Source organism: Microcaecilia unicolor, chromosome 14 (assembly GCF_901765095.1).
Source record: "Microcaecilia unicolor chromosome 14, aMicUni1.1, whole genome shotgun sequence".
Classification (NCBI taxonomy): domain Eukaryota; kingdom Metazoa; phylum Chordata; class Amphibia; order Gymnophiona; family Siphonopidae; genus Microcaecilia; species Microcaecilia unicolor.
The window spans coordinates 19,402,881-19,612,211 of NC_044044.1; the positions used below are offsets into that span (position 1 = coordinate 19,402,881).

General features: G+C 46.0%; 5 protein-coding genes across 14 annotated transcripts; 4 read left to right on the top strand and 1 right to left on the bottom strand.

Moving 5' to 3' along the window:
- The first annotated feature begins 727 nt into the window (after positions 1-727).
- KDM6B (lysine demethylase 6B) lies at positions 728-152,319 on the top strand. 10 transcript variants are annotated; one of them, XM_030188427.1, is made up of 25 exons: positions 728-990; positions 42,713-42,807; positions 78,414-78,529; positions 109,421-109,504; positions 111,156-111,282; positions 111,390-111,516; positions 113,797-113,895; positions 115,866-116,094; positions 116,280-116,360; positions 118,477-118,644; positions 119,233-119,373; positions 120,509-120,868; positions 122,206-125,465; positions 125,830-125,956; positions 126,480-126,585; positions 127,156-127,361; positions 129,825-129,889; positions 134,915-134,986; positions 135,128-135,276; positions 136,263-136,377; positions 137,384-137,571; positions 146,059-146,200; positions 147,154-147,280; positions 147,876-148,046; positions 151,343-152,319. In XM_030188427.1, exons 6-25 carry the CDS (start codon positions 111,395-111,397, stop codon positions 151,364-151,366), a joined length of 5,952 nt encoding a protein of 1,983 aa, XP_030044287.1. In that variant the 5' UTR covers positions 728-990; positions 42,713-42,807; positions 78,414-78,529; positions 109,421-109,504; positions 111,156-111,282; positions 111,390-111,394; the 3' UTR covers positions 151,367-152,319. The 10 variants fall into 10 exon arrangements, with proteins under 10 accessions (XP_030044287.1, XP_030044290.1, XP_030044286.1 ...); XM_030188430.1 differs by having other exon boundaries at positions 111,159-111,282; XM_030188426.1 differs by having other exon boundaries at positions 109,421-109,500.
- A 16,264-nt stretch (positions 152,320-168,583) lies between these two features.
- TMEM88 (transmembrane protein 88) lies at positions 168,584-176,856 on the top strand. The gene is made up of 2 exons (XM_030187446.1): positions 168,584-168,973; positions 175,007-176,856. Exons 1-2 carry the CDS (start codon positions 168,722-168,724, stop codon positions 175,268-175,270), a joined length of 516 nt encoding a protein of 171 aa, XP_030043306.1. The 5' UTR covers positions 168,584-168,721; the 3' UTR covers positions 175,271-176,856.
- A 12,884-nt stretch (positions 176,857-189,740) lies between these two features.
- Positions 189,741-195,067, top strand: LOC115457845. Its single transcript, XM_030187497.1, has 3 exons — positions 189,741-190,709; positions 193,535-193,740; positions 194,556-195,067. The coding sequence occupies exons 1-3, from the start codon at positions 190,538-190,540 to the stop codon at positions 194,778-194,780; spliced, it is 603 nt and encodes a 200-aa protein (XP_030043357.1). The 5' UTR covers positions 189,741-190,537; the 3' UTR covers positions 194,781-195,067.
- Positions 195,068-195,696: 629 nt separating this feature from the next.
- Positions 195,697-199,164, bottom strand: NAA38 (N(alpha)-acetyltransferase 38, NatC auxiliary subunit). Its single transcript, XM_030187263.1, is given in 4 exon segments — positions 195,697-196,392; positions 196,394-196,440; positions 196,875-197,058; positions 198,982-199,164. Coding segments are annotated over 4 exon segments (354 nt in total). The 5' UTR covers positions 199,039-199,164; the 3' UTR covers positions 195,697-196,326.
- Positions 199,165-199,227: 63 nt separating this feature from the next.
- LOC115457705 (cytochrome b5 domain-containing protein 1) lies at positions 199,228-204,171 on the top strand. Its single transcript, XM_030187262.1, has 4 exons — positions 199,228-199,535; positions 201,038-201,114; positions 203,146-203,364; positions 203,727-204,171. The coding sequence occupies exons 1-4, from the start codon at positions 199,409-199,411 to the stop codon at positions 203,955-203,957; spliced, it is 654 nt and encodes a 217-aa protein (XP_030043122.1). The 5' UTR covers positions 199,228-199,408; the 3' UTR covers positions 203,958-204,171.
- The last annotated feature ends 5,160 nt before the right edge of the window (positions 204,172-209,331 follow it).

Sequence of the window (209,331 nt, forward strand, 5' to 3'; positions counted from 1 at the left end):
GGAAGCGGCAAGGAGGGGAGGCGAGGCAGCACTCAAAATGTGCCCCCAACCTTGGGCTCGGGCCCCCTCCCACCGTGAGGTCTGGCTACGTCCCTAAGTGTGCGCACACGTATGCAAGCAGGGGAATGCTCCTGATGTATGTATACAGTATATATGTGTTGCATGTGTGTGTGCGCGTGAGCGCACAGGAGAGTACGCCTTAACCAGGAGAGTGCATTTATATATATATATAGTGTATGTGTGTAGTGAGTGTGCTTGCTAGGGGGGGGGGAGAGTTTGTTCATCTGTGTGCATGTGTATAGGAGGATGTGGCTGCAGCAGGCAGTTCTGAGTGAGTGTGTGTGTGCAATGAATGTGAGTATTGTGTGTGTGGGGGGGGGGCTGTTTGTATACCGGTGTTCAGTGTGCATGCAGGGGGTGTGTCTGTAGCAGGAGAGGAGGGGCTTTTAGTTTCCTGGTGTGTAGCGTGTGAGGAGGGAGCCTGCTAGTGCTGGGCGTGCATGTGCGCGCCTGCAGAAAGAGCGTGCAGTTAGTGCAAGGGGGGGGGGGGCGGTGTGTAGTGTGGTGGCAGGGGGTGTGCCTGCCTCGGGAGGGGAGGGGCTGTTATTGAACCGAAGCCTGGCTCGCTGGAGCTGTCAGGAGGAGGGTAAGGACCGAGGAGGAGGCGGGGGAAGGAGGGAGAGAGGAGTGTGTTTGTGATGGAAAATCAAACTGCGCAGTTTGAAAAGGAGAGAGAGCCAGAGCGTCCCAGCAGCACCTCCGCCTCAGCCCCAGATGGGGTGCTTTCCCCTGCACCGAGTGGGGGTGGGCTAGGCACTTGGGGTACCGTATGCAGGGATGGAGAGAGCTGACGATGGCCAGGAAATTTCGCTTTTATTTATTGCTCATCTGCAAAAGGACACCACCTTCCAGGTGCAGGAAGCAAGAGGAAACGGAGGGGGAGTCATGGCACCCCCCCTCCCACGCTGGATGAGACACCTCCAGGATGAGGTAAGACAGGAGATTCCCTCCCCCCCTTGCAGCCAAAATAGTGAATAATGTCATAAGTTATTGAAGGGAAGGGGGAAGGGACAGGTGAGGAGGGGGGTTGCATTTATTGCAAGGCTGCTTTGCATCTGCAGTTGAGTTTCTTGCTGGCTGTATCCTCTTTGGGGTCCTGAAGGGAGGGGGCGATGGGCTGCACATAAGGGGTAACGTTGAGGAATGTTGAGGGGGTGTGATAAATTTTGAAACAGATCAGATGCAAAACAAGAAACCCACGCTAGGAGCCCTGGATAGAGATTAATTAGGTGCAATAGCTAGTAAGGACCCTCCCCCACCCCCCGTTCATTTATTTTTCTGGGGTAGGGGAGAGGCCTCTGACATTGCATTAAAATAATTTTCGGAATTTGCATTCTTCTTTCACTCTCTGCAAGTTTGTTGTTTTTGTTTTTCTCTGTCGAACCTGATTGGGCTCCAGTAGCAACCAAAATACTATACTTCTAAGAAAATAAAGTCCGAAATGGGGGATGTTGTGAAGGTTTGCACTTTGTAGGACCCCCCACCCCTACCGTTTCAGCACCCTGGTATATGAGGTTCCAAGTGGTTGCTGCGCTTCCTTTAAAAACAGCAGCACATGGGAGCAGGAACCCAGGGCCCTTCCGTTCCACAAGCTGTGGCGCAATTTTGTAATGTAAAAATGGTCAGGGCACTGCTCTAAATACATGTGACGGGTTTTGCAGTGAGGAAAAAAAGGGAGGGAGGGAGGGAGGGGGGGTTGTGTTCTTTTAAGTCCAGGAAGAGGAGGGTTTGAAATCGAGAGAAAAGTTCTCTCTCTGTGCATCAGGGGAAGAGATGGGCCGGACGGTGGCCAGAGCCAAGACCTGCCCACCTGAGTCACACCTGAGGCCAGGGGGAGATGGATGTACAGAGTCAGATTATTGCAGTAAAACAGTAGATTTTAAAAAGAAACAAGAAATCTGAGATGTGAGTGAATGTCAAGTGAAAAGATGTAGGAGCAACCCCCCACCCACCCACTTTGCAGGAAAGGGCTTTAGGTGTTAGTAGTTGTGACACTGCTTGTCACTAGAGGGAGGAAGGTAGGTTTTAGAATTGAAGGGATTGGGTAGGGGCAATGGGTGTGTTTTGTGCTGCAGGATGTTGGGGGGGGGGGGGGTGAGGGCAGGAGAGGAGCAGAAGGATAATATTTGCTACTTAGTGGAGGGAAGAGGCTAGTTGGAGTACTTTTGAAGTTTTGGGGACTTCAGAGGAGGCTTTTCTCCAGCCCTGTGGTGCTGGGGTTCAGAGGACCTTGCTGCTGGTTCTTTCTGCTGCTGGCAGGGAGAGGTGCCAGAGCTGAGATTCGCGTTCACAGCCCTGGGGCGCTTTCTCCAAGTTCTGGGGATACTTCCAAGGAAAGCTGTAGAAATTTGTGTCACTTTTGTCTGTAGAGCTGAAGTCCCCAAACTGGGGGTCACACAACCCTGGTGGGTACTCCATAGAAGGACATTGTCTTGAATGCTGCTGTAGAGGATTCCTGGCCTGCAGGGTTGCAACGTAAATAGTAAAAACATCTCATTGTGATGTGAGAACTATATTGAAAAGTTTTTTTGATTCTTTTGGTTTCATTTTGGGAGGCTGCGTCAGGACACCAGGGATGCGAGTTTCACAGCCTGGCTCTGCCACTGACCCTTTCTGGTCCGCTTGGACACTTGGCGAAGGCATGGTTTTCCCAGTTGTAATGAATGAAGTCTCGCTCCCCGTTCTCTGAAGCAGCTGGAGCCTGTGTTTCAGAGGTGGCTGTTTCTAGCAGAGATAGTCACTGTCAGTCTGGTTTTCAGGGTATCCTGCTAAATGTGACCATCTCTGGGAAAAAGTTGACTAACCTATCCAAAATGTTCAGAATGGCCCAGTTTTTCATGTCATGGCTCCATAAATAGTCTGCAAAAGTTCCACGTTTGAACTTCTGTAACTTTTTTTTTTACTTTTTCACATAAATGGAGGGGGTTTTATTACAGATTGTTTGCTCTTACAGAATTCATTAAAACCAATTTTTGTTGTTGTTTCTGGAGACTTCAGTAACCTTTTCGCAGAGATGGTCACAAATATGCATGACAGAGATTTGCATGCGATGGAGGTAGTAGGTATGCAAATCGCTCATGCATATTCAGTACTTTTAACCCTTAATCATAGAGTGACAAGCTCTATCCTGTTATACACTATTAAATGAATGAATGAGTGTTTGGATGCATGGAAATTTGGATTTGCTTTGTGAACTGTATTGCATAATTAAGAATAAATTTGTTAAGTAGATTTTTGCAAATTGATGAATAAATCATTGAGCTGTTATTAGGAGGTTGGGATGCATATTCAGTAGGGATATCCTGCAAGCTGGCTATTGAATGAAGACCCAGCCGCTAGAGACTGCTCTAGAGCAGGGAACAGGATCTCAATTTGATGTGGGTCCCCGGCCATGGGCCAGCAGTTCAAAACTCCATCTTTTGTAACATGCTTTTAGAGTCCTGTTGGTGCTTGAGGTTTTGGGTACTACTGGGTCACATGAAACTTCCCCCATCTGAAGGACCGTTGTCTTCTCCCAGGCGTAAATAGAAGCCAGAGACTTAAAATGCTCCCTGGATTCAGCAGAGGGATGCGAGGACGAGATTTGTGAGTTAGGCCTGATCATGCTGGTGCCCTTCACTGAGACCATCCAGAGGTGTCCCCTTTAGAAGATGACAGCCTCTGGGCTGCAGGCCATGCGAGCTGCTTCCTCATAACCCAAAGTGCGTGGCTTCCAAATGAGAGAGATGACGATGTCATTCGAAGCAGGCTTTGCCCAAGGTCACACACCGAGCTAGTGACAGAGCTGGGGATTAAACCGAGGCCTGATGAGAGAGTGACTCATTCGAGGTCAGGCAAAGAATCGGTGACAGAGCTAGGAATGAGTATTTGGGTAAAGTGCGGTCACATCTGCATTCTTCTGCTCACCTCTAGGAATTCCCCTAGCCCTAGTCCATGAACCGTTGATAAAAGATTGGATTGCAAACTTGGAATATGGCAGGTGGTATTTCCCCTCACCCTTCCAGGAAGAAGTGTCACCTTCTGATGACATCAGAGTCCATTTCTCTTTAAGAACCCCCGCTGCATAAAGGGAAGTGATGAGACCACCATGTGTGCTGGTTACCCCTCTTGTGGCAGCTTGGGGTTGGGATGGGGATATACCAGGAATCTTCAATATTCCCAGTTAGCTGTGTGCCTTGAGTGCTGATGAGAACGGCACTGCCTGCCCACCTGACCACTCGCTGCTTTCAAGATTGGCAAAGGCTTGTTGTTGAGATTCCTTTTAATGGGAGACTGGGGGGGGGGGGGGCAGCGGTGCGTCAGGATTCTGAAGCACTAACCCAAACTAGTGTGTGAAAGAACTTCATGCTGCTGCTGCCTGTGTTCTGAGGTGGGGCAGTGTTTTGTGTGTGAAGCTTGCGTTTTTATTCCTGCCTGTGTCGTGTATGTGGTGCTGCCACCATTACCTGTGTTTTGTGTTTGATGCTTGTGCTTCTATTCCTGCCTGTGTTCTGAGGTGGGGCAGTGTTTTGTGCATGGTGCTTGCACTGCTGCTGCCTGTGATCTGTGGTGGAGTAGCGTCTTGTGGGTGACACTTGCGCTGCTGCTTCGTTTTGTTGTAGAACAGTGTCTTGTGTGTGTGAACCTTGTGCTGCTGCTGCCTGTGCTGTTAACTGTTCTGTGGTGGGACAGAGTGCCTGTTTGTTGGGACAGGCCTTTTGTAAAGGTTGGGCAAAAAGAGTGACGGTCCCCACTACTTTGTTGTGGGAAGGGGGTGGGTTTGACTTTAAGTCAGTTTGCTAGTATTTAAGGTGAAATCCCAGCAGCAAGTAATAGTGTGACTCCAAAAGGGAAGGGGGCCAGAAAAGCAGCCCCTGACCTGTTCTGCTGGTGACTGTGCTACCCCTGTTCTTCGCTGGGGAAGGGTGTGTGTGCTGGTGTATTAAGCTTGCATTATTGCTGTTCTGCTGAACTCAGTCAGTATTGACAAGGCCGACTTTTTGTTTGAAAAATGAACCCCCCCTCACATCGGCACTGGAAGTTACAGTTTTCCTTATTCTCACCCTAGTTACAGTTTCTAGCACAGCAGCCCTCTTTCTCCCCTGCTAGCATCCCCCTGACCCTTTCTCTCTTCTGGCCTGCCTGAGGTAGAAAAGTGGGGGGAGAGGGGGGACACTGATGTGGCTGCTTTCCCTCCTGCACTGTACAGAGAGAGACATGCCCCAAACATGAGTTCAAGCACTGAGGCAGCGTGTGTGAGGGAAGCTTGCCCTGCGGCTGCCTGTGCTGTACCTGTTAGGGATGTGTTTTTCTTCAGTTCTCTAAGAGTAAATTAAGGAACAACAAAACTGAAAACAAACATTTGTCCACAGCACACCCTTAGTATTTTGTTTTTTTTTTAGTACCCCGCACTTTTTCCCACTCCGTACTCGTTGTGAGTGTGATGTGACCTGTGTTGTGTTTGCTGTGTGTGTGAGGGAAGCTTGCTTTGTTTCTGCCTCTGCTGCGCTTGCTCTGTGCCTGGGCTGTGTTTAATGATTACATAGGAATCTAGAATATAGTCAGATATGATGAGTGTAAGTTCCCTCTGGTCTCTACACATTAATGTCCTGTTTCAGTATCACAGACCCCATTTCTCCCCATCTCCTTTGCACTTAGAGATCCTCTGGTCCTGTCCCAGGCTTCTCAAAATTCTTTCCGGTCTCCCCTGTCAGGCTGTTTCGTATATCCACCGCCCTTTCCATCTTTGGCTATTTTATGTTTAATAATTTTTTATTGCTGATTCTGCATATAAGACATAACCACAAGATTCCAAATATAACCCTTAAACCTCATAACATGTTTACAACCATACAACTTCCAACTCAGTCATCAAAGAGTTTGTTTTATACTTTTTGCCCACCCCCTCTCCCATGCCTATAGTCTAATCTTATCCCATTTGAACTAATCTGCTATTACCGCATTCCTTTGTCTATTTTAAATACACACACACACACCAATTGGAAAAAAAGGAACTTGCCTGTGTTATCTCTTAACATGAGTTACTCTGCCCATATTAAAGTCAAGTTTTCAGTAAACGTACAGAAATGTATTCAGTAACAATTCACGTTACCACGTGCTGCTGTCACATCCCTTGGAAAATACAGGATCAAAAAATTGGAACAAAGCGTAAGTTTTCCAGTGTAGATTTAGCAAAACCTTATGTGACCTTTTTCGATTAGTAACAATCATGGATCTACTCCTGCAAATTAAATGATAAGGGTTCATTTCAGTCACAGAATTGGTTTGAAATGTTGAACAAGCACAAAGATATCTTATTGTAGTGTAGATAAAGGTTATGAAGGAAGGTTAAAGAGAGCCTGGAAAAGAGATGGCTGAGGGGAGATACGACTGAGGTCTACAAAATCCTGAGTGGTGTAGAACGTGTAAAACTGAAGTACAAAGACTAGGGGACAGTCAGTGAAGTTACATGGAAACACTTTCAAAACAAATAGAAGGAAATATTTTTGTTTTCACTCAACAATCAGTTAAACTCTAGAACTCTTTGCCGGAGGATGTGGTAAGGTTTGGACAAGTTCCTGGAGGAAAAGTCCATAGTCTGCTATTGAGATAGACGTGGGAAAACCACTGTTTACCCTGGGATTGGTAACATGGAATGTCACTACTCTTTGGGGTTCCAGAATGTTGCTGCTGTTTTGGGATTGGTAACATGGAATGTCACTCCTCTTTGGGGTTCTGGAATGTCGCTACTCTGGGGTTCCAGAATGTTGCTGCTGTTTGACATTCTGCATGGAATCTTGCTATTATTATGGAATCTTGTTCCTGTTTGAGGTTCTGGAATCTTGCTACTCTTGAGATCCTGCCAGGTACTTGTGACCTGGATTGACCACTGTGGGAAGCAGGACACAGGGCTGGATGGATCATTGGTCTGATAAAGTTCCAGTCACTACCCTCTGATCCGTTGTACCACTTTCATCATTCTTTTTCAGAAGCTTAAGTCCCTCAGGGGGGAATTCTGGAAATGGCACTCAAAATTCAGCACGGACGCTAAGTGTGATTGGCGTTCCCGCCCTTTTTAGAATAGCTCATAGCGCCAGTTCTCACATCAAACTTTAGGCACTAGACTTACACCTGATGAAACCTGCTGTGAATGCTGGCACACTGACGCTTTATTCTTTAACTACATGCGTGACTTTTTGGAACGCCCCTGACATTCCCCCTTTTGAGTTATGCGCTAGTAGAGTTGGGCGCCCTTCCTTATAGAATAGCGCACATCCAGATGCGCATTCAGATTTTAAGGAGTGCCAGTCAACTTCAGTAGTTGGATGTTAGCGCTCAATTATTGATGCTTAAGGGGCTTGTTAATTAATTTGTGGGCGCCATCTTGGGCTTGGGCACATATTTGGGCATGCAGATCTGTCAGCTTATTTAGAATCCAGGGGCCAATGTTCAGTTCTTCGGTGGAAATTCTGCAGTAAACCCTTTTGCACTGTAAAGTGTGGCTTGACATTGATCACCCAAATTTGCTTAAATTACACTGCTAAACAGCAAAGGTAGATGTCAAAATCTAGGGGATCCTTTTTTTGAGAAGTCAGAACAAACTTTGAGGGGGGGGGGGGTCAATCAGGAGCTCAGCACTTTGAGACCACGGGAAGAGGAGAGATCCACTGAACAAACTGGAGAGAAGGAAATCTTAAGTGTCGGGAGGGTCCACAGGGCTGTTCTTTCAGAACTGATAGTGGGAGGGAGAGATGAGTGCTGGAGCTGCCGAGGGGTCGATTAGTAGGGGAAGGAGAATGACCAGGATTCTCGAGTGAATTTCACAGGGTGATAACTGTTAAAAAAAAAAAAAAAATTATGATCATATTTGCATTTGCAGCTGCCATGCGATATCGCTCCTGTTGGTACGTCACTGTGGTTGTCAGCAGTTTGCACTGCTGCTGCTTGTTCTGTACTGAGCTTTTGTGGGTTACTCAGGGAGGGGGAGGGAGTTTGCGTGGCTGCTGCTTCGAGTACTGGTTCTGTGGTGGGTCAGTGTGTGTTTGTGCATGGCAAAATGCAGTGCTGCTTCTGCTGTACTAGACCTGAGATGTGGGGAGGGGGAGGGTTTGTACGGGTGCCACCGGTGCTGGACCAGTCTTGTGGTGTAGCCGTATTGGTGAGGCGGGCGCTTGCATCGTTGATACCCAGCAGCTGTTCCTGATTGCACTGTTCATGTGTAGAATAAGCTTGGGAGTGAGTGGTTTAATGCAATAGACTGAGAACCCTGGGGAACTGGGTTCAATTCCCACTGCAGCTCCTTGTGACTCTGGACAAGTCATTTAACCCTTCATTGTCCCAGGTACAATACTTAGTGAGCCCACTAGGAACAGAGAAATGACTTACATATAATAATTGTAAACCTCTTTTGATTATACTACAAATGTATTAAATTATGTCCAATACAAAAGGTATCATTTTATTTTATTTTGCATGTTTTATTTTGTTTTATTTCTATTGATTATACCACAGAAAGGCGGTAAATCAAATCCCCTTACCCCCATACCATTTGTAGTAACTGGACATGTTAGTTTCTAGTGTAATACCTCTTTTGTACACTAGGTGGGCAGCTTGCTCCACAGATCATAGAGTCCCTTGTTCGTTGCACATGCGCTCAGTTTATTCTCTGGTTTCCTGTTGGCATGTGGCTGCTGTGAACTGGGAAGGTTCCTGTGAGGGACCTTCTGTGCTTTTTGCTCTGCAGCTCCACAGCCCTGCTAGTGACACAGTGCAGTTAGTAGCTATCAGGGCTCTGAGGTCAGTCCAGCCTTGTAGTTTCCGCTTGCCAGTTTACAGAATGCAGAACTTCATCAACTTGTGTGCAGTGGGATTAAACCAGTACTGGATCAGCATTTTTAGTGACCTGGGTGAGGGGCAGTTTTGTCAGCTGAGAATACATTTATTCAAGAGTGACTTTTGCTTTCACTCATTCCTTTAAAGATAGGGTGGCAGTCCCGGCCCTTTAGGGATTGTCTTGCTAGTAGGATTTCCATGGTGAAGATTCAGGAAAACAGTTTCCATATGGCTGATGCAGGAGCCCAGGATATGCTACGCTTTAAATTCAAACTGAAGTGAAGCAAGGATTGTGTCATATGCCAGCTTTTTGTCAGGACCATACTTGCCCCTGTCAAGGACTGATTACAGTGGGGTCCCCCCCTTAGGGATGTCATTTCCAGAGCTGCCAAAGTATCCAGTTCCAAGAGGGAAATTTAAGGCCAGTACTGGATTTCTGCCAGCCTCATCCTGATGCATTATGGAACCTGCATCACTGATTTCACTGAGTAGAATCAGGGACTACAAATCCCATACTGCTTCGGGATATGTTTAAAACCAGGACTGATCATAAAGGCTCCCTCTTAGAAAGGGGTTACTTGGCGGATCAGGCGTTCTCAGCCCAGGCCTTAGGGCATACCCAGTCAGTTAGGTTTTCAGGATATCCACAGTGAATATGCATGAGAGAAATGTGCATGCATTGCCTTCACTACATGGTAATTATCTCTTATGCATATTCATTGTGGATATCCTGAAAACCTGGCTGGGTGTGTCCTGAGGACTGAGTTGTGAAACATTGCTCCTGATCAACCCTGACAATCCTGATTTTCCCCAGCATGCAGGGAAATGACTTGTTTCATCCAGAAAAAAAAGGACATTTCACTTAAGAGTGTGGCAAATCCAGGTCCAGGGTGAGCTGGAAATCCTGTTCCCTACCGCAGCTCTTCCACTGCATTAATAATTTGTGCGGTTCGTTACCCCGGCAGATTGTACATTGCAGGGAGGATTTTCGGGACACTCTCTTCTGACCTTGGAAAAGGACCACTACTACTACTATTAGCATTTATATAGCGCTACCAGACGCACGCAGTGCTGCACAATTGACATAGAGAGACAGTCCCTGCTCAGAGAGCTTACAGTTTAGGTAAACAGCAGCTGGAAGGTCTAGAAATGGAGATAAGAGGTTTAGTGCTCCTTTAAATCTCTGACTTTATTAAATCTTGATGTATTGTTGATTATGGCAGCTTGACAGTGCTGTTCACTGTGATTCATGTACCACAGTGACCCTGACCCTAAGAGCTGACATCCCAGCAGAGAGTAATAGTGGGGCTCCAGGATGTGAGAGCTGGGTACTACATGTTTTCATTGAAGCTCTCCCGATGACTCTTGAGAGAGAGAGACAGACTAACCCTGCCTGTGCCCATCTGTCACAGACCTTCTAAGGAGAGGAGGGCTGCCTCCCTCTGTTCTATTCTGATTCACCTTGGGCCCACCTGTTCTGCTCCTGGGTGAAGGCTGGGCAGGATGCCATCTGGTGTCTGGTGTTGGAGAAGGGGAAGAGCTCATTTGTCAGGGCAGCTTGTGACAGCTGCTGCAAAGTAACCACAGGTACAGCTTTTCACAGGCTGGGAGGGGGGTTAACCATAGGAAAAACTCAACCGTCCTCTCCTGACCCCCCTCAACGTTTCTGAGATTGATTACCTGTATGTGACCTTGAGCTGAGTACCTGTGTCTCATTTCTAATCTCCCCCCCTCCGTCTGCTGGTGACTCAGTGTGGGGGAGCATCTCTCTCTCTCTCTCTCTCCCCCCCCCCCCTCCTCCTCCTCCTCCGGTACCTGAGCTGCCTCCTGTCTCCTTCCACCTCTCTGTCCTTAATTTCCGAAGTCCTTGGGGACTACAAAAGTTTGGGTTTCCAGGCTATCTTTAATAAATATTCATGGTATAGATTGATACATTGGAGATGGTATGTAGAGAATAACGCAGGGAGGGGGCAGAGACAGACCCCACGGGGATGGGGCGGGGATGGGAACAGAGCCCTGTGAGGATGGGGACAAACTTTGTCTCTGTGTCATTTTCTACTTTGAAGCCTGTTAATGAACTGGACTGTTTATGTTTTATGTTTTTATTGTTGTTTTCGATTTGTGATTTATAAACGGTTGCACAGCATATTCCTTTTTATACTTTAATAAAAAGGTTTAAATATAAAATCATAAGTGTTTGAGGCTTCTGCAGATGAGGACAGAACCTACGGGGCGGGGATAGAGACAGGGCCCATGGGGACGGGACGAGAATGGAGGCAAAACCTGTGAGGACGGAGACAGAACCCACGGGGATGGGACGGGGACAAACTTTGTCCGTGTCATTCTCTAATGGTATGTAGGCAAATCTGCTTCATGCATATTCATTAGGGGACATCCTGAAAATCTAACCTGTTTGCAGCCCATGAAGCCCATCAATAAATCTCATTGCCTTAAGCTTTTCACCCTCCTGTTCTCCTCTCATTCTTAAGGTCTTGACTCTCTGTCCCTTAACTACGTCTGTCATCCTTCCTTCTCTCCTTTCTCCATCCATGATTCCTTAACCTACTTCACCTACGGATCCTTAACCTCTTTAGTCTCTTCCCCTGGTTCTCTTTTTCGCACAGCCCCTCCTCCTGGTCTTCTTTCTCCCCTAGTCCCTCCCCCAGGTCCTCTTTTGCTCCCCCCCAGTCCTCTTTCTTCTTTAACCCCCTCCCTCCAGGCCTCTCTCTCCACCTGCTGCTCCTGAGCTTTCTCTGGGTTCTTCTTCCATCTGCTTTTTATTTATGTCTTCAGTCTCAGGGCTGGACAGTTCTTGATGAGGAATAGGATATACCATAAATTAAACCAAAGGAATGTCGGGAAAACATAAACCCCGCCCCCTGTTCTGGAGCCACAGCAGCATCATAGCGGCACGATTTGTCCCTCGCTCCACTGAGGTCTCAAACCAGGCAGCATGAGATGCGGCGATTTGTGAGAGTCCAGCTTTCTGCCTCCTCCGTGCTGTGGATAGACCTGTTAGTAGCATGTTCTGCTTGTCAAGCAGCTGATTCATCCCTGCACATGTGGCATCACCTCTGCTGTGATGGCAATTCTCTTCCTGGACCTCCTGCTACTGTCCCTGCTCCCAAGAGCTGATGGTCAGTTTGAGACCAGCAGCAGGGCCACCGAGAGACTGAGCCAGGCCCGGGGCAGGGCTACGTCCCCCACCCCACCACGATCGTCGCCGCTGCGGCCCCCCACCACGATCGTCACCACTGCCGCAACTGTAATTACCTTGGCTGGCGTCGAGGCCCTGCCAGCAAAAGATGTGTTTCTCCAGCCTGCCCCTGCGGCTGCTTTTTCTCTCGGCGCATGCTTGGTTTCAAAACCGAGCATGCGCTCGGAGGAAAAGCAGCCGCTTGGCATTGACAAGCAGTGGGCAGCGTGAAGATCAGCGCTGGAGGAACACCTGCATTGTCTGCTGTTCCGGGTCCTACCCAACCTCCAGGGGGGGGGCCCCGGAGCTGGAGTTTTTTTCTCTCCTCCTGTCGGGACGCGATCACCCGGGTCCTGTCATGAGCAGAAGAGAAAGATTCCCCGACGCTGGGCCCCCCTGGAGGCCCTGGTCTGGGGAACTTTGCCCCCCTTTCGCCCCCTCTAGGCAGCCCTGACCAGCAGAGCTTAAATGTTTGAACGTTATTTCATGATGGGCAGATGGGGCCAGAGGATCTCTCTGCCCTTCCTCTCGCCCATCCCCTCCTGTCCTGATGTTATGCCTCACTGTAGTTTTCTGACTGGAGCAATGGTTAGGTTTAGGGGATGAGTTTGGGACGGCAGTGTGTTGCCCCTGCTATGAAGATTTGCTTTCCTCAACTCTTGCATGAAGTTGCATCATTTTGTTGTGAATGGCACCACCTGCTCCCCCTCCCCCCCCCCCCCCCCCCCAAACTCCTTCCTTTTAGGCGCTGGGGCTCCTGCCTTCCTTGACTGTTGTGGCAAGGGGGCAGATGGAAGCCCATAGGGATTTGGGAGGACATCAACTGTAAGGAACTCGGAGAACTCTGCATCTGCCAGCAAAGAGGCGTTAAGGCTTAGAGAGAAGCTGGTGGCTTTTACAGGTCCTGTTTCACCCAAGTCTTTCAGCAGAATCCGCAGCAGCATTAGCCCTCTTAACTGCTCTCACTCTCTCCGTGCCATGTGTCTGCAGAACTGATCATCCTGCTGTCTGTGTGTGCTCAACCATGGCCCCCCCCCCCCCCCACCCCCTTGTATGCTGGAACCTGCACTTTTCAGAAACCTGATCTCTGCACCCAGTTCCCAAGACAGACAGCTTGAGACTCAATGTGAGTGTGAGATGCCAGCAAACAGCATGCTAGGGAATTATGAGGAAAATAATTGAGAATATAACAGAATATTATAATGCCTTTGTATCAGTCCATGGTGTGACTGGGCTTCAGATATTGTGTGCATTTCTGATGCATCTCAAAAAAGGTATAGCGAAATTAGAAAAGGTAAAGATGAGAGCAATGAAAATGATAACCTGGATGGGGATGCCTTCCCTGTGAGGAAAGGCTAAAGCGGCTAGGGCTCCTCAGCTTGGAGAAGAGATGGCTGAGGGGAGATAGGATAGCGGTCTATAAAATACTCAGTGGAGTGGAACAGGTAGACGTGAATCTCTTTTTTACTCTTTCCACAAGTACATGGACAATGGGGCACGCAATGAAGCTACTGAGTAGTACGTTTAAATCAAATTGGAGAAAATATGTCTTCACTCAACGTGCAATTAAACTCAAATTCATTGCCAGAGAATGTGGTAAAAGTGTTTTACCATTCTGGGATCTCGCCAGGTACTTGTGGCCTGGGTTTGCCACTGTTGGAAACAGGATGCTGGGCTTGATGGACCTTTGATCTGTCCCAGAATTTATTTATTAGTATGGCAACACTTATGTAATTGTGCCCTGTATTACTGGAGGAAAAAGGTGTGCGCAAGAGAAAGTTCCTTTACACATCCACACCCAGTTAAACCCACATTATGGAGACATAGTGCCACCGCAGTCCAGGGCCACTTGGCCACTCCTCCACAAGATGCACCAAGTATCCCAAAAAGTGAAATTTGCCACCGCAATGAGCAAGATAAAAAAAAAAACCTCACTGATTGGCTTTTAGTCTCATAGAAAGGGCAGAGGGAATTTGAGGGATAAATGTGGCATAGGAAGGGGCTGCTGGCTACATTTATTGATAAGTAATACCTACATGTTACTCCTGTCATGCCCCATTTATCCCCAGACCCCCAACAGATATAAAACAAGGCAGCAAGAGCGCTATAGATATACGAAAAAGAAATAAAAAAAATGAAAGCCTCGCGTCAGACCCTGCATGCACAGCAATACTGAAATATATCAATAAATTCAGAGTAAAAAAATGTTTTCTGAGCATTTTATTTTTCACATTCACTTTGGTCCCAGGGTCTCTTTTCAACTCATGATCTCTCCCACCATTGCTCTCATGACCCCCCCTCCACCTTTGATCTCTCCCTCCATCTCTCTTGTGACCCCTCCCCCACCCTACACATCCCACATGGTAGTCTCTCATGGTCCCCCAACGTCATGTCCCACCCAGTAGTCTCCCATGATCCACCCCCACCCCCAATCCAGTAGTCTCATATTATCTACCTCCACACAAAACAAGCATGACGCTCTTTGAAAAGTTGCCTGCGTAAGTACATAAGAATAGCCATACTGGGTCAGACCAGTGGCCAATCCAGGTCACAAGTACCTGGCAGAAAACCAAATAGTAGCAACATTCCAGTACTCCAAAGAGTACCAAGATTCCGGAACCCCAAAGAGTAACAAAATTCCGGAATCCCAAAAAGTAGTGGATGCTTGGAATGCCCTCCCGCGGGAGGTGGTGGAAATGAAAACGGTAACGGAATTCAAACATGCGGGGGATAAACATAAAGGAATCCTGTTAAGAAGGAATGGATCCTAAGGAGCTTAGCCGAGATTGGGTGCCAGAGCCGGTGGTGGGAGGCGGGGGATAGTGCTGGGCAGACTTATACGGTCTGTGCCAGAACCGGTGGTGGGAGGCGGGACTGGTGGTTGGGAGGCGGGGATAGTGTTGGGCAGACTTATACGGTCTGTGCCAGAACCGGTGGTGGGAGGCGGGGCTGGTGGTTGGGAGGCGGGGATAGTGTTGGGCAGACTTATACGGTCTGTGCCCTGAAAGGCCAGGTACTAATCAAGGTAGGTATACACAAAAAGTAGTACATATGAGTTTATCTTGTTGGGCAGACTGAATGGACCGTGCAGGTCTTTTTCTGCCGTCATCTACTATGTTACTATGTAAGTAGTGGCTTCCCCATATCTGTCTCAGTAGCAGGTTATGGACTTTTCCTCCAGGAACTTGTCCAAACCTTTTTTTAAACTCAGAAATGCTGACTCCTATTACCACGTCCTGTGGTTCCAGAGCTTGACTATTCGTTGAGTGAAAAAATATTTCCTCCTTTTCGTTTTAAAAGTATTTCCATGTAATTTCATTGAATGTCCCCAAGTCTTTGTACTTTTTGAAAGAGTAAAAAAACCGATTCACTTCTACTCATTCTACACCACTACAGTTAGATATGGGGTGGAGGAGGGATTTTTTTAATACTCTCAAAGAACCCCTAATTAACTGGAAAATAACCACCTGGGGTTAACGTTCAGCTTGCAGCTTGTAAGCCACTCCCAGCCGTGAACTAGTGCCAGATATTCAGGGGGGGGAGGGGGAATGTGCAGTTTGCAGCATTGAATATCCAGGTATGAGCACTGATCCGGAAGGTAACCAGGCACCGGCTGATACTCAGACTGGTGCCCGATTAACACGGTGCATAAAATTAGGACAGAAAAAAAGCCTAGCCTAACGTTGAAGCTTAGCCGATATTGGGGGCAGAGCCGGTGGGAGGGGCGGGGCTGGTGATTGGGAGGGGGGCTAGTGCTGGGCAAGACTTCTATGGTCTGTGCCCTGAAAATGGCAGATACAAATCATGGTCAGGTATACACAAAAAGTAGCACATATGAGTTTATCTTGTTGGGCAGACTGGATGGACTGTGCAGGTCTTTTTCTGCCGTCATCTACTATGTTACGTGCTTCCTTAGCCGGTTAGCGGAATGAATAGCGCCACTAACTCCACCCCTAACCTAGCCAGTTAGGGAACGGCCGGTTAGCGGTGACCCAATTAAGTATTACTGAATATCAGCAGCCGACCATCTCAGTGGGGTTTAACTGGGCAGGAGCCTCTCCTGCCCGGTTCTACCCTTTTCAGCATCACCCCCCCTAGATTTACAAAGAATTGACACCCCAGAGATCGCTGGTGCGCGATAGTGTTTGGAAAATTTCTTATCTTTCTATTAGGTTTTCTTGGTCTCTGTTGGTATTGATGTCAAAGGGGGTTTTTTCCCCCCCTCTCTACACGGGTTCCTTTAGCAAAATACGATTTTCTGCCTTTCTGTCTGGACAAACGAGTAGCAGCCCTAAATTTAGACACATTTTCAGCTGAGCGTAGCTGTCCGCATTTTGATGTTCAGCTTTATTTTTATCTGCTCTTAATCGCTGACTCTTTCACAGGCTCTGAGCCTGTGACCCGGTCTGTGAAAGACAGGAGAAAGAGAAGTTGATATAAGGAGGATAAGGATCGTGGAGGGTTTGTACAAACCTCTGCGTATCATTTCCAAAAAGTGCGCCCAGGGAGTACAGCATGATGAGAGATAGACAGGCAGGAAGGAGAGGATGGCTGTTTGTGAGTTGGAGGCTGGGGGAGTCTTGAATCAGTTTCCTGCCTCTCCCCCCCCCCCCATTACCCTTGGGATTCTCTAATGCAGGGGCTGGATTTTGCTATCATGCAGCCATTAAATATTCAACAGACAGGGCCAGAGCTGCAGCCAGAGGGAAGTGCCTGTAAGAAAGAGAGACAGGGGAGAGAAGCAAAGGGAGATTGTGTGTGTGTGAGAGAGAGGGAGACACAGGAGCCAGGAAAGTGTGTAAAGGGTGGGGGGGGGGGGGGGGGACAGAGAGATAGATGCAAGGGAGCCAGGAGTCTGTGTAAAGATTGGGGGGGGGGGGGGGGGAAGAGACTTGAGTGAAGATAGTATGTGTGTGAAAGGCCCAGGGAGTAATGAGAATACATAGAAATATAACATAGAAAATGATGTCGGATAAAGACCATATGTCCTATTCAGGCTGCCCATCCATACCATCTATTTCCCTTACAGATCCTATATACTTATCCCAAGCTTCCTTGAATTCAGATACTTTGTCTCCACCACACCAACCTGGAGGTCCCCACCCTTTCCGTGAAGGAGTATTTTTTTAGGTTATTCCTAAGTCTGTCCCCTTTCACCTTCATCCTATGCCCCAGAGCTTCCTTAACGGAAAGAAACTTGCCATTTAAATATCTAGAGCAATCCCCCCCCCCTCTCCATTTGAGATCTTTACGTTTCAAGATTATTTCTGACTTGATATAATTCCGCCCATCAGCTATTTATTTATTTAAAAGATTTATAACCCGCATGTTTGAGCAGGGACTGTCTTTCTTCTATGTTTGTGCAGCGCTGCGTATGCCTTGTAGCGCTATAGAAATGCTAAATAGTAGTAGTAGTAATGTCTACAACCCTGAGCGGGGAGCGATTTACATTCATGATAATGCAGTGCCATATGACTCTTTCCCCCATGCGTTTTTTATGACAAAGACCACAAACCATTTTAATAGCCACCTTCTGGACCGTCTCCATCCTGTTTATATCTCTTTGAAGGTGCTGTCTCCAGAATCGTACCCAGCATTTTAAATGGGATCTCGTCCCCTGTGCACATGACCCAAATTGCAAATGGCTTATGGGGGCCACTGTAAGCATGTTGGGTGGAGTGAGGTAGCCAACCATGGTCATCCCAAGGCAGTTGAGCGTTAAGTGGCTTGTCCAAGGCCACAAGGAACCACTCGGGATTTTAACTTGGGGTTCCTAGCCCACCAAGCTAACCATTAGGCTACTCCTTCACCCAAACTGGATCCATCAAGCCCAGCATCCTGTTTACAGTGGCCAGTCCAGGTTACAAATACCCGGCAAGATCCCCAAAAAGTACAAAACATTTTATACTGCTTATCCCAGAAATAGTGGATTTTCCCCAAGTCCATTTAATAATGGTCTATGGATTTTTCCTTTAGGAAGCCGTCCAAACCTTTTTTTAAACACCACTAAGCTAACCTCCTTTATCGCATTCTCTGGCAACGAATTCCAGAGTTTAATTACACGTTGAATGAAGAAAAATTTTCTCCGATTCGTTTTAAATTTACTACATTGTAGCTTCATTGCATGCCCCCTAGTCCTAGTGTTTTTGGAAAGCGTGAACAGACTCACTGCTACCTTTTTTTTTTTTACTGCTGTCCTTTCCTCTCTCTATCCTTCTGGCTTTTGCTGTCACTTTTTCTACTTGTCTGGCCACCTTAAGATCATCAGATACAGTCGCCCCCAAGTCCTTCCCTTTGTGCACAGAAGTACTTCACCCCTGGGGGTTTGCAGCCCAAATTCATGCCTCTGCATTTTTTAGAATTAAATCTTAGCTACCAAGTTCTAACTTCACTAGATCCCTCCTCATTTTATCTACACCATAAAGGGTGTCTGCAGAGCTCTTTTGGGCAGGGACCGTCTTTCTTCATGTTCAATTGTGAAGCGCTGCGTATGACTGGTAGCGCGGTAGAAATGATTTGTATTAGTAGTATCTGCAAAGAGGCAAATCTTACCAGACAGCCCTTCCACAGTTTCGCTTACACAACCGTTAAAAAAGAATGGGACTAAGAACTGATCCTTGTGGCACACCACTGGTAACCTCCCTTTCCTCAGAATGAGCTCCATTTACCACTACCCTCCGTCGCCTTCAACTCAACCAGTTCCTAACCCAGTTAGTCACTTTAGGGACCATACCGAGAGCCAGTGGAGTAGTTACATGGGGCCATGGGGCCCTGCCCCCCCCCCCCTGATTTCTTCTGGGCCCCTGGTTTTGCTGGCGGGGGTCCCCAACCCCCGCCAGCTGAAGCCTTCATCCAGCACCGGTCTTGGTTCCTCCATGTTGCCTGCCCTGCTCGCTCTTCCCCTTACATCCGGCACGCTCCTTTTAGTGAAACTGAGCATATTCAATTAAATTGAGGTGGTGGGGAGCGGCGGCAGGGTGGCAGACCAAAATGTGCCCCCCCCCCACCTCAGGCTCTGGCCCCCTCCCGCCGCGAGGTCTGGCTATGCCCCTGCCAAGGGCATTCAGTTTATTTATTAGTCATCTATGCGGAACTTCGTCAGAGGCTTTGCTAAAATCTAAGTGCGCCACATACTTGTGACCTGAATTGGCCACTGTCGGAAGCAGGATACTGGGCTTGATGGACCGTTGGTCTGCTGTCTGGTCACCCGGTCAAGAGAAATTAATCTGATTCATCTCGCAAGCCCATGCTGCCATTGGGTTCCAGAAATCTCACTATCCTCTGTTTTAGAAGCGTTTCCATTAATCTATTCATCACATGTATGTAAACACGAGTGGGATATTAATGTCTATATGAAAGAAATGGAAGGATGGACAGAGTGAATCTCAAGACTTGTCTGTGTGGTCAGTTAGCTTGGTTATGTGGTGCGAATAACACCAGGGTGCTGGAGTCAAGGTCGATCTCATACAGGCCACTCGTTTTGCATTCCCGTCCACCTCCTCTCCAGAGGTGTAGCTAGGTGGGTCATCAGGGGAGTAGCCCGCTTCCCCAAATGGACTTCCGATAGCGCCTATTTTTCATACGCGCCGTGTGCTCCACCCCCCCCCCCCCCCCCCGTGCCTTCAACCGGGCGACACTTCTGCCCCTCTCCCAGTGCAGATGAAATTTTACCAGGGGAAATGATGTGATTCTTAAGAGGCATAAACTCAGGAATAGCATTAATATTCATAGAGAAAGTGGCAGGTGCATGAAACAATCTCCCAGGGAAAAATAGTGGAAGGAAGCTGTTGGGAAATGCAGATTTTGAGACACTCCAGGCTGCAACAGATCTCCTAACCAGAAATCTACAGAACTACCAGAATCTTCTCCTCAGACACACATGCAACACACAGCCAGACCGTCCCAATACTGAATAAGGAACCACAAAAAGAAGAATACAAAAACTGAACTGGAAACCGCAGGAAGCCTAACCCTGCGTGTAACGTAACACGGAAAAAGAGAAACAGGAACACATGCGTTTCCTCCTGCACTGTGCAACATCGAAAGACACAGAATCCGAAATCTCTCAAAGAGAGAAGGTTCAGCAAAATGAGCAGAAAAATATCTATTCCTGATGGGGAAACAGGAAAATGAGGAGATAGATAAGCAGTATGTATTGTCTCCTATGACCAAACCAGAGATTATCCTGACCAAAGCCAGAAATGATTGTCCTTTTTTTTTCTGCGTAAATTATCATCATTATTGTTTTTATATTTCCATTTTTTTTTTGTTAAAGCACTTCCCAAAAATTCTATAAACGGTGCCTACTGGACATGCAGCTATAGAATAGCGCCAGTTATGCGCATAACGTAATTAACCAGTTGGCACTAAATCGGTGATAAATACCAATAGTTGGCATGAACAAGGACTCATTGGCTCTAATTTTCATTTGTGTGCATAACAGACATGCCCCTGTTCTGTAGCCTGACTTCTCACACGCGCAAATGCAAAGGGGGTGTTAACATGCGAGGGGGATGGGCGTGCCGGAAGTGATCCAGCTATTCTTGCGTACACTTGATAGAACTGTAGCATTTATAGAGGAAATAGAAAAAGTTCAAAGAAGAGCAACCAAAATGCTAAAGGGGATGAAACTCCTCTCGTATGAGAAAAGGCTAAAGAGGTTGGGACTCTTCAGCTTGGATAAAAGATGGCTGAGGGGGGGATATGATTGAGGTCCATAAATCCTGAGTGGAGTAGAACGGGTAAAAGTGAATCGATTTTTCACGCTTTCAAAAAGTACAAAGAATAGGGGACACTCAATGAAGTACTTTTAAAACAAATAGGAGGAAATATTTTTTCACTCACTGAATAGTTAACCTCTGGAGAACTCGTTGCCAGAGGATGTGGTAACAGAGGGTTAGTGTGTCAGGGTTTAAAGAAAGGTCTGGACAAGTTCCTGGAGTAAAAGTCCATAGTCTGCTGTTGAGACAGATGTGGGGAAGCAACTGCTTGTCCCTGGGATTGGTAGCATGGAATGTTGCTATTCTTTGGGATTCCGGAATGTTGCTACTCTTTTGGATTGGTAGTGTGGAATATTACTACTATTTGGGATTCTAGAATCTGGTTACTCTTTTGGATTCCAGAATCTTGCTATTCTTTGGGATTCTGTCAGGTTCTTGTGACCTGAATTGGCCACTGTTGGAAACAGGATACTGGCTAGATGAGCCATTGGTCTGACCCAGTATAGCTATTCTTATGTTCTTAAGAGCCCAACTTCCACATTTAGGTGCCACCATTAACACTAGCCATAGACGTGTAAGTAGTTACGCCTAAAGTTTGGTGCGTAACAGCGGACTTCATATTCTATAACAGATTTGATGTGCAGCTCTGCCATTATAGAATACTACCTTAGCGCCCAGTTTTTCGGCACCAAACTTTTAGCGACCTATATTGAATTTACGTCTTTTTGTATTACTCTGACAAAACATTGTATAAATTGTATCACGGATGATGTCCTGAGTCTGGAAAAAAAAAAAGGGCGGTAATTGAATTTGAGAGAGCCTGGGACAGAATGCACAGGATCCCTTAGGAGGAGCCAGAGATGGATTATAAGGATCTTCTGCGCTTTTCCTTGCTAAAAACATGGCAGATAACGGCAGCTAAAACCCAACCAACTCATCCACTCTTTCCCGGTCACACTGCTGAGGTTAAGCCCCAGCTGCCAGCTATATAGTGCATGACCACTTTTAGGATGGTGCTCCTTCTCGGCAAAGATGTAACATAGTAGATGACGGTAGATAAAAACCTGTACAGTCCATCAAGTCTGCCCAACATGATAAACTCGTAGCATAAAGTATGATGTGATACTACATACGTATACTTGATCTTGGTTTGTCCTGGCCATTTTTAGGGCACAGGCCATAGAAGTCTGCCCGGCACTGGCCTTGTTCTCCAACTACTGAAGTTTTCATCGAAGCCCCACTCCAGCCCATTCAAATCTGTCAAGCCACGATCGGGGCACAGACTACCTGGCACTGGTGTTGCCATCTAATTACTTCTAAGCCTTCTGTATAGGATTCCTTTGTGTTTATCTCACGCATTTTTGAATTTTGTTACCGTTTTCATCTCCACCACCTCCCGTAGGATGACATTCCAGGTATCTACCACCCTCTCCTTGAGGAAGTAAACATATAGTAGATGACGGCAGAAAAAGATCTGCAAGGTCCATCCAGTCTGCCCAACAAGATAAACTCATGTGTGCTACTTTTTGTGTATACCTGACCTTGATTTGTTTCTAAAAACCGAACAGAGAGGGTAAACAGCATAATAGAAAGTGCACAAACAAAAAAAAAAAAGCAACACTGGGCCTTCAAGACTGAGACAACAGGAGTATTTTATTGACAAATGACCCGACACGGGCCGTGTTTCAGCGTTAACGCCTGCCTCAGGGGTCAGGGTCTGGATATATTTGTTTAAAATTATATATGTGTCCAATGTCTCCGAAAGTAAACTGAGAAGATCTTTACAACCAAACTTGCCTGTCAGAATATACAACAGCGATGTAGAGTGAAGAGCTCCTGTATAAGCCTTTTTTTGTTTGTGCACTTTCTATGTATGCTGTTTACCCTCTCTGTTCGGTTTGTACTTCTTGATTTGTTTCTGCCATTTTCATGGCACAGACCATAGAAGTCTGCCCAGCAGTAGACCTGCCTCCCAACCACTAGCCCCGCCTCCCACTACCAGCTCTGCCACCCAATCTCGGCTAAGCTTCTGTCATTATTCCTGGGTCGGCCCCTTCAACCTCAATTCATGTCCTCAAGTTCTACCACCTTCCTGTCTCTCTGGTAAAGGTTTGGTTGTAAATTAATACCTTTCAAATATTTGAATGTCTGTCTCATATCACCCCCGTTTCTCCCTTCCTCCAGGGTATACAGGTTCAGGTCCTCAAGTCTCTCCTCATATATCTTGTGACGCAAACCCCGTAACCATTTTTGCTGCCTTTCGCTGAATTTGCTTCGTCTTTATGTCCTTAGCAAGATACGACCTCCAGAACTGAACACTATACTCCAGGTGGGGTCGGTTTTTGTTTTTGTTTTTCTTCATTGGTTCTCTGCCATTCTGAGTAAATTATTTAGAGATCCCCACTTCACTAGATCTTCCTACTTCACTCCTAGCGTAAACAGTCCCAAAACTAGCAAGGCTGCTACCTGAATACCCAGCCTCCTAGATCCCTGTGGTTCTACCATCCTGCTGACCCTGGTGCAGTTTGTCTGTTGGTCATTGTATCCTTCTAGTACAGGGATGCTCAATTTCGGACCTCGAGGAAGGCAGCCCAGTCGGGTTTTCAGGATTTCCCCAATAAATATGCATTAGATTTATTTGCATTCTCTGCCTCCATTGTATACAAATAGATTTCATGCATATTCTTGGGAGAAATCCTGAAAACATGACTGGGTTGTGGACCTCAAGGACTGACATTGAGCACCCCTGTTTTAGTACCATCCCAGTTACCCCATGGTGAAAGGGGAGGGCCCACACCTTCCACAGAAAAGAAGCAAGCATAAAAGAAAGGGGCATGCGATGAAGCAACAATGTAGTAAATTTAAAACAAATCGGAGAAAAATTTTCTTCATTCAATGTGTAATTAAACTCTGGAATTTGTTGCCAGAGAATGTGGTAAAGGCGGTTAGCTTAGCGGAGTTTTAAAAAGATTTGGACGGCTTCCTAAAGGAAAAGTCCAAAGACCATTATTAAATGGACTTGGGGAAAATCCACTATTTCTGGGATAAGCAGTATAAAATGTTTTGTACTTTTTTGGGATCTTGCCAGGAATTTGTGACCTGGATTGGCCACTGTTGGAAACAGGATGCTGGGCTGGATGGACCTTTGGTCTGTCCCAGTATGGCAATACTTATGTACTTATGTAAAGGGGTGGAAGCAGAACCAAGTCCAAATGACCAGCTCAACCAAAGGGTAAGAGCGTCCAGAAGGTAAGTTTATTAGCAGAAAGGACCCTACACGGGCCGTGTTTCGGCAGCAACCCTACTTCAGGAGACAAACGCTTTTAAAGTAGAGCAGCAACGCAGAGAGCATAAAGCCCATAGAAAAGCACAAATGTAGTGCGCTTTCTCCATAAGAGTGAACTTTATGCTCTCTGTGTTTCTGCTCTACTGTAAAAGCGTTTGACCCCTGGCTTGCTGCCGAAACACGGCCCATGTAGGGTCCTTTTTGCTAATAAACTTACCTTCTGGACGCTTTTACCCTTTGGTTGTGCTGGTCATTTGGACTTGGTTCTGCTTCCACCCCTTTGTTTTGTCCAGTCACACTAGTCACATTTTCACTAATGCCCCCGTCTCTCCTTCTTACAGGCACCACCAACCCTGGTGATTTATTTAGTCCGAGTGTGCCAATGCGGAGACGCCAAGTTACCCTGTACCAGGAGTGAGATGTTGGATGTGGAGGAGTAGCTTAATGGTTAATGCAGCGGGCTTTGATCCTGGTGACCTGGGTTCAATTCCCACTGCAGCTCTCTGTGACCTTGGGCAAGTCACTTAACCCTCCATTGCCCCAGGTACAAAAGTTTAGATTGTGAGACCTCTAGGGACAGAAAAAGTCCCCGCTTCGTATGTCTGGTAGCACTGTAGAAATTATTAGTAGTGGGCCAGTCCTGGGTTTCTGACCATTTATTTTGATGCATTAGGGGACCAGCAGCCCTGATTTTAGTGGGTAGAATCGGGGACTAATATGACCACTCTGTTTTGGGATGTCAGTTCAAAGCCAGGACCAGCGCAAAGAGCCTCCCTCCTGGAACTGAATAACTTGTCAGCTCTGTATATGATTATCTTTGGGTGACTGTGTGCGTGTGTGAGAGAGAGATTGTGCATGTGGTACTCCGTGTGCGACGCACTGTCCTTCCAGTCTCTCCAAGCAGCCCGGGCACTTGTTCCTATTGGCTGTTTCAGTTCTGATATCACCAGCTCCAGCAGAGCTAATAGGAGTGAAAAGAAAACTCCGGACCTGCCCTCCCCAGCACCCACCCTTTTCTGCTCTAGTCTCCGTGGCAACAAGGAATCACAACTAGAATGCAGAGCCTGGCAGAGGACCTGCATGCCCTGCCCCAGTGTGTATAACCCTGTTCCAGTGCATACAGTCTTGCTGTCTCATAGGACTTGCACCTTCTGCCCCTCTGTGTATAACCTTGTTCCTGTGCATACCCTCTTCCCGCCTCATAGGACTTGCACCTTCTGCCCCTCTGTGTATAACCCTGTTCCTGTGCATACACTCTTCCCGTCTCAAAGGACTTCTACTCTCCCCCCGCCCCAGTATGTGTGAGAGCCCTGTCATGCATACGTTCCTATCAGAGGACCAATACCCCCTGACCCAGTGCCATGTAACTGTTACCTTTTGCACACAACTGCCCCATTAATGCCCTCATCTCTCCGAGGCATCCTGGATGGTAGCATGTCTCAGCTCCATGCCACCAAGGGGTAGAAATAGCTCCCAGAGACCTAGGTATGTTTTCCAGTGGTGGAGTGGGGAACATAGAGAATAGCGCCCTCTGCACCTGCAGGGCATAGCTGTCTCCTGCATATGCCAAATAGTGCCAGAGCTGCTTTGTCTCTCTCCCCGACCCCTTCCCCTTTTCACCAAAGGAGTCTTGATAAATGAGCCGGGCCCCTACCTTCTGCTCTCTGCAGATCTGAGGACTTGTATTTTTTTTTATTTATTTAGTTTAAATGAGGTTGTGTTAAACACAGTCAAACAAACTTGCACAACCAAACCATAATAGTATAAGAAAATGCAAAATCAGTAAGAGACTTGCTGAGTATAACAGACCGGACTTATATGTTTTTTTAATTTGTATATTTCCTATGTTGTTGTCTGCTTTACTCTCCTACACTGAAATTGTGGTACTGCATGCATGAGAGAGAGAGACAGACAGAGACACCTACGCAAGAGACGGGATCAACTCTTCCAGTCGCCCACATACAAACTCAAAAGTACAGAAGGGAGCACTGGCAGGGGAGAGCTTGGGCTTAACCTTCCTGGGTGTATTTGTGAATAGTGGGCTAGCGGGAACTGGGTCTGTCTGCCTTTGTAGGTGTAGCCCTTGTGGCTAACAGGCATCCTCTTTTTTTTTTTTTTTTTTTTCCCCCCCGAGGTTTTTTTTTTTTTGGTTTTTGGTTGTTTTTTTTTCAAACATAGTGGCTTGCTTCCTAAAGTTGGCAGTTTCACTCCACATGGCTCATTATTAAATATTCTTTTAACTCCCACGTGCATTCAGTGATTAAGATGCCTTGTGGAGGAATATTTCTTTAGATTGTGCAGGGCTGCGGTGCAGACACCTAGAGGAGGGTGTGTATATATGTGAGGCTACGGGGAAGTGGGTTACAGGGTTATCAAGTTACCCAGGTTCAAAAGGGCGATGTTAGGCCATCCTGATACATTATGGGACCTGCAGCACTGATTTCATTGAGTGGAATCGGGGACTACAAATACCAGGCTGCTTTGGGATACAAGTTTGAAATCAGGACTGGCCAGAAAGTCTCCCTTCTGGAACTGGGTAACTTAGTAGCTCTGGGGTTATAAACGATAAGAAGATGACTTCAGAGCTGGCCCAGTGATTCAGTCACAGTGCTGTCATGCAGAAGAACCTGGGCCAGTTATGATGGGCAGAAATATGGGATGGGGCCTCCTTTGGCTTTGGGTAAGCTTAGAGCTTCTTGTGGCCTGGGGGGACCAGGACAGCTACCCTAGTTGCATCCCGCTAATACCAGCCCAGGTTCAGCCAGGGCTGTTAGCAATAAACCAAACAGGAAGGACTCAGCCTTGCACCTATCCATGAAGGGGCCAGCCTGGCACCTCAGTAGAGGACCTGGATTTGATTCTGTCAAGTCTTCCTTCCCAAGGTCAGTTGGGCCTATGGAAGCAGTGCTCACAGCCTTGTGGGGGCATGGGGGTGGGGGAGCAACTTTGATTTATAAGCTCCCAGTTGAGGTGTTAAAACAGGGTTTCCTTTTCCGCCTGCCAGACCCCAGTCCAGACTATAGGGTTATGCTTCCCAACCAGCAGGTGGAGGCAGAGAACAGTAAACTTGTGTCATCAGGATTGGTGCAGTCCTTTAATACTTCAGTATTCTCTGCCTCCAGCAGGTGGTTGCAGTATGGATTGGTGAAGCAGTTTGGTCTGGTCCTCGGAGGCTTGGATCACAGTCCATGTCCTTGGGAAATCCAGTAAGGTGACAGTAGCTCTCAGGGTTAGTCCACAGATCTTCACTTTATTATTGGGCGAAACACGGCCTGTGTCTGCCTTTTTAATGTTTTATTAATAAATTCATGTTGATTTTCCACTGATCTGCTCTGTTGTTTTCCATCTTGGATCGTCTGCCTTGCTGTTTTCTTGGACCCTCCTCATAATTGGGCCAAGGGCTGCCCTAGATGATGAGGGTGGTCATGCCCTGTGGCTGGCAGCTGGGAGATAACCCTTATTGGTGAAGACAGTATAGCCAGGCAGGCTCCATGGACTGTATGCCGTCTCAGTGGTTCTTAAACCTGTCGTGGGGGACTTCTAGTCAGTCGGGTTTTCAGGATATCCTTAATGAAATGCATAAGAAAGATTTGCTTATAATGGAGGCAGTAAGCATGCAAATCTCCCTCTCTCCTCTTCCTTGGGTTGACGCCGCCGCCAAATGGCGGCGCCCAGCCCCGCCCAGTGCATCCTGGGAAGCGCTGGGTCAACCCAAGGAAGAGGAGGGAGGCAGGCTTTCTCCCTCCTCCAACTAAGGTAGGGGGGCCGGGAGGGGGTTGTCTTTTACGCTGGACCACCAGGGATTGGTCAGACAACGTTGGGGGGAGGGGAATTGGGGTGGGCTGGAGGTCTGCTGGACCTCCAGCCCCCCCCCCCCCGTCGCTCGCTGGGTGGGAGGGGGTTTGGCCGGCGGCCACTAGACCACCAGAGACCATTTTCTGGGGTTTTGGGGGGGGGGGCTGGAGACCCACTGGATCTCCAGCCCTCCCTGAACCTGAGGGGTGGGATTGTCGGGGGGACCGGAGGTCCGCCAGACCTCCAGCCCCCTGTTGGCAGGTTTGCTTTGGGGGAGAACGGGGGCCTGCCAGCATGCAACTGCATGCTGGACAGGGCTCACCATTCCTCCCCAATGATCTGCCAACCCTAACACCAGCTTGGAGCTGGCGTAGGGTTTGCCGCGGCCAGCGACCCAAATTTTGGTGTGCTGGCCGCTGATCATTGGCGATGAATGCGCTGAGCCCTGTTTAGCATGCATTAGCATGCTACTTGCGCAAAGAGCCCTCGAGCGCAAACACCGGTGCTAGTATGGCGCTAACAGCCTCTAGCGCCGGCATTTGCTTTTGATCATGAGGGTATAAGTTTGTACCTGAGGCAATGTAGGGTTGAGTGACTTGCTCAAGATCACAAGGAGTAATAGAAAGACAGAACACCTGCAGGGGGTGGGGGCCGAGCCAAATTAGTTCCCCAGGCTTGCTCTTTTACCTAATCCAGAGCAGCAGGTGGTCAACCCCCCCCCCCCCCCCCAACACACACCCCATACCACAGAGATTTTCTGCATCTTAGGGTCTTTGGTCTAACGGCAGTGCTGTGGCTTTACTTCCTGTGAGATGAATTTGGAGAGTTCAGCTAAGATACTGTCCTAAGCCCCCATTACTAGAATAACAGAGGGTGTTATGAGGCAGGAATGAGGTGTTTGGCAGTGAAGGTTTGAGTACTAAGGAAAGGAAAGGGGATGAGATTTTGATATACTGCTTTTCTGTGGTTACAATCAAAGCCGTTTACACGTTATATACAGGTACTTATTTTTGTACCTGGGGCAATGGAAGGTAGAAGAGTGCAGCCTGAAAATTTTTGTTTGTATGATTTTTTTTTGTGTGTGTGTGTGTGTGTTTATGGGAATTTTTATTTTGTTCAGGGGAGATTTCTATGTGTTTGATAGCATTAGCGTTAAGAGTGGCAGTGTGCACTGTTTGCCAGTAGTGCTCACACGTGCAAACTTTTCACACAAGGGCAATGGTTTGTACCTGGACACTCTACTGGGCAATTCCACTATATCAAAAAAGATATAGTGGAATTAGAAAAGGTGCAGAGAAGGGCGACGAAAATGATAAAGGAGATGGGACAACTTCCCTATGAGGAAAGGCTAAAGCGGCTAGGGCTCTTCAGCTTGGAGAAAAAGCGGCTGAGGAGAGATATGATAGAGGTCTATAAAATAATGAGTGGAGTTGAATGGGTAGATGTGAAGTGTCTGTTCACGCTTTCCAAAAATACTAGAACTAGGGGGCATGCGATGAAGCTACAATGTAGTAAATTTAAAATGAATCAGAGAAAGTTTTTTCTTCACTCAACGTGTTATTAAACTCTGGAATTTGTTGCCAGAGAATGTGGTAAAGGCGGTTAGCTTAGCAGAGTTTAAAAAAGGTTTGGACGGCTTCCTAAAGGAAAAGTCCATAGACCGTTATTAAATGGACTTGGGGAAAATCCACTATTTCTGGGATAAGCAGTATCTATTTTTTTGGGATCTTGCCAGATATTTGTGATCTGGATTGGCCACTGTTGGAAACAGGATGCTGGGCTATGCTGGGCTCGATGGACCGTTGGTCTTTCCCAGTATGGCAATACTTACGTACTTATGTAGTGTGCATTGTTTTGGAATGGTATGCACTATTACTAATATGGGGGAGGGGGGAAGCAACATTTTGTTTTTGTTTTTTTGTCCATGTCGTTTCAAGAAAAAAACCCCAAATGGCATGTAGGAACAAGGGGATTTGACATACCTCCTTTCTGTGGTGCAGTCAAAGTGGTCTACAGTTATTATATGCAGGGGCGAAGGCAGACCTGCCATTTTGGGTGGGCCCAGAGTTAACCTGGGTGGGCCCTTCCCACCCCCACCCTACCCCGTACATACATTCAATATACTGTTTTTTTTTTAAATGACCCGACGTCTGCCCATTTCTATCTGAAACCCCTCCCCCAGTCCTACCTCAGAGAGCCAATGCCTGTCGCAATTCCTATAGGCAATCTACGCCGGCCCTGCAGGCTTCTCTACCACATTCCCGCCAAAGAAACAAGAAGTGACATCATTGAGGGCAGGACATGCTGACTGGGTGGGCCTGTGCCCACCCTTAGCTACACCACTGATTATATGTGTATCCTTATTGAGTGCTGGACTATTAGGCAGGGCTCTGGCAAGGAATGAGCCAGAGCAACTGCCTGGGGCATGGAGACATAGAGAGGCGTTGGAGGGAGGCCACATTACCCTTTTTGTAAACAGTAGATTTCAAAAGAGAAGGAGAGGGAATGCTGAAAGCAGTCCTTGCCCAGGGCTCCGTTTTGTTCAGCCGTTCCCCTGCCGCAGGGGCATGGTTGAGGTGTGTACAGTGATTTAAAATCGGCTCTGTTTAACCTGCCTCGTAATGAAGTTCAATTCTGAGTCTGAAGTTCTGTCTCAAGGTTCATACAACAAAGTTTCAAAACTGGCCAACCTTTTTTCTGAAGAAATGAGAAAGAAATGTATAATAGCAACATAGAAATTGTCTAGGCAAATCCTCAAGGTCGTCATTGCTCATGAGCCCAGTTTCCTTTACTGGTGCAATGATAACAGAGCCTGTTGGATCCGACTTCCCCTCCCACCCTCCTATTTGAGAATCTTCAGAATTTATCCCAGGTTTTCTTAAATCCTTTACTGTTTTGCCTCCACCACCCCCTCCGTGAAGAAGTATTTCCTCCTATCTCTTGCAGAGCTTCCAAGGTAACCAATCCAGGAGGGAGATTTTAAGCCAGACTTGGTTTTCTGGCAATCCCGTCCTGGTGTATTATGGGAGCAGCAGCACTGATTTCGATTGGTAGAATTAGGGAGTTGAAAATACCACATTGCTTTAGGATGCAAGTTTGAAACCAAGACTGGCCATAAAATCTCCCTCCTTGGAACTGGGTAACTTGGCAGCTCTGTTCCCAAGTCTGCCCTTTCCAGTTCTTGTGCTAGAACTTTCTCACCACTGAAAGGGGTTGCTTCTTGTAATTCATCACTTCTGTATTCACAAGACCTATAAAGTATTACAGAAAATGTTTTATTTGTAAAAGTGGTAACTCTAAAAAGGATAAGTGTAGTTCTTTCCAAAATCTTTGTATGTCTATGACCTGGAGGGGAGAGGGGTTGGGACGGTTTAAATGGAGCGGTAACCAAACATTTTATTGGCTTGAAAAGAACAGATATATGACCCGCTGAGCGAAAAGGTACCAAAAGTGGGGTATGTGACATAGCACAAATTAGAGGGATATCAACTTGCATAATCATGCAAAATTTCAGCCTCAGGTATGGGCTACTTATGTCTTTAAAAAATGAGCAACATAGGTACGTAAGTGTTGCCATACTGGGACAGACCGAAGGTCCATCAAGCCCAGTATCCTGTTTCCAACAGTGGCCAATCCAGGTCACAAGTACCTGGCAAGATCCCAAAACAGTACAGTACATTTTATGCTGCTTATCCTAGAAACAAGCAGTGGATTTTCCCCAAGTCCATCTTAGTAATGGCTTATGGACTTTTCTTTTAGGAAGTTATCCAAGCCTTTTTAAAATCCTGCTAAGCTAACTGCTTTTATCACATTCTCTGGCAACAAATTCCAAAGTTTAATTACAGGTTGAGTGAAGAAATATTTTCTCCAATTTGTTTTAAATTTACTACTTTGTAGCTTCATTGTGTGCCAGAAATGCTGGTATTTTTGGAAAGAGTAAACAAGCGATTCACGTCTACCCAATCCACTCCACTCATTATTTTATATACCTCTATCATATCTCCCCTCAGCTGTCTTTTCTTCAAGTTGAAGAGCCCTAGCCGTTTCAGCCTCATAGGGAAAGTCGTTCCATCCCCTTTATCATTTTCGTCACCCTTCTCTGTACCTTTTCAAATTCCACTATATCTTTTTTGAGATGCAGTGACCAGAATTACACACAGTATGGAGGAAGGTGTGGTTGCACCATGGAGCAATACAAAGGCATTATAACATCCTCATTTTTGTTTTCCATTCCTTTCCTAATAATGTGTAACATTCTATTTGCTTTCTTCGCCGCTGCTGCACATTGAGCCTTTTCCTGGTTGGTGACTCCTAACGCAGAACCTTGCATCACGTAGCTGTAGTTCAGGTTCCTCTTTCCCCCATGCATCACTTTTTTGCACTTGGTCACTTTAAATGTCATCTGCCATTTGGATGCCCAGTCTCCCCGTCTCGTAAGGTTCTCTTGCAATTTAACAACTTAGAATAACTTTGAGTCGTCATCAGATTTAATTACCTCACTAGTTATTCCCATATCTAGATCATTTATAAATATGTGAGAAAGCAGCAGTCCCAGCACAGACCCTTGGGGAACCCCACTATATACCCTTCTTCACTGAGAATACTGAACATTTAACCCTACTCTCTGTTTTCTATCTTTTAACCAGTTTTTAATCCACATTAAAATGCTACCTCCTATTCCATGACTTTCCAATTTCCTCTGGAGTTTTTCATTATTTGTTACATTTGTATCCCACATTTTCCCACCTTTTGCAGGCTCAGTGTGGCTTACATATAACCGTTAACGGTGTTAGCCGATTACGGTCTGAACAAATACATGGTATGAATGAATACAAAGTGATATTGTGGTAGAATGAGGTACAAGTAAGGTAGGTATAGTTGGGGGAAGAAGACTCAGGTAATGTTGGTTATGGTCTTCGGTTGCATTGTGTCGCAAGTGAACAGTCATTTTTATGTTGGGTCAGTTTGGTAGGTTCTTCTGAACAGGTCTGTCTTTAGTGCTTTCCGAAAATTTAGGTGGTCGAGCGTAGTTTTTACTGCTTTTGGCAGTGCGTTCCATAGTTGTGCGCTTAGGTAGGAAAAGCTGGTTGCATAGGTGGATTTGTATTTGAGTCCTTTGCTGCTTGGGTAGTGGAGGTTTAGGTATGATCGTGCAGATTTTGTAGTGTTCCTGGTTGGCAGGTCGATGAGGTCTGTCATGTGTCCTGGTGCCTCGCCGTAAATAATTTTATGAACAGTCGTGCAGATTTTGAAAGTGATACACTTTGTCAAATGTCTTTTGAAAATCCAGGTACACATTATGGACTGACTCACCTTTATCCGTATGTTTGTTCACCCCCTTCAAAGAAATGTAGTAGATTGATGAGGCAAGATTTCCCTTCTCAAAATCCAGAGGGGAGTGGGAGGAGGCCAGGTTACTCTTTTTGTAAACAGTAGATTTCAAAAGAGAAGGGGAGGGAATGTGGAAAGCATGCTTATGTATATGCTCTGTAATTTTGTTCTTTATAATAGTCTCTACCATTTTGCTCGGCACCAACGTCAAGCTCACAGGTCTGTAATTTCCCAGATCACCTCTGGAACCCTTTTTAAAAAATCGGCGTTACGTTGGCCACCCTCCAGTCTTCCAGTACCATGCTTGATTTTAAAGATAAATTTAGTTCATCAAGTTCATTTTTCAATTCTGTCAGTACTCAGGGATGTAAACGTTTATTAATAAAAAAAAGTAAGCTTGTCTCTTCAACCAGGTCTTTAATGGAAGAAGTAACAAACTTCTTAGACAGACAGACAGACAGACACACCTCTCTCTCTGACCTCATGTGCAGCTTTTTAAAAATTATACCCTACGCTGTCTATTACAGTGTTCTATTACGTATTGTGTTGACATTGTAAATAGTATATTATGCCATAGTTTGTGTTGTTGAGTATTTTTACTGCTTTAATTGTCTATTGCTTATGTTTGATTTATTTTTACTGCACACCGCCTTGACTGAATAGTTTAAAAAAAAGCAGTAAATAAATCCTAATAAATAAATTAACCCCAGAAATCACATACTCCACTTCAGGTAGCTGCAGTTTTTAGGCTTTGGAAAATGGAAAAACATTAAAGTTGTGGTAAAAATTGCATAGTCCCATTTTACTGACCCTATAATACAAAACTTTAAAAAAAATTAACTTTGCCCCTCCAAACTTGTATAACCTCTATCTGTTATTTGTAACCCAACTTTTGGTACCTTTTCACTCAGCGGGTCACAAATGAAACCAAATATGATAAGCAGCAAAGGACTCGAATACAAATCCACTTATGCATCCAGCTTTTCCTACTTAAGCGCACGACTATGGAACGCACTACCAAAAATAGTAAAAACTACAGTCAACCACCTAAACTTTCCTGAAAGCACTAAAAACAGACCTGTTCAGAAAAGCAAATCCCACCGACTCAACATAAAAAACCTGGATACCTGCGACATAACGAAACCAAAGACCATAATGGACACATCCTAACTCTTCCTCACCCTCTCTAATGTTCCCCCAATTGTATTTATTGATTTATTTATTGCATTTGTATCCCACATTTTCCCACCTCTTTCTACCACAATATCACCTTGTCATTGTTCATACTTGTATTAGTTCAGAATGGAATCGGCTAACGCCCTTTACGGTACTATGTAAGCCACATTGGGCCTGCAAATAGGTGGGAAAATGTGGGATACAAATATACCAAATAAATAAATATATCTAACCATTAGATGCCACTGCCAACGATTTTCAAAGAAGGGATTTTACGGTGTTAGCGTGGGTTGCTACTGTGCCAAGGCAAAAGGTATTACTATGCTTCTCCACTAGGAGGTCGTACACATAGTACCCACCAGTTCAATTCAATTCAGATCAATTCTTGTATACCGCTAATATCCCCTTTCCAGGGTTCAGTGCAGTTTACATTCTAGGAGAGATAAAAGCAGATAGTGTTAGTGTGAGGTTTGAAAAACATTAGCGACAATTGGATTAATGCAGTAGCGTAGCCACAGGTGGGCCAGGGCCCACCCACCCAACAGTAGCATATGTTTAGTGGTAGCTGGTGGAGATCCCAAGCTCTATCAGCTGAAGACTTCCCTTTAATGGTAAGCCAAGGTGAAAAGAAGCGTTTTCTTGCCAGCTGAGATTTTTTTTGGTGGTGGTGGTGGTGAAGAACACTTGGTGCCCACCCACTTCTTGCCTAGGCCCACCCAGAATCTGTTGTCTGGCTATGCCCCTGGATTAATCCACGAGTCTAAAAACATTAAGGAAAGGATAATGGATGATACTAGGAATTAAAAGTCATGATGGATATTATGAAGCAGTCTTTGGGAAGAGAGAGGTTTTTAGCCTCTTCTTGAAGTTGAGGTAGCTGTTTTGTGTTCTGATGGGAATAGGTAGAGAGTTCCATATTTTGATTCCAAGTACGGGGAATAAAGAGCTGAAAATCTTCTGATTTAGAATTGTCTTTTGGAATGGTGATGCTAGCATTAGTTGTTGTTTCAGTCTGTTAGACTGGACCAAATGTAGCGAACTGGTCTTAGTCAGCAGTTCAGAGGTGAAGCCCTGTAGGATTTGAAAATAAACTAAACAAGCAGCTTTCAACCTGCGTCTTTCTGCTACGGGAAGCCAGTGCAGTTTGTTTAGATGAGTTGAAACACTAGTATATCTATTCAAACTGTATATTAGTCTTGCAGCTGTGTTCTGTACGATTTGCATTTTTTTTTTCTGATATTGACACTTAATATTAAGAAATAGAAGGTTACAGTAATCCAAGTGAGGTAGGGACTAACATTTGGACAAGTAGTGCGAAGGATTTTTTGGTCGAAGAATGATTGACTAGACGTAGCTGTCTCATTTTGAATAGTGTTTTCTTCCATAGCTGGTTAATATAGGAAGCGAAGGTGAGTGAAGAGTCGAGCAAGACCCCAAGTACTATGGTTCCAGATTTGATTGTAAAGATTTGACCATTGGTCAAGGATATTGATGATGGGACCTCAGCTCCCTGATTTCAGAACCACAGGACCTTGGTTTTCTGCGCATTCCGTTTCAGTTTATTGGTTAGAGCCCAGGTGCTAACAGCAGTCATGCCATTCGCTACAGACTGAGTTGCATCTTTGTTTGAAGCTTTCACTGGTAAGAGAATAGTAAACTAGAACCAAGACTAATTGCTGGTACGTAAGCATGGCTAACAGCAATACAGACCGTAATGTTACTGTTTTATGCATAAAAATGATACTTGACGCTTTGTACTAATTACTTTTTTTGTTAAAGAGTGCCCTCAGCAAAAACCACTTACTTTAGGCAATACATTTCTTTGCCAAGTGGTATAGCACTTCTTTCATCGGGCTTCTCTTAATTTTCTGTATGTGCTATTGCCTATCTCAATAGCGCTCCTATTCCAAATAAATAAATCGAAACGTGAACTTATCTCTGAAATGTTTATTACGCCATGTCGCTTGTTATATTCGACTGATTGACTGGCTTCCCCTAGAAACGCCCGACACCGCGGGTTTCAAAAGTTCTTTCTTCAGGGACTTGGGTTAAAGCCGTCCAAAAACTTGGTGTGAACCCATCATCTTCTCTCGGCAAACAAGTGGTAACAGAAGCAGGATGTCATCCGCGTAGGATAATAGTAGTTCATTAGGACCTAGGTGTTTTGAGGCAAGGGATGACATAAAGAGATTGAACAGGATAGGTGAGAGGGGAGATCCCTGTGGGACCCCACAGGAGACCAGAAGTTGGAAAGTTGGTTGTTTTGCTTGACAATAACTTTGATTTGAAAGGAATTCGCTGAACCATTTGAGCACTGTTCCTATTATTTCTATCTGATCCAGGCGTTCGAGTAGCAATGTGTGGTCAACCGCATCGAATGCCACTGATATACTCTTCCGGAAATCACTAAAAACCCATCTGTTCAAGCAAGCCTACCCAAATGACCCAAACTAATCCTATGAACCCATCTACGCATCACGTATCCAGGAGACAAGGACAATGACCTAGATTACATCTCCCACCAAATTTCCCATGCTTATCCCATGTCCCACCTCCTTCCGCCTCATCTACCCCTCCTCCGATGCTCACCTACCCTTGCTCATACCTCTCCTACTCCCTTCACTCATGCCCATCTCTACCGACTTATTTCTTTTATTATTCTGATAATGCTTAACATATTTTTCTTCTTCAATACTCTGTAATCCTTGTTACTAAATAAGCCGCATTGAACCTGCTTTGAGTGGGAAAGTGCGGGGTACAAATGTAATAATAAATAAATATATCGAATTGGAGAAGAATTACTTGGTCGCCTTTGCATAGGTGTTGTTTGACATATGTAGTTCAGTCACTAAGTGTCACTGTACATATTAACTATTGAGAAAGCTATCCAGTTCCGTCACTAGGTTTCACAATGAAATTTACAATAAAGAAAAGTAAATACACATCTAAATTACTAAGCCAGCAGGGTAGGGTGTGACCGTGGGGGAGGGGTGATGAAGGGCTCACTGAAGAAAACATGTAAACTGTCTCTCCTACAATTTCTTAACCAGTGTGTTTTGGTATCTGTGGGTGTATCTTGTAAAGGGTGTGTGACTGAAAGAGTAGACAAGAGGCAGTTTGAAAGGAACTCTAACTTTTGTTTCACTGTAATATGAGTTTTTATGCTGCTGAAGTCGGAACTGCTTCTCTCATAGAAATGCATGGGCCGTTTTTGAGTCGGGGAGGTCTCTGAAACCCTGGTTTGATCAGGCCCTTTTTCAAAATGCATCTCCCCCCCCCCCCCCCCCCCCCGTCTTTTCCCCAGTGCCAAATTTGGTCCTGTTTTACGTTTTGGAGAGGTATTTTGGCCCTAGACAGACAGATAACATGAACATTCAACCCTTCATGATAGTCCAGCATTCACTCGGTTGGAAAGCATAAAAGTACTACTACTACTTATCATTTCTAAAACGCTACTAGACGTACGCAGCGCTGTACACTTGAACATGAAGAGACAGTCCCTGCTCGACAGAGCTTACAATCTAATTAGGACAGACAAACAGGACAAGTAAGGGATAAGGACAAAGAGTAGCAAGATTCCAGAATCCCACAGTAGCAAGATTCTGTGCGGAATCCCAAAGAGTAGCAAGATTCCAGAATCCCAAAGACTATTACTACTTATCATTTCTATAGCGTTACTACCTGTACGCAGCGCTGTACTCCTGAACATGAAGAGACAGTCCCTGCTCAACAGAGCTTACAATCTAATTAGGACAAACAGGACAAGTAAGGGATAAGGACAAAGAGTAGCAAGATTCCAGAATCCCACAGTAGCAAGATTCTGTGCGGAATCCCAAAGAGTAGCAAGATTCCAGAATCCCAAAGACTATTACTACTTATCATTTCTATAGCGTTACTACCTGTACGCAGCGCTGTACTCCTGAACATGAAGAGACAGTCCCTGCTCAACAGAGCTTACAATCTAATTAGGACAAACAGGACAAGTAAGGGATAAGGACAAAGAGTAGCAAGATTCCAGAATCCCACAGTAGCAAGATTCTGTGCGGAATCCCAAAGAGTAGCAAGATTCCAGAATCCCAAAGACTATTACTACTTATCATTTCTATAGCGTTACTACCTGTACGCAGCGCTGTACTCCTGAACATGAAGAGACAGTCCCTGCTCAACAGAGCTTACAATCTAATTAGGACAAACAGGACAAGTAAGGGATAAGGACAAAGAGTAGCAAGACTCCATGCAGAATCCCAAAGAGTAGCAAGATTCCAGAATCCCACAGTAGCAAGATTCTGTGCGGAATCCCAAAGAGTAGCAAGATTCCAGAATCCCAAAGACTATTACTACTTATCATTTCTATAGCGTTACTACCTGTACGCAGCGCTGTACTCCTGAACATGAAGAGACAGTCCCTGCTCAACAGAGCTTACAATCTAATTAGGACAAACAGGACAAGTAAGGGATAAGGACAAAGAGTAGCAAGACTCCATGCAGAATCCCAAAGAGTAGCAAGATTCCAGAATCCCACAGTAGCAAGATTCTGTGCGGAATCCCAAAGAGTAGCAAGATTCCAGAATCCCAAAGACTATTACTACTTATCATTTCTATAGCGTTACTACCTGTACGCAGCGCTGTACTCCTGAACATGAAGAGACAGTCCCTGCTCAACAGAGCTTACAATCTAATTAGGACAGACAAACAGGACAAGTAAGGGATAAGGACAAAGAGTAGCAAGATTCTGTGCAGAATCCCAAAGAGAAGCAAGATTCCAGAATCCCACAGTAGCAAGATTCTGTGCGGAATCCCAAAGAGTAGCAAGATTCCAGAATCCCAAAGACTATTACTACTTATCATTTCTATAGCGTTACTACCTGTACGCAGCGCTGTACTCCTGAACATGAAGAGACAGTCCCTGCTCAACAGAGCTTACAATCTAATTAGGACAGACAAACAGGACAAACAAGAGATAAGGGAATATTAAAGTAAGGATGATAAAATAAGGGTTCTGAACAAGTGAATAAGGGTTAGGAGTTAAAAGCAGCATCAAAAAGGTGGGCTTTTAGCTTAGATTTATAGGTTAAGATTGGAGGGGACTGGGGAGGAGGGTGTTTAAGTGTGAAAGTTATCAGATGATGGTCAGAGAGGGGAAGAGCTGAGGCACAGAAACTGGAGAGTGAGCAGTTTGAGGAGAAGATAAGATCAAGACAGTGGCCATTCTGGTGAATGAGGGAAGGAGATGAAGGAAAGCCAAGCATCAAAGTCAGTGAGAAAGGAAGAAAGGGACTTATCAGGGGGTCGATAAATGACTGATACTCAGAGAGGCAGAGGAGCAAATAGATGGATAGAGTGGACTTCGAAGGAAGAAAAGCAGTGAGACTGAGGTAGAAGAAGAGGTTGAAATCTACAAGAGGGTGAAAGTAGTAGCTTGACACCACCTCCGGGGCCAACCGGGCGAGAAGTATGGGAGAAAAGATAATCTCCATGGCATAGGGCCGCGACTGAAGCCAAACAAAACATAAATAAGAAATAAAACTGTGTCAGTATGCAGAAAGTCTTAGGTCTTGAAAATCTTTTCAGTGTAAACAATTTGTGATTTGTATATTTTGTGCAGCTCTTAAAGTTTTGTTTTATTAGAGTGCAAAATTGTGTTATGCAATCTGCCTTGATCTAAAATAAAACCAGTAGATTAGGACTGAGAGGTGCACTGGCATAGCGGGGGGGGGGGGGGGGGGGGAAATGTCTTGAAATAGCAGGGATGAGGTGCGTTGGCAAAGCTGCTTGTGTGAGGGTCTTGGTACTGGAATAACAGTGGGTCCTGCAGGGCAGAGCTGTGTGTGTTGAGGGAGGGGGGATTCAGTGCTGGAATAATAAGACATAGTGCAGGGCAAGACTCAGGTGCATCAGCAGAGTTGTGTGGGGAGGTCAGTACTTGAATAGCAGGGGGTGCTGCAGGGCAGGAATGAGGTGAATTTGCAGAGCTATTTTTGTAGGTTTCAGTATTGAAGAAGTAGGAGATGGTTCTAGGTTGAGTTGCATTGTCTGAGCTATTTGTACAGGAGTTTTAGTACTGGACTAGCACGAGGTTTTGCGCTGCAGGAGTGAACGGCAGAGTTGTTTGCATGTGGGTCTTAGTACTGGAATAGCAGAGCAGGAGTGAGGTGGATCGGCAGAGCCCTTTGTGTGCTGAAAACATCCTTTCTGGCTGGATACGGGAGCCTGGTTTCCTCTTCTCTTCCCCCCCCCCCTTTTTTTAACTTGCTCCCGCCCCTTTGGTGTTAAGTAGTGACTCACCCTGCTCCGGTCCCTGACGTCTTGGGGTGAAGTGAGGCCAAGGCCTCGTACTGAGGAATTTATTCTTTATGTGTTTTTATCAAATCATTTCACAGCCCGGGACCTCCACGGTCAGCAGCAAAGGATATTTCAGTGTAATTCATGCCGTAACTGGCCATTTGGTTTCATACCTCTTTCTTTCCACCCCAGCGACCCTCAGAATTGCCACAGCAGTGTCCTCCCTGTCTCAAAATCACCACCGCCGCTCTTCTCTGTGTGTGGAACAACCTTTGGGTAAAAAAGGAGGAAAAAAAACTCAGTATCAAGAGTGGTCTGTAGCGCTGAATGTGTGGCATAATTAGATTGTAAGCTCTGTCGAGCAGGGACTGTCTCTTCATGTTCAAGTGTACAGCGCTGCGTATGTCTAGTAGCGCGTTAGGAATGATAAGTAGTAGTAGTAATAAGGGGAACAGGACTCTATTTCAGCATGTGAGGGAGGTACATGTATTTATATTGAGCTCACACTTTACATTAGCAGCTGAAAGTGAGTAACCACACACTGCTGATCGTTTTCTTGACCTGAATGTGTTAACCTGTGGATGTTGTGTTTCAAGTGTAAAAGTGGCAAATGGTGCTGTTTGGACCGAGATGGTACTGGCCCGTCCCACAGCAAGGTTGTGAGGCACGGTGACAGATCTGCTACACACAGACTCCTGAGGCAGGGCGGTTTGATGCCGAAACACAGCAGCTGTGTCGAGTCGTTTGGCATTTTTCAATAAAGATCTGGAATTGTACGTCTTCCCTCGTTGTTTGGAAAGAGCCAGCTTGCCCTACTCCTTTTTCTTACACTGTGCATTTCCCCATCCCCAGAAAGATTACAATCTAAGGGGTCGATAGTTTGAAGTGATTTAATGGGCCAGAAATGACTCCTAGCTGGTTAAATCACTTTAACTGGTTATTGTCTCTGTATATCACCACAGGCCACTAAACTCAAAGCCGCTGTTTTGTGGGCGGTCCAGGGGCAGATTCAGCACTTAATGCTGTTAAGTACCAGTAGTCAGCACTTCCCTGCTTATTAAGCAGCCTCATTGAACTGTTTAAAGGTCATTGGTAACTTTATTTGGCTTGGCTTATGTGGTTAAGTGTTGAATATTGCACTTAACTGCATAAAAGAGAGCCCCATCACTCTAACCACTAGGCTACTTTCCTTCTGTGTTGCTGAGTGTCTGGTATGGGGCAGGGGTCTTTACAGGGTTAGTGCTACCCATCTACGAACTAGGGAGTCACCGTGGGTGCCAGAATTCAGGGAGGGAGTGGAGGAGGCAAAACAGCAAGTAGAACCAGCCAGATGGGGCAGTACGATTGGTAGGAACCTCGCACTTTTCAACTGTATTTGTGAATGATGTATTCCTGAGTTATAAATATAATGGGGGGGGGGGCTATATTCCTAACATCAGACAGAGGGGGCTGTGTTGAGCATTTGGTGAAAGGGAGGAATAGTTATCTGTCAGTTCATCCTGGCAAAGAACACATGCTGTGCATTGTTTGCTATTTTCCCAGTGCAGTAATGACATGAAGTACAGTTACAAGTTCACTTATAGCCTGCCATTTCTCAAATATAGTTTGCAGCGGATTACAACAAGATTCTAGAACACAATAGTCTAGGAAGTTACATAATATAGTATAAAATAACACTTAAACCTTGAAGCAGTATCACAAAACAGTAATAATGATAAAACATAAAAGTGACTATAATCAGATTAGTTTTTTGTTACATGAATCTGAAACAATAGTGTCTTCAGACCTTTCTTAAACCTGCCATAGTTGGCAATATTTCTAAGGCTATCTGGTAAGAGTTTCCAAAACGTCGCAGCTTGAAAAGCAAACAAGCAATTAAAAAGTTTCTTTGAAGTCATACCTTTAGGACTCGGGAGATCAAATAATGCCAATTTCCAGAAGTTATATAAATAACTCACCAATGTAAAGTGTACAAGAGTGATCGTGTATTACGGAACCTACGCTTCTTACGTATCTTTTGTATGCAAATATGATCGCTCTATTTATTCTCCACAGATGGTGAGGTCCAGATGAAGAGCTTTTCCCAATGGGTTCTTGTTCAGATTTGTCCAGCAAGGATGAGGAGAGCCGGCACCAACGACCAATGTCAGGTGAGTGGGTCATGGGGATCTCTCGCCATATCCTTTCTGTCAGCAGTAACCCATGTTGGGGATTGTGTATGACCTTGTGCAAATCACTTTATCTCCTCCAGTTCTAATCCCCGGTTCTGCCCTTGACTCTGTATATGGCTTCCATAGGAGCTCCTTGTCTCCCTACACCTCAGTTTTTTTTTTTGTTGGGGGGGGGGGGCTGCTTTATCTACTGGGTGCCTGAGGTTTCATTCTGTCAGAGGGTTATGGTGTGAGGTAAAGCTCATATTGTATGTGTCAGATGCTGTACAAAATATATTTTACTACTGTAATGGGACAGGACAGGACACATTCATGCCCAAAAGCAAAACACAGAAACTATGAATACTTCTCACCCCTTTGCACAAATGAAAGCAAACTAAAAGCAGAAAAGGAGATCTGCTTTTCTGATTTATTCAGTTCACCATTTTGGATATTACTCTGGCAAAAGGAGACATTAACAGGGCAGGGAGTTTGCAGAATGTGAAGGAAATGCCTCAGCAGGGCAGCAGCCAGCACCCTGGGTCTTTGCAAAGCCTGTGTCTGAGATCTGGGCATGTATACTGGAGGCCACTAGCCATGGGACCAGCCCCCTCGGACTGAGCATGGCTGGCTGTGGAAGGCAGAGGGTTAAAGGGGCCTGGGGGTTTGCTGCAGCTGAGCCTGTACAGCAGGGAGAGGAAGGGGCCAGCACCCCCAGCCCCCCCCCCCTTCCCGTTCCGCCTTCCCATTGGCTGCCCTCGGCTGCCTTGGCTTGGATTGGCTGTGCAGCAAAAGCCATTGTGGACGTGCTGAATGTGAGGGGCTTCTCTGGAGGAAGGAGCGCAGCCACGCATGTGCTTGTGTGTGTGTTAAAGGAGACCTGTCCTTTCCTTAGGCTAGAATCAGTGGGCGTGGCATGCGTATTCAAGGAGAGCCCTTTCCTGGAGCTGCAGTCTGTATATGTAGGGTTACCATATGGCTCCAGAGAAAAGAAGACACATTGATCCAGTCCGGGTTTTGCTTCCACTGAAAGCGATGGAAGTAAAACCCAGACTGGCTCAATCTGTCCTGTGAAGGTTAAAGGAGAACTGCCCTGTCCCCTCTGGGTGCTGTGGTTTCACTGTGGGGCAGGGCGATGCTTTTGTCTCCTGGCTTGTGATTGGTCCTGGTGCTGCTGTTGCAACTGCCTCCTTCCCGGCCCAGGCCCGGTCCATGTTCTGGGATGTTGGATTGAGGCATGGGGGGAGGGGAGGGGGAGAGAGAGAGGGGTTGCACTGGCCCAGTTCCCATCCATCTTTACGCTTCCCTTGCTTCCTTCCCCATCCTTTTTGGTTTTGCGGTGCATGGTAAGAACCGGTTGCCGTGGTGACCCAACTGGGCAACCGTTTCCAAGGCTTCTAGGAGCCCGGTTGCTAAGACGATGCTTCTTCTCGAGGAAACCTAGAAGGGGAAGGGAGGGATGAGGTGAAATTGCATGAAAAATTATTTTAAAAACTCCGTATCTATTATATTTATGAGAGATGAAGGGAGAGGGGTGGCAGAGGGGCTGCAGGATGGATAGGAAGAGGAGTAGGGGGGAAAAGTGGTAACGGAAAATGAACGGGGTAGAAAGAGGAAGGGAGTGTGGTATGGGGTAGGCACAGGGAAGAAGTGAGGTGGAAGATGAGAATTTGGGTGGGGGGGCTTGGAATCAGAAAGTTGAGAAGGGGGAGTGGGAGTCTCAGGGTCTGAAATCTGAACACATGAGCAGTGGCTGGGTATCTTTGACACATTTTAAAGGTTCGCCCTTCCTTCTGCCCCTTGGTTCTCTGTCTTCTGTTCCTCTTTCTTATCTCTCTTTTCTGTCTCTTTGCTTCCTTCTCCTCAAACTTTTGCCTTTCCTCTCCCTTCCTCCATTAAATTCAAGAAACTTTATTGACATATGGCAATTTGTTCTTGCCTGTCCCCTCTGCAGATGGAGGAGGTGGTGGTGGGCGGGTTCATTTCCCTTAGAATAAATGAGATGCAGAGCTGTGTCTCAGTCCTGCTCCTAATTTGGAGTTATATAATGTCTGCCAGGCTTGTCCTTGTTTCAACTCCAGGAAAGCGAAGGGAGGGGTTTGAAGGAGAAAGCAAAGGGGGCAGAGGGAGGCTGACAGGCGGAAAGTGGGTGGAGGAAGGAGGCAAACTTCTGCTTTTGCAGAAGGAGGAGGGGTTTTCAGGGTGGAGATGAGACTTGGTCTGTACTAAAAGTCCTTTGGCTAGTCCAGGCCAGATCTCGTCCTCTGTTGAGGGTTTCTGGGCTAATCAGGGGCTCAGGCTGTGGCTTGAGCTAAGTCTCCTCACAGTTTTCAATCATCTGGGAACTAGGGACAGGGTGGGGCGTTGCTGCAAAAAGTTATTACCCCTGTGCTTCAGGGTGTCTGAATGTTGTTTGCATCTAGGCTGCTGTTTGCATGTTTTTGTGGGCGACTGGGGGGGGGGGGGGGGGCACGTGTGCCTGGTTCAGTGTGTGTGCCACAGGCTGTATTCCTGTATCACCCAGTCTGTGTAGCACCGCTGTATCTAGCACAGAGGGACTCTCCCTTTGGAGCTGGTTCAGGTCACTCGCTGATGTAATTATTTTGTTTGAGAAGAGTTAGAGGAGACTAAGTGGATTTAACTTTTATCTCTAGAGCTTTCAGTGATAAAACCCTTACAGCCAGAGAAAGAGAGGCATACACCGGTGTATCCACCTGAGAGCACATGCACTGCATGAAGGAAGAGAGACGCACACTTCCAGACAGCCAGAGAATGAATCATTTACACCCGAGACAGCCAAGATAGGAGACAAACTGACAAGAGAGAAAGATGCACACCTCCAGATACCCAGACAGGGAAACAGACACATGCCTTACTTGTTTGTTTATGTATTCTTCCTTTCTTATAGCCCACATTATCCAAAAAGCAAATTTCAGTTCAATGTGGCTTACAAATAAATACGAGTAACAGTATACATATAATTGGAATGAGGTTTATACATGAATGATTACATAGAGAAAGATTTTTTAAAACGGGTAGTTTTTAAAGCTTTTCAGAACAGAATGTAGGAGCTTATGGTTCTGATTTCTTTTGGAATGAGATTTCTACCATTTGGATCCTAGATAACAAATCCAGCTGTATAAATGGATTTGTATGTTACATTTTTTACAACTAGGTAAGATGTAATAGCAAATGTTCTCTTGATGTTGGCTTTGCATTTCTAGCTGACAGGATAATTAGGCTTCTCATACAGTCAGGTGCCTTAACCATACTTTCTTTCGCAAAAAGTGTAAATCGTAATACATGGCCATTATCTTTTATTCTATTTGTAAAACACTTAAGTCCCCTTTTATTAAAGCTGCGTAGGTACATACGTGCGTCAAATTGGAGTTACCACCCGGTTACCGCATGGCTTTTGCGGTAATTTCAATTTTGGTGCGCGGCCACAAAATATTTATTTTCTGGCGTGTGTAGCGGACATGCGCCAAGTGGCATCTGACGTGCATAGGTTATTACCGCTCAAAATTCTTTACCGCTAGGTCAACGGCTGGCGGTAAGGTCTCAGACCCAAAATGGATGCGCCACGCATTTTCATTTTGCCGCATGTCCATTTTCGGAAAAAAAAACCCCAGAGAGGCTTTTTTTTTTGTAGGAGCGCTGAAAAAAATAATTCTGAGCGCACCCAAATCACGCGTCTACAGTACCGCAGGCCATTTTTCAGCGTACCTTAGTAAAAGGACCCCATTGATTTTTAACTACAGTGATACCTCGGTTTTCGTTGGTAATCCGTCCGAAAACAATCAATGAAAACCGAAACAGACGAAAACCGAGGCAATTATTTCCATATGAATCAATGTAAATCCAATGAGCAGGAGAACGCGTGGGTCGCCCTTTGTTTTCGCAAAATTAGCAGCGAAAACCGAGGCAACCAACAAAATCCGAGACAAATTTTTCACTGAAAAAAATCAACGAAAACCGAAACAGACGATAACCGAAGTCAACAAAAACCGAGGTTTCACTGTATATAGGTGGTATGTCAAATAAAACTGGACCTGAACTCATCCTTTTACACTTCCTGTACTTATCTGTATTGCAATTTCCTTTTCTGTCCTGTCCTATGTGACTTTTATGAGACAGTCTGCCCCTGGGTGCAAATTGGAACCTACCTCCTGCCAGACACCAGACATGCTGGCAAAATCCCTCCCCTTGGAGCATAGACAGGACCCACCCAGCATATACAGACTAAAGGGACCTGAACTAGAAAGGTGAATTAGCCAGACTCTGCCTGCAGTGCAGGATGGGAGAAACAGAAACAAAAATGCATTTCCTCTTGTACTTTGGGAACTCCAAAAAGTTTAAAAAAAAAAAAAAAAAGGCACATTTCCCAAAGAGAGAGAAAATCAGACTTCCCACAAAACAAGGAGCAGAAAGGCAGGCTGGGAAAACAGGAACTCCAGCGGTAGAACGTCTTGGCCCGAATAGCACCGTAAAATACCGTCGGAGCGGTGCAGAAGAACGATGCCCTAATGCTCAACGCCAATGAGGTGCAAATATAGGTGCGCTCAACAACGTTCGGCGGGAGGATAATGTTCGGCGCATGTGCAGAAGAGTTTTGCGGTAAGCTTCAGCGCCTGGTTAAGCCCGAATGTGAAGTACACGTTGGGGTCTTTTTTTCTGCTGCCTAAATATAATCTTTTTTTTTTTTTTTTTAACTGGTTTTAGCTCGGATGCTTATATTTAGACACAGGAAACAGATTCCAGTGTGTGTTTTTGCTTGGGTCGGCTGTTTCTCATAACCAGCGCTTAACGGGCTTCCTTCTGCTTCCAAAAGCAATCGAAACCAGCAGATTTTGCAGAAAGAATCGTGAGAAATCCTCTTTTCCAACACCCTGACGGCTGCTCTGACAAGGTGCTATTTTTTGCAACGGTAAGGTAGTTTTGTTTCAGACGCTCTTTTCTGAGCATTGGGGAGGAATAAAAAATGACCTCATTAATGTGAGCTTGACTACATAAGTACATAAGTATTGCCATACTGGGAAAGACCAAAGATCTATCAAGCCCAGCATCCTGTTTCCAACAGTGGCCAATCCAGGTCACAAATACCTGGCAAGATCCCAAAAAAGTACAAAACATTTTATACTGCTTATCCCAGAAATAGTGGATTTTCCCCAAGTCCATTTAATAATGGTCTTTGGACTTTTCCTTTAGGAAGCCGGCCAAACCTTTTTTTTAAAACTCTGCTAAGCTAACCGCCTTTACCACATTCTCTGGCAACGAATTCCAGAGTTGAATGAAGAAAAATTTTCTCCGATACCTCCATCATATCTCCCCTCAGCCGCCTTTTCTCCAAGCTGAAGAGCCCTAGCCGCTTTAGCCTTTCCTCATAGGGAAGTCGTCCCATCCCCTTTATCATTTTCATCGCCCTTCTCTGTACCTTTTCTAATTCCATAATGCTACTTGCGCTGTTCTTCTGTGCTCCGGGCCTCTGAACATTCTGCGCAGGTAAATGCGAGCTCTAGTACAACACTAATGGCGTCTAGCGCGTGAGTTTACTTTTGAGCATCGAGGCCCTGGTGTCTGAGCAGAAGGTAACAACCAGATCCAGTCTGAATCAGAGAGGGTTTTTATTTTGGATTTAGCTCTCTCCTTTTTCAGTAGTAGGTCAAAGCACGTTACAATCAGTTACAGTAGGTATTTTTCTGACTCTAGAGTCTCACAAACCACAGGCCCAATAGTCAGAGGGTTTATGCTCCAAATTTTGAGTTCTGTTCCTAAATTGGCCTCTTTGAATATTTACTACAGCTGAGTGCCTTTTTTTTTTTTCTTTCAACAATTTTTATTGAATGCGATACAGATAACATGGAAGCAAACAGAAGCGGATCAATCAAAGTATAGTGTACAACTTTATTCTTAAAAAAAACGCCCGACACAGACTGTGTTTCGCCCACTAGGGCTGCGTCAGGGGCTTGAAAACGAAAGCAGGTTCACAACGGAGCAAACAAAAAATAAACCAGCATAATGCGTTCCTCCAAAACTAGCTCAATCTATGATTGATCCGCTTCTGTTTGCTTCCACGTTGGATTTTGCTGATCATCTGCCTTCTTGTTTTCTTGGACCATACAGATAAACATGTTACATGTATCTTAAACATTTTACAAATTGAGGCCCCCTTTTACTAAGGCGCGCTCACGTATTTAGCGTGTGCTTAAATTGTGGACGCGCTAAATGTTAGGTACGCCAACGCATTCCTATGGACGTCTCTAACATTTAGCGCGCACTAAAAACATGCACGAGCCTTGGTAAAAGGGGGCCTGAATAAACCGAAAAAGCCCCATCCCTTTTCCAGCCAACTCTCTCTAACCAAAATCCCCCTCCCCAACCCCACCACAAATTCAAACTAAAGTAACATAAACCCCATAAACTTTCTTAATAGAAAGGGTAGTGTATTACACCAAGACACAACCAACAAGTCAACAAAATAATAGATATTGCAATAAATTATCCGTAGTCCCAGTAATCCCACTCCCCCCCTCCCCCCACCCATTTCTCTCGGATCCTTCCTGTTACTACATTGAAAAATCCCAGCAGATGCAGGAGGTTTGCGGGTGGGCTGCAGCTCAGGCCTACTTCAGAAATGACAATACCAAATTCATGGCTGCCGGGGATGCCCCGCCAGCCAAAGAAGATTCACGGCCCGAGCCCCTGCCCATGCTGCCTGTGCGGCAGGATGCTGGCAGGATGCTCCAGACCAGAGTCCGGCCACTGATGTTGACACTTTCATGGATTTGAATCGACCATGTGCGGAATCCCCAAGACCAGCAAAATTCCGTGTAGAACCCCAAAGAGTAGCAACATTCCATGCTACAAATCCCAGGGCAAGCAGTTGCTTCCCATGTCTGTCTCAATAGCAGACTATGGACTTTTCCTCCAGGAATTTGTCCAACCTTTTTTTTAAACCCAGATACGCTAACCGCTGTTACCACATCCTCCGGCAAAGAGTTCCACAGCTTAACTATTCGTTGAGTGAAAAAATATTTCCTCCTGTTTTGTTTTAAAAGTATTTCCATGTAGCTTCCTCAAGTGTCCCCTAGTCTTGGTACTTTTGGAAGGAATAAAAAATCGATTTACTTCTACTCATTCTACGCCACTCAGGATTTTGTAGACTCAATCATATCTCCCAGTTTACTTGCCGCTTAAAGTTGAGAGGAGTTTTATTGCTGTAATTTTATGCACTTAGCTAGTTAGTGGACTGAATATCGCCGCTCCGCCCCTGGCCTGCCCCTAACCGGAGGGCTGGTTAGCAGACACATTCAGTGGCAGCTAGTACAGCATGGTTTTACCGGGCAGGAGCCTCTCTGGTCCAGTTCAACCCTTTTCAATAGCGACCCCTTTATTTTTAATGATTTTAGGCATTACTTTGGCAACAGGTAAATAAAGATTGAGACACATGAGTACAGACCTCAAGATGGCCAGAAATGGGAGGTGAGACAGTGTAAAGAACAGACGGGTGCACGTGTGGCAGAGAAAGAGAGACGCACATGTATACTGGCAAATTATAATCCACAAGCCCTCCGTCCAGAAACTTAACACGCATATAACACCCTACTTGGAAATTCAAACATCCGGAGCTTCTGCGGATGAGGTTCAGAGGTGAGGGTGAGAGGGCAGCTGGCAGAGTGAGGGATGTGCAGGTGGCTGAGGTGATGAAGGGTAGTTTGAGATTGTTCTGTTGGGGGGGGGGGGGGGTGATGGTAAGGGTTGTTACCTATTTCAGTTTCTGATAGTTGTACATACTTGCCTGTAGTATTTTTTTGGAACGCGTTTCTGCGCCAAAATTTAAGCTCAGAATTAACACCTAACTGTAGACACTGTTTATAGAATTCCCTCTTTTTTTAGGTGGGTTTAGCCGAAGAGGTCGCACAAAAGGCTCCAGGAGAGGATTTCTGGATGGTGGTGCTAAGAATAATCCCAGAGTATTTATTTGCTTTCGGAAACAGATCCTCTTCCCCCTTCTGTGCATCACTTCAACTCTGCCTCTCCGGTGGGTCTGGAAGACTCGCTCATTCTTCCGTTTAATGGCGAGGGAGCAGACTTTTGATGTGTTGAGTCGAGGGTGTCGCTGTGCCGACAGTCACCAGAGCATCATGTAGGCCTTACACTGATACTGTAATGAACTGCATTTCATAGGTGTTCCAAAATTTACATGCGTAGTTATAGATTATGGCCCAGTGCGCGTAAATCTACGCACAGGTATTTACGCCATGTTTTCGTTGATGTAAATGGAAGCATATAGTTTTAGGCTCTGGTCTGTCAATTAAGTGTATTCTATATACTGCGTCTAAATCTAGGTGCCGCTTACAGAATACACTTGGCCAGAAATATTTATCGTGCCAATTTTGTTGGCGCCTTATAAGAATCTGGCCCAAAGGGGTCAATTCAAGAAAGGTCGCCTTAAATTAGGTACCTAAATTTCATGCACTTATCCCTGGATTCTATAAAGGTCGTCCAAAATTGAGTGTGGATCCAAGAACAGCACCCAACATAATTAGTTAATAGGCTCCAATGATTTAATTATTGTTCAGAAGGAAAGGATCCTCAGGAGCTTAACCGAGATTGGATAGCAGAGCCGGTAGTGGGAGGCGGGGCTGGAGGTTGGGAGGCGGGGATAGTGCGGGGCAGACTTATACGGTCTGTGCCAGAGCCAGTGGTGGGAGGCGGGACTGGAGGTTGGGAGGCAGGGATAGCGCTGGGCAGACTTATACGGTCTGTGCCAGAGCCGGTGGTGGGAGGCGGGGATAGTGCTGGGCAGACTTATACGGTTTATGCCAGAGCCGGTGGTTGGGAGGCGGGGCTAGTGCTGGGCAGACTTATACGGTCTGTGCCCTGAAGAGCATAGGTACAAATCAAAGTAGGGTATACACAAAAGTAGCACACATGAGTTGTCTTGTTGGGCAGACTGGATGGACCGTGCAGGTCTTTTTCTGCCGTCATCTACTATGTTACTGTGTATAACAAGCACTTGGCACTAATTACAATTTGGGTGCCGGTCTGGCTAGTGCTGTTCTGTAACAATGAGCACCTAAATTGGATCGCGTGCGACTCAAAACTCATGGGAGGGGCATGGATGGGTCAGGGGGTGCACAGTGTTACAGAATAGCGGGAATCACACCCAATTTGCGTGCCAGGATTTACACCAGGTTTCAGCTGGCGCAAGCAGGGCAGTGGAGTCAGTCAGAAGCAATTTTGGGTGGAGTCAGTGTCGTTAAAAATGTACTGACTCTGACTCCAGCTTCAAAATAAAAACTTACATTGTAACTATGCATCCAGCTTTTCCTACATAAGCACACAACTATGGAACGCTTTACCGAAAGCCGTGAAAACAACATATGACCACCTAAACTTTCGGAAATCACTAAAAAGTAACCTGTTCAAAAAGGCATACCCTTCCGACCCAACTTAAATGCCTGTACACTGCAACACAACGAAACCAAAGCTCGTAATGGACATATAATAACCCTTCCTCTCTACGATTCCCTAGTGTGTCTTTACACACGGACCTTATTCTACCACAGCATTACTGAATTTGTTCATACCGGAATTGGCGAACGCCTTTACGGTACTATGTAAGCCACATTGAGCCTGTAAATAGGTGGGAAAATGTGGGATACAAATCTAACAAATAAATATGTTGTAAATTTATCATTTTATTCTTAGATTTATATTTATTTGTCCTGCGAGTGGAGGAGCGGCCTAGCGGTTAGAGCACCGGTCTTCACTTCCAGAGGTGCCCGGTTCAAATCTCACCGTTCCTTCTTGTGATTCTTGGGCAAGTCACTTAATCCACCATGATTGTGAGCCTCCAGGGCAGTGGCGTAGCCACAGGTGGGCCTGGATGGGCCAGGGCCCACCCAGTTAGGGCTCAGGCCCATCCAACGGTAGCACATGGTAATGAAAATGCTGCTCTCCACAAAACTGCGCAGTTTTCAGTGCATGCCTTCTGCAGACTACCAAGATGGAGCCTGGAGAGAAGCATTTTCCCACCAGCTGAGATATTTTTTTGATGTGGGGGTGGGGGAGAGAACATTTGGTGCCCACCCACTTCTTGCCTAGGCCCACCCAAAATCTGCTGTCTGGCTACGCCCCTGCTCCAGGGACAGGGAAATACCCAGTGTACCTGAATGTAACTCACCTTGAGCTACTACTGAAAAGGTGTGAGCAAAATGCAAATAAATCTACTTTAGATCAGTACAAAAAATTTAAAGCTTAAAATCAGTAGGAGTCAGACAGTATAAAAATAGAGGAGTTGAAGGTTTGGTGGTACCCCCTGGGCATAAGTCTTCGCTCCCAAAGTTGAGTGCCGAATTGGGTGCTGCTCAGTGCTCTTCTATAAAGACTGCTCACCCTTAATCACCCTTTATAGAATTGTTTTGAGTGCTGTATTTTATTGGTGCTATTTATAGAATCTGGCCCCTAAGCGAGAATTCTATAAATAATGGTATTTATGCTGCAACGTTTAGGTGCGACCACTTATGCCATGTCCCTGACATGTGTAAATTCAGCACCTTGTGGGCGTAACTGATAATCTCCAAAGGGAATGCTAGAATAATTGGAACACCCCGTCTCCCGTGGGAACGCCCCCTGTGCAGTTACGTACAAGGGGTTAGATTCTCTATTTGGTGCCTAGAGTCTAGGCGTATCAGATAAAGACTCCCTAGGCGTATTCTTTTAGGCGTGCTTTGGGCCGCGCCTACCTTTAGGGGTGTCCATTTACACCAGTGGAAAGCTGAAGTAAATGCATGCGCCAACATCTTAAGGGTGCTGGTGCAAATTCGAAACCCCACATTCCTCCCGTCACCGTTCCTCCTTTTTGTCTGAGCGTGAGGATTTACGCACACGGTTCTTTATAGAATACACCTATCAAAAGCGTGCGTGTAAATTCCACTTAAATCCAGTTACTGATAATTGACCGTTATTGGCCACTTACCATGACTAAGTGGCTCGTTAAACAGGGCGTGTGCATAGATTAAGCACATGCACAAATATACACACACACCTCAACACGTCATATATAGAATCCAGCAGTAGATAATTTACGCATGTGCTTTTATAGAATAGGGCAAAACTCTCTCGTAACTGCAAATTAGAGCTAAGTACGTTGCTCGGTACTATTCTGTAACTCCATGCGCATTATGCATGTCCTGTGTGCGCCATTCTTGGAATTGGAGGGATGAAGCGCAAACGTTGTGCAGACTGTTGAGAAGGCATCTTCGTCCAAGCTCCGTTTGGGTGTCACAGAGGTACTTGTAAAGCATGAATCTAACAGGAACAGCTGAAGAGAGAATTCTGTGCCTTCTTACATGTTGCCCTTGAGCTTGGTGTGTATGATAGCTATAAATAAAATATAGCCCATTAAATTCACTTCCTCCTGCCATGCAGCCCCTTTGAAGCTGTGTCTCTCTTCCCCCCCCCCACCCATATCTCTGCTCAGAGCTCCCTGCATGGGGGGAGGTGGTAGGGTACCTTTGCTGTATCAGCAGCCTAGCCAAGTTCCGGAATGTGCTCTGAGGCTGCTAATTAACAGTTAAGTGTCCACAGCTGTGCTTAATTAGAGGCAAGGGAAGCTGGGGTATTCAGAAAGCCATGGGAAAGGGGGCTGGTGGGCCTCAGATTGTGCTCAGAGGCCACGCTCTTGTTTTACTAGAAAAAATAAGTTCCATCTCCTCTGGTGTCCAGGTTTTATGTGGAAGACTTTAAGCCACCCCCAAAGCATTCTGAGGTGTGTCGTGCCAGCTTCGAACTGAAGCAACTACAAATCCCATGATGCACCTGGGGACCGAAAGGTCACTGGGCAATGCTGTCCTATCCCATCTCATTCCACTTCTGTGAGCACCTTCAGTTTTCCTCTCTGTTTTGGGGGATATGTAGCTTGAAAATGTTTTGCGTCGGGTCATTTACAGGAATGTTCGTTTTTGTTTGGGCTTTTTTTGTTATTTTTTGATGGAAGGAATGTCGTTAAGAGTTTGCGCTCAGGGGTCCTGAGGTTTTCTCTGGTGTGGCTTCTTTTTGAAATAGATCTCATAGTTGTTCCTGAACTTTGGACGGATGCTAGTTTGTAATTTTGAAATTGCATAAATAAAAGATTTTTTAAAAAGTGTGTTGCTCTTCCAGAAAGAGTTGGTACCCTTGCATCCTCTTTGCAACCCATGTGACGTCTTTGTGAGTACTGTGCATTCTTTGCAAAACGTGTGCAGTCTTTCAGAGAAGTGTGTACAGTTAACGACACGCGATCAAACATAAAATTTTGTGGGTTTTCCTGTCATTTTCATTTGAATGTTATTTTGAATGAATGCTCATCCCTGTCTGTCTTGGGTTTTTCTGCCTCAGAGTCCTTGGAGGAAAGGGTGTGCCTATAGGTGATTTTAATATGCCAGATGTTGATTGGGCTATCCCTTTTGCAGGGTCTTTTAGAAGCAGGGAGATCCCGGATTCTCTGCAGGGGGAACTATTCCAGCAGTTGGTAATGGAACCCACGTGGGATGGGGCCATACTGGACTTAGTGCTTACTAATGGGGAGAGTGTTTCTGATGTTATAGTAGGTGATCATCTGGCAACCAGTGATCGCCACATGGTGTGGTTTAAATATTAAGATAGGTTTGGAGAGGGTTCATTCAAAAGTGAAGGTTCTAGATTTCAAAAAAACTAACTTTGTTCAGATGGAGGATTACTTCAAGAAATTGCTGTCTGGATGGAAGCATCTGGAAAAGCAGTGGGCAAAACTGAAAGGAGCTATGGTAAGGCAACAAACCTTTTTGTAAGGAAAGTAAATAAGAGGGAAAGGAGGCCATTTTGTTTTTCAAAAGTAGTAGCTGAAAAGGTTGTGAAAAAGAGGTTAGCCTTTATAAGCTATAAGAGATCGCAGAAAGAGGAAGGCAGGCGACAATATCTGGAAAAGCTAAGAGAAGCTGGTAGAGTAGTCAGGAAAACAAAGATGCAAATGGAAGGAAAAATAGCCAGTATGTTAATGATAGGAGGAAGTGCAAAAGTGGGGTTGTGAGACTCAAAGGCGAAGGGGAGGAATATGTAGAAGCTGATAAAGATAAGGGGGAATTGCTTGACAAATATTTCTGTTCTCTGTTCACAGCTGAAGGGGCCGGAAGCAGGACCGCCGAGGACAAACACAAATAGGAATGGAGGGGTGGTAGTCCCTGAACGATTTTCAGAGGACTGTGTTCATGAGGAGCTGGCTAAACTAAAGGTGGACAGAGCGATGGTGCCAGATGGCATACATCTGAGGATACCGGACAGAACTTAGGGAAGTTCTAGTGGCTCCCATTGCAGACCTTTTCAGTGCTTCTCTAGAGTCTGGAGTGGTCCCCGAGCACTGGAGTGGTCCCTGTCCACAAAAGCAGAAGTAAGGAAGAGGTTGGGAACTACAGAATAGTAAAGAGTAGTAAAGTTTTTGGAATCCAGTATCAATTTATTGTTTGTATACCACTGTATTCCCTAACAAGGGTTTCACTATGGTTTACAACAAGACAAAAAATACATCATAAAACATACAAGCTTAACGATTACAACAATGGTATCAATCATCAAATAAAAGTTAAGTTTCTTCCTAAATGCAATATAAGAAGATTTGAGACGTACTATAGCAGGTAAAGTATTTCAGAAAGGAATAATGAATTAAAATATTTTTAAAAATCAGACACTTTTTTTGCAGTGGATTATAGGACCTGAGCCAACATGGTTTCACTAGAAGCCGGTCTTGTTCAACCAATCTGATTGATTTCTTTGACTTGGTGACCAGAGAGTTGGATCGAAGGAGAGCCCTAGATGTGGTGTATTTAGATTTTAGCAAAGCCGTTGACACGGTTCTGCATAGACAACTAATAAATAAACTTGAGTGCCCTCGGTATGGGCCCTCAAATGACAGACTGGGTTAGGAACTGGTTGAGTGGAAGATGACAGAGGGTAGTGATAGATGAAGCTCAATCTGAGGAGCAGGATGTTACCAGTGGTGTGCCGCAAGGTTCGGTTCTTGGGCCAGTTCGTTTTAATATTTTTGTAAGTGATGCCGAAGGGCTGTCTGGTAAGGTTTGCCTCTTTGCAGATGATACCAACTGAACTGTAATAGGGTAGACATCCCTGATGGTGTGGGTAACATGAGGAAGGACTTAGCGAAGCTAGAGGAATGGTCTGGAATTTGGCGGCTTAGATTTAGTGCTAAAAAATGCAGGACTGTGCATATGGGCTGCAAAAACCGAGGGAACGGTACAGTTTAGAGGGTGAAGAACTTTTGATCAAGAAAGAGGAGCAGGACTTGGTATGATTGTATGTGATGATGTTAAGGTGGCCAACCAGGTAGAAAAGGCAATGAAAGCCAGAAGGATGCTTGTGTACATAGGAAGAGGAATGGCCAGTAGGAAAAAGGAGGTGATGATGCCCCTGTGTAAGACTCTGGTGAGACCTCATTTAGATATAAACAGGATGGAGTCGGTCCAGAGGGCAGCTACTAAAATGGTCAGTGGTCTTTGTCATAAAGCGTATGGAGACAGGCTTAAAGATCTCAATTTGTATACTTTGGAAGAAAGACAGGAAAGGGGAGATATGATAGAGACATTTGAATACCTACACGGCATAAATGCACAGGAGGCGAGTCTCATTCATTTGAAAGGAAGCTCTGGAACGAGGGGGCATAGGATGAAGGTGAAAGAGGATAAACTCAGAAGTATTATTATTAACATTTGTATAGCGCTTCCAGACGCACGCAGCGCTGAACACCTGACACAGAGAGACAGTCCCTGCTCGATAGAGCTTACAATCTAAAAATACAGACAGACAAGACAATTAAGGGCAAGGAAAGTACTGGGTGAGAAGGAACAAGGATAGGGGAATTGAGTAGTGGTTAGGAGCCAAAAGCAGTGGTGAAAAGGTGGGTTTTCAGCATAGATTTGAAAACAGGTAGAGATGGAGCTAGGCGTACAGGCTCAGGAAGTCCATTCCAGGCATAAGGTGACCTGAGGAAATACTTCTTCATGGAAAGGGTGGCGAATTCATGGAATGACCTCCTGGTGGACATGGTGGAGATGAAAACAGTATCTGAATTTAAAGGACAAGTACATAGGATCTCTAAGGGAGTGATAGGGAGAATAGATGGCATGGATGGGCAGATGGGATATCTGTGTAGTCTTTATCTGCCTACATTTTTTTTTAATGTTTCCATGTTTTTACCACTATAAGGGGCCTTGGGCAAAATATTCTGGATGGGAAACCTTTTTCACCCTGACCCCTTCTCTCTCCCATCTCCCTGACCCCAGGCTCTGCTCAGCAGTCCATCACCCCCTTTATCCAGCCAAGCATTTCCTTCACAGACTTCATCAGATTGACAGTGACATTATGGCAGGAGAAAAGGGAGGGGTGGGGGGGGGGGGAGAGAGAAGGCAAATTTGGATGTAGCTCACATCTGTTCCAGTAGTAGCTCCAGTTAATGAGGTGACTTTGCCAGAGATCACAAGGAGCGGCAGTGGGATTTGAACCCTGGCTTCCCTGGTTCTTAGCTTACAGTTCTGACAATGGTGGTGGATGCCGCTGCTGCCTTAGCCCGCAGTAGGGCTTCTTGGGAGGCAGCAGTTCACCACCTGCACAGATCTCTCTCTTGTCTTGTGGTGCTCTTGTACCAGAAACGAAGCAGGTGCATGACTTTAAGAACCACACAGGCTCCCATTGGTTGAACGTCTGTCGTCTCCGTCCGGCCTGTGTGGGCCGATGCCAGCACAGCATCCTTCTCCTGGCACAGTATGAGCACGATGCTTAGGGCCCCCTGTAGAAATAGCCATGTGCATGAAATTGAGAGCTCCATATCCCAGAAAGCAGTGCTAAAAAGACCACAAGTTCCGCTCTTCCTCTAGCGATGCCCTGGGCTTACAGAGGCTTGCTGTAGTCTCTCACTTTTGTATTTCTGGCATTTTACAGCCCTTTTACTCTCCCCGTTTTGCCTGCTTCCCTTTCAGCTACAACTGACTCTGTATAGCCTGACAGGGTTGGCCCAGTCCCGACTGTATGTCCTTGCATGAAGAGACGTCTTGTTTTGTTTTCCTTAGGGAATGCAATAGGGGAATCAGCACTACAAGTCCCTTCATGCACTGGGGTAAACCCAGGACTGCATCAGTCTTGTCAGACAAGTAGTTCCTGACGGCCGGGCTGCCTACCTGGCATTTTGGTTGGTATGTTCACCCCCACCCCCTGTAGAAGGCAGATTAGAGGGGTCAAGAGGCTTCAAACTTTGCCAACACCTTGGGAGAAAGAAGGTCGGGTGGCAGGTAGGACCCAGGGAGGATGTAGGAAGGAGGGGTGTGAGCAGTAGGGCTGGCACACAGAACCGAGGCTGAGAGAAGAGGAGGAGGAGGAGGAGGGTGCGGGGTGGCTGGGGGGGGGGAATGTCTGTGCTGAGGGGGAGGGGCTCCAGCAACCCTTTCTTTGTTTAACTAGAGAGAGAGAGAGAGAGGGAGAGAGAGAGAGAATGTGTGTTTGTGTATGTGTGTGTGTGAGTGTGAGTGAGTGAGAGACACAGAAAGGGCTCATAGCAGCAGCCACGAAACAAAGCTGCAGCCTGTTCTCTAGACATTTTATATTTTTCTTAAGGGGGGAGGTGGAGGAGGACGGAATAATAAAATCAAAGATCCATTTTTTTTATTTTATTTTTTTGGACACATAAACCATGGGGACTTATACTGAAATCAAAACAGGAAAACATTTAAAATAAAAGCACCAAAATCCCATCCTAGGATTATCCGCTTGCATTTCCCCGGCATGCAGGTAAAAGTCTCTCTTATTTTGTAATGACTGTCGCCTGGTGGAGGGGGCTGGGGGTGGTCTCTCTCTCTCTCTCTCTCTCCCTCTGTGTCCTTAAACAGGAATGAGGATTTAATTTTCTGCACACCTTTTCATTTCCCTCTGGTGTTTTGTCTGATTTTAGGGGGGTATTTTTCTTTTACTATTCATTTTATATCCTTAAATATTTATTCTTTATTTTGTGCTTGATTCAGGTAGCTCTTTAATGTTAGTATTGGTAGTGGGGGTGTCAACCATCACCAGAGATTTTCCTATCCCTTTTTTTTTTTTTTTAAAGATCCTTTTTCTCTCTGGGAGTCTTGCTGAAGCTGGGATATTTTGATGTGTTTGGGGGGGGGGGGGGGTATTTTGGATTCTTGTTTGTGTCTTGAAAATTTTAAAGTAGCTGGCTAGTCCTCGGAGCCTGACTGGGGAGGGAATGGGGTCACTCGCCAGCTGAGCTCTCCTCTTTGGGAGCTGGAGAGTTTAAAGGGCTGTTTAAAAGGCATTGACATGGGATGGTCTTGTATATGGAAGAGGGAGGGGGTAAAATGCTGGTGGTGGAAGGGAATATATTTGGGAGGTCTTTCATGTTCTAATAATCTGGCATTCGAGGGTTAGAGGAAAGTTGTTGTTTTTTTAATTCTTCAAGGGGGAGAAGTATAGTGAGTTGGAGAGATCCAGTTGTGGAGCATGACAAAATGGGTTTGGGGGGGCTTTAGAACCATAATTATGGAGTGGCTGTTGGGGGATACAAGGAGAAAGCATTTAAAAGTTAGGAAACTGACTCCGTCCTGAGTTGCCCCAAAGTTTCTCCCCTCCTTCTAGTCATCGACTCTCATCCACTGCAGCTTTGTATTGGGTTCAGAAGGGTTCTGCCACTGAGGCCTGGCCATGCTGAAGGAGTTGGGTGAGGGGGGGGGGGCCTTCGATTTTCCTGAGCTCCATTCTTATGTAGGGACAGGGGTTGAATATCCTTGCCTTTCGCTGTTGGGGAGCTTGGGAAGGGAGAATCCTATGCCCCCCACCATGCATTGCCTTGGTAGGTGAACCAGTGTGGAGATTAAAGGAGTAGATTCTGTAATGCTGGAATGTTTGATTTGCTTTATATTTTGCTGTTGTTTATACGTCTCGAACCTGAGCACAGTTCAAAGAGTCCCTTCCCCAAAGAGATTATAGTCTGCAGGTCCCTGAGATCAGAAGGTTGTATAAGTAGGATTTAAGTCCCTGGTCTCTTGGGTGCCAGCCAATTACCCTAGATTCTGGGTTACTATGGGTGGGGGATATGAGTACCCATACAGGTGTTGTCTAGCTGCACTGGGAGAGTGAGGGCCTTGTTTATCCTTGGCCCTCTCCCACTCACAAGTCACTGGACGTGCAGGAGGGAAAGGGCAAGCAGAGGAAGCCAGGGGTACGATGGTTATCTGTTGGGGTGCAGGGACAAGGGGGAGGGTTCTTTTACGTTTTGGATGATGTTATAAATTGAGCCTCTCGAGGAACTGGGGTGATGGCCCAGTGCAGTTACGGGGGGGGGGGGGGGGGGGGGGGGGGGGGGGGGAGTTGGTGTCATGAGGAATATGGCAGACTGGTGCCAGCCAGGGTGAAAATGGGTGACCTTGGGTTGAATCTTTTTATCTCCAATTCCGTGTGTGTGATGGGGGCAGGTACAAATTGCCTTGCCCTCCTTGTGTCTTAGTTAGGGCTCAGGCCCTAACTCTTGAGCACGTGACATTTTGGTGATGTCCTGGTGCCTTAGTTCCCTGGACTGTTACTGGGCAGAGCTGCTGAAAGCAGAGCAAGGATTAGGTTTCAGGTGGAGGAGGTCTTATCTGGCCTGCCACTGGTGCTCTCTGTACGCTTGGCAGCAACTGGTGGAAGAATTCTGGGAAGCTTTTGACTTCCAGCAGCAAGAGAGGGGGGGGGGAGGGGATGAGCCGGGATGACCCCAGGGAGCGAGTGCCTGATTCCGGAGGCTTCCGGCATGTAAAGGAAACCATAAACAAAGCCGCCATTACAGTGTGTGAGCACACCACTGTGACACTAATCCTGCTGGACAGGGAAGCCAGGCCACTTCTTAGTTTCAAAGCATAAACTTTGTTGGCGTCCTGACCTGCGGTTTCCAGGTTCTAGCTTGTGTCTGCTGGTTGTTTTTGGCTTATTACTTCTAACTTAGCAACCCCTCACCCCTGTCCTTGCACCGGTGGCTGTTCAAGTACTGACCCCACCGAGACCACTACCACTGTACCCCATCCAGTCCTGCCCGCTGCGATGTAATAATTCCACCATTACACCCCCCCCCCCCCCCGGCATGCAGGAACAAGAGCAGTGCAAGCTCTCCCCCCGCCCTCAACAACAACCCCACAGCAGATTTAGCAAGAGCACAAGCTTCCAGCACACACACTGCTCCACCACAGGACAGGTCAAACAGGTTAAGCAGCAGGGCAAACTTACCTAGTAACACAGTACATGACGGCAGATAAAAGAGTAAAACGGCAGATAAAAGAGTAAAACGGACCATCCAGTCTGCCCAGTAAGGTAATTAGAGTTGTAACTGCCACAGTGTGCAGGTCTCAGGGGAGGGGGGCCATTTCCCTCCTCCCTTTCTGTTTAGGATTGTAACTGCTACTCGCTGGAAGTTACTATCGGTCATTCCGTTCTGTTGTAACTGTAACTCCGATACTGTACAGGTTGCCTCCCTGCCTGTTTTTTTGGAAGCTGCCCCACCACTGAACTGGTGCAGTGATGCAAACTTTGTGCGCACACAGACTAGATGCAGGCATGTGTAGCAGGAGTTCAAGCCACACATAACACAACCCCCAAACATTGTTACATTACAAACAAGCTTCATACAGCATGTGCTACAGCAGTGCAAGATATATATACACACACCTACACACACACACTTGCTCGCATGCTACACACAGATATCATCTTACCACACAAAAGGTATAGCAGGACAGCATGTGCCAACAACAATGTCACACACACACACACACACACACCCCTCTTACAACACATAAGGTACAGTATGACAGCGTATACAATAGCAGTGCATGCCACACACCCCCTCCTACTACATGACAGCACATGCAACAGCAATGTATGCTGCACACACACACACGCCAACTGCAGTGCTTACTACACACACGCACATACACATATCCTCTTACTGTACACCAGGTACAGCATGACATCAGTGCAAGCATATACATACATGCATGTGGTACAGCAGGACAGCATGTCCAACAGCAGTGCAAGCACCTACTCATCCACACATACACAAACACACACATCCTCTTAGCACACACAAGGTACAGCATGACAGCACATGCAACAGCGGTGCATAACACACACACACAATGTACAACACAACAGCGGTGCTTACCACACACGCACACCCGCTTACCACACACAATGTACAACACAACAGCGGTGCTTACCACACACGCACACCCGCTTACCACACACAATATACAACACAACAGCGGTGCTTACCATACACGCACACCTGCTTACCACACACAATGTACAACACAGCAGTGGTGCTTACCACACACCCGCTTACCACACACAATGTACAACACAACAGCTGTTCTGTCCACACACACAGTGTACAACACAGCAGCGGTGCTTACCACGCACACACACACATCTGTCCCCCTGTCCAAGAAGAAGCACAGCAGTGGTGGACATACACTCCTGTATAGGTCGCCCAAAGTTAGGTGTTCAAATTTGGGCTCCTATCGGTGTCAACAGTCAATTGATGTTAATTGGCAACAATTTGGAGTTAAGCATGCATCTGCCCTGGGCGCTATTCTATAAAATCTGCGCTTGAATATCATAGCGCACAACTCCAAAGGGGCGTTGTCATGGAAGGGGCATGGGCAGATAAGGGGGGGGGGGGGACATTCCTAGAAGTTAGGCGTGATGTTCTACAATACTGTCAATTGTGCATCCAACTGCCATAAATTGGACGTCAGCATTTACACCAAAGTTTGGCAGGTGTAGATGCTGACGCCCGAAGTTAAGCGCAAAATCCGCGCTAAACTATTATTCTATAATGGGTGTGCTATATGCAGCAGTCTTTATAGAATATTAACTTGGTCTGGATTATTGCAGTTGCCTGATCTCTGCCTTTCTGTCCTTTTATATAGGATGGTGGTGGTTGGCTGGTTTTCCTTCTCTTATTGTTACTCAATGTTTGATTCCTGAGCCGTGTTTAGGTGAGGTGACCCAAGGGAGAGGATGAGGTGGGCGAGTAGTTGGATTTGTATCCGCTGTACCTGTTGCTCCATATTCCTGTCGTGGGTTTCACTGGCACGCTGCTGGAATGGAGTTCCAGAACTGGGTTCTGCACTGTGTAAGCATGGGCACTGCTGTGCCTGGTGGCTTAGCTATAGGGGGCCCACAAGAGCCTGGGCCCCCCAAAAAAATGGATCCAGGGCCCCTGGTTTGGCTGGCGGGGGTCCCCAGCTCCCGCCACCTGAAGCGTTTTTCAGCGCTGCTCCCCTGGTACAAATAAGTAACTGAATATACTATGTAAACCGCTTTGAATGTAGTTGCAAAAACCTCAGAAAGGCGGTATATCAAGTCCCATTAACAAGATTCCAGGCACAATCTCAAAGAGTAGCAACATTCCATGTAGAACCCCAAAGAATAGCAAGATTCCAGAATCCTGAGGAGTAGCCTAGTGGTTAGTGCAGCGGACTTTGATGCTGGGGAACTGGGTTCTAATTCCCACTGCAGCTCCTTGTGACTCTGGACAAGTCACTTAACCCTCCACTGCCCCTTGTACAAAATAAGTACCTGAATATATGTAAACCGCTTTGAATGAAAGGCGGTATATCAAGTCCTATTTCCCTTATATTGCCTGCCCTGTTTCCCTCTCGTCGTGTGCGTATTCAGTTTCATTAAAATTGAGCATGCGCAACGTGAGGGGAAGCAAGGCAGGCAATGTAAGGAGAGCGTCACTGGAGAAACGCTTCAACTGGCGGGGTGGGGAAGTGGGCCAAAATGTGCCCCCCCCCCCCTCCACCACCACTTCGAGGTCTTGCTGTGCTCCTGGCTTTGTCTGTACTTTGTGTTGTGGAGGTGTTGTCTATCCTTGGCTCCTGTTGTCATACCATGAGTTTCTGGCACAGAAGAGCCAGTACTTGCATTTGTGCCCCCACCCCCACCCCGTCATTCTCAACAATATTTAGTCATAGAAAGTAACAGTTGTACAAAAGAGAGTGTGTGATCCATTATTTTCTTGTTTCCTTTTACATTTCTCATGTCTGATCCTCCTCTTGGGTTGCTGATGCCACCTCTGAAATATTTAAATGACACGTTCACATACATTCATTCGCACAGCATGGCCCTCTTTTTCACCATTGCCCTGTGTGTCCTCGAACTCAAAACAGGAACAACCCTATCTAAAAAAAAAAAAAAAAAGAGGCAGTTCCAAAATTTCATTGGATCCTAGAATGCCAATGCACCTCCTAATGGGAGATATAACAAACCGGACAGATACAGATGTTGACATAGAAGTTACATGCTAACTGTAGAAATCCTCACTCCCATCATGTGACACACACAAAACACAGACCAGAGGCATAGCCAGACATCAAATTTTGGATGGGCTACCGGGCAAAGTTGGTGGGCACTTGTAGTCTCTATACCGCCCCCCCCCCCCCCCCCCCTGTTGGTGCCAACAAAAAAACTTGAGATACCTGAGCTGGTGGGGATCCCCAAGCCCCACCAGCTGCAGAGGTCCTCCAGAGGCAAGAACACCTCCCTCTCCTACTTGCTCCAGCTGGCAGCACTGTGCATGCACTGCCGTTGCTCTGCCCCCTCTCGCATACTTGGTTTTTGCGCATGTGGCAGGGGGAGGCCATCGCGACATCATCGCTTGCACAGTGCCGCTGGGGAGCTGTTCTTGCCACGAGAGGACCTTTGCTGCAGGTGGGGCTTGAGGATCCCCATCCAGCCGTAACAAGGGTGCTAGAATTTTGGGTAGGCCCGAGTCCAAAGTGGGTGGGCCTAGGCCCATCCGTGACTACGCCACTGAGTCAGACCCTCGCCAAATAGTCAGTGACCAAAAATTAAAAATGTGCAGACAAAAATTGAACTCAAAACCCCCAAGAAACTGCCCCTATATGCGACTCTTGGCTTCTGGCTTCGGTGATACAGCTGGAAGGAGCAGAAATGAGAAAGAGAGAAGGTATATCGGGGGAAACTGTCTATAAATGGGGTGCAAAGTTAGGGGCTGGGAAGTTCTCCGCTAAACTGGTATTTTGCAAAAGGCGCTCTGCGTGGAGCGTCTTTTATAGAAATACTAGCTTAGCGCAGACCCGGGCGCCTGTTGAAACCCGGTGGCAGTTAATGGCAGTTGGGTGTGTAAATGACCCTTTTGTACAACACTGCGCCTCAATTTTGGGAACGCCCCTGCCACGCCAATAGCCACGCGTACTATATAATTTAAGTGCACATTTTATAGACTAGGGCGCAGGGCAGATCTATAAGTAAACTCAAATGAGTGTCAATTAATACCAGTTCGTTGATTTTTTAATGGCTGATTAGTTTATGCGTGGTTTTGGGTGCCCAAATTTGGGTGACCTATATATGAATCTGGGGTATAGTGTACTTACCGTCTCAGTCCCTGAAGCCAACAGTAGCATTTTCTAAATAGTGAAACAGAGTGAAGAATCAGCAACACCTTGGTATTTTTAAAAAGTTGTTCAAAATAAATAAATAAATAAAAACCCACTAAAATCCAAAAAAAAAATAAACAAAACCCACTAACATCCAACATTCAGTCATTATCTATCTCAATGAAGACAGCAATCACACTCCATCTGTGTGTGTTTTTTTAATCTAGCATTTTCAGTCTTTTCTCCATTTTCACCTTGTTAATCTTTTCAGATTCATTTTCCTGTTATCCTTTCCTGCCTCGTGTTTTCCTCCTTTCTTTTTTCTCCTCTTCACCTGTAGTGTTTCCTTGGTTTCATGTTGTATTCCTTTTTTTCTTCTCTGCTGCTTTCTTTCTCTTCCCTTCATCGCCAGCTCTTCACTTTTCGCCTTCCCTTGCATTCAGGGCTGGTGTTTGGAGGGGCAGAGGTAGGACCAGAGCAATTGTTCTAGGCTACAGAATTACATGGGGGGGGGGGGGGGGCAGGGATAGACCCCCATGTATCCTGAGATTGTTGATGACTTATTCATCCACAGATTCCAAAATCATAACAGTGCTTCGTCAGGCATATTTCTTCCCCTCTAAGGCATTCAGAACAGGTTGTATTTTGTAACCCTGGACATTATAACAGGGTGGATTAGGTTCCTTGGGGTAGTAGAAATCAGTTGTTAGGGTTAGAAGGGCAGAGGATGGTGGGGTGGGGAGGTTATTATAGTTCTTTGTTGTTGTTGTTGTTTTTATTTGCAATTTATAAACAGTTGCACAGAATATTGTTCCTTTTTATACTTTAAAAGATTAAAGGGGAAGAAATATGGCTCACAAAGCACTGTTATGATTTTGGAATCTGTGGATGACTAAATCATAAGTGTTGGAGGCTTCTGCAGATAGGGACAGATCCTGTGGGGATGGCGACAGGGACAAACTTTGTCCCCGTGTCTTTCTCTACTGTAGGCCTCCATATCACAGGGGTCTCCAGACCTGCCTGAAGCTGAAGGGGAGCATCCTGTAGCTTTCAGTTGGGCATCGCCAATTTCTGCCCTGGGCCCAGCATGTCTAACTCCAGCTTTGCCTACGTCCTTCACTGGGTCTTTTCTCCTCTTCTGCTCTTTCTCCCTTTTCTTTTCAGTGAACCCATCACCCTAACTCATCTTTTCGCTCCCTTTCCTAACATCCCCTCTTTCCTCTCTTCCTGGTGATCTCATCTTTAAATGTACTCTTCCAGCACCCTGTCCCCCAAATTACCAGCTTCCCAGTGTGCCATCTCCCCTCTCACCCCTCAATTTCTCCTATCCTTACTCTGCCTTCTGGGGCTCCATTTCTCCCATCCACCATTCATTCACCCCCTCTCTCCCATTTGAAGTCACCCCCCTCAGCCAGTCCCCTACACCTTTCTCCCCTTCCTTAGTCAGCCTGTTCCCTCCCCCCCACTTCATCACGCCTGTCATCATCTCTCTCACCCCCATCAACCCATGTGGTTGCTGCTGGGCCTCACCATCACAGATGTGCTTCTTCTTCAGTGCCTTCTCCGCTGAACTCAAAGCTGGTTAATGTTCCCCCTCTCCAGGCCGGCATTAGGACCATGACCCCACTTCTTTATCTCTCCCCCCCCCCCCCCCCCCCCCACCAAGGTATGCCACCTCCCAGGTCTTCCCCTGGTGTGTGTGTGTGCATTTCTCTTTTTTTTTTGTCTGCTCCTCCACCTTTTTGTCTGTTACAGGCCTTGTATCTTCTGTCTTAGTGAGACAGGTTTAACCAGTTGTATGTGGTTATTGTGTTAAATGCATGGGGGAGGGGGAGATACTTGTTCACCTTTCATTGGTTCCGTTTTAACTGCTGGTAAAGTTATATTGACAGTTCCTTCCTGCAGAGACAGAAGGCAAGGGACCATTTGAACCCTCAAGGCAAGCCAAGGCTCCTTTTAGTCTGAGTGGTATGTGATGCCTGAAAATCACGGCCATGATCCTAGGAGGTAATCCTAGCACTCTGCTGTGTGAAGGTTTCATCTAGAAAACACCATTGGGGAGGATGGTAGTCCAGTCAGAACCCAGGATGCAGAAAGAGCCGTTCATTCAAACAGACTTCCAGAATGTTTAAAGCAGGGGAGTAGCTACGTGGGGCCACAGGGGCATGGGCCCCTGTAGATTTGGCCCTGCCCCTCCCCCCCCCCCCCCGCCACCAATCCCTTCAACTTCCCCCTCCCGCCGTTAACCCTCCCCCACTATCTGGTACCTTTGCTGGCAGGGGTCCCCAAACCCCGCCAGCCGAAGTCCTCTTCGGCGCGGCTGCATTGCTGATCTGCAAGGGCAGGCTTCTGTTTGTGTGAGTCTGACATCAGACTCACAAACAGAAGCCTGCCCTTGCAGATCAGCAACGCAGCTGCGCCGGAGAAGAGGACTTCGGCTGGCAGGGGTTGGGGACCCCCGCTAGCAAAGGTACCCGACAGCGGGGGAGGGTTGGCGGCGGGGGGAAGAATGGGTCGAAAGGGTTGGTGCCCGGGAGTGGGGGGGTGTCAAAGGTAGTGGTGGTGGGGTTAAAATGACGGGGGGGGGGGGGGTCAGCGGCGCCGGGGGGGCTAAAATGTACCCCCTCACCTCGGGCTCTGGACCCCCTCCCACCGGTCTGGCTACGCCCCTGGTTTAAAGACGATAGCTGTTGAGTATGAAGTTATAGGCCTCAGTCACACCTCAGGGCAACAGTTCCAAGATGGAGTCACACGTCCCAACCTTGTAAGGACAAAAGATCCTTATTTGGGTTCCGATGATTAGTTTCCCTCCACTGTTCAGAACAGCGCTGTAAAATTAGCACCGGAAAAGTGTGGGGAAACAACACCCTGATGATCAAAACTAATAGCATTCAAATTTATGTGCACTATTGAGTTTTGATCTTCGGGCTACTTCTGCAGGAGGATTGTGCCTGAGCATGCACCCAAGGCACAGGCCTCCTGCAGAAGTTATTTGACAGGTCTGGGCTGTCAAAAAAATAAAAAAGCCCTGACCTGTCAAACATAGAGATGTACATAAGTACATAAGTAGTGCCATACTGGGAAAGACCAAAGGTCCATCTAGCCCAGCATCCTGTCACCGACAGTGGCCAATCCAGGTCAAGGGCACCTGGCACGCTCCCCAAACGTAAAAACATTCCAGACAAGTTATACCTAAAAATGCGGAATTTTTCCAAGTCCATTTAATAGCGGTCTATGGACTTGTCCTTTAGGAATCTATCTAACCCCTTTTTAAACTCCGTCAAGCTAACCGCCCGTACCACGTTCTCCGGCAACGAATTCCAGAGTCTAATTACACGTTGGGTGAAGAAAAATTTTCTCCGACTTGTTTTAAATTTACCACACTGTAGCTTCAACTCATGCCCTCTAGTCCTAGTATTTTTTGATAGCGTGAACAGTCTCTTCACATCCACCCGATCCATTCCACTCATTATTTTATACACTTCTATCATATCTCCCCTCAGCCGTCTCTTCTCCAAGCTGAAAAGCCCTAGCCTTCTCAGCCTCTCTTCATAGGAAAGTCGTCCCATCCCCACTATCATTTTCGTCACCCTTCGCTGTACCTTTTCCAATTCTACTATATCTTTTTTGAGATACGGAGACCAGTACTGAACACAATACTCCAGGTGCGGTCGCACCATGGAGCGATACAACGGCATTATAACATCCGCACACCTGGACTCCATACCCTTCCTAATAACACCCAACATTCTATTCGCTTTCCTAGCCGCAGCAGCACACTGAGCAGAAGGTTTCAGCGTATCATCGACGACGACACCCAGATCCCTTTCTTGATCCGTAACTCCTAACGCGGAACCTTGCAAGACGTAGCTATAATTCGGGTTCCTCTTACCCACATGCATCACTTTGCACTTGTCAACATTGAACTTCATCTGCCACTTGCACGCCCATTCTCCCAGTCTCGCAAGGTCCTCCTGTAATCGTTCACATTCCTCCTGCGACTTGACGACCCTGAATAATTTTGTGTCATCGGCGAATTTAATTACCTCACTAGTTATTCCCATCTCTAGGTCATTTATAAATAGGCTGGAGGTCCAGTGGACCTCCAGAACCCCCAACCTCCTCTCTTAGACAGAGGCCCTGATGGTCTAGTGCCCCCTACCTGACACACCCACTCCCCTCCCCATCTCCCTGACAGAAGACCCCAATAGAAGAGAGGGCTTGATATCTGGTGGACCTCCAGCCCCTACCTGGTGTGGTCTAGCATTCCTGAACTCCCCTCCCCCCATAGTACTCTCCTCCTCCTTCCAGTGACGCCTCCAAAATGGGTGTGGCTTCCCTACCATATAAGGGAGAGGAGGGAGTGCTAATCCCTCCTCCCATCATCTCAGGGTGCTAAGGGGGAGGGTTTGTGGCTGCTAGACCACTTGGGGGGGGGGGCTCTTGACCACCGCTTGCACCCCCCACCCACACACCTGGGCCGCTGCCCCTGCACCTTTCTCATGAGCTGCTCCTATACGTGATGGAAGTCGGGGCCTGGGTGATTGCATTAACGGCATTAACGCAATATCCTGTTAATGCAATCATTTCGGGTCCTGGGCGGCATGCAGGAGAGGATAGACTTGGAAACAGGCAGGAAGAAACTTGCCGGCGTTATGGCAGGTCCTGGGCCGAGCCCAGGGAATTTCCCTCCCCTCAGCCCTGCATCAGGGGTGCACTAGACCTCCAGCCCTCTCTTCTGGTTGGGGGGGGGGGGGGGTTGGGTTTGGGGGCACTAGACCATAAGGGCCTCTGTCCGGAGGAGAGGGGTTTGGGGGCACTGGGCCACCAGGGCAAGCCTTAGACATTGTAGGGTGGGGGGTCCGGGGCTCCACTGGACCCCCAGGACTGATGGTGGCAGCCTGGGTTGCCTGGCGTGGATGGGGGGGGGGGTGTGTGAGGAAGAGAGCTTTAACCCTAATTCCAGCTCCGAGCTGCCATAGGGTTAAGACGCTATTCCACCCGCACGATCTGAGCGCGATGCTCTGATCATATGGGTGAAATACCGCAGAGCTCATTTAAATATAATTTATAATTTAAATGAGCTCTGAGGTATTCCCACTCCTCTGATCATACCGAGCTGATAAGTGCTGGCGCTAGTCCAGCGCTAGCGGCCTCTAAGCGCCCGCATTTACCTTTGATCATCGGAACCTTGGAGAGGTTCTGCATTCCTTCCTCACTAAAGGGATGGAAAGACGTGGGACTGGTGTTTATTCCTTGCACCATGTGATATATTGAGACATAAGGAAGAGGAATCCCCGGAAAAGGTCCTCAGGCCTTGCACCCTGAGATGCAGTGAAACAGACAATCCCCAGATATACCTATCCCTTCTACCTCACTGTATCTACTGTATCACATGGTGCATGGAGCACAGACTATTCCCGGGCATTCGGGTGTCTTCTGTGTTCCTCTGCCATGTGAGAATTTATTTATTTGTTACATTTGTATCCCACATTTTCCCACCTATTTGTAGGCTCAATGTGGCTTTCATAGTACCTGAGAGGCCTTTGCAGGCTCCGGTGTGAACAAATACAGGGTGGTGATGTGGTAAGATCAAGAGTTGTGTTATGTCCATTACGTTCTTTAGTTTTGTTGTGTCGCAAAGATCAGGCATTTATGTCGGATCGGTAGGGTATGCCTTTTTAAACAAGTTAGTTTTTAGTGTTTTCCGGAAGTTTAGGTGGTCGTTCATAGTTTTAAAGGCTTTTGGTAATGCGTTCCACAGTTGTGTGCTTATGTAGGAAAAACTGGATGCGTAAGTTGATTTGTATTTGAGTCCTTTGCAGCTTGGGTAGTGCAGATTTAGGTACGTTCGTGTTGATTCGGATGTGTTTCTGGTTGGTAGGTCGATCAAGTCTGTCATGTATCCCGGAGCTTCACCGTAGATAATTTTGTGAACCACAGTGCAGAGTTTGAAAGCAATACCGTGCTTTGATTGGGAGCCAGTGTAGTTTTTCGCGAAGGGGTTTTGCACTTTCAAATCACGTTTTTCCGAAGATAAGCCTAGCTGCCATGTTTTGAACGGTCTGAAGTTTCTTTAAGGTTTGTTCTTTGCGTCCCACATAAATCCCATTGCAGTAGTCTACATGGCTTAGTACCATTGATTGTATCAGGTTGCGAAATGGTAAAGCAGAAGGGATAGGAATATTGGGGGGGGGGGGGGGTGCTCTGTGTTTCCTTCAGTGAAGACAGGGGTAGAAACACCTAGAGCAAGTTGGTTCTCTGCACCATGTGATAAAATAAGAAGGGGTAGGAACACCTTGAAATGGTCTGTGTTCTCTGCATCATGTGATTCAGTAAGACTGAGGGGACTGGAGCTTTAGGAGTGTTCTGTGTTCTCTACACCATGTGAAACAGTGAGACAGAAGGGATAGGAACATAGAGTGAGTCTGTACTCTGCACCTTGTGATACAGTAAGGCAGAAGGGATAGGAATGCTTAGAAGTGGTCTGCATTCTCTGCACCGTGTGATGGAGGTTTTATAGCTGCGAGAGTTGCTTGCAGGGGCTGGGGCCCTGCGCCTTCCTGCTTTACCCTGTGTAACCCCTTCCAGGGGCGGGGCGCCTGCCTGTTTGTTCTAGGGGCAGGGAGGAGGAGGAGGAGGAGTCCTGGGGCCTTTGAAAGCTGAGAGCAAAGTACAGCTGTTCCTAGGGAGCCTGGAGAAAGTGCTGAGGCAGGGCCAGCGCAAGGACCAGAGTGAAATTATCTGGCCCCACCAGCTGCTTTTCTGAAAGAACCTTTCCTGTCTCTGGATCTTCAGCTGATTGTATTGGGTAGCGCAGGCTTCTATTTTTGAAAAAAGAGGAAAATCAAATGCGTATAAGTTGGATTTGCTGCCCAATTACCAGCTCCCTGTGTGACCTTGAGCCTCTCCTGTGACACCCACCTGGATTGAAGCTCTTAACTGTCAGCTCACTGGGGAGGGAACCCTCCCTCTCCCTACCCACACAACTATCTAACATGGTGCAAATAAATGCAAATCCTTGGCAATGGGATAGTGCTTTTGTAAACTCGCAGATCTCCAGCAGTCCTGCTGACTGATCTCTCAGAGTGGCTTCCCTTCCTCCTCCTCCTCACCGCTCCAAAACGACCTTTGATCAGACTGGTAAACAGCAGCTCTTAATGCTTGTGGCACAGAGAGGCAGAGGACAAATCATGACCCTCATACTTGTGTGTTTCGAGGCGGGGCGGCTTCCAGAACAGTGACCGAATTGTGTGTAATGACTGTGGGTGTTTATGATAAATATGAAGTTGTAGGCCGGAGTTTTATCTTTCAAATCTTTGCTCTCCCATAACACGAGATCGGTTATGTAAAACTTTTTATACGTTGAGCAGACTTCTGTCTGCCTCGTGTTTTGTGTTATTCATTTCTAAGTACCAGTTTTCTGCTTGAGTGCCTTCAGTTCCCGAAACATGTGCATTCACTACGAAAAGGGGTTGGCTATGACTCATTTACGTAGAAGTGGGACAGACACTAGGTTTTCACTTTGTCAACAGGCTCTGCACCCCTGGTTTCCTTGCAGGAATTCCTGGTTCACCCTGGCTGGGACTCCCCTCTTTTTTTTTTGGGGGGGGGGGGGAACATGGGTTTTCCTGTCACACTTCCTGGTCCCTCCCTACCCCTATCAGTGGGAGCCAGGGCCACGGGACTTCAGAACTTCCAAGTTACCCATTCCAGGAGGGAGACTTTTTGGCCGTTCCTGGTTTTCAACTTACATCCCAAAGCAGTGTAGTATTTGTAGTCCCTGATTCTATCCATTGAACTCAGTGCTTCAGGTCCCATAATGCACCAGGATGAGGTTGGCAGAAATCCAAGACCGGCCAAAAGATCTCCCTCCTGGAATGCGTAACTTGGCAACCTCTGGGTCTTGGTTTTGAATGTGCTTACATGCATTTGCTCACCTATACCCACAGATGCGTTGACTATGCTAAACTAGTAAACATCTATTTTGTTATTTAAACATTTAGCTTATGCCATTTTTCTAAGGCACGTTATATTCACGTACAGTAGGTAATCTAAGTTTGCACCTGAGACAGTAGAAAGGTGACAAGGAGCCACAGTGGGATTTGAACTGGCCTCCCCTGGTCCTCAGCCCATCGCTCTAGGCCACTCCTCATTCTACATGGAGAGACAGGCCTCCTCCTACCTGCCCTGGAGTTTAAACACAATAGACCCACTTCCTTCTCTTTCAGCTGTTACTGGGGTCTTTTTCTGCAGAAGCTCTCCAGCCCCAAGCTGGGTCTTGGCTGTGGATTCAAGAGGCTGCTGCTTCTCATTTTGTACCTTTCCTTGTGCAGCGGTGGAGATGGGGTTGGTTGCTTTTGAAGTCCAGAGAAGTGTCCAGGAATGCAGAGAGCTTCTGAATACTCTGACCCTTGAGGAGAGGGAGGTAGTGTTGAGCGCCAACTTACCATAGGCCCCCCCAAACAGCCTGATTTAGTCCCATTGCAAGTGGAAAGTTGTAATTCCATTGATCTCCTGTAGATAAATCACAACAATGATTCCAACCCCCCCCCCCCCCCCCCATTCTTACACTGGGATAAAATATCAGAACTAGATCAGCCTGAGGGGAGTGGGTAACCCAGTATGTAGCCTGGAGAGGACAGAGGATAATCAAATTTGGTGGTGATGGTGGGGGGTTACATCAGGATTCTTCTTCTCCCCCCCCCCCCCTCCAGCCTACTCTCACAGCCTGTCTTTCTCCCAGGTCTGTAGCAATCTAAGTTCTATTTTCCTGTTCCAGACCTCCCCCCCCCCCCCCATACCAACGCCTCCACCACACAGGGGAGAAAACTGAGCAGCAGGCAAACAGAGATCAGACATAGCACTCTCTAGGGGTCACTCCTGCTAAGCCGCAGCCCCTCTGGGGCCCTGTTACATCACCAGGGCAGGAAGGTTACACATCCTTGCATCACTGCTGAGAGCGCGTAGCATCTTGTCACAGCTGCCGGCTTCAGAGTACACAGAAGCCCAGAAAGTTTACAGACCTGGAGATACAACCGGAACAGGGCAAGATTAAGGCATGGGCCAACTAGGCAGTGCCTAGGGCCCACATGTTCAGGAGAGGCCCTCTCCGATGCTAATTCAGTGGTTCTCAGATTTTTGCTCTGGTAAGTTAGCCACTGGTAGAAAAAAAGATTGGGCAGCAGGGGTGAACCAGGACAGCCACTGTCCTCGCCATCTGTGCATGGGCCAACTAGGCAGTGCCTAGGGCCCACATGGTCAGGAGAGGCCCTCTCCGATGCTAATTCAGTGGTTCTCAGATTTTTGCTCTGGTAAGTTAGCCACTGGCAGAAAAAAGATTGGGCAGCAGGGGTGAACCAGGACAGCCACTGTCCTCATCATCTGTGCATGGGCCAACTAGGCGGTGCCTAGGGCCACATGTTCAGGAGAGGCCCTCTCCGATGCTAATTCAGTGGTTCTCAGATTTTTGCTCTGGTAAGTTAGCCACTGGTAGAAAAAAAGATTGGGCAGCAGGGGTGAACCAGGGCAGCCACTGTCCTCGCCATCTGTGCATGGGCCAACTAGGCAGTGCCTAGGGCCCACATGGTCAGGAGAGGCCCTCTCCGATGCTAATTCAGTGGTTCTCAGATTTTTGCTCTGGTAAGTTAGCCACTGGCAGAAAAAAGATTGGGCAGTAGGGGTGAACCAGGACAGACAGCCACTGCATGGACCTCCACTTTTCCTTTGCAGTCGGAACCATGGAAGGTCCCATTTCTTGGAGTTTTAAATGTATTTATATTATGAAGGGAGCCCAAAGCACAGGTGTGCCTAGGATCTGCTAAAGGGTTAATCTTGTCCGGGACAGCAACCCTATTAGAAAGATATGGGGAGGGGGGAGGAAGAGGGCTCTTTTTCTGATATATTCATTTAATGCAGAAGATATACACTGAGGATGGTGCTTACAAGTGGCACAGAGAGCCATACAGGAGACTGGATCCCTGATGAGAGCCAGATGGGAAGGGGCCTGGACAGTGGGCAGTTTCCTGAGAAGAGCCAGGTGGGAGGGTGAGAGGAAGGAAAAGATCCCTGAAGAGTGCCAGATGTAAAGTTGAGGGACCTCGCAGGGCTTGGACCCTTGATGAGGACCAGATAAAAATGCTGTTTAGAATGTAAGCCATTCAGGGACAGGGAAGTACCCAATGTATATGAACTATAGAATGGCACGGGGATGGGGACCTGCTGTAACCGCGGGGAGGGGGACAGAAGGGCAGGGATGGGGACAGAGCCCGTGAGGATAGGGACAAGCTTTGTCCCCATGTCATTTTCTACTTTGAAGCCTGTTAATCAACTGGACTGTTATTTATGTTTGATGCAGACAACAATATTTTTTCAATTTGTAAGTGGAGGAGTGGCCTGGTGGTTAGGGTGGTGGACTTTGGTCCTGAGTTCAATTCCCACTTCAGGCACAGGCAGCTCCTTGTGACTCTGGGCAAGTCACTTAACCCTCCATTGCCCCATGTAAGCCACGTCGAGCCTGCCATGAGTGGGAAAGCGCGGGGTACAAATGTAACAAAACAAAAAAAAAAACCCACAACAGTTACACAGCATACTGTTCCTTTTTATACTTTAATAAAAAGATTTAAATATAAAATCACAAGTGTTCGAGGCTTCTGCAGATGAGAACAGAGCCCACAGGGATGGGGCTGGAGATGGGGCCTGAGGGGACGGAGACAGAACCGGCGGGGTCAGGGACAAATTTTATCCCCCTGTCATTCTCTAATGTGAACGTAGTTCGCCCTTGTACTGTGTGTAGTTCTGGTTGCCTTATCCATCCCTTCCTTAGATCTGGAGAGGAAGGTCTAGTAGATGGTATGAAAGGGCAGACTGGCTAGGCCACATGGTCTTTATCCACCTTCAGTTTCTCTGTGGAACAACTACTAAAAAGGCAAGCGCAAGCAAAATCCAAATAAATACACAAAGGAGGGCAGCTCAGGGCCTGGTTTCTTTTCTTGGATGAAGGAAGAGTTTGTGCTGCCTACCTCTTCCTTCCTGAGTTACGTAGTGTAGGGGGGAGGGGGGAGAGGGAGCTTGAGGCTCAGAAGTTCCTTTTGTCACTATCAGCTCTTCCTTCCCCCTTCCTCCCACTCATCTGGTTTTGTGGGGGTGGACCCTGTGGGTGTGGGGGATGGGGGCTCTGCTTCCTCTTCCTCATAAGGCTGGGATTTAAACGGGAAGCAGCATGGAGGAATACCAAAAATCCCCTCCCCCACCCGTCATCCATCACAAGACATAGCCCTTCCCCTTTTAATATGACTTCTCCCCCCCCCCCCCCCCCCACCAAGCAAACCCAGATGGAGAAGGTGTGAGAGAGGAATTAGCTTAAGGGAGTGGAAGAGTAGGCTAATGGTTAGTGCAGTGGGCTGAGAACCTGGGGAACTGGATTCAGTCCCCACTTCAGCCCCTTGTGACTCTGGGCAAGTCACTTAACCCTCCTTGGTTACAAAAAACTTAGATTGTGAGTCCTCTAGGGACAGAGAAAAGTACCTGTATATATAATATATGTACACTGCTTTGGTTGTAACACAGAAAGGCAGTATATGAAATCCATGACCCATTGAATTAACAGGGGCTCAATAACAGAAAGTGTGCTGAGGTGGGAAGGAGGGGAGAGAGCAAGTATGGGAAAGGGGGAAGAGATGAGCACTGGTGGTTGGGAGGCGGGGCTAGTACTGGGCAGACTTCTACGGTCTGTGCCCTGAAAATGGTAGATACAAATCAAGGTCAGGTATACATATGAAGTAGCGCATATGAGTTATCTTGTTGGGCAGACTGGATGAAACCGTACAGGTCTTTTTCTGCCGTCACCTACTAAGTTACTATGTAAGTGTGGGAGGAAGGGAGTGTAGGAGTAATCGAGAGGGATGATCAGAAGGAAGAGGGTGAGGGACCATTTCTCTTTCTATGTGCTTGCATTCCTTCTTGGCAGTGGTGGCAGAGCGGAGATTATAACCCTTTGCTTGTTCCTGGTAGGGAAGAGGCATAGTTGGGGTAAGATGAGCCCTCGCAACTCCCACCACCCTGGCCTCCTTTATATTTAAGGGCACAGCAGCAGGTTCAGAGGACAGCCATAACCCCTCACCAGTTCTGGTTTTGCCTCCGCAGGTTTTAGACCTCATCCATGGCTCCGATGTGACCACGCCAACTCTACCTCCTCTTGCTTCCTGCAGCTAGGAGCCCGACCCCAGCACCAGGTTGCCCATGAGAGGGGAACAACTCAGGTAAGACATGGTTCTGTTTCTAGAGAAAAGAGTGATGCAATTGAGGCAAGCGCCGAGGTGCAAAATCAGCACTTGGCCATTCTCATGATGGTAACACAATATTAGAAAGTGCTCCAGCATTCTGTAGAACCGTTCCGTTTTCACCAGTATAACTGTTGTCAACAGCACTTTTCTTTAATGGTTTGGCCTTAGGCTGCCTTGTTACCTGAAGGTCTTTGAAGGATGTGAAACTTCAAGCCAAATGCAGAAGCCAAAATTAAAATTTTCACATGCCAGATTTGTTGAACCTGAGATCAAGTTTGTAAAAAGGGTGGGGTGGGGCAGACCAGGAACTTGGTCTGCGTTTCATGATATGCGACAGAAATCGTAGCGTAGGGGCCAAGATGCCTTGCCTTACAGGTTGGTGTCATCACATCCACTTTCCTTTTGATTATGTTGTTGATGGCATCTTCCTGTTGGAAAGATACATCAGACGAACAAACAAACCCTCGCACACAGCAAAAGACCCCGTAGAAACACGGCGAAGGTGACAAAAGTGCACTCGGCAGCACAATAAGTTTTTAATATATACAAGACTCGACACGGGCTGTGTTTTCGACCACAAGGCTTGCATCAGGAGTCTTGTCTCGAAGAATGTGAATTAAATAGTAATGTAATGTCGCCGGCAAAGATGAATGCACACCAAAACTGTGTTTCTTCGGAAAGATACATCAACTATGAAGGATCCAAAATGTTGGATGAATTTTCTACTTCCAACCCTAATCTCAGGATCAGTATGCCCAGTCCCCCCTCCCCCCAATCCCCAGTTATTCCCAGAATCTTTCTCTCCCCACCTTTCCTTTTTCCTTTCACTCCTCTGTGCCATCTACCTCCTTGCATAAAATGTGCTTTCTCTCATTCTGTTCCCTTGCATAAATATGCTTGCCGTCTCCCTCCTTGTGTGAGCATAGTCAGATGTCCTGTTCCCCTCGATCATTCGTGCTCTCACATCACTCGAATTCTGATCGTTCGTGCTCTCACCATCACACAAATTCCGTGTGCACGTGCTGTCTTGTTTCCTTTGCGCATGTGTACGTGCTCTTGCCAGTTCATCCAGCTTTTTTGTGTGCTCTCGCCTCCCTTGCATGTGCATACTCTTTCACCCTCCTCGCTCGCTCGCTCCCCTCGCACTTTTCTGCACTAACACTCTCTCGTGCCCTCACTCCCTTGAATGGGCATGTGCAGCCTCTTACTCCTTCCCCGCCAGCCCACACCAGCGTGCCCACTTTTTCACTCTTGGGCGCTCTCCCCATTCCTTCTTGCATGCGCGCTCTTGCCCTCGTGTGTTCCCTGTCTTGTCCAGGCTCACCCACTTCTCACTCGGGGGCTGATTCTCAAAACCAACCGCCGGTCTTAAGGCCTGTCGGTGCCGGAATAGCGCACATGTTTCCTGCATTAAGGCTCTCTGAGCATTCTGCGCAGATTAATAACGTACATGCTGGAGATGGCCGCAAATTGTATTTGAATGTAGTCAAACGAATGTTAATGAGGTCATTTTTTATGCCCTCCCAGTTCTCTGAGAACAGCACACAACCAAATCCTGCTCTTACCACTTGGAGCTGGCTTTGGTGAGTTTGAAGAGAGGAGTTCTTTTTATTTTCAGTTTAAAATCTGCTGGGTTTGATTTCTTTTGGAAACAGAAGAAAGCCCATGCGAGGCTCTTAAGTGCTGGTACTGAGAAAGAAATGTGCGCGAGTCTGAGCAAACACAAAGGTGAAAACACACATTGGCATCTGTTTTCTTTGTTTAAAAATAAGCCTTCCAAGTATAAAAAAAAAAAAAAGCAAACCAAATTGAAGCTTATATTTAAAGCGCGGAAGAGTGGCGCTGCTGTGTGCTTCATTTTTGGGTTTGCCTGTCGCATAAGCTCACAAGAGCTACGCTTACTACCAAGCTCTTCGGTGCATGTGTCAAGCACATTCCCCCTCTTGCGTTCGCTTTTACAGCACACATATAATTTGAACATCACTTCCTTTGAGCATTGGCAAGCTAGTTTTCGGTGCTGTTCTGACCGTACGGGGTATGCGCTGTTGGCTTTAGCACGGGTTACTGATCATCGGCCCCTCGGACATGGCACTGCTAAGCAGGGCCACAAGAGTGAAAAAATCTCTCCCACGTTCTGCTTTTTTCGCTTTCCCGCTAATGACCAGTGGATCCTGAGAGGAGGTAGGAATGGCAGCACTGACAAGATATACCTTCCACTGAACATTGGTATGGAATGTAAGGTTGTTATTGGTGGGGACCTGGTCTTGGTTTAGCTAGTGGTGATCAGTGGGTTTTTTAAACACTTACCGTCGCTGGCTGAATTAGCCCCCAGTTTTTAGTGCTGGGAGATTATACGAACCCAGCCGATATTCAGCTGGGCCTGCATAAAAGAGTTTCATACGGGCCCCAGCTGAATATTGGCTGGGACCTGCTTAACTATTTTTTTTTTTTTTTTAAATAAAAGCTCCCAATCCCCCTCCCGGCCTCCCTCCTACCCCCTCCCTTCTGCCACCATGTTCCTAAGTTCCTCCCCTTCCCTCGTCCCCATCCCCACCCCTCCTGATGTCTAGGTGGGTACCCTTGGGCCTACCTTTCTCCATGGTGGTCCAGCGAGGACCTTTGGGGTCAGAAGCACAACTCCCTCGCCTTTGCCTTTCAAAATGGCTGCCATGACCTCTCACGAAAGGTTACAGCAGACGTTTTGAAAGGCAGCTGTGATGGGGCCACGCCCTTGCCCCCAGAAACCCTTGCAGGACCATCATTGAGACAGGTAGGGGTTGGGGAGCGTACCTAGAGATCAGGAGGGGGTGGGTGCGGGAGCGGTTTGTTCTGCGGGAAGGGGAATATTGCCAGCACCTGCATAACCCCAGGCTCCTCTCCAGTCTGCCCCTGACCTGCCCATCTTTTTGGTTGGGCGGTTAGTATGGGTATTCAGCAGGAAGCGATTTAAGCAGGCAGGAGAAGCTTTGAATATCTGCCCCATTGTGTTTATTCTGGCGGAATGGCGTTCTTTTGTATATTTCCTTGTTACCCATAACATCACTGAGTCCTGTTATTGTGATGTTCTGTTACCATCAGTCTAACATCAAATTGTCCAGTCAATGATAGTTCATGGAGTATTTGACCCTGTGTCCTGAATCTTTATTGTTTTATTACCATGGCATTAACTCTGCGGGTTAATGGAATAGACCATTAGCGTTGCTGCAGAATTTGCAACACCCGCAGTATATTTTGGTCTGTCTGTGCTAGATTTGTATTATGTTTGGAAAAAGTAATATTAAATAGTGTTAATATGTTAAAAAGTGGTATAGAAGTTACAGTGTATAAGAATGTTGCAATATGTTGGGTATGTTACATTGTTACATTGATGTACTGATGTGGGTTGAGCCTTGCCAGCTTGGGCTTTTGATAGTTTTTAGGGAGTTGGTTGGGTTTGTGAGTAGCAGGAAATTATGGATTTCCTCTCTCATTACCTCTCGCCTTGACTACTGCAACCTACTTCTCACCGGCCTCCCACTTAGCCATCTTTCCCCCCTTCAGTCTGTTCAGAATTCTGCTGCACGTCTTATCTTCTGTCTGGACCGATATGCTCATATCACCCCTCTCCTCAAGTCACTTCACTGGCTTCCGATCAGGTACCGCATACAGTTCAAGCTTCTCCGACAGTTGGTCGCTCTTCTACAAATGCACTCAATCTGCAGCCCCTCGTTACCTCTCTACCCTCATCTCCCCTTACGATCCCACCCGAAACCTCCACTCACAGGACAAATCCCTCCTCTCAGTACCCTTCTCCTCCACCGCCAACTCCAGGCTCCGCCCTTTCTGCCTCGCCTCACCCTACGCTTGGAATAAACTCCCCAAGTCCATACGTCAAGCTCCCTCCTTGCCCATCTTCAAATCCTTGCTCAAAGCGCACCTCTTCAATGTCGCATTTGGCACCTAACCATTATACCTCTATGCAGGAAATCTAGACTGCCCCAACCTGACATTTCGTCCTTTAGATTGTAAGCTCCTTTGAGCAGGAACTGTCCTTCTTCGTTAAACTGTACAGCGCTGCGTAACCCTAGTAGCGCTTTAGAAATATTAAGTAGTAGTAGTACTTTTTATATGTTTTACCTTCCCCCCATTCCGCCTCCAAAGAGGGTCCAATGCAGAAACCTAGTGTTAGAGCTCTGCACTAGTGCTTCGTGCATGACCTCCTAATGCGAGTTAATGCCAAAGTTTCGCTCCCCAATGCAGTAACCAAATGTGCAAATCGGTCCTGTGCAAAAAGTGTGCTAACAGGGGAGAGTGTACTGGGCACATGTGCACACAGGTCCGTGCTAGGAACATCTATGTCTTGTGTACAGATTGGCTGTGGAGTTGCATGTGCAACTAGGACGCCGATAGCACCTAAGAATAGCCATACTGAGACTGACTAATAGTCTGTCTAGCCCAGTATCCCATTTCCAACAGTGGCCAATCCAGGTCACAAGTACCTGACAGAATCCCTAAGAGTGAAGATTCCGGAACCCCACAGAGTAGCAACATTCCAGAATCTCAAAGAGTAACAAGATTCCGGAACCCCAAAGTACCAAGATTCCGTGCTACTAATCCAGGGGCAAGCAGTGGCTTCCCCATATCTACCTCAATAGCAGACTATAGACGTTTCCTCCAGGAACTTGTCCAAACCTTTTTTTTAAACCCAGATATGCTAACCGCTGTTACTACATCCTCCGGCAAAGAGTTCCAGAGCTTAGCTGTTCATTGAGTGAAAAAATATTTCTTCCAATTTGTTTTTAAATTATTTCCATGTAACTTCATTGACTTTGTACTTTTTGAAAGAGTACAAAAATCGATTCACTTCTACCCATTCTACACCACTCAGGACTTTACAGACCTCAATCATATCTCCCCTCGGCCATCTCTTTTCCAAGCTGAAGAGCCCTAACCTCTTTAGCCTTTCCTGATATGAGAGAAGTTCCATCCCCTTTATCATTTTGGTCGCTCTTCTTTGAACCTTTTCTAATTCCGCTATATCTTTTTTGCGATAAGGCGACCAGTACTGAACGCAGTACTCAAGGTGAGATCGCACCATGGAGCGATGATTCTCAGTCTCATTTACCACCCTGTCTGTTTTTTTTTTTTTTGCCTCCGCCACACACTGGACAACTTAACGCATTTTGTACCAGCACACCTCCCACATGCTGAGGTTCCTTATGCTCACAGTGAAGGGAAATCACAAAATCCTCCCTAACGCTACTGCAGAAGTTCAAGCTAATTTTTTACACCACCTCAGACTTGGCGTTAAAGCCCCAGCGTTGTTTTCAGCCTTTTGGTAGTCATAAGTACATAACTATTGCCATACTGGGAAAGACTACTACTACTACTTAGCATTTCTATAGCGCTACTAGGGTTACGCAGCGCTGTACAAGTTTAAACATGGGGAAGGACAGTCCCTGCTCAAGAGAGCTTACAATCTAAAGGTAACAAACTATGTAGTAAGTGTAAGTATCATGAATGGAGAAGGTGGTTAGGCGCCAAAAGCAAGGGAGAAGAGATGGGTTTTGAGTAAGGACTTGAAGATGGGCAGGGAGGGCGCATGGCGTATGGGCTCGGGGAGTCTGTTCCAGGCATAAGGTGATGCGAGGCAGAAGGGACGGAGTCTGGAGTTAGCGGTGGTGGAGAAGGGTACAGATAGGAGTGATTTGTCCTGAGAGCGGAGGTTACGGGTGGGGACATAGGGGGAGAGGAGGGTAGAGAGGTAATGGGGGGCTGCAGATTGAGTGCATTTGAAGGTCATTAGGAGAAGCTTGAACTGAATACGGTAGCGAATCGGGAGCCAGTGAAGTGACTTGAGGAGAGGGGTGATATGAGAGTATCGGTTCACGCGGTAGATAAGACGTGCAGCAGAATTTTGGACAGATTGAAGGGGGGATAGGTGGCTAAGCGGGAGACCAGCAAGGAGAAGGTTGCAATAGTCAAGACGAGAGGTAACGAGTGAGTGCACGAGGGTTCGGGTGGTCTGTTCAGAGAGGAATGGGCGGATTTTGCTAATATTATAGAGGAAGAAGCGACAGGTCTTAGCTGTCTGCTGGATATGGGCAGAGAAGGAGAGGGAGGAGTCGAAAATGACTCCGAGATTGCGGGCTGACGAGACGGGGAGGATGAGGGCGTTGTCAACAGAGACAGAGAGTGGGGGAAGAGGAGAGGAGGGTTTGGGTGGGAAGACAAGGAGCTCAGTCTTTGCCATGTTCAGTTTCAGATGACGGTTGGACATCCAGGCGGCGATATCTGAGAGGCAGGCCGAGACTTTGGCCTGGGTTTCGACTGTGATGTCGGGAGTGGAGAGGTAGAGCTGGGTGTCATCGGCATACAGATGGTACTGGAAACCATGTGATGAGATCAGTGAGCCCAGGGAAGAGGTGTATATCGAGAAAAGAAGCGGTCCAAGGACAGATCCTTGAGGAACCCCAACAGAGAGCGGGATGGGGGTGGAAGAAGAGCCATTAGAAAATACTCTGAAGGTGCGTTGGGAAAGATACGAGGAGAACCAGGAGAGGACGGGGCCCTGGAACCCAAATGAGGACAGTGTGTCAAGAAGTAAATTATGATTGACGGTGTCAAAGGTCCATCAAGCCGAGCATCCTGTTTCCAACAGAGGCCAATCCAGATCACAAATATCTGGCAAGATCCCAAAAAAGTACAAAACATTTTATACTGCTTATCCCAGAAATAGTGGATTTTCCCCGTCCATTTAATAATGGTCTATGGACTTTTCCTTTAGGAAGCCGTCCAAACCTTTTTTAAACTCTGCTAAGCTAACCGCCTTTACCACATTCTCTGGCAACGAATTCAAAGTTTAATTACACATTGAGTGAAGAAAAATTTTCTCCGATTCGTTTTAAATTTACTACATTGTAGCTTCGTCGCATGCCCCCTAGTCCTAGTATTTTTGGAAAGCGTGAACAGACGCTTCACATCTACCCATTCAACTCCACTCATTAGTCTGCTCTTCTCTGCCTGTGTGCTAAGTAGCCAATAGCATCATTATTATGGATGTGCTCTGCGCACGTGCCAGGCTTAGTAGCCAATAGCATCATTATTATGGATGTGCTCTGCGCATGCGCCAGGCTTTGACTCATTTGCAAGACCCAGTTTTTGCATAGGGCACCCGCAAAAGCATTAGTTATACTGGGTTTCAAAGACTGATTCCACAAAACAAGAGCCAGGCCATTTCATCTGGGAAATTATGAAAAAGTTATAAACATTTGTAAAATTAAACAAATTACTTTAATTATTTAGTTAGACCAAATTTGCAAAAAAGAGAGGTTTTCAAATTCCTTCTAATTAAAAGATAAAGACCACAACATCTTAAAGCAAAAGGGAAGCTGGTTCCACGTCTCAGCCATCTGATAGTAAATAGAACAGGAAAGTTTTCTGATCGATTTTTTAAATTGCTTAAATTTTAACAAAAAGCGGGCGCTAAAACCGAGTTAACCAGCTAGTGGCGTTTCACTGCAATAGCTCCTGAGAGCGAGCGGGGGTAGGTTTGTTAAGCCTTTTAAAAGAATGATGCGCTTTCCTATTTTATTGATGTTTTTTTTTTTTAATGATTTGTTTGTTTATTGTTTCTGTTGCAAACTGCTTTGAGTTGAACTTTGTTCAGGGAAGGCTGTGTATATAAATACAGTGTAACACTTTGCTGTGTATACTGCAGTCTTACAGTGATGGTTTTATCAGGGCTGAGTAAATGGTGCAGTCCAGAAATACATGCTGCCATCAACCATGATGGGCAGACGCTGGGGTGACATTAGACCCAAGCTGAGGTGGGGAAGGAGGAGACAGGTGAATGACAATTCTACTTTATAACCAGGTGCCTCTTTGCTCAAGACAAGTAGCACTTACATGCGTTAGCACCCTCACAGGCAGATGATCAAAAGCCCTGCGCCGTTCCAAACAGCGCGGGGCGCTATTAGACCTATGATCAGAGATAATGCATGCAAATTTAAGCAGCGCAATTATCTCTGATCATGGGGTAGAAGTGCGGGAGAATTGTGCCTGAGCATGCGCTCGGCACAATCCTCCCGCACTTGTTTGACAGATCTGGGCTGGAGACCAATGAAAAGAGAAGGACGCCCATCTTTAAATCGGAAGCTGATTGTCCTCAACTGCCCTGTTGCAGAGACGGCCAAATTTCAAGGGGGTGTCGGAGGTATAGCGACGGGGCAGTTGAGGACATCCAAAATTTGGACGTTTCTGCAATGGGCAGTTAAGGACGTCCAAAATTGGATGTTTCTATGAGAAAGACGTCTTTCTCGTAGAAGCATCCAATTTTGGACGTCCTTAACTGCCCATTGCAGAAACGTCCAAAATTTGGACGTCCTCAACTGCCTCGTCACAGAAAAGTCCAAATTTTGGAAGTCCTCAACTGCCGTCGCTGGCAGGTTTTGCTGTAGGAGGGAATGCATGCTGGACAGGGCTCACAATTGTTCCCCAATGATCTGCAAACCCTAACGCCAGCTCGGAGCTGACGTAGGGTTTGTCGCGGCCAGTGACCCAGTCTTTGGCGCGCGGGACGCTGATCATTGGGGATGAATGCGTTAAGCGCTGATTAGCATGCAATTTCATGCTACTTGTGCTAAGAGCCCTCGAGTGCGTTGTTTCACACGCTCGAGGGCTCTGATCATGGGGCGGTAGTAAATGTCGGCGCTAGTATGGCGCTAACAGCCTCTAGTGCCGGCGTTTGCTTTTGATCATCTGCCTGTAAGTGCTGTTTTGAAAGGATGCTTGAGCAGCTCTAGGTTAACATGTGGATGAAGCATGGGAGTTACGTGCATCTTTGCTGCATTAGGACGTCTGCTCTTACACCAGCTCTGTGGAACCCCCAGATGGCATTTTGGAATAGGAAGGTCACCGTTCGACAACAGGGTTCCACCATAATGTGTTGCTTGAGGTTACTCAAGGCTGGCTTAACCTTTACAGGTCAGGCTCTGGCCCAGGGCGCCAGCAATTAAAAGGGCACCAAAGCCCGAGCCTGTGACCTCACTGGCCCTATAGATTGAGGGGAAAAAGAAGAGCCAGTAAACCCCCTCCTCTCTCTCTTTCTCTCAGACCACCTTTAAAGGTAGTTTTCCCCTCGTGAGCACTGGCAGCATTTCACTTAACACTGCCCGCATCAGCCCCCCCGGCATCTTGCATCTTCCATCTGCAGCGCTCCGCCCCCTTTTGACATCACTTCTGCAGGGGGCGTGGCAAAGGGAAGAGATTGAGGCTGATGCAGATAGCGTTAGGTGAACTGTTGCCTTGGGAGAGGAAAACTGCATTTAAAGGTAGGCTGGGGGAGGGGGAGGATGCGCCATAGGAGGGGGCGCCAATCCGAAAGTTGGCTCAGGGCACAGTCACTTAGCTAGCCCTGAGGCTACTGCCTTCCACTGGACCATGTAGACCTTTGGTCTTCACCTGTGAGCTAGGTTTTTAGGGTATTCCTGATGAATGTGCATGCCCTTCTAGCCCCATTGTAATCATCTCTTTCTCATGCATATTCATTAGTGATACCCTGAAAATCTGACCCTCCAGGACTGGGATGGAATACCACTGATACAAAAGGAGGCAGGCCGGAGGAAGGGGAAAATGGGGTGGGGGGGGGGGGAGGAGGAAGAAGAGGGCCTGCAGGGAGAGAGAAGGGGGGAGGGGAAAAGTAAATAGTTAATAACTAAAGAGAAAAACAATTTCCATGATTTCATAAGTAGATAGGTATTTCCATACCGGGAAAGACCAAAGGTCCATCAAACCCAGCATCCTGTTTCCAACAGTGGCCGATCCAGGTCACAAATACCTGGCAAGATCCCAAAGAGTAGCAACATTCCATGTAGAACTGCAAACAATAGCAAGATTCTGGAATCCTAAAGAGTAACAAGATTCCATGTAGAACTCCAAAGAGTAGTAACATTCCATTCAGAATCCCAAGTACAAAAGTATTGCCATACTGGGACAGACCAAAGCTCCATCAAGCCCAGCATCCTGTTTCCAACAGTAGCCAATCCAGGACACAAATACCCGGCAAGATCCCCAAAATGTACAAAACATTTTATACTGCTTATCCCAGAAATAGTGGATTTTCCCCAAGTCCATTTAATAACGGTCTATGGCCTTTTCCTTTAGGAAGCCATCCAAACCTTTCTTCATAGGAGCAGCTGTGGTATCCACTAGCAAGTCTTTGAGGGCCATGTTTTGGGGTATCCCTTAGATAAATTAGCATGCATACTATCTCCAGGACCTGCTTCACAGACACTGTTAGAGATATGAACCTTCAAAGACGAGAGTCCACTTTGCAGATGGTTGTACAGTACAGCTTTCCTGGGGGTCATTATTTATTATTTTTATTATTTATATTTTGCTTGCACCTTTTTCAGTAGTAGCTCAAGGTGAGTTACATTCAGGTACTCTGGATATTTCTCTGTCGCAGGAGGGTTCGTAATCTAAGTTTGTACCTGAGGCAGTGGAGGGTTAAGTGACTTGCCCAAGATCACAAGGAGCAGCAGTGGGATTTGAACCGGCCACCTCTGGATTGCAAGACCGGTGCTATAACCACTAGGCCACTCCTCCACTCAGGAATCTTGCTATTCTTTGGGGTTCTACATGGAATGTCGCTACTCTTTGAGATTCTGCTTGGAATCTTGTCACTCTTTAAGATTCCAGAATCTTTATTTATTTATTTAGATTTTGCTCACACCTTTTTCAGTAGTAGCTCAAGGTGAGTTACATTCAGGGACTCTGGATATGTCTCTGTCCCAGGAGGGCTCACAATCTAAGTTTGTACCTGAGGCAACGGAGGCCCAAGATCACAAGGAGCAGCAGCGGGATTTCAACCGGCCACCTCTGGATTGCAAGACCGGTGTTCTAACCACTAGGCCACTCCTCCACTCCATTACGGTGTGGCATAAAGTCTTGCCCTTCTGTGTCATTGCTGTGGTATTAGAATGCTTTGGTAACATTTCGGCAATGTTGCAGTACTATCGTGGTTTCTGAAGTGGCGGCTTTACCATTTTAGAATTATGTATTTCTTTGGCTTATTGAAACTATACGTCTTCCCCATTGTTTGTTAAGAGCCTATCTTCCCCACCCCCCTCTGTTCCCTTTTAATTGTTTCGTGGGGATTAAGTGCACCTCCACACTTTGTATGGTACCCCCATACCTAGAGCAGTATCTTTTTGATTTGGCTTATTGCCAGCATTATAACCTTTTGTTGTACTGTGGTGGTGGTTACCACAGCCAGTGTTCTATAGTAATACTTAAGTAACAGCCTTGGTGGTATGTTTTGGTACTGGTATGTGGTGATGTTGCTGTGATACTGTACTTTGTTAATCTGCATAATTTATTTGTCAAAATAAGAAACTCTTAATGCAGCGCAGGAAAAAGCTGTTAATCAGACACAGAATTTGATATTTTTTTCTGTGAAACTCCCCCCTCCCCCAAAAGAAGGCCAAGATACTCTCCTCCCTCCCCCAGCCACTCTCCATATCCCCTAATGCTCTTGCCACAAACCATGCTAGACTACACCCCCCCCCCCCCCCGATCTCTTTCTCTTCCCCTTCATTCTAAACTCCCTCCATCCAGGCTCAAGCCCATCCTCCAGAATGGGGACATATGTCCAGTTGCCCCTTTCTGTGGTGGACCCTCCACCTCATTCTCTTTCAGCCTTTTTCCAAAGTTGTTGGGTGGGTGTCCTTAATTTGAACGTGCCGGTGCCCCCAACTCAATCCCCATCCCTTCCAAATTCACTTTTACTTCCCCTCTCTCCCAGAGGCTCAGTTCCCTAACTCTCTTCCTACCCCTCACCCACCGACCCCCAGCTCAGCTGTACCTTCCTCAAGCCCATTGCCCTCTCCTCTTTGGTATGAGCCAGTCCATTTTGTACTGCTTTCTGAGGGGAGATATGATAGAGGTCTATAAAATAATGAGGAGTGGAACGGGTAGATGTGAAGCGTCTGTTTACGCTTTCCAAAAATATTAGGACTAGGGGGCATGCGATGAAGCTACAATGTAGTAAATTTAAAACGAAGTGGAGAAAAGTTTTCTTCACTCAACTTGTATTTAAACTCTGGAATTTGTTGCCAGAGAATGTGGTAAAAGCGGTTAGCTTAGCGGAGTTTTAAAAAGGTTTGGACGGTTTCCTAAAGGAAAAGTCCATAGACTGTTATTAAATGGACTTGGGGAAAATTCACTATTTCTGGGATAAGCAGTATAAAATGTTTTGTACTTTTTTGTGATCTTGCCAGGTATTTGTGACCTGGATTGGCCAGTGTTGGAAACAGGATGCTGGGCTTGATGGACCTTTGGTCTTTCCTAGTATGGCAATACTTATGTACTTTTGTCCCCTACCAAGTCTACCTGTGTGGCACTGCCTTGGTATTCAGCCTGGGTCTGCCATGGCAACGTTGCCATGGAATTCTGCCTGGGTCCACTGTGGTGGCATTGCTGTGGTATTAAGCTTTGATACGCTTTGCATGATGGTGATGTGGGGCTTGGTTGGATTCTGCAATGCTCTTGCATTACGATACCATCAGTCTGTCTTTGATCTCTGGCGTAATGAGCGAATTTGTTGGGGAGGAGGAATGCTGGCACGCATACTAGGTTTAGGTATTTGGGATGTTGGGAGAGGGAGAAGAGGGCTGGCGCTAGAGATGGGGGGAGGGCTGTCTTAGGGCAGCTCAGGTATGTGCCTAGTCTGTGTATATTATATAAAGGTCTCCTCTGCCTTGGGAAGGTGTTTGGTTCCCATAGTGATAGACAAAGCACCACAGGTGAGACAGAGTAAATCCAGGGTGAGTCTCTGCCTCTCTTGGTTGAGGGGTGGGTATCTCCTTCCCTTCCTCTCTCGTACACCGGCTGTCTTTCCCTCTTCTCTTTTTACCATGCTTTCTTGTGCTAAGCACTAAGCAGCTGTTGGTACAGACTCTCTTTCATTCCTCCCCTTCCTGCATCCCACTAAACCTGCGTCACAGCACCAAGTGGGCACTGAACACAAAGAACGACCCCCCCACTCACACACACACACTTATCTTGCACAAAAACAAAACAAAACCGAGATTTCTGCGAGATCGTGTGAGAATGAGTCAAGGTCTTGCTGTGCCCTTCCACATAAGCACATCTGCAGGAACTCACTCACCCCTCACCCTCCCCACCACCACCACAAGCGCTGCCCTGGCACTCTGACCAGCTCAGTGCCCCCCCTCCGTCCCTTTTCCTCACAAGGATGCTGAGTAAGAGGCAGAAGAAGTGACTCAACATACTGCAACCTACCCCCCCTTGCCCAAGTTCCTCTTTTCTCCTATATAGCTGAGAAAAGCCTGCCCCCCCCACACTGTACCCCTCACTCTGACTCCTATCCCCAACCCCTCCCATCCCATGCTCTCCATCTCCTATGTGCTCAGCCCAGTTCCAGGAACATAATCGGAATAACAGGTTATTCCAGCGCTGCAGGTAATTATTACCTGTGTGTCTCTTGCCTCTGTCTTTCTTCCCATCTCTTCCAGGCTCCTTCTGATCTCTTATTCCCCTTCACCAGTGAGACACATCAGCTGAACACCATCCTCCGCCCGCCCCACCCCTTGCTCCTCCATAACTATAATTACACCCTGCTGGGAAGGTTGATAGTTTTACCCAGACTTCACACGCCCCTGATAAGGAACTGGTGGAGGAGGGGAGGGGGGAAGGTGGTTGTGACACTAATTCTACCTGATACATGGTTCACACATGTTTGTTCCCCCCCTCAGGTTTGATATTTAGTGGAAATGGGTTAGATTTTGTTTATAGCATGCCAGAGGACTTGCACTTCAGTGGTTTGCTGTTAATATAGTCGGGGCAAGGGGATAAAGGGAAGAGGCACATTCAGTTCAGCCCTCTGTCCCGTTATAGCTCAGAGAGCTTTCGCTGATGAATGCCTTCCTGCCAGGGTTACCCACACAGGAGTAGGAATTGAGGCACAAGGCAAATATGGTACTCATCCCGAGGTCATGGTATTGCACAGGCAGTGGCAGAGCTGGGGATTAGAACTGAAGCTCACGGGGAGAAAGCAATTGACCTCTTCATGTCTGATTAGACCTCTTCTTCTTAAACTTGCTGGCTGTGTCCTGGCACCTTCCTGCCTCCCTGTGAGTCTCCAGCTGTAAGTAATAAAGGACAGTGAGTCTGCTGTGAATTGTCTCAGCCAGACTTCAGCCCAGGGGACTTCCTGTGCTGCTGTGAAGACACCAGTGTGTTACAGTCTGTGAGCTGTGGGCTAGGCTGGATGTCCAGAAAGCTTGTGCTGCTGCTGCTTGTCCTTTATTCGTTGTATGCTGGGCTAGTGTTTTTGAGAGAGAGAGAGAGAGAGAGAGAGTGTGTGTGTGTGTGTGTACACATCTTGCTGCTGGCTGTGATGTGTGTTCTGTGGTAGGTCAGTGTGTGTGTTTGAGTGTGCGCTGCTGCAGTCTGTGTTGTGTGTGTTTCTGTCCTGGGGCAGAAGGTGTGTGTGAGGGATTTGTTCTGTGTGTGTTTGTGTGCTGAAGCAGAAGGTGTGTGTGTGTGAGGGAATTGTGCTGAAGCAGAAGGTGTGTGTGTGAGGGAATTGTGCTGGAGCAGAAGGTGTGTGTGTGAGGGAATTGTGCTGTATGTGTTTGTGTGCTGGAGCAGAAGGTGTGTGTGTGAGGGAATTGTGCTGTGTGTGTTTGTGTGCTGGAGCAGAAGGTGTGTGTGTGAGGGAATTGTGCTGGAGCAGAAGGTGTGTGTGTGAGGGAATTGTGCTGTGTTTGTATGCTGGAGCAGAAGGTGTGTGTGTGTGTGAGGGAATTGTGCTGTGCTGTGTTTGTATGCTGGAGCAGAAGGTGTGTGTGTGTGTGAGGGAATTGTGCTGTGCTGTGTTTGTATGCTGGAGCAGAAGGTGTGTGTGTGTGTGAGGGAATTGTGCTGTGCGTGTTTGTGTGCTGGAGCAGAAGGTGCGTGTGTGAGGGATTTGTGCTATGCGTGTTTGTGTGCTGGAGCAGAAGGTGCGTGTGTGAGGGATTTGTGCTATGCGTGTTTGTGTGCTGGAGCAGAAGGTGTGTGTGTGAGGGATTTGTGCTATGCGTGTTTGTGTGCTGGAGCAGAAGGTGTGTGTGTGAGGGATTTGTGCTATGCGTGTTTGTGTGCTGGTATAGAAGGTGTGTGTGTGAGGGATTTGTGCTGTGTGTGTTTGTGTGCTGGAGCAGAAGGTGTGTGTGAGAGGGAATTGTGCTGTGTTTGTGTGCTGGGGCAGAAGGTGTGTGTGAAGGAATTGTGTCCTTCTGCAGTGTGTGCTGTATGTGTTCTGTCACTACTGAGGCACAGTGTGTGTATATGTGAGTGTGAGGGAAGTGTGTACCCTGCTGCAGTCTATAGTGCATGCGTTGTGTTCTGGGGGAGAGAGAGAGGGAAATGTGCTTTGTCTGTTAAATTCTATGGGGGATGTTAATGATTTCTTTAGTGACATTAAGCTAAGGGGGAAGCAGTGGGTGTGAAGTTTGGCCCTGATGTGCTGGTGTGTGGGTCTTGCTGTACTTGAGGGCTGTGACACAATACTTTTTCTTTCTTTTGATGTCTCTTAGTGGGCACATGGTAGGAGGGGCAGTCTTCATCCGGCCCTGAATCAGCCTCAGCTCTCTGATGCATCTTCTCAGGCCCCCTTCCTCACCCCCCTACTGAGCCACACTACTTAACCCCCTCTCATGTTTTCCTGGCTGTGCCTGAGTCTGTCTCACCTTTTTTGTTTTTGCACTGTGCCACCTACCTACGTTCCGGGAACAGTCTCTGCCTAGTCTGTGGGGAAGGAAGGGCACCCCCTGAATTCGGTGAGAAAGGGAGGGATCTCTGAGGCCTTTTTTTTTGTTTTTTATTTATTTTGCTCTCTCCTCTGTTTGCTCACTGGTCTCTGTGTGTTATGTGCAGATCACCCTCTTTGCAAAATGGTGCCTGGGCAAAGGTTGCTTTGAGCAACACCCCCTGTACACACACGCACACACACGCACGCACACACACACACACACACACGTATGGTGCTGCCCCCCACCCCCACCCAATGAGTAGCTTCGATTGTAATTTTGGCAGTCTCGTCAGCTCAATTAATCAGGATTTTGCAGTAGGTTTATTGAGACCATTAGAAAAATATTAACTTGATCTGGGAAGGGGGAGGGGCACGTGAGTACCCCAAAAAAAAACTCTGCGTCGCGGCACCCACGACGATTGTGCAAGGCTGAGATTGGGCGGGTCCTGCGTGATTTACGAAACTTGTTCAAATGCAGCTAATGGTGATCCTTGGACCAGTTTTCAACTTGGCCTGCATTTATCGGCTCTCTGAAAACAACTAGAACGGTGGTGGGCAAGCAGGGGTCCTCAAAGGCCACAACCCATTTGGGATTTTCAAGATTTCCACAATGAATATGCAATGATATTGATTTGCATGTATTCCATCCACTGTACTCAGTCTCATCCTGTGTACATTGTGGACATCTGAAATCCTAACTGGATTTTGTGGCCCTCAAGAACCGTGGTTGCCCACCCTCGAGCTAGAAGTTGAGTTTTTTCACGCTGAGAGGAGGTGTCCCCAGGGATTAGGTTGGGCAGGTCATAGCTGGCAGTTTAAAAACCTTGGCCCACATTTTTTATGGAAAGAACAGGTACCGGTAATTGGCCTCCTTAAAGATCAATCCTCCTGGCTTTCCCCAGGGTGGTGGCTTCATGGGCTTAGCGAGAAAGAAGGTTATAAAATATTAAACCATTAAATGGTAAGTAAAGTCTTGTCATTTAGTCATTAAGTAGTCTGCTTGTGCTGCGCCTTTGCCCACACCAGGGAGGGCTGAGCAGTGGGTGAGCATATTGGGAATTGAGGGGGAAGGAATGGGGAAGCGCTAGGCCATGTTTTTGAGGGACGAGTTTGTGAAAAGCATGTGCAAAGGAGTACTGCTATTTAAACTTTAGTTATTTATTTATATTTTGCTTGCACCTTTTTCAGTAGTAGCTCAAGGTGAGTTACATTCAGGTACTCTGGATATTTCTCTGTCCCAGGAGGGCTCACAATCTAAGTTTGTACCTGAGGCAATGGAGGGTTAAGTGACTCGCCCAAGATCACAAGGAGCAGCAGCGGGATTTGAACCGGCCACCTCTGGATTGCAAGACTGGTGCTCTAACCACTAGGCCACTCCTCCACTAGCAACATTCCGTGTAGAATCACCAATAATAGCAACATTCCATGTTCCACTGCACTAACCACTAGGCTACTCCTCCATTAGCAACGTTCCATGTAGAAGCCTGCCCTTGCAGATCAGCAATGCGACCGCGCAGGCTTCTGCTTCTGTGAGTCTGACGTCCTGCACGTACGTGCAGGACGTCAGACTCACAGAAACAGAAGCCTGCGCGGCCGCACTGTTGATCTGCAAGGGCAGGCTTCTGTTTCTCTGTCCCAGGAGGGCTCACAATGTAAGTTTGTACCTGAGGCAACTGAGGGTTAAGTGACTTGCCCAAGATCACAAGGAGCAGCAGTGGGATTTGAACTGACCAGTGCTCTAACCACTAGGCCACTCCTCCACTCCAGAATCTTGCTATTCTTTGGGGTTCTACATGGAATGTCGCTAGTCTTTGAGATTCTGCATGGAATCTTGTCACTCATTAAGATTCCAGAATCTTATTTATTTAGATTTTGCTCACACTTTTTCAGTAGTAGTTCAAGGTGAGTTACATTTAGGTGCTCTGGATATTTCTCTGTCCCAGGAGGGCTCACAATCTAAGTTTGTACCTGAGGCAATGGAGGGTTAAGTGACTCGCCCAAGATCACAAGGAGCAGCAGCGGGATTTGAACCGGCCACCTCTGGATTGCAAGACTGGTGCTCTAACCACTAGGCCACTCCTCCACTAGCAACATTCCGTGTAGAATCACCAATAATAGCAACATTCCATGTTCCACTGCACTAACCACTAGGCTACTCCTCCATTAGCAACGTTCCATGTAGAAGCCTGCCCTTGCAGATCAGCAATGCGACCGCGCAGGCTTCTGCTTCTGTGAGTCTGACGTCCTGCACGTACGTGCAGGACGTCAGACTCACAGAAACAGAAGCCTGCGCGGCCGCACTGTTGATCTGCAAGGGCAGGCTTCTGTTTCTCTGTCCCAGGAGGGCTCACAATGTAAGTTTGTACCTGAGGCAACTGAGGGTTAAGTGACTTGCCCAAGATCACAAGGAGCAGCAGTGGGATTTGAACTGACCAGTGCTCTAACCACTAGGCCACTCCTCCACTCCAGAATCTTGCTATTCTTTGGGGTTCTACATGGAATGTCGCTACTCTTTGATATTCTGCATGGAATCTTGTCACTCTTTAAGATTCCAGAATCTTATTTATTTAGATTTTGCTCACACCTTTTTCAGTAGTAGCTCAAGGTGAGTTACATTCAGGTACTCTGGATATTTCTCTGTCCCAGGAGGGCTCACAATCTAAGTTTGTACCTGAGGCAATGGAGGGTTAAGTGACTTGCCCAAGATCACAAGGAGCAGCAGTGAGATTTGAACCGGCCACCTCTGGATTACAAGACCGGTGCTCTAACCACTAGGCCACTCCTCCACTTGTTAACTGTTTACATTTCAATAGTTTAAATGGTTAACTTTTAAATAATGTGTTCATTGTTAAAGGCAACCTATCAGCTTGCAGAGCCAGGTGTTAAAGCTGGGATTTGAACCTGGGCATCTGTTTTTGGAACCAGGGCTATTCTATTTTATACCCCCCCCCCCCCCCCCAGCTTTCAGATTCGGATAACTTTATTGGCATGACAGTTTTACATGTGTCGCCAGAATAATGCATTTACTAGTAGAGCAAAAGAAAACAAAGACAGCAGGGCAGAACTTTGCCCCATGTAAGCCGCATTGAGCCTGCCATGAGTGGGAAAGCGCGGGGTACAAATGTAACAAAAAAATAAAACTTTATTTTACTATTGCCGTACAGACAAGTCAATATAACAAGAACAGTTCCCAGGTCTTTGTCCTGGTCTGCGTTGTGCCTGATCTGGTCACATTTCTTGTCTGGTGGCAGAATACAACATATTTTGCTCCTGTAGCTGATGGTTTCTTCCCTTTCTGTCAGGGTTAAACAGATATTTTTCCTGCTCTTTCTTTTCTGGGAAGTCTTTGATTTTCGCTGCTAGTTTTGCGAAATGTGTGTTTCTGATATCTTTGTATTTTGCACAGTGCAATAGGAAATTCATTTCTGTGTCTTTCTCCAGTACTGCATTGCATGCAGAATCTGGCAGTTTGGGGATTCCAGTTCAGTTTGGGTCTGCCTCTTTCTATTTCTAGTCTGTGGTCAGGTATTCTGAATTTACTGGGGATCTGTGTGTGTTTTGTATCGGATATTCTGCTGGTGTCTAGTATCTGTGCAGATCTGTTTCAGTCCAGCCTGTGTGTTTAAATCTGCCTCCCAAAAGGAGGTGTATTGATGCTCTAGAGCAGGTGATTCTGAAACCTGTCCTGGGGTGAATCACCAGATAGTCAGGTTTTTAGGATATCCCTAATGCATAAAGCATGAGAGAGATTTGCATATAATGGAGGTGACAGGCATGCAAATCTGTCTTATGCATATTCATTAGGGATATCCTGAAAATACAAGTAGCTGGTGGTCCCCCCCCCCCCCCCCCCAGAACAGAATTTTGAGAACCATCGCTGTAGGGCACATTGTAGCAATTTGGACTGCCTGTTTTTTTACAGACAGGGTATTTCAGCAGGTGCTCCTTCAAGGAATCCTGCAGTCATGGGCTTAAGTCTGGCCACTAATAACTGGGACTCCTTCCTAGCAGCATCTTGAGCCTCTGCTGACCTGGGGAGCTATGCCTGCTGCTTGATCCCAGATCCTGGGCTACCCCATTATTTACTAGGATTTATTTATCACCTTTTTGAAAGAATTCACTCAAGGTGGTGTGTTAAACAAAAATGAGGATGTTATAATGCCTTTGTATCGCACCGTTGTGCGACCGCACCTCAAATATTGTGTTAAATTCTGGTCAAAAAAGATATAGTGGAATTAGAAAAGGTACAGCGAAGGGCGACGAAAATGATAAAGGGGATGGGACGACTTCCCTATGAGGAAAGGCTAAAGCGGCTAGGGCACTTCAGCTTGGAGAAAAGGCGGCTGAGAGGAGTTATGATAGAGGTCTATAAAATAATGACTGGCGTGGAAAGGGTAGACGTGAATCGTTTGTTTATTCTTTCCAAAAATACTAGGACTAGGGGGCATGCGATGAAGCTACAATGTAGTAAATTTAAAACAAATCAGAGAAAATATTTCTTCACTCAACGTGTAATTAAACTCTGGAATTCGTTGCCAGAGAATGTGGTAAAGGCGGTTAGCTTAGCGGAGTTTAAAAAAGGTTTGGACGACTTCCTAAAGAAAAAGTCCATAGACCATTATTAAATGGGCTTGGGGAGAATCCACTATTTCTGGGATTAGTATAGAATGTTTTGTACTTTTTTGGGATCTTGCCAGGTATTTGTGACCTGGATTGGCCACTGTTGGAAACAGGATGCTGGGCTTGATGGACCTTTGGTCTTTCCCGGTAAGGCAATACTTGTGTACTAACTCTCAGAGCTTAGAGGAGACCCTGAATCTGAGCTCTTCAGGGATGGGGTGGCAGGAGGAGGGTTGTCTTCTGATACCTTTTGATGACTGACAGAGGATGTTAAGAAGGGATTGAGAGTGCAGGAAAACACTGGAAACAGCCTCCTTGGCAAAGCTAGAGCCAGGGCCCAGGTCTGAAAAGCACAGCCTGTGTATTTGATCTTGGTTTTACTGGTCCTCCTGTCTGAGCAGTGAGCAGTTCTGGAGAGAATGAAAGGGAAGGAGAGACAGTTGGCGGGGGAGGTTGAAAGACTGCCAGAAAGGGGGGAAGAGGCGGAGAATATATTAAAAAAAAAAGGCCGGGGGCGGGGAGTAGAGACAGCCTGGGACTAAGCAAGAGAGAGAACAGGGAGGGAGGAGAGAGATGGTTAAGTCGTGTAGTCATTCTCTTTGTATGTGGGTGATGTCAGAAGTCCCTCTCCTGGCCTATTTACACACTGCTGTGTGTGTCTTGCTGCCTTTGCAGTGAAAAAAAAAAAAAAACCAAGGGGTGGGGAGAGCAAAAGACAGTGAAGGAGCAAGACAGAAGCAGGCAGGGACAAGGGGGGAGGTGGAGCGACAGCTGGGGAAATAGAGAGTGAGCCAGAAGGGAAGAGATCAGAAACATTTGTAAAAAAATGTTGACAAAAGCACCTTAAATGCATTCCAGGCACACACATCTTTCTCTGTCTGCCTTGTCTTTGATTTGCAGGACTAGGTTGTTTTGTTTTTAAGCATAGTCTTGAATTGCGGCCAAAGTTCTCTTTGTGAAATCCACCTTAAATGCAAAATAAAATATTAAAGGCGAAGTGTGAGTGTGTGTGTGTGTGTAGGGCGGGGTGTGAGTGATGGAGAAGGCGTGTTTCTGAGTCAGGGAATCCCAGGTCGCCATGGAGGAGGGAGGGCCCGCGTGGCGCTGTGACCTCACCAGCCCTTTAAACCGGTGAGAACGGCGCGTCCCTTGCCGGGGCGGGGATGTGTGTGTGTGTGTGTGTACGGAGGGAGGGAAGCAAGATTGAGTCATGAGGAGGAACAAGGCAACTTGATAAAGGGGAGTACGAGAAGAGCTTCCCTGGGACAGGGAGACTTTAGACACATATACACAGATACGTACACGCGTGTGGAGAGAAAGAGATTGGCCGACATGTTAACAGCCAGCTGGGCTTAAGTGGCCTGGAGAGAGAGGGAGGAGACCAGATCTGGAGCACAGCAGTGAGGAAGCCAGCACAGTGACTTTCTGGGAAGGAAGGGGAAGTCCCCTCTGCGCCCCTTCGCTCGGTCTCTTGGCGGATCTGGAGCATACTTGCTTCGGATTCCTTGTGGTACAGATTGCTTATTTTTTTTAGTTTTTGAGGACTGGTCTTGGACTGGTGAGGTGTGGAGGACTGGCCAACTGCAGTGCTGACACCAGCAGCCCCGAGCTGGGGGAGTGTTCTCAACTGAGGTGAAGAGTGGGGGGAGGGACTTCAACCCTCCCCCCACAACCTTTCTCTGCATCTTCCTCTTCTGAACTGGACCAAGAGGTAAGAAACTGCCTGAACTCCAGAGGCAGTTAAGGATTAACTCCAAGTTGCCTTCTGAGCAGACAACAGATTGATGGATTGAGGGTAGGGGTGGGGGTGGCCGGCAGCATAAGCACTCTGGGTACTAATGAAATAGAGGGGGGGCGGCGGTCTTTTAGTCCTAATCCCCGGCTCTGCCACTGTGTGTGACCTTGGGCCCAAGTCACTTTTCCTGCACCTTGGGTCTAGTTACTGGCTCTGTCACTGACCCTCTTTTGTGACCTTGTGGGGAGGACTCACTTTAGCTCCTCATGCTTCAGTTCTAATCCCCGGCTCTTCCACCAGATGGCAAGCAAGCACTGTGAGGCCCATCTAGTCTGGGGGGGGGGGGGGGGTTTGGTGCAGGCTAGGGATTCCAGCTGATCTGTGGCTGCTCCTTTTGTAAGTCAAAGGATATCCTATGCCCATTCCAGGCTTTCTTGAATTCCGTTACTGTTTTTGTTTCCAGCACCTCCTTGGGAGGCTATATTCCATACATCCACCACCCTTAGTATGAAGAAATAGTTTCTAATGTTCCTCCCAAGAGGGAGCTGTGTATATGTGTGACGGGGAATGAAAACTTGTTTTGAGAGCCTTACACGTGGCCCAGTCTGTTGTGAGATGTGACGTAAAGTCCATGGGAGGAGAACCCCATGTGGTCAGTTTTTCTTAGGCACCCACCCACCCTTGATCTTGCTATCTTTGATGGAGGGGTAGCTTGGAAGCAGTTCAAGGTATACACTAACACCCCCACCCTGTTATGCGAGCATGGGCTTGCAAGAGCAAGATGTAGTGCTCTGTTCCTCCAGGGTTAGCAGCTACCCTGGGAACAAAGAAAGGTCACAGGCTTTTAGGTATCTGCTTACAGGTACAGGAGGGCCATCTTTCCCTCACCCATATTCCCGTTTTGCAACAGAGTTTGAAGGATCGGTGTCATTCTGTGCCCTTCTTGGGCCAGGGAACATGTTTACCTCTGTCCTCTACTTCCTCCGGTTTCTGGTTCCAGCTCGCCCACCCCCTCCCCTCATCCAGTCACTATTTATCTCTCCTTGCAGACTCCTGAAGCAGTAATTGCATGTCCCAGGCAGCAGCAGTGGTTAGGCAAAAGGCCCTTTGAGATGAAAGGGCACCCCCTGACCTGTTCAAGATAACAAAACTGCTGATAGTGCAAAAAGTGACAGAGTACAAACTATCCAGTGATATAAAAGGGCTAGAAGCCACCTGGGGATGTTCTTTATTCCCTGCGCTGTGTGATGTAAGGGATAGAAAAGCCTTGGGGAGGGTCTTGCTTGCATGCATCCTGTGATACTGTGAGAAAAAGGCCTGGTCAAATCTGGTTTACATCTAGCAGCCACCTCCAAAATTCAGATGGCCAGATGAATAACAATATCCTCCCAGTCCTGCTGCATTTTCCACCCCAACACATATGCACCCCCAGCAAGCCAGAAGAGAGTGGAAGAACATACCTCTCTCCTGCAAGCCCCCCTCTGCCATTCACTTCTGCTGTTTAAAGCTTGCCTGTGGATTGGCACCCTTTGATTTACAGCCAGATTCACTAACTGAACGGAAAGAGCCCTTCCCTTACCGACCCCTTAGCCAATCGGTAAAAAACGGGCATGCATGAAGGAAATCACATGCAAATGAGCTGCTCGCTGTTAGCTCATTTGCACGCGACTTCTTTCCTAAGGAGGGGAAGCCAGTCGGCCAGCTGAGCATGCGCAGAGCAGCCAGTCGTTATGCTGGCTGCTCTGCGCATGCCAAAGACGGCTTCATACACGTCACTCTCAAAAAAAAAAAAAAAAAAAAGGACATCCCTGACGAGCACTTGGACGTTTTTTTCTTAAGATTTTGTGATGGGCGTCCTTTTTGGATGTGTTTTTCTTGCGTGCCGAAATGACCACTGCCGGAGGGGATCGGGACATGCGATTTGGACGTCCCTTTCGATTATGCCCCTCCAGGTCTCTCTCAGCCAAGCTGACACCAGTGACAGCTAAACAAGCTGTGATTGGCTGAGAGAGACCTGGAGGGGCATAATCGAAAGGGACGTCCAAATAGTTTTGATTTGGACGTCCTCGCACGTCCCGATCCACGATTCTCTCTGGCGGTGGTCATTTCGGGCACCTAAGAAAAACACGTTCAAAAAGGACGCCCATCACAAAATCTGAAGAAAAAAAAGTCCCGAATGTTCGTCAGGGGCGTCCTTTTTTTTTTTTTTTGAGTGAAGGACGTCCAAGTTTTAGCACTTGAAAGGACGTCCCTGACGAGCACTTGGACGTTTTTTTTTTCTTTCGATTTTTGCTATGGGCATCCTCCTCTGCATGGGTCCCGCTCACAGCAGCCCCAACGAGAGGTGCAGACCTCCTGTTAGATTTTCCACGGTGCATGGGGTCCGAAACGATAGTGCATCGCATTGACATTATAATAGTAATGAGCTCATTTGCATTCCATTTTCGTTAGCTGCTACCGTGACAGGAAAATGGCTCGGAGAACCCTTTTGTGCATGTCCCGGTTTACTACTTGCGTGCTAAGCTGGCTAGAACCAGTTTAAAAACCACGTTGCTGGCTCCTTAAGTTTAGTGCATCTGGCCCTCAGTTGGCTAGAAGGGATAGAAACCCCAGGTGCTGGTCTTTATTCCCTGCACTGTGTGATACAGTGAGATGGAAAGGTTGGAAATGCCCAGGGATGGTTTTTATTCCCTGCAGGGCATGATACAGTCAGCTAGAAGAGACAGAAATGCCAGCAGATGGTCTTTATTGCCTGCAGGATGTGCTACAGTGAGATATAAGGGATAGAAATGCCTAGGGATGGTCTTTAATCCCTGTTACCATGTGATACAGAGAAACAGAGGGGATGGAAGAGCCAGGGATGGTCTTTATTTCCTGTGGTGCTTGGTCTGCTCTGACTTAGCTGGGTCTGGAATGCCGGAGGGGGGGGGGGATGAGGGACGTTGGGCAGGGAATGGGATTGACTCACGGTTGCTTGACCACAGGATAAGGGCTTTAGACACCAGTTTTGTACCGTTGTAGACGAGATGCAGCTGTTGTCATGGAGACCAGACAGTGAGTGGCGGGTGCCTGCGCTTTTGGGAATGTGCCATGAGCCCCTCCTCCCCTCCTCGATCTCCTCCTTGTCCCCCCCCCCCCCCCCCCCAGTTTACACCGACACACTTCCCACTTCTTTCCCCCCACCTGGCTGTCTCATTTCTTGGTTTCCTTTCTGCCTCTCACGGTCTGTCATCTTTTGCTTTCCCTGCGCCTCAGCTGTCTGGCATCCTCGGTCTCCTTTTCTGCCTCTCTTTTGCTGGTTATTCTGGATTATGTCTTTCACTGTAGCCTGCCTTTATGCTGACTCATCTCTCTCTCTGGTATGTCTCTGTCTCGTTTGTCTGTTCAACATGTCTCATCTGTTGCTTTTCCACTTCTGTCTGTGTCTTGTTTAAATCTGTTATCTGTCTTTTCCTGTTTGTCTTCTGCTTCCCTCCCCCACCCCACCCCCCCATCTTTTTCAGGTCACTGCTTGTATCTCTCTCATCTGTTTCTTTGCAGCTTCTGCAAAGTTTCTGTCCTGTTCACCTGTCCTTGTGGTGGATGAGGTGTAGCAAAGGTGATATTGGAACTCTGCTCTCTAGATGTTGAAAGCTTCTGCCCTTTTTAACTCTCCTTGGTTTTTAATGAAAGGCAGAAGAACCTGTAGCTAGCAAATTGTCTTCATTTAGGTTCTGAGAAGTGACTGTTTTGGGACTTGGGCAGAGGTGGGGGCTGCCGAAACCACCAAATCATCATGCCTAGGGTTGTAAAACCCAGTGCTTTCATAGAAGCCACGAGGAACCACGATGGTGTTTACAAGAAATACCTTTTGATGCCCTCAAAAAAACAGCTCCACTCCCCTCCTCTTTTATTTCCAGGAACCTTCTGCTGCCCCATCTTCTCAAGAACTTGGAGGTGGTTCTGAGTAGTAGTTCCTGCAACTTGCCAGGCCGACGCACTAGAGAAACCTTCCCAGGGCCATGACGCTATATGAAGTCCCTTTCCTGCTGGCTGGGAGCACGTGCAAATGGAAGAAACGTGTAGCCCAGTGACCAGAAATACTAGACTCGTCCTCCTCACTGGTTAACTGAAAGATTTTTACCAGGAGTCTAGGGGGGGGGGGTGTTACTGAGACTGTGGTGTTGATGCAGGATGGCGCTGCATACGGGGAGATTGGGTTCGCAGAAGGCAGGGGCCCCCCCGTGTTGTGCCTTTGTGGTAGGAGGGGCCAAAGAAAACAATTTCTGGCCCTGCCCCCATGTTTTCTAGCTGCTTGATGCTGTGTTGGGCAAAATATTGGTTGGGTCTTCCACACCATTTCACTGCCTGTGATGACAAAGCAGGAACTAAGAATGCCCCAGGGAACCTGGGAGGACCAATTTTCCAAGATTCTCACCTGTTAGCTTTAGCTTAATTAGATGTTCTGACCTCCATGGGTATTTGACTAGGGGGTTCCTTACCTAGGCAGGTGAGGGGGGAGGGGTAGGGTACAGCTTGGGCTGGGGTGAAGCCTCCTGTGTACACCTGCTAGTCACCATGAAATAAATTTGTGGATTTATAGAGTTTATTCGAGTTAATAAATCTGTGCCCCACTTCTAAATGTTCCTTCCCCTTGAACTAGGCCTGGCTTCGGTAATTTGGAGTTTCCATATGTGAGGCCTAGTACAGGAAAGGTATGTGGGGTGGAGGTAAATGGCAGGGGAATTTGTCTGAAGTTTTGAGGAAGGAAGGAGGAGGAGGGGGGGAAAGAAAGTAGAACAGTTCTACTGAAAAACTGTCACCACAGAATTTCCCTGCCTCTATATGTCAAGACGTTTTGGGGTGGGAGGGGTTGTGGGGTGGGGGGGATATGTCTGAGTTTTGAATCCAGATTTGCTTCTCCTCTTGGCTGCCGTAAACAGAGAGTAGAAACCAAGCTTCCCTGTTAGTCTTGTGCTCTTTTCTCCCTTTCACTTGTGCTTCCTATCCCCACATTTTCACACGTGTTGTCTTCTCACTACAACCTTTTCACTTTTTCTTGTATGTGCTTTTACTCCCTTTCTCTTTTCTTCTCACATTATCCCACATTCATTCTCGTCCTCCTTTTGTTCTTGTTTTTATTTTCTTCTCTCTCTCTCTGTCTTTTTGTTTTCTCTCCTTGTGTGTTTTTTTTTTTTATTATTACACAGGAAGCTGCCTGCTGGCCTGGGGGAAGGAAGCAGCGCCTGCTTGCACAGGATCCTGCTTCCTGCTAGGCCTAACTTTCACTTCCTCTCTCCATGGCTCCTCTCAGACTGCAGATTAACTAATCCAGGGTCTGGCTGAGAGAGGGATACACTGAATGGTGGTGGTGGGGCTTCGTCACTCTTCTTTCCATGGTACAAAAATACAGAGAGTGGAGGGATAAAGTGGCAATTGAGTGGAGGAGTGGCCTAGTGGTTAGGGTGGTGGACTTTGGTCCTGAGGAACTGAGTTTGATTCCCACTTCAGGCACAGGCAGCTCCTTGTGACTCTGGGCAAGTCACTTAACCCTCCATTGCCCCATGGAAGCCGCATTGAGCCTACCATGAGTGGGAAAGCGCAGGGTACAAATGTAACAAAAAAATAAAATAAATTCGGTTTTTTGTCTGGGGTTGTTGCTGAGGGAGTGTGGCTTGCAGGAGCCACTGGCCTTTCAAGCAGTCACCTGTAGGCTTCATGTTTTTCTTGGTTTTTACAAAAGGGAATGAAAGAGATTCTTAACGATTATGATTAGTAGAAATCAGGAAAGCCACGCACACAGCTAGACTAGATAAAATGTAACAAGTTGGGTAATATGGCTGAAAGTGTCGCTTTGTACTGGTGGTGTATTCTGGCTGTCTACCTGTATAAAATATATGTGAACCGCTTTGATTTGTATATCAAACCCATGACCCTTTACCCCTTACCTTTTACTTCATTGATAGCATTTTAAGACAACCAAAATTGTTTTTAAATTCAATTTTTCTTTTTTTGTGGGGTTGAAGGGGTTAGTTTTGTTTAGAGTTAATACTCACGTTTTCTAAATTCAGACAGAAATGATTGACCTTCCCAATGGGGCTTGTGATCTGAGTTCTTCTTGAGGCCCAAGATCCATGGGAGAAAAGGATTTGAACCCTGCCTTGCCTGTTTCATAGTCAGTTGCTCCAACCGCTAGGCTTCTCTTCCACTCTGCCACATAGTATTAGGGTATGGTTAGCTTTAGTGTCCTTTCATCATACTTTTTACCGTTCTATGCCTGCTTGAATTACAATAGTGCCCCTAATATTAAACAGATCCCCCTCCAAATATTCAACTGCAGTGTTGTATGTGGCTGAGCCTCCCACGATTCCAGCAGCACAGGTATTAAGTGGACCTTTAGACTGGAACACTTTTCCTCTACCTTTTGGGCTGTGGTGCTCCAGCAACCTTTTAAAGTTTGATGGGGTGGTGCAGCAAGGGAATCATAGAACAAAGTTGGCTTTTGCCCATGTGATGCGATATGTGTGTACAGGAGGAAGGGGATTCACCAGAGCACCATATTGGCACCATCTACCCTACAGTGGTGATGGATAAGACTGGTCTTATGGATCCAAAGCCACCCCTGTGATGAAGGATGATTGAGAGCTGTGGCCATGAAGGGGATTTCCCCAGGAACCGTGCTTACTAATGAAGTGAAAGTGTCAGTGGGTGTAGAAACTTATGCAGATTGGTTTTTACATAATAGGGTGACGAGAACACAGTGAGAGCGATAGCATGCAGTGGAATGGCTTCTTTGGGCCCAAGTGGTTCCGTGGGTACTGCTTGGAGAACTGGCGTTACTGGGAGCGAGGCAGAGACCAAGAAATCTCTAGAGAGCTTAAAAAAAAACAAACAGATCAGCTGACAAAATGAAACGTCTGTAGTTTATAAAACAGCATTGCAGAAAAGGATGGACAAGTCATTAACCAATCGGATTGTAAAGTCTCAGCTGGTGGGGGCAGCCGTGGGAGTTTTGGGAATGATGACACAGGGTGATGTCACCGGTGCTGGGTGCATCTCCTCCGCCCTCATCTTGTTGACACGTCAGTGGGGTCCCCCCATCTTCACTTCCTGTCTAGGGTGCTGACTCTGCCTTTACTCATGCCTGTGTGTGTCTCTCTCCATACTGAGGACGTGGGAGATTTATTAGCGTCACGGGCAACCCCCGAAACTCCCGCACAGCGTCCAGTGGTGCGTATGTGCTGGGAAGCGTAGGAGGGGCTTTTTAGAGTACTCCACTAGCATGCATGATAAAGCAGTGTCAAATGTGTGTGTGCATCACCTATATATAGATAGATATACACACATTTAGTGCACGCATTCTTTGTATGTTGGTGACAGTTTACATGGTTCAGCTAACTAAAAAGAAAGAGGTTATGGCTTGGCTCTCTGTGGGCTTGTGTAAAAATAGGCTGTTTTCTCCAAGTCTGTTTTGATTTTGGTTACATTTTTTGCACAAACTTGTGCCGTTAGGGTTCTGAGTAAAACTTTCTCCCTCCCCCACACTCTGTTGCCCGTCTCCCTTTCTGTTTGTCTTTCTCCTCTTTACCTTTATCTGCCTTTTACCTCCTGCAACCCCGCCATCCTGTTTATGCCTGTTTTGGGGCCAACGTATTGAAGGATGTTCTCCTATTTTTGCATCTCTGGGAAAATTCTTCATACATAGAGAACCTAATTCTCTCAGTGGAAAGGTAGTACTTTGATCTTTCTTCCCTGAAGACTGGGGCATTATGAAGTGGTTGATTTTTGTCAGCGCCTTTCCTCCTTCCTCCTCTTCCCCCTTTCTTCTGCCTGCATCCATTTTGAGTTCTCTCCATCTCTTACACCTGTATCTTTCCATTCTTTCTATGCCATACTCACCCCCCCCCCCCCTCACTCCCATCCCCTACTTGGACACCCTCTACATTGTCGTTGGCACCATAGGCCCCCATGGATTTGTGGCTGTAGGAATTTTCAAAGATAGTCACCAGAGTAAGGAGAAGGCTCTGGGGCTTTGTTTTCTGCATGTTTGAACATCCACCTCACCAGGCCTGGCCTCTCAAACCAGGGAGGAAAAGTTATTCTTAGCTGTGACTCTCCACTGCATGTCACAAGATCTTTAAGTGATCCCATATACTCTGCTCTGGTGCCTTATGAAGACAGGGAGGTCTTGCTTGGTTGTAGGGTGGGGAGAGAGGAAAAAGAATAATTTTTGTATTAAAGTTACTTAACCCTCCATTGACTCAGGTACAGACTTAGACTGTAAGCCCTCTGGGGACCGGAAAATTCCAACTGTACCTGAAAGTAACTCGCCTTGATCTACATTTGAAAAAGGAGTGAGTTAATCTGAAATCCCTTCTCCTTTCCATCCTTTCTGAGCTCGGTTTTTAACTTCTGACCACACCCCCCCCCCCCCCCCCCCCCCCCCCCCGTGGGTTCATGCCACAGAATAGTCATGCACTAAACCTGTTGTTAAGGAAAACAAAATGTCTGTATAGTACCTTTTTTTTTTAAGGAGCAGGAGGGGGGTTGTGGTTACTGGGGGAGGGGGTAATAAGTGTGGCATAGTAGGGGGTGCTGCAGGGCAGGAATGAGGTGCATTCACACAACTGTGTTGACATTTATTGATCAATTGTGGTAAGGAGTGAAGATCCCAAGATGGCCGCCATAACCCCTCCCTTCCCCTAATGTTTCCTCTCCTTGTGTTCTCTCTCAGGTTGTCTTGAAGATAGTGATGACTGGCTGGCAGGCCCAGGACAGCAGTTTGTGACTAACCAAGTCCTTGGTGAAGACAAGGTTGGTGAGGAGCCTAGTATGTTCTTGGGAAGGAGTTGGTGGAGAGGTGTATGCTGTCTCTTGGGAAAGAAGGCCGCATTTGGGGCTAGATTGACCCATAGGATGGGGGAAACAGCTTTCATGTTGGAGAGGATGAATCAATAACCAAAAAGGTTAAGCTCTGACAGGCCTTGGGTAAAAATTAGCTATTGAAGGGTGCGTGTGTGTATGTGTGGGGAGGGGGCAGGGATTGTTGGTTTGTGCTTTGTAAATAGGGACCCGCTGAATATTTTTAGTAAGCTTGAGGCTTAAGCAGCTTTTTTCCCCCCCTCTCATTCATGGTTGTTTTAGCTTTTTATAAATCTTTGGTAAACAGGCAAGGACTAAAAATATCACAGGGTGATGCAGCATTGGCATCATTACAGACGGCCCTTCTGACTGTCTCACTACATTCCCTAGTGCTTCCTTTATCTGTTCCCCAGTACCCTTTACACCTTTTACTTCCTACCAGTACGCCCCTCCCCACAAGACTGTCACTCCTTCTAGCCCCCTTACTTTCACTCTGTGTGTATCTCTCTCCTTCCCTGTCCCCCTTCCTCCTTTCCATTGCCTGTATCACCCCCATCCCCAATTCGGAGATTAAAGAGGGCAGCACAGAGGTGCTGCTAGTACTGCTCCCTCCTCACTCAGAACAGGTTGGTGGGGATAAGGGAGAGGGGTTTTACTGGAGAGACAAGGTTTGCATGGCAGGGGCGTAGCCAGACTTCAGCGGGAGGGGGGTCCAGAGCCCGAGGTGAGGGGGCATATATTAGCCCCTCCCCCCCGCTGCCACCACCACCTTGACCCCCCCCATGTCAACGACCCTCTCGACCCTCCCCTGCCGTCGCCTACCTTTGCTGGCGGGGGACCCCAACCCCCGCCAGCCGAGATCCTCTTCTACGTGCAGGACGTCAGACTCAGAAACAGAACGAAGAAGCGGACCTCGGCTGGCGGGGGTTGGGGTCCCCTTCCAGCAAAGGTAGCAGACGGCGACGGCGGGTTGGCGGCAGCAGGGGGGGTCGAGAGGGTCATCGGCAGGGGTGTCCAGGGCCAAATCTATGGGGGCCCAGGCCCCTGTGGCCCCACGTAGCTACACCCCTGTTGCATGGTTCCTTTTATTTGCAAGCCTTGTGGCAAGATGGGGAGCCCTGTGGCACCACTTGTTCCAGGGGCATGGGATCGGAGAGGGACTCTTGTCTCCTCTTTCTGTTGTTTTCCTTTATCCCATGTTGGACTTTTTGGTGGGAGAGTTTAAAAATTCATTATTTATACTCTGTCACAGAGAGAGCTGAGGACACTACAGCTACACACACAGTCTGCTCCCATCTCTTTCCATTTCCTCACTTCTTTTTTTTTTTCTCGTTTCCTGGGTTTTGACTCAGCTCATCCCCATGGGGTTTTGCTTCCGTGAAGAGTTGGCAGTGTGGTGGGGGGGGGGGGGGGGGGGGGGGGCTGCTTAGATCACTTGAGTGTGAGTTCCATAGCTCAGGCCAGTAAATCAACTTTGTTTTGGACTGGAGTTCCTGCAGCCTCCAGTTTGTGGTTTAGGGATCAGAACCACTCTGTTGCAATGTGGCCCTCGTGTGCCGGGGCCTGGGGGAGAGGATAGTGTTCTCATCTCTCTCCTTCTATCTCAGCAGCTGTGAAGGACCTTGAACACGGGAAGTGAAGCGCCCATCTCAGTGTTTGGGTTGTAGTAGGCTCAGGAACGGCAGACGTGACCTCACCTTGAGGGAGAGGACGGTGTTACCTCGGGCTGCAGAGGTGAGAAAGTGAGAGAGAAGCACAGATTTGGGGGATTGTGAGGGAATTAGCTAATTTTTTGTTGTTTTGTTACTTCTTACTTTTTTGTTGTTATTTCTTCCTCTTAGATTGGATGCATCGCACGGTGGATCAGCTCGGGGCCCGCAGTTCGCGGGATCCCTTTCCCCTTGGTGGCATTGGCTGTGGCGGAACCTGGAGCTCCTCCCATTCTCGCCCATGGCAACCCCCCAGCAGGTACGTGAGCAAGGGAAAAGACATCCACACCTTCAGTGATGCCCTTGCTGTACTGCCTAACAAACTGTGAATGTGGGGCGAAAGTTAAACCAGGAGCTGGTCCAATGACATCCCATCACAGGACCTGATGCCCTCTCAGAACTGATGTATTACACCTTCATGCCTTCCCCCCCACCCAACATCCACAGGACATATTGAATCCCCACCCCTTATTGAGGGAGGGGTGATCCTATGCCAGGGAAACACACGTCGCACCCTCCCCTCTGCTTCCCCATCAACTTTCCCTTGCTGTGTTGCAAGGAGCAGTTCCCTTATGTCTTTCTCTACCCCCTTTCTTCATATTTCCTGCTTTGCTTCTCCTTTCTCTTTCTCTTAATTCAATTCACTGAAAGAATGTTATCTTTTTTTTTTTTTTTTTGTAATTTTTAATATTTTTATTGGTTATCAATAGAAATCAAACAAAATAAAACATGGAAAAGAAAATAAGATGATACCTTTTTTATTGGACATAACTTAATACATTTCTTGATTAGCTTTCGAAGGTTGCCCTTCTTCCTCAGATCGGAAATAAGCAAATGTGGTAGCTGATAGTATATATATAAGTGAAAACATTCAAGCATTACTATGACAGTAAAATAGATACCATTGGAGATTCTACACGGAATGTTGCTACTATTGGAGATTCTACATGGAATGTTGCTACTATTGGAGATTCTACATGGAATGTTGCTATTCCACTAGCAACATTCCATGTAGAAGTCTGCGCAGGCTTCTGTTTCTGTGAGTCTGACGTCCTGCACGTACGTGCAGGACGTCAGACTCACAGAAGCAGAAGCCTGCGCGGCCACATTGGTGATCCGCAAGGGCCGACTTCTACATGGAATGTTGCTAGTGGAATAGCAACATTCCATGTAGAATCAATAGAAATCAAACAAAATAAAACATGGAAAAGAAAATAAGATGATACCTTTTTTATTGGACATAACTTAATACATTTCTTGATTAGCTTTCGAAGGTTGCCCTTCTTCCTCAGATCGGAAATAAGCAAATGTGGTAGCTGATAGTATATATATAAGTGAAAACATTCAAGCATTACTATGACAGTAAAATAGATACCATTGGAGATTCTACACGGAATGTTGCTACTATTGGAGATTCTACATGGAATGTTGCTACTATTGGAGATTCTACATGGAATGTTGCTATTCCACTAGCAACATTCCATGTAGAAGGCTGCGCAGGCTTCTGTTTCTGTGAGTCTGACGTCCTGCACGTACGTGCAGGACGTCAGACTCACAGAAGCAGAAGCCTGCGCGGCCACATTGGTGATCCGCAAGGGCCGACTTCTACATGGAATGTTGCTAGTGGAATAGCAACATTCCATGTAGAATCAATAGAAATCAAACAAAATAAAACATGGAAAAGAAAATAAGATGATACCTTTTTTATTGGACATAACTTAATACATTTCTTGATTAGCTTTCGAAGGTTGCCCTTCTTCGTCAGATCGGAAATAAGCAAATGTGTTAGCAGATAGTATATATAAGAGAAACATCAAAGCATTACTTTGACAGTCTGACAGAGTGGGAGGGTGGGGGTATGCATGGGGACATCAAAGCATTTCATTGATATTCTAACAGAATGGGTGTTGGTAGGTGACAAGAGGGTAATAAACAGAGAAATAGAGAAATACAGCTTCATGGTTTATGAGTTAGAAAACCCAGATCCTTATTAAGTCCTGTTTGTTGGGTGTCCGATCTGAGGAAGAAGGGCAATCTTCGAAAGCTAATCAAGAAATGTATTAAGTTATGTAAAAAAGGTATCATCATATTTTATTTTCCATGTTTTATTTTGTTTGATTTCTATTGATAACCTTTAAGAGTGGACTAAAACGGCTACCACACCTCTCCACTTAATATTTTTATTGAATTTTCCCAATACACATAAACAACAGTTGTGAATAACATTTCCTTCAAACAACTCAGAGAGCCTGTTAAACAGATATAACTTGGTCCCTGCTACATTTACATCCCCCCTCACCCCCCCCCCCCCAGCATCTCCGCCCTACTGGACGTGTAACAATGTGACAGTTATTTGACAAGGTGCGCACTGTGGCTCTTTTAGTGGATTTCCACTTAGTATACTGAAAACCATCTGCATAACATTTGTAATGAACCTCAGTCATTTATTAGCAAAGCCCCATGCTGTAGTCCCTACCTCCTGCCCCCCCTATCCCCCCCAGTTCTCTTAATGTTCCTTTTTTTTTACTTTCCCTTTTAGGTGCTCTCCTGTTATAGGACAGTCTCAACTTTCCTGCCACCTGCTCCCTACACATGGAAGTAACATGGGGCACCCCAACAAGCCGTACCACCCTGCAGGGTAAGGGGCTGCTTTAGGGGATTAGAGGAAGGAGGATGTGCAGGGGAGAAACCGTACTCGGTGATAGAATGAGGTATTAGAACTCAAATCCCAAGGGGATTAGAACCACGAGCGTAGTTTGCCAATGGTGAATGGGTTCCCTCCCTCCCACTACCAATAGGACTGTGGAAATCAAGAGAGAACACATGATTTGCTGAAGTCACGCAGGAAATAAAGAAGAGCAGGTACCAGTTCCAACAATTAAAATGGTTTATTTCCAACGAGGAAAGGCCTCACATAAAAATGCCCGATGTTGCTGCGTTTGGCCCACCACTGGACTGCATCAGGGGATACAATGGAGATGAAATAAACTTATGAAAAGGTCTTTTAAAGAAGAAGGGGCTGCAGTGAAGGAAGCTGGAGTAAGGCCTGAAGCCCTGCAGCACCAACAACTTGAACCTTCTTTTAACATAGAGTAACATAGTACGGTCCATCCAGTCTACCTGAGAAGATAAACTCATTACATAAGGTATGAGGTGATAGATGTATATCTGATCTCGATTTGTCCATGCCATTTTCAGGGCATAGACCGTAGAAGTCTGTCCAGCACCGTCCTTGTTCTGAAGTTGTCATCAAAGCCCCTGAAAAGCTCCATTCCAGTCCATCCAAATCTATCCAGCCACAATCGGGGCACAGACCGTAGAAGTATGCCCCATACTGGCTTTGCTTCCCAATTACCAGTGTTGCCACCTGGTCTCCACTAAGCTTCTTCGGATCGATTCCTTCTAAACAGGATTCCTGTGTGTTTATCCCATGCATTTTTGAATTCCATTACATGGTTTTCATCACCACCTGCCGCGGGAGGGCATTGCAATTTCCAACATCCTCTCTGTGAAAAAATACTTCCTGACATTATTCCTGAGTTGGCCCCCCCTTCAACCTAAATTCAGGTCCTTGTTCTACCACCGTCTCATTTCTGGAAAAGGTTTGTTTGTGGATTAGTACCTTTCAAATAGTTGAACGTCTATCATATCATCCCTGGTTTTCCTTTCCTCCAGGTTCAGTTCATCAAGTCTCTCCTCGTATGTCTTGCTGTGCACACCACAAACTATTTCCGTTGCTTTTCTTTGAACCGCTTCCAGTCTTTTTACATATTTAGCAAGATATGGCTTCCAAACCTGAACACAATACTCCCAAGTGGGGCCTCACCAACAACTTGTACAGAGGCGTCAACACCTCCTTTCTTCTGCTGGTTATACCCATCTCTGTGCAGCCTAGCATCCTTCTAGCCACAGCCTCTGCCTTGTCGCATTGTTTTGTTACCTTGAGATCCTCGGACACCATCATCCCTAATATCTCCCTTCCTATCTGGTACATCTCTCTTGGATTTTTGCTCCCCAAGTGCATCACTCTGCACTTCTTTGCATTAAATTTTAACCGCCAAGCCCTTGACCATTCTTCTAGGATTTGGAGATCCCTTCTCATGGTTTCTACACCCTCCAGGGTATCCACTCTATTGGCTATCTTCGTGGCATCCGCAAAAAGGCAAACTTTTTCTTCTAACTTTCCAACATTGTGTCTCGCAAATATATTAAACAGAATCGGCCCCAGCACTGAACCCTGAGGCACTCCACTACTCACCTTCCTCTCCTCCGAGCAGATTCCATTTACCACCAACAACTGTTGCCTGATGTGGATTTAAAGACCTTTTTATATGTTTGAGCTTCATTGTGTCCCATTGGTGGGCGAAACATGGCCACAGGGGCGTTTTTGTGTGAGATCTTTGCTTGTTGGAAATAAAACCATTTTAACTTTTTGAACTGGGATCTGCTCTTTGCTATTTCCTGCCAACATGACTTACTTGACTTTCCTCTTCTCCCCTTCTTCCAAAGTAAGTAGGCAAGACTAAACTGATAATTAGAACTGAGGTGCAGGGAGCCTGGTAATTGTGGATCTGATCCTTCCACCTCCACCCCTTCTCTGTATTTCAGGAACGCAGGCTCCCGGCCCCTGCATGTGAAGCAGGAAGCTATCCACAACTGCGTGCAGGCCCTACTCCGGGATCCACAGCAACCTCAACTGTGGGAGGAATTAGGGCAAATCTACGAATCGGAGCACGACACAGAGGAGGCATTGCGCTGTTACCAGAACGCCATCCGCTACCAGCAAGACTATGTCAGTTACGGGGAGCTCAGCGCTCGCATTGGCCGCCTGCAGCAGGTAAGCCACGCCTTGTCTCTGGAAGAGCAACAAACAAGACAATTGGGAAGAGACCGCAGGTGGGTGGGGTTCTGAAAACAGGAGTAGCATGAATGTGTGTATTCCATTGCTTGTTTGTACATGCATGTAATTTGTATATTTCTACATTGGTCATGAAATCTCTTTCCCTTCCCTCTGATTGTCAGGCTCCGCTCTGGAACCCACCCTACAGGTCTAAAGGCACCCTGCCCCCGCTCCAGCAAGTGTGGAACCTCATGCAACAAGAGGTGAGTGACCAAGGTGTCACCGGGGGGGGAGGGGGGGGAGAATTACAGGAAGGGGATGGAAGAAAAAATATATTTAAAAAAATGTTTGTTTATCCAAATAATTATCATAACATCCAGGGGGGCCATGTAAATATATACCGCTTTTCTGAGGTACAACCAAAACAGCCTACGTACAACTTAAGTAAACTAAAGTAAAAAGGGAGAGGCAGGTGCTATGCAGAGTCCAAGATGAAAAGTAACGGAAGCAGATAAGAACGTATTGGTAGAAGAATGTGAATGGAATTTTTAATTTTTTTTTTAATTTTTTGTTACATTTGTACCCCACGCTTTCCCACTCATGGCAGGCTCAATGCGGCTTACATGGGGCAATGGAGGGTTAAGTGACTTGCCCAGAGTCACAAGGAGCTGCCTGTGCCTGAAGTGGGAATCGAACTCAGTTCCTCAGTTCCCCAGGACCAAAGTCCACCACCCTAACCACTAGGCCACTTCTCCACTGTTGCTACTATTTGAGGTTCTACATGGAATGTTGCTATTCCACTAGCGACATTCCATGTAGAAGTTGGCCCTTGCAGATCACCAATGTGGCCGCACAGGCTTCTGCTTCTGTGAGTCTGACGTCCTGCGTGCAGGACGTCAGACTCACAGAGAAACAGAAGCCTGCGCAGCCTTCTACGTGGAATGTTGCTAGTGGAATAGCAACATTCCATGTAGAATCTCCAACAGTAGCAACATTCCATGTAGAATCTCCAATAGTATCTATTTTATGTTTGTTACATTTGTACCCCGCGCTTTCCCACTCATGGCAGGCTCAATGCGGCTTACATGGGGCAATGGAGGGTTAAGTGACTTGCCCAGAGTCACAAGGAGCTGCCTGTGCCTGAAGTGGGAATCAAACTCAGTTCCTCAGTTCCCAAGGACCAAAGTCCATCACCCTAACTACTAGGCCACTCCTCCACTGTTGCTACGATTTGAGATTCTACATGGAATGTTGCTATTCCACTAGCAACATTCCATGTAGAAGTCGGCCCTTGCAGATCACCAATGTGGCCGCGCAGGCTTCTGCTTCTGTGAGTCTGACGTCCTGCACGTCAGACTCACAGAAACAGAAGCCTGCGCAGCCTTCTACATGGAATGTTGCTAGTGGAATAGCAACATTCCATGTAGAATCTCCAACAGTAGCAACATTCCATGTAGAATCTCCAATAGTATCTATTTTATGTTTGTTACATTTGTACCCCGCGCTTTCCCACTCATGGCAGGCTCAATGCGGCTTACATGGGGCAATGGAGGGTTAAGTGATTTGCCCAGAGTCACAAGGAGCTGCCTGTGCCTGAAGTGGGAATCAAACTCAGTTCCTCAGTTCCCAAGGACCAAAGTCCATCACCCTAACTACTAGGCCACTCCTCCACTGTTGCTACGATTTGAGATTCTACATGGAATGTTGCTATTCCACTAGCAACATTCCATGTAGAAGTCGGCCCTTGCAGATCACCAATGTGGCCGCGCAGGCTTCTGCTTCTGTGAGTCTGACGTCCTGCACGTACTTGCAGGACGTCAGACTCACAGAAACAGAAGCCTGCGCAGCCTTCTACATGGAATGTTGCTAGTGGAATAGCAACATTCCATGTAGAATCTCCAACAGTAGCAACATTCCATGTAGAATCTCCAGTAGTATCTATTTTATTTTGGTTACTTTTGTACCCCGCGCTTTCCCACTCATGGCAGGCTCAATGTGGCTTACATGGGGCAATGGAGGGTTAAGTGATTTGCCCAGAGTCACAAGGAGCTGCCTGTGCCTGAAGTGGGAATCAAACTCAGTTCCTCAGTTCCCAAGGACCAAAGTCCACCACCCTAACCACTAGGCCACTCCTCCACAACAGTTGTGAAATAAAAGAGAAATGGTTGAGGGGGGGGGGGGGCTTGAACAGCTGTAAAGGTGAACTGTAAAGTTGCTCTTGATTGAAAACTAAATAAAAGTTTAAATGGTGTGGGGAGAGGAGGAATAAATTGGGGATCACAGAGTTCAGCATGGAGACAGCACCTGCATCTTTTCCGCACACAGCTCATCGTCTTCTTTTTCTTTTTTTTTCCTTCTTATTTGCTTCGACTTGAGCAGAAAAGAAACTTTGCTGGGAAACGGGGTTCCCAGCTGAAGAGGTCAGGTCCCCCCCTGGAAGCGCCAGTGTCTCAGCCCGGGCCCCTGTTGCAACACATGGTACATCCTGGACATATGGAGGGCAATCCAAATCCCAGCAAACGCAGACGGAGTGCCAGCCCCGAGCAGGTATGTGTGGGGAGGGAAAACTATCACAGCATGCATGAGAAGTGTCATTGTGTGGGGGGTGGGGGGGGGGGGGAGGGAGGCAAGGAGGAAGTAGGGTCCCTGATTGTGTCTGTCATAGGGTGTGTGTGTGAGGCCGTGGGGAGAGAGGTGGGGGGGTAAAGCATGGCCCTGGATGTATCTGGTTTCATAGGATGTGTTAGGAGCAGTATGGGGAAGGAGATGAAGCAGGGGCTGTGGATGTATTTGATGTCACAGGATGTGTGAGAAGTAGTATGGTAGCATTGTTTGAGGGGGGGGAGGGTTAAAGCAGAGTCCCTGAACACATTTGGTGTCACAGGATGTGCGAGGAGGCCTTGGAAGGGGATCAGGGACCTTGAATACATATATTCTCCCAAAGAGTGTGAGAAGGGGAATGGAGGAGGGGTCAGGTGTAAGCAGAGACCCTTGGCACTTATCTGCTGTTACAGGACATGTGTGAGAGAGGCCCATGAGTTCAGAGCTCAGGATTACATGGTAAAGATGCAAGTTTGTGTCTTAAGTGGCCTTCTGTTAAGTGTTGAACCTTACCTCCACCCCATCTCTTTCCAGAGAGGAAGTAATGTGTTAATCCAGGCCCCTGCCAGCGGATCCATGAATTCTCCTTATCACCTTCCCAAGCCAGGCTTGTGGAACCCCTTACATGGAGACTCCTGGGCCGCCGACAGGAAGGCTGCTGCCCCCGAGTGGCAGGTAACCCACCACTTGGCTCTGCTTGCAATGCACATAACTGACACATTTGCCAAAGAGCTGAAAGTGCATGAAAGGAATTGGGGGGTGGGGGGGGGATAGGGAGAATAAACATTTTAATAGGGGATGGGATTTGATATATTGTGGTTACAATCAAAGCAGTTTCCATAATATGCCCATGTCCCTCCCCTCCTCATCCTCCAGCACCCTTTAATATCTACTGTAGGCTAATCTAGTATTTGCAAACTTTTGGCTAATTTCGTTTTGCTCTTCCTAACTGTTGTGCATGTTCTTTTTCTACTGTAGTAGTAGTAGCAGTAAAGGTGTGATGATATTGTAATTGAATGAAGTGCCCCTATAAAAACAGAAGTTTAAAATAGAATTAAGGGAATGTTTTCTCCAAGCATTAATAAGGAGCTGCTGAACACGGTGTGTTGGCACAGCCTTGTGGCCACACTGTAGATTGCAGGCCCCTGTTTCTTAATTAATTAAATTAATTAAAGGGCTCATAGCCCACACATCTACAATCCTGCGCGGGGAACACTACACACTCACAGTATTAAAGACATACAACATAGTCAACTAAAAACAGTTCTGAAGACAGCGTTCCACCAGCGGACCCCAAATGCTTGCTGAAAGAGAGCGGTTTTTTAGTGCCTTTTTAAATTCGCCTAAATTGCGTAGGACTCGTAGCTGGTGAGGCATTGAGTTCCATGATCTGGGACTAACAATATAGAAAACTGAATTCCTGTATTTGTCTAGAAAGATGGTTTTAAAGGAGGGAATGTCAAGCAGGGAACGCTTTTTTAAAGAGTTAATATTTTTTTAAACTTGCGTTTTAATTGAATTTTTAACAATGATAATATTTCAAGGTCTATGTTACAAGAGTCAATAATTCACAGTCCGTTGCTCATTGTGGCAAGATTTCCTTTCCATTTGCCTCTATTCCACTTTCTCCACCTGGGCAGCATTTAGTATCATTTTCAAAGCATTCACAACAAAAAGCAATCCATCTCCATAAGGCAATTCATTTTTTCATTCTTGTAGGTATTTTGTTTTTTCTTTACCCTGTGCAAGTGTAATATAGATTGAACATGAAATAACATTTTTATTATATTGTTCTTGTTTTTAAATGCAGGAACAAAGAAGCTCAGCCCCTAATTCCTATCCTTACCCTGTGACCTCCTCTCTGCCTCCCTCTTACGCGCCTAGTCGTCACGCTCACCATGCGCCCCCTCCCCCCATCCCATCAGTCCATCACCAGCAGCAGCAGCATCACAACAACCCAGGAGAGAGCCATGGCTGCTCGAGTCGCCCAGGAAGTGACCTTAGGGAGAGCAGAGTCCAGCGTTTGCAGACAGAACCAGATGCATCACTAGCAAACCTCGGCCCCCGCGTGCCTTACCCCCCGCGGCCCCTCCTTGGGGCCTCCCGGGGCCCACCCATCACCATCAAGAGCACGAGGGACGAGCGGAGCAGCGGCAGCACCAGCAGCACGGTAAATAAAAAAAAGCAGGTTTAGGGTTTTTTTTTTTTTGGTAGATAAGGTTCCCCTCGCAGCTCAGAATCAGGTCGTCTTCCTCCCACCCTTTTACCCTCTTCTCTATATCTGTCCCAATCAGATTTGAACATTGTTGCCCTCGCTAATATATCGTCCAGTGCTTATTCTCGTAAAGAAGTATTTTTTAATACGTCCTCCCAAGTCTCCTTCCCTCCAACTTTATGTCACGATACCTTAGTCCTGAATTTTTTTATTTTTAATAATTATTTTTATGTGAAAATACCTTCCAGTCACACTAAGAGAACATTAACATAATCCTTGGATCAGCTGTTAAACATATTTCTGCTCAACATAGCAGTAAAAGTGACATTTTATTTGTCTCCCCCCCCCAGCCCTTCCCACCAACAAAGCCCACCCTCTCCTTCACCTGCTCAACTTTAGATCACTAAATTATTTAGCAAAGCAGATCAGACTCGCATTCATTCTTTAAAAAGCACTTAAAAAATTAACTGAAAAACTGTAGCTTGTGGGTACAGTATGAGAGTCTGCTAGGTATGTCACGGTTTCTGTAATACTAGCCGTTGAGCCCGTAAAAACGGGCTAGTAAAGGAAGGTGGGGGTTTGAAAGGCCCCCCCCCCCCCGGATAGATCGCCGCCGCCCCCCCAGAGTCCCCTCCACCACTCCTCCACCCGGGCCATGTACCTGGCTTCACTATTCAAACCGCCAGAACGCAGCACACAGCCCATCTGAGCTGCCGTCGGCCTTCCTTCTTCTCTGCGTGTGTTCCGCCCTCGTGTGACGTAACGTCGGCGAGGGCGGGACACAGGCAGGTAAGGAAGGCCAACGGCAGCTCAGATGAGCTGTGTGCTGCATTCCGGCGGTTTGAATAGTGAAGCCAGGTACCCGGGCCGGGTGGAGGGTGGGTGGCGGCGGCGACTCCGGGTGGGTGCGGGGAGCGGTAGCGGCAACCCTGGGGGGGGGAGCGGTGGCGACGGCGGTTCCCTCGCAGGTGCGCAGGTTCCCTCTCTGTCACACTCCCGTCATCACGTATTGACGCGGGGGCGGGACAGAGAGGGTCTCTACTGCGCATTTGCAAGCGAGTACGCCTCTTGCCATTTATATGTTTGATTGTCCCTTTCCTTTTCTTCCTTGGAGCAAATACAGTTCTGTTTGTGTTGATTATTTAAAACTTTGTTATATGTTCAGGCTGCAAAGTGATTGTCTCATATTAATCTATAACTTTGGCTGTGTCTTGTAGCCTTTTTATCCCCTTGATCTGTTTGGTTAACGATTTTTTTTCCCCCTCCTGCTCTCTTCCTCTAATGTTCAACAGGGTTCAGACCGGCACCAGAACCTGAGCCTTGAAACCCCCAGCCAGAGACAGGATGGGTTGAAGGGGGTGAAGCAGAGCCATACACAGCCACACCGTCCACAGAGTGCCCTGCGTCCGGGAAACCCAGCCGCTGCCAGCACCCCAGAATCTTCAGGAGCGACCCATCCTGTATTGCTGCCTAGCACCAGGCCCTCGAAAACCCTGCCAGAGTTGAGCTCCCCGCGCCATGGTTGGCTGTCTCCCATGCACAGTTCTGCATTTTCTTGCAGCAGCAGCAACAGAGAGACCACAGAGAAAGCACAGGACCCTCTTGAAGAGATTCTGTATGGAGAGGAGGGAGGATCCCCAGTCCGACGCAAAGGCTTTTACAGACACTGTGATAGGGGGGTGGTGGTGATGCCATCATCTGATGTCCTTCCCAGTGGGCACCCAAGTTCTCAGGATCTGAAAAGTGGCAGTACCAGCAGGACAGCTCCAGGACCCGAGGCATATCGCTGCAGCGTCCAGCAAGTCTTGCACAACCTGGAGCGGCCAGGCACTTTTCTTCAGTGTGCAGACCCCAGCACAGGGGTTACAGAGGTTCCTTGCTCCCAGACAGAGGAACGGGAATCCTCCAGCCCCCAGCCCAGATCTCCTTCCGCATTCCACTGCAAGTACGCAGCTGGCATCAAGGAGGAGAGGGTGGAGTTTTGGCCAAAACCTTGTCCGTTTGCTGGAGAAGTCACTAAGAGGTCACCGAGTCATGATGCTAAGCCACCTGCCACAGGCTGTGTGCCAAAGCCAGTGGCCCCACTGGGTGACCCCTCAGACTTCCCTAGCCAGGAACAGAAAGATGGGATAATGTCAGCTGCAAAACGAGATCCCAGCCCTGTGCAGCCCCCAGCCCCCTACCAGAATACCTCAGGAAGCTTCAGACACCTGGAAGGGGGTATCTGTGCTGCAAGGACACCTCCCCATCCAAAGACCTTAGCACCAGAGATTGGTTGTACGCCGATGATCATGGAGGTGCCCAAGCCATCCTTCACAGAGGAGCCCAGCAAGGGCCAGAAGTCTCCTGCCCTTAGGAAATTGTTTGAGTTCCCTACTGGGCAGCTGGAGGACCAGTTTGAAGAGGCAACAGAATTCTCCAAAATTCTGCCTGATGGGTTAGCTAACATTATGAAGATGCTGGATGAGTCAATCCAGCAAGAGGAAGAGATGGCTCAAGGAGTTTCTAATAATATGAATCTTCACACGCTTCCTCCTCCTCCAAGTGGATTGCCGACCTCTGCCCTGCCTAGTAGGCAAGATAATGCTGGCTTAAATGACCCCTTGGAAAGGTCAAACTTGATTATGCAGTCGAGAGCCAATAGCAGTGAACATGTTAGAAAGACAGATCCAGTCTTCAACCTGAGTCTCTTCCAGGAGAAAGAGATGCTTCAACCCAAGATTGAGGGAAAGACTGTCACTATCACTAAGCAGCCAGAGAAAATGGAGTTCACTGCAGGGCCCCAGAGGCGTCTTGAGCCAGCCAAGCTCTATTCATTTTTTGGCAAGCAGAGGAATGGTGGTGATGAGCCAACAGTGAAGAGTGAGGCATCATTGGAGGAATCCCTTCCCAAGCATGGCCATCACCATCATGCTGGTGGTGTGCTGAAGTCACTGGCCAATGTGCTGGAGGGACAGAAGTACCTGTATTGTGGGACTCAACGTTCCAAGCCAGCTGGCGCTCCTTCCTCACAGTATTCATTAGGTGCTGCTTTTGCTAAGAAGAATCCAACCAGTGCCATCCAATATTTATCATCAACACAAGAATCTACCTCAAGTGAGGCCTGGCTCAGGACCTCCAAGATGGACCAGGAGAAGACCAGTGAAGTCAAAGGAACTTCTGAAGTAAGCAAGACTGAAAACCAGAAGCTGGGATTGAATTTTGCCCTTACCCATCAAGACTCAGAGGTCACAGTGAAGCTAGAGCGCCCATGGAGTGCCAGGTCAGAGACTGACATTTTGGAGGAGATCAGTCGGGCCTGTGAAACTCTGGCTGAGGGCAGGATGAAAGAGGAAATAAAAAGTGAAAATGAAGAGGAAGACAATGGGTACATGCCAGAGGGAACTCTGGTAGAAAAAGGCTTGCCAGAAGGGAGTTTGACAGATGAGAAACAGGTGGAGAAGAGCCAGGTAGACAGGAACTTGGCAGAAAAGAGCTTGCTAGGGAGGAAACGGGTGGACAAGAGCTTGCCGGAGAGAAGCCTGCTAGAGAAGAGCTTGCCAGAGAGAAGCCTGACAGAGAAGAGCTTGCCAGAGAGGAGCCTGACGGAGAAGAGCTTGCCGGAGAGGAGCCTGACAGAGAAGAGCTTGCCGGAGAGAAGCCTGACAGAGAAGAGCTTGCCGGAGAGGAGCCTGACAGAGAAGAGCTTGCCGGAGAGAAGCCTGACAGAGAAGAGCTTGCCGGAGAGGAGCCTGACGGAGAAGAGCTTGCTGGAGAGGAGCCTGACGGAGAAGAGCTTGCCGGAGAGGAGCCTGACGGAGAAGAGCTTGCCGGAGAGGAGCCTGCCGGACAGGAGCCTGACGGAGAAGAGCCTACCAGCAGAGAAGAACTTGCCGGAGAGGAGCCTGGCAGACAGAAACTTGGTAGAGAAGAGCCTACCAGACAGAAGTCTGGCAGAAAAGAGCTTACCAGAAAGGAGCCTGCCAGATAGAAACCTAGTAGAGAAGAGCCTGCCAGACAGGAGCCTGGCAGAGAAATTGCATGACCAGCAACAGCTATCAGCATCGCTCCTCCCACCACCCCCGCCCACATCCCGCCCAAAAGAGGAGGGTAGAAAGCGAGAACGGGACAAGCTCCGCAGCAAGCACAAGAAATCCAGTAAAGATGGTAGTAGCCGGCGGCACAAAGCGAGCAAGAGTCACAAGGAAAAGAACCGCCAGGTCCTTGGCAACTTGGACCTGCAGAGCAAAGAGATTCAGTCACGGGAGAATTCTAAAGCTGATAGTGGAAAAACCACTAGTGAAAGGAGAAAGACTGAGCCAATGAAACGAGAGGAGCCTTCATCTGGCCCAGCTAAAGAGTCACACACTAGTAATACCACAGTAGCATGTTCAGACTTGCTGAAGCTGAGGTCCTTGACAGATGGCCCACCCAAGGAGTTGAAAATTCGCTTGATCAAAGTGGAGAGTGGAGACAGGGAGACCTTCATTGCCTCAGAGGTGGAAGAGAAGAGGATCCCCCTGGCAGACCTCACCATCAACAACTCAGCGGCTGAGATCGTGCGTGCCAGCAAGTGAGTTGGGATGGTGGGGGGTTGTTTTTCAGTGTTATGTGATTTGTGGCAAATTTACAGACACAGTCAAGTGATACGATTAGAATTTTAAACAGATGACATTCTGAGGATTCAGATTGGTTGGGTCATTTGTTTCACCAACTCTTTTGTGTTCCTGAACACAATACTGTGTGGGAAGAAAACTCCCCTAGCAAACGATAGCCACAATATTAACTAGGGTTGGGGCATTTCAATGCATTGAATGCCAGCAGGCTGAAATGGTTAATGCTGTGTGTGACGGCCCTCAGTTCTACCTCTAGGTATCAGTTCATCCCCTGCTTGTTCTTCAATATGTATTCATTAACATTTTTCATGCTCGTTTCAGAAATGCAAACGTGAAAGGAAAGTTTAACGAATCATACCTACTGCCTTCCATGTCTGTCAAGCCTCAGATCAGATCAGAAGATCTCCTGCCCAGGGAGAAATTGAACCCTCCTACCCCCAGCATCTATGTAAGTCGATCATTAGCTTGACGTTCTCTCCTCAAACTAAGCCAGGGGTTCTTAACTTAGTCCAGAGCTTTGCACGCAATAGAAGTATTGCATGCAAATTAATCTTACGTATTATTCATTGTGAATATCTTGAAAACCAGATTGGCTTTTGGTGTGTCCCGAGAACTGGGTTTAAGAATCCCTGGACTAAGCTAATGGGTGTTAGCTTCCATTTGTTCCAGATGGCACTACAGCAACTTTTCAGCCTTTAAGTATGTGACTGTACGGCATGACGTATAATAAAAGCCAGAAAAGTGAAAGAGTAGCCAATTGTAGCAAGCCGAGAAGTAGGGAAGCCAGAATTCAAATCCTGCTTCTCTCTCTGATTCTCCTTGTGACCTTAGATAGGCCCTACTGACTGCAGCTGAATATGTAACTTGCCTCAAGCTTTAATTTGGAAAGTCGAGTAATAAAATCCAGGGGCAGATTACCTCTTCACACCAAATAATTCACTAAGGTTTCTTTGATCTTTATGTTTTCATAGTTGGAAAGTAAACGAGATGCTTTCTCTCCGGTGCTGCTCCAGTTCTGCACAGACCCTAAGAACCCCATCACTGTGATAAGAGGATTAGCTGGCTCCCTGCGACTTAGTAAGTGTTTAAAAAGAACACATGGATGACTTTTTTTTCAGTGTTCCACAGAATAGGTATAGCATGGGCACATAAGAGTAGCCATATACTGGGTTAGACCAGTGGTCCATCTAGTCCACTACCCTGTTTTCCAAACAGTGGCCAAGCCAGGTCACAAGTACCTGGCAGAAACCCAAATCGTGGCAACACTCCATACTACAAATCCCAGGGCAAGCAGTTGCTTCCCATGTCTGTCTCAATAGCAGACTATGGACTTTTCCTCCAGGAATTTGTCCAAACCTTTTTTAAACCCAGGTACGCTAACCCCTGTTACCACATCCTCCGGCAAAGAGTTCCAGAGCTTAACTATTTGTTGAGTGAAAAAATATTTCCTCCTATTTGTTTTTAAAGTATTTCCATGTAACTTCCTTGAGTGTCCCCTAGTCTTTGTACTTTTGAAAGGAATAAAAAATCGATTCACTTCTACTCGTTCTACACCACTCAGGATTTTGTAGACTTCAGTCATTATCTCCTCTCACCCGTCTCGTTTCCAAGCTTCTGTGTTCATGGGTGTCTCCCTGTCTTCCACAGACCTGGGTCTTTTCTCCACAAAGACACTGGTGGAGGCGAATGGAGATCACTGTGTGGAGGTGCGGACACAGGTACAGCAGCCCTCGGATGAGAACTGGGACATCTCGGGCAGCAAACAAGTGTGGCCCTGTGAGAGCAGCCGCTCCCATACTACCATTTCTAAGTATGCACAATACCAGGCCTCCTCTTTCCAAGAGTCGCTGCAGGTGAGGGGCTTCCTCCACATTGCTGGATGACAACGGCACCTTCCCCTGCACTAGGTTGCTCAGTGTTGGTAACGTGCTGTAGTTCCTGCTGTGTTGTTTGCATTTGGGTTTTTTTTCATTGAATTTACGATTGTTCGCCTTGGACATTAATTAGAGGACCGATGTTAAGGCCACGGCAATTGTTATTTTAATTTTTTAAACACTGGCTGCTGCAGGTTAAAAAAAACACACACACACAGGAGGAGGAGTGGCCTAGTGGTTAGGGTGGCGGACTTTGGTCCTGGGGAACTAAGGAACTGAGTTCGATTCCCACCTCAGGCACAGGCAGCTCCTTGTGACTCTGGGCAAGTCACTTAACCCTCCATTGCCCCATGTAAGCCGCATTGAGCCTGCCATGAGTGGGAAAGTGCGGGGTACAAATGTAACAAAAATAAAATAGATACTATTGGAGATTCGACATGGAATGTTGCTATTCCACTAGCAACATTCCATGTAGAAGAAGGCTGCGCAGGCTTCTGTTTCTGTGAGTCTGACGTCCTGCACGTGCAGGACGTCAGACTCGCAGAAGCCTGCGCGGCCACATTGGTGATCTGCAAGGGCCGACTTCTACATGGAATGTTGCTAGTGGAATAGCAACATTCCATGTAGAATCTCAAATAGTAGCAACAGTGGAGGAGTGGCCTAGTGGTTAGGGTGGTGGACTCTGGTCCTGAGGAACTGAGTTCGACTCCCACTTCAGGCACAGGCAGCTCCTTGTGACTCTGGGCAAGTCACTTAACCCTCCATTGCCCCATGTAAGCCGCATTGAGCCTGCCATGAGTGGGAAAGCGCGGGGTACAAATGTAACAAAAATAAAACAAAACACTGGATATTCAGTTCCGGTATCTGGATACCCTCCAGTGCTGAATATACAAGAATTGGCGCCGACTGGCCGCGATATTTGTTTAGTGGTGAAATTCAGAGCGCTAGCTAATTGGATAAAGTTTAGATAGCCTTTTTGTTGTGCTAACTTTATCAGATGAGCGGTCTGAATATAGGTGCTAACCGAACCTGCCTACAGGTCACTCCCCCGGCACTGACCAGATATTGCCCAGGTGGTCAGAAGGAATATTCAGTGGCATTTTCCAGTTAATAGGAAACAACACAGAGTGGAGAAAAAAAAACATATCCAAGTGACCAGCAAAACACAACGGTGAGAGCTCCAAACAAAGTTTATTGGGACCCAACATGGTCCGTTGTTTCAGCAAAAAGCCTTCCTCAAGGGTCAACAGATCCTCTGCAGAACGTATAATTGCATATGCGTGCTAGGAAAGCAGAAATATGTTTCAACCATTTTTATTAGTGATCCAACATGTTAAACATTGCCAACAAATTCCATATTACTTCATGTAAATATCAGCACATGCTTCAGAATAACATAAATGGAAAAACTTTGGTGATGGATGTTATCATTTTCTCCCCTCTCCAGCTTTGCACTAACTTTTAAGATTTAACAATTTTATTGACTTTCAAAGAACCATTACACCTTCCTCTTCAACTGACGTCAGTTCAGGTAATATACATCGAATTATTTTCTATAAAAAAGAGGTATCCAACAGTCCTCCCAAATACAGCCATACCCCCCCCCCCCCAAACCCCTTGTCCTCTTCCATACCTATCCCCTTACCCTCCTGTTAGCTTCTATACACCCCACCTCTACCTCCCCCTATTAAATCTCTAGGAAAGCACAAATGTAATGCCACTGAAGTCCGTGGAAACGGCACTGGCAGCGTCCATTTCCACGGACTTCAGTGGCATTATATTTCTGCTTTCCTAGCACGCACATGCGATTATACGTTCTGCAGAGGATCTGTTGACCCCTGAGGAAGGCTTTTTGCCGAAACACCGACCGTGTTGGGTCCCAATAAACTTTGTTTGGCGCTCTCACCGTTGTGTTTTGCTGGTCACTTGGATTTGGTTTTTCCTGCACGCTGTGTTGTTTTCTGCTTGCGTGATTGTGGAAGGAGTAGAGACCCCCTTTTCTTGTACTTCCCATTGTCCAGCTAGTGCCACTGAATATTGCAGTGGCCGGCACTTACCCGGTTAGCAACACCTGTTAACCAGATAAGTGCCTTTTGAATATCAGCCAGTAAATTAATTAATAAATGCCTCCACTGCACAATTGTATGGGATCACAGTACAGGGTCTGGGGGCACCATGAGAAACAGCCTAATCCCTAAGAAAAGGGTGCTACGCATTTTTGTATGGAATTAAATAAGTTCCTTAGTTGTGAAACAGAGCGTGGTGTAGCACAATTGCTTTTTTAAACAAATTTGTTACAACTCAAAAATATGTACATCAGTGGTACTGCTGTCCCATGAATCAGAGGGTGCTGAAGGGAGGCGATAGTGGGATAGGGAATTGCGGGGAGGAGGAAGGGGTCTTTGCGCTCTGTGAGTTCATGTCTTTCACTGGTCTTTGCAGGAGGAGAAGGACAGCGAGGATGAAGAGATAAATGAAACAGGAAGCAAAACTGAAACACATTCCAGGTAACAGGACAGTGAGAGGGGAGACAAAGTCTGGGGGAGAAGGGGAAGAGAAGATCTGACTCTTGGGCAAAGGAGAATGGAGGATAAGACGGGTTTCTGGTAGAGGAGAGGTCCAACCAAGTCCCTCAGGCGACCAGCCTCTAGGGGAGGGGGAAGGGGAGACCTAAGTTTTGGGGGAAAAAGAGGGGGAAGGAGGCAGAAAACAAAGTTGTATCTTGAAATGGTAGCTCCCCATGGACAGCAGGATCATGCAGACACAGAAGTAATGATGCCATTTAGATACAGAGCCCTAGATGGATGCAAAGACCAGAAAAACCTAGAAGTCTTTTTTTTTTTTTTTTTTTTTCTTGGGTTTTTGTCATTAGGTTTGCCCCTCATTCATTTATATAGTGGTACAGGCTTAATCGCTAGAGGGAATGGCAGACAGGATTTTATGTCTGCATGATCCTCTTCTCTACAGAGAACCCATGGTACAGTCAATCAGCTTTTGCTTTCTCTTCAGACAAGCAGCTTGCTTGCTGCCCACATGAATGATGACTCCACAGCTGAGAGCTGCCTTTATTTTTTTGTTGGTGTTTTTGCCAAGTCTTGATCATGGGCGGATGGCTAAAGTTGAAGCATGCTAAGCAAAACAGATTTTGCAGAACAGTCAGTCTGAAGGCACCATCCTCGTTCTGATGATTGGTTGATACAGCAGTGTTTTAAGGTGTGTGCCATTGGCAAGGTTACTATCTTGTACACCTTGGCAAGAGATGAGGATCTTATATTGGCAATGGATATTGAGGTTGCACAAATTTGGTGTGCCCCGGGGTTGCTTGGGGATGATAACAGAATGTGATGCAAGCCAATATCCAGTTTGGGATAGGTTTGATTTCAAAGTTAAGAAAGAAAACTAGTTTCACCGAATGAGACGTAGAGCTGGAAGTACTTCCTGATGTCCATTGGTCAGCGTAGGTTATGTAGCAAAGCACATGGAGTCCAATATGTAACAGTGCTTCAGCACCAGAAGTGTGAGGCTTTGGGTATAAGACTGGTAGATGAATGTCAGGGGCACAAAATATGGCACAGGATAAAACTGTTTGTAGGGAGGGTAGTGAAATTTACTGGCTCTTCTGGCTGAGGGGTTCTCAATGGGTTCGCAATGAAGAAAAGCTTTTCTCCATAAGGAGAATCTAAGAATTTAAGAATTGCCATACTAATTCAGGTTGATGTAGCCCAGCATCCTGTTTATCCAACAGTGACCAATCCAACTCATAAGTACTTGGTAGTTCATGGAAGGGCTTGAGGGAAGTAGTCATGAGTTATGTGCGAAGGCAACATTAAGGTCCAGGGCTAGACTGGAGATCTAGAGTTTATCGACTCTAGCATAAAATTTGCTTTATTGGATACAGTAGCATTTTCAGCTCTTTTATGGTAAGCAGCTTTGGTGCTAAAGTGAACTTGCACAGAATTTGTCTTCAGGCCTGTATGAGAGAGGTGGAGGAGATACCCTGTTTCCCTGAAAGTAAGACATCCCCCGAAAATAAGACCTAGTAGAGGTTTTCCTGAATTGGTAGATATAAGGCCTCCCCCAAAAGTAAGACCTAGCAAATTTTTGTTTGAAAGCAGGGCCGCCGAGAGCCGGACAAGGCCGCCCCCCCCACCCTCCGTCGCCGGGCCCCCCCCCCCCTCCACCCACCCTCCGTCACTCCCGGAACTAACCTTAAACGCCTCCTTTCACCCTCGCAGCAAGCAGCAGCAGGGCAGACCTCTCCTTCCTTCCATGCCCCGCCCTCGTGGACGTTACGTCAGGCGAGGGCAGGACACGGAAGGAAGGAGTGGCTTGCCCTGCTGCTGCTTGCTGCGAAGGTGAAAGGAGGCGTTTAAGGTTAGTTCCGGGAGCAACGGGGGGGGGGGGGGGGGCAGGCCAACCCCGATCCAACCCCGATGTTTCCCCAAAAAATAAGACAGCCCCTGAAAATAAGACCTAGCGCATTTTGGGGGGCAAAAATTAATATAAGACAGTGTCTTATTTTCGGGGAAACACGGTATGTTGGCAAAGCTTGAGTGAGATTTCAGCCTTCTGAATATCAATTCCATTACATAGCTTCCCACTATTCCAGAACCTCTTGGATAATTGTGTCTATCAATCAGCAGGTGGCGATAAAAGAACTGAAAACTGAGCTGAGACATCTCTCTCTTGGCATCCACTCCAGCTCCAGGTAGAAGGACATAATTTTCAGCCTCTGGTTCTGAGTGATTTGCTCAAGGTCCAGTTGGTCAACTAGTTCCCATTTGATCGTTGCGGGTGGTTTGGGTCTGCAGGAATCGTATCGAGAAGTCTTCAGATCCCTGTCTGTGGTGCCCCACACCACACCAGTCTTCCTTTTATGAGGACCCAGTGCCTCCCGAGCTTTGCAATGATGCAAAGCTGGTCCACTCTTCTCTTCCTTCGGTGGAAGGATGTCTTCAGAAGTTTTGGGAGGAGTGGGCCAAAGTCATGTCAGACCAGTATGTTCTGGATATTCTTACAGAAGGTTATAAGTTGGAGTTCTCCTGCCCAGTCGCTCTTTCTTTCTGCAGTCTCCTCGTTGAAAGGGAACCAAGGCAGTTGAGGTTCAGTCCACAGTAAATCTAGGGTGCCTTGCTGGTACTCCAGGCCATTATTCCAGTTCCCCAAGCCGAACAGGGACAAGGCAGATACTCAGTCTACTTCATTGTTCCAAAGAAGGAAAGCACCTTTTGTACTACCCCGCTGCCTCTCAGTGTCCCACTTTTGCATGGAAACACTAAGATCAGTCATAGCCTTGGTTCAAGAAGGAGGCTTTGCCCTTCGGTCTCACCACGACACCAAGAATGTTTACCAAGATTATGGTAGTGGTGGTGACGGCCTTCCTTCAGTGCCCAGGGAATCATAATTCACCCATATCTTGATTACTGTCTCATTCGTATATCATTCTATTTGAGCAGTGTGGTGACAACGAACAAAGTTGTCTATCTTCTGCAGTCATTGGGTTGGGTGATCAATTTCGAGAAGAGCAGACTGACTCCATCTCAGACGCTGGGCGTTCTATTCAACATCAAGGGAGAGGATCTTCCTCACGGAATGCAGGGGATCGAAACTGGTTCAACAGGTTTGTCTTCTCATTCAAGACAGGCCCAGGGTCTGGGACTACGTCCAGGTTCCGGGGTCAATGACAACAACAATGACGGAAATGGTGCCATGGGTAAGAGCTCATATGCAGCCATTACAGGAGTTTCTTCTCAGCCTAATTTCTCCTTATACCCCATACCTCATCCATGATGATGGGAAGGGAAGAAACTAGTAGTCATTCAAGTCCTAAGCTGGGTTGGGATGAAGTAGTTGGCCTCCTTTCTGATTGAGAAGTGAGAATGTATCTCCAGATGAATAGGTGGTCTGGTTGACAGGGCAGAGAGAGGGACAACCTTGATAATTCAAAGAAGATTTATTGATAAAAAGCCTCGACACTGATCTGTTGTCCAACGGTCTTTTTCAAGACTCTTCTTAAAAGTTTTTTATATTGAAAAAAGATATTACATTGGAGATTTTGTCATCTATTTGTCATCGACAGACTCCTGAGGTAGACCGTAGGCCGAAACACGGTGCTGTGTCAAGTTTTTTATCAATGAATCTTCTCAAGGTTGTCCCTTTCACTTCTGGAGTCCACAGTTGATTTCCCACTTGTTTTCTGCTGTTACCACACCCCGTGGGATCTCAGAGTTCTCCACTTTGGTGGATGCTTTTGAGTGGTTTTGGGGAGAGCATAGAGGAGAGTAGAGGAGTTGTGAGCCCCTAGGGAAGAGTTCATTGGGTTTGTGCCTTTATAACATAGTAAATGAAACATAGTAAATGACGGCAGATAAAGACCTGTACGGTCCATCCAGTCTGCCCAACAAGATAAACTCATTTTACATGGTATGTGATACTTTATATGTATACTCGACTTTGATTTTCCTTGCCTTTTTCAGGGCACAGACCGTAGAAGTCTGCCCAGTACTGTTCTTGTACTAAGTTCTGAAGCTAACATCGAAGCCCCTTAAAATTTACACTCCAGCCCATCCCTATCTATTCAGTCACGATCAGGGTGTAGACCGTTGAAGTCTGCCCAGCTCTCGTTTTGTTTCCCAATTACTGGCGTCGCCACCCAATCTCCGCTAAGATTTTGTAGATCCATTCCTTCTAAACAGGATTCCTTTGTGTTTATCCCACGCATGTTTGAATTCCATTACAGTTTTCATCTCCACCACTTCTCGCGGGAGGGCATTCCACATATCCACCACCCTCTCCGTGAAAAAATACTTCCTGACATTAGTCCTGAGTCTGCCCCCCTTCAACCTCAATTCATGTCCTCTAGTTCTACCATCTTCCCGTCTCCGGAAAAGGTTCATTTGCGGATTAATACCTTTCAAATATTTGAACGTCTGTATCATATCTCCCCTGTTTCTTCTTTCTTCCAAGGTATATATGTTCAGGTCGGCAAGTCTCTCCTCATACGGTTTGCAATGCAAATCCCATACCATTTTTGTAGCTTTCTTTGCACCGCTTCCAGTCTTTTTACATCTTTAGCAGAACAGTAGGCTCTTTCAGCCACATTATTGAAGTTTCATGCATAGCCCATGGCTGCTATAACTAAGCCTATTGGAGTTGGTGGAGTTTTGGACTCTGCCGTGACCTTGGGTTCTGGAAGAGTGCTTATTGGGTTCCTATGATTCTTCAAATGGTTCTGGTCAGTTGTTTTCTCTTTTTCCACTTTATTTTTTTCTGTACTTTTAAACAGCTGTGGAAGGCATCTGTATAGTTCAGTGGCTAAGAGAAACTGAGGGGCAGGAAAGCCTATGGTGGGGAAGGGACCTTGCTTTGAATGACACCACCACACGTGTAGTTGTAAATGCATCCTATTTGTCTGTGCACAATCGGCATTTGTATGGAGGACAGGATCTCTAACAGCATTTTGTGGAGGAGGGTGAGGGGGTCATATTAATGGATACATCCTTATCTCACTGTTCTCTGTTATTATTTTACAGCACAAATACTGAACAGAAGACCCCACACATCATTAAATTCGGGACTAACATCGACCTGTCAGATCCCAAACGGTGAGCGTGGGCGATTATACTTTGAGACCTTGAATCTTTCCACAATCCCCTTTCCTCGGGTTCTCTGCCCCTGAAAATGGGATGTCCCTTCTGCCCCCTGCCCAATTTCACATTTTGTGTTCCCTCACCGCTCTCCATTAGGTGGAAGCCTCAGCTGCAGGAATTGTTGAAGCTGCCAGCCTTCATGCGTGTCACCTCCAATGGGAACATGTTGAGTCACGTGGGACACACCATCCTGGGCATGAACACAGTGCAGCTTTACATGAAGGTGCCAGGGAGCCGCACTCCAGGTAAGAGGGTTGCAGAGGAAGGACAGGCAATTAAGAGGCACCAGATTCTAGCAGTACGAAAAGATGAGCAGTCAGAATCCTCCTCCTTTCTGAAGATTGTTCTTCTGATGTACGTACATCTTGAATATGGTTCTATGAAAGAAACCTGCTTTAACTGGAGCAACTGCCTGCATGTTGTTTTTGCCATGACACAGCTGCAGCTCCCTCTGTGGCAGTAGTTCTAAGCTTAATCCTTAGGTCACACCCGGCCATTCATGTTTTCAGGATTCTCACAATGAATATGCATAGATATTGGAGGCAGTGCATGCAAAATCTGTCTCATGCTTCCTTATCATCCCTCCAGACCAGTCCAGATATGTGGTATATGTACTTCTCCTTTCAGATGGAGATGCCATCTGCCAGCCAGTACTTTTCAGTCTCCAGCAGATGGTAGGATGTGATACTTTGTGCAGTCCAGGCTGGTCTAGTAGCCCAAGGAATCCTAGAAGGCTAGAGTTAGGGAGATTGGCTCTCCAAATTCAGGTTTGGATTTATATTAAAAAAAAAAAAAAAAAAGGAAAAGAGCAAGGGAAAGACTAAGACTGCTTTGACTGTCCAGTAAGCCAAGAGTTGCTACATCCTAGGTGTCTTAGGTCCCCTCCCCTCACTCTTACCCCCTCCCTTGGGAAAGGGGGTTGACTGCCAGTGTCTGTCGTCTTCTACAAATCTATGTCATTTTATATTCATCGTGGAAATCCTGAAATCTCAACTGGGTGAATGTTCCAGAGGACTGGGTAGAGACCCACTGCTTTATGGCATTCTGTTCCTTCTGTGTGCATACCATTCCTGCTGTGACAGCACTGCAGTTTTCTCTGGGATGTTCTGTACCTACCATGACAGTGTTGCATTTCCTCTGAGGAATTTCATTCCTGCTGTGATGGCACTTGATGAATGTAGTCATGTTTTCCCAGCTGTTACTTATTGCTGCTTCTGCTGCACCCCTACAGGTCACCAGGAAAACAACAACTTCTGCTCCGTGAACATCAATATTGGGCCGGGGGACTGCGAGTGGTTTGCAGTGCATGAGCATTACTGGGAAACCATCAGTTCCTTCTGTGACAAGTAAGGGCCAGAGATGGGGAGAGGAGGGATACAACGAGAACGGAAGAAAAGGATGGGAGCTAGTGGGGTGAGAGAAGGACAGGACAGAGGTGACAGAGGAAGGCTTCAGTTAATTTGCCTTCTCCAACCAGAGGAGGAAAGTACAAGGAATGTGGGAGGAGCACAGAGATTCTGATAGGGGTGGAAGAGACCACAAATGATATGCCATGGTAGATTAGCGAAAAATGTGTGTTGTTAAGTTCAAAATGTCTGCAGTTTCAGGTTTTAGATTATTACTGACTCATAAAAGATAGCTTCAGGGAAGCTTTGTCCCCGAGGGCCCCGCAGCTTCATAGTAAATTTCCCTTTAGCAGACTGCTGACTGTTTTCTTTTAATTAGGGTACATAGAGATAGGATCAGTACAAAGTACAGGAAGGGTTGGGAGGGAGGTGGGGAGAATATAAGGATTGTTAATCTTGGAAATTTATTTGATGATATTTGTTTCAATGCTACTTGCACTGTATTTGTTCATTTTCTATCATCAATAAAAACGATTTAAACCTAAAAAAAAAAAAAATAGCTTCAGGGAGCTGCATCAGGGTTACAGAATGCTTTACCATTAGAGATACGTAGAGAATGTAAATTGTATAATGTTTGTAAGGTTACAGAAAATATGGTTATTCAGTAGATATTTTGGTAACTCTTAATAGGATGATATTTATAGAATGATCATACCCTTTTTAAAAAATTTACTGGTATCTGTTTTTGCTGATTCATTTTGTTATTTGTATTATTTTATTGTTGTATTTTTTTTTGTGTGTATATGTTATTGTTTTAATAACATTTTCTTATATTATTTTAATTTAACTTGAGCTTTTTGTTTAAATGGGTTATAAAGGCTTGTTTAAATAAAATCTATGCCTTCGCATGACAATTAGGATGCAACAAGGTTACATTCGGGCCAACAGCAGGCAGCACACCTTGTCCTTTTCTGCTTCAGTAAGTCATTATTTGTTATGGATACAGGCACAATGTGGATTATCTGACTGGGTCCTGGTGGCCGATCCTAGAGGACCTGTATAAGGAAAACATCCCAGTATATCGCTTCATCCAGCGTCCTGGTGATCTGGTGTGGATCAATGCTGGCACTGTGCATTGGGTGCAGGCCACAGGATGGTGTAACAACATTGCCTGGAACGTTGGACCCCTGACACGTGAGTACTGCTAGACCAGTCTTCAAAAACATTATGCAATACAAGGTCAGCTGCACCTGTGCTTGAAGTGGCCAGTGTTTTCTTAGCTGTAGCCCTGGCTGTATTGGTGGTTTTAATACCGTTTGTTATGGCTGTAGCGTCGGCTGTAGCAGTATTGCTCCATAAACAAGCAGGAGAGTGTCACAGTGTAAATAACGTTGAGAATGTAAGTGCTTTAGCTCAGAAGTTACCCAGTAAGAGCAGCTCCTTCCTAGATACCTCACCGGGTCCAGCCTGGATTTTCTGCAGCAATTACGTGGATGGACAGATTGCCATTACACTAGTCTGGTTAGAACTAGGGCATTCTGGGGCGGAGTCAGAACAGATCAGAAGTTTCCATTGCATCCTTCCAGACCAGCACAGCTGGGTTACGGAGTCCGACCAGCAGATGGAGACAGAACTAGCAACTCTTCAGAAGACCTGTAACTATTCTGTGTATCCCCCTGAGAGTCAGTAATTCAGTCTCTATCAAATGGTGGACGTGGAAGTCTTGCGAGACCACCACTTGAAGTGTCGGCAGCCATTTTGAAGTGGCTGCAGCTAGCAGGTCAGTGACAGCGGGCAGGAAAGAGTTGGGTTCTTTCCTGCCCCAAAGAGAGTACTAGACCACCAGAATGCGTTAACGTAGGTTCAGGGTGGGAGGGGAGGTGGATGGATGAATGGAGTTGTGTGGGTGGGAGGTGGGAGGGGACTGTTAAAAAAAAAAAAAAAAAAAAAGATGGATGAAGTGTGGGTGCAGGGAGGGAGTCTGAAAAAAAGATTGGTGAAGGGGATGTACATGGTGGGAAGGGAAAAGGGGGAAATACAGCATATATAGATAGAAGGAGAGGGGGGGGGACATGCTACTCATGAATGTTTGCTTTATCGGAAAGGTACGTCTTTTCTAATTTTGTATTTTGCAGACTATGTCTCCGCAAATATGGTAACCCTAGGTGTACTTTAGTTTAATAGATTTTCTATAGGGTGTTTTCCTTGTACATTATATTACATTTGACACTTGTATTTTTATTACATTTGTACCCCGCGCTTTCCCACTCATGGCAGGTTCAGTGCGGCTTACATAGTATATTCAGGTACTTATTTGTACCTGGGGCAATGGAGGGTTAAGTGACTTGCCCAGAGTCACAAGGAGCTGCCTGTGCCTGCAGTGGGAATCGCCAGGACCAAAGTCCACCACTCTAACCACTAGGCCACTCCTCCACTCCACTCCACTGCAGAAATTAAGTAAAAGTTAGTGTATGTGAAGGATAGAGAAGCGAGAGACAAGACAAAAGGGGACTGTGGAGCTGGCACCATGAGATGCCAGGGTTCCTTCAGGTATGAATCAAGCAAGCAATCAATCATAGGTCAGTTTTTAGCCTTAGTTGAAGGCATGGGGAAAACAATCGGGTTTTCATCTCAGCCTTGAAAGCAGTGAGATGACGTATTTGGTGGAAGCGAGAGGCATGGAGTTACAAGGTCTGTCCTAAATCCAAAGTCCATTTGCCTCATACGGTACGGTGCATAGCTAGAAGACTGAGTTAGGAAGATCTCACACATCTGAAATAGCCCTGATGAGGGCCAGTTGGGGTGCAGTAAGCTGCAATGTTATCCATCTGCTTGTGAATGACTGCTTGGGGGGGGGGGGGGGGGGGGGGGAGAGAGGTGGGGTAGTGGATTAAAGAATTTGAAGGAAGACCAAATGCAGAAGCAACTATCTTTCTAAAGGCCGGAGGGTCAGACTCCTGCTACCCAACAAGTTTTTTTTTTACAAATAATTAAAGTTGATCCAAATGAGAAAAAATGTCTCATTAAGTTATAATACAAGGGCGGTTACTTTAGCTGTTAACAACCACTGACTCATACGTGGAACTAGTGAAATCTCACGACCATGGTCCTTTGCTGTTCTGTCACGTAGCTACTTGTTGGCCATCACTACCTTGCATGTTAGTGATGTAGCCACAGAATCGAGCTCTGATGCTGTGGTGGAATGAATTAGTCCAAAATACAGCAGAAAAGCACCAAGAGCCTTCAAAAACGGGACACAGTTCCTTTAATTCAAAATCAGTATTCCAATATAGACCCGAGACGGGCCGTGTTTTGCGTCGGGGTCACATACGATCTATTATAATATGAGTATTGTGACCCAACTTCTTCTTTATGGGAACAAAGGGACTCCTTGTTCCTGATACATTACTTTTTTCATGAGCATATCAAATCCTTTATCCCATAAAGAAAAAGTTGGGTCACAATACTAATTTTATAATAGATCGTACGTGATCCCTGATGCAGATGCTGTGCACCGAAACACGGCCCTTGTTGGATCTATATTGGAATATTGATTTTGAATTAAAGGAACTGTGTCCTGTTTTTGAAGGCTGTTAGTGCTTTTCTGCTGTATTTTGGACTTTGAACCCTCTCTGTTGTTTTTGTGGGGTGCCACCTTGATAATGCTGAAATTGCCTTAGAATAACGTACGATTTTACCAAGCCACGAAGTTTGAAGAGGAAGGAGCTTGTGGTTCAAATCCTACTGCAGCTCCTGTTTACAAAGCCATGCTGGCGACTACCACGCGGCAGTGCCGACACAGCCCATTCAAAGTTAATGGACTGCAACTTGCTTCTCACAGGTCTTCCACTTAGCCATCTCTCTCCTCTTCAATCTGTTCAAAATTCTGCTGCCCGACTAGTATTCTGCCAGTGTCATTATGCCTATATTAGCCCTCTCCTCAAGTCACTTCACTGGCTTCCTATCCGTTTCCGCACACAGTTCAAACTCCTCTTATTGACCTATAAGTGCATTCACTCTGCAGCTCCTCAGTACCTCTCCACTCTCATCTCTCCCTACATTCCTCCCCGGGAACTCCGTTCACTGGGTAAATCTCTCTTATCTGCACTCTTCTCCTCCACTGCTAACTCCGGACTCCGTTCCTTTTATCTTGCTGCACCATATGCCTGGAATAGACTTCTGAGCCGGTACGTCAAGCTCCATCTCGGGCCGTCTTCAAATCTAAGCTAAAAGCCCACCTTTTTGATGTTGCTTCCTAACCCTTATTCACTTGTTATATTCCCTTATCTCTTATTTGTCCTGTTTGTCTGTCCTAATTAGATTGTAAGCTCTGTCGAGCAGGGACTGTCTCTTCATGTTCAAGTGTACAGCACTGCATACGTCTAGTAGCACTTTAGAAATAAGTAGTAGTAGTAGTGTGTCGACATTAGCGTACCGGTAGCCGCTAGTGCGGCTTTGTAAACCGGGGGGGGGGGGGGGGGGGGGGGGGGGGGGGGGGGGGGGGGGGGGGGGGGGGGGTTAGATGGTGAACCCCTTCAGGGACAAATACCTCCTCTACCTGAATGTAACTACCTTGAACTGCAACTGAAAAAGGTGCAAGTTAAATCCAAGATCCCTTTTCCTTTCCCTTTCAATTGATTGTACATGTAAATGTCAGTCAGACGGCCTGCATTTTCTTAACGTAAATCACAGCAAAAAGAACGCATACACACATTTTTTATGGAATTCAGTCTCAAAAGGAAATTCGAGCAGAATTGTCTTGAGAGAAATTTAAATCTGCCGGAAAAACTTGGCTGTTTAATATAACATTTAGTCCTCATTGACAGGTAGTTGTCATTTCATTACAGGAGCACCTTGTGAATCCTACCCTGTTCCTACCCCCCTCCCCCATCACCGGTCTCTTCCTCTCCTTTTGTTTTCCTTAATGTTTTCTGTAGGAATGATCCACCCTCATATGATTACTGTAATTCGTTTCTGATTTCCTACATTTTGCTGTGTTAACCACTTTCATCTCCTGACTTAGCAAAGGCAGTTTATCAAATACCAATAAACTAAACACACATTCAGGCATGCTTACATCAGGGTTATTCTGAGCACAAATGCTCCTCTCTCAAGGTGTGGACAGCCAGAGAATCCCTAGTCCATCAGATTGCTGAAGCTGCAGGGCATAAAACGGATTTTGTCAGCCTTCCAGCACTTCCCGAGCAGCTATTTTTGTGCAAACAGATAACAAGGTGGTGGTGTTTCTTGTCAAGCAAGGGGGTTGGACTCATACTGGTGTGGGGAGTTAACCAAATCTAGCAGTGTGATGCATGCAGTCTATCTGCAAATGACCTGCTGGGTGCAGAGAAGAGCTGAGCAGAATGTGAGATCAAAAATATTTATTTATTTAAAAGTTGTATACCCTGTCCTTGACAAAAGTCCATCTCACTACCCCTTCCTCAATCCTCCTATTCCTTCCTTTCCAGATACTCACATTCAGCAGTAAACCTCTCACTTTCATCCTTACAGGAAGTCATAATTTGTACATAACGTCCCCCACCCCATTCCCCCTCCCATCCACTTTGCTATATCTAAAAAGAATCAACCCAAGTCTTAAATCTCCCAGTGCATTAAGTACTTTACTACATTTCTTATGTGACAAAGATTCAAGGTAGTGTTCCCAAATAACGAGGAATTTTTTTTCCTATTCTGAGGAGTATCACAGCCCAAAAAGGCTTAAAGAAAATCAAAGGCTTTCCTTCCTAAAATAAACCATGGAAAACACACCCTGTGTAGTCATTAAAAGGGCGATTCTGTAACTGGGAGCCTATGTTTATGTGTCACTTGTGTATGTAAATATATAGTATACAGAAAATAATTAATAGAGGAAATCAGGAATTCACTGACTTCATCTCCATCAAGCACACCCCACTCCAACAATACTGCTCCTTGGAGACCAAAACTTACATCTAGAAAACACAAATGATGTAAATACCAAAGAATCTTACAACTTCCTTCAACAATGGACTTTCCAAAACCCACAACAAAGGCCACACTCTCGACCTTATAGCATACAGATTCTCAGATCCACACCACCTAACACAGAACAACCTAAAATAGGAAGAAACACCATGGTCCAACCACTTCAAACTTCTCGTGATCCTTTACTGGAAAGAGACCTCCCCCCAAACCACAACCACCCACACAATCTATCAATTGAGGTAGAATTGACAACGAAACCACTTTCTGGACCAACATTTATTATGACTCTTGGTTCCTCCCTCCACACACACACACAATTCCGACAGATGCCAGATCGTCCTCAACAATATAGCACCTCTGAAAACAAAGAGAACTGCCAGAAATAAGGCAAACTAAAGGAACACAAAAGAGAATGCAGAAAATTAGAAGGACTATGGCAGAAACACAAAACAGATGACAACAAAACAAAATGGAAATCTGAAATCAGACAATACAAAGCAAAACTGAGAAAAATCAAATTCAACTACTACAAAGAACTAATTGGATCTGACTACACAAAAAACTCTACCAACATAATCAACTTGCTTATTTCCACAGACCAACGGACAAGCATATCAGAAAATTCACTGGGAGCACAAGAACTAGCCAACTATTTCAAAAATAAAATAACATCAGTGAGAGCCTCCTTCCAAAACGATGACCCATACCTTGGTGTGTTTTGGGGCGAACTCACCAGGAGAGACGAACCATTCAATGCCGATAGATCATGGTCATCATTCTCTTCCCCAAGCATGGCTCTAGTCCAGCAGCTGCTATTAAAAACCACCAAATCACACTGCTCACTGGACACATGCCCCAGCTACCTACTAAAAGAACCTCCTGCCCATTTCTTAGAAAGCATTACAGCCTACCTAGCTGACCTTTTAGCCGCAGGCATCTTCCCTAAGGAAAATGTGAACATCATTCTGACGCCTATCAACCAAAACCCCAAAGCAAAGCAAGTAAAATTGACTTAAAAAATTACAGACCAGTGGCCTCTATACCTCTTATTGCCAATATATTAGAATGCATAATCAACCAGCAATTTGCAGAATATCTGAACAACTTCTCTATACTACATGATTCTCAATCAGGCTTCAGATCACGCCACAGCACAGAAACTACAGTCACCGTACTGATCGCCAATTTCAGAAAAGAAATCAGCCAGGGCAGAAATATGGTTGACTACTGCATACTAATCCGAATGCTCCACAAAATCGACATAAACGGAGCTGTACTCAAAAGGTTCAAGAGATTCCTGAGCAAGAGATCTTACCAGGTCAAGATGAAAAACTAACTATCTTTAGCCTGGATACCACAATCAGGAATCCCACAGTGTTCCTCCATCTCTCCGATCTTATTCAACATCATGATGACCCCATTAGCCTAAACCCATTCATCTATGCAGGCGATGTGACCATCTCTATCCCATTCGAAAGCAAGAAAAAGCCCCACAAGGGTAGACTAAGGTTACTTTTCACCGCAGCTTAGTAACAAGACCCCTAAGTGGTGGTTGAGTTTTAAAAATTCAATAAAAATGATTGAACTTAAAAAAAAAAAATTGTTCAATGAAATTCAGCAGGGGTTGGGTAGAGAGAGGTGATACCATTTGCACTCTGATCCTCTCTCTGGACATACAGGGGTAAATTCTCAAAAGGTCGCTGAAATCTAGGTACCAGGATGATAACTGTGGTTCTGCATGAAACAGTCATTATTAAATAATAGCGTAAGTCCACAGTTCCACAGTTAACTTTAGGTGCGCTGGTGTAAATGTTCATGATTGTAGGCAGGTGCACGACTGCTAGTATTCTATAACCCCTTCTATGTTGTTCCTAGTATTCTATAACCCATCTATGTTACTCTTGGTATTCTATAACCCGTCTGTTACTCCTAGTATATGTTACTCCTGGTATTCTGTAACCCGTCTATGTTTCTATAATGCATCGATGTTACTCCTAGTATTCTATAACTCATATGTTGCTCCCAGTATTCTATAACCCGTATATGTTACTCTTGGTATTCTATAACCCATCTATGTTTCTATAACCCATCGATGTTACTCTTGGTATTCTATAACCCATCTATGTTTCTATAACCCATCGATGTTACTCCTGGTATTCTATAACCCGTCTATGTTTCTATAATGCATCGATGTTACTCCTAGTATTCTATAACTCATCTGTTGCTCCCAGTATTCTATAACCCGTATATGTTACTCTTGGTATTCTATAACCCGTATATGTTACTCTTGGTATTCTATAACCCATCTATGTTTTGTTTTGTGTTTTTTTTTTTTTTTCAAATCATGTAACAACGTTTTCTTTTCCATACTCTGAAAGCCACATTGAGCCTGCAAAAAGGTGGGAAAATGTGGGGTACAAATACAATAAATAAATAAATAACCCATCTATGTTACTCCTAGTATTCTATAACCCCTCTTTCTATAACCCATTGATGTTACTCCTAGTATTCTATAACCTGTATATGTTACTCTTGGTATTCTATAACCTGTTTCTATAACCCATCTGTGGTACTGCTAGTATTCTATAACCCGTTTACGTTACTCCTAGTATTCTATAACCCATCTGTGGTATTCCTAGTATTCTATAAGCTATCTGTAGTACTCCTAGGTGTGCCTCTGATCCGCATGTGCCCCTCCCAGGTCCTTGCCCACCCATTGTGGTTGCATGCTATAGAAATTGTGCGCTCAGTTTGTAGAATACTGATTAAGGTCAGTTACGGGTCTAACTGCCAATTAATAGCAATAATTGGCTGTTAAAACTTATTACCATCTAATTATAAAATTAAGTTTAACAGACTTCTATTAAATGCATGTGCAACTTGGCACGCTTACCTGCAGATTCTATAAATGGTGCACAAATTTATGTGGTAGTCTGAGATGCATGTACAACTAAATTGACTAACGAGCCAATTAGAGCCAATAATTGGGAACTAATCAATTATTGGCATTAATTGGCAGCAATTCAGATTTGCATGTGCACCTTATTGAGTGCAAATCTTATAGCGCACAACTCAAAAGGGGGTGGGACTATGGGATGGGCATGGGTAGGTCAGGGACGTTCACTAAAGATGCACGCATTATTACAGAATACCAGGGATCTATGTCTAACTTACTAGGATTTTAGCTGGTGCAAATCCTCGAACCCAAGTTTTGATATTTTGTATACAACGCGCAACTCAGAACACTGTTTATAGCAGGGGCGTAGCCAGACAACACATTTTGGGTGGGCCTAAGCAAGAAGTGGGTGGGCACCAAGTGTTCCCCCCCCCCCCCCCCAAACCAAAAAAAATCTCAGCTGGCGAGAAAACGCTTCTTTCCACCTTGGCAGTCTGCAGTAGGCATGCACTGAAAACTGAGCATGTGCAGATGCCGGTATTGCGGAGAGTAACATTTTCATTACCATCAGGGAGAAGACTTTAGCCGGCCAAGCTTGGGATCCCTACACCAGCTACCACTAAATGTGTGCTACTGTTGGGTGGGCCCCACCTAGGCCCACCTGTGGCTACGCCACTGGTTTATAGAATGGCGCTGCATGTGAATTTGGTCCGTAGTGTAAAATTGGGCACAGCTGCTGTGCTGCAGTTCTGTGTGGTTTTTTCCCCCCATGCACGGTGGGTTAAGAACGGTTGTCTTTCCTCCTGTTTCCTTTCCTGCAGCCTATCAGTATCAGCTGGCTCTGGAGCGCTATGAGTGGAACGAGGTGAAGAATGTCAAGTCCATCGTCCCTATGATACACGTCTCATGGAACGTGGCCCGCACAGTCAAAATCAGCGACCCCGACCTCTACAAAATGATTAAGTAGGTGGCCTCCAGGAGCAGGAAGAAGGTTGAAATTAGTGCTGGTGGCCCTGCAGCTCATGGGAGGGACAGAGGAGAGAACTGATGGCAAGCGCAGATTCCATCTAATTGGTCAAAATCTTGCAAACACTTGGAAAAAGATAGTGACCAATGCCAGTGTGAGAGATAGGGGGGGGGGGGGGGGAGAATGGGCAGCCTGCTATTCAGTAGTAACCTTTATAATGGTCCTTGCACTCAAACCATCTGTAGTTGGGTCAATATTCAAAGCGATTTGACTGGGTAGGAGAGGCTCAGGAAAGGTTAAATCGCATTTAATTTGTTAGCGATGTTGAATATCGGCACTAACCACTAAAGCCATAGCTGGCTATTTTGTGGGCAGTCCAGGGGCGGAGTCGGCACTTTTAAGTATTCAGCACTTAATCGCCTAAATTAACCGAACCAGTCGACTGCATAAAACACAGGCCTACCTTTGTCCAGTTTCACTTAGGCAGTTAAGTGCAGAATATCACTCTTTACCGCATAAAGGATAGCCGGCCACACGAACCTGGATATTCAGTGAATATCCGAGCATGACAATGCTAGCTGCCAAAACAATGCTGACCGCTACCATCTCAATATTTACCCCAGTATTTATTTATTATTGATTTATTTACTGCCTTTTTGAAGGAATTCACTCAAGCCAGTGTACAGCAAGAATAAGTCAAACATAAGCAATATTCAGACAAAGTTACAACATCAACACAATACGTAATAAACATTTGAATAAACAGTATAGGGTATAAGCAAAGATATGTATGTCTGTGCATGTGTTTGGTGTAAGGAATGAGGATGAGGGAGCCTTGAAATGTAAGATCACCAAAGCTTGGTATATTAAGTCACGTTAGCTTCCTAAGGTCTCCTGCTACCTCCCTTCTCTCATTGTGATTTCTCTCCACCCTTCCTCCCAAATACAGGTTCTCTCTGATGCAGTCAATCAAACACTGCCAGATCCAGCGGGACAGCCTAGTGAGATCAGGGAAGAAGATCGCATACCAGGGCCGGGTGAAGGATGAGCCAGCCTACTACTGCAACGAATGCGATGTAAGCACGATGCAGACCCAGTCCCTCTCATCAAATGCTCACGTCAGCTTCAGCAAACACTAACTCCCAGTAGTGTAGCCAGGAACTTGTACAAGGGGTGCATCTCCCCCTGCACCCCATGCCTCCCCAACCTTAAAATTCCCTTGGCGTCTTCACCCAGCGGCGGCACTCACAGGCTGCTTGCTCCGGGACTTCCTCCCTGAACCATCCCGCCCCTGAGGGAGAAAGACCCGGAGCAGGCAGCCTACGAGTGTCGCTGCTACTGCCGGGTGAAGACGCCGAGAGGATTTTAAATGGGGAGGGGGAGGGGTCTGTACGCCACAGTGCACCTACCCTAAATACGCTGCTGCACACTCCATAGCCTGTTGCTCCCACTCCTGTAATCTTGCCCTGCGTTATGTTCGTTTTGCCATGCTGGTGGTCTTGTGCAGTCAACTGATTACTTCATTTACTTGTGTGTATTGCATTAAGGAATTTTATTGAGCATTGCTTTTACCGCACTGTGCTTTGAATATCAGTTTTAAAGATGTACAGTAGAGCGTGATATTAACCCCCTCTGTATCTCGGTTACCACCCCCCCCCCCCCCCTTTGCAGGTGGAAGTATTTAACATTCTTTTCGTGACAAGCGAAAATGGCACTAAGAATACGTACCTGGTGCACTGCGAGGCTTGTGCCCGTGCCAGAAATGCCAATCTGCACAATGTAGTGGTGCTCGAGCAGTACAGGATGGAGGAACTTATGCAGTCCTTTGATGCCTTCAGCCTGGTAAGGACTTTGCAACACACGCAGCGTGAGTGATACCAGGAGCGTAGCTGTCTGTCTGGCTCAATATTTCTGGTTATTGCTTAAGAGATAGCCGGTGATATCACACAATATAACTGGCTATCCTCTAATATTCAGCGCAGCGCCGGCTGAGTTTGGTTGCCAAATTAAGCCGCCAAAATTTAACCAGCCAGCGCTGAATATCGGCTTGGCCAGTTAAATGTAAAATGGCTAAAAAAAAAACACCCAGATTTTTCAATGCTGGTCATCGGAAATGGCCCGACATTGAATGATCCAGGCTCAGCGCTGACCGCGAGAGGCAGCCCAGCTACCTCGCAGACAGCCCTCTTGACCCCCCCCCCCCCTTTGATGGCAGGGGACCCCAACCCTTGCCAGCTGAGGTCCTCTTCTTCCGTCGCAAGACTTTGTTCTGTTTCTGTGAGTCTGACGTCCTGCACGTTGTACTCACAGAAACAGAACGAAGCCTTGCAGATCAGCCAGCGGCCGCGTTGCTAGCTGATCTGCAAGGCTTTGTTCTGTTTCTGTGACATCAGCCTCACAGAAACAGAACAAAGCCTTGTGCTGGAAGAAGAGGACCTCAGCTGGCTGTGATTGGGGTCCCCCGCCATCAAAGGTAGGCGACGGCGGGGGGGGGGGGGGGGGTCGGGGGGGGCGGCGGGGGGGGGGTCCAGGGCCAAATCTACGGGGGCCCAGGCCCCCGTGGCCCCACGTAGCTACGCCACTGCTCCGTAGAGGTCGAGCACTTGGGTTGGAAAAGGTGGGGAACGCTGTCCTGTAACCACTGCTCTCTCCTGCAGAAGGAGAGAGGGTATTTGAAAAGGTGAGTTCCAAAACCTGTTGCGTACATTTCTTTTTTTTTTTTCAAAAATGAGTTAATTTTTGGAAGCATACCTACCGCCTTTATAGATAGCAATAAGCCACACACCCCTACAAATTCATGCGCACTGTTACAGAAAACGCCCGATCCATACCTTGTTAAGGTTTTAGTTGGCGTAAATGGTGGCGCCTAAATTTTAGTCACGGGAATGGCCACTACGCATATTCTGTAAACCGCGCCTAATGTTAGGCGAAGTTTATAAAATTGCGCTAAGCGTAGTTTTTTTTTTTCAGCTCTATCTTCCCCCCCCCCCCCCCCCCCCTTCCAAATTGTGTGAAATTTTCACTCAAAGGCATTTATTTGTAAGATATATGATATTCAGTGATAACATTTTTCTTATGCTGGCTGGAATTCTCGAAAATAAAAACATATTTATCCAGGGAACAGCTTTTCGTACTTAACAGGTTTTGGGACTCATCTCTTCAGTTGTCCCTCAGCTGTCCAGTCTTAGAGGTGACAGGCTCTGTATTCCTGGGTTCAGACACCAGGCCAAGAACCAGTGAAGCCAGGGTTCGTTCTTTCTGAACTTGGGCAGGTCAATTCATCTTAAATAGTATAAATAATATTGAATTGTTTTCATAGCACTGCTGTTATTATATTTGGGTATAATATGCTCCTCAAAGAGCTTACATTCTAAGTGGGTACTTAGATAAATTGGCTTGTTGATGGAAGAAGCAAGTTTTGAACCCTGGCTCCTCCATGGCTTTGAGTGCAAACATACATTCAAGCTCATTTTCAAAGCACTTAGCCTCCCAAAGTTCCATAGAAACCTATGGAACTTAGCCTCCCAAAGTGCTTTGAAAATATGCCTCATTGTAAACCCTCTGGGAAATACCTGCTCTACTTGAATGTAACTCGTCTTGGCTGGAGCTGAAAAATTAGCACCCTATAAGAAGAAATCCAAATTTAAAAAGTACATAGGTTGCGGTGGCCGATTACATAAATACTCATGGTATTTCTACAAACCAATGCATCAAAATCAACCAAAAATACACCTAGGGTAAGATTTTTGCCATCACTGAAACACATTGAGGGGCATAATCGAAAGGGGACGACCATCTCTAAGGGCACCCATCTCTAAGGACGGTGCCGCGAAGGGGCAGAGAAACCCGTATTATCGAAACAAGATGGGCATCCACATTCCGTTTCGATAATGCAGTCAGGGACGCCCAAATCTCAACATTTAGATCGACCTTAGAGATGGGCGACCTCAGTTTTCGCCGATAATGGAAACTGAGGATGCAATCTCTAAAATGACCAAATCCAAGGCATTTGGTCGTGGGAGGAGCCAGCATTCGTAGTTCACTGGTCCCCCTCCCATGCCAGGACACCAACCGGGCACCCTAGGGGACACTGCAGTGGATTTCCTAAATTGCTCCCAAGTCCATAGCTCCCTTCCCTTCTGTGCTGAGCCGCCCCCAAAAAAACCCCAAACCCACTCCCCACAACTGTACACCACTACCATAGCCCTTATGGGTGAAGGGGGGGCACCTACATGCGAATACAGTGGGTTTGGGGGGGGGGGGTTTGGAGGACTCAACATTTACCACCACAAGTGTAACAGGTAGGGGGGGGAATGGGCCTGGGTCCGCCTGCCTGAAGTGCACTGCACCCACTAAAAACTACTCCATGGACCTGCATACTGCTGTGATGGAGCTGGGTATGACATTTGAGGCTGGCATAGAGGCTGGAAAAAAATGTTTTTTATTTTTGGGTGGGAGGGGGTTGGTGACCACTGGGGGAGTAAGGGGAGGTGATCCCCGATTCCCTCCGGTGGTCATCTGGTCAGTTCGGGCACCTTTTTGAGGCTTGGTCGTGAAAAAAAAGGGACCAAGTAAAGTCAGCCAAATGCTCGGGATGCCCTTCTTTTTTCCATTATCAGCTGAGGACACCCATCTCTTAATCACGCCCCAGTCCCGCCTTTGGTACGCTGCCGACACGCCCCTATGAATTTTGGTGGTCCCCGCGACGGAAAGCAGTTGGGGGCGCCCAAAATCGGTTTTCAATTATGCCGATTTGGGCGACCCTGAGAGAACGCTCATCTCAGAAGATGGGTGCCCTTGTCCTTCGAAAATTCACCTGATAGTGACTCCTGATGCAGCCTGCTTTAGTGAAAGGTGGCCATGTTGGGTTATCTTATCGATAAACTTGTGGACTTTATTTGGTTTTCCTCTTGTATGGTGCCAATTTTTCAGCTTCCTCTTTGGTTCTTTAGCACCAGCCTCTTTATTTTTTTTGGTGTAACTCACTTTAGCTACTGATGAAAAGTTGTGTGCTACATAAATAAATGTATTCCTCTTAGTTATCCAGTCCTATAGATGATGGTCTTTGTGTCCCCAGTCCTAGTGGTGACTCTGCTTCTGTGTGTGACACTCTGTGTATTCTTTCTCTCTTCCTTCAGACCACCTCGACTAGCAATCGATGATTCGAAAGCCATAGTCCCTAAACCCTGCCAGTTGGGACCGCCTCTACTTGTCACCCACTGGGGCTGCGAACTGGGTTGCCCGCGCGCCCTCGCCACCCCTGAAAAAGCAGTGTATCACGGATCTTGGTTACAGAGTACCATAGGCCCAATACCCAGTCACCAGGCAAGAACCTGCAAGTCCACCTCAAGATAGTGGCCAATCACAGAGCGGGAATCAAAACTGCCCTACGAAAGAGGGCGGCCAATCATGGTGCTTGTTTACAAACTGGACCTCCAGTAGCGGAGCAGGAAACAACCCACCACCGCCCTCCAACAGGGGCGGTCTTTCATGGTGCTTGTTTACAAACGGACCCATCAGGTGGGGAAAATGAAAGCTACGCCCACCCCCTGCAGCGAGGAGTGGCCAATCACGGTGCTTGCTTATTCAGAAATGGTCACATTCTCCTCCAGTCAAGCTGCTGGTTCTCCTTAAAGTTTGTTTGTCAATAGAACAACAAGAGACAGTCAATCAGCAGTACGTTTACTAAGCTGTGGAACAGGGGGAAGGGCTGAATTGCAGGGCAGCCAGCCAATCAGCAGCAACAGCCTCATTGTTAATAATCAATTTAATTTATGTTTCAAACTATCTTTTTGGGTTGGTGGTTGGGGTTTTTTATTTTTATTTTAATATTTTGATTTTATTTAAAATGATGGGAAGCAAAACGAAAACTAAGATAACAAAGATGGCATCTGGGCCTAGAAAAGGAAGCGGCAGCATTTGGAACTTTCTGGGAAAAAATGAAAAAGTCCCCTGCCACTAGCACAACAGGATGGTGTATCAGCAGTCCTGTTTATTCAATGGGAATGGCTTAGTTTTTTTAATTTGCTTTTTTACCTTGCATTTCCATTCCATATGGGACTTGTTCCCAAATTTATTTTTCAGTTATGACCTGGCCGATTTGGTCACGCATCATTAAAAAAAAAAATGAGTGAGAGCTTTTTTTTTCTCCTTTTAAATATGAATTCATCTACAACACTGCAATTTTGTAAAGAATTAACTGTATTCAAATCTGAAAAAAAAGGGGGGGGGAAGAGGTTTATAAGCATTAAAATACACATAGGGTAAGAAGACTTTTTAAATATAAATTTTTTTTTGTAAAAATTTTATTTCAAATGCAAAAAAAGTTATACGGGTTTTCTAGCAAGAATTCAACATTTTGCGGTTATTTTTGGTTTGGTTTGTTTTTGGAAAAATCGTTACAAGTGTTTATATAAATATATCTAAATATATAAATATATAAATATATATATATATATATATTGTGGCTCTCTTTCAACTTTTTATTTTTAATTTTGGAGGGGTTTTTGTTTTTGAGGGGGAGGTAGGGAATGTTCCTTGCTTGTTTGCCTATACATTCTCCCTTCCCCCCACCCCATCTATTGTACTTCTTTTTAAAATTGTTCAATTGTAATTTTTAATTTATATTTTGTTCTGTTTTGCGTTTCCTATTTATTGATTCATTTGTAGGGAGGGGGGAAAGGGATTCTTTAATTTTGATAAAGGTTGCTGTATATTTAAATTCAAGAAGTTGGGGGGAATTCTGTGTGTCATTTTTTTTTTTTAAGATCTCTTTCTTAACACTGTAAGAGAATGAAAAACATGTCTTGTTTTTCTTCATACGAATGGTGCTGTAAGTTTTCCTTCATCCCCACACAAAACCAGCTCCAACTTTTGGCAGAATTTTCCTCTCAGCAAACCCCTAGGAAGACTGGATCTGGTGTAGATAGAGGAAAGTGGTGGTGGAGGGGAGAGATTTAACTGTACTGTACTGGGGCTACAGATTATATTTTATAATCTTTTGCAAATTAAAAAGTGAAACCAAATCACTGTTTTAGGGAAAACAGAATTATAGCAAAGAGGGAGATATTATTGCAACTTTACTTTAGGGATGGGAAAAATATTACAAAATTGTTTTGTTTTTAGGTATCCCATACTATCCTCCTCCACCTTCCTTTTTTTAATATGTTCCTTGTTTTGCCTTTTTAAACAACAAAAAAATGCACTGTTTTAAATACCACACCATAGATATCTGAGCCAGAAACTCCTCTATCTTTTGTGAATTTGTGTGACATTAATATTAATAAAGCTTTTTGATAAAAAAAAGTCTTGCAGCCTGTTTCAGCTGGTTTACGTGCTGACTTGAGATTGGGGATCCTCTTGCATTTCTCTATTATATATTTACAGTAAACTAACCCTCTTCCAAGGAGGCTGTAAATTTGGAATCCTGGGGTAAATATTCAGCTAGTGATGGTCAGTGATTTTTATTCAGTGCCAGGCCGTGTCTGGGCGCCAGCGTTGAATGTCCGAGGCCAGCCGGTGCTTATTCGGGAAGGGCCAATATTCCGCTCTTAACCGGATAAAGATAGGACTGCTTTTTTGGGGTCCTTTTGACAAGCTATGACAGGAGCCCTTACCGCAGCAGGTAAAAAGCCCTTAAAGAAGACAAGACACGGCCATGTGGTACGATTATTCTTACCATGTGGCCATGCTGGTGGGTGAGCACTTTCACTAAAACTGAGCATGTGCGTGGGAGAGGGTGGCAAGCAAGACAGACAGCATGGCACCAAATATCGCCACAGGAAAGCTTCTGCTGGCAGGGATTGAGAACCCCTGCCAGCAAAACCTGGAGACCTCGGGGGCCTGAAACCAAAATGAGTAGGGTTACCATAGATCCGGATTTACCCGGACATGTCCTCTTTTTGAGGACATGTCCAGGCAACCGGCCGTGTTTTGCCAATCTGCCCGTTTGTCCGGATTTCTGGACAAACGGGCAGGCTGGTGGGTGGGCCGTCCACTTGGGCCAGCCTGCCCGTTTGTCCAGAAATCCGGACAAACGGGCAGATTGCTAGCCTCCCCTTACTTACTAGTGCCCTGGTGGTCTAGTGACCTCTTCCGCCTTTGGGGCAGGAAAGAGCCCCCTCTTTTGCCCAGAGCGCTGCCCTGCATGCATCCTTCTTGTTGGTGATCCTCGGCACCGATTCAAAATGGCCGCCGAGAATTGAAGTGACCTCACAAGACAACTCTCGGTGGCTATTTTGAATCGTCGCCAAGGATCACCAACAGGAAGGGATGCATGCAGGGCAGGAAAGAGGGGGCTCTTTCCTGCCCCGAAGAGGTCACTAGACCACCAGGGCAGTAGTAAGGGAAGGGGGGGTGACGGGGTATGTGACAGGGGAAAATGCGACAGGGTGGAGCGAGGGTGGGCGGGGTGCGAAAGGGGACGGGGCATGTGTCCTTTTTGAGGGACAAAATATGGTAACCCTATACATGAGGCAATGGAGGGCTAAGTGACTTGCATAGGATGACAGAGCTGTGGAGGGAATTGAACCCAGTTCCCCGGGATCTCTCAACCCACTGCCATCTATTAAGCCACTACTTTAATCCATAAAGTGGATTAAATACAACTTTTAATAATTTTGTGCCAACTGAAAAGTTAATCACCTCAGTTATCACTCCCTTAACCAGGCCATTTATAAATAAATGAAATGGGACCCAGCACAGATTTCTGGAATATTCTACTCTACCCTTTAAGTTGTCGTCTTTTTCTTTGTTTTTTAATTTCCTGTCTTTTAACAAGGGATGTGGATTCATTTAAAACATGGGAAATGTCAACATGCCCCATTGTTTTTAACCTGAAAGGACAGGAAAGAAATATCAGTTTTTTTCCTGTGTTGTCAATATTGACTCAGCAACAGAGTAAATGATGGCAGATAAAGACCTGCAACTGCCACTCTGTGTGGGTTATAATCATTCGTCATTAAACGTGGGTTGGCAATTTGCCATCATACCTCCTATACATAGCCAACTAAGGTACAGTCTTGGGACAATGTGGAGGGGCATTTGTGATATGACGTCTTAAGTCTGATTTAGAATATTTTGCTGAAAATGTCCAAAAATTGAGCGGCAAATAGCGATTTTCGAACCATAAAAACATCTTTTCTTTTTGTTTCAAAAATCGCAGTTTTCTAAATATTTATCTTTTGGCAGTGGTGTTCCTTGGTCGGCTAACACCTGGAGCCGATCACCGCTGCGCACCCCCCACTCGGATGCAGCGTCATCCCCCTCCCGGGTGCAGCATCATCTCTCCCCCCCCCCCCCCCCCGGGTGCATTGCTCTTACCTCATAAGAACATAACATAGTAAATGACGGCAGATAAAGATGTGTACAGTCCATCCAGTCTGCCTAAGATAAACTCATTTTTTCTTCATATGCGATACTTTATATGTGTATACACGAGTTTGATTTGTCCTTGCCATTCTCAGACCGTAGAAGTCTGCCCAGCACTCTTCTTGTATTAAAAGTTCTGAAGCTAACGTCAAAACCCCTTAAAATTTACACTCCATCCATATCTATTCAATCACGATCAGGACGTAGACCATAGAAACGTGCCCAGCATCGGTTTCGCTTCCCAATTACCAGTGTCACCAACCAATCTCCGCTAAGATTCCGTGGATCCATTCCTTCTAAGCAGGATTCCTTTGTGTTTATCCCACTCATGTTTGAATTCCATTACCGTTTTCATGTCCACCAACCCCCACGGGAGGGCATTCCACATATCCACCACCCTCTCTGTGAAAAAATACTTCCTGACATTACTCCTGAGTCTTGCCCCCCTTTAACCTCAATTCATGTCCTCTAGTTCTACTGCCTTCCCATCTCCAGAAAAGGCTTGTTTGTGGATTAATACCTTTCAAATATTTGAACACGTGTTATCATGTCACCCCTGCTTCTCCTTTCCTTCAAGGTATACATGTTCAGGTTGGCAAGTCTCTCATATGGTTTGCAACGCAAATCCCATACCATTTTTGTATGAGAACATAAGAATAGCCATACTGGGGTCAGACCAATGGTCCAACTAGCCTAGTATCCTGTTTTCCAAACATTTGCCAAACCTACCTGGCAGAAACCCAAATCATGGCAACATTCCATACTACAAATCTCGGGGCATGCTGTTGATTCCCATGTCTGCTTCAATAGCAGGCCATGGACTTTTCCTCCAGGAATTTGTCCAAACCTTTTTTTAAACCCAGATATGCTAACCGTTGTTACCATTTCCTCTGGCAAAGAGTTCCAGAGCTTAACTATTCGTTGAATTAAAAAATATTTCCTCCTATTTATTTTAAAAGTATTTCCATGGGGTGCTGGGAGCAGCCCGTGTGTCTGTCGGCTCCGCCGGTTCCCTGCTCCCTCTACCCCGGAACAGGAAGTAACATCAGGGAGCAGAGAAGCGGAAGAGCCAACAGCCGCGTGGCTGCTCTCTGCACCTCCCCCCCTTCAGCATGCACCCATGGTGGACTGCCCCACCCTCAGTATGCCACTGTCTTTTGGTGCCATTTTTGGAAAAGAAAATGCTCTAGTGAAAAATGCCCAAAAATAAGCCATTGGGGATGTCTGGGGGCCAGGATTCATATAGACTGGTCACACAGATATCCCAGCAGAGCGTTGGGGCAGCCTAGGGGGCATTGCAGTGGACGTCACATACAAGGTCCTATTTACACATCTCACCATTACCCCCTTACATTGTATGGTGAGCCCTCCAGGAATAGCAAAAAAAAAAAAAAAAATACTGTACCCAACTGTTCACCACAATACTCCTTAAGCCTGCAGGTGTCACCTATAGGTAGGTACAGTGGAGATTTTGTGGTTTTTGGAGGGCTTGCCACCACAGGTGCACCAATTAGAGTGGGATATGGGCCTGGCTCCCTTTCTGTACCGACCACTAGGCTACTCCAGGAACCTGCCTGCTGCTCTTTTTTTGTTTGTTTTTTTAAATTTCAACTGTGTCAAAAATTGACACGACGTACAAGATACATCATAATAAGCAACAGCAGCAAACACTGGTCTGAAAATGAACTGATCAAGTGGAACCTCAACACTTTTAGCATTTCAAACAAACAACCCAGGAAGGGAAAAATGGGGGAAGGGGGAAACGGAAAAATACATCTGTACATGAGAGATTAAAGGTAACCCACCAGGTCCTGCTGGCTGCTCTTAGAAGAATGGCCATTATATACGTGAAGCTGGCATACAGCCTGGTCTGTACTGTCAGTTTCACCTCTTGGGGCAGTGGGAGGGGGTCAGTGATCACTGGAGGGACAAAAGCATGTCTCCCCCCCCCCCCCCTTTAATTCTCCACATGCAGGTTTAAGGACTATTGTGGTGGTATACAGTTTGGTACAGTATTTTATTTTTTTGCTATTCCTGGAGGGCTCACCATAGCTTCATTCAAAAGAGGATCCAGCCATAAACGACCTCTGCCCTCCTGGATTCAAAATATTACACCTTCCTTGACCTAGTATATATATAGTAGAATTGGAAAAGGTACAGCGAAGGGCGACGAAAATGATAGTGGGGATGGGACGACTTTCCTATGAAGAGAGGCTGAGAAGGCTAGGGCTTTTCAGCTTGGAGAAGAGACGGCTGAGGGGAGATATGATAGAAGTGTATAAAATAATGAGTGGAATGGATCGGGTGGATGTGAAGCGACTGTTCACGCTATCCAAAAATACTAGGACTAGAGGGCATGAGTTGAAGCTACAGTGTGGTAAATTTAAAACGAATCGGAGAAAATTTTTCTTCACCCAACGTGTAATTAGACTCTGGAATTCGTTGCCGGAGAACGTGGTACGGGCGGTTAGCTTGACGGAGTTTAAAAAGGGGTTAGATAGATTCCTAAAGGACAAGTCCATAGACCGCTATTAAATGGACTTGGAAAAATTCCGCATTTTTAGGTATAACTTGTCTGGAATGTTTTTACGTTTGGGGAGCGTGCCAGGTGCCCTTGACCTGGATTGGCCACTGTCGGTGACAGGATGCTGGGCTAGATGGACCTTTGGTCTTTCCCAGTATGGCACTACTTATGTACTTATAAGCACAGTGAGATGGAATTGCAGTTCATTATAAATCTTTCTTCTCTTGTCACCTTATCTATTTTTATTTATTATTTGTAGCACTTGTATCCCACTTTTTCCCACCAATTTGCAGGCTCAATGTGGCTTACATTATGCCGTAATGGCGATCGCCATTTCCAGGTAGAGAATTACAAATGGTATTACATTAAGGCGCATACATGGTAAAGTATAATACAATATGGTATTGCGTAGAGGTTCCTGAGTGATAGAAGAATTTATAACATAAGTCAGTCATCTCTAAAAAGTTCAATTCAGAATTAAGAAATAAAGTGGTAGTGCGTATTGCGTAACTTTCATTAGTAGCAGCAAGGTTGTCAGTCAAGTGTAGGGAATTCGGTTTTGTCTAGTTCATGTAAAGTCTAGTTGTCTAGTAGTTAAGATGAATTGTTGTGGTATGCCTTATTGAATAGGTCAGTTTTCAGTAGTTTTCGGAAGATTGTTAGGTCGTGCATTGTTTTTATGGCCTTCGGTAGTGCGTTCCATAGTTGCGTGCATATGTAGGAGAAGCTGGATGCGTTATGTGGATTTATATTTAAGTCCTTTACAGCTGGGGTAGTGGAGATTCAGGAAAGTGCGCACTGTTCTTTTTGTGTTCCTGGCTGGTAGGTCTAAGAGGTCAGACATATAGATCGGGGCTTCACCGTTAACAATTTTGTGGACTAGGGTGATATTTTTGCTTGCAAAATCAAAGATGTGACACTTGCTGATTAATTAAGTGTCATTCTCTTCTATCGTCCCCATGGTAATTGGTCCAGTGCTCAACTGGACTTAGGGCTCCTTTTACTAAGGTGCGCTGAAAAATGGCTTGCGGTAGTGTAGGCGCAGGTTTTGGGCATGCGCCGATCCATTTTTCAGCGCACCTGTAAAAAAGGCCTTTTTTTAAAAAAAATTTTTTGCCGAAAATGGACGTGCGGCAAAATCAAAATTGCCGTGGGTCCATTTTGGGTCTGCGACCTTACCGCCGGCCATCGACCTAGCGGTAAAGTCTCACGCGCGGTAACTGGGCGGTAATGACCTACACGCGTCAAATGCCATGAAAATTAAAAATGATTTTTTTTTTCAGCCGCACGTATCAAGACACGCACCAAAAATGAAATTTACCACAAGAGCCACGTGGTAGCCGGGCAGTAATTCCATTTTGGCACGCGTTGGGCGCGCATAGACGCGTACGTGACTTAACTAAAAAGGCCCCTTAGTTTCTGAAACCTGAGTGAAGAACATGAGGCAAAGAGTACAGCCACAGCAGCTGGTCTGTGATAGGTGGCAAGGAAGGAGGAGAGAGGCATATTATATTCTGACGCTGGAATTCCTCCTCTACCTCCCAACTTCCAGAGATACCAAAGGGAGAATTCTTTTCAGAATTTAGATCCATCCATCAAGGTGGTGGTGGTGGGGAGGGGGATGCCTGTGACTCCTTGGATGGAGGAGGGAGTGTGTGCCAGGGGTATACAGGGGAGGAATTTAGAGAATGCCTCTATCTTCCACAGCGACCCCCACCCCCCAAATCTCCACATACACACTGTGGAGGGAAGCAGCAGTCCTAGATAATGACACCAGATAACAACTCCTTCCATATCCCCTAATTCTCTGCCAAAAGTATTATGAAGAGTGCGAGTTTTAAAAATGCACACCTCTATTTAAGGAGATGTAAATGTTACCTATAAAGGTGTGTATGTGGGTACGTATCTCTACGTTTATGATTTAAATTTTATCTACTGCAATTTGCAGAAAGCATCAAAACAGTTTACAAAAGTCAGATTCATTAGGCAGGAAGGAAAAGAATTCCATTCAAATTAAAGAAATGGGCTACACAGGTTGAATCTCTTCATAAAGGTGGTTAATAAACCCAAATAAATAAAATAAGTAGCGGATTGGATAGAGTACATAAAAATATTGAAATAGTCCAGTTGTAATATGTATGCTAAATAGAAGCGGAAGCAAAGGCTCACAACAAATTACAATCGATTCAGAATGCTGCAGCAGAACTCAGAGAAGGTTGCAAGCGACGTGACCACATCACACCATTTTTGCAAAAACTTCACTGGCAACCAGTACAATACAGGGCTAAATTTAAAACTCTTATGTCTGATGTTCGAGGCCCTTAAAGGAAATGGTCCAGAGTACCTGAAGAATATTTATTTATTTTATATTTATTTGTTGCATTTGTATCCCACATTTCCCCACCTATTTGCAGGCTCAGTGTGGCTTAATAGGATTGATCCTCTACACACCCCACCAAGGGCACTAAGGTCCTCTCAAGGATTATCACTAACCACACCCTCTCCAAAAGACATCACAGGAGGTGATACCCGCCAGTCTTCTCCGGAGTAGCCCCCACACTGGAATGCACTCCCTGAAAGGCTCCGCTTAACACAAGACTATCTCTACTTCAGGAAGCAGGTGAAAGCTTGGCTCTTCAACCAGGCCTTTAATGGAAGAAATAACTAACCTCTTAGCCTCCCACACACAGAAGGAGTGATTCGAGTTGCACGTACTGCAGCAGGACATGCTTATCCACTCCTACCCTAGCTGAGATAACATTTTATCCTCTCTCTGACCTCATGTGCAACTTTCTTTAAATTAGTCACCTTATTTTCTAACTCCTCTTACTCTCTTACCTATCTATATGTTCCATCTTTGCTCATACCCTAGAAGGTCAATTAAAATGTTCTATTAGTATAGGCTACATTACACTGTCAACACAATACATATTTAATAAATTACAAAAAATCAGGAAGATCAAATCCAACCAACCAAGTTAAACCTTAAACTCACTATAGTAAACTTGGGTTCAGAATAATTTATCTTTTTATATATATATATGTATGCACTTTAAAAAAATGCTAAAGTGTTTTAAATTGTTTTAAATGTGCTCAGACCATACCGTTTACACCCATTATATCCCCAAGAGGAATATGTGGTGGTGTCACAATGGAACCATCATTGCACATATGATGTTCCACCTCCTAATATTTGTGTATGTACATACAGCTGCGCCCAAATAGATCTTACTCACCAATGTATGCGTATATCTATAATACATATGTATAAGTCATGGACTATTCACATTAAATATTGTTAGACTTGAGCTCAAACCTCCGCCCATAAATTATGGTACATTCCATATAACCTTCTGATACATGGATAATAAAACATACAGTTCACCGTTTGTTTAAACCTAAAGGAGGAATATGTTAATTCATGACACCCTGATTTCTCTTCCCCCACATATCTTACACAAACCAACCCACAATGCGATATACACACATATTCACATAATTATTTCACGTCCCTTGGGGTATATTGTGCTCGTGCTTCATTAAAATCACATCATATTCATCCATTCCAATCTTGCCATCAAAATAACAGAAAGGAGTGAGGAAGGACTCCAGAGGCGATCCCACCCGGGGGATTTATGATGCCTGAAAATTGGTTTAAAAGATTAGTATTTTTCCCTTTCTGATGAAGACTTTTGAAACTCGGCCAGAGTTAAAGGGAGCAGTTATTTTGATGGCAAGATTGGAATGGATGAATGATATGTGATTTTAATGAAGCACAAGCACGAGCACAATATACCCCAAGGGACGTGAAATAATTATGTGAATATGTGTGTATATCGCATTGTGGGTTGGTTTGTGTAAGCTATGTGGGGGAAGAGAAATCAGGGTGTCATGAATTAACATATTCCTCCTTTAGGTTTAAACAAACGGTGAACTGTATGTTTTATTATCCATGTATCAGAAGGTTATATGGAATGTACCATAATTTATGGGCGGAGGTTTGAGCTCAAGTCTAACAATATTTAATGTGAATAGTCCATGACTTATACATATGTATTATAGATATACGCATACATTGGTGAGTAAGATCTACTTGGGCGCAGCTGTATGTACATACACAAATATTAGGAGGTGGAACATCATATGTGCAATGATGGTTCCATTGTGACACCACCACATATTCCTCTTGGGGATATAATGGGTGTAAACGGTATGGTCTGAGCACATTTAAAACAATTTAAAACACTTTAGCATTTTTTTAAAGTGCATACATATATATATATATAAAAAGATAAATTATTCTGAACCCAAGTTTACTATAGTGAACACAATACATATGCCATACTTTGTATTGTTATTTGAATATTTTTACTGTTGTGTCTATTGCTTGTGTTTGATTTATTCTTACTGTACACCGCCTTTTTTGAGGAGGAATGTCATGGGCAGAGAACGGGCTTGGAAGCTTTAACCAGCTCGTGCGTTCAGATTATCACGCACTTAACTGGTTAATGCAGGAGGTAAGTGCTTCCGTGTTCATTTTTGAAAGATAACGCACACTGACAGCATTAGTGAGTGACCTCAAATTTAAAAAATGATTTTAAAATGGCCTAAAAAAAATACTGTGGTGAATCTGAGCACGTGGGAGAGTCCTGTGTTAAGATGTGTTAAGCCCTGATTCTAGTGCATCTTGGTAAAAGCCCCCCCCCCCCCCCCCACACACACACACAGTTGTACCTGAGCCAATGGAAGGTTAAGTGACTTGCCCAAGATTACAGGGATTGATTCCATCTTCCACCATACCAATCACATATAGGCAATTCTATACGATGCCACAATACCACACCACCATGTCAAAAGTCCGAAACGTGGTTTTAGTATTATAGAAACATGACTGCAGATAAAGGCCAAATGGCCCATCCAGTCTGCCCCTTTTCCTAAGGGATCCCACATACTTGTCCCACGCGTTCTTTAAATTCTGACACAGTCCTAGTCTCCGCGACCTCCACCAAGAGGCCATTCCACACATCCACCACTTTCCTTGAACGCACAGTCCTCCTAAGCCTATTTTCTCTTAATTTCATCGTATGCCCCCTCGTTCCAGAGTTTTCCTTCATTTGTAAAAGGCTCACCTCCTGTACATTAATGCCCCTGAGATATTTAAATGTTTCTAGCCAGTGTGTTTTTACTAGCAAAAAAGGTGCCGGTACTCAAATGCTAAGGCCACCCTTCAGGGGTGAGGTGATCACTGGATAGACCCATCCCACAATAGCCAGGCCCTCTGCAACCAGTCACAGAATCTATGACAAGGCAGAATTTGTGTGTAGAGCCTGAGCTCTTTCATTAAAACTTGGGGTCCATGGGTCAATTTTAGCAGACAGTGGAAAAGGTGCAGGTACTCTGTACCCCAGGTACCCCCTCAAAAAAAGCCCTGTTTCTATCATATCTCCTCTTTCCCTCCTCTCTTCCAGCTCATGCATGTTGAGGTTTGTAAGCCTGTCCCTATATGTTTTATGTCCAAGACCACTTACCAGTTTTGTAGCCGCCCTCTGGACCGACTCCATCCTGTTTATATCTTTCCGTAGTACGGTCTCCAGAATTCCACGAGGGTACTATCACCTCTTTATACCTGCTGGTCTCGGCAAGCATAGTCACATTCATTATCAATAAGTGCCAAACCCCTCAGAGAAAAATTACACTGGCTTCCACTAAAAGATCGACTTGCATTCAAAATTTGCAGCTTAACCCATAAAATCATCCGTGGAGAAGCTCCATCATACATGTCAGACCTAATTGACTTACCAGCACGAAATATCAAAAGTTCATCACGTACCTTCCTAAACCTCCACTACCCCAATTGTAGAGGACTCAAATACAAATCACTGCACGCATCTACCTTCACAGACCTCTGCACAAAATCATGGAATAAACTACCGAATGCTATAAAAACAGAGCATGACTTCACAACCTTCCGGAAGTTATTGAAGACGCACCTTTTCGAAGAGACTTACAGTAAAAATCCTCCTTAATGACTTGATTCCATTATATATCTAAACCAACTAATACTGATCCCTTCTAATTTGATTATGTTAATCATATTATCACTATTGGTCATTATATCTTACCTGTTTTAGTTTGTGTTATATAAATCATTCTACTGACCTATTTACCTAATTTCTTACACAGTAATATGTCAAATTAGGCCAAACCTACTACTACTTAGCATTTCTAAAGCGCTGCCAGGGTTACGCAGCGCTGTACAAGTTTAACTTGGGGAAGGACCGTCCCTGCTCAAAAGTGCTTACAATCTAAAGGTTACAAACTATGTAGTCAGTGTAGGTATCATGAGTGGGGAAGGTGGATATGCGCCAAAAGCAAGGGAGAAGAGATGGGCTTTGAGTAAGGACTTGAAGATGGGCAGGGAGGGCGCATGACGTATGGGCTCGGGAAGGCTGTTCCAGGCATAAGGTGATGCGAGGCAGAACGGGCGGAGTCTGGAGTTAGCGGTGGTGGAGAAGGGTACAGATAGGAGTGATTTGTCCTGAGAGCGGAGGTTACGGGTGGGAACATACGGGGAGAGGAGGGTAGAGAGGTAATGGGGGGGGGGGGGGGGGGCTGCTCTATTTATGATTATACCTTTTGCAATATAATGTAAGCCACATTGAGCCTGCAAATAGGTGGGAAAATGTGGGGTACAAAAGCAGCAAATAAATAACAATTAAACCAACAATCCAAACACATTGCTAAATACCCTGTTTCCCCGAAAATAAGACCTAGTAGAGGTTTTGCTGAATTGCTAAATACAAGGCCTCCCCCTAAAGTAAGACCTAGCAAAGTTTTTGTTTGGCCCCGATGGGACATGGACACAGAAACCTTAATTTTTTTCGCTGCAACCCAAAGACGAAATAACATTAAAGAAATGCAAGAAACAAGACTGAGGTGGAAAATCTATCGTCCAGCGGACTCCTACCATCCTCCTTCACGCTTTTGTGAAGATCAACTAAGTGAGCCCGGAAAGAAAAGAAACATCCCCCTTGCAGAAATAATAAAAGGTGGTGGAAATAAAAACAGTAACAGAATTCAAACACGCGTGGGATAAACATAAAGAAATCCTATTCAGAAGGAATGGATCCTAAGGAGCTTAGCCGAGATTGGGTGGCAGAGCCAGCCGGTGGTGGGAGGCGAGGATAGTGCTGGGCAGACTTATACGGTCTGTGCCAGAGCCAGTGGTGGGAGGCGGGGCTGGTGGTTAGGAGGCGGGGATAGTGCTGGGCACACTTATACGGTCTATGCCAGAGCCGGTGGTTGGGAGGCGGGGATAGTGCTGGGCAGACTTATACGGTCTGTGCCCTGAAGAGGACAGGTACAAATCAAAGTAGGGTATACACAAAAAGTAGCACATATGAGTTTGTCTTGTTGGGCAGACTGGATGGACCATGCAGGTCTTTTTCTGCCGTCATTTACTATGTTACTATGTTAAAAGAAAATGAGTAACCGAGCCCTTTCGGCGCTGCTCCATCGCCCAAGGGACTAAGTCAGACTAGAAGGATGGAAAGTGTTGCGAATGTACAGGAGGAGCGCATAAAGCGCCACCAATAGGGAACGCAGCTACCGTAGAATTTTTTTTTAACGTTTGTAATACGGTAGGGATGATCCTGCGCCCTAAGCCCTCTCACAACCTCCCAAGACCCCCAGCCAGAGCAGCCCGGCCCCACATTCTATTACCTTCCCTAGTGCATACCCCTCCTCCATTCCCAGCCCGGCCAGGGCGGCTCTGCTCCGCTCGAGTCCTGCAGTCACTGTGGGCAGATAGGCGAGCCGCGGCCTACTCCTGCGGGATACCACCCGCCACTTCAATACTGTTCCCGACCGCCACAGTCCCCCTACTACTCCTGAGCCCGGCCCCGCTACTACAGAGTACTACGGTATCCTCTGAGCTACAAGAGACTACTCGTGCACCCACGGTAAGAATTCTTCTTCATGAAAAAATAAGACATCCCCTGAAAATAAGACCTAGCGCATCTTTGGGAGCAAAAATTAATATAAGACACTGTCTTATTTTCGGGGAAACACGGTAACAACGTTTTACTGTTTAATTTGAACCTTAAGATGTCTTCCCCTTCCTCTATAGTAATACATTTATTTGTTATTTATTACATCAAATAAAACACACAACACCTACACTCAAAATTATAAAACAAACAACTGCTACTGCTTTGCCTTTTACAACATCAAAAACGAGTTGATCCTATCAGAATGCGTCAAACAGCTGTCTTTTCAACAGTCTAAAACTGAGCCACATTCTGGCATAAACACATTTGCCTGTGAAGGGGTATTCCACAATTGTACACAAGCTGCAGGAAGGGAAGGGATGGGAAATGGGACTTGATATACCACCTCTCTGTGGTTTTTGCAACTACATTCAAAGCGGTTTACATATATTCAGGTACTTATTTTGTACCAGGGGCAATGGAGGGTTAAGTGACTTGTCCAGAGTCACAAGGAGCTGCAGTGGGAGTCGAATTCAGTTCCCCAGGATCAAAGTCCACCGCACTAACCACTAGGCTACTCCTCCACTCATTCCACCAATAAGAGCCAACCTCATCAGTGATGTCACAATGGCTTGAATGCCCGATACTTGGCTCACTTCTGATATTGTGATGTCATAAGAGAAAGGGGGACAGGGAAATGGGACGATATACCGCCTTTCTGAGGTTTTTGCAACTACATTCAAAGTGGTTTACATATATTCAGGTACTTATTTTGTACCAGGGGCAATGGAGGGTTAAGTGACTTGCCCAGAGTCCCAAGGAGCTGCAGTGGGAATTGAACCCAGTTCTCCAGGATCAAAGTCCACTGCACTAACCACTAGGCTACTCCTCCACTAGCAACATTCCACTGGAAGTCTGCCCTTGCAGATCACCAATGCGGCCATGCAGGCTCCTGCTTTGCGAGTCTGACGTCCTGTGAGTCAGGACGTCAGACTCACAGAAACAGAAGCCTGCACGGCCGCATTGCTGATCTGCAAGGGCAGGCTTCCACATGGAATGTTGCTAGTGGAATAGCAACATTCCATGTAGAATCTCAAATAGTAGCAACAGCAACATTCCATGTAGAATCTCGGAAAGGGAAATGGGACTTGATATACCGCCTTTCTGAGGTTTTTGCAACTACATTCAAAGTGGTTTACATTTATTCAGGTACTCCAGGGGCAATGACGGGTTAAGTGACTTGCCCAGAGTTCCCCAGGATCAAAGTCCACTGCACTAACCACTAGGCTACTCCTCCACTCGGAAGGTCTAGTGTCTTCATATCGCATATGCACTGTAGAGTCTAATGAGAGACGCATAGCATGCTCTGACCTCAAGGATCGTTTTGGGTGATAAACATGCATAAATGATGCCACCATCTATAACACCCAATGTATCAACACCGACACTCAGCATATGATATAAATTACTCTTTGCGTCAACCTTCTCCTACGTTAGCATGAAATCTTGGAATGTCCTCCCAAGGCAGCTGAGACTGATGACCACCAGCTCTTCAAGAAAAACTGACATTTTTATTCCAGAAAGCTTACCCCACAGCCAATGCGAAGTCCTAACCTTCCTTACATCGACTGTACCCACCTGACCACCGTTTGTACCTACCTCGACATATACCTTTGTACCAACCTCGTCATGCACCCTAGTCTTATCCTCATGTTCTTACCCCTCCCTTTGATTTCTTGAATCTGTACACTTCCAGCATTGTATCCTTTTGTAATTTTGTAAGCCACATTGAGCCCGCTCTTGTGGGATAATGCGGGGTATAAATGTACCAAAAATAAATAAATAAATATGCATACTTGATTCTGACCTATCTTTTGCCATTTTCTGGACAGATCATAGAAGTCTGCTTAGCACTGGCTTTACTTCCCATCTATAAGCAACACTCCTGCCCATCCTAACACCTCGACAGCCATGAAGTCATTTAACTTGTTTTGATTTCACCCTTTTTCTGTACACTGTAAGGATGTTCCGTATTTATCCCAGATTTACTGAATGCCTTAGATTTTCTCTTTCTGGGTTTGATTGGCTTCTGTTTTCTTGTGTTAGATTTGCTAAATGACCCTGACTTTAAACCACTGCTGTGTCCCTGCTTCAGAGTTACCAAGGGGCAAGTGAAGGGTGTCACTTTTGTCCCTCTTAACGTTTTGCTCTGTGGTGGCCCACTGTCTCCAGGCACCTTGGTACTAAGGGGCAACAGTCTTCCCCTATCTTGTCTCTGCCAGCTTTCTCGGCTGAGATCCCTGAAGGGTGGAGGACAGACAAGAGCAGTAGAGGCCTGGAATCGCATTCCAAGATAATAAGGGGAGGGATTACACCCTCCCTGGCAAGGGAGGAAGGGAGAGGGGCAGTCAGTGGTTGAGGTACAATGTGAAACTCACAGTTAGGAAGTCGGTGAGATAGCCCTCTGGGAGAAGGGGCTGCTGGGCTCACTGTCAAAGCCTTTCCTTGGAAGATAATCAACAGCGAAAAGGAAGTTTCAAGGACAAGCAAACAAGTTGTTGGCAAGACAATCCAGCAGTCACTGTTCTTACAAGAGGGCTGCTATCTTTGCTGCCACCGGCTTACACTCTGCGGTCATGTCCGACACAGAGGGCCACAGCATGGGGGAAGGCCGGGGCCAAGGACCACTGCCACCTCCTTATGGAATCCCCGGGGCCACACCCCTGGAACTGCGGAGCTCGCTGGACTGCTGGGCCTGTGCCGTGCTGGTCACCACCCAAAACCTGCTAGTGGGAGTCATCAATGCCGTGCTACTGGTTGCTGTCTTCAGCGTCTTCCTGATGCCTGCGGCTGCCATGCTATTCTATGGATTCCTGTGCCACAGCAAGGTGAGGGCTCACTTATTAGCTTCCCCCTTACATCCCAGCTATTACTCTGACCCATTCACCTGCACTACAAGCCAACAACTCACTGATCCGTCCTCATATCATAAGAAAAAGCAGGAGCCGCTTATACCCATGCCTTCTCCCCACACTTTATAGCTACAGGAAGGGCTGAATTTACTCCATCATAACTGGGGTGCAGAGAGGGATGCATGAAGCCGGAGCTTACTCAGGAAACCTTTATGCTGCAGTCAAGGCTGGGGTGTGGGAACGGAAGCATGCAGCTGTGTCTTCTTCAGAAAGCTTCTGAGTTGCAGCCAGGATTCGGGGATAGATGCACCGAGGTGCATACAGGGGTGTAAGCACCCAGCATTTCCTCAGGACCCTTCTGTGATGTAGCCAGCCGTGTCTTCTTCAGAAAGCTGCTGAATTGCAGCCAGGATTCAGGGATAGATGAACAGAGCTAGCGCTGAGGTGCGTACAGGGGTGCATGCACCCAACATTCCCTCAGGACCCTTCTGTGATGTAGCCAAGACTGGGGTGCAGGGAGGGAAGCACGCAGCCGTGTTGCCAGAAAGCTTCTGAATTGCAGCCAGGGTTGAGCGATAAATGCACAGAGCTAGCGCTGAGGTGTGTGCAGGGGTACGTGCACCATGTAATTCCCTCAGGACCCTTCTGTGATGTAATCAGGACTGAGGTGCAGGAAGGGAAGCACGCAGCTGTGTCTTCAGAAAGCTTTTGTATTGTAGACAGGGTGCAGGGACGGATGCACAGAGCCAGCGCTGAGCTGCGTACAGCAGTGCATTCACCCAGCATGTCCTCAGGACTCTTCTGTGATGCAGCCAGAATCGGGGTGTCGCTGTAGGCCTGCAAATAGATGATTTTTTTTTTTTTTTGAGCGAAATGGTCAAAATGTTCATATAACAGGAATTGCTTCCATAAGTAGGAAGCCACAAAAGGACTTGTAAAAAGGGGGAACCTTTTCTACACAAAGAGACCTCATGTGAGACTTGGGAGGCAGATGCTCAAAACTCCAGCGCCAGAGAAATAGCCCTACTACTACTACTATTTAGCATTTCTATAGCGCTACAAGGCGTACGCAGCGCTGCACAAACATAGAAGAAAGACAGTCCCTGCTCAAAGAGCTTACAATCTAATAGACAAAAAATAAATAAAGTAAGCAAATCAAATCAATTAATGTGAAGCCACTGCTGAAAGAGCTATGTAATAAAAGTGAGCCAAGTATAGGACAATCAAGCCATTGTGACATCACTGATGAGGTTGGCTCTTATTGGTGGCCTGAGGCATTATGACATCACAATATCACCTCTGATTACAAGAGACTACTACTACTATTTAGCATTTCTATAGCGCTACAAGGCGTACGCAGCGCTGCACAAACATAGAAGAAAGACAGTCCCTGCTCAAAGAGCTTACAATCTAATAGACAAAAAATAAATAAAGCAAACAAATCAATTAATGTGTACAGGAAGGAGGAGAGGAGGGTAGGTGGAGGCAAGTGGTTACGAGTCAAAAGCAATGTTAAAGAGGTGGGCTTTCAGTCTAGATTTAAAGGTGGCCAAGGATGGGGCAAGACATAGGGGCTCAGGAAGTTTATTCCAGGCGTAGGGTGCAGCGAGACAGAAGGCGCGAAGTCTGGAGTTGGCAGTAGCGGAGAAGGGGACAGATAAGAAGGATTTATCCATGGAGCGGAGTGCACGGGAAGGGGTGTAGGGAAGGACGAGTGTGGAGAGATACTGGGGGGCAGCAGAGTGAGTACATTTATAGGTTAGTAGAAGAAGTTTGAACAGGATGCAAAAACCGATAGGGAGCCAGTGAAGCGACTTGAGGAGAGGGGTAGTATGAGTAAAGCGACCCTGGCGGAAGACGAGACGGGCAGCACAGTTTTGAACCGATTGGAGAGGGGAACAGCGCATCTGAGCAACTCCTTAACGCTCAGTGCTAATGAGATGCTCAACACCATGAGCGCGCCTATATTTGCATTAGGGACCTGTTTGGAAGTTAGGGGGAGGGTGGCGGCCGACGCATGTGCTCAAGAGTTATGCGTTAAGCACAGCTCTTCGGCGCATGCCCAGAATGCCAGAGGGAAGGAGGAGGGACAACTGTTGGATGACGGTTCATGCAGCTGAGATACTGGGGTAGGAAGTTGTTTTAAATGTAGCAGAGCTGTAGGAAGTATTGCAGCCAGGGTATAAGAGAGGCAGGAGTGACAAAATTGTGCCGTGCAACACGGTGGATGGGGTGGGAGCGTGCTGTACAGGGAGGTTGCCACATTTCTGAGCAGCAGCATGTGCTGCCCTCAATTTAGGGTAGGCTTGGGGGACCCTTCTGGCAATGGGCACCCAGGGCAAGTGCTCTGTTTGAACACCCCTAACGCTGGCCCTGTTAGTTACTGTGGGCCCAGGCATTACTTTAAGGCTCTAGATTTTATTTTGAGCTGAATCAGTATATTTTCTGTCACCTGTAGTTGACAGTGGCAGTTGAAGGAAGAAGGCGACACAAAGAGACCCGATATTCAGGCAGTCCCCTTGACAAAGCTGGAACAGCGAAACAGGCACCTGTCGAGGTGTCATGATTCGGGGTCTTAAAACTCGTTGATAGGGTGTGAAGCTATGACCACATACCAGAAGAGTACAGATAATCGCTAGCCTGCCAATACTAGCACTGTTATGGTTTAAGATTCAGGCATAAGGACAGTGGCATAAATTGCCGTGAATAGCAATAGATAAGTCGGCACAAGACAAACAAAGAAAAAAAGTTTGATAAAAAGATAAACATTTTAAATGTTGAATTGTGACCGAGTACAGATGAAAGAAGGATGGGGGTTTTGTTGATGATTACAAACCGGCACAGAACGAGCCTTACCAGTGAACCCTTACGCCTGAACCCTTACGCCAAGCCCCCTCCCTGCCCGTCTTCAAGTCTTTGCTTAAAGCCCACCTCTTCAATGCTGCGTTCGGCACCTAACCCTTACCGTTCAGTGAATCCAGACTGCCCCAATTTGACTGCCCCTATCGGACCGACCGTTCACTTGTCTATTAGATTGTAAGCTCTTTGAGCAGGGACTGTCTCTCTTTGTTAAATTGTACAGCGCTGCGTAACCCTAGTAGCGCTCTAGAAATGTTAAGTAGTAGTAGTAGTAGTAGGTTATCCTGTGACCATATATGAGACTTCCCCTTATAAAAACAACAGGTTAGAACAATTAACAAGAAAAACATAACAGCAACAGACTCCAAGTTGATCGATCTACCATTGAGTTGTATATATGAGTAGTAATAAGTAGATTTGAGTCGCATACGTTTGACCTGTAGTGATACAGACAGGATTGGCTTATCCATTAGGGTGACAAGGTAGTTGCTTATGGTCCAGAAGACTAAACTAACTCCAAGAACCCCAGTCCCAATGTCTGTAAGCCACATTGAACCGAAACTTGTTTTTGGATAACTGGGGGATATAAGACTGTATAAATAAGTAAATTAAATATTTTCAAATAGCCTGTTTACCTGGATAAATATGTTTTGGAAATTAATATGTATGTGCACCTGTGTGTGTTGGGATGCTCCGATTGTTGGGTTTAATTATCAAAATTTCAGTATGTGTGTGTGGAGGAGAGTGAGGAAGTTAAAAGTTTGAAAGTTTGCCTAAGGGAGTTGGGAGGGGGGGATACTGTAATCCACCCTTCCACTATTCCTAGTGTCTGCTTCCAGCTGAAGATCTCCCATCTGTTAAGGGGCTGTGAACCCATCTCATTTGTCCAATGCACCAGCACAGTCGGCTCTAAAGAGATCTCGCTGTGGGGGTCAACCTTGCAGAAAACGGGAACCTCCTTAGGCTGTGATTCTTTTTATTGGCAGAGACCTGAGAGTGTGAATAACCAATGCCATGAGCCAAGGGAAAAGTTCAAGTCTTTATTGTGTAGGACAGTAGTATTTGCTTGAAGACAGCATATCATTAAAAGCAACAGGCATCACTGGAACACGGACTCAACACGGTCCGTGTTTCGGCCTATGCCTTTGCCAGGGGTCCAAGCCTTTGGGCAGTAGAACAATATGCTGAATAAAACAAACAGTGACACAAAAGACTTGACTGGAATAACACTTGGGTCCCCTGGTTCTCAGCCCACCTCCCTAACCATTAGGCTTCTCCTCCACTTCAGGGGTCTGCAAAACTGTGGCCTGATGGTTGCATGTGGCCTGCCATTGAATTTTTATGTAGCCCGCAAGACCTCTTTGGGAAATATACACGGAAAACAGCTCGTACAAACATCATTAACCAGAGTTTTGTTGTTAGTGGAACCACTGAAGGATACAATGACGAAACAGGGCTTGTTTGGCAGTGTTAGAAACTGTTTGGAAAGACAGAAATTTACAGCAATAGACCGTTCTGGTAATGATTTATGTTCATTGTCATCACATTAAGTTTTGTTGGCAGTGAAATTATATGCCAAATTTGTTAATTCTTCTGTGTGCGGTCCACTAGAGATATTAGTGATATTCATGTGGTCTCCTGTGTATAAAGGTTGCCCACCCCTGCTCTAGCCGCTGGGCCATCAGTCATCTGATAAACTTAGCTTCTTTCCCCCCCCCCCCCCCCCCCCCCCTCCTTATAACTTGCTTTTCTAGACTCCACTGTAAAATCATTATTACAAGCTCTGCTGCAGCTCCCAATAAGCTTCTTCCTGACCCCAGTGAAAGATATGAAAGCTCTCCTGGTCTCTAGCCCATGTTTTCAGAGCTGTGCTGGAGACTCAAACCCATGGGATGGCGTTCCCAGGTACGGGAGAGGTCAGATGCAGGCAGGTGCTGGGAATGCTGAAGAAGTGGAGGTGACAGATAGCAACCTGAAAGCAAGGAGAGCCACAGCCCAGTGATCTGCAAACAGATAAACTGTATAAAAAAAAAAGCCTCCTTTCTAGGCAATCGCCTGAGGCGGCAGCCTCTAGATGGAGGCGAAGAGTGGCTGCAGAGCTGCTTTTACCACAGAGAGGCCAAGTTACCCAGTTCTGGAGGAAGACTTTTGGCCACTCCTTGTTTTGAACTTAACATCCCAAAGCGGTGTGGTATTTATCAGTGCTGCTGCTCCCATAATGCACCAGAAGCTTAGCCGAGATTGGGTGGCAGAGCTGGTGGGGGGAGGCGGGGCTGGTGGTTGAGAGGCGGGGCTAGTGCTGAGCAAGACTTCTACGGTCTGTGCCCTGAAAATGGCAGATACAAATCAAGGTAAGGTATACACAAAAAGTAGCACATATGAGTTTATCTTGTTGGGCAGACTAGATGGACCGTGCAGGTCTTTTTCTGCCGTCATCTACTATGTTACTATGAAGGGGTTGTCAGAAATCCAGGACTGACCTCTAATTTCTCATCGGAAACTGGGGAACCTGACAGCCCTGGGTGTGCAGTTTTCAATAGCCCGTTTATCTGAGTAAATATTTTTCTTGGAAATTGCCCAATTATTAATTTTGCAAGATTGTTCTAGGGGAGGTTGGTGTTGGGTTGGTTTGGTTATGATTGTTGAGTGTAATTATCAAAATCTAAGCAGGGAGTTAGGAGCCCAAATTATGTACCTTTGGATTTGGGTACAGATGAGTGTTTCCGTAACAGAACTGCCAAGTTACCTAGTTCCAGGAAGGAGATTTTTTTTTTTTGGCCAGTTCTGGTTTTAAACTTGCATCCCAAAGCAGTATGGGATTTGTAGTCCCTGATTCTACCCAATGAAATCAGTGTTGAAGATCCCATAATGCCTCAGAGTGAAGTTGTCAGAAATCCAGGACTGGCCTACAATCTCTCTGCTGGAACTGGGTAACTTCGGAAGCTCTCTCTTAACTGTGTAGGTGTGACCTGAGTTTAGGATAAAAGTCTGACGAGCTCCGTTCTCTATGGCAGCAGCCTCTGTTCCTCACTGTGCTCATCACTGCAGTGTACTAGAGAAATTGTGTGTGAAGGGTGGACGGATAACTGGAGGCACTGCTAAGATCTCCTCTCACTTCCCTTTTCCTTTCTTTCTGTTTCCTCTTCCCAGTTCCTGAAGGCGAGAGGCCCACACTGCGTTCACCTACCCAACGATGCCAGTTCCACTGCCCTGCTGGTGGTGGGTTTCGCCCTGGTGATCCCCCTGCTGGTCCTGGCACTCGCTGCCTACTGTCGCTTGGCCCGCCACTTGCAGCTGGGTGCTTGCTTCGTACCCTACACCAAGGCCGTGTACCGCAACCTGCCAGCAGCGCAGTATTACAGCCTGGGCTGCTGTGCCCTCAGGAGCTCTGAGAGCGACAAGGTCTGGGTGTGAGAGGGAGAGAGATGCAAGATGAAGTAGGGAAGTTCTCTCCCTCCCTCCCTTCCCTGGGAATCTACACCTCATCAGTGACATTACACACCTGGGGGAGCCACATGGATGTTGGAAACAGTCTACTGGGGATGTGGCAGTTATTCAGCCATTCGTGCTCAATGCATCCCTTGGAGACCTTGCCCCTGACTCACTTTCAGTGCCTTCTCACCCTCCTGCCCTGAGCCCAGTGCATTTCCCTAGAAATAGCCATTTCTCGTTGCAATCAGAAATGTCTTCCATAATTGCAATCCATTGTCAAAGCAATATTTTTAAAATTCACACTGGATACTCAGAAAATCAGACCTGGCTTCTGTTCCAATCTGCTTTTTACCACCTGTAAGAACTAATGGGACTTTTTATCTTTTAGATTTTTCCTTCCCCTTCCCCACCCCCTCATCCCTCAGCATATATAATTTCTGACAAATGTGCTCTGTAACTCTGCCCACTGCTTCTATTAATATAGTATAAGCATTTAGGAGTCCTTTTACTAAAGCCTCACTAAAAAGTGGCCAGTGCCGCTGTCAGCACGTGGGTTTCCCACATGCTGTGGCCACTTTCAGTGTGGCAGTAAAATGGCCACGTTTTTTTGTAATGGCCATGCGCTAATTTGCCCATTAATGTGTGGCCCTCACTGCCAGCTATTTAGGAGGTGGTTTGAGCACCTGCATTATTCCCTCACTGATTGGGTTGACCGTGGTAATGTGCTCACGCTACCCAATTAGCATAGACACACCCACTCTTTGCCCCCCAGACACGCCTCCAGTGCTGGAAAATAAAAAATATTTTTCATTGCAGGATTAGCTTGCACTGAGTGAAAAACTACGCGGTAGCACCCTTTTAACATGCAGTAGGCTGCGTTAGGCCTACCGCGCTTAGTCAAAGAGCCCCTTAATGTGCTATTCACGCAATTAGAAGTATTGCAGAAATGAGGTAAAGCATTTTGTGGTATTTTGCCTGTTTGCACGTTAATAATTTTTTTAAAAATATTTTTGGGAGGGGGCATGTCATGGGGTAGAGTGGGGTACTGCCGTTTTATCCGGCTAGCGTGTTATGACTAGCGTCTCCCATGTTCATTTTCTGCTAAAGGGAACATTTTGCACACCGGCTGCAAATGAAACAACAGAATATGTCCTCAACCTGATGATTGCTATAGCGCTTCGCCAAATCGTATGTAACTGGAAGGACAACTCCAAGCTAAACTTTGTTGAATGGTGGCATCATTTGTGTGTAATTAGAAAATATGAATCTGCTTTTGGCTATAAAACACCATAATATTCACAGGCGCCTCTGATGAGTACTGTAATGCTTTGAGGGTTTCGATGATACGTAGATTATTATGTAGTTAATGTTACAAGATAATGGTGCTCATTTATTTTTGTCCAGTTTTTCATGCAGTATCCGCCTTCCACAATTATCGAACATTTCATGGAATCTGTCTGTGGTTATAAACTTACTATATGTTATGGAAATCTTTTTCAATTTACATAAAAGTACATAAGTGTTGCCATACTGGGAAAGACCAAAGGTCCATCAAGCTCAGCATCCTGTTTCCAACAGTGGCCAATCCAGGTCACAAATACCTGGCAAGATCCCAAAGAGTAGCAACATTCCATGTAGAACTGCAAACAAAAGCGAGATTCCAGAATCCTAAAGAGTAACAAGATTCCATGTAGAACCCCAAAGAGTAGTAACATTCCATTCAGAATCCCAAGTACAAAAGTATTGGCATACTGGGACAGACCAAAGCTCCATCAAGCCCAGCATCCTGTTTCCAACAGTAGCCAATCCAGGTCACAAATACCCGGCAAGTTCCCAAAACGTACAAAACATATTATACTGCTTATCCCATAAATCTTAACTGGACTGATTGATTTTTGTGTATGCCTCTTTCCTATTTAATTATGGTGTTCTTTTCTAACCTTTAATTTTTTTAGTCTGTACACCATCCAGACCGTGTGTGCCAGATTGGGTGGTATAGAAAATGTTTAATCAACAACGTGCCAGAAGAAGCCCTGAGATGATCCCCTGATCTGGCTCCAGAAGCTGCATCTTATCACTGGTGTTTGCGTGCCTGCTGGCTTTCAAACCATCCCATGACCCTAGGCAGGGGCGACAGGGGCGGTCGCACAGGGCCTCACACTCCTAGGGGCCCCACAGGGACAAGATAAGGGAGCAAAGGTGAGATGTGCTCCTGGGATCATTTTTATAGAGTGCACAGAAGTGCCATCTAGGGTGTCCCATTGCTCTCCTCGGATGTCTGGGGGGCCAGTCTACTAAAAATTCTGGCTCCTCCTATATCCCAATGGCATGAACCTTTACATTTTGCACATTTGGTTTTTTTATTTTTTTGAACCCCCCCCCCCCCCCCACCAAAAAAAAAAAGCCCAAAACCTTGTTTGAAACAGTATTTTTGGGAAAAAAAAAAAAAAAAAAGAGAGAGAAACATGGAATGGTGCTACTAATTGGGTTTCTGCCAGGTACTTGTGACCAGGATTGGCCACTGCTAGAAGCAGGATACTGGGCTAGATGGACCATTGGTCTGACCCAGTATGGCAACTCTTATGTTCTTATGCTTTGTTCTTCTAAGGGAAGCACCTAAGTCTACTAGCTTGTAACTCATAAGTGGGACATAGCCATTGTTGTGTTCCAAAACGTTACGTGTGTAGCAGGGGCGTAGCTAGGTGGGGGCATGGGCCCCCGCAGATTTAGCCCTGGCCCCCCTGCCGCCGACCCTCCCCCGCCACATTTGACCCCCCCCCCTCCTCCCGCCGCCGCCATCAGGTACCTTTGCTGGCGGGGGTCCTCAACCCCCACCAGCTGAAGTCCTCCTCAGCGCCGGTCTCTGGCGCGATGCTGATCTGGATTCTATTTCTGTGAGTCCTGACGTCCTACACGTTCCACCACCCTCTCCGTGAAAAAAATACTTCCTGACATTACTCCTGAGTCTGCCCCCCTTCAACCTCAATTCATGCCCTTAAAACGTAACCCTTTTAGAGTAACTACCCTGTAAAAGCATCTTGCTCACGTTGTGCAACCGCCACGTAATATGTCTTATACCATAAGAGAACATCTCTCACTGCTTAAAGAGGGTCAGAGTAGTTATTTCATTGTGTCTTGGATTACTCTGCTGGATCAGTGGGGAATCAATGACAATGTTGCCACCTACTGGTTCTAAAGGGATGTAATTCTATGTGCTTTGAAAATGAGCAATTTAATGTACCAGATTAGCAATTCTCTCTGCCTCAAGCAGTAGTACTAATTGTTCTGCAATAAGAGCCATCCCTACCTACACTGTTTATTTATGAGAGGGCATCTGCCCCCTACAAAGTTCATGCAGTCCCCAGCAGGGCTGGAACAATCCATTGAGAGGTACAACACCCCTCAATTCTCACAGCTTGTTGTACTAACCAGATATCTTCCAAATATAAGTACTGCCATACTGGGAAAGACCGAGGTCCATCGAGCCCAGCATCCTGTTTCCAACAGTGGCCAATCCAGGTCACAAATACCCGGCAAGATCCCAAAAATGTACAACACATTTTATACTGCTTATCCCAGAAATAGTGGATTTTCCCCAAGTCCATTTAATAATGGTCTATGGACTTTCCTTTAGGAAGCCGTCCAAACCTTTTTTTAAACTCCGCTAAGCTAACCGCCTTTACCACATTCTCTGGCAACGAATTCCAGAGTTTAATTACACGTTGAATGAAGAAAAATTTTCTCCGTTTTAAATGTACTACATTGTAGCTTCACCGCATGCCCCCTAGTCCTAGTATTTTTGGAAAGCGTAAACAGACGCTTCATATCTACCCGTTCAACTCCACTCATTATTTTATAGACCTCTCCCCTCAGCTGCCTTTTCTCCAAGCTGAAGAGCCCTAGCCGCTTTAGCCCTTCCTCATAGGGAAGTCTTCCCATCCCCTTTATCATTTTCGTTGCCCTTCTCTGCACCTTTTCTAATTCCACTATAACTTTTTTTGAGATGTGGCGACCAGAATTGAACACAATATTTGAGGTGCGGTCACAACATGGAGCGATACAAAGGCATTAGAACATCCTCATTTTGTTTTCCATTCCTAATAATACCTAACATTCTATTTGCTTTCTTAGCTGCAGCAGCACACTGAGCAGAAGGTTTCAACGTATCATCAACGACGACACCTAGATCCCTTTCTTGGTTCGTGACTCCTAACGTGGAACCTTGCATGATATAGCTATAATTTGGGTTCCTCTTTCCCACATGCATCATTTTGCATATGAGCTTGACTGCACCAGCACCCAGGTCTCCTTTCTTTGTGTTTAATATTTTGAGTGGAGGAGTAGCCTAGTGGTTAGTGCAGCGGACATTGCTCCTGGGGAGCTGGGTTTGATTCCCACTGCAGCTCCTTGTGACTCTGGGCAAGTCACTTAACCCGCCATTGTCCCAGGTACAAATAAGAACCTGTATATAATATGTAAACCTCTTTGAATGTAGTTGCAAAAGCCACAGAAAGGTGGTATATCAAGTCCCTTTCTCTTATGGCTCCTGAGGCAAGTTAGTCCCTGAACCTTGGGGCTGTCTCCTCCTACTTTAAACATGGATCTCTGATGAAGTACACAATAAGACCAGAAGCAGCGGAGTCCTTCTAGTACAGAAGTTATAGCTTCTTGTCAACACCCCTTTCAGGTTGTTCTAGCAGTTGCTCCAAAGAAAGCCTGACACGCAGGCTCCTGGGAGGCTGCAGGAAAAACCATGATCCACCTTGCCAGCCACTAGTACCTGCACCAGTTCCAAGGAAAAATGTTTTCCAAACATTTGGACATTTTCCTGTCCATGTGTGTAGCTGTGGAAACTGAATAGGCTAAACACTCTGTGTGAGACCCCAGCCTGATCGGCAGGGGTCACATCTGGCCTGGGTTGATTACTTTATTTTTTGTCTATTAGATTGTAAGCTCTTTGAGCAGGAACTGTCTTTCTTCTATGTTTGTGCAGTGCTGCGTACGCCTTGTAGCGCTATCGAAATGCTAAATAGTAGTAGTAGGTTGATGTGGGGCAAGTGGGATAGCGCAGTCTGTTTACGCAGGGCTTCCCAAACTGATGGTTGGGACCTCCAAATGGGGCCACAAAACTCACATTTGGGGTCACAACCTAGGTGGGCTAGATGCATCATTATTCTGCACCTCTGGGGGGGGGGGGGGAGGTGTCACAATTTTATTTGGCCGTAATCATAGGGTCAAAGCCACAAAAAAAACAGGGGTCAGTCTGGGGTTGCATGGCCCATGGTATTTTTCAATCTTGCACATTGCTACCATTAGTCCAGTTTGGGGGGGCGGGGGGCTTTACAACATCTTCTCTCAATAACATTCTGGAATGCTTTGATGTTTCACTTATATATACTGTCATCTACCAACATTTGCTTATTTCCGATCTGACGAAGAAGGGGAACCTTCGAAAGCTAATCAAGAAATGTATTAAGTTATGTCCAATAAAAAAAAGGTATCATCTTATTTTCCTTTCCATTTTGTTGTATTTCTATTGATTACCTTTAAAAGTGGACTAACACGGCTACCACACCTCTCTACTCAATAACATTCTGGAACTTGCAATGCTGAATCCAAACTACAGTCCTCATGATACACGCCGAGGTTTTCCTTCAGGGTCCAGCTCATTGGTGTGTTAGTGTGTGAGGTCAGATCAGTAAATGTGTTGTAGTGCAGGGATGTGTGTGTATCATTTGTATATGCAGTATTATTGCATGGTGTGTGTGTGTGTGTGTATGTGAGACACTTGAGTTGTGTGTGTGTGTTAATATGTGATGTGTGTGCAAATGTTAGGAAGTGGGTTTGGTTTGGAGGAAGGGAGGAACACATAGGAAACAGCTAGAACAGGACACAGGAGTCGTTTAAAAATGTCATTTCATATGGAAACACAGCAGCTGTGCCCTGAAGGAAGACCAAAGCGGCCTCCTTTTCCTCTTATTTTTATTTACTCGCCTTACAAAAACGTTTTTTGCCCTTACATAAGTACATAAGTAGTGCCATACTGGGAAAGACCAAAGGTCCATCTAGCCCAGCATCCTGTCACCGACAGTGGCCAATCCAGGTCAAGGGCACCTGGCACGCTCCCCAAACGTAAAAACATTCCAGACAAGTTATACCTAAAAATGAGGAATTTTTCCAGTCCATTTAATAGCGGTCTATGGACTTGTCCTTTAGGAATCTATCTAACCCCTTTTTAAACTCCGTCAAGCTAACCGCCCGTACCACGTTCTCCGGCAATGAATTCCAGAGTGTAATTACACGTTGGGTGAAGAAAAATTTTCTCCGATTCGTTTTAAATTTACCACACTGTAGCTTCAACTCATGCCCTCTAGTCCTAGTATTTTTGGATAGCGTGAACAGTCGCTTCACATCCACCCGATCCATTCCACTCATTATTTTATACACTTCTATCATATCTCCCCTCAGCCGTCTCTTCTCCAAGCTGAAAAGCCCTAGCCTTCTCAGCCTCTCTTCATAGGAAAGTCGTCCCATCCCCACTATCATTTTCGTCGCCCTTCGCTGTACCTTATCGTCAGTGGTTCCCAAACCTGGTCCTGGAGGCATCCCAGCCAGTCAGGTTTTCAGGATACCCACCATGAATATTCATATGAGAGAATTCAAGTAGTGAGGGGTAGTGCATGCAAATCTCTCTCATGAATATTCATGGTGGGTATCCTGAAAACCTGACTGGCTGGGATGCCTCCAGGACCAGGTTTAGGAACTACCGCCCCATAGCTACTTTCAGTTTTGTCCACTGCTTTCCAACTTCTTACAGGTGTTCACATCCAGACAACAATTCCTTGAAATAATCCCCCATTCGAACAAAGTTAGGTATTTTTGAAGTCTAGAACCTTAATTTTTGAATAAAGCCTCTCCATACCTATCTTAATATTAAACCACACCATCTGGTGATCACTGGATGCCAGTTGATAAACTACCATAACATCAGAAATGCTCTCCCCACTAGTATGTCCAGTATGGCCCCATCCTGCATGGTTTCCATTACCAACTGCTAGAATAGTTCCCCCTGTAGAGAATCTAGGATTTCCCTGCTTCTAAAAGACCCCGCAATCAACATCTAGCATATTAAAATCACCTATTAGTAGTACTTCCTCTTTCACAGCTATATTTTGAATGTGTTCAATTAAATATCTGTCCACTTCTTCTATCCATGAAGGTGGCATGTGTATCACACCAATGTAAATACATTTGCCATTCTCTCTTTCCTGATTGACCCCACAGTGCCTCTTCCTTACCCTGTAGGTCCTGCAATTCTGTGGCTTTAATATTATCTTCAACATATAATGCCACTCACCCTCCCTTTCTTCCTACCCTGTCCTTCCTGAACAGATTATAGCCCGATATAACTACATCCCAGTCATGGTGTTCTGTGAGCCATGTCCTTCTGGTCACCACTAAATCCAAATCAGCCTCTTCCATCACAGCCTCAAGATCTAAAATCTTATTTTCCATACTTCGGGCATTAGTACATACTGTTTTCCAGGCGTTGCCCCTTTTTCCCCATTTGTGTAGAGGTATTTAATGCTTCATTTACCTGAGGGCTTCGATCACCCTGCCCCAGTGATTCTTTTTTTCAAATACTATACTGCTATAACCGATTACAGAACTAAGTGGTTTACAGACTAAACACAGCAGGAAACGAACTCCAGAAATATTGTCAGGAAAGCATAACAGCCAGCCAAAGTTAAGTAGAAGTGATAGAAAAAAAGGGAGGGGGACAGAGGTGGGGAGCCAGAAAGAAAAATCCAGTGATTTTTACCATTTACTACTGTCCACCAAAGGCTTGCCTAAACAACCAGGTCTTGATGGCAACTTTAACTTTGGATAAGGATTGTTCAGCTCTGATTTCTAATGGGAGACCGTTCCAGGAAGCCGGGGTGAGAAAATAAAAGGCACTATGTCTAAGTGCTCTCATACTGGGCTAATTTAAGATCACGCGATGGTCATTCAATGAATACAACTTGTGGGAAAGGGAGTATGGGATGGTGAGGGCAGAAAGGCAAGGAGGAAGCGCTATACAATAGGCCTTAAAAAGCTAAAAAAAAAAAAAAAAAAAAATCTTATACTGAACTCAATAAGTGACTGGTGGTCAGTGGTGATCTTTGAGCAAATGGGAAACGCTATCAAACTTTCCGGCATGGCAAAGTATTCTGATGGCAGTGTTTTGCAACGTTTGACGTAGGTTAGCCAGTCTGCTGCTGAAGACACTTCTTCCCTTCTTTGGTAGATAGACATCATCTCCTCTCAGCAGCCCTTGAAAAAGCATCCCATGGTCAAGGAAGCCAAAATGCTCTTGACGACACCATCTGCACGACCACACGTTCATCTCCAGGATGTGAGCTTCTCTGCCTTGGCCTTTACCCTCAACAAGTAGGATCGACAAGAACACCGCCGGTGCACCTGTCTTCCTTCACCCTCTCTCCCAGATCTGTGAATTCACTTTTGATACATTCGGTGGGGTACCTAGCAGTATCATTTGTGCCAACATGGATGAGCAACACTGGATAACAGTCATTAGTCTCAGTAAGCTCTCTGGAATAAATATTTCCCCTCTTATGTTACAGTTGCATGGTTGCCAGTAGAAGCTAGGGTACATTTTAAAATATTGGTCGGTCTTAATTTACAAAGCTTTTCACGGCGACTCCCCAGGTTATCTAACTGAACATTTTGTTTTCTTTAACAAAAATCATAATAGATCTACTAGGAATCTTTATATGGTAGGTTTTCCCACTGTTTGTAAAGTAAAAACATTGCGACCCTTACAATCTTCTTTAACACATCAAGCTGCCTCTAGTTGAAATTCTCTACCTTCCTCTCTCTCTGGCAAGTGGGACATTATTTCTCGTTCAGGAGGTTATTGAAGATGTTTCTTTTCCGGAATTACTTCTCTTGGATCTATGAATTTTGCAGTTTTATTTATTGTATAGTCGTTTGGAGAATGTTCCTTCTCTTTTTGTATGTTATCCGCTCCAAACCCGTTGGATGTAGCAGGCTATACGATTCCAATGTAAATGTAAATCTTGAATTTTGGCACCTGGCAGTCAGCACACATCATGTCTGGTCTGGTCTGCACCGCAGTACCCCTCAGAAGAGAATCACCAACCACCACTACCTTTTGCCTCTTAGTGGCCGCCGATCCAGCAATTTGGGGGATTTTGAGCTCCGATTCCTCCTCTCTCTGGGAAGCTCTCACCTCCTCCACTTCCAGGGCTGCTTATCGGTTCTTTAGTTCGAGGGCAGGTGGAGTCATGGGATTGATCCTGCAGGGTCTCATGATCTGATTCCTGTTGTCCTCTTTCAGCACAGCTGCTGCTTCTTCCTCACTGCTGGAAATCTTTGATGCTTCATGAAGCATTTAATGGATGTATTTCTCACTTTCACGGATGCTTCTCAACCTTGCCACTTCCTCTCTCAGTTCTTTCATGAGAGATTCAAACTGAATATATCTTGGGGAATGGGAATAGTGTGCAGGCAGCAGAATGGTGTAGGCCACCAGCACCATAGCCCAAGTAAAGTTTTACCCAACACAGTATCGGCAATTAAAGCTTAGTGGGGAAGGTGAGTGAGTTCTTTGGGTCTATCTCATAAAAAAACAGTATGAGCTGCTAATCAAAGTCAGGTAATCTAATACAGTGATCTGATTTCTTTCATGGGGTTGATTTTCCCTCCAATCACTATTTTCTGCTGGTATGTGAGGAGTGCAGTCAGTTAAAAGTTGACATCTTTGATACCATGTCTTTACTGAGTGGTTCCTGAAGAAGCCCCTATGAGGGTGAAACGAATCTGGCCACGTTTTTTTATTTTTGTTACATTTGTACCCCGCGCTTTCCCACTCATGGCAGGCTCAATGCGGCTTACTTGGGGCAATGAGGGTTAAGTGACTTGCCCAGAGTCACAAGGAGCTGCCTGTGCCTGAAGTGGGAATCAAACTCAGTTCCCCAGGACCAAAGTCCACCACCCTAACCACTAGGCCACTCCTCCAAGTTGAACGAACACCAGCAGTTGACATGAGGGGTTGCCAAGCCAGTTTTTGAAAGCTAAGTTTATATATGCTACGCTGTAGCCTGGTGCCCTTATTATTCAGTCATTGTTGTTAAACTTGAGCTCTTATATATGGGCAGTTCTGAATGATAAGTGGAGGGAAAATCAACCTCATGAAAGAAATCAGATCACTGGCACAAAATCTTTTATAGATAATGGTGTCTTGTTGATCAGACCCCGGCTGAGCCTGGGTTTCTGAGGGTTTTTCCCCCTTTTTTCATTTTCCATTCATTTTACACAACAATTTGGATTGTGTTTTGCTGCTTTTCAGTTTTTTTTCTGTATGAGTTCTTTGGGTCCCAAAAAGGTGTTCTGCTGTCCCAGAGTGGTATATATATATTGTAGTGGTTCTCAACTCTGTCCTCTGAACACTCATAGCCAGTCAGGCTTTCAGGATATCCACAATGAATATGCATGAGATAGTTCTGCATACAATGGAGTCAGTGTATATGCAAACCTACTTATGCATATTCATTGTGGATGTCCTGAAAATCCGATTGGCTGGGTATGTCGTGAGGACTAGATTGAGAACCCCTGATCTATTGCGGTAAAGGGTGACATGGGGACAACTCTCTGCAGGTTTGTCTCTAATACGTAACTCCAATCCCTGCTGCAGTAGCATGGTTTGCTTTCTCCAGCCTCTATGCAAACCTGTGTCCCTTGGATTCATGGCACATGTCTGTTCACATACATAGGATACACAACAGGACCCACTGCCCTATATCACTGGACCGTACAATAATTCACCTTACAGTTGTACCATTCCAACCTCTCTATCACTCTCCCAAGCTTTACATGACCCTCCCTGGAATCGGCAGCACTCAGCAGGGCCTGTCTGGGACCCCTTTCCCTTCCACCTGAACTGTATGCTACCACTGTGGGATGCTTCTTCTCTCTTATGTAATAAACATAAATAGAAGAAAAAAAAAAGATATGATAAAAAATTTTTATTGGATTAATTTAATAACATTTTTGACTAGCTTTTGAAGGCAATTTACATAAGTATTGCTGTACTGGGAAAGACCAAAGGTCCATCGAGCCCAGCATCCTGTTTCCAGCAGTGGCCAATCCAGGTCACAAATACCCGGCAAGATCCCAAAAATGTACAAAACATTTTCTACTGCTTATCCCACAAATAGTGGATTTTCCCCAAGTCCATTTAATAACGGTCTATGGACTTTTCCTTTAGGAAGCCGCCCAAACCTTTTTTAAACTACGCTAAGCTAACCGCCTTTACCACATTCTCTGGCAACGAATTCCAGAGTTTAACTACACGTTGAGTGAAGAAAACTTTTCTCAGATTAGTTTTAAATTTACTACATTGTAGCTTCATTGCATGCCCCCTAGTCCTAGTATTAGCTTTAAAATGGACCAATGCAGCAACCACATTATCTCTCTCCTAGGTACAATGCCTGGATTTTCATCTCCTGTAATCCCAGCATGGCCAGAACTAGTCCCCACTCCTTTCAGTGAGTCGATTGACATTCCTGGCCTGACTGTATGTAACATGTTGCCAAAGTGATACAACAATGGCTGATTCAGGAAGGTTGTTCTCTCATTCTGTGTTTTTCCTGCTCATTTTCTGCGATGTCATTGGGGTTTTTTTTTTTTGCTGTTTCAGGAAATACACATCCCTTCTCTTTTTGGATTTTTGCACAGTACAGAAAGAAATTAATTTCTGTTTTTCTCTCTTCAGGATATACAGAGTCGGGCTTCTTGGGGTTTCCCATTCCGTCTTGTCTGCACATTTTGATTTCTAGTCTGTGGTCTCTTACTCTGGGTTGGGTGAGGGATTCTCCTAGTGCAGGGATGGGCAACCTTGGTCCTCAACCCAGTTGGATTTTAGGATTTCCCCAATGAATATGTATTAATTCTCCTTAGTAACTTTAACTGTTTTCAATGTTTAACAAAAATGTATTCAATATTTCTTTTACAATTTACAAAATCTTAAAATCCTCCTTATCCTCACACTGAGGATAAGGAGGATTTTAAGATTTTGTAAATTGTAAAAGAAATATTGAGTAAATAAAGTTTTGTTAAACATTGAAAACAGTTAAAGTTACTAAGGAGAATTAATATAGGAATTGTAACTTATTGAAGAAATTTCTCACAGGGATAGGAAGGTGTAGACAATGAATATATATGAGATCTATTTGCATATGCAAATAAATCTCATGCATATTCATAGCAAAAAAAATCCTGAAAACCTGAGTTGTGGCCCTTGAGGAACGAGGCTGCTCACCCCTGGCTCTAGAATGTAGTAGTCTGGTTTATTCTGTTTCCCCGGTGAGAAGTGTATTAGTGACCTTTTCCTAAGGTGAGGTTGTGCGTATCTATATGTCAGACCTCATAGACCTGCCAAGTAGGAACACAAAAAGATCAGCATGCACATTCTTGAATCTCCACTACCCCAGCTGCAAAGGACTTAAATATAAATCCGCAAATGCATCCAGCTTCTCCTACATAAGCACGCAACTATGGAACGCACTACCAAAGGCCATAAAAAACAATGCACGACCTAACAATCTTCCGAAAACTACTGAAAACCAACTTGTTCACGAAGGCATACCATAATGATCCATCCTAAATTCTAGATAACTAGACTCTACATGAACTAGACAAAACCGAACTCTTTACACTAGACTATCACCTTCGTTGCTACTACTGAAAGTTACGCAATACCACTTTATTTCTCATGCCGAAATGAACTTTCTATAGCTGATTATCTAACTTATTTTATAATTCACTCTGTCATTCAGAAACTTCAATGCAATACCACTGTATTATTCTGCTCTACCATTTATGCGCCTTAATGAAACATCACTGAAGCTTAGCAGCTCTCCTTGGTTTTGCTGTTCAGGTGTTACCCCTGGTGGTTATACAGGAAGAACAGGCTGGAGCAGAGCCCTGCTCGTAAAGGAAGCCACAGATGGTGCAACTAAAGGGCCAGGGGCTTTCACTTCCTGACTTCTCCAGGTGAGCAGTGACCCTATCACCTAGCTCTTCCCCACCAAGGGCCAGCACAGGAAGTGTGCCAACAAGCATCCTCACAAAGCATTTCGTTCCTCCCCCGTCAGGCTTCTCTCTTTATTCTTTTTCAACTCCCTTATGTCATCTTCCCAATCCGGATCACATCAGGGATTCTTCCCTTGCAGGATCTCTATCACGTACAAGTTATGTGCCTAAGCGTGGGGACCCACATGTACGTTCTTCCTTGCAGTTGCATACTAACCTTGTAGAAAGCAGCTTAGCACCAGCCTAGCACTGAGTGTTACATTCTCACTCATGAATGCTAGAGTGCTCTAGAACCATAGCACGCAAATGGTACTTACATTTGGGCGCTAAGGTGGCAATTCTATAAACTGGTGCCAAAATTCTGTTACGGACTACTACCAGAAACCTCCGCTCACAGGACAAATCCCTCCTCTCTGTACCCTTCTCCACCACCGCCAATTCCAGGCTCCGCCCTTTCTGCCTCGCCTCTCCTTATGCTTGCAATAAACTTCCTGAGCCCATACGCCAAGACCCCTCCCTGCCCATCTTCAAATCCTTGCTCAAAGCCCACCTCTTCAATGTCGCCTTCGGCACCTAACCATTCTACCTCTATTCAGGAAATCTAGACTGCCCCAATTTGATTGTCTGCACATTTTGTCCATTAGATTGTAAGCTCCTTTGAGCAGGGACTGTCCTTCTTCGTTAAACTGTACAGCGCTGCGTAACCCTAGTAGCACTTTAGAAGTGTTAAGTAGTAGTAGTGCAAGCTGGCATTGGTGTGCTTAAAGTCAGGCGCCAACAGTTATGCCAAATTGCACCTTATTGTGCCCTGAAGTACAAGTAATTTATAGTATTTTATGCACATATCTCCAAGACACACCTATGACCTTACTATACTCCACCCATGTTTGCAACCCCTTGCCCTTACGCGCTACGCAATTTTGGAATAAGAATAGCCATCCTGGGTCAGACATGGTCCATCTAGCTCAGTATCCTGCTTCCAGCAGTGGCCAATCCAGGTCACAAGTACCTGACAGAACCCCAAAGAGTAACAAGATTCAAGAACCCCAAAGAGTAGTAACATTCCATACTACGGATCCCAGGGACAAGTACTGGCTTCCCCCATGCCTATCGTGTAGCATTTTCCTCCAGGAACTTGTCCAAATCTTTTTTTAAACTCATAGACATTAACCGCTGATACCACATCCTCTGGCAACAAGTTCCAGAGCTTAACTATTTGTTGAGTGAAAAAATATTTCCTCCTGTTCTAAAGATATTTCCATGTACTTTCATCGAGTGTCCCCTGGTCTTTGTACTTTTTGAAAGTGTAAACAATTGATTTACGTTTACCCATTCTACTCCATTAAGTATCTTGTACATCGTATACGTTATAGAATAGCACCTCGCACTTATGCACGTAATCGCCAATTAGTGGCCTCATAACCTATGCATACAATTAGCTCCTATCTTTAGGCATCAATTTCTAGCATTGCCCGTTAAGGATATAGAATTAAAAGGGGTTACTGTAAACTTGCTACATTTCTAAATCCTTGGAAGTTCTCTGCAGCCAATAGGAGACTTTGTTTCATGACTGGTCTGGGAATATGTTTGAGATGGTAGGTTCCTAGGTGTGTATTTTTGTACTTCATTTCTTGGATTTAATTATGTATATAGTTTTTATTATTTTGTTAAAATGTTTTATTATTTGTCTGTCTGTAATATTTTACACCCCTGATGCAGGCTGGTAGGACCGAAACACGAGTCGTGTTGGGTCCCCTTTGTTTTTATTGAAGACTGATGTTAATAAAGATCTTTTCTAAACACCATCTGCGAGAGGTTCTGTTTTTTCCCTCCACTCTTTGATGCCTGGTCTTTTCCTTCAGTGGAGTTTTTCTTCTGTTTTTGCTCGACTCTGCCGCATGGAGCCATAAACGGTGGCCCGTTGCCAATGCAGAACCTATGGCTCTGAAAATTATTAGTAATAAAACCTCCTAAGTTTCACTTAGACCCACCTCCAATGCCCTCATTGGAAAGCAGGGCTGTGGAGAGAAGAGGAAATCAAGCCCCAGGCACAGGGCGGAGAGAAGGTGTTTGGCTGATAGAGCCCGAGAGGGATTCGATAGGAATACACTGTGTGGCTGTAAGAGAGAGATGTGCTGGAGGTTTCCACACTGTCAGAAAGAAGAAATGGTATTGCCTCTGAGCAGCTGGTGGTGTGTGTCTGCCGTTTGTCTAGGCCTCTCATCTGTCTCAGCCTACCCGTACCAGCGAGAGGACCACTTCCTCTTCTACCCCGACTCATATGAGGATAACACAGATTCAGGTGAGCAATGTTTATGTACCTAACAGTATGCCCAGGCTTGATAGAAAAACAGATCCATATTAATGACAGAGGGGGGGGACAAATGTACAGTAATATACAGAAGACTCTATTCATAAATAACTTCTCCCCCCCACCCATTCTGAGAATATGGAAAATACTTTATTGAATAAGACTCCTTAGGATAGGGGTGGGCAACCCGCAGCCTGCCACTTAATTTTATGCAGCCCTCGAGACTACGAGAAGTATACACAGAAAATGTCATTAACCAGAATTTTAAATACTGTATTTCACAAATATTTTCAGAATAGCCCACTCCCGTTTGTTTCCATTGTTTTTAGTTAACTTTTCACTTATCACAGGTGGTCTTTGGATCTCTGTACATTGCCAGTTCCGTTACATAACATTGCAGTCCACTAGTGATAACACTGACGTTCATGTGGTCCTCTGTGTAATACACATTACCCACCCCTGCTTTAAGAGCTAGGAGACCTTTAGGAGCAACCAAAAGAGGTAATGGGCTTTTTCAAGCCTTTGCATGTCCAACCTCTCAGATGTAGAAAATACATGTCCTATTTTAGTTTGGTCCTGCTGGGAAAGGTGATTTTTTTTTTTTTTTTAAGTCATTTACCCATGTGAAGTGGTTGTCTAAAATCTGCCCATCATTACCTTGGTAAAAGTCCAGGTGCAGGGGTACTTTTTAAAAATCATTCCCCTCAAAACGGTGCCACAAATTCCACGAACGCCAGTTTTTTCTAGGATCAAACGGATTATTAAAGATGCCAATGCGCTCAAAGATATTTTTACACAGATCGAGATTCTATACACAAACATATGTATATTAATTAAAGGCGCACACACACACTAGCTGTTACCAGGAGAAAATTCACCAGTGGATACAGCCCCTGTCCACTCTGCCACAGTATGACCACAGAACCTATTGCCTCACCAGCAAGCTGCTTGCCCAGATGCCTCCCTAGTCCCACTATTATATTCTGGAAAGGATATCTGTAGGTACAGCACCCCTTATGCATGTTGCAGGGGATGCCGAAAAGATACCACTGTACTTGAGCCTAATATGTTAGGACAGACATGTACATACAGGGATGGATACTCTTCCCTGTGAAGCATCTCTCCCTATTTCTGTGTTCAGTCTGTCCCCATTTCTTTCTATGCTTAACTCCACTCCATTGCCTCTTCCTTGTTTTCTGTCTCCTTCTTCCTCTCACATTATGAAATATATTAAATATTGTGTTAGTATTGTTACCAAGGCATATTCTCTTTTTCGTGTGGTTATCATGCCATCCTCATTTTCCTGATGTAAAGGCTTCACCTCTGATTCTATAAATTCTCACTCACTCAGGATTTCTGAGACTGTGTGAACAACCCTGGTCCTTGAGGGCCGTAACTCATTCAGGTTTCAAAATTTCCACAAGTATAGACTTGTGTTCAGAAAAAATGGGACCCCCGATATTTTTCCAAATAACCCAAAACCAACCTACTGCAGCAGAAACTTCTCCCGACATTTGAGACATTTCTGACTACTTTATTTTTCAACAGGATAGAGTTCCCTAATGTACTGGGACCTCAGCAAAGCAAGCCCTTTATCGAGCTTGCAAAATCTCAGAATTCATTGAGCCAACAGCTCTGTGGCGTTGAAGACTTCATTAAATGTGTCAAGGTTGAGGGAGGAGGACACTTTAACACAAATTATGAACTAAGAAAAAAAAAACCCCCATTACACTTAACTAATGTGTTTTCAAAGGTCATACTACGCGTCCTCTTTACGTTTTTAGCGTAACCCTGTAGATGTAGGGCTCTTCACCCAGGCCTTTAATGGAAGTAACTAACTTGCTAGTCTCACTCGCACACAAGGAGCGACACGGGCTGCATATACTGCAGCAGGACATGTTTATCCACTCCTACCCTAGCTGAGATAATATTTAATCATCTCTTTGACCTCATGTGCAACTTTCGTTAGTCACCTTAATTTCTCTTACCTATATGTTCCATCTTTGCTTATTTATACCCTACACTGTCATTGAAGTGTTGTTACGTATTTTGTTGACATTGTAAGTAGTATACTATGCCATATTTTGCATTATTTGAATGTTTTTACTTCTGTAACTGTCTATTGCTCATGTTTGATTTATTCTTATTGTAACACAGCCTTGAGTGAATTCCTTCAAAAAGGCGATAAATAAATCCTAATAAATAATTTCCTATGGGCGTTTACAAGGTTAGCACGCGCTAAAAATGCCAGCGCACCTTAGTAAACAGGGCCCTGAATATTTAAACAAATGCAAAGCATTTTGAAACTACGGAAGGGGTCCTTTTTTTCCTCAGAGACCGTGTATATCAGTTTGCATGTACTGAAGGCAAATAGATCTCATTCATATTCATTCTCAAGGACTGTGGGTGTCCACCCTTGGGCTAGATGTGGACAAGAAAGCTGTAACAGGACTCTTCCTCAGAGGTAGAGGAGGGGGCATCTCCGTCAACCCTTAGCAGTAACACCCATTAGCAAGGCTCAGGATACAGACCAAGTTGGTTTGAGAGAAAAGCATATCTCTCTACACACCGCGCACTCTGATTTCATCCTGAAGAAAAGGCAAGTCTCCTTTCCACATCACCCACATTGATTCAAACCTTTTACACAGTACCCACGCCAATTTCAGCCGGGGAGTTTCCTTTTGTCAGAGTTTCTCTAACGGTGGCGGCTAGCATCAGTTCATACTAAACACTGCCTCAGAACTAGCTGGCAGCCTTGTCACAGGCCTGGAAGTGCAGGTCTGACTGAAAGCTGTTGTCCTGATCTTTTTCCTCAGATGACCCAGACCAGGACCAGGCCCTGCGCTGGGACAAGCTCTTCATTGCCATGGAAAACACAGAGATGAAACAAAACATGATATTGCACTCCCTGAATGAAGTGCTGGCCCCAGGCCTACAGAGCCTACGTTATGAGTTTCAAGCAAACGACAGCGCTGGCCTAGAGAAAGTTATGAAAAACCAACAGGAGGAACTGGCCACTGTGGTGAGTGGAAAGAGGCAGGGGATCTCAGTACTGGAATAACAGAGTGTCCTGCAGGAACAGGGTACATCAGTCAAGCTTGTGCGTATGAGTGGTTCTGTATTGACAGATCAGGGAGTGCTCTAGGGCAGGTGCACTTTCAGAGGTGGGATGTCTATCTCAGTGGTATAGTAGAAGAAGCCAAAGAGCAGAGCTGTGCATTTGTGTTTCTGTACTGGAATAGCAGAAAGCAGTCCTCTGGGCAGGACTAAGATGCCTCGGCTGAGCTGTAGGTGGGATGTTGCAATACTGGAATGCCAATACTGCTCAAAAAAACAATTGAAATATTTAAAATATTTAAAATATTGATACAGAAAAAATATATATAAATGAGGGACTGTAAGAAAAAACACTCACTGAAGGGTGTGCATCTCACACTGTACTACTGGGATATAACTCCTGCTTTTAACTCCTAAACCTTCCACTGTCCCCTATCCCTGATATGTCCTGTCTGTCCTAACCCTTATCCCTTATCTGTCATAATTAGATTGTAAGCTCTATCAAGTAGGGACTGTCTCTCCATGTTCAAGTGTGAAGCGCTGCATACGTCCGGTCGCGCTACAGAAATGATAAGTAGTAGTAATATAACAGTATTTGAGAGTGGTCAGTTTTAGGAGACTGCTATGTATGGGCAATACTGAAATAGCATGGAAGGCTGTGTGGGAGGACTGAGGCGTACTGACAAATGTGGTGGTGGTGGTGGTGGTGGGTAGTACCTGTGTTCTGCTGCAAACTTTATAATGTACAAAAAATCCTAACCAGCTCTCCTTCCCTTACAGGGTTCAGTGCTGATGCTGGAGGAAGCAGGGCAGGAACAACTGGTACAGATGCACCTGCTTCTGGAAGGTATCTGGGCGAGACTGAAGATTGTGGAAAATATCCTCACGCAGCAGCCTCACCCCAACATCCCTGAGCCTAGGACAGAGGTCCCTACAGATGCAAATGGTCTACCAGAGAGGGCAGAGGCTGAGAATGCTACCCTCACAAGCACATATTTCCATTAGCATTCTCTGCGCTGGAAATCCAGTATGACAGGGCCATTCTGCTTCTCTGATCTTGTCATCTACAAGTTAATTCACTGCTCCTTCATGAAGTCATATAGATAAGGTTTTCCTTTAGCTTACAGTTAAAGTGGAAAGAAACAGCATGGAAGTTGAAGCAAGAATCATAGTTCACAGAAATGCTGCCATCACATCCTCCCCTTGCGCCATGCATAATCAAAGTCCTCAGTTACTAACACACAAGGCCCACATAAGTTAATAGTAGGAGCAATTATTAACTATCTTAAATAAAAATATTTGTATCAGAACAGACTCAAGTCCTTTCATTCCTTTTCTTTTGGGGAGATGGAGGGGGTTAATATATTTTGACTGTTTCTCTAAAAAAGCAGGAACTACAAGTCCCAGGAAAACAATGATGGAAAACCCAGTATTGGCTTCATCTGTCTCCTACTGACCTGGAGTCATGTTTTACTTTAAAGGGAGATATGCCATCAACTCTAGAGAAAAAAAAAAGAAAAGACGTTTTGCCTGCTTCACGTGACAAATATATTAACATTTAAAGAGCTGCAACCGATAGTAGGAGGGCAGCCATCTTGGCTCCCAAACTCCCATGATGCAGTGCAGGTGATGCATTCCTGGGCACAGAGAGGAAGGGAGATTCTGAATGCTTTCTCCATCACTGCCAAGTCCTCATTTACTGCGACATGAGCAAAGCAAGTCCTTTATCCACAGCACCGTGAGGGGAGGCAAAGACAGGGTGTGAAGCTCTTTCTGAACTAGGAATTAAACAGTTTTACAAAACTGTCAATAACCAGTCCAAATACAGGATCAACTGAGGCAAAGCCAGGGAAAATGGTATATGCTAGATGGTACTGGGTATTTTACAGTGCAGTTTGAGGATGAAGGAAAAAAAACTCACTTAAGAGAAGCAAACATTTTTTTAATTTGTCTCAGAATGTATAAATATATACAGTAAGAAACAAACATTAAAAGAAAAACTGAATAAAATTCAAGTAATCAGTGTCACAAGCTGGAGAAACACAGCACACTATGGCCCTCTGCCACACAGAAGAACCAGAATAATCACAAACCTTTTCCAAAATTTGTCAATGCCCAGAAATGTTACCCTCATATGCACAAACTACTGAAAAGAGAAACACAACACCTGTAAAGATCAAAACTCCAAATCCAACATGTTTTAGAAATTTTGTTCCACTTTAGTGCAGTAACTGAGCGCTTGACACATTCTCCTCCTTGACTTCCACAGGCCAAAGTTTAGCAGGGGGCTGGATCCAGGTGTGCTAATTATAAATGCACATTCAACATGAGTGAGCCTTGTCTGCAAAAAAAGCTGTAAGAGTGCCTTAATGATCTGTTTGAAAAGGGAAGTCAGAGCAGCAGGTCTCCACACCAAGATGGTGCTCCATGGACAGTAGGAAATAGGTAAAGTGAGGTGCTGTAGATCACATTATCAGCAAGTAGTACTAAAACCAGGTGCTTCTTGAGCAAGAACCCTCTGCTCCTGGCATCTTCTCACAGTCCAAGATTCCTATAAATACTGTGGCAAAGTCAGACACTCCAGCTCCACTTCAATGGACACAATATGGTGCCCAGGAAACCATGGCCAAACCCAGCACCCGTGGCTCCCCCGCTGAGAAAGTGTCTGGAAGAGAAAAGCAGACACATGGAAACCTCTGAGGGAATCTTAATTATCCAGTGAAAGAGGGACCGGCTGACCCCAACACTCTGAACCAGAACAAGTTTTGCCCCAATGCATCCATGAACTTGTAGTTTCTTTTTTCCCTTAGAAAAACCAAACCTGGGTTTGTGGCAGCCCCTACATCTACTTTGCAGCTTAGATTTCTGCTCCCAAACCTCAATAAGTGTGAAGGAACCAACAGAATCTTAAACAGGAACAGCATGCACCAGCGATGTAGAATATTGAAATTGAACCCATCAGTTACAAGAAGGCACTGTGGTAACAGTAAAAGACAGCTAGGCTGTCAGTGGCTAGAAGCCCCAATGACTATGTCTAGCTATCAGATGCAGTATAATAGGAAAACTTGGGTTGGGGGGGAGGGGTCCCCAACTTGTTACCTGAAGGCTTGAGGTACTCCTGCGCAGAGCCAAGAATTACATTACAGTCACGGTCGGTACACAAGAAGCAGCCCACAAGGGTGCGTCCATCTGTCATGCGGATCCGCATGTTTTTGTTCAGAAGGTTCTCCAGCCACTGCCGGGCACGAAGGTATGGCGAGTCCTCCTTCTCCCCATCTGAGTCCTGCAGGGCCCACGAAGGATAATGAAAAAGACAGTAAGAACCAAGACAACCAGAAAAGACACTACCAATTACAACAATTTTAGTAGAATGCCATAAACAGAACCAGGTGAGCTATAAGGCTGTCAAGAACCTTTGCATTGACAAAACAGAATCACAACATCAAAAAAAATCCCTAACACACAATGCCATTGGTTATCAACTTGCTGTCCCTTCACTCTGCAATTAAAAGCACCACGACATTGATAACAGAGCGAGGGCAATGTTTCCTTCCTGCCTCTGAGCCCCATAAAAAAATCTCCCTTCCTGAAAATTAGTTGACAGAAAGCCAGCAAAGTAGCCAGTCAACACAAACCCTTCATAAGGATAACAAAATGCAGGTGATCTCACCTCCTCAGCCTATAAGGCTGCCAAGTTTCCCAGTTCTAGGAGGCACGTTTTTTTTTATCCAGTTCTACTTTTTCTTAACTTATATACCAAAGCTGCGTAGCATTTATAGTCACTGTCTACACTGAAATCGGTGCCACTGGCTCCATAAATGCACCAGGATAGGATTGTTAGAAGTCTCCCTTTTGGACCAGGATAACTTGGCAGCTCCAGGCCTAATCTCACTCAGGGTTGTTGAATGATCCCGTTTTCTCTAGTCCTGAATTCACTGACCACCTCTTTGCCCTCCCTCCTACATTCTGTACCCCTAAAGCCCATCTGCAAATCTCACAAGGCACCGGGAAATAGGGAAGATGAAAGGGGGAAAAAAAAAGCTGGCCCCAAACTGTTTCGTCAGGGACCAGATGCATGCGTCAACCTTTTCCTACTTGAGCACACAATTCTGGAACGCGCTGCCGCGTAACTTAAAAACGACCTATGAATCAATCAACTTCCGCAAACTATTGAAGACCCATCTCTTTAACAAGGCATACCACAAAGATCAACATATTTGAACTCCTCCACATATATCCAGAACTGTATTATGCTATCTGCTTGTTTACTATTATAATGCTTTAACTTTATGTTAAATCCTCCTGTAACACTAAATGTCTATTTTCTTATATATTTCCACTATTCATGATGTATTGTAAACCACATTGAGCCTGTAAAGAGGTGGGGAAATGTGGGATACAAATGCAATAAATAAATAGTTACATAGTAACATAGTAGATGACAGCAGAAAAAAGGCCTGCACGGTCCATCCAGTCTGCCCAACAAGACAACTCATGTGTGCTACTTTTTGTGTACACCCTACTTTGATTTGTACCTATGCTCTTCAGGGCACAGACCGTATAAGTCTGCCCAGCACTATCCCCGCCTCCCAACCACCGGCTCTGGCACAGACCGTATAGGTCTGCCCAGCACTATCCCCGCCTCCCAATCACCAGCCCCGCTGCCCACCACCGGCTCTGGCACAGACCGTATAAGTCTGCCCAGCACTATCCCCGCCTCCCAACCACCAGTTCTGCCTCCCACCACCGGCTCTGGCACAGACCATATAAGTCTGCCCAGCACTATCCCCGCCTCCCACCACCGGCTCTGGCACAGACCGTATAAGTCTGCCCAGCACTATCCCCGCCTCCCAACCACCAGTCCCGCTGCCCACCACCGGCTCTGGCACAGACCATATAAGTCTGCCCAGCACTATCCCCGCCTCCCACCACCGGCTCTGGCACAGACGGTACAAGTCTGCCCAGCACTATCCCCGCCTCCCAACCACCAGCCCCGCCTCCCACCACCACCTGCTCTGGCACAGTTGTAAGTTCTTCCATGACAACGCACAAAATATAATCCCACAGGTACAACCAGAAGCAAAAACAGGACTGACTCTAGCAAGACCTGAAGGCTGACCAGAATTCCCCTCCCAGCACGAACAAAAAGTATGTTACAATATAGTACTGCTGCTGATAAAATGCAATAATAAGAGCAAAAATATACCCCGGCACTACAGCTGCTCTGCCTGCTGCATCCATTCTCCTCCAGTACAGCAGCCATGGCGATGGAGGCATCCCTCTCTCCCCAAACCTCGCGGGAACGGCTCTTCAAGAGCCGCGAGATCTCACGAAGAGACAGAGAGGCTTGAAGCCGCTTCCGGATGCGCTGGCTTTGGCGTTGAGTGTCAAGTCTCGTTCCTGACTGGTCAGCCAATGAGCTAAATGCCAGTTAAAGGGGCAGCGAACCGCAGCACGCACTTAGCGCCCCTCCTTCCTCGCGCCCTCTTCCCCCTCCTAGTAGAACGTTGCGAAGGAAAGCGTGCGTGTGTGACTACAGTACCCGGCGTTCAGTGGGTGGGTGACGCGTCGGAAGTAGGTGGTTGCCAAGGGAACCCACGACGCTCCGGCAGCAGGCCTGCCTCAGGGACGGCATGGCACCCTTCCGGCCCCGGTTCTACACCCGGTTGGAGGTGAACCAGCACAACATCCTCACCGACCTATGGGTCTCCTACCTGGGCAAAGTGTGCGACCTGACGTCGCTAGTCAAGAAGCACAAAGGTACCGGGGGTGGGGGGGGAGGGAGCAGTTTGCCTAACATCCAGTCAGTTCATTAAAACCCCGACCAGTGGGGCGTAGCCAGACAACAAATTTTGGGTGGGCACCAAGTGTTCTCCTCCCTCCCAACCACCACCCAAAAAAGTATTTCAGCTGGTGGGAAAATGCTTCATTCCACCTTGACAGTATGCAGCTGAAAACAGAGCATCAGGGGGTCTTCAGCTGGCCGAGCTTGAGATCCCCATGGACTGTCTCTCTATGTCAAGTGTTCTGCGCTGCGTGCGTCAGGTAGCGCTATACAAATGCTATTAGTAGTAGTAGTAGTTTCGCTAAATGTGTGCTACTGTTGGGTGGGCCCTGGCCCACCTGTGGCTATGCCACTGCAAACAATCCATTATTATCTGATCTATAAAACGATTACTGAACATAGTAAAACCAGTCAATCGCTGATGGGTCAATACAGTAATCAGCGAGTGCATGGATGCCAAGTTACCCAGTTCCAGGCTGGAAATTGTTTTGGCCAGGCCTGGTTTTGAACTTGCATCCGAAAGCAGTGTGGGGTTTGTAGTGTCTGATGATGCCCATTGAAATCAGTGCTGCAAGTCCCCTAAATGCAACAGGTTGGGGTGGTCAGAAATCCAGGACTGGCTCTAGATCGCCAGTGAGAAGGAACCTGAAAACAGATACTGTTTACAGCCACCGGAGTCGTGAAAAGGAATAACAGATCCTTAAACACTGTCGTTTTCTGACCCGTTCATGAACCTTGTAAGCTCTTTTGAGCAGGGACTGTCTTTATGTGTATGGTGTACAGCGCTGCGTATGCCCATGATACCCTGTCCAGGCTGTGAACTAATTACAACCCTGTCCATGCAATACAGAAATGTATAATATTACATAAACATTTTTGTATACCATGTCAACTGATGGCTGTGAATGGTTTACAGGACAATAAAACTTTACATTACAAACAAATTAAAGATGATAGCCTAACTAACAAAAATCTATCTATCTAATGATTTAAACACTTCTGGAATAGCCAAAACTAGCTATTTGTGAAATTTCAGATAATCTTGTTGGAATCTACTATCGGTTGGCATAGAATTCCATAAACCAACTGCTGTGAAGCTAAATAGCTTCTTACATGATGAGTTAAACTTCAGAGAGGACAGTGATGGAACACAACCAAACTTAAGAGCTACTAAAGAAACTGAATACTCAGGACTACGTCTGTACATAATTTTAAAAACTACACATAAACAGGGGGATTCTATAAATGATGTTTACAATCGCATATGCAGATTTGGGATCTCACCTGACCTGAGCAAGATAAGTGATTTCATGAGGTGGCAGGTGCCAGGTGCCTGCACCAAGAGCCAAGAGATCACAGCTACACAATGAAGATTAATTTTCACTTAAACTGTGTCATTTTTCAGAAGCATCCTGGGGCAGGGGAGTCTCTTTGAGTGTCTTTGGTCTTTAGGACAGGTACTCCCTTCTCTTTACAGGTGATGTTTTATTGAAACCCATTATTGAGGCTGCTGGCAAGGATATCAGCCATTGGTTCAACCCTCAGACCAAAGATGTAAGTGCACACACATATTTCCTTTTTATAACTTCCGTTGATTATATTTTCTTTATATTTTTTGCTTTATGCACTGTTTTATGTTGTGTGCTCCTTTTTGTACAGATTGTTAGCTTAAAACAAAAAAGTCCATGCAGGGGCAGACTGACGGTGGTCTGGGCCAGACATGGCCCCTACCACTGCAGCTGATGCCCCTGCTGCCCCGGTCCTACCTGGGGGGCCCTGGTAGTCTGGTGGCCTCTGCAGGGGGGGGGGCATGTTCTTTCCTGTCTGCTGTGCTGCCACTATTCCCCCATCTGCCGCCGGCGCCGCCATGTTTTCAAAATGACGGCCAAGACTTCCCATGGAAGTCTCGTGAGACTTCTGCAGGTAGTCTCAGCTGCCATTTTTAAAATACAGTGGTTCCGGGTATGTGTGTGTGTGGGGGGGGGGGAGAATAGCAGCAGCTCAGCGGGCCAGGCAGGAAAGAACATGTTCCCCCCCACCCCCAATAAGGTCACTAGATCAGTAGTAGTGCACCGGGCATCCGGGCAGAGCCTCTGGGCCCCCTAGAGCCTCTGGGCTATTGGGCACTGCCTGGTTGCCTGAATGGTTAGTTCACCCATGAGTCCATACACATAGGACTAGATTCAGTAAATGGTGCTCACAAAATGGCACTGACAAAAATCCGCAAGGAGCGCTATTCTACAAATGGCGCTCGGAGTCAAGCATCATTTATAGAAGACGTTTACAGCCAATTTCCGTGTCAGACTTTGGGCACAAAGACTTACACCAGCTGAAACCTGGTATGAATCCTGGCATGTAATATAGGCGTGGATTCCCGGTATTCAGTAATACTGCGCACAGCTTGAGTGAACGCCCTTGACCCACCCATGCCCCTCCCATTACCACACCTCCTCCTGAGTCGTGCGCTATAAGATTTGCGAGCCGAGCTTTAGAGAATAGCACTTAGCGACACGTGTGCGCAGATCAAATCATTGACAATTAATGCCAGTAGTTGATCGTTAGCACCCAATTATTGGCGCTTGTTGGCTCATTATCCAATTTAGTTGCATGCGGATCTCAGGATAGCGTGCAATTCTGCGTGTGGAAATTTGCGCGCCGTTTATAGAATACAGGGGATAGTGTGGAATTTGTAGCCGCTTGGGGCTAGGTTCCGTATATCACGCCTAAAAAATTGGTGCTGAAAAAAATATGCCTAGTTGTATTCTAGAAGCTACGCCTTCTCAAATTCGGCTTTTACCCAATTATCTTCAGTTTCGTGACGTTCTGAAAACTTTTCTTTTTAGCTAATCTGTTGAATTTTGCATTTTGGCTAATGCTGTTAGAAAGTTTCTCATTATGTAACTCTCTTTGATTCCAAAGCTGATATAAGCGGGATATTAATGCTGGCATAGTATAGTAATACGCCTAGCACCTGTCTGCGCGGCTAAATTTGGTCGTGGGCAGTTACGCCAAGTAAAACTTGTTGCAAATGACTACGCCTAAATTAGGCGCAGACTGGGTGTATTTTATAACAATGTGCATAGTTCTTAGAAATGCCCACAGCCCTCCCATTCCATGCCCATGGCCACACCCCCCTATTCAGCTATGCGCCTTAGAATTTATACGCAGTGGAGGAGTGGCGTAGTGGTTAGAGCACCTGTCTTGCAATCCAGAGGTGGCCGGTTGAAATCCCACTGCTGCTCCTTGTGATCTTGAGCAAGTCACTTAACCCTCCATTGCCTCAGGTACAGACTTAGATTGTGAGCCCTCCTGGGACAGAGAAATATCCAGAGTACCTGAATGTAACTCACCTTGAGCTACTACTGAAAAAGGTGTGAGCTAAATCTAAATAAATAATAATAATTATTATTTTACAGAATACTCTCAGACAGTTGTGTGCTTGTTAATTGATAATTCTCTGCGCACAAATTTAGAATATGACCGGATTTGCACATGCACTGCATAGAATCCGGGGGTTGGTGACAGAGATATTGCTCATCTTTCTAAATATGCTAGACAGGGCTAATTTGTACCTTTCGGTTGCAGATCCGGACCCACGTAGACCCAAGGACAGGCTGCGTGAAGTATTACACACCCTATGGCCGCTTCCTCCACATTCCACCTCCGTTGCCCCGCACAGATTGGGACAACAATTTTGGGTGCCCCTGGTGGAAGGACCCTGCCTATGAGGTGGGAGTTCTGGCAACCAAGACACGACGCATACGCATCATCAACACCCTAGTCGACCAGGAACATGTGCTGCAGGTGAGCGCATTGCAATAAGGCAAAGTGGAAGAGGGGACGCTTCCATGGCATGGGTGCAGGATGTCCCACAGCTAGCTACAGCGGCAGGGCAACATCCTGTAATAGAGGGCAAGGGTTAAAGAGGCATTCATTTTAACTTAGCTGAGTGTATTAGAGGAGGCTAATGATTAGAAGTAAATAAGGATCATTTACTTCAAGAACCTTGGGTAGAAGAGGTTTTCCATAGAGTCTCTGGGGGGGGGGGGGGTGAAGAGATTATCTGTCCCCAAAAGCAGGAAAGGGAGACACAGATGGTGGAATTCCACCCCAAAGAAGTACATGAGCACGTCAGAGTGATGGTGTCAACACTCTGCTTTGCCCAGGTATGCGTGGAGGAGAATATCTGGGAAATCCTGAGGCGCTACCTTGTCTACAATGCCCATGCAGCGAGCTACACCTGGAAGTACAATGGTGTTGTCCTGGATATGAACAAGACGCTGGAGGAGAACGGAATTGCAGATGAGGATGAGGAGTTCTACCAGCTTAGAATGGATGAGGAGCAGTACATGCAGGCCATTCACCTCTACTTTAATGATGACCTGACTGAGGCATAGGAGCTGCAGATTGCATACGCTTCTCACTACTGTGTTCAGAGTAGAATCTGACATAAATAGAGGGGGAAGGGAAGGGAGTGGCAGTGGAAACAAAGTGACAGGGATCCAGTGGTGAGAATCTCCTACCGAAAACTTGGGCCCCTCTTTGTGAGTGCTTATAATGTGTGAATACGTTTTCACATGCATTTTTCAATATAAGAGTTCTCCTGAGGGGGAAAAAAAAAACTGCCAACAATTCGAGGCTGGAACTTTTAAGACACCCAGTTTCAGTCCTTGAGGTGTTTCACTTTGCAAGCCTCGGACCCTGTCAATAAATTATTTTCCCATGCCTGGACAACGTGTTGATTTCTGCCTGATTTTCTTGCTTGGTCACTTAACCTCCTCATTCTGTAATCTTGCATGCAAGTTTACACACCTTCTCTCCAAATTCTATATAGGCTGGCCAAAGTTTGAGTATGGATCGCAGATACGCGCATAAAGTAGTTGGCTAAATTGGTGATAAATTGGAATGGTAGAGTGGCCTAGTGTTGACATCCAGAGGTAGTCAGTTCAAATCCCGCTACAGCTCCTTGTGAGCTTGGGGCAAGTCACTTAACCTTCCATTGCCTCAGGTACAAATGTAGATGGTGAGGCCCCAGGGACAGGGAAATACCCAGTGTACCTGAATATTTATATTTTTTATATATTAGAATTTATTAACTGCCTTTATGAAGAGATTCACCCAATGCAGTGTACAACGGATATGGGTCAACATAAACATGTCCACACTGTGCTAACAGCATAACAATAGTACAATAAACAAGTGTAAGCATACAATACAATCAATGAGGTAAACTTGGAGTCAGGCAAATTAAATCCTAGTAAAAGCAATGAAACTAGGAACAACAGAGCTGGGGATCAGAACTAAGGAACAGCCTAAGCCTGGTTTCTGCTCCCCAGGTCAGCCAGGATTAGAGTTGGTGAAGAAATAGCATTCATAGACCATGGGGCGGGGTGGGGGGGGGGGATCTCAACCATCACACAAGGTTGATAACTAATTGTGAGAACCCTGAGTGGATGTGAGTAGATGCTTTCAATGGAAGTAATTGAGCCAATGGAAGTAAAACCCGGCTGGCTCAATCCGTCCTCCTTTTTCTGGAGCCATATGGTAACCCTAAGTAGAGGCACGTGATATTGTAGCCCAGAATAGGCTTTTTCCGATTTTGCTGGGAGCCCAAAGTAGCCAAAAATGGAGACACACATTAATTAAAGTTATTTCTGAATTCATACAGAAAATTGGGGGGCAGAGCAAGAGATAAAAACTGAGGATGTATTCACACACAAATAACAAGACGGTTTACAATCAACATTTGAAGATAAAGAGTGAAAGAACTCCATTTCATGACAGGACAGAGAAGAAGAGGAAAGAAAACAGGGAAGTGCCAGAAAGTTCCAGTAAGATTAGGATCCAGAGAAACCTAGCAAAATGCAACTGCAATTATCCAGTTGGACCACTAGTTGTCACCCAATTCCAACATATAAATGAGTTGGGAGTTGACATTAGGAAGTGGGGACATGTCTAGACATCAAAGTATGAAAGTAGCCTTCATTGAGAAAGTGATGCCTCTTCACAGACTGCAAAGTGAGGCAACAAGTAAGAAAATTTTTAAATTGGATATTAGTAGGCCTTATCTAGATAATTTTAACTGGATATATTCAGTGGAAAACTTACCTAGAACAGCCCTCTATTCCAACCAGGCTAAGTTTTGCTGGACAACACTGAATATCATTACTGTCTGGAAAATCTATAATTACACTCCAAAAAAAATTACGTTATTGCCTTGTAACAGGGGTACTGTATAGACAGCAGAACTTAGCCATACCTCATGGTGATGTTATGTGACGAATCCTACTGCTACTACTACTTATCATTCCTATAGTGCTACTAGACGTAAGCAGCACTGTACAATAAACATGTAAGAGACAGACCCTGCTCAACAGAGCTTACAATCTAATCAAGTCAGACAAACAGGAAAATAAGGGAATTACTAGTGATCACCAAATGGTGTGGTTCAATATTAAGACAAAGGAGGAGTGGGCTTATTTGAAATTGAAGGTCCTAGATTTCAAAAGAACTAACTTTGCTGAGCTGGGGGATTTTCTCAAGGAAGAGTTAGTTGGATGGGAACAGCTGAAGGAAGTAGAACAGCAGTGAGTGAAACTGAAAGGAGCCACCTTAAAGGCGACAAACCTTTATGTTGGTAAACTACATAAAACAAAGAGGAAAAGAAGACCGTTCTGGTTCTTCAACGTAACCAACGTAATAGCTGAAAAGGTAAGGGAAAGAAGATTAGCCTTATACATTACAAGAGGACTCAGAAAGAGGAAGACAGGCAGAGATACCTAGAAAAGCCAAGAGAAGCAGGAAAAGCTGTCAGGAAAGTGATGAGGCAAATGGAAGAAACGATAGCTGACACGGTAAAATTGGGTGAAGAAAAAAAAAACATTTTTCAGATATATAAGTGACAGGAGGAAGTGCCACAATAGCATTGTGAGGCTCAAAGCTAAGGGGGAGGAATATGTAGAAGCTGATAAGGATAAAGCTGAACTGCTTAACAATTACTTCTGTGTTCATGGATGAAAGGCCTGGTGTAGGACCGCAGATAACAAATGCTGATGCGGATGGATGGATGGTAGACCGGGACCAATTCTCAGAAGACCGTGTTCGTGAGGAGCTAGAAAAACTAAATGTAGACAAAGCGATGGGGCCTGATGGGATACATCCGAGGGTGCTTAAGGAACTCGGAGATGTTCTGGTGGCTCCACTGTCAGTCCTCTTCAATGCTTCCTTAGAATCTGGAGTGGTCCCAGAAGACTGGAGGAGGGTGGATGTTGTCCCTCTGCACAAGAGCAGAAGTAAGGAGGAGGTTGGGAATTACAGACCTGTCAGTCTGACCTTGGTGGTGAGTAAACAAGGAAACGCTTCTAAAGTGGAGGATCATGAGGTTTCTCAAATCGAATGGCCTGCAGGACCCGAGGCAACATGGCTTCACTAGAGGCAGGTCGTGTCAGACGAATTTGATTGGCTTCTTTGACTGGGTGACCAAACAATTGGATGCGGGAGGGGTGCTAGATGTGATGTATTTGGATTGTAGCAAAGCCTTTGACATGGTTCCACATAGAAGACTGATTAATAAACTGAATGCCCTCGGTAAGGGACCTAAAGTAACTAACTGGGTTAAAAACTGTTTAAATGGAAGGAGACAGAGGGTAGTGGTAAATGGAGCTTGCTCCAAGGAAAGGGATGTTATCAGTGGTGTATCGCAGGGATTGGTCCTAGGGCAGCCTCTTTTTAACATCTTTGTGAGTGATATTGCGGAAGGGCTGTCTGGTGAGGTTTGTTTCTTTGCTGATGATACCAAACTCTGTAATAGGGTGGACACCCTGGAGGGAGTGGATGGCATGAAGAAGGATCTAGTGAAGCTTGAAGAATGGTCTGAAAATTGGCAACTAAGATTTAATGCTAAGAAATGCAGGGTCATGCCCTTGGGTTACAAGAATCCAAGAGCACAATACAATGTAGGGGGTGAAGTGCTTCTGTATATGGAAGAAGAACGAGACTTGGGGGTGATTATGTCTGATGACCTTAAGGTCGCCAAACAGGTAAAGGCGATGGTCAAAGCCAGAAGGATGCTTGGGTGCATAAGGAGAGGGATGACCAGCAGGAAAAAATAGATGATAATGCCCTTGTATAAGTCTCTGGTGAGGCCCCACTTAGAGTACTGCGTGCATTTGTGGAGACCACACCTACAGAAAGATATAAACAGAATGGAGTCAGTCCAGAGGGTGGCTACCAAATTGGTAAGCGGTCTCGGTCATAAAACATATAGTGATAGGCTCATGAACCTCAACATGTATACGCTAGAAGAAAGGCGGGAGAGAGGAGATATGATAGAGACGTTTAAATACCTCAGTGGCGTTAATGTACAGGAGGTAAGCTTTTTTCCAATGAAGGAAAACTCAGGAGTGAGAGGGCATAGGATGAAGTTAAGAGGAAATAGACTTAGGAAGAGTTGAAGAAAATACTCTTTCATGGAAAGGGTGGTGGATGCGTGGAATGGCATCCCAGTGGAGGTCGTGGAAATGAAGACTGTGTCAGAATTTAAGGAACGAGGGGCAGGCATGTGGGATCCCTTAGGAAAAGTAGGAGTTACTGGTTACTGTGGAAGGGCAGACTGGATGGGCCATTTGGCCCTTATCGCCGTCATGTTCCTATGTTTCTACTTAAGCTGGGAATTATAAAACAGACATGGGTACTGAACAAGTGAATAGGAGTTAGGAGTTAAAAGCAGCTTCAAAAAGGTGGGCTTTTAGATTTGAAGATGGCCAGAGCTGGAGCTTGATGTACTGATTCGGGAAGTCTATTCCAGGCTTATGCTGAGCAAGATAAAAGGAACAGAGTCTGGAGTTCACAGTGGAGGAGAAGGGTATAGATAAGAGAGATTTACTTCATGAACAGAGTACCCAAGGATTAGTGTAGGGAGAGAGATGAGTGGAGAGGTACTGAGGAGCTGTAGAGTTAATGCACTTTAAGTCAATAAGAGGAGTTTGAATTGTATGCAGAAACGGATAGGCAGCCAATGAAGTGACTTGAGGAGAGGGCTAACATGAGCATAGCAACACTTGCAGAATATAAGTCGTGCAGCAGAGCTTTGAACAGATTGAAGAAGAGAGAGATGGCTTAGTGGGAGACCTGTGAGAAGCAAGTTGCAGTAGTCTAAGCATGAGGTGATAAGAGTGTGGATAAGGGTTTTGATAGTGTGCTAAGAAAGAAAGGGATGAATTTGGGTGATGATATAAAGAAAGAAACAAAAGTTTTTTTAGCAGTCTGTTGGATAAGTGCAGAGAAAGAGAGAGGGGAATCAAAGATGACACCAAGGTTACGAGCTGATGAGACAGGGAGGACGAGAGTGTTATCCAGAGAGATAGAAAACGGGAGGAGAGGTGGGTTTAGGGGAAAAGATAAGAAGCTTAGTCTTGGCCATGTTTAGTTTCAGACTGCGGTAAGGCATCCAGGCAGGAATGTCAGACAGGCAGGCAGAAACTTGGGCCTGGATTCTTGCTGAAATTTCTGGTGTGGAGAGGTAGATCTGGGAGTCATCAGCATAAAGGTGATACTGAAAACCATGGGATGAGATCAGATAACCAAGGGAAGAAGCTGTCTAGCTACAGTGGCTTCTCTTGTACAAGTGCAGGTGTTCCCACACCCAGGACAGCTCTTCCTCTCTTCAGTTCCTTCCCTAGCTTTTCGACGTTGATTAACTATACTATGTTCAGTGGGGAAGGAGGGTGGGTGTATGTGGCTGCATTCCCCTGCTGTCTAAGGAGAACCTCC

Bases quoted from the DNA above. Each gene is read 5' to 3' on its own strand.
- KDM6B (XM_030188427.1), top strand. From the start codon at position 111,395: ATGCATCGCACGGTGGATCAGCTCGGGGCCCGCAGTTCGCGGGATCCC. The intron at 119,374-120,508 runs GTAACCCACCAC...TTTTAAATGCAG, and splicing joins CTGCTGCCCCCGAGTGGCAG to GAACAAAGAAGCTCAGCCCC. The intron at 120,869-122,205 runs GTAAATAAAAAA...AATGTTCAACAG, and splicing joins GCGGCAGCACCAGCAGCACG to GGTTCAGACCGGCACCAGAA.
- TMEM88 (XM_030187446.1), top strand. From the start codon at position 168,722: ATGTCCGACACAGAGGGCCACAGCATGGGGGAAGGCCGGGGCCAAGGA. The intron at 168,974-175,006 runs GTGAGGGCTCAC...TCCTCTTCCCAG, and splicing joins GATTCCTGTGCCACAGCAAG to TTCCTGAAGGCGAGAGGCCC.
- LOC115457845 (XM_030187497.1), top strand. From the start codon at position 190,538: ATGTGCTGGAGGTTTCCACACTGTCAGAAAGAAGAAATGGTATTGCCT. The intron at 190,710-193,534 runs GTGAGCAATGTT...CTTTTTCCTCAG, and splicing joins TGAGGATAACACAGATTCAG to ATGACCCAGACCAGGACCAG. The intron at 193,741-194,555 runs GTGAGTGGAAAG...CTTCCCTTACAG, and splicing joins AGGAGGAACTGGCCACTGTG to GGTTCAGTGCTGATGCTGGA.
- LOC115457705 (XM_030187262.1), top strand. From the start codon at position 199,409: ATGGCACCCTTCCGGCCCCGGTTCTACACCCGGTTGGAGGTGAACCAG. The intron at 201,115-203,145 runs GTAAGTGCACAC...TTTCGGTTGCAG, and splicing joins TCAACCCTCAGACCAAAGAT to ATCCGGACCCACGTAGACCC. The intron at 203,365-203,726 runs GTGAGCGCATTG...TGCTTTGCCCAG, and splicing joins ACCAGGAACATGTGCTGCAG to GTATGCGTGGAGGAGAATAT.